This window comes from Caretta caretta, chromosome 10, assembly GCF_965140235.1.
Source record: "Caretta caretta isolate rCarCar2 chromosome 10, rCarCar1.hap1, whole genome shotgun sequence".
In the NCBI taxonomy this organism is placed as follows: Eukaryota; Metazoa; Chordata; order Testudines; family Cheloniidae; genus Caretta; species Caretta caretta.
Window position 1 is genome coordinate 15893770 of NC_134215.1, and position 288358 is coordinate 16182127.

Here is a 288358-nt window from a genome sequence, read left to right on the forward strand (position 1 = left end):
CTACACAATGATGAAAGTAACTAACTGAGAACTTGAGGGGAAACAGACACAGAAAATATGATCTTCTTCCAAATTTAATCCTGCACAACTTGCTTGCAAACTTACAGTCCAGTACTCTGTAAAAATGGCATTGTGGGGTACCATGCTTATTTTTGTTTACTCCAGATCTGTCTACAAGCAACAAAGTGTTTAGTTTTTTTTTAAAATGCCTGACTCCTGAACACAGCTTGATTAACTGAAGCTGGGATTTTGCCATCTCAGGCATCATCACACGTAATAAAGAAACCGGAAAAATTCTGCTCTTAATTACACAATTAAGACCAGAAAGAACCATATGATTATCTATTCTAACCTCCTGCAACTGCAGAGTCTATCAAAGAAATTTCTGCATCAAGCCTAATAATCTGTAGTTGAATGAGAGCATCTCTTAGAATAGCATCCAGTCTTAATTTAAAGACTTTAAATAATGGAGAATCCACCACATCTCTCTAAATTGTTTGAGTAGTTAATTATCTTCACTGTCAAAATAGTCCCTTTATTTGCAGTTTAAGTTTGTCTAGCTTCAACTTCCAGCCACTAGATCTAGTTCTGCTAGATTAAAAAAAAAACACCTAGCTTCAGATATCTTCTTATACTAACACACAGTGGTCAAATCATCTCTTAATCTTCTCTATAAAATATAGAGATTGAAATCCTTAGTCTGACATTGTAAGGCATGTTTTCTAGACCTCAGTCATTCCTGTGGTTCTTGGCTGAGCACGCTCCAATTTCCAACATTCTTTAAAAAGTATGACTATCAGAACAGGACACAGTATTCCACTTCTGATGTCATCAATATTGTATACAGAGGTAGTATCACTTCCCTTCTCCTACCTGGTATTCCCCCCAGAGATAGGCCAGTGTGGAAACAAGAGGGTTCCAGAAGTGTACTTGAGGACAGGAGTTGGCTCAGCACTTTGGGAACTTACTAATCACATTCATGTGTGAGGACAATATTGTAAGCTCCTGACTGGAAGCTGTTTGGGACAGGGACAGTGTCTACCTGTACATCTAGAGTGGAGCTCAGTGGTTTTAATAGGGGCCTTTGGCCACTCCCACAATACAAATAATAAATAATTAAAAGAGGAGGAGAAGGAATAAAACCACAAAGACCTTTTTCAAATGTTCAAGTTCATGAAATCCTGGTCCTGCTAAATAACGGCAAAACTCCCATTGACTTCACTGGGACCAAGACTTCACCCTCTATCTTTATCAAAGCTTGACCAGGGTTGACTCTAGAGCCACCCGACCGTGCGGCTCTGGATGTTTTTAAGCTTCCTTAGTCCACACAAAGCACATGTCAAAATCCCTGCTATCCCTGAAAGCGCCACGAAGAAATGCTCACCCAGAGATCCTCACCATCCCACGACAGCACGAAACGCCACTCTCCAGCTGCGCTGCTCAGGCCAGTCCCCCACCTGAACAACCCTTACCAAAGCCACACACACAGAGAGAGAGAGAGGGAATCGCTCTTCCCGGCAATGCCACTTTTCAAGACCAGCATCACTGCATGAGGCAAACGAGACCGCCCGGGGAGCATCCCCCGCCAGCTCGGTACTTAGCCAGCCCCCCGCCCCGTCGTGCCCGAGCCCCCCGCCGGTGCTTCACAACAGCGATATGCCTCTTCCCGGGCGGCCGAGAAGGGAGGTAGCTCAGCTCGGGCTTTCTCCGTTTCCTTCGTCAGGGCCTCACAGCCCAGGAAAGAGACAACAGGAGCCCCTGGGACCCGCCGGCTTCTGCTGAGCTGCCCTTGGAAACGGAGCCTGCCCGCGCAGCCGCTTTCAGCTCGCTGGGGATCCCGCCCTCGCAGGGGCCCGGGAAGATGCTCGGTTTCCGCGGGGGCTGGGCGGGGTCCCCACTGAGGAGCCCCGGGGCGGGGGCGAGGGGACGCCGGCTGTTGCGGAGGGAGCGGGAACGGGGAGGCCTCCGGCAAGTGCCCTCCGCTCGGCGGCGGTGGGGTCGGCGGAGCTGTGAGGGGGTCGCGCTGGCGGCTCCCGGCCGTGCCGCCCGCGGGCGCCGACAGAGCGGGTCCGGGTCGGCGCCGTTCCCTTCCGGGGCAGGGGGGAAGGCGGAAGTGCCGTGTGGGGCTGGGGTTGGTGCCGGCTGAGGGCCCCCGGCTGCTCCCCGATGGTGTGTGGCGGCTGCCAGCCCCAGACTCTCTCGCTTCGGGCCCAGTATGGCGGCGGCGGGGGGAGCCGGGCAGGAGAAGCAGCTCGCTCCGGCCCTGCTTAGCTTCTTCATCTACAACCCCAAGCTGGGGCCCAGGGAGGGAGAGGTACGTGGGGCAGCCTGGGCTCGGTGTGTGCGTCCGCGCAGGTCTGGCTGGCGTGGGAGGGGTGATGCCTATCGGAAGGGGGGGGGTCTATCGCTGCAAGGGAGCGTGTGGGGGTGTCTTCACTTGAGGTCGTTGTCTGCCTTGGCGGGGGGGGAGGGGAACGTCTGTGTGTCTGGATGGGGTAGGGAGGGGCTGTCTGAGGGGAGAGGAGTGGGCCACATCTGTGTGTCTGTCTGAGGGGCGGCGGGGTTTCCCTCACCCATTGTTCCCTCATCTTTCTAACATTCACGTGGTGATTCCCAGCCCCACTTTCCGCAGTTCTAGGACCCCGGTGAAACACCAGTGATGTTGCCTTGCGACGCTGCTGCACCACCAAAAGACATTCTGACTCTCACACTTGCACTGTCAGACAGGCTAGTGCAATACAGCTATCAGGTTTCCGCTCCAGCCGTTCTGTTTATCCCTTGACACTGGACAACAAATATTTGTAAATATTTGTCCTGTAATATTAATATCCTTACTTATGGAGCACCCATGGAGAAGGGCTGTTCTTAAGTGCCTCACAAGCTGTAAAGGGATGCTTTCAGGTTAAAAGTATGAGCTAAAAGTTTCCAGTATTACAACTGTCCTTGAATCACCTTACCAATATTTGTGGTTTTACAATGACATACTTCTGTTTTTAAAATGATTTTTCCTCTGGTTTGTTGCCCTGTAAAAGTCCCACACAAAAGACAGGGGAAACTGAAACTGACTAAGCAGGTGCAGCCTTGAACCTGACTAGACACAAAGTATCCTTTCAAAGCATAAAGTAAACTGAAAAATAGAGAAAATGCAGCTACTGTTATCTTAAGTATTTACTCTAACAATACATTAAAATATTCAGGGAAAAGTATGATTTTAAGATGAGGGGTCCCTATAGCTAAAACTTTAGCATTTAGAAACAAGGCTGCTTGACCCATTAAATTCCTGCAGCAACAAGGTTAAAAAACTCTCAACATTTCCCAACATAAAATAAATGCAGGCACATAAATGCATATGCAGATAAGTGAGTTGGGATCCATGGCACAGAAGTTGTTCTGAGCACCTGAGCTTGCAGGATCAGGGTTTAGAATTTTAGGGTTTTTAAAAGATCCTTCAGAAGTCTTTCATCTGCTTGGATGTTCCAGGTGCATACAATAATGCTAAATGTTTATACAGCACTTTTATTTACAAAGTGCTTTGTAAACATTAACCCATTAACCAACATCCCTGAGAGTAGGTATGCACATGATGAATCCTTTCTGCTTTCACAAAAGGTATCTGTTAACAACAGTGTTTATGTACTACTTCTGAGTGAGTCAAATTGATATCAAGATGTAAATATACATACTGAGCATTTGAGCAGCTAGATGAAGCTAGTAAGTTAACTGGCAATAGTAATGGAAGACTGATCTACCAAGCTATCACAGATCAATACAGATGACATACTCTCTTTAAACAGCCATCTGATACGTTGTAGTCTATCTACCTATCTTCCTGTAGTTTCATTTGTTAGATTTAGGATACTGATTTAATCTATGTAGGTACTTGTATGGCCCCAATCACTATATCTGATGAACTATTGTGGTGCACTGTTAAACAACTGCCACATATCTCCAGATTTGTCTCCACTTCAACAGTAAATGAAGTAATATCTTAGTATATTTTGTGCGTTGGTTATAAAGTGCTGTGGGGTATAAGTTGCTATATTAGTAGTAGTGGGTTATTTTTGTCAATGCAATGATTTGTTATAATGTACTTTTCCAGATATTTACAACAAAAAAAGTGGAGCATTTAACTTTATTAAATTTAATAGTGTCCACCTCTAAAATAATGTATCTAGAATGTACTTGTTTACTAGAATTTATTTGAAATGTCTAAAATCGAAAATTGTAGATAACAGCAAATTGCATGGCTAACATCACAGTATTAGCTTTCTGTTTATAAATTCTGCTGAATCCTGAGGCTAACAATTTAAAATAAGTGTGCTTAACTTTTGTAGTGCACCTGAATTCTTTGCTAGCTAATGAGAAAAATAAAAAGCTTTCTTCTGAGAAACAAGGCAAACTTTAATGTTTGAAGGGGTCTATTTTCTTCTCATTGTGAGTGTGAATTAAATATACATATTGAGAAGCAAACTTATTTTTGACTTCCTGCCTTAAATATGTGGTGTTCCTGTGTACAACTATACAGTTGCATTTCACTTCAGCTAAATTCCAAGTGATTCTTGTGCGTAACTTGTATAATATACTGCATTTGTAAAGAACGTTGAGATCTTTTTTGATGGCAGGCCTTGTTAATGTGCAGTGTATGACTTTTATTTATTATTATATAAGCCTGTTTGGTAATAAGAGAATTTTTAAACTCTGTTCAGTAAAATTAAGGAAGCTACAGTTTATTTTGAAAAATTACTTTATTTTGGATCTCTGCTATTCTATTTAAAATTTAGTCATCTTTATTCTTATTTCAAATTGTAGGAGGAAAAGAAGATTCTTTTTTATCACCCAAATGAAGTAGAAAAGAATGAAAAAATTAGAAATGTTGGATTATGTGAAGCTATAGTACAGTTCACAAGGTAGTAAAGTATTACTGTTTGCATAGTTTATTACAGTATAACAAATTGTATGTTTCCTAAAATTTTGTTCCAAATATATTATTTTTCCAGAACCTTTAGTCCATCAAAACCTGCAAAATCTTTGCATACTCAGAAGAATAGACAGTTCTTCAATGAACCTGAAGAAAATTTCTGGATGGTCATGGTATTTATATGCATGATATATACCTTCCTAAAATGTTAAAAATTGCTAAATACATTCTGCATTGTCTGATGCCAGTTTGTTCCACTTTCTAGGTAGTACGGAATCCCGTAATAGAAAAATACCACAAAGATGGAAAACCAGTCATAGAGTATCGAGAAGAAGAGTTACTGGTAATGTTTAGTTATTCTTTCTTTCTAATTTCCCTTTACTTTTCTAATTAAATATTTTAGTTGTAAATTTAAAAAAATATATAGCTAGCAGTGTCTTTTAGGTCAGCTTATATCTATAACATTTGGCTGTTGTAAAACTGATTTAAGTATATGACTGCAAACTGGAAATAAAGTAGAACAGAGCATTTTGCAACAAACTCTAAAAGGGAAGAAAGAGACAAAGATATAGGAAAAAATATCCAAAAAGGAATTTAGAACCACACAATAAGAACAGCAGTGAAATTATGTAATGAAATGTCATTAAAAATAACAAATTGAGAGATCTATTGAAATTTCAAGGAACAGGCCAATACAATTAATGATCCAACATTGATTTAATTTGAAGAGTTTATGAAGAAATCTTCCTTACTACATTTAACTATAGCAGCTTCTGTTACGATCCTAAGATTATTTATTGATCATCTTTGTTGGAAAATCAAACATATCATGTCTGCCAGGAGGCTTCATTTCAGCACTGTAATATCATCATTTCACTTTAACTGTAAGCAGGCAGAGTAATTGGCCAGATGGCATAATTTTAAAAAAATGTTTATTCAGGCTTCCTGTGTTCTTTAAAGTTTGTGCATCATGTTTTTATTCCTCATTGTGTTCTTAAAGAAATCATTCCAATAAAACAAACCAGTCTTACTCCTCTTGCCAGAAAACAAATTAAAAACCTAGTCTGGGTCAACATGTCAGCCCAGTGATGAGTAGATGTGGAGTCCTCCCCTACTCTTAACTCCTCACCTGCCCTGAACTCCTATGCAGGGTGAGGGGAAAGCTGATTTTGAGCTAACTACTCTTCACTAATGACCAGCTAGTGCCCAGCACTTATCACAATTATAGGTTGTTACTTTAGTCATATTCCTTTTTCAGTACATATTATGGTTTAATAATAGTAATACTGTTAGGTTTACATTTTACAAGGAAAGAGAAGTAGAAAATAATTCATGTGTATACTGAGAAAATACTTAATAGGAGTACTGTCTTTAGTTACTTTTTTCAGCCATAGCCAGTAACTGCTAGGAGCTTTTGATTTTGATTTGTGTAAGAGATGTTCTAGTCTTTCTTTTAACTACCACGTGTAAGCCAGAATATAGAATGTGCATGGCATTTGTAGGTCAGTCATAATATTTGGAACTGTGCCTATTCTTGTAATGATGACCTATTATTGGCTGTTTCACAGGACAAGGTTTACAGTTCAGTCCTACGGCAGTGCTATAGCATGTACAAGGTAAGGGTAATAGATTTATAACAAGATTATCCTTTGAGAGAGGGAGATAGACCACCCTCTGCACCCTACTATCTGAGCATAAACAAATTACTCACTCCTTATGGGGTGCCAGTCTGATCCATGCTGTCCATTTCTGTCTGAGTTGTAGTAGTGGCAGTGGGGAGGATATGACAGAGTGCTTTTGCGGTCCTCAGTGCTGTTCTTGAGTTCACTGTAATAGGAGTAGTAAAACCATTCCCAATTTCTGTGAAAACTTAAATTAATTCCTTCACATAGTGACAGATCTTGATTGACAGGAGGTTATCCCAAATCTGCTGAGGCTACAGGTCGTCTAGGTTAGTTAGTTTGTATGGAATTGAGGAAACAGTAATTATGTGGGTAGCAGTTTAGTTCTTATTTTTCTGATTTTAATCAAGTTATGAGTAACTGTTATACTGTATTTACACAATTGCCCAACTAAGATTGCTTTTTTTTTTTTTTAACCTATTAGCTTTTTAATGGTACATTCCTTAAAGCCATAGAAGATGGAGGTGTAAGGGTTCTAAAAGAGAGATTAGAGAAATTCTTCCATCGGGTAAGTTCTTACTGTTTATTATTAGAGAACAGACAATGTGTTTGATACCAAAGAGGAAACAAAATGCACAAGTGCCTGCACGGAAGAGCTTCCATTCTGTGTGTATGTATGTGTGTGTGTGTGTGTCTCTGTCTCTCTCTCTCAGCAATGGGAAGACTAGAGTGAATGACTAAGAATGTTTGAAAAATGTTTTGTTTAATATTATTATAGTCTCGCATCATGGAAGACTCTTTAGAAGGGATTTGAATAAACAGAGTGATAGCTTGAAGGGCTAGAATAGGATGATCATCTGTTAGAGATAAAATCATCTTAATATCCATGTTTAGAAAACTGTTAAAACCTTAATTATAATCAAGTATGATTAAACTTTTTCTTTAATAGAGTTGTTTGCATGACATAATTACAAAGCCTTTGGCAAATCACATCCACTTAGTTTTGTCGGACAATGGCAAAGTGTCTCTCAAATCCCCATGTGGAAAAGAACACCATACTACTGTTACCAGTTAGTCCTCTAGCTCCAACCTTGCTGATAATACATGCAGTGATGGAATTTCACTGGTGGGATTTTTGTTTTCAGATTACTTTCAAAAAATGTGGGAGAGAAGAGACAGAATATTCCCTTCAATTTAAGGCACTGGACCAGGACTAAGGAGAGCAGTTTTCAGTTTGGCTCTGCCACAGACTTCTTACCTGATGCTGGGCAGGGCTATCTTAACACATGGATGGAAGAGAGGGGGGGCTATGTACAACTATAACTCTTGCATCCCCTACCTTTGTGTATTTGATTTTTCAACTTTAATGTTTATAGTGTAGTTTTTTGGATTTCATATAATACAGCATTAGATGTGATGTAGAACATCATGTGTATGCTGCAGGGTTTCCCCAAATAATACTTCTGAATATCAATAACTAGAAGAAATGGTAGGGTAGTGAAATAACTTCTAGGATCATAGAATCTTTTGTTCCTTGTGAGTAAATGGAGCACTGGTGTGTAACTTTCAGCTGTGTACCCAATTTTTTGTGCCGACTAGAACAGTCTGTGTGTTTTCTCTTGTGATAAATGTAATGTGCCATATCCCAAGCACTTCTGTAAGTATGACATTTTGTATGCATTTACATATTTGTTTTTATACCACAGAACTTCAAATAAATCAACTTCAATGTATAACATGCTTAAGTGCATTGTGGGATAGTTCATCACAGACACATAATGGTCATCAGATCCATTCACCTGCTAATGTGGAATATGTTGGTGGATTGTTTTGTAGTGCAGTTGGTCGTACTGTTGGATGCTCTCTGGTTCCATGCTACCTTTGTATCACTGTTCTCTGGCTTTTCTGAAGTACCCTGAACAATCTTAATTTGGCTTCTTCATGTGATCTTAGATCAGCACCATTTCTCCCTACTTTGTCTTTTTAATAATATGGATAATAGAAATGCTGAAACAAAGATGCATATAGTGCTTAAAAAGTAACCAACCACTTCTTGTCAAGTCTTGGCATGCCAGTATTTCTGCATGGTTTATATCATAATCCATTATTCTAATGTATGACCTGCACACAACACAACTAGAAGAAAGAAGTGGAGATTCACTCAACACCAAGCTCTTCCAATATTTTTCCACATTTTCAAAACCACATACAGTAAATAAATTTTGTTCTGAGCCTTCTATATGTATTACTCCAGCAGGTTTCTCTTATGTTTATACAGTAGAGGAGTTGCAGTGGACAGCACATTAGGGTTTCCATTCCTTTAGGATTATTTTTAAGCAAAAAGAGGAAAAATGTTGCTTGATGCTTTTCAAGGCCAGGCACTTAGATTTCAGTTTGCACAAGTTGTTCCAAGCAGGTGGTCCGCTGCACCTGCACAGAACCCCATTGCAGTAATTGGGAGCCACACATTGGTACAGGGGAGAACTACATACAACAACTTACAGGATTGGGGCCTTAGATTGTTGGCTTTTTGGGGCAGGGAGCCTGTCTTTTTATTTGTCTGCAAGACATTATGCACATCTTTGCTCCTTGCTAATGATTCTAGTTATCATTGATCACGCTGAATGTGTATAAATGAGATTTAGCTAGGCTCTATTTTGTCCATGCCCCCAAAATGGATTTGTGAACTAACATTGTAAATAATTGTGTCAACTTGCAGTATGATATATAGGCTATCACTTAAGGTTTTGGTATAGAGCAAAAGTGCCCAAAAATTAACACAGAAAAGGTTAAGTTGAAATGTTAATTTTAAAGGCTTTATTATACCTTTTAAATATTCAGAAAACCATTAACTACCCTCCTTTCCTTTATATTTGTTCCTTCAGTACTTGCAAACACTGCATTTACAGTCATGTGACCTGCTGGATGTTTTTTGTGGAATCAGCTTCTTTCCATTGGATAAAATGACTTATTTGAAAATCCAATCATTTATTAATAGGATGGAGGAAAGCCTAAACATAGTCAAATATACTGCCTTTCTCTACAATGATCAGCTCATCTGGTAGGTATCAGACTAATGGGTGGAGGAGGGACATAATATGCATCTTAAAATAAATGACATTGCTGTATTTATTATTAGTAGTATTTTCATAGAGTGCCGAGGACACCTCATCATGGCTCAGGACTCCATTGTGCTAGATTCTGTACAGACACACACCAAAAAGACTGTCTCTGCCTCCAAGGAGCTTCTGTAGGGCAGACCTTTCATGTTGTGGGAAAAGATAGAACTAAGATTGCTAGTGATAAATGAAACTAGATTCTCCACGTACGTGGGAGTGATAAATAATGAAGAGGACAGGTCACTGACTGAGAGCAATCTAGATTGCTTGCTAAACTGGGTGCAAGCAAACAATATGCATTTTAATATAGCTAAAAGTAAATGTATACATCTGGGAACAAAGAATGCACATCATACTTACACGATGAAGAACTCTACCCCAGGAAGCAGTGACTCTGAAAAAGATTTGAGGGTTGTGCAAGGTAATCAGCTGAATACGAGCTTCCAGTGTGATGTTGTGACCTAAAGAGCTAATGGAAGCTGGGATGCATAAACAGGGGAATCTTGAGTAGGTGTAGAGAGGTTATTTTACCTCTATATTTGACACTAGTGTGTCTGCTGCTGGAATACTGTGTCCAGTTCTGAGGTACACAATTCAAGAAGGATACTGATGGAGAGGATTCAGAGAAGAACCATGAGAATGATTAAAGAATTAAAAAACATGCCTTATAGTGATAGACTCAAGGAGCTCAGCCTATTTAGCTTAGCAAAGAGAAGGTAACAGGTGACTTGATTAGTTTATTAGTATCTAAATATGGAGCAAATATTTAATAATGGGCTCTTCATCTAGCCGACAAAGGTATAACACAATCCAGTCTCTGGAAATTGAAGCTAAACAAATTCAGATTGGAAATAAGACATACATTTTTAATGGTGAGAGTAATTAATTGGTGGAACAGTTTACAAAGGTTCATGGTGGATTCTCTATCACTGACAATTTTTAAATCAAGATTGGATGTTTTTCTAAAAGAACAGCTCTAGGAATAATTCTGGGGAAGTTATGTGGCCTGTGCTATTGTGTTAAATGATCACAATGATCCCTTCTGGTCTTAGAATCTATGAATATAGAACAGTTGAGTATAGAACCTTTCCTAGTAGTTGTGGATAGTTTCCATTTTGAGAAACATACACATTGAAATTGGAAGAGCTGGCCACCCATGGAAAGGTCTTTCACTTACAATGTGATCTGGAGAATAAAAACTGTGGCAATTACTCAAACAGTGTGAACATATTTGGAGAGGACAAACAAGTTTTTCTTGTCAAGCAATGTTTTCTACAGAATTATTGAGACAGAGATGCAGTTTTAACACAGTTCAAGCTCACTGTGTAACTTTGTAGGCATACTTTCTTTTTTCTTTTTTTTCTCCAAGAAAGTTACAGAAGTCTTAAAAAAATAATCAGTGATGGTTAAATATTTGCATTTATTCACTTGTCAAGAATGTCAGTGCACAATTTGAGTGTCAACAGGAAAGAGAAGCTGAGTTGCTTTACGGATGCTGGAGATTACAGTTGATAAGTGAAGAGACATGGAATTAATATTTTAAATGGTTTCCCTTTTTTTCTTAAATATTTAAGGCCCACGCAATCTTTCCTGAAAAAGGAGGATCTTTCTCATAGATTGGAATGACCAGTTAAAATTTGCATCCACATACAATGTATAAACAATGTGTCATCCCTTTTAACAGTACCTTATAGTCATTTCATCTAAGCCATAATGATTTCAATCAGTAATGATGGGCTTAAATCCTGGGGCCTGGTCCAGCTGAGTGGCTGAATCAATGGGAAGTGATGGTAGTCAACACCAGAGAATTTTTGGTCTGTTACCTTACAGTCAGCGTCTGCAGTGAGGATGTTGATTGCAGTTGAAACAGATGTTGCATAGTTCACTAATGCAGAAACCTTAAGCACACAACATGTAGGGTTGCCAACTTTCTGATTGCAGAAAACTGAACACCCCTGCCCTGCCCTTTCTCTGGGGCCCCGTCCCTGCTCACTCCATTCCTTTCCCTCAGTTGCTTGCTCTCCTTCACCCTTACTCACTCATTTTCACCAGGCTGGGGCAAGGGGTTGGCGTGCTGGAGGGGCTGGAGGATGCAGGCTCTGGGGTTGGGCTGGGGTGGAGGATGAGGGATGCAGAAGGGGCTCCAGGATGGGAGGTGGGGCCGAGGGGTTCAGAGTGGGGCAGGGGGTTGGGGTGTAGAAGGGAGTACCTTCTCTGGGCTGAGGGTGCGGGCTCTGGGGTGGGGCAGAAATGAAGAGTTCAGGGTGTGGGAGGGGGCTCGGGCTGGAGCAGGGGTTGGAGTGGAGGGGGGTGAGGGCTCCGGCTGGGGTTGCAGGCTCTGGGGTTTGGGGTACCAGAGGGGGCTCCAGGCTGGAGCCGAGGTGTTCAAAGTGTGGGAGGGGGCTCAGGGCAGGGGGTTGGGGTGCAGGAGAGGGTGTGGGGTGCAGGAGAGGGTGTGGGGTGCAGGCTCTGGATGGCACTTCCCTCAAGCGGTTTCCAGAAGCAGCTGGCATATTCCTCTGGCTCCTAGGCGCAGGAGTGGCCAGGACCAGGGGGCTTTGTGCACTGCCCCCATCCGCAGGTGCCGTCCCTGCAGCTCCCATTGCCCACAGTTCCTGGCCAATGGGAGCTGCAGAGCTGGTGCTCAGGGAGGCGCCTGCACTGCAGGCAGGGACAGCACGTGGAGTTTCCTTGGCCATCCCTGCGCCTAGGAGCCAGAGGGACATGCCAGCCGCTTTCGGGAGCTGCGCAGAGCCAGATGGTGCAGCAACTGGACTTTTAGCACACCGGTTTTAAATGAAGGGAAGGAAAGTTTTGAGAAGTAATTCATAAACCTCATAAATGTGATAATCTGACATTAGCATTCGACATAAATACACTCATTATGTCAAACTGCGTGGGGCCATATTCTGAGCTGACTCACAATTTGTAGATCCCTTCTGACTTCTGTGGAGTTGTAAATCAGAGCAAAATTTGGCCACATGCTCTTAATGTGATGTGTGTGTTTGTTACAAAAAACAGAGCTGACTATCAATTTCTAATGGATGGTTTCTTTCTAATAGTGTGAACCAATATACTAAGTTAATAATTGCTGAAGATTTGAAACTGATAAGTTCCATATCAAAAGTGAAACATATAATGGGGAAAAGGACCTAGTCTGAACAAGATACTACCAGAATTACCATAATGTCTGAATTATTTTGTATTGAATCTTATTAATCATTAGGGTTCTTAGTAATTATTCACATCGTTAACACAATTAGCAGCTTTTAAAAATACTTTTTAAAACTAAAGACAATTTACGAATCCATATTTGATTTTACAAGCAAGTTATATACAACCAACAAGTAATATTGAACAGCAGTACATTTTCAGCTAATCAGAACTATTTTTGATCCATCCTGACTTCATTTGCAGAAAATATTACAACAGATTGCATTTTTAACGGAAACAAAGAAGTTTATGGAGTTTGCTACATCAATGTAATTTAAAACGGACAACTCCTCTTCAGCTGTTTTTGATTTTAGGGTGTTTATTGACATGGCATACCTGCTTTTAGCATACTATATCACTTAAGAGTAGCTAGGCAAGGTTTTCCTATTCAAAGGCTCTTAAGAAGTGAGGAGAGAATGTGCACAATGTTTAGGTGAGAAATAATTTATAAACTATTATTTTAAAAAATCATAGTCTTCCTATATTTGTCTAGATACCAGTATTTACTGCACATAATTTGCTTGTGAAATCAAATATGGATTCATAAATTAGGAAAAGCCTTTTTATAGCTCATGATTTTATCTCTTTGTTAACTTGGATATGTTATTAGTATTGTAGGGGAATGAGCATTCTATTAAAAATTAAACATATACTGGGACTGTCTGTACAAAAGAAATTGGTGTATTGTCATGTAAGAGAACTGAGTTAATTTTCCCAGGAAGCTCTAAATTGTGGCCTGTCCAGCTCTTGGTTAGAAAGGTGTTGGCCATGAAGGAAGGCCATTAGAGAAATTGTTTTTCCTGCTTTGCGATCTACATTCTAACTTTTTTTTTTTTCCCCTCTCTCATTCCAGGAGTGGATTAGAACAAGATGACATGAGAATTTTATACAAATATCTCACAACATCCCTCTTTCCAAGGCACATAGAGCCAGAGGTATGGATGTGTGTTTTTTTTTAACAGCACATATACTTTGCACAGATTTCTTGTACCGTATACACTGTAGCAATAAGTACTTGAGCTGGAGCTCCTTTGATATAGAAGAGGGGAAGTTTCTGAAAGTGGGTTCTCCAACTTAGGAATTAATTCTTTATGCATACATTCCAGTCCAAAAAAAGCCCAAATTGATTGGCCTTTAGGGCACACTACAAAGTCTTACTTTTTGAGCAGGTATTTTTTGGGAGTGCTTTTTTTTGTAATTTGAAGATGTAGTGATATATTGATTTGTTTTGTAATGACTCTGCCTAGTGGTTGCATGTAGCCAGTGGAGGTCTGCTGCTGCTCAGGTTCTCTAATGGTTTTGTAATATATATTTAGCAGATGGTAAGTGTACTTCGAGTCCAGGATAGGTAGTTCTTTAGGTATGTCTATTTAAATCTGAATAAATATTGTCATAGAACTGTCAGTACAGTTCAGTTGGTAACACTCTAACTTCCAAGCCAGAACATCGTGGATTCTAATCTTATACCAAAGCTTGGGATCATATCAAATGCTAACCATACAGTGAACTAATATAATGCAGTACTGTATTCATATAAATTTCTTTTATATGAGGCCTTAATTTTGCCATTTTTGGTGACTGGCCAGGTGAATGTTAAAGAGCTCACAAACCTCCCTTTTTTAAAAAAAAAAAAAAAAAAGGAAAAAAAAAAGTTAAAGTGCAGAGCTTGGGCTCAGAAAATCTGAGTTCGCTTCCTGTGTGACATTGAGTAACTCATACCACCTCTGTGTCTTGGTGTTCCTGTCCATCAGATAAAGAAGGTGATATTTACTGTATAGTTGTTGGAAAGCTTAATCCATTAATATTTGCATAGTGTTCTAGCTCTTAAAATGGATGGTGCTATGGAAATTCAAAGTGCTGCGATAAGATTGTGATCCTTGCTCACATTCCCTTTCTCAGTAAAGTTCATGCCAAGAGTGTGAGCTGTGATGGAGAGTGTGTGTATATAAATATATGGTATATTTGCCTATCCCATTGATGCACTCCCAAGTATTTAATTGCTTTCTAGTAAAGTGCTTTAGTATAGATGGAGTGTAAAAGGCACTAAATTAAATCAAGTTCAGTTCTAAATCTAGTCGTGATAATTGGTTAATAGCAAAAATACAGTAAACAAATCAGCTTTTACTTTTTTAGAATAGGTCTGAACAGAGGCATTGTTAACGAGCAAAATAGAGAGCAGCACATGACAGCTGCCAGTGATCCAAGCCTTTGTCACCTCCAGCATGGCTGTGTCTGAAGACCGTTTAGAAACTTCAGCTAACGCAGAGTTTGGCTCCCTGCTTAATAGGTAGTATCCTACAGGGAATTGCTCATGCTCTGTAGTATACAATAGTTTCCAATTGGCTACTATGAAACTCTAACTATTAGTTTGAGACCTGGCTCCCTCTTAAAAGAAAGAAAGAAAGAAGAAAGGCAGAAGAACTGCCTTTCTTCTTATATGATGTCATCTCAGTTACGATTAACAGATGCATTTGTTCTAACAGTCCCCTGCTTTTGATAAGAAGGTACTGGTGTTTTCAGTGAAGTGTCCTTGATCTTGGACTTGCTTCTCCCCTTTGTCCAGGTTTGCTGACGTTCAATATTTCTATGCAACAAAAATTATCTGTGTTATAAAATTGTATATGTGCCTAGGTGTTATATGCATTGAGAAAATATCCAAACAGACAATGCAAGTCTGTAGATTCCTTACAGCAGAACAGTTTCTGAACAGCAGCTCACATTGTCTGCCAAGTGGAAATCAATCTTCTTGATTTTCATTTGTAAATCATTCTGCTGGGTCGTCATGTTTTTACAACTACCACCTGAATTAAAAAACCGTTAAACTAATCAGATTTGAAGTTTCTACATATAGAGAGCAGAAAATACTCCTTTTGTACTGTTACAGTACGAGTTGCTGCTAGTAATTGCTGTGTCTCCAGTTTTGCAAAACCATCTCCATTCTGTAATCCCCTTGTTTCCACACACTTGTAATTTTCCAAAACATTCATCTTTGGGGATAGAGTTTTCCATCTTTGGCATCACCATTAAGATGACTTGTTTTAACATTTTAGTGAAATCCATTCACTTGATTTTGATTAATTAGAGGATGAAAAATTATATTAAAATTTTCAAATACATTTGAAAGGTCAGCCTTAACTCTGCCTCTTTGCGCTTAAAATGTGTTTTCTTTATGGGCCAAGTTATACTCCCACTGCATCCAGTGAAAGGAGGAACAGTCCCAAATCATTTATAAATGATCAGTTAGTACAGTATGTCGTTTATCTTAAACAGATTTTCATGCAGTAACTTTAAATATACTATGTGTAGTCTTCATACTTTGCATGATATTTAAGTTTCAGTGGGATGCACAAAACAAATCTGCAAAGATTTCTTATTTTGCTTGGACTTCAGCTAACTGTGAATGAGTTGTTCATTTCTCTCCCCGAGAAGGGGCAGGGAAAGGTGGCCAGTTTTGTCAAATGAATTCGATGGTCTTGAACATCTGTTCATACACATGGTAAAACCACCACACTTATGTGTGACCTGCTGATGGCCCATGAGCTGTGCAAGGTACTATTGTGCAAGGATTGCACAACACCGACTTGCATGCTCCATAATTATCTCTCTCCTTTTTATGAGGACTAAATTCACTCTAATATAAACAAATAAAGTAAATCCTTATTAACAATGGCTAATGGGACTTAAATAATTTGCTTTTCTACTGATCTTTTTTTGTATACTGCAATTATATGTGAGAACAGCATGTCATTGAGCATAATTTTCATGTGGAGTTATTAGCAAATAACATGCACTTAGAGTTAATGCTGCTACAGATTAATCTGATGCTATTGTTTTCAGCCACCTCTGATATTTTAATAGGTGTAATGGTTATATACAAAAAAGTAATATGTAATTATATGGGTACATCGACAGGGTATAGTGAAGAGACTATAATTTAAATAATACTTTACATTTTGTATAACATGAAAAATATATAGCCACCTAGGCTCAATACACTGCACAAATATTAATTGACTTTAGTAGAACCTTGCCCAAAGCCTGTGGCAGGGCCATGCTAGCACACAGGTCTCCAGACTCCAGTTCTTGTACCTTCCCCACAAGACCATCTTTCCTCCCATAACTGAATTAAAGGAGCTCTTGTAAGGTTTTAGAAATTACAGAAGTGAATGTTTCAGAAAGCTACGGATTCTGCTTTATTTAGGTTCCTTGTGAGTCTGCACTACTGGCATCATATTAAGAAAGCGGGAGCTGGGATACCCCAGTACTTTCCCAAGGGAGTTTCAGAAAGGCTGCTTAACTGGGCCTTGGATGTCACTGTTGGTGTTCACAAGTGGAAAAGGAACAGTATTCCCTTAGCATGTTCTAACATTCCTGAATGTTAGAAAGCAGTAAGGATTCAAATTATGCAGCAGGTTACAACAGGTACCCCAAAAGGGAGCCAACTCCCCTGCAGGCAACAAAAATGTTGCAAATATGTAGACTTGACTATAAACAACAAATAGGAAAATAATGTAGAATATTCAACAACTGAAATTAGAGATGGATAAACATTATGTGGATGTTGAACTACAGCTATATTAAAACCACATCTGTATTAAAATTGCAGTTTTGATATCATTTGAGGGTTCCTTTAAGAGCTTTAGTTAGGATGGTTGGCTAGTGACCAATGTATTACCTAGATAAAATGCAGTTCAACCGTGCACAGCTTTACCAGTGTGAGATGTAGCCTGTGCTGCGGTTAATATAAGAAATGTTAAGATATTAATGAGGAAGCAAGGATGGTCTTGTAGTTATGGCACTAGACTAGGACCTAGGAAGTGTGGGTTCAGTTTCTGGCTGTTCCACAGACTTCTTGTGTGACCATGAACAACTAACTTAATCTTCTTCTGCCTCAGTTTCCCACCTGCACAATGAAAATGCTTATCAACCTGACAATGGTGGTGTGAGGATAAGTTCATTAGAGTTTGCTCAGATACCATGATGACAGGAGCCATAAAATTACATTAAAAGAGCTATATATCAAAGTTAAAACTTAACTCATGGAACTTTTTTCAGATTAATAAATGTAAAACCAAAATGCCCAATTTTCTAAATATTGTTGTCATTTATTCTTGCCCCACCCATTATGCATTAATGGTGTATTTCCTAGCAAGAGAGGTATAGTCTGCAGTCTGTCAATTGTGGACAGTTTCTTTAGCTACTGCAGAACAAAGAGAAATGGAAAGAAATGTCCCAAACTGTTTGTTTCCTGTTTGTTTTCAGTTAGCAGGAAGAGATTCCCCAATACGTGCAGAAATGCCAGGAAACCTACAACACTATGGAAGGTAGTTCTTATCATCTGTCATACGCTATACTGTTTCTTCCCTTCAGAAGGAAAGCTAGGCTCTTGGTGCACAGAATAAAAACTGAATGGTTTGTTTAGGTAGGAGTGTAAATGAATTCCTGGGACTAATTTCTACACCCAGATAATCCCATAGGCTTCAGTGGGGTTGCACAGAGGATAAATCCATGTAGATTTTTGGCCTATGATGTGAAGAACCTGCTTTAGATCTACTGCATACCTATTTCCTTCTTGCTGTTCTTAGCATGTTGTACAGAAAGAATTTTAGTATTTCTCCAATTCCTTTTCCCCAAGCAATAAGATTTGTCATACAGGAGCAAAACAATGGTCTGTCCAGTGACTTGCGTATCACAATGGCCTATATATTAAGTGCATCAGTGAGAGACTTTTTGCATTTGGCCAGTGTGTGACCTTATTCTGAATGAAGGGTTGGGTCCTTCTTGGCCCCCTGTTTCCAGAGCACAAAATGTTGCTTTCTTTAATAAAAACCCCGGTTTAGTGTTTTCCACTTCTTCAGCGTGAGCGTAAAATCAGGGTGGGTTCTAGCTCACTTCAGTCTTGCAAAATTCTGATGTTTTTCATATTTGTATATATTGTTAGGGAGCAGAAGAGTGAGATGTACCAGAGAGTACATTCTGTAGTCATCACTGATAGGGTATTCCTTTTAAAAGCTCCTGGAGAATTTATTGGGTTTCCCTGATCATCTACCTATTTTTTATCTTTATTTCCCTAGCTCCAAATTATTTTGATGCTAACATACTAAGTCTTTTGAGGTTTTTTTTGAGGGCCTGTTGGTAAATACTGTTGCTTCCCTGAACAGTAGTCACCCTTGATCAAGAAAAGGCTGTTGAAAGGCCACTGATCACTTGCAACTCAGTCTTGAATCACAATATTCTGTTTATCTTGATCTAAAAGAACCCTCTTTCTGTGCATTCTCACAAAGTTTACTCTAGACTAAGGCCCTGATCGTTCAAATTCTTACTCACATGCTTAATTTTAAACATGAGTAGTCTCTTTGAAGTTGGGACCTAAGTCTTTCAGTTAATTTGAAATTACTAATTTGACATGGACACATGTTCAGATCCTACGGTGACAGGGAGTTATATAAGTAACTGGGTAGACAGAAATTCTTTGTGTTCAAATGTATGCATGTATTTTAAAAGTTGTTTTAAAAAATTGTTCATGTGCTCATAAATTGTTTTTATTGAATATAAAAATGAATTATATCTGTCCTGTTTAATTCTGGTTTTTAGGTTTCTTACTGGACCTTTAAATCTTAATGATCCAGAAGCAAAATGCAGATTCCCCAAAATATTTGTAAACACAGATGGCACTTATGAAGAACTTCATTTAATTGTTTATAAGGTACCAAACTCTCTCTATTCCAGTGTATTGTGAATCCAGCCAGGAGGAAAACACTGCTGTTTTATTTCTGAATCCATGCAGGAAGGTGCATATGGCACGACCAGCTTAGAACAGTGAGAGAGGGAGCTGTCTGAAGGTTCAAATTTAAAACTTCAAATATTCTTTTTTCTGAATTCTCTGGGTGTCTTTTGGAGGCTTTGGTTTAATCCAAATGATGCAAACTTGGCAAAAGTCTGTCTGTCTGTATTCCTTCCATGTTGCTTTACCAGCAGTGAACTCAGAAAGCAAAATATGCTAGCCAGGTGTAATATTTTCTCAGAGCTCCTTACCCTGGTTTCTGGCTAGTGCCAACCCTAAGCTAAAAAGGTTATATTTGTGTTATAAAAAGGTTTACATGTGGGTTAGGACTGGTTTAACTAAATGGATTTTAAAACTGATTTTACTTTAAAGATTTAGTATGTCTACACTACGGAATAAGGTTGAATTTATAGAAGTCGTTTTTTTAGAAATCGGTTTTATATATTCGAGTGTGTGTGTCCCCACAGAAAATGCTCTAAGTGCATTAAGTGCATTAACTCGGCGGAGTGCTTCCACAGTACCGAGGCTAGAGTCAACTTCCGGAGCGTTGCACTGTGGATAGCTATCCCACAGTTCCCGCAGTCTCCACTGCCCATTGGAATTCTGGGTTGAGATCCCAATACCTGATGGGACTAAAACATTGTCGCGGGTGGTTCTGGGTACATATCATCAGGCCCCCCTTCCCTCCCTCCCTCCGTGAAAGCAAGGGCAGACAATCGTTTCGCGCCTTTTTTCCTGAGTTACCTGTGCAGACGCCATACCACGGCAAGCATGGAGCCCGCTCAGGTAACCATCACCCTATGTCTCTTGGGTGCTGGCAGACGCGGTACGGCATTGCTACACAGTAGCAGCAACCCATTGCCTTCTGGCAGCAGACGGTGCAATATGACTGGTAGCCATCCTCGTCGTGTCCGAGGTGCTCCTGGCCATGTCGGCTGGGAGCGCCTGGGCAGACATGGGCGCAGGGACTAAATTTGGAGTGACTGACCAGGTCATTCTCTTTAGTCCTGCAGTCAGTCCTATTGAACCGTCTTATGGTGAGCAGGCAGGCGATACGGATTGCTAGCAGTCGTACTGTAACATCTTCTGCCGGGCAGGCAAGAGATGAGGATGGCTAGCAGTTGTACTGTACTATCTTCTGCCGAGCAGCCATGAGATGTGGATGGCATGCAGTCCTTCTGCACCGTCTGCTGCCAGCCGAAGTTGTAAAAGATAGATGGAGTGGATCAAAACAAGAAATAGACCAGATTTGTTTTGTACTCATTTGCTTCCCCCCCTCCTCTGTCTAGGGGACTCATTCCTCTAGGTCACACTGCAGTCACTCACAGAGAAGGTGCAGCGAGGTAAATCTAGCCATGTATCAATCAGAGGCCAGGCTAACCTCCTTGTTCCAATAAGAACAATAACTTAGGTTCACCATTTCTTATTGGAACCCTCCGTGAAGTCCTGCCTGAAATACTCCTTGATGTAAAGCCACCCCCTTTGTTGATTTTAGCTCCCTGAAGCCAACCCTGTAAGCTGTGTCGTCAGTCGCCCCTCCCTCCGTCAGAGCAACGGCAGACAATCATTCCGCGCCTTTTTTCTGTGCGGACGCCATACCAAGGCAAGCATGGAGGCCGCTCAGCTCACTTAGGTAATTAGGAGCACATTAAACACCACACGCATTATCCAGCAGTATATGCAGCACCAGAACCTGGCAAAGCGATACCGAGCGAGGAGGCAACGTCAGCGCGGTCACGTGAGTGATCAGGACGTGGACACAGATTTCTCTGAAAGCATGGGCCCTGCCAATGCATGCATCATGGTGCTAATGGGGCAGGTTCATGCTGTGGAACGCCGATTCTGGGCTCGGGAAACAAGCACAGACTGGTGGGACTGCATAGTGCTGCAGGTCTGGGACGATTCCCAGTGGCTGCGAAACTTTCGCATGCGTAAGGGCACTTTCATGGAACTTTGTGACTTGCTTACCCCTGCCCTGAGGCGCATGAATACCAAGATGAGAGCAGCCCTCACAGTTGAGAAGCGAGTGGCAATAGCCCTGTGGAAGCTTGCAACGCCAGACAGCTACCGGTCAGTTGGGAATCAATTTGGAGTGGGCAAATCTACTGTGGGGGCTGCTGTGATGCAAGTAGCCCACACAATCAAAGATCTGCTGATATCAAGGGTAGTGACCCTGGGAAATGTGCAGGTCATAGTGGATGGCTTTGCTGCAATGGGATTCCCTAACTGTGGTGGGGCCATAGACGGAACCCATATCCCTATCTTGGCACCGGAGCACCAAGCCGCCGAGTACATAAACCGCAAGGGGTACTTTTCAATAGTGCTGCAAGCTCTGGTGGATCACAAGGGACGTTTCACCAACATCAATGTGGGATGGCCGGGAAAGGTACATGACACTCACATCTTCAGGAACTCTGGTCTGTTTCAAAAGCTGCAGGAAGGGACTTTATTCCCAGACCAGAAAATAACTGTTGGGGATGTTGAAATGCCTACAGTTATCCTTGGGGACCCAGCCTACCCCTTAATGCCATGGCTCATGAAGCCGAACACAGGCAGCCTGGACAGTAGTCAGGAGCTGTTCAACTACAGGCTGAGCAAGTGCAGAATGGTGGTAGAATGTGCATGTGGACGTTTAAAGGCACGCTGGCGCAGTTTACTGACTTGGTTAGACCTCAGCGAAACCAATATTCCCACTGTTATTACTGCTTGCTGTGTGCTCCACAATATCTGTGAGAGTAAGGGGGAGACGTTTATGGCGGGGTGGGAGGTTGAGACAAATCGCCTGGCTGCTGGTTACGCGCAGCCAGACACCAGGGCGGTTAGAAGAGCACAGGAGGGCGCGGTACGCATCAGAGAAGCTTTGAAAACCAGTTTCATGACTGGCCAGGCTACGGTGTGAAAGTTCTGTTTGTTTCTCCTTGATGAACCCCCCCGCCCCTTGGTTCACTCTACTTCCCTGTAAGCTAACCACCCTCCCCTCCTCCCTTCGATCACCACTTGCAGAGGCAATAAAGTCATTGTTGCTTCACATTCATGCATTCTTTATTCATTCATCACACAAATAGGGGGATGACTACCAAGGTAGTCCAGGAGGGGTGGTGGAGGAGGGAAGGAAAATGCCACACAGCACTTTAAAAGTTTACAACTTTAAAATTTATTGAATGACAGCCTTCTTTTTTTTGGGCAATCCTCTGTGGCGGAGTGGCTGGTTGGCCGGTGGCCCCCCCACCGCGTTCTTGGGTGTCTGGGTGTGGAGGCTATGGAACTTGGGGAGGAGGGCGGTTGGTTACACAGGGGCTGTAGTGGCAGTCTGTGCTCCAGCTGCCTTTGCTGCAGCTCAACCATACACTGGAGCATACTGGTTTGGTCCTTCAGCAGCCTCAGCATTGACTCCTGCCTCCTCTCAACACACTGCCGCCACATTTGAGCTTCAGTCCTGTCTTCAGCCCGCCACTTACTCTCTTCAGCCCGCCACCTCTCCTCCCGGTCATTTTGTGCTTTCCTGCACTCTGACATTATTTGCCTCCACGCATTCATCTGTGCTCTGTCAGTGTGGGAGGACAGCATGAGCTCGGAGAACATTTCATCTCGAGTGCGTTTTTTTTTCTTTCTAAGCTTCACTAGCCTCTGGGAAGGAGAAGATCCTGTGATCATTGAAACACATGCAGCTGGTGGAGAAAAAAAAAAAGGGACAGCAGTATTTAAAAAGACACATTTTATAAAACAGTGGCTACACTCTTTCAGGGTAAACCTTGCTGTTAACATTACATACATAGCACATGTGCTTTCATTACAAGGTCGCATTTTGCCTCCCCCCACCGCGTGGCTACCCCCTCAACCCTCCCCCCTCCCTTTGGCTAACAGCGGGGAACATTTCTGTTTAGCCACAGGCAAACAGCCCAGCAGGAATGGGCTCCTCTGAGTGTCCCCTGAAGAAAAGCACTCTATTTCAACCAGGTGACCATGAATTATATCTCACTCTCCTGAGGATAACACAGAGAGATAAAGAACGGATGTTGTTTGAACGCCAGCAAACATACACTGCAATGCTTTGTTGTACAATGATTCCCGAGTACGTGTTACTGGCCTGGAGTGGTAAAGTGTCCTACCATGAAGGACGCAATAAGGCTGCCCTCCCCAGAAACCTTTTGCAAAGGCTTTGGGAGTACATCGAGGAGAGCCACGAATGCCAGGGCAAAGTAATCCTTTCACATGCTTGCTTTTAAACCATGTATAGTATTTTAAAAGATAAAATACCGGAGGTCCCTTACTCCGCCTGCTGGGTCCAGGAGGCAGCCTTGGGTGGCTTTGGGGGGTACTGGCTCCAGGTCCAGGGTGAGAAACAGTTCCTGGCTGTCGGGAAAACCGGTTTCTCCGCTTGCTTGCTGTAAGCTATCTACAACCTCATCATCATCATCATCTTCTTCGTCCCCAAAACCTGCTTCCGTATTGCCTCCATCTCCATTGAAGGAGTCAAACAACACGGCTGGGGTAGTGGTGGCTGAACCCCCTAAAATGGCATGCAGCTCATCATAGAAACGACATGTTTGGGGCTCTGACCCGGAACGGCTGTTCGTCTCTCTGGTTTTCTGGTAGGCTTGCCTCAGCTCCTTCAGTTTCACGCGGCACTGCTTCGGGTCCCTGTTATGGCCTCTGTCCTTCATGCCCTGGGAGATTTTGACAAAGGTTTTGGCATTTCGAAAACTGGAACGGAGTTCTGATAGCACAGATTCCTCTCCCCATACAGCGATCAGATCCCGTACCTCCCGTTCGGTCCATGCTGGAGCTCTTTTGAGATTCTGGGACTCCATCATGGTCACCTCTGCTGATGGGCTCTGCATGGTCACCTGCAGCTTGCCACGCTGGCCAAACAGGAAATGAGATTCAAAAGTTCGCGGTTCTTTTCCTGTCTACCTGGCCAGTGCATCTGAGTTGAGATGCTGTCCAGAGCGGTCACAATGGAGCACTCTGGGATAGCTCCCGGAGGCCAATACCGTCGAATTGTGTCCACAGTACCCCAAATTCGAGCCGGCAAGGCCGATTTATGCGCTAATCCACTTGTCAGGGGTGGAGTAAGGAAATTGATTTTAAGAGCCCTTTAAGTCGAAATAAAGGGCTTCATCGTGTGGACGGGTGTAGGTTTACATTGATTTAATGCTGCTAAATTCGACCTAAAGTCCTAGTGTAGACCAGGGCTAAGTGCAAATTTTGTGTGTAGGCAATGCCCTAGCCAGGTTACATTTAAATTCCTGCAGAGTAGCACAGTACTTCTCAAAGCCCCCATGAATAGCTGATTTAAAAACCTTGTGTAGGACTGATGTAATATGGAAAATTGGGTATCATATATAGGCTCATGGGAGCAAAGGTTTTACTGTTAACATGCTAGCTTTACTGTGACTTAAGGCATTTTCAAAATTTAACTGGTATACAATAAATGACTTCTACAGTGAATGTATTGGTGAAGTTGAGGGAAGAAAATTTATTTTGTAATTGTTTTTGTTTTGGTTTGTTTCAGGCCATGAGTGCAGCTGTCTGTTTTATGATTGATGGTAGGTATATATTTGTATGATTTGAAATAAACCATGGAGATTAAATTCTTTTCTTTTGACAACTTTTTCTGTACTATCTCCTTACCAAAACATTATCAAACATAAATCTAGCCTGATTTTGCTGTTGCAAAATATTCATTTGTTATAGTCTTGTATGTTAGTTTGCTCTGTGTGGATGCTTTCACCAACTTCTTAGTCAATTAGATTATTTATACTGTGTTTTGCTTGATGGTATAAAAGGGATGCTATTTTGCCCTCAGTTACTCCATGGAAGCCCCCTGGATGTTGATGAGATTTCTTGGGTGTAACTGACAGCAGAATATGATCCAAGATTCTTATAAATGTTTAAAGTTAGCTACAAAAGAACATGTTTGCCTTTTTGGCACAAAATAGTATAGACCTCATGTACTGTTAGGAAAAAACTCATTATCTTTTTAAAACTGCTTCATAGCCTCAATGCAACCTACACTGGATTTTTGCCGTAAACTGGACAGCATTGTTGGGCCTCAACTCACAGTATTAGCATCAGACATATGTGAACAATACAACATCAACAAAAGGATATCAGGGTTTGTACTATCTTTATGTTCCTATTGCAAACCGTCACCAGGTAGCTCAAAGTCTGTTTTAATGACTGCTTCAATAAGGGTAACAATATGAGTATATATTTTAAGAGCGTTCTCTTTGAATTAACATGTATATTTTATAAGAAGTTATATCTGTCCATATGTATCTTAGACATTTATAGAGCATCCATTGTCACATATTTAAGTGCCCTGGGGGAACTGCACTAGTTTTTATAAAAGTTACAATTTTATTTAGGTGCTTGTGTGGTTAAGGTTCATTTTGCTTTTGGCAAGGCCTTTTGCACATGTTTATTCTTACAATCTTACAATTGCTACTCTTTTGCTACCCAACTAATTATCAAAGTTTTAACTGTTTTAAAGGAAACCTGCAAATAATTAAAAGGAAAAGTCCAACAACTGTAGAATATACTGCCTACCCCAAATAGCTAGGGCAGAGGGGCATTCAGACTCAGTGGTCAGGCAATTCCTGTGAGGTTTTGTGGTAATTTTTCATGTGCAAATTAATTACCTGATCCCAATAGTCCATTTTTAGTCTGCAATGAGGGTTTTGTTGGGGTGTGCAACATTAGCAGCATAACAGACATTGATGTATCCTCTCGAGTGGGAGCAGGAGAACGAGGACTTATTTTTCCCCCTTCCCATGTCTTGCAAATTTTAAATTGAGTATGCATCTCCCCATTTCCCTTGGTGGAAGTATCTAGTATTTAATTCTAAGGTCCTATCCACACTGGATCAGAACCAGGAATCTGGTTGTACCTATTGTTGTTCTGAAGCTAATGTGGACAGGACCTAAAGTAATTGGAAATTCTTCAGATCATTTTTAACAAGGAGTCTAAATAAAAGTAGATTCTGTAACTTCCGAGAAAATCCAATTACTCTGAAGGAGTTTCTGTCTCTGATTCTTTGCAATAGGACCCATGGAATGCAGAAAAGTGGGGGGCAGGGGCATTTTAACTTTGATTTCCTCGTAAGTTTGAAAAAAATAAAATTGCTGAGGCTTAGGTGCTACCTAATCTTTTAAGGTCTTAGATGTACAAAATAAGTAGTTTATTGGCACCTTTTACTAGAAAATATACTTGCCCAAAGGCTGCTTCAGCTGTGGGGCCCCATCATTATTTGGGCAGACAAGAGGAGGTTTTGTTTAAAAGGTAAAGGTGATAATGCCTTGACAATCTTATTTCTTCAGGCACCCAACTCATGGGCTTGCTAAGGGAGTATTGCCTCCGACTCCTATCCTTCTATCCAGCCAAGCTGTGTTCAGTGTAGGGCCCAACTGGGAGCAGGGTAGAGGCATTTTAAACCACTTTTGTATTCCTCTGATCCTTTGGGCTGCTGGGTAACATTTGACGCCTGCTGTAAATTACAGTAACCATGGTACCATTACATCAGCCGGAGTGCAGCAACGTTCTGGCCATCACTGTGGCTGAAGGGGATAGAGTGTGTCATAGAGCAGCTGATGCCATCTCTGTGCTTCCAGGGGAATCCCCAGCTGCCCGGCTAAGGAAGCTTTAAGGGCCCATTGTGCTGCCTATACTTATTCAATTCATTTTCCTCTACTCCGCCTGCAAAAAAAAAAAAAAATGGAACTGCTAGAGAAGATGTACTGATGTGGCGGCTTGTTTTCTTGCAAGACTAGAATTCTAAATGGATCATACAAATAGAGATCAATGTAGACAATAATCCTCTGCTCCCTCAATGCGCTGCATAACGCCAGGGTCACTTGTAGAAACTTATAGACAAAGAGTGAGAGGATTTTCTTGCATGGGCCACATGCTGTACATTTATTGTCTTGTTCCTCCACTTTGTGAACATTTTTGGCTGACTTCAATGAAAACTTAGTTTGCCACTCAAACATTGTGTGAGGATGGCTTGTTCTTGAACATCTTCCCAAAGGCTAACCCCAAAACCGGAAAGGAGCCTTTCTGATTACCTACCTTCATCACACTGCCAGTGTGACTGGTCCCTTTAAGTGGGAGCAGGTTCCAATGCACCTGAGGCTAATTAGCTGCTGCCCAGCTGGCCTGAAGGGTAGGCACCTGAGCCTTATAATGGAGGAGAGAGCCGCAGGGGAAAGGCTGCTACCTGTGGACTTCTCTCAGCCCAGGGAGGTAGACAGGAGAACAGCTGCTGCTGTCTCTCTCCCTTTGTAAACCCTTCCCTTCCTTTCGCCCAGCAGGTGCCTTCCTGTAAGCCCAACTGGGCAGCAGGTAGTCAGCCATAGCAGACTATAGACAATGTAGCAAGTTTTGTGGTGACCTTCCTCTTGACTTTCTGAGACTTTGTTTTTCTCAAACTGATGGTGTATAGTGTAAAAAAATACACTGGGATGATATTTTTCATTTAGGTAAATAAGGGCCATGACATTTATATTTTTGAGTAGACAAGGTGAGGACTTTCAGTTTAGATAAAATATATTGGCTATGTAATTTAATTTATTACAAATCCATGGATATGCACATGCAGACAGTGTAGTATGCAGTATCAAGATCAGAACCTGGGTCGTTCCTCTCTACAGAGAGGAGGCACAGCCTTGTGAATAAGGCACCAGGCTGGGACTCAGGAGACCTCAGTTCAATTCCCAGGTCTGCCACAGGCTGTCTTGACACCTTAGACAAATCACTTATTTATTTATTTATTTTTGTGCCTCATTTCTTTATCTATAAAATGAGATAATTATACTTACCTACTTCCTAGAGGAGTTATGAGGAAAGTTCCTTGTATGTATCAGATGCTCAGATATTATGATGTGGACCACACTGATATTAGAAGGACTGCTGCCACTGGAGCTCAAGAAGAATATTATCTCTGAGTAGTATTAGGCATTACCCTACGTAGGTCAGTCTCTCAAGGGTGGCAGCTGCAGATATCTGACATTGTATGGAGTAGAAAAGAGCAACATGCACATTAGCCAGTGCATTACATAACCTTTCCCTGTATATTGTATGTCATGTAGACACAAAAAATCGATGTTAAAATAACATTATTTGAGTGGCAAGTCAAGCACTCAAAAGTTAGGAGATGCCAGAATTAAGGTTGCCTCTGCAACCTTAATTCTGCCCCTTGTACGTATGCATTATGCTACTGTCTTTAATTACGTAATCACATACTGTTTTTTCCACAGGCCCTCTACCCCTTTTCCTAACTGTTTAGTGCTTGACTTTGCAGCCTTTAATGTTCTTTTAGCATTTCCTAGGTCTTTAAAAAGCAAACTGAAAAAAGAAATTCCATCATGTGGCATCCTATTGAAAACTACCTGGATGATCGGCAGGATTGGAACTTTAGATCCACCACACAGGCCATGTGAGCTAACAGAGTAACAGATTGCAGTAGTAGGTTGTCATCTTATATGTGAAGCAACATTAGAGGGAGGTGGTAAGCTTTGCCACTGTGTTTCATGTACTTACTGCCAGCAGAGGAATGGTGAGACTCAGGACTCTTAGGTTCCATTCCAAGCTCTGGATGGAGTGTGTCTAGTGGGTTTGCACTCTCTTCTGCCTGTTCGTCCCTCCCCACTCCTCAGGCTTGAACCCTTCTACTCTATCCCCTCCATCTTGTCCCGGTCCTGTCTTCTCCCTGCCTGTGGCTCCTTATCCCAGTCCCATTTTTCTCATTTAGCCAGTCCCAGTCTCCACTCCTCAGGCTTCTCATCCCAGTCCTAGTCTCCTTGCCCAACCAGTCTTAGTCTTACCCTTCCAGCCTCCCATTCCAGTTTCCTCCCGCTCCCAGTCTGTCTCCTTGCCCAGTCATTCCCAATCCTCCCCCCCACCACCCCTAGCTCCTTGTCCTGAATTTCCTTATGCAACCAATAACAGTTCCCCTGCTCTCGCTCTTCATCCAATCTCTCTCTCTCTCCCATTCACTGACCTCTTGCTGCTGCTGCCACCTCCCACATCCACACTTGGCTGCAAGTCGCAATCTCTCTCCCTAGACTCCTTATCCAATCTGTGTCCCATTCTCCGCCCACAGCCCCTTGTCCCAATTTCTTTGCTCTGCCAATCTCATTTCTTCCCCCACACCCTGGCCCACATTAGATATGTCTCCCTTCCCCCCCCCTCACCTCCTTCCCTTCACCTACTGGCTCACAGTCTCTTTCCCCTCCCTGTTTTTTCCTCCCTGGCTCCAGGTCCTAGTCCCCTTGCCCAGCCAGTTTGTCTCCCCCTCCCAGCTTCCTGTGGTCTTGTCCAGCCAATCCCAATCTTTCCTGTCCAACCCCCCCAGCCATCTTCCCTCCATCCCACGGCAGGCCCAGCTCTTGTCTACCCTGCATTCGAGTCACAGCCTCCTCCTCCGTGCTCCCTGAGCCCAGCAGGGGTGGTCACTGAGACAGTCTCCTTGCTCTCTGTTCATGTGCCCAGACCCAGCATGGCCCAGAGCTGCAATGGTGTGAAAAGTCCAGCTTCACTCCTTCAGCCCTGGACTGGAGCGTGCCCAGTGTGCAACTGACTCTTCAGGGAATTTAGCTGCTAAAAATCTAAGCCTCTTTTGAGCATATGCAAACCACAGTTTTTCAAAGGCTTATAACTTGGTCAAATTTGGACAGATCTTCATGCGGATGGTAAAAAGCACATCACTAACACAAAGACTATTCCCTGCCAAATTTCAATAATTTCTCAAAGAAAAGGTTTCCAGAAGTATTTTAATGTGGGCAAAACATTTTTTCCATACCCTCTTTCTTGGAAACAGCTGAACCAAAATTTTCCAGTGCAATTCAGATTGAGGCAGACACCTGACGTAAAATTTCAGTCCAAATGGTTAAAGTTTGGCAAAGTTATAAGCAACTTAAAACAGAATGTTATAATGGGAAGTGTCAGGCAACCTTAATATGCAGCTCTATAAGCCTCATCTATAACAACATGCACACTTGCTCAAAAAATTTAGATAGCAAAATACAGCTACAAGTCTTATACTTTACCAAGAGTACTGTGCCATCTTGCAAGAAACTAACAGTTCAAGGCTATAGAGGTCTGGGACTATTGAAATCTTTATTCCTTTTGTCTAACTCTTAAAAGCCCAGAATAAATCATTGCTGGATTTTACGTAGTGGGTTTGCTTTTCTCTAGTTCCTTTTGTGTTTTATGTTAAAAGAAAAGTGCTGTTTTATATAATAGCACCACTCTAATCTACTCTAATGGAGTATTTGTTGGTTTCCTACAGTATTGCTGTTCTAAGGATGACTCAATCATACCAAAGATACATACACACTTACTTTGGTGTGTGGTGACTGTACTAAACTGGCAGAATTGCAGTGAGTCAAATAAAATATGCTTGCAATGGTGCCAACCTATTAAATCACTAAATACTTGTTTTTTTGTGTCATTGAGGGATTAAAGCAAAGGAAGATCATCTTATTAACTCTCCCTTAACATTTTAATGCAGCAGTGCCCTGATAACCTTATATGGTTTCTTTTTACACTAATGCAGTTGCGTGACATAATAGGGATCAAGATATCCAGATGTTTGAGCCATTTGCTGGTCTGCTAAGGTGATAGTGAGTAAACTGCCATATGACACCTAGCCTAGATGAGACAGTTCCAAACAATTGAATATGTAACCTGAAGTGCCAACTGCTGCAGCAAACCTTCCCTGATTATAATTGTTGAAGCCATCACCAAAACCAATATCAGTGACTTAAATTTAAGTCTTGACTTACCAAACTGGGAAAGGGAGATCATCTCATGCCCGAATCCACCAAGGAGGGTGAAAAACTCTCATTGGCTTGGCCATTCTGGGAAGGAGGGGAAGCTTTTCCTGATATTAAATATGAGAGTCAATGAAACACTGGTACAGTTCTAGGGAAATCCCTTATGAAACAAATTAGTGACACAGCACCCAACCAAGTCAACAGTTGACTCCTCTTTAGGGAGGCAGCAAGGATCCCCACTCCCTATATGCTGTCTCCCCAGAGTAGCCAACCAATCCAGCAACCAGCTGGGGTTCAAACCCACCAATGGTGTGAGATCATGGGCCCAGTGGGAGAACTCAAAGAGCTAGTGAAAGAGAAAGGGAGATGTTCTGATGTCCCTCACCAGTGGGTGAGTCCTGGTAAGAGCAGAAAATGCCATTAGGCAGACGCAATTTTATTCTCTTTCCTGTACTAGGAATTTATGTAGGTCTCTCTTATGGTGTCAGTGTTTTGGAGGTCTAAATGTTTTTTCATTTCAATGGCTATTCAAAAACAGTCTGTCAACCCTGCCACTGGTCTTGAAAAGTAGTTAGGCATGGCAGGATTCAATTTCAATTGATAGAAGTTGGTAAATCAACTAAAAAAAAATATTGATCACTAAAAGTTGGCAGAATTGTATCCTTGCCCCCTTTTTCCCTGTCACCAGCACTGTGGCAGCTCAGGGGGCCCTCTGCAGCCCTGCTGTCATGTGACAGTAGGGCTGCAGGGAGCTCCCTGAGCTGCCAGAACTGGTGACACCCGATCCCTGGAGGCACAAGGTGTGGGGAAGGGTTCAGTTCTGGTGGGGCAGAGCAGAGACCCCCAGTCAGGACTGTGGTGAGGAAGAAACAACAGACCCTGGCCATGGGGGAGGTCACCCTGCTGCTGAATGGTTCCATCCCTGGTCCGGAACTGTTCAGCAGCACCCTGTGGCCAGGGTTTTGTCATCCTCATCACAGCCCTGGCCTGAGGTCTCTGCTCCCCTGAGCCAGGGCCGCAGCCTCCCCCTCACCTTGCATCCTGGTGTCATGGGCCTCTCAGTTGTGCAGGGAGCCCCCTGCCAAGCTGCCCTAACTCCAACCCTTCGCACATGCCCTCTCAATTTCCAGCAACAGTTAAAAAAAATCTTAAAAATAAATGATATAAATGGTCAAAATTAGAAAAAAAAGAAAATCAAATTCTGCCAAGCCTAATGGTAATGTATGCACAATGTCTCAGTATGGTGATAAGGTACCTGATCATGGATTTCATGTTGTGCATGGATTAGTGAACTGTGACTTACGTACACACATTTCACAAAGACCACATAGTCACCATTTTCTTTAACTTGTTTTCCTAGGTCTGAGAAGGAACCTCAGTTTAAGTTTATCTATTTCAATCATATGAACTTGGCAGAGAAAAGTACAATTCACATGAGGAAAACACCCAGTGTATCCCTCACGTCCATTCACCCTGACCTCATGAAGATTCTAGGTGATATCAACAGTGATTTTACTAGGTAATCTTATTTACATTTTTCCTTCTGTCAAATAGGCCTCAGCTTTTAGCAGTGTTCAACTACTGAATTATCCTGGTTTTTCATTTATGTATATATACATACAATTACTGAATATATAAAATTGGGGAATAAGTGATATAGAGCAGATTTTTCTTTCATCTGTATCACTGTAGCCAGTTTGATACATTGAAATGTCTGTCCTGTCCCACCCTTCGGGTCTGTTTCTTTTGTGAATTTTCATGTCGCTGAGATGTTGGGCTAGATTTCAAAAAGGGATTGGATACTTCTGTGGATATCAAGAACATCCACAGTTATAATTAATAACCAATTTTGGAAGGGATTTAAACCTTATGCTTCAGGGTTTAAGTCAGTCTCTGACTATTAGAGATCAGGATGAAACCTAATTTTGAGGGTATATTATCCCACATTTGCTTACTAATTAACATATGAAACTCTTTAAAATAGTGCTTATAATAAAACACTAAATCCAAGTACTTATTTGAAAAAAAATGTATTAGTTTCTCCTGTGATGGTGGAATCAACGCTTGTCTGTGTTTGGTGTTCTGCTGTTCCATGTGTTGCTTGGAGCTATTGTATTCCATGCTATATTCCCATCAATGCTCTTGAAGAAAGCAGGCCACAGGTAGGAGGGAACAAACAGGAGCAAAATTTACATGAAAGAGGAGTGTGAAGAAGAGACAAAATGGGGAAACACTAGCTAGCAGGTGGGCAGCAGAAAAGAGGAGAGTTTTTTAGAGAATATGTTCTTATGATTTTCAGAGTTGGGATGTTCACATACAGCAGAAAAGATGGCTGGAAGATAAGAATGTCTCCACATGAATAAACTGTGCAATTAGGATGACCAGATACCCCGATATGGGGAGAGGGATAGCTCAGTGGTTTGAGCATTGGCCTTCTAAACCCAGGGTTGTGAGTTCAATCCTTGAGGGGGCCATTTAGGGATCTGGGGCAAAAATTGGGGATTGGTCCTGCTTTGAGCAGGGGGTTGAACTAGATGACCTCCTGAGGTCCCTTCCAACCCTGATATTCTGTGATTCTATATTAGGAGCTTTATCTTATGTAGGCAACTATTACTCCCCACTCCGATTTTTCACACTTGCTATCTGGTCACCTATGTGAGATGGATTTGAAAATAATGAAGAGGAAGAGAGGTGGTGTATTATAACTGGCCTTTCTAAGTCTACAATTACTGTAGAAAACTATGTTGATTAAGACTGTAACCAGCATCCAACCTGCTTTAATCCTGGTTTAGCGATAGAAAATTCTTGAATGCTTATTTGTTTTTTTGTCTCTTCCCTGTTCCCATTATCCATATGAAGCTGATATAATGCTGTGTATTGTATACAGCAAGCACTGTTTTCCTTTTGGCTGTAGAGACACCAACAGACACGCCAAACCCGTGAAACCGCAGAAATTGAGCTTGTTTTTGGCTTAATTGGTTTGTGAGCTTGTAGCTTATTCCTTCGTTTTTTTGATCAGCTCCTGGCAAGCAGGGGCTAGGGAGGAAAGAGTCAGGGATGCACAGCGGGCCCACTATAGTCCCAGACTGCACACCAGGGGGATCTAGTCACATAGTGTTGGGGTTCTTAGGGATTGGCTTGTTTTGGCCTTATTGTGAAAATCAGGGTGCTACCACGTGAAAGCTGGCAACTGTGGACACCAAGCAGCTTCCTTCAAAGAACTGATGTTTGGTTGACTAGTAGACTAAATAAGTGGTTGGCTTGCTTCCTCGTGATTAAATCCTCCCAAATGGAGATTGTGCAGGCTATGCTGGCACTGGCTTGCAGTATTTATATCTCCTGAGTTGAGCACACCTGCTCATTTTTGATTTTCTGTCAATTATGCAATGTCACAGCAACCTGCGAGATCAGCTATTCAGTTCACATATAGTTTATTCGCAAAAAGAAAAGGAGTACTTGTGGCACCTTAGAGACTAACCAATTTATTTGAGCATGAGTTTTCATGAGCTAGCTGTAGCTCACGAAAACTCATGCTCAAATAAATTGGTTAGTCTCTAAGGTGCCACAAGTACTCCTTTTCTTTTTGCGAATACAGACTAACACGGCTGTTACTCTGAAACCTATAGTTTATTCATAACCCTTAGGACAGTTAAACAATTTCTAAAGCTGCTCTATTTGCTGGTTTTCTTGTTCTTTACTTCAGTATTGTTGCTTGTAATGTAAGTTATTTATTTTGCCTATCGAGTCCATTATTTTTGATGTTGCTACAAATTTTCCTAAGGTTTGTTTTATCCAATTTCTTTCAGAGTTGATGAGGATGAGGAAATCATTGTGAAGGCAATGAGTGACTACTGGGTGGTTGGGAAAAAGTCTGATCAACGGGAACTGTATGTTATTTTGAATCAAAAAAATGCAAACCTGATTGAAGTTAATGGTAAGGATTTTTTTATTTTTGCTATTTTTAAATACTGTTGGTGTTACTAAAATGCTTATCAGTGGATTTGTAGTTTTCTATTTTATATAAGATACACTTAATGGGGGATTTTTTCTATGCTAGACCAGATCAGCTTGCCTAAGGCTTTAAGTCTCCCTTCCATGTTTTGCATGGCAACGAAATCATCATAAATATTCAGCAGACTTTAAGTTGATGTTCTTAACGATGATTCAATGCCCATTATCTTATTCCTTGCCATTAATGGGAGTGCTCTGTTGAAATTTAATTTTGGAATATTTAATAAATGAAGTGCTTTATTTTATTTCCAGGAGGCTAAAATGCCTACTTTTCTGAATTTGTCTTTTATAAGTCAAGGTAAAATATGTTCACAAAGGGAATTCGTCATTAAGATTATTAGTATTAAAATTCTGTTTTTCTCTCAAAGTGCTTTTCTGCTTCAGTTTTACACTGTAATTTAAGATATACCAAGTACATGAAGAAACATGCATCAATATTACCTTTAGCCCAATTGATTTGGATAAAAAATGAGAACATTATGGGGCAATATCAACTTGAAAACTAGACAGGTTTTTTTATGAGATAAAAATAGTTTGTTTCTACATCTGCCCCTGCCTGACCTTCCTGCTAATTATTATGCTTTTACAGCCCTACTTCTCTATTTATAATTGTTTTTTCCTCTCTCCTTGCTTCTGTGCAGAAGATGCACAGAAATGAGGGAGACAAACTTGCTATACCTAAAGTGCTGTCAAATGCACAAAGTGTATAAATGATCTGGGAAAAGGGGTAAATAGTGAGGTGGCAAAATTTGCAGATGATATCAAATTACTAAAGATAGTTAGGACCCCGACAGACTGCAAAGAGCTACAAAAGGATCTCTCAAAACTGGGTGACTGGGCAACAAAATGACAGATGAAATTTAATGTTGATAAATGCAAAGTAATGCATATTGGAAAGCATAATCCCAACTATATATATAAAATGATGGGGTCTAAATTAGCTGTTGCCACTCAGAGATCTTGGAGTCATTGTGGATAGTTCTCTGAAAACATCCACTCAACGTGCAACAGCAGTCAAAAAAGCGAAGAGAATACTGGGAATAATTAAGAAAAGGGTTAGTTAATAGGACAGAAAATATCATGTTGCCTCTATATAAATCCATGGTACGTCCACATCTTGAATACTGTGTGCAGATGTGGTCGCCCCAAAAAAGATATATTGGAATTGGAAAAAGTTCAGAAAAGGGCAACAAAAATTATTAGGAGTATGGAATGGCTTCCGTATTAGGAGAGACTAATAAGACTGGGACTTTTCAGCTTGGAAAAGAGACAGCTAAGGGGAGATATGATGGAGGTCTATAAAATCATGACTGGTGTAGAGGAAGTAGATAAGGAAGTGTTGTTTACTACTTCTCATAACACAAAACTAGGGTTCAACAAATGAAATTAATAGGCAGCAGGTTTAAAACAAATAAAGTATTTCTTCACAACACAGTCAACCTGTGGAACTCCTTGCCAGAGGATGTTGTGAAGGACAAGACCTTAACAGGGTTCAAAAAAGAACTAGATATATTCATGGAGGATAGGTCCATCAATGGCTATTAGTCAAGACGGGCAGCAATGGTGTCCCTAGCCTCTGTTTGCCAGGAGCTGGGAATGAGCAACAGGGGATGGATCACTTGGTGTTCACCTGTTCTGTTCATTCCCTCTGCGGCACCTGGCACAGGGCACTGTCGGCAGACAGGATACTGGGCTAGATGGACCTTTGGTCTGACTTTGGGGGCTGCGGGAAGCGGCGCGGGCCGAGGGATGTGCTGGCTGCTGCTTCCCGCAGCCCCCATTGGCCTGGAGCAGCGAACCGCAGCCAGTGGAAGCTGTGATTGATCGAACCTGCGGACGCGGCAGGTAAACAAACCGGCCTGGCCCACTAGAGGACTTACCCTGGCAGGCCTCATGCCAAAAGTTGCTGATCCCTGGTTTATACCGTAATTATAGTGCTGCACCTAAATTACAAAGCAATCGCTAAAAATATTGTACTGGAAATTAATCTTCTCTGTGAGAAGGAAGTAGGGGAGCACAAAACAAAAGACTTAAATCAATTTCCTTACTGAAATAATATTGATTAATCAATATTTCTTCTAATCCAGTGGTTCTCAAACTTCGTTGCACTGCGACCCCTTTCTGATAACAAAAATTACTACATGGTCCCAGAAGGGGGGACCAAAGCCTGAGCCCCGCCCCGGGCCAGGCAGCCTGTAAACTGAGCCTCACCACCCAGGGCGAAAGTCCTTGGGCTTTGGCTTCAGCCGTGGGCCCCAGCACTCTAATGCCAGCCCTGGCAACCCCATTAAAACAGGGTCATGACCCACTGTAGGGTCACGACCCACAGTTTGAGAATCCCTGTTCTAATAATTAAGGAAGACTTGTTTAACAAGAAAAGTTCTTTTTTTCTGTGAAAACAGGATAGAAGCTAACTCCATATTTGGCATGAAAAGACTGATATGTGAATTTTCAGACTGGGCCTGCTGAACAAAATTGACCCACCCTTCTCTTACTGAAAATAGAAATAAGAAGTTGATATGCACCAGGACACTTTTTTTTTTTTTTTTTAAAGAGTGAGAACATGTTTTAAAAGCAGAAAACCCTAACAAACGTAATTTTTTCCCCTGGATACAGTTAGTGTTAAGTCTTCTTTCAAAATCAGGGTGTTTAGATAATATGTTGTGATACTGTGTGCAGTTTCTGAAATCCCCCTCTCCTTTTTTTTTTTTAAACAGAAGAAGTAAAGAAGCTTTGTGCAACACAGTTCAATAATATCTTCTTCCTGGATTGATCTGCAAAGGGCTGATTTAGTGAAAAAAAATCTACAAATGTCAGACACATTTTTGTTTAACATGAAGGGTTATTAGTCATATTATTGACTGGAATAATGACAATAGTAAAGCAATACTTGCTTTGTAAGAATCAAATTTCTACTGAAGCTGTAAACTCTGATCATAAGATTTTTAGATTTTAAAATATTTATGGGCAAACTAATTAAAACCAGTCTGATAATTCAACTGTACCATTCCATTTCTCTAATATTGTTATGTTAATATTTTACTGGACAATAAAATTAATAATTGTTACAATTTTAAGGGCCCTTTTGTTCCCCTTCTATGCTCACTTGCATAATAGAGTAGATTTGAGTGTGGGGATTTAAATTGTTTTTCTACACATTAGCATGTAAAAGAGAGGGGAAGGTACTTGATGTTAACTCTATCATCTGAGTCTGAAGTGGCACCCACAGTAAAGGATATTGAGTTACCTAAAATGGTGGTCTCGGAATCACAAGCATGTAGAAGCTACACTGCACCAGTTCTTCCATACTACACAAGTAAACTAACCTGTTCCTCTCCTGTATAAGTTGACAGAGGCTGCTGCTTTAACAATAAAAGAAGTGAAAAGGATAAGGGCCTGATCTTAGTAGTTGTCCCACTGAAATCACATGATGCAGGATTAAGCCCAAAGGTTTACTTTACACGAGTGAAATATCTGGGTTCCTTACATGCCAGTGTACATAAAATAGGTGTGATAAGCAAAAACCTCATGCAGGTTGTATAGTTTTAAATTCCATTCAGACTATGCAGTCACATGGTTACAAGAGTTAGCCAACAAACAAACCTGAAACGCTAATGATCTTTTAACTTTTAATGGAAAAATGTCTCCTAATATGGCATATAGTACATTTATGGAATGGCTTTGTATGTTCAAAAGGTTTACACAAGTTTTATGTAACAATCAATTATATAATCACACTCCCCAATTTCTAGGGGGCTCAGGATATCAGTAAATGGAGGTGTTGGGGGAAGTTTGGATGTGGGGGAAGACTATGGAGAGTTAAATTTCCCTCCAGTGTAAACAAATACAAATAATTGTATTGGCCTTCATTTCCTGGAACCTATATTTTAATGTTTAGATTTTACAGACCTAGAAAGGAAATCTAATACTTAAAAATGTTAACAAGCACAGACTTTACTATTACAACAGTCAGCCTAAGTTACTTTTTCTTTTTCTTCACACCTGCAGAAACCTTGCTAATGACTGGCTGGGGCAGAATCACTACTTCTTCCTTTGCAGGAAGTGGAATCTGTAGAGCTGAATCCTCTGGCTCTTTAACCACTCCATTATCCGTCTCTGCTTTTTCTGCAGCAGCGGCTTCTTGTTTTTTGGCCTCTTCTGCTTCCCTTATGGAGATAAGCCTAAGATCACACAAACAAACAAAAGTTTATACTTGTTTACCACTGCAGCAAATTCATGCAAACTTATCCTAGGCTAAAATGATTTTGTTTTGCTTAAGTAACTATAGCCATATAGCCACTGCAATTACATGCAGAATGAATTACCTAATGAAAAATGTGATCCTTTTAATCCTTTCCTAAAATGTGTGTTCTGTGTAGTTGCTACTTCACAATCAACTATTGTTAAGCTTCATGTATCATTGCATAATCCAAATTTTTCTACTCAAGCACATTCTTAAAAGGAAAAAATTATTTCCCTGTGATCCTGGTTCTCTGAACATACCATCTCGTTAGCACAAGACTGCAACCCTAGCTCTCCAGTTGCTGTTTGACCCTTGAAGGTAGTGGTAGCTGTGGAACATGTGAGGTAGGCTTCCCTAATAGTCATCCTGTGCCACCCAATGTAGAACATAAATACTACTCTCTGAATGGTCCAGTCAATTCTTTTGATTATGCAGAAGGCAAAGCTCCCATAAAAGAAAACTAATGCCAGACCAGTATAAGGGCTTATCTCCACTCAAAGTTGCATTTGTTTAATTAAATTTTTTGATTAAACTAGTGTAACTGTGTAGACAGTCTTCTGTGGGTTTAACTTGCACCTGTAAATGTACAGTTGCAAGCTGAACCAATATAAGCAGTTTTAAACTAAAGTGTCTACCTGGTTATGCTGGTTTAACTAAATCCCCATAAAAATCACATTAGTTATCTCAGAGGTTAGCCTGGGCATACTTTTTTTTTTTAAGTGCTTCAGTAAAGAAAATGAAAAAGGTACAAGGGAAAAAATGTCAATAAGTAACCACCAAGTTCTGAGAGGAAGTCGGCAGATGAGTGACAATCCTGCAAGATATTTTCAGGGAAGCAGAATTACAGGTAAGTAATTTCCCCTTCTCTAAAGAGACCTTCTGTACAGGAGTCTCACTCCTTGAGAGATGTTCCAAGAGCCAGTAGACCAGGAGGGCTTTTTGGGAGAGGACTATTACTTCTCATCAGGCACAGACTATAAAGCTGTAGAATAAGCCCACAGCACAGAAGCAAATGCCACGCAAAAATATTTGACCAACTGAAAATGAAGGATGTCCTGAAATTAAAAAAATTTCTTATGAAGGTTAGAGAGTTTGGTCTCTCCTACCTTGGAAACAAGTGCTGGAGCACACAGAATCTCAAAAGAGAATCCCTTTTGGAGCCTTAATTCAACCAGTAATGCTTTGCAAACATATGAAGAAAGGAATGTGTAGTTGCTTTGCCTATGTCTGTGATAGGCACACCCATTAGGCAGGTATGGTGGACATAGACTCTAGGTCATGCCAAGGCTCACTCCGTTTCAGAGCAGTTACGTCATAGCAATGCAAAGCACTGAAAAGATTGGGTAAAATTTTCGTAAGTCCCTAAATTCCATTTTCAAAAGAGACTTTGGTATCAAATTGAAAATTAATGGGACTTAGTGACTTAGGAGCTTTAGGCACTTATGAAAATTTTATCCATAGTCATTTCCCACTTAACAGCTGTAAAAAGAAAAAAGTTGTGTGGGCTTTCTTGGTGCTTTATAGAATCATCAAAATGTATGGCTGGAAGGGAGCTTGAGAAGTTACCTAGTCCAGCCCCCTGTGCTGAGACAGGACAAAATAAACCTAGACCATCCCTGACCATTATTTGTCCAACCTGTTCTTAAAAACCTCCAATGATGGGGATTCTATAACCTCCCTTGAAAGCCTATTCCAGAGCTTAATAACTCTTACAGTTAAAAAACTTTCCTAATATCTAACCTAAATCTTCCCTTGCTGGACATTAATTTGTGTCCTACCTTCAGCAGAGACAGAGAACTGATCATAGTCCTCTTTATAAAAGCCCTGAATAGGCTGGAAGATTTATCAGGTCCCCTTAGTCTTCTTTTTCTTCAAGACTAAACATACCCAGTTTTTTTTTAACCTCGCCTCATAGGTCAGGTTTTCTAAACCTTTTATCATTTTTGTTGTTCTCTGCACACTTTCCAATTTGTCCACATCTTTGCTAAAGTGTGGTGCCCAGAACTGGACACAGGACTCCAGCTGAGGCCTCACCAGTGCCAAGGAGAGTGGGACAATTACCTCGTCTTGTATTTGACACGTTGGTGAATACAGTGTTTTTTGCAGCTGTATCACATTGACTGCTATTCAATTTGTGATCCTTTTCAGCAGTACTATTGCCTATCCAATTATTCCTCATTTTGTAGTTGTCCATTTGATTTTTCCTTGCTGAGTAAAGTACAGTACTTTTCACTTGTCTCTATTGAATTTCAGCTTGTTGAATTCAGACTGATTGTCCAAAGTGCTTGCAACCACTCCCAGTTTGGTGTCATCTGCAGATTTTATGAGCATACTCTCCACTCCATTATCCAAGTCATTAATGAAAATATTGACTAGTGCTGGACCCAGGACTGACCCCCTGTGAGACCCTCCTAGATGCACCCTCCCAGTTTGACAGCAAACCATTGATAACTACCCTTTCAATCAGCTGTGTACCAATTTATAGTAATTTAATCTAGCCCACACCACCCTACTTTGCTTATGAGACTGTCATGTAAGACTCAAAAACCTTACTAAAATCAAGAGATACCATAGCTATTACTACCATAGGCCAGTAACCCCATCAAAGAATGACATTTGGTTGGTTTGGCATGATTTATACTTGACAAATCCATGCTGGCTGTTCCTTATAACCCTGTTTTCCTCCAGATGCTACAAAATTGATTGATAACTGGAAAGATACTGGAACAAATTGTTCCCCTCTTTAAAGATAGTACAATGTTTGCCTTTCTCCAGTCTCCTGGAACTTCACTGATCCGCCAAGTGTTCTCAAAGATAATTGCTAATGATTCTGATATTGCTTCAGCTAGTTCCTTAAGTACAAGGATGAATTTCATCAGGCCTTGCTGACTTGAATACATCTAACTTATCTAATTATTCTTTAAACTGGTCTTGCCCTATTTTGGCTTGCATTCCATCCTCCTTGTTGTTAATATTAATTGCGTTGTGTGTCTGGTCAGTATTAACCTTTTCAGTGAAGACTGAAGCAAAACAGGTTTTAAACACCTCAGCTTTCTTGATGTCATCAGTTATTAGCTCTCTTTCCCCACTTAGTAGAGGACCTACACTTTCCTTTGTCACTCTTTTGCTTCTAATATATTTAAAGAACCTCTTATTGCCTTTTACGTCCCTTGCTAGAGGTAACTCATTTTGTGCCTTAGCTTTTCTGATTTTGTTCTTATGTGCTTGTGCTATTCTTTTGTACTCCTTAGCAATCTGTCCATGTTTTCACTTTTTGTAGGATTCCTTTTTGATTTTCAGGTCATTAAAGAGCTCCTGAGGGAGCCATATTGACCTCTTATTATATTTCCTTCCCCTCAGGATAGTGTATGTTTAATATTGTCTCCTTGAGAAACTGCCAGCTCTCCTGAACTACTTTTTGTCTTAAGTTTTCTTCTCATGGGACCTTACCTCCCAAGTTCTCTGAGTTTGGTAAAGTTTGTTTAGACCGGTTATACGCAAAGTTTGAGTGGGCGTAACTATTTTGGCTAGGGGTCTGATCTTTTTACCAATCTAGTGTAGTCCCTAGTGTAGACAGTTATATTTGTGTACAGGTCCTTGATACTAGTAGAGGTAGAATATACAAGTATAGATATGCCCACACATAGGGGTTATATCATCTTAACTGTACCTGTGTAAAGTGATACAACTTTTGTGTGTGTAGACAAGCACCTAGTCTGCTCTAATTAGAACACCAGTGACCTTTCAGCACAGAACAGGGCCTCATCATGATCTATGTGGGACAAACACTGGCAGGACAAAAGGTTCATTAAAGTGAAATGTTCACATGGCCATGGAAGGAAAGTCAGCTGGACCTGCAATGCCCCCTTATCCTTAGAAGATATGATACAATGTGGATCAGTTGCTAGGTCCTGAAGCTCATTCCTTCTGTGAGCTGAAGTCACTGCCATTGGGAAAATAATCATCCATGTAAGAAACCTAAGCCCTGAGGAACTGACTGATGTCAAAAGTAGCTGAGTGTTCTAAAGAGGGGTTTGAAAAATGTTAAACCCCATGTGAACCCCTGCTGACAAGGGGCTGCTGTGATATATTCAGATTGCAATGAGCTCGGATAATTGAGACTAGCTCCTGATAGGCAGAAATAGCTGCCAAATATGCTTCAGAAAAGAAGAAAGTAATCACAGAGTTCTTATGCAGGGCCTTGCCCCTAAGTGCCAGGGGTAGTTATGTGTTGTACGTAAGCATTTTCTTTTTCATCTCAGTTTCTTTCTGAGGAAACCTTGGTAACATTCTATGACAAATGAAAAGAAATTGATTACAGTAATCTACTGGTTGCACTATATAAATCAGTCATCCAATAGAGTATTTTGAAAGTAGCTAGTGGCTTTGATTTATCAAAGAGCAGAGTGACAATTTCCTAAATCTTCAAGAACATGGTATTCGTGTAGGGCCTTACTCTAGATGTCTCTAGGTGTAAAATGAAGCTTTTAAATTAAGACTCACTTTGCTTCCTCTTTGATTTTCAACTGTATGGCTAATTCAGCATTCCGTTTCCTATTTTCTTCTACATTTTCCTTCACCACTTGAGCATGCTTGTAGGCAGCAAAGAACTTGTTTACAAAAAAGATGTACATCTGATTCAGCCACAGGTTGAGTTTTTCCTTCTGTTCATTTTTTGCTTTTTCTAATTTATCTGTAACAGAACCAATTACATTTTAATTGTAGTTTAAACCTACTTAAGAATATATTTGGCTCATTCTAAATTTTAATCAATACATCCCAGCTCCTCCCCATCCAGGATGTTCCAGAATTCTGATATGGCTACCACAATAGAAGTGTGTTCTGTATAGCTGCTAGGCTACTATCTAGGTCTCCAGGCTCATAAGAGGCATATGCTTTGTTCCTCTGCATGGTGTGGAAGGGAGCCATGTTGGAGGAAATGTTCAAAAACACATGGGGTAGACTGTGGCAGCTATATGGTAGCATCATTCCCTTTGCTGCATAGTTGCCATTTGCTGACCTCTGTACTGAAAGGCCATGAATAGAGTCAGACCCTATTGTTTCCACTTGAACTCCAGCATAAATGTGTTAGTTTAGTATTAAATTACTGCTACAGCAATTCCATATCTACAGCTGTTATACGCACGAGAGGTGAGTAGGAAAATGATTGTGTTAAAATGCCAGGTAAGACAAAGTGTGGTAGGTCAGAAGTGCTGCAAAACAATGGACATAACTCTGTCTTCAGCTGATCCTATAGAGCCCAGCCTCTGTTTCTTTAAGAGGCAAATCCCCTTTTCACTTCTGCAGGCATTGGGTCCCAGAAGACACAATGTGGCACAGAAGAGCAACTGCTCTTTTCAGGCAAGTACCATCCCTTTCTGCACATTCTTTTGTGAGAAGGAGATAGTATGGTCCAGGATATGGTGAAAATCCTGGTGGCTTGGTAAGATCAGTTTTTCTCCTGCTGGCACTTGCCCCTCTAACAGCAGTGTCCTTCCCTTAAAAAAAGGTATATAAATAAAAACATACGGAGAATTCAAAAACACCAAAAGCAAAAGTAAAATTAACACGGATGCTGAGTTCTTATGACACAACACAAAATGCACCATGCTAATTTGGGATTCTGGTATCCAATCTCAAGTCCAACTTGACTTGCTCATATGCAATAACATGCTACAGCTGTTATAAAAAGAATACAACAGAGATGGTTGCTGAACCACCTTGTCTGCTTGTACTTTTGGGTTTATGCCCCACCCCCCCGCCCATTCGTATAAGACTTTTATAATTAGGAAGAACAGAGATAGGACTCCCTAAGCAGGCAAGAGGGAGTCAATGTAGGCAAGTGAGAGATGCAAGGATCAAGAGAGGCTCATGAGAAGTGCCATGTGGTGCACTAACTGTAACCCCACATATAAATTATTCTTTTCTGTCTGACAGATTATGTAAATACTGTAATACAGAGACCCCCTGGCAAAAAGTCCTCCATTCTTTGTAAACAGCTCTCACTTCAGATCTGACAAACTCATTGCACCCAACACAGATCTTGCAGAGTTTTCATCTATATACGATATCATGTGAGATATCTACAGAAAGCTCGTAACTTGTCAAGACAATCATTGGGCAATATATGTAATGGTAATATTTAAGGAATAGTATATTTATACTGAAAGTATGCTTTATGGACTTGGGTGTAGAAATGAAATAACAAAGGGGTAATGTGCCTGAGGCCAGGTCTAAACTATAGTATAACTATGTCATTCAGGGATATGAAAAATCCACATCCCTGAGCAACATAGTTATACTGACCTAACCCCCAATGTAGACAGCGCTATGTCAACGGGAGCACTTCTCCTGTCAGTATAGCTACCACCTCTCACTAATGTGGATTAACTACACCAACAGGAGAGGCTCTCCTGTCAGTGTAGGCGTGTCTTCCCTTAAGCACTACAGTGGCACAGCTGAGCTGATGCAGTGCTTTAAGTGTAGACTTGCCCTCAGTGATGGGGCATTCAAGCAAGATGGAGTTGTCACTCTTCCTTAATCAGCTGGCGAGGTAATGAAAGGCTCAATTCACTACCCTTGCTCCCTCCTACAACTATCAATGGAAAATCATTAGCAGCACCACCAAACAATCAAAACCCGTTGGAGGTGGTAAAGGAACATTACAACAGACAGAGCTTGGCCCAGACCTTGAACAGAAACAAAAGGCTGTTTTCAGTACAACACAGAGAGGGAGAAGCACTCTGGATCCAACGCTGAAGAAACCCCTGGGGAGCAAGGCTGCTTTCATAAACGTTTGGGTCCTGGTTCTTGTGAAACCAGCCAGCTCTGCAGAAGACTGAACTTTTGGGGGAAAATCTACTTTATTAGCTAGGAAAAGTAACTATTGATATGTGTAGACCCAGGCTCGCGCTTTATGATTCTTTTGTAAACACTTGTTTTCACCACTCCCTCTTGTTTCTAGTTAAATATTTATGCTCTCTCAAATAAGCCGCCTTCTGTTTTATTATACATGGTCACAAGTGCTATGTAGTTTACAGGAGGAGTGGCTTATGGCAAAACTGGTGAACTGGGGTGAAACACTTCACCTTTGGGTGCAGAGGATCTGTAATTTCGGTGGGTAGCCAGTGTCAGGGGCTGGATAATACAAGAGTAACAATTCAAAGGGACTCAAGGATTAGGGTGCACTTATTGTTAAGCTGTAAGGTGAAGTTAGCCCAGAGGAGAGTGCTTGAAGGGCTGGTGGTGTCAGGGAGCTGACAGCCAGCTACCACAAGAAAGACACCGTTTTGCTAGAGGCAGGGGGTGACTCTCAGTCCTGGGTACCCTGAGAACCACCACAAATGCCCTCAGGTTTCTTATATGGATTTTCTTCCTCTAGCCAATGATGATAGAACAGTCCTTTACGTGTAAATAACAATATGTACCTTCAGTGAGAATGGCAACATTTTAGGTAAGTTTGGAGTACTCTTCTTTAAAATAAAAACTAGGATTTTTTAATTGTGGAAACTTTAAAACATGGAAAGAGAACCTTAAACATCTTATTTCATTTTTTTTTTTTAACAGTGAAACTCTCTCTATTGTGTTAGGTGTTCTTTTACTGCCCTCTTGTGACAACAACCTAAAGGATTAGGAGCTATTCAATTAAATTTTTTTTCCATTGGTACCAGATCTTCAAAACTACTTTACCTGCAAATTCTTTCATGTGGTTGCTGAGCACTTGGCCTTGTTCTGCATCCAAATCTGGCAAAGCCTGAATTAACATTTCATCTTTGTCATCAGCAGACAGCTGATACATTCTGTTTGAGGAGAATGTGACATTTGGAACTGCAAGGGAAGAAAATAAAATTACATACTGTGACCCAAGAACCCCTGCTGCCAACTGGCAGAGGACACTGGGATACACAACGCAAGGTCTGTCAATGCAAGGTCTTTAATGGTAAACTGTGGAACACTGCTCCTTTGGGAACAGAGGATCTGGGATTTCTGTGGGTATCCAGGGATTGTTTAGGGGTTGGATACCGAAGGGGGACACAATGAAGGGACTCAGAGACTGGGATGCATCTGTTGTCAACCTGCTAGGCTGGTGTAGTCCACAGGAAACGACTTGAGTGGCTGACAGGCTGGTTGTCTTAGGGAGCTATCACCCAGCTAGTACAGACAAGATTCCCTCACATTGGAAGCAGGTGGTAACAAGAGGACTCTCAGCCTTGGATGCCTCAAGAAACATCACATATACTAAGTAGTCATTTAAATACTTTAAGAACCTTTTATGTCTCGGTATTAGGTAAATATAAACTGCCACCTATCAGTCCAACTAATGCTACGGTTTGCATAGAATTTTGTACTGGGGAAAAGCTAATTTCTCTCAGAAAACAACTGTGCTGGTTTTACACTTCTGTTTTAATCTCGAAGTGGCTGGGACAGAGAAAGGGAAAAAAAATTTTCACTTGAAAAGTATATTATTTTACAATGTGCTATTTTATCGTTAATCATGAACCTTACAATACAATTTATGAGCACAAGCTTCAGCTGTGTGATGCCCAAGAGCTGAACTGACAACAGAGTGGTACAGAAGGCAGTCTCAAACTCAGGAAACACTTGGAGGACATTTAGCTATAGTATTTGAACAAACTCTTGCAGAGTATCCAGATGTGCTCTTGCAAAAGGCTTTACTACTACTCATTCCAGGAGGTCAGTAGTGATGTAAACTGTAGAGTAAAGCATGTCCTGTTTGTATTAGGGATCTGTGTGTTTTTTGATGGAAACAAAAGTGTTGTAAAGATTTCTACACAGACAAATTAATGCAAAGTTAACGTTGCTCTAGTGAATTTCCTAGCAACACAATCCCTAAAAGTCAAGGAAACCACCAGGTAAGCCAATGTTACCATTCAGACCAGCCCTTTGTTCATAGAGCTTACCACCCCATCATCAAACAGACTCAAACACATGCACTTGGACTAGTCACTTCTGTAATATGTTCCCTTGCCCTTCAGACAACCACCCACGATGCACACATCCAGCCCTCAGTCACACTGAAAATCTTAACTCTGACCCCAACCAGTTTAATATATTTGATCAATACATTAAAAATTCTGAAGTCTTGAGTTAAGGGTGTGCATGCAAATATGATTCAGAGGACGTGTGCCCGTACAGGTGGCTATTTGCTGCAAGCGAGAGGGTGGGGGAGCATATCAGTTCAGCTGGCTGGTTAAGGTACGTCTAGGCTGGTCTAGACGTTAACGGTGCCATTAACTGCCTATTTCCTGGATTTTTAGTGTTTTGGTAGAAAATAAATGGTAAAAGTATGCTGGGTAAGAAAAATGGGGGGGGGGGAATTTAAGAGTGCTGGCGGGGCTAAGGGGGCAGAGCAGCACCTCCAGGCACCAGAGATGATCTCTAATGGGTTGCTGGAGCGTGATGCGGGCAGGGGTGGAAATACCCTGTGCTGTGAACCATAGCAAGCAGTGGAGGGGCATTTTAATCTCCAGAACCTAAGAATTCTCAGGCTCCTCAGACAGCTCAAGCTGCAGCCCACAAGCACTACCTAGTTCATGGACTGGCTTGTGCATAAGGAGCCAGAGCCCTGCTAGTTCTGCAGAAGGAGTGCCCACTGCCACCCACCGTGCCCAGCTCAAAACATCAGGACTCCATGAGGTTCCACTCCAAGTCCCTCAGGTGAAAAAGGCAGGGAAATGTTAGTGTTTCCCTGCGACACGTAGATGTTCCTCAGCCCCACCTCCACTTGCCCCCTCCTCTTCCCTGCATACTCTGTGGATTTGCCCTGGCACCCAGCTGTACCTGGCTCCACGCCCCTTTCCCTTAGGTGGTCTCTCTCCCTAGATCTCCAGACAAACTTCTCTCCAGACAAACCACTGACCAGCAGCAGACCTGAGGAAAACTTCCCCAGTCCTCCACCACCACCTGCCCCCCCTTGCTGCCCATAGCGAGCTTTTCTCTCACCTGTTCCAGCTCCTTCCTTTGGTGCCCAAAAGCCTATGGCGGAAGCATGTTCTACAATGGCTTCTAAGGTGAAAATGAAAACAGTAAGTGTGGTCATTTTGTCTAGACAAAGGCACACTGAGTTGGTGCAGGATTAGCTAGTGTGGGGAACGAGCAGCCTGGAGTTGTTCAGATTCACTCTAGGGATCTGAAAGAAACATTAGACTCACAGGGAAAAGTTCAATAAGCAGGGATAGGATTCTGAAATCACAACTCAATGTAGTGTGAAAAGGACCTTGGAAATTCAAGCTTGTCCTCCTGATTGAAACAGTACAAATGTGTGAAATTAAATGTTAGATTAAAGGATTTAAACCCCACCTTAAATGTAAAACTGAATGCAGCCTTTCACTCCATAATAAAATATACCCCACTGTACGAAGTCTAAGATACATTTTTAATTAACTCGGGGGTGGGGGACTGTTCTTGTGAGCGCCATATTCTCTTTCCCCCACGATCAGCAATAGATGCTAACAGCTATTCTGTAGTACTCACCTCTCTCTTTTTCAGTGGATTTAAAAGTCTGTCTGGAAGTTCTGTATTCTACTGCAGAGTCCTTGGATTTAAGCTTGTGTTGGAATGAAAACAGAAATCACAAATATAATCCATGAATTTCTACATTTTTCTTGCACATGTTTCCAGCCACAAAGCATTTTGGAATAGCGGCAGCTACTACGTTAAGACACAAGATACCCCCAGTACAGCCAATTCTGCAATCCTGCCTGCTGTAGTCAATATTTAATAATACTTGGAACTATACATGTAGTGCTTTACATTTTCAAATTCTTGTACAAATATTAGCTAATCAAACCTAACAATATCCCTGTAATATCTTACAAGGAAATAGGATTATACCTGTTTTACAGAGGGGGAAACAGAGGGATTAAGGCCCCAATCCTGCAACTGGCTCCATGTGGACACACCCCAGTGCCCATAGGAGTCCCGCTTAAATTGCAGGGATGTGTCTGTGCCGAGCCAGTTGCCAAATCAGGGCCTAAGTGACTTGTCCAAGGCCACACAGTAAAACAGTGGTAGAGTTACGAAGAGACCACAGAAGTACCTGATTTCCAGCTCTATCCTCAGTGCACTAGACCATGCTACCCTACCAAAGCAGCCATCTACAGTAGCTTTTTAATAGGCTTTTTAGCTGAATCTTCTTGAACCACAGGCTCACAGAAGATGGCTGCCATGTTTCTTGGAGCCCTATTGAAAGTAGAGGTCCTGTCCTTACACATGTCCTTCTGAGGTAACTGATTGATACCATTAGTCGTCCTGTCTTGTTGAAGTAAAGTAATGAATCTCTGCTACTGATTATATTACTCAGTAGGAGAAACTGCTGTCTCCAGAAACTCTTTACAAGTGCAGCTAAGGAAAGAGAGAGATTAGTGGAGAATGTGAAAAGAAATAAAGTGAGTGAGAAAATATGATCTTCCTCCTTCCAAATTTCATATTATGCAGCTTTTGTCTTGCAGCCTTACATTATTGTCCTCCCCTCTGACAAGCAACTGTAAAATGGCAATGAGGAGTTCCATGCCTATTGTCTCTCAGTGACTCTCTATGAAGTTTAGACTGCTTACTAAATGCCAGAGCTACAAACATATCGTAGGATCCGAGAGTCAAGTGGAAATTTTTCCACCTCATAATATAGGGGGAGGGGTTATTATTATTACTAAAACTCATACTCATACATCTTTACATGAAAAGTAATAAAAATTCTGCAAGCCAAATTCTGCCCAGTTACAGCAGTGCAACCGCATTGGAGACATAGCTTTGTGCAATAACAACAGAGTTGCAGAGGTTTTCTGGGGCCAGAATTTGACCCTGCCATTTTGGAATGTAGTTTTGGAATTCCTTCTTTGAGAGAATGAACATACTCCTGCATGTGCACCTTTATTAACTCTGTAGTGTTAACAGGAGGAAAGAATAGTAAAAGCTTATTTTTTAATCATTAAATAAGCAGCTGAGACCCAAAATATACACAGGAAACAGATGTGGTGACAAGGTCCCATTTTCAGAAATTAAACATTGAAAATGTAATATGTGCTATCAGAAAGACCAACAAATTAAAATTAGGGTGATCTTACTTGATGCCTCCAAGTCTCTTTGATCAGTTCCCAGCTCCCTGCATGCAACTAAATCTAAAGGTTGGCTCCCCAGTGCCACACTAGTCCCAGCTATAACTTCTGTGCCCCACGAAGGTTTATCTATAATTTAACTCTTCAATGCTTCCTTCCTGCTTTAGAGTAACAGTCGTGTTAGTCTGTATTCGCAAAAAGAAAAGGAGTACTTGTGGCACCTTAGAGACTAACCAATTTATTTGAGCATGAGCTTTCGTGAGCTACAGCTCACTTCATCAGATGTATACCGTGGAAACTGCAGCAGACTTTATATACACACAGAGAATATGAAACAATACCTCCTCCCACCCCACTGTCCTGCTGGTAATAGCTTATCTAAAGTGATCATCAGGTGGGCCATTTCCAGCACAAATCCAGGTTTTCTCACCCTCCACCCCCCCACACAAATTCACTCTCCTGCTGGTGCTAGCCCATCCATGCTTTGGATGGGCTAGCACCAGCAGGAGAGTGAATTTGTGTGGGGGGGTGGAGGGTGAGAAAACCTGGATTTGTGCTGGAAATGGCCCACCTGTTGATCACTTTAGATAAGCTATTACCAGCAGGACAGTGGGGTGGGAGGAGGTATTGTTTCATATTCTCTGTGTGTATATAAAGTCTGCTGCAGTTTCCACGGTATACATCTGATGAAGTGAGCTGTAGCTCACGAAAGCTCATGCTCAAATAAATTGGTTAGTCTCTAAGGTGCCACAAGTACTCCTTTTCTTCCTGCTTTAGTTATTAATTATGTCATCAGCTGCCCTAGAGGAGACAGTATTCTAAACACAGGTCTTTGGAGGTAGTAATGGAAGCAAATACTTTGTTTAACAAATATAAATGTATCTATTTTAGATCTACACATGCATGCAGGCACACACGTATATTCTATTAACAACAGATGAAATCCTGACCCCATTAAAGTAAAGGGCAAACTCACTTTGACTTCAGTGGGGCCAGATTTTCTTCAAATATGTTTTAGATCTCAAACTACATACAACTTTTAAAAAAAAAGAGACAAGCCTGTCTGCCTCCTGCCTGAAAAAGCAAAAAATGATGGTCCTTTCACTTTCCTTTTCAGAGCACCTGTTTTACCGACCTCAGGTTTTTTTATTCTATTATTATCAGGTGACTGTGCTAGCTTGCTTGAAGACCTTGTAGAAATGTAGCAGTGATTTGTCTCAGAGGGTTCATAGCTTACCTCAGCACTGGTCATACTTCTGCTATGAATGGACTAATACAAAACAAACACAAAAGAGATGGTGTTTTCAGCATAATCCAGTACAGTTTTAAAAATGGTATTGTAACTTTATCATGTTAGCAATCAAACTCAAGCATGAAATTACATGGGCAAATGGTTTATACCTTCTGAAGCTAGACACAGCTATGACAACAAAGCATCAAATGGCTAATGGAAGCAATAAACATTCTGTGTGTCTAACATAGCTATTGTGTTTGGGTATTACATACAGTAGAACCCAGGGGTGCTGGAACAATTTGTATAGTGGGGATGCTGAGCATAGGCGCCAACTTTTCCCAGTGCCGGTGGGCGCTTGACGCCCCCCAGACCCTTGGCCCTGCCCCGACACCACCCCTGCCCCAAAGTTCCCACCCCAACTCTGCCCCCTCCCTGCGCCTATTGGACCCTTTCCCCAAATCCCCGCCCCGGCCCCACCTCTTCCCCAAGCGTGCCACGTTCCCCCCTCCTCTACCCTCCCTCCCAGCGTTTGCAGCCACGAAACAGCTGTTTCGCGGCGGGAACTGCTGGGAGCTAGGGGGAGAAGTGGGGAAGGCACACTCAGGGGAGGCAGAAGTGTGCTGGGGCGGGGAGTTGCTGGTGGGTGCAGAGCACCCACCAGTTTTTCCCCATGGGTGCTTCAGCCCCGAAGCACCCATGGAGTCGGCGCCTATGGTGCTGAGAGCCACTGAACCAAACTGTAAACCCTGTATATAATGTAATCCACTTCAAGCCACGGGGTGCAGCAGCCCCCCCAGCACTCCTAGTTCCAGCACCTATGGTGGAACCCTATTCTGGTGAAGTCCTTTTTCACAACACTCTCTAAAAATGTTATTGTGGATTCCATATTCATGGTCTCCCACTAATTTCCAGGTAGAAATTGCTCACCTTGCAAGTAAAGAGGGTTTGTTTGTTTTTCTGACAGCATTGCAAATTCAGCCTAGGCTCTGAGAATCAAGCTGAGTTCCTTCTGCATTGTGCATCATTGCTAGTAATAAAAGATTCTACAGACCAAATTATGCCCTCTACCAAATTCTATAAACCAAATTATGCACTGCTACCCCAGGCCATCTCCACTGCTGTCAATGTTTTTGCACAGGTGTCACTGAAAGCATCATTTGATCTGTAGAATCTTTAACTGTTTTTTAAAAAAAACTATCTAGCTGTCTGTGTAACAGTGAGACTAATGCCATTTTTACAGGGTCACTTTTTAGAACAGAGCTGCACTTTACGGAAGATAAGCACTTGTCTCTTGTCATGTAAGCTTCACTCTCCAACAATGTCCACCCATTTGTCAGCTGCCCACACAAATATCTGTGCCTTTTTCCATGCTGCCAATTACACCCTCTCTGAACTGATCTGAAAGACCACTTTCCTCTGCCAAAATATAGGAAATCAGCCAATTAATAGTGGCTTAAGGGGCAGATGGGCTGCACATACTTTACATATGCAGAATTTATCAGGAAAAAAGTGTAAGTGTATATAAAAATTGTATACATTTGCTTGGATCCCTTTCCTCCCAGCCTTTGTGTGTCACTTATTTTCTTGAACTGTAACCTCCTTGGGGCAGGGACTATATGTTTGCATGGAATAGAGGGATCTAATTCATACATGTTTGCATGGAACCCAGAACTATTTGGTCCATTAATGAGACCTCTAGATGGGTACTGTAATATAAATATTAAATTATAACATAGCATACGAAGTTCTACATCATTAGTACCTGAAATGAGGAGTATTCTGGGTGCTGCAGAATATGCCGTGCCCCTTCTGTGTAATCTTCAGTTCTATGATCATTTCCTTCTTGATTTACAAGATCTAATTGCTGCTTAATCATATCATTGGTAACATATAACAGGGCGCAGTCAAGGAGAGCTTCAAAGAATTCAAGAAAAACCAACTAGAGTAAAATAATAATAATAATAATAATTACTTAATTTCTGTAGAATCTCCTCTTTGAGGACTAAGCATCTGATCCAGCAAAGCATTTGAGTAGATGCTTAATTTTAAGCACATTAGCAGTCCCATTGACTTAGAATCATAGAATATCAGGGTTGGAAGGGACCTCAGGAGGTCATCTAGTCCAACCCCCTGCCCAAAGCAGGACTGATCCCCAATTAAATCATCCCAACCAGGGCTTTGTCAAGCCTGACCTTAAAAACTTCTAAGGAAGGAGATTCCACCACCTCCCTAGGTAATGCATTCCAGTGTTTCACCACCCTCCTAGTGAAAAAAGTTTTTCCTAATATCCAACCTAAATCTCCCCCACTGCAACTTGAGACCATTACTCCTTGTTCTGTCATCTGCTACCACTGAGAACAGTCTAGAGCCATCCTCTTTGGAACCCCCTTTCAGGTAGTTGAAAGCAGCTATCAAATCCCCCCTCATTCTTCTCTTCTGTAGACTAAACATCCCCAGTTCCCTCAGCCTCTCCTCATAAGTCATGTGTTCCAGTCCCCTAATCATTTTTGTTGCCCTACGCTGGACTCTTTCCAATTTTTCCACATCCTTCTTGTAGTGTGGGGCCCAAAACTGGACTCAGTACTCCAGATGAGGCCTCACCAGTGTCAAATAGAGGGGAACGATCACATCCTTCGATCTGCTGGCAATGCCCCTACTTATACATCCCAAAATGCCATTGGCCTTTTTGGCAACAAGGGCACACTGTTGACCATATCCAGCTTCTCGTCCACTGTAACCCCTAAGTCCTTTTCTGCAGAACTGCTGCCTAGCCATTCAGTCCCTAGTCTGTAGCGGTGCACTGGATTCTTCCGTCCTAAGTGCAGGACTCTGCACTTGTCCTTGTTGAACCTCATCAGATTTCTTTTGGTCCAATCCTCCAATTTGTCTAGGGCCCTCTGTATCCTATCCCTACCCTCCAGCGTATCTACCTCTCCTCTCAGTTTAGTGTCATCTGCAAACTTGCTGAGGGTGCAATGCACACCATCCTCCAGATCATTTATGAAGATATTGAACAAAACCGGCCCCAGGACCAACCCTTGGGGCACTCCACTTGATACCGGCTGCCAACTAGACATGGAGCCATTGATCACTACCCGTTGAGCCCGACAATCTAGCCAGCTTTCTATCCACCTTATAGCCCATTCATCCAGCCCATACTTCTTTAACTTGCTGGCAAGAATACTGTGGGAGACCGTGTCAAAAGCTTTGCTAAAGTAAAGGAACAACATGTCCACTGCTTTCTCTTCATCCACAGAACCAGTTATCTCATCATAGAAGGCAATTAGATTAGTCAGGCATGACTTGCCCTTGGTGAATCCATGCTGACTGTTCCTGATCACTTTCCTTTCCTCTCAGTGCTTCAGAATTGATTCCTTGAGGACCTGCTCCATGATTTTTCCAGGGACTGAGGTGAGGCTGACTGGCCTGTAGTTCCCAGGATCCTTCTTCTTCCCTTTTTTAAAGATGGGCACTACATTAGCCTTTTTCCAGTCGTCTAGGACTTCCCCGGATCGCCATGAGTTTTCAAAGATAATGGCCAATGGCTCTGCAATCACATTCACCAACTCCTTTAGCACTCTTGGATGCAACGCATCCGGCCCCATGGACTTGTGCACGTCCAGCTTTTCTAAATAGTCCCTAACCACCTCTTTCTCCACAGAGGGCTGGTCACCTTCTCCCCATGCTGTGCTGCCCAGCACAGCAGTCTGGGAGCTGACCTTGTTCGTGAAGACAGAGGCAAAAAAAGCATTGAGTACATTAGCTTTTTCCACATCCTCGGTCACTAGGTTGCCTCCCTCATTCAGTAACGGGCCCACACTTTCCTTGACTTTCTTCTCGTTGCTAACATACCTGAAGAAACCCTTCTTGTTACTCTTACCATCTCTTGCTAGCTGCAACTCCAGGTGTGATTTGGCCTTCCTGATTTCACTCATGCATGCCCGAGCAATATTTTTATACTCATCCCTGGTCATTTGTCCAATCTTCCACTTCTTGTAAGCTTCTTTTTTGTATTTAAGATCCGCAAGGATTTCACCGTTAAACTGGACTTAAATTGGATTGTTCACGTGCACCATGCTTAAAGAGCTTACTGAATCAGGGCCTATCAATCAATAATGATCATGACCCTTCTTCTCTGTGGAAAACTAATCACAACCAAAGTCCTATTACATTACTATATTCCATTATGACATTCGCAAGTAATATACAGTGTTTCACATTGCATACAACTGAATGATAATACAGTATTGCATCATCCTCCTGGCTAAGTTTTTGCTACACGTGGCATTAAGGCTCAGGGATATTTTTCTATCTGGTGGACAGGGGAATGGTTATATTTTTGTCTGGAATGGACAGTGTTTTGTTGTATGCATTGTGCCTAGAGTCTACAGTAATGGGCATGTAATGGATTATTTAATAATAAAACAAACTACGGCCATCCAAACCACCACAAACACGTATTTATAACAAATTCAATAATGTAGATTACAGCAGACTGCCGTTGGGTGAAAACTAATACCTTAGGGGAGAAATTCACCAACCCTGCACAACGCTTGAGTGCAAAGATTTCTACAGGGATTGAGGGGATGGAAGTCTTTACCTGCAGGCTGGCTGACAGCCTCCACAGCCACTACTCCAGCCTTGTAGGCTGGAAGTGCAGGCACTGCTGCTTCACACCCCATGTTCAGGGTTCCTGGGCCAGCAGATCTGCACGACTGAGGATCTCACCACGCAGGTGATGATCCAGTCTAAAGGCTCCTAAGTAGCAAGAAGTCCAGAGACCTCCCAGTGCAGCCATTCCATCTGTGCACTCCTGTGCAATTCCCCCATGAAAAATAAGTGGTGCAAATAGTCCTGCACCAGACTGAACTGAATTTCATTCTATGCACGGTTGTACTCTCAGAAAACATCCCAGACATCCAGTGTGCAGTCATAGGGCGTAGAGAACACACTTGCAGCTAACTGTTCAGTAATTGGAAGGGCATGATAATGAGCAAACCATGGAACAATGAGAAATATGTGAGATAAAATAACCCAGATGATATATGATGAACACAGGAATATCAAGATGGGATGCTTAATGATCAGCTCCATTTCTTGAATATAAACAACACTATTTTTCTTCTATTCTGGAAGGTATGATGGTACAATTCTACTTGCTGACAGCTTCTAAAAATAATTGTAATTGATCCTGTAGCAATTAATTACCTGCTGACGATTTGCATCATGAACTGTTTGTACTTTTTTCCTTACATACCTCATGCTGTAAGTTGCTGTCATCTCCGTCGCGTACAAAAGGATTGTCCTTCACCAGTATTTCCACAATTTTTGTAGCAGTTAATTGTTTGCTTAGCATATTTAAATCCTGTATGTCAAAAAGGTCAAAAATTACTAGTATTTGAGACATTTACAAATATGGACCTGATCTGGCTCCCTTTGAAGTCAATGTCAAAATTCCCCTTGATTTCAATGGAAGCAGGATTGGTCTCTCACAAAGTAATTCATGCTATGCAGGATAAAATTGGGGCCTCACTGAAGTCAGTAGGAGTTTTTCCATTGACTTCAATAGAGCTAGTACTCACTTATACAGTATGTTAAACCCCAAGTTCAGGAAAGTTCATCAATTAACTATCCCTTGGCACCTGCTGACTTTGATACACCCAACAGATACCCATTTCTCTGTCTGCCAGTTTTATATTTTTAATTCCACTCTGCATAAAAGAAGGGGTGAATCAGTAAGTGTTCCCCATAGGAATGCAGAGGAGTCTTGCAAGCATGCAGCTGATTTCCAGAGGTGTAAGCAGGCTTGATTTTTAATCATTAAGGGCCTGATCCAAAACCTACGGCTATCAGTGGGAGACTTCAGTGTGATTTGGATCAGTCCCTAAATTCCAGGGCTCTGGGAAATAATCCTGTGTCCATGATGCTTTACCATACTTCAAATTACATAAATACATCATTTAAAAATATTGTTTATTGAATGTTATTTTATTTCTGAATCGGTCAGCCTTGGACTTCTGCAGACATTAATTTTTAATCAGTAACAATTAGTATCTACATTTAAAAAAGCGTCAGTGAAAATATTTAAATTGATTAAAAACATTAAATACTCAAAATAAGTTTAAGGCATAGAGGAATCAAAGAATTTGGAATTGGATCCTCTATACAGTTAAGCATGTGAGCAACTTTATTCTTGTGAACCATATCTTTGAGGCCAATAGGATAACTTATGTGAATACAGTTACTCAAGTTCTTAAGTGTTTTCAATGGCAGGCCATTAGTGACAAGAGTTTTAAAATGTCATTTTGAACTAGACAAATAAATTAGTACCTAGACACACAAATAAAAGTATATAAGATTGTTACTTTCAACATCCAGAGGAAGTGTCTCATTTTCATTGTGGGTTCATAAGGAGGTATGGTGCTTGGTCTACAATAAGTCCTGTATATCTCCCAGCATTTATCTATGTAATTAATTGCACAGACAGTTTGTTGTTGTTCACAGAATAAAATGCCTGTAGAAGTGAAGTGGGAAAATACAGAAGTTCAAATAAAACTTGTTTAATTACTACTAACAGCAATTGATTCTGCTTAGCACAGAAAGATGTTGCATTACTTACCTTGTATATGACAGGCATTGGGAATAATGTTCATCATCATCATTTTTGAGAAACACTTAAACAGATATGGACCTTTATCTCTACAGTTAAAACAAAGTTTTATATTACAACTTCCTTTTTTGCACAGTAGGTATTGTTTGAACATTGTTTGATTCCCAGGTGCAACACTGGATATTTATCCAGTAAAAGTTATACTGTGGATTTTTCATTGACAAATTCTTCAGTGAACTATGTTCTGTCCTTAGGGACTATTTGCAATGCTGTCACATTGTGAAGCTCCAGAAGATTTATTTATTTTCCTGAAGCCCAAAGCAATGGATGTCTTTTATACAATTTACACGCATATCCGATGGGATTTTCAAAAATGCTTAAGTATCTTAGGAGCACAAGTCCATCTGAAAATCAGTATTTTCTTCTTCCTCCCTTCCTCTGAAGATTATCTACTATATTTTACATAAAGCAATACAAATTAAATTTTATATGATTACCCATTATGAAGTATTACTGACCAGCCAAAGGCACTCATATGCCAATGGTATTCTGGAACTTATACTGTATCTGTATGAAGCCTGTGCTCCACCACCCTTAGGAGTAAGAATTTTAAGGTAAGCTGGGAATTTTTTTTTATTTTATTTTTTGAGGGGAGGGTTGCATGGCAGTGCCACAGACTGAAGCCAAATCACAAGGCCAGACTCCACTATTCAATTGAAACTGATGTATGCATGCCATGTACCATCCCTAAATAATTCAATACTAGTAAAAAAAAAAAAAATAATTCACTACTAGAAAAAAAAAAAAAGTCAGAAGAAGGAGGGGAGAACTTTCTCCTGAGATCTGAATCCAAGCACTCACCCCAAGGAGCTGTGGACAGGGAATTAGCAGAGGAAGGAGAGAGAGAAAGGACAGAAAAAGGAGAGGGGGCAGAGGAAGAATAAGACTGATCATGCTTATTCTGAGACTGGCTACCATCTAGCAATTATATAATAGTCAAACACTGAAACTCGGGCAACTCTCACTAAAACTAAGTAAAAGCACTTACTTGTGGTCTTTGTCATAGATATGGACCGCTAGATGAATAATGTAAGTCAAAAATGTTCTTAGCAGCAAAGTCTCATATGGAGAATGCACCTCCTCAGGTGATGTTTTATCTTCTAAAACAACAAGATAGAAGAAAAGAATCTCTATTGTCAGTACTAACTGAATCAGTTTGATCTACAAATAACAAAAAGCTTATCACCACGTGTGCCAGTATGCCTCTCTCATCTTCCTATGATCTCCCACATTGATCCAACATTCACAGAAGAAACAGACTAGAGGTAGCACTACTTCCAAGTCAGCAAGCCAACAGGGCATCACCTACCAGGGTCATGAGGGAGGGGAGAATTCAAAATGCCCCTGTAGTCTTGGGCAAATCACTCAGGACCTGGTCCAGAAATTGGACTTGGATGGGCAAAGCCACATTGATTTCTGCCTTTTCAGGAACCCTTCTTAGAGCTCTTCCCATAGGCACATGAGCATAGGGCAGGGAAAGCAAAGCTAGAGCTAACCCCTCGTGTAGCAAGGATCAGGTTGTGCCTCTGCAACTTGTCACAAAGACCCACAACAGCAACAGGTGAAGCTGACTGATTAACTGGCTATGCAGGAGAACAGTGACACATACGATACACAAATTGGTGTTGAACACATGAAGCAAACAAACTGAACAAAAAAAGAAAAAATAGGATTTCTTTCCTCTTTAATCTCTTTCAGTTATAGTCACCTTAAGTGTTACTTGTAACAATAATAGGGAATATAATTCAGACACAAGTATGATTTTTAAGATAACGCTTTAAAACAGTTTTGATGAGTGTTATTATTTTGTGCTTATTTTTGCCTGAGGATCCCAAAGCACATGAGTGAATCTTCGTATGCCTATTTCACAGATAACAGGTAAATTGCCCAGGGGCACCGAACAAGTTAGTCACAGTGTTGTGTACAGAGCCCAATTCTCAGACTCCTAGTCCCTAACTCTAACCATTATATGCTTCTGATAGTCAATCTACAGGCATACAAACCATTCAGTATCCTGTCCATATCAGCAAGGGTTATATTGTAATGATGAAACCTGCAATCCTTTAGAAATCTCCAGAACTGGAGTTTAGTCATCAGGAAGGTGTTGTCAAGAGATTGATCACAGCCTAAACTGCTGTAAAAACTGTAGATTCTTCTCAGTTCTGTAATATGTCTCAATACGGCATATTCTACCTACACAAAACAGTAAATGGCATGCGTTAGTTTTAATCTCATGACAAGTAATAACCTCAGCTCAGCTGATGTATTTACTAAATCCAGCCAGGGACAGTACTGCCAGAAGTTGTTAACATAGAATTGCCCTTTGCTGTCCTATGAGAAAGGAGTTTGATCCTCTTAGTCCATTTCCCAGTGGAAAAGTATCCACATCCCAAAACCTACCACTGCTATCTCACTATCTGGCAACCTTTCTGGCAATTGCACCATAAAGACTACAAACTAGGTAGGCATGGAGCCTGAACTATCCTCTCGCCGCCACAGGTCAGGGACAAGAGACTTTGTCAGGGAATTGTGGGGAAACCTGCCCTGCTGTTGCCTGAACTGCATCAGTTTTGTGGATAGCTACAGGACTTTGTGTTATTTGTATGCATTTCAGAAGTCCCAATTATGGACCAGGGTCCCACTGTAAAAACACAGAATAAAAGACAGTCCCTAGCCAAAAATTTAATATTCAAATTTGTCAATCTGACATAACACGGCTGACTGTGTGGAGTTTTATGCTCTTTTGGTACCATTATGGAATGTTACCACAAAGGCCCCAACCTAACCTCTCCCATGTCCTGTAAGGGAAATATTGAATGCCTTTTCAGTAAATTTAATGTGACCTGTTTAATTGCCTTTTATGGGACATTCAACAAGACAGAACACCACCTCTTTGGCATTGCTCTGTCCATTTGCTTCTGTTTTGTTTTTTATTGCCTGCAGACTTTCAGATCATAGCTTAATAAAAAGACTTGTATAGAACACACAAATAAAATAAAGTAAATAATGTGAAACGTATCAGCAATAAAACTGAAAAATATCAGCAGTGTGCAGGCTTTTACCTGTTTCATTTCTTCCTGTCTGTCTTTCTCTGGAAACAAGTTCAGCAATGAAGATATGTCTAGTTCAATGTTTGATCCCAACACAGAGGTATTTCCTGGGCCATCAACTATTCTGATGGTTTCTACCAAGTAACAAAAGTAACAATTTATCTTTGGCTAATAAAATAAAAATAAAATATACACAAAGATAAAATAATATCCTCAATTATCTTGTTCCCAGTTCCATTGACTTAAAGAAAAGAAGAATAGTACCCCCAGTTGGTAAAATTTAACTGTTTAGCATTATCTTAACAGAATACATATTAAAGACCCACATCCACCTTCCATAAGTGCAACAGAACATGTTAACATGTCTTGTTAAATTTCCATGTCTTGTTAAATTTCCATGTTGCAGTGTTTCCAAATGCATCTAGATGCATTAAGGATGTGGCTTGGATGAGAACTCACTCATTTTAAAGAATCTTCCCAACGCCATGTTATGGAGCAAAAAAAGAAGCATGGAAGTAAAGAAGAATACATAATTAAACAACGTCATTTCCTAGGTGTAAGCTGGGTGGAAGAAGTTGACCTTGTTAAAAAAATCTTTGTTAGGAAATCGTATTTTAGAAAACTATTAAAAGGGAACTGCAAAACGTTATGAAAAACAAAACACTGTTTACACTCCCACATCACTGAGAGAATATAGGCATAGACTTAAAAAATACAAATTTATCTGAAGGGGATCCATACGTACACAGCGGCTACCAAATCAGGACAGTGCAAAGATGAGCTTTAAATCACCTTTGCACACACATACTGACCTTTGCCCTATCCAGTTTGGCCACACCTCAGGATTTCCCCCCCTCCCCCAATTTTAAGGATGTGTGTTGCATCATTCTCTATCTAGGCATTGCAAGGTCCAGAACATAGTGGGAGCCTTAGGCCTGGTCTACACTTAAAATTCTGGTGTACATGAAAAATTCACACCTCTAAGTGCTACAGCTATGCTAAGCTCTGGTGTAGACATGGCTAAGTCAATGGAAGAATGCTTTTACAAACCTAGCTACTGACAGTCGAGGAGACGGATTCCCTACAGCAACAGAAAAACCCCTACCAGCCTTGTAGGAAGCATGTATATGACAGAGCTACAGCAGCATAGCTACAGAGCCATAGCTGTGCTGCTGCAGTGACCATATAGTACAGACAAGCCCTTACTTTTCTATTTCTTAACTGAGCAGCCAGCCAAGTAGCACTTTTATAGGAGGAACGATAACATAAGAACTTTGCTTTTTCCTGTCACCACTGTCTGGGCTGGTACAAAGGAACTTAGAGAAACTAAACCAACAGGAAATCAATTGTCATTTATGATGTTAAATTTTAATTCTTTTATGAACACATTACGATTTAAAACTGCAATTTCCTGTGAAACCTTGTGTTAGTAATTAAAATTTCTCATGTATCTATCAATGAGCCTTCACAAGGAAATGTGTATGACTCTTCCGTGAATACAGAACAGTCTCACACAATAAATGTGTAACTTTTATAAAATGTGAACTATCCGACTAGAAATTATCTACTTTCTTCACCATCACTTCAAACTGCTCACCAGTGCCAAAGGGACTTTGTGTACGAATGCCACTCAGATCCTGCGTATTCATTGCATCCACTTGAAAAGCTGGGTACTCTGCTATTTGATCATTTATAAACTCTCCTTCAAAAATACGCCCATTCTTGAAGATGAATCTCCCCTGGGGGGAGGGGAGGAAAAGAGAGAGAGGCTCTTTTGTTTCATTTTGATATAAATCTGCACATTTAGTAAAAGATCATTAGAAAAGAAATATGTTTGCAAGCACTTGGATTTCCTTCTGATCTAAATCAGGTTTAAACTCCAATATATGAGATAGTGCAAAGTGAAGGATGATACTTATCTGCATGTGTAAAGTACTTTGAGATCAACCAATGAAAATCTGCTGCTGTGCTATATAAGTGCTAAATGTTTTACTCTGAAACATCTGAGGAATAAGGATCTTTTCACTATGCTTAAAATTGTTTGCAGCTTTTCAACGTACTTTAACAGTCTGTCCCCAGATTTTTTCCCTTTCCTCCTATTAGCTGGAGTCCACCCCTGTGCACAGGCAGTTTGGAGTCCCCTGTGAGAAGGTGCATCAGACATTAAAAGTGACCTTAGGCAGAAGGCCAACAGAAGGCAATGGTCATTTATCAGCCAAAAGGCTGGTAATGTCAGAGACACCTATTACACTGAAAAGCTTTATGTTAAAATACATTTCACCATATACAAGCCATGCACCTCCACTTGGAACTTATCCAGTGTCCAGTGAGGTCAGTGGAAGGGCTCCTATCAACTTCATTGGGCATGGACATCAATGTGTGCATTCCAATACACTAAGGAAAACATGGTTTTCCTTACAGAAACCTAGACATTTGCTATACAGAGCAGACTGAGACCTAATTTTATTTTTATCTTTTTCTTCCATCACTTGTTGATACTCACAAGGCCATGTTTTTTATTGCAAACCCATTCTCCATCATACATTGCTCCACTGGCATAGAAGAACCTTCCACGTCCATGACGATCCCCATTTACAAAATCTCCTACATATTCATTCCTCAAAGGATACTGAGACCCAGGTATTCTCTTCAGAAACCAGGTGTGAGTACCATAGCCATGCTGAAAAAAGACAAGCCATTACAAGAACTTTCCAAAGAGCTACTATTGGTGCAGATCTAAATTCATACAAAGGAATGGAACTACCTAGACTTTTGTTTTGTTTTAGGGTGACTGTTGCTAATTCAACTAAATGGGCTTGATTTAGCCCCAGGTTACCTTAGCTCCTACCAGGCAACTCAGGGCACAAAGTCCACCAGGAGGCATGGTAGCAGCACTCAGGATGAACTAATTCAACACATCTTGGTCTCCTACAGGAAATGGGCCACAGTTTAGAGACACCATTCCCTAGTCTGTGTGCCCTGCCAAGCAGCCAGGGCAGGGTCCCAGAACCAGTTCTTAGGAGACCTGCGCTGCTCTGGAGGCCAAACTCCCTGCTCATTTTATGTGCGGGTGAAAAGGAAGCAGCTCACCCCCACGCTCACCCCAACAGAATGATGGGGGAAGATTCGGTGAGGGGAATCTAATGGAGTTTTACACCAACCCCAGCCTACTTCCATGGGTTCTTTCACAGGAGGGGACACTGGAGAGTTAGATCTTCAGGTCACTGCTTAGACTAGGTGATATTTTCACTTTTAACAGTCTTATAGCTTAGTATATAAATTCAGTATTTTAAGAATTAATTGAGGTCTACATTAGCATAAATAAAATCAGCTATACAAATGACCTATATATGTAAACAATTTTATTTTCACTGAAGTTTATATGAAATATAAAACCTGTTTCTATATAATTAACCGGGGGGGGGGGGGGGGTGGGGAGAAATATCACTGGGTAGACTGGCCCTGTAAGAGAGTTAGGCTCAGACCCACCTTGCCAGCTGCCTCCCCAACATAATAGGCTTTAAGACTGATAAAAGGGAGTTTCAGTTCAGCTCAGTTCAGGAAGGGAGGGAGACCTGCAGAGAGTATGAAGACTCCTGAAAGGGACCCAGGGTCTGGGGAAAGGACTTTGAAGGGGGCACTCCACACCAGCCAGATGGAGAGGCAGGAGCAGAAGTCTCCCAAGGAAGAGGTTTGAGGAAACATCAGGCAGCAGAAGCTGGGTTTTGAGAAAGAACAGTTGAGTCCAGCCTAAGGAAATGTAGAGTCAGGGAAATGATTTGTTTTGATTTAAGTTGATATTTTATGATGTTGTTTTAATAAACCAGACCCCAGGAAGAGGTGTTATCTGACTTCTGAATGGCTGGGTGCAGTTTTAGGGAAGCCCAAGAAGGGGGAACTGAGGTAGTGGCAGGGTCCAGTGCTGGATTGGGTAAGGCCCTCCTCTTACACCAACCCTAAGCTTTCACTTTAAAGCCTCTTTCTAAATATCCTGCAGCCAAAAAGATTTGATTTTTATTTTGGGAAGGGTTTATATTTTCTTTTGGTTGGTGTGTAAAATTAAGTTACCTTTTCATAAAAACAAGTCAGCAGCTTGGTTTAATATTGGACTTTTGCTAGTTATAACTAATAACATGAAAAGCAATTTATGAGTAAAACACTCCTGTATCTACAATTAGCAGAATCATACTGAGCTTCTTTACTTCTGTATGAATCAATGCAGCTAAATCGTACCAGTGTGAGAGTCAGGTATTGAATTAAAGTGGTGTAGTACCTGTATGCCATTTACCCACTGCCCAGTATACTCCTGGTTCGTCGTCAGCCACCGCATCCTGCCTTCTCCCTGGCGCACATTTTCTTCCCATTGACCTTCATAGATATTTCCAGATTTATAACTACAAGAAACCAAATGAATCAGGAAGTTAACTACTCAGCTATCATATACACAAACAATAATGGACAAGATTTTCAAAGGTACAATGGCAGTGAGGTGCCTAAATCCACCATCTGATAACGAGAGTTACATGTTGTTGCTGGGGAAAAAAGAGTAATACTGGGAAAAAGAACAGGAGGACTTGTGGCACCTTAGAGACTAACAAATTTATTCGAGCATAAGCTTTTGTGAGCTTCAGCTCACTTCATCGGATGCATGCAGATGCATTTTTCTGCTGAATGCATCCGATGAAGTGAGCTGTAGCTCATGAAAGCTTATGCTCGAATAAATTTGTTAGTCTCTAAGGTGCCACAAGTCCTCCTGTTCTTTTTGCGAATACAGACTAACACGGCTGCTACTCTGAAACCAGTAATACTGGGATAGATTTTCAGTGTTGACACTACTACATTCTGATTTTTCCTTTGTTTATGATTGCAACATATACTACCTAAAGGAAAACATTCCCAGTTGACTACATTTAATAATAAATATCAATGATAATACATTAGGACTCCAATAATTTAAAGGTCTCAGGGGACAAGCAAAACTTCAGGGCAGCTGGCTTAGCAGACTTTGAAAACTGGACTCAGTGTGTATCTTTTGAAGTCAGACTCCAACACACACAAAAATAGGGACTAACATCTTGCTTTGCTGGCATGTCTTGAGAAAGCTAACTCGCTGTCTATAACTGGAGAAGGTGTCCAGTAGGTTTAGAAGTCTGTGCTCTGGATCAGCTAACAGAGTACAGATGTAAAAAATGTAAACATTGCTGATTAACTCCCCCAATTATCAATTTATCCACATCAGCATTTGTGTGAAGTCTGACGTCAGTGCATGAAGATTTCACAATCTGTCAAACCTCAGAAGATATTACCAAAAATCTCAAGTCATCCTAAAATTTGTCTGAGGAGAGCATGCCATAAACAATCAACCAAAACACTCTCTCATGCACAATCCCACAAAAGAATTTATTTGTTTGTGATGAGGGGGCGTTGGGAGGAAGGGCAGCGGGTGTTACCAGGCAATCAAAAAGAATTCTTTTAAAAAGATGTTTCAGTTTACTGCTGCCAGTCTTTGATTATTCTTTCTTTAATTGTTTTCTTTGTAGGAACAAAGAAGAAAAAGGTTTACCCAAGTAAAAATTAAAGCCATATACTAGGCCTGGTTCTTCACTGTTCTTGCACTTTATATAATCATTTACTCCTGCGCAAAGAAGGGCAAGAGAAATATAAAATTCTACCATTTTGAGTTGGTAGCATTTTCACCTTTTTGTATATCTCTGAATGACTACACAAACTGCAAGGCAGTAGAGAATCAGCCCAGTACATGGAACAAAGGATTAGACTGTGTGCCAAATAAAAATAAATTAATTCTAAAGATGTGCTGAACAAACATGTTATACCTACCATCTTATCCCCCAGCCAGCTCTGATGTTGTTTACCCAGTCACCTTCATACCAGGAAGTACCTTCCTGATTATAATAAATGGTACCCTGAAACAAAGAGTATGAGCGGTTTAATTAATCAATACCTAAATATTCACATGAATGCTTTCACATAACATTATATACCATGGACGTAGACAAGTGGGAACTCGGGTGGGCTTCAGCTCACCCCAAAATTTAGGGATTGGATTAAGAAAGAAAAAGCAGAGTTTGAAATAAGAAGCTTGTTTTCCCTCTCTTTATTAAAAGTGGACACATTTAGTTATGGTACAAAACTACCCAAAGTGATATTCAAGAGTTATAATTTTATTATTTTTTAATTCTAACCCCTCCCCTGCCATAAAAAGTTGTCTTCACCCCTGTATATGCCAAATATACCAATTACCACTTGTATTCCAACATTCTCTCCATAGTCGCTAAGAAAAAAAGACTCAATTTATGTTAAAAGCAACTGAGAGTCTAAAATATAAAAAAATTAAATCCTGTTATTTTCACCAACATTAGCTACATGCTAAGAGAGACCAAGCATTCAGATGTTCAAAAATGTTAAAAATTACATTTAGCCAAACAATGGCAAGTGTCCTCAAACCCTTTGGAAATGCTTTCACCAATCTATTCTATTCTATATACTGTAGGTTCTTATACTGCCCTTATCACCATAGAGCAGCTTTCAGTAACACATCAAGTGATATGAATGACATTGGTTATGTGTTTGTTCTCGCCTCCTCTCCCCACCTGGAGAAGCATTTGCAGTGAAGCATTTTGTTTTGGTAGGATTTTTTTTTTTTTAAACATGTGTTACTATGATTTATGTTAGAGAAGGCAAGGTCAAAGGTTTTGCTTGGAGCAAAACGATGATCCTTAGTTCCTGGGGGAGTTCATTCCACAGCTACCAAGAAAGTTCTGTCTCCCACACAGACAAGCTCTACTCTTACTCAAAGAGTTCCACTGTGCTCGAAGAGACTATGGTCTGCATCCCAGAGCTTTAGGCATTGTTTAAATATCTTGGGCCCAGGCCATGGAGCGCCTTCAAGATAAGGACCAAGACCTTGAACTTAATTCAAAATTCTGTAGGAAGCCAGCATAGAAAGTGAAGAACAGGTCTGATGTGCTTGCAGTGACCTATGTTGTGGAGGAGACACTCTGTACGGTTCTGCACTAGTTGGAGTTCCTATGTGCTGAAAACTTCATGCCCAGGTTTGTCACACTGCTGTAGTCCAGCCGAGAAGCGAGTAAGGCATGAATAACAGAGCTCAGATCATCATCTGCCAGTCTCCTAGCCAACTGGTAATGCTTTCTGTCATCTCTTGTAGATGCTACTATGTGAGAGTGCAGCATCAGCAAGTAACCCAAGAGTATTCCTAGACTACAGACCAAATTGACTATTTGTGGGTGTGTATCTTCAACCAAAAGAGATTACACCATGGCTACAGGCTCTTCCAAATGCTTTCCTCTACCCACCAGCATCACTTGTCTTGCTTGGGTTCAGCTTCAGCTGGCTGTTCTTCATGAATTGAAGGCCATCTTGGTGGTAGTGGTGTAGTTGTATGTGGTGAAGAATAGGTAGAGCTGTGTGTCATCTAGATATTGCTGGCACCTGAGTTCCTGATATCTGACCACTTCACCTAGTGATTGCATGTAGATGTTGAAAAGGACTGTAGAGAGAGAAATTATCCTTCTGGGACTCCACAAGCAAGAGGACTAGCTCAGTGGTTTGAGCATTGGCCTGCTAAACCCAGGGTTGTGAGTTCAATCCTTGAAGGGTCCATTTAGGGATCTGGGCCAAAAATTGGGGATTGGTCCTGCTTTGAGCATGGGGTTGTTGGACTAGATGACCTCCTGAGGTCCCTTCCAACCCTGATATTCTATGATTAAATCAGTCTTCTCAGTGACTTTCTTCCAGACTAGTGGCTGGAGGTGCAGTTTCCCCATCACTACATGGTTTGAGTCCTCCAGGGAGAACTCAAACCATATCAGCACATTATCCTTGGCCCCTGCAACCTCTCTCACGTGAGACAGCAGTACCTCATTGTCTGTTGACTATTGCAGACAGGCCCAGGAGGATGAGAATGGACATCTGTCCTCTGTCCACTGACAGGAGGAGATCATTCATCAGTGCCACTAAAGCGTTTTGAGTTTTGAATGAAGTTGTATGGCCCGTGTTATGCAGGAGGTCAGACTAAATGATCACTGTGGTCCCTTCTGACCTCAGAATCTATTAACTACAGTAAGCAGACAGAGAGAGCAGCTATACTCTGACTCATCCAGAGTTCCACATTAACTTCTAGAGCCAGCTCTGCAATGGCATCCTTCAGAAGGCAAAGGACACAACTGGGATGCTGCCTTAATTGTTCTGTTTTCTTTCTCTGGACAGTTCTATCAGTGTCATTTCTTCCTCCATTATGGTGTTTCTGGTCTGCTCAGTTATCTGCAATAGGTACTTTTAATAACAGATCTCAAATGTACCCCAGAATCCTTTGTACCAGTTACAGACATGCTTCAAATGAGGCAACATGACAAATGTCATAAAGGATTCTGAGGCACATCTGATACTCAAAGATTCTCATTACTCATGACTGAGCAGAAACAGGGACAACATTCTGGAAGGTTGGATAATAAATAAATAAATAAAATGTAGTCCTTATAGAGCTTTACGTATTTCAAACTCTGTACAAACATCCACTAATACATTGTTGTAACACCCTCAAGAAGTATGATTATGATAGACCAAAAACTCCACAGCCATACAGAAGTGAGCGTCCAGATTGGCCTGTTGGTAAACAGCTAGAGCAGTCTCTGCTATTCAAGTGCCCCTTAGAGATGACGCGCAAGGGCCTAAATTTTCAGAAGTGACTAGTGATTTTGGGTGCCTCAACTTATTGGTGCCCAACTTGAAACATCTTAAAAAGGCCTGATTTTCAGAAAGTGCTGATTTTCACCTCTTACAATAAGGCCAATTTAAGGTATCTGAAGTTGGACACACAAAATCACTAGCTTTTTTGAAAATTTAGGCCTGCATGCTAATCCCACAGTACTTAGACTAAAGACTTAGCTATTGTCATAATTATTATTAGCATACTTAAGCTATTATCTTCAGCACATTTAAGGAGCAGGATTTGGCTAACTGCTCTTTCAGCAAAGTATTTTGTGCCATTATTGCCACTATTTAGGAAACAGCCTCTGGTTCTTCACCTCTTGATCAGCTTGGTGACCATCTAATTAGAGATTCCTAAAAGGGCAGGTAACATATATATTTACTAGTTAATATTAAAGCAGAAAGTTGGGGTGTTGCCACAAATTATCCCTTTTAATACAAAAGAAGGCCTTTCACCACCAGGACCACTAATTTTAATTAACATATGCTCCATCAGAGATATTTCATTAGGATAATTCAAGGCTTATGTACCAATTGAGTTCCACTTAAGTTCCCCACATAAGTGATGCAGAAGCCCTGTGCTAGCCCTCTGTATTGACTTTCATCTTAGATGCCACTGGTCCAGATGATACTTTCATCAGTGCTTTTCTTATTTACCTTTCCATGTCTTTTGCCTTCACACCATTGGCCAATGTATGAAACTGGATGGGTGCCACACTTGTACATGCCAAAGCCATGCCTGACTCCATTCTTCACCTCTCCTTCATACATGCTGCCATCAGGCCATGTGTAACGGCCATTATACATCTGAACATTCTTAACAAAGTTCCCCTAAGAGATTAAATTATAAATTGATTACTCGCTCAAGTGAGACAGCAGTACTCGTTACGTTTGCAGGAGAGAGTATCTAGGGTATCTAGGGTGTGGGCTGAGCTGTCCTAAAGGAGGGGCCCTCGGAACAGCCAGGCCCAAGGAGAAGTTCTGAGTTGCACCGTATGTTATCTTATTGTTGATTTTTTTTTAAAAAAAGCCAAACCACAGGAAGGAGGCAAGTTTGGACTTTACAGTGCATGCCCTGTGTTTGTAGAGCAAGCTGGGAAAGGCACCTGTTCACAGTGCACAAACAAGAAAAACACAAACTAACTCTAGTTACATTTTGGGTGTTCTTTAAATTTAATACACAGCCTCTGTTGCCACCTGCAATCATCTAACCTACATGCTTTCCTATAAATTGCATGTATAGATGTAATTAGCTGCCTGATACTTTAAAATTATTTACTTTGCACTTTACCTCATACTTCACTCCATCAGCCCATGCATAAGTCCCGTGTCCATGCATGAGTCCTTCGGAAAACATGCCCTTCAAAATAATACACATACTATTGTTTTTATTCCTGCATCACAACTTACGTCTATAGCTATTAAGTAGTTTGAGGAGAAGTAACATGTTTTAATTAAAACCCCTCTAACTATCAGCATTAAAAGAACTAAGTTTTGAATGTCTGCAGCCCTTAGAAACTACGGAATCCACTATTCAATACACATAAATTTTAGCTGTGCGGTTCCCAATGAAGTCAAAGGGAGTAGCAGTATGTCCTCTTCCAGGGGAAGAATTTGTCCCATTACATTTTGGATACATTTACACAGCAAGCAGCAGCAAGCCTCCAATCCTGGGTCAACAGACTCAAGCTCACAGGGCTTGTGCTTCCACACTAAAAATAGCTGTGTAGACCTTGTAGCTCAGGCTGGAACTCAGGCACTGCAGCCCATGAAACCCCCCCTCCCGAGGCTTCAGGGCCTGAGCGGCAACGTCTACGCAGCTACTTTTAGTGCTGTAGCACAAACCCCGCAAGCCCAAGTCTGTTGACCCAGGCTTGGAGCCTTGCTACCACAGGCTGCAAAGTCGTACCCTTAGTGCCTTGCCACAGATGTACCCATAAACAGAATGCTGATCTACTCACTCTATATGTATTTCCTCCCTGAAAATGCGCTACACCTTCTCCATCATATAATCCATGGACTTTTTCTCCTTCATAGCTACAAAGAAAACAAACTAACGATGAAATAATCAAATCACTACAAGTAAGCCAGAAACAACAGAAGTTAAAAAATGATGACTATTACCAGTATTTTCCGACAAAAGCCAAATTACATTGTTAGCACCTGTTAGCTCCCATTCTGGAATAGGTGGGGTGAAAGCATATACTGTATCTTGCTACTGGGTGGAACATCAGGCTTGCTCCCCTTTCATGACCAAAGTACTGGCAGGAAGTGGGCACCCCCATGCACATTATGCACCGCACCCTAAATGTTAAGCAGCACCAAATATTATGTAATTACACTAGTGTATTCACTTTATATAGAAAACTGCATGTACACTTACAGTGAAATTCATTTTACCCAAATAAAGCAAGAGGAATCAGGCTTTATGCAAGTGAAGTGTGAATGAGATGGGGAAGCAAGATTCTAGAGCCAGGGCACAGAGCTGCAATACAGCTCTCCATCCATGATGAGCACTGCTATTATGGGGTATTAAGGCCACTTGAACTATAATCATGTGGACCAATCCCCATGGGCACTCCCTTTTCAGTAATTTATGCCAACACCCCTTGCACAGCCAGTCTGCTGGTGTTCTACCACACAGTGGGTCTTAAATGGAGCAGGCGACTTTGTGCATACACATACATCCTAAGTTACCACTACCCTTTGTCTTGCAAGTGCATTTGTGTCTGATGTCTATCTGCCTTTTAGACTGTAAACTCCACAAGGCAGGAGCCGTGTCCATGAGTATGTTTTGTATAATACCAAGCACACCACAGGTACTTAAATCGTAAATCCTCAGCTAGTGGATGTGTTTTTAACTAAACTGACATGTTTTTAAACATACTTTTCTACAATAAGTTGAGTGAGAATAGGCTCCTCATAATACTGAGCTGCTTCTTTGATCAGAGGTTCTTCCACCTCTTTTGATTCTTCTTTGGATTCTAAAGGGCTTGCTTGTGCTTCCTCCGCTTGATTCAATGATGTCTGGACATATGATGGCTGAACTGAAGAAATACCTTCAAATGAAGTCTCAGGTGCGGGAGGAGGGGCAGGTGCCAACTTTTCTGTTTTTTTGCCATCTTTCTTCTTATCTTTAGCCATTGCCACTGAATTGTCTCAAAGCTATGTTTTTCTGAACAAAAGGCTTTAGCTTCTTTTGCCTATTTTTTACGTCAGAGATTTAGTTTTCAAAATCTGAACTCATTTAACTGAAAAGAAAACATAAAAAGCAAACATGATAAAAATCTGATTTCTCCTCCCTCATTGCCCCCCAAATAATATTTTTAAAGTTTTATTGCTGTATGGTAATGGCAACAATTTCCTAAAAGTATTCCAAGTAAAAGTGTTAGATATTTCATGAGCTTCTAGGGCAGTGGTTCTCAACCAGGGGTGCCCTGGGGTACATATAGGTCTTCCATGGGTACATCAACTCACCTAGATATTTGCCTAGCTTTCAAACAGGCTACATAAGAAGCACTAGCGAAGTCAGCACAAACTAAAATTTCATACAATTACTTGTTTATACTGCTCTATATACTATACACTGAAATGTAAGTAAATATTTATATTCCAATTAATTTATTTTATAATTAGATGGTAAAAATAAGTAAGCATTTTTTTAATAAGTGTGCTGTGACACTTTTGTATTTTTATATCTGATTGTGTAACCAGGTAGTTTTAAAGTGAAGTGTAACTTGGGATATACAAGACAAATCAGAGTTTTGAAAGGGATACAGTATGTGGAAAGAGTGAGAGCCACTGTTCTAGGGAAATGAGGGTGGCAGGAACGCACTAGATTCCAATACTCTTTGGGAAAATAATGGGTTACAGATTAACCTGATATCTATAACAGACAACATGACAGTTTATGGAAATAAGGTAATGCCACCACATATTTGTGACCCCAAAGGATTATGTGAAAACCACGGAACAATGTGGTTGTCTAGAATCATGACTCCATTGTTTTGTGGTTAAATCTTCATGGCTTAGTATTCCTGATTCTGTAAGGCGGTAATATTACACACTCTATTAGGTAGGAATGATTCGGTGGGGGGGGGGATTAAAAACCCACTCATTAAACCCCCATGGGTATTTGGTTAAAGCAAGTGTAAAATTATATTAGTTAAAACGATGGTGGTGGACTGAACACAATTACAAACCTCCTGCGGTTCTGTTACAGCTAGCGGGGTGTGGAGATTCCGGAGACTAATTTCTCCAAGCTAGAAAACTTCTCTGGAAGGAGATGGCAATTCAGCCACGACACCTGAGGCGACTGTATCGTCACTGGATTCTCCGTCCTCCCGCACCCACAGCAAACCGGGAAGGAAAATTATGACGGGATGCCTAGGAACAGCTGCGCCCGCGCCTCTCTGGCGGGCGCGCTCAGCATGCAGCAGCCCCCAGCACGGCTGGCCGGGCAGCACGACGCTCCGGCCTCCCCTCCACGCTGCCTCGGCCGCCCACCACCCAGCGGGAAGCCAGGGCCCCCCTGCTCAGTCCCCAGCGTTCCGGCCACCGCCTGGGGCCGCCTCTGGGCAAAGCGGAGGGGGTTTCGGCGCCCGTCCCTCCGGCTCCTGCCACAGCGTCCTACGTCCGGCGCTGTGACCATAGTAACCGCCCGCAGGGCAGAACGCCACTCGCTCGTCATCTTAAAGGGACCGCCGCCCACTTCCCCCTCCTTCAAGTACCGGGACAACCCCCTCCGGCGGGCGGGCCTACGACAGCGGCCCCGGCCTGCTGCTGGCGTGGCCACGCCCCAGCGGAACTACCCCTGCCTAGGTGCCCCGCCGCCTCTGTCTGCCAGCTGGCTGCAATGCCCAGGGCAGCTGCGGAGGCACGTTTTTTTCTACCCCAGAGACTGCAGCACAGCTGGTGCCAGGCAGGCGCCAGGGGAGGTATTTTTCTTCTAGTGGTCCCACATTTCCTTGTGCTTTGCTTACACTACCCTGATGGTTTTAGATTATTTCTGCAATACAGGGCAGGAGGCCTGAAGTTCTACAGTAAAGGAACCTGGCTCTAGCCCCCAACCTGCCTTTTGGAAGAAGTTTGGATGGATTATATTCTCCCCCCTTTAAACTGTTCACTGCTTACCCTGATAAGCTCATAGTACTTATTCCTAGTACCGCATCATGCCCACATCACATGCTGGGAAACTAAGGAACAGAGGTAGATTTAAGTAGATTCTGCTCAGCTTCACACAATCCAATAATATAGCCACAAAGAGAATGCACTTCTTCTACCTTGCATTCCCACGTGCTATCCATTGGCAAGGACAAAAGCAAGGTTGCAAACATCCTCCTCTATAAATATAACAGATATCTGTGTACTAGCACACCGCTGTAAACAAAAACACTATTTTCTTGGTTTCAGAGTAGCAGCCGTTTTAGTCTGTATCTGCAAAAAGAACAGGAGGACTTGTGGCACCTTAGAGACTAACAAATTTATTTGAGCATAAACTTTCATGAGCTACAGCTCACTTCATCGGAGGGTCAGAGTTTTGCCATTGACTTTCAATAAGCCCAGGATTTGGCCTCCTGGCTCCAAAGTAACCAATATAACAACTGCTTTGTTTCTATAGTGAAAGAAGCTCCTAATTTTAGAATGTCCTTACTTATTCCTTTCCATTGGTGGTGGGGGGGTTGCTTGCTTTCATTCTCAGAAAAGGAATATTTTCTTGAAAGAATGTTTATGGAGTAAGGCTCAGTAAGATGCTGCTTAAGAGGCAGAGGCAGATGTCGGAGGTCCACAATTCATACCATCCTCTCCTTAATACCAGTGTTTAATGTTTCTCACTACTAAACATCAGAAAAACCTTAACACTGAATTGCAATTAATAGTGAAAAGAGAAAATATGATTTAATACTTTCACCTATACATCAAATGTGATTTATCTGAAACGGTTACACAAGAGGCACCATAGCCTAAGATATATAATTTTACTTTGTCATACCATAATACAGTCTCTATAAAGAGTGTTCACCTAAAGTTTTGAACTTCCATATAAAAGAGTTTATTTTTTAAATCTCAGCTATCAAAAAAAAAAAAAGTAATATGCAGGGCCAGCCATGACAAAAGGAATGTATTTACAAGTAAATTCTGGTATGTCTTTATATAGGAGTAATAAAGAAAGATTACAGGATGCCTGTGTTGTTCAGGTAACATTTAAATATGCAAAATGATGGCTAAAACTGTCACTTCTTTGACAAAATAAAAAAGTTTTATGATAAAAACTGTAATTCAAAAAGAAGTGGATTAATAACATTGCCAATGAATTAAGAGTAAAAAACACGAATAAAATACACACAAGGGGCTGCTATTATTGAGAAATCATATCTAAATTGGCTATGTGCCTCATAGTTGGCCTTCCATGGGGACAGTTCCAAGGATGCTCAATCTCACCCATGTGGGTGATCAGTTTCTTCATCTCATTTACAGTAAGTGCAGTTCCAATCATCACCTGTGAACAAAAATGCAAACAAAGTTTAACAATGATATTTTCTCTTTCTCCCTTATGGCAAATTGCTCACAAAAGCTGTACTTCTCCAATTACAGCAGCAGATAAGATACTGTGCAAGACGTTAAAATAAAGAGACCTACAAGACAATCAAAATCTCATTTAAGACCATATACAAAGGGCCTAATTCTGCCCTTAGCTGTACTAGAACTGGTCTAATTAGAGACTTCAGTGAAGTTACTCTTGATTTACACTGGAACAAAAGAGCAGGATCAGGACCAAGGGTGTTAGGTGTCAAAATCCACTAGCAACATACAGTCCAATTAAATATACAGTGTATACTAGTAAATATACATCAAATGCAACACTTACAGATTTTCTACAAGCTCGAGACGCAAACATCTGTCTGACCCTAGAGGGCCTACACATGACTCCTGGGCAATCACTTAACATGAAGATCAACTCCTCTATGTCCTGTGGACCAAAAGTCCAATTTTTGCTTGTTGGCAAGGAAATCAACTTAACCCTTTCAGTTACAGGAGCTGAAAGATTTTTTTTTAAAAGCAAGATAGTTTATCAATGCAAGTGAACATTTCATTTTGTTTATTGTTTGACAAATAAGTAAAAAATTAAACATGCTCGTTCCATAAGTCAATCCATAATGATCCCTATGTGAGTACTAAAATTTAATTAGCAAACAGTCTTTTGAGAGATTTTCTAATTTTACAAAAATTCTAACATTTTAAAAACTGGACAGCTTGAAAGAGCTGACTGTCTAAAGTTTTTTTTGAAGTTGTGTAACTAAAAATAATCATCAAACTTTTACAAACAAAATCTAATTACCATGGCTATTTTTGGCAAAAACAAAATAACAACCCTTGAAGATTTCTGAAATTTAAAAATGTATAATGGTGAATGGCATGGCCTGTATGTTCTTGAAAAATGCCACAAGGGATAACAGACATTTTCCTCTACGGCACACAATACTTTACACTACATAGTGCTTTTTGTTCTGAGACTCTGAGATAAACAAGTATTATCCCCATTTTTACAGATAAAAAATTAAGCACTTAGCTATTAAGTGATTTGCCCAAAACCACAAAGCAAATTGGTACTAGGGCCAAAAAGAGAACCCAGTAATCCCAACTGTTTGTTCCCTTCTCTATCAGATCATTTGTTTGCCTATATGTAATCCTGTTACATATAGAACAAGGGTTTTACTGATGCAATGCAAGAAGAATAAACTCAATATCTCTTAGAGTGGCAATGGGGTCTGTTAGGTCACTACCACATGCTAAGAAGAATTACTGGAGGAGTCTATATAATTCTTTATCAATCCAATTTCTTAAACAAATATGCATTCTATAATTTTCCATTAAATATTTTCAAGAATCATAGAAGAAAAACAGTATGCATTGAATATAGCAAGTCAATATTTAAGACCTTATTTTGCAATACTACTGACAAGTTCTATAAACTTAATCTTGTTTACTGAGCGAGAAGAAGAAAACTGTAAACTTTTCTAGTTCCAGTGATTCTGGATCCAAACTTACCATCTTCATCAATGACAAAATCAAACCCATTTTTTCTAAATATCTCCAAGTTTTCAATCAATATGGTTTCATTTACAGCAGTTAAATTAAGATTTTGTGGCCTACGAGAGAGGAAAAAAATAAATATATATTTTAAACCAAATTACAAAGTTGTGTAATATGACAACAGAATTAAAAACAATTAAATCCTGGCTCTGACACTTAGGCACTATGTCCTTAACCATGTCCCCATAGTTTCTCTGGGTTTTACCCAGGTTTATGTTCAGCACTTCTAAGAGTGAGCCTGGCCTATCTTAAAGGGTGTTGTAGGAATTAATATTGATGACACACTTTGAATATGTAAGGTGCTACATAAGTATGATTATTAAAATTCCTGTGAAACATTGCATTAAGCTTATAAAATTCCAAAATTCTAATACAGAGTGACCAAGTCTGAAATGCAGCAGAAATTTGGTTCTGCAACTGTCAAGCCATGACAACTGCTATAAAGCCTACTTCAGGAGAATTTAAAATTTTTGAGAACTGCAGAAACACAGTACCAGCATTTGGCTTGCCTTATCCTCTCTAAAGGCCTGATCAAAGGCAAATGAGTTCAATGGACAGACTCTGACTCTGAGGACTTTGAATCTGGTCCTATAATTCCAATTCAGCAAAGTACTTACACACATGCTTATATTTTAAGTATGTGCTTAAGTGCTTTAATGTACTGAAGCCTAAAACTCTCCTTTCCTCATGCACACTTCTCTTCTGTCAGATTCCAGCGAGACTTTTCTATAAAATATTCATACCAAATGTTTCTTTCTTGACGTATTTACTTAAGATTCTGCACTAATCTTCAGCTAAACTTGTCCCTTAAGCTTCAAGGCTTTTCTCAAGTTATTTACAACATTTTGATACCCACCAGACAACCGGCCGTCACAGCCTTGATGGGCCATTAGGAAGAAACAATAAGACTGTGAAGATACTAATCTCTCTCCTTCCTGAGACACTACCAGGTCAGGTGATAAGAACACCTGATACAAAATACCACCTTGGACACTGCTGGTACTTTTCATCTGTAGGGGGATGGGGATCAAACAAAGGTTTCCCCCCTTAGGAAAATCCCTTTTAAGGCTGGGGAGGAGGTTAATTTGGACTCTCCTCCATTGCCTACCCAAGAAGGACTGCTGAAAGAACCTGAAGGGACAAAGGAACTAACCTGAAGGGAAAGGCAGGGGTGAGTCCAGACTGAGACAGGAGTCCAGTCTGTAAGAAGAAATAACTAGAACTCTAAGCTACTGGAACTCTGCAACTTACCTAAAACAACATTTACGGTGAGAAATTACTTCTTGAAACCGGTCTCTGAGATCTTAAGCTTAGTATGCGTGTTTTGTTTTATTTGCTCAGTAATCTGCTTTGTTCTGTTTGCTGTCCCTTATAATCACTTAAAATCTGCCTTTTATAGTTAATAAATTTGTTTTATTATTAAACCCAGTTTGTGCAATGTCTAACTGGGGGTGGGGGCAAGAAGGTGTCCATATCTCTCTTCATATTGAGGGAGAAGGTGAATTTTTATGAGCTTGCACTCTTTTTATACAGTGCAAGACAGTATTATTTTGGGTTTATTCCCCAAAAGGGGTGAGGACGTGAGTGCTGGGTGAATCCTCTCACACAGAGCTGACTTCAGTCTGTGTCTGCAGCTGGGTGTGACCCTACCTGCATATGTGTGCCGCAAGAGGCCGGAGAGCCTAATTCAGCAAAACAGGGAGAGGGAATCCAGGCTGGTGGAACAGGTGCAGCTCATGAAACCCCAGGACATCAGATGGCATCCCCGAAGGGTGGGGGGGGTCCAACCCATCATACAGAAGTTCAACGTGACTAAAACTGTACTTGAAAGTTCCAGAGCATTACAATCTACTTCACTGGAAGTGGAGTTTCACTACATCCATTTACTATACTAGGTTCCAGCTGTTTCAAACCAATGTTAATAGTAACACACTAAAGACACTTACGCTATCAGCTTCTGACCTTGGAGAATGTTGTGCTGTTGTAACATCTCAAAGTTGTATTTTTCATCAGTAGCATGTTGGTCAATTATGAAGAGATCAGAGTTCAGCTTGGCTACTATAAACCCTAAATTGAACTGACCTATGATTTCCATTTTTGCAAACATCTCTTTACTGTATATAGAAAAACAAACAGATTATAAACTATAACTCACATGTAAAGATTTTAGAGCTACCTGCCTCCTTTTCAGTAGGAAGGGATAGGCCTCTCTACACCACTGACAACCAAAATATTTACTGTCAAGAATATCTGTGTCTCAGACCCTCACTGTCTAGTCCCCATCTGACTCAGTCCATCTCCAAAGCTTCTCCACCCCCAAACTTTACAGTATTTTAGAAGAGGCAACATGAATAATGGGCTCCACTCAGCAGAATACCACCAGAGAAATACCTCAATAATTGTAAGTTTGGTGTTTTTTTGGATACACCACTTAACATACTCCAGATTATTACTAAAGAGGAGTTTATAAAATGTGAGGCACTAGCTGTTTATTATGCACATTACCATATTCTACATGGACCTACATGTTTGCAGAAGCTTGAGTTACCTGATGAAACAAATTGCCAAAAAGGTGCTGACACAGTAATGTAGGTTTGTCATTCATATATAAACCTACATCTCCAAAATTAACAAGCAGATCAAAGCTCTCTTGTAAATACTGTTAACCTATATTTTTCATCAACTTTGTTTATCATTTGGTTAACATACCTTAACAAGAAGGTGCAAAATACCTGATTTCTTTTCTTAATTCATCCTCTGCTGTTTTATTGTCTCCAGGGCTAATCTTTGCTCTAAATCTTCTATAATTCTGTGTTTCTGCCTTTTTCTGTTGCTGCTGTATTAGCCTTTTTACTCTTTCTGCTAAAGAGCTCATAGAGAACTCAAGTGGCACAGTTTTCTTTTTAATTTCAATTGGTACATCAACGTGTGGCACTGATGCATGGTTCTCAGCACTCCTCAGTTCTGGACAGCTGGCTGCCTTTAAATTAGCTTGCTCGCTTTTAAAACGCTTCACATTTGGGGGAAAACTACTGGCTTGCTGAGGTAACTCACTCAGTTCATTCTGTTCACCGACTTGGGTCAATTCATGTTCAACCTCTGAAAATTTGGCATCATATTCCAATGATTCCTCACTAAGTTCGACAGTTTCAAGACATACACTTTGAAGCTCCTCTTTTGAAATAATGAACTCTTCTTCAGGTGAACTGCCTGCACTTTCATTGCTGAGGCAGCTACCAACTTCTGGAGTATTAAAGCCAACATTTGACTCTGCAGATGTGCTACCACATCCAGAATCTGTGTCATTTTCTAACTTCCTCAAATCTCTGCTAGTAACTGAGTATGTATTTGAGTCAGTCTGCCTCCAATGTTCAGATTCCTTGCTGGAGATGGACTTTGCACTCTTTACAGGACTTGAAGTGTTAAGAAATGACGTAAGTTTTCTCTTCCCCGGGGAGTTGTGTTGATTTCCGACATTGTTAGGGCTCTGAAAGCTGCTCTCTGTCATTTGATGGAGAGAGAATGACTCTCTTAATTTGACAATAGTCATTGCTCTTTTCTCTTCTCTCTTTGGATTCTGGGCTGCAGAATCAAGCAGCATTCCTGTCTGAGGCTTTTCTGTTTCTTCCGCTACTATCTTTTTGAAGTTACCTAATAAAATATGAATGGAGTAAATTGTAGATTTTCATTAAATGCAATTTAAAAAAACAAAACAAACATCAAACATTTGGGGGACTGAATGCCTCATTTGGGGGAAGGGATGTGGAAAGGAGAGACTGGTAACAAGCCACTATCGACAAACCCTTAATCTCTGGGTCACCAGATTGAACGTAGCCCTGGTTAGCAGTGCTGAAAGCTGTTACCATTTGATGGCTGTTCAGTATCTTTTTTTTTTTTTTTTAAATAAATCTCATATCCAATGGAGGGCAGTGAGGAATCTGGCACCACAAATGCTTGTGCTACACCTGATCAGTGGATAATTAAGGGACTTCATCTCCCAAGATGCAAATAGGCCAGCACCAAATTTACTTAAAGGCAACCAAAGGAAAATATAAAAAAGAAACTAGGCTTGCACCCAAAGCTGCTTTTTTATTATGTATAAAGGAAGCCTGAAAAGCTTTTGTGTGATGTGTATGTATATGGTGATAGTGGTGGGGTTGTTTGTTTGAAACTAATGGCAGATCAATCTTGACAACATACTCTGCATTGTTGGAGTCTGACTACAAACTGTGGACTAGAAATCTGGTAATAAGCTTGTCAGTTTCATTAGTAGGCATATTTGTTATCAGAAAGTTAATTTTAAAAATACATCTTTTTCATCGTTCTGAGCTCTCCAACATCTGCCACACCCACAGTGACTTCCAGAGTTAACATTAATGTACCTGTAATATCCAGCAGTTTTTGACTGATGTTAAGTTTGTTGACATTGCTACCAAACATTCCCACAAGAGAGGTCTTTAAAATTGCTAACAAAACCTTCTCCTGTTGCAGTAAAATTTGCCTCTTGTCAGGAGTTACATTGATGTCAACACACTCTAAAAATAAAGAAAAGCTATTAATTATATTTCAGACTAAATTATACTATATTTTTGTTCTTTCCATCCTTGGACTGAAGTTCCCTTATTTTTGCCCTCTTTATTTCACAGAGTAAACCAAAAGCCACTGGTAATATGGATAATATGGCTGCAAATACAACACTGCAAAACTACCTGTAGATCCAGCAACGGTGGTGAAAAATACTGCTTCTGCATAGCAAGACATTTTAAGTTCCACAATATTTAATTCTACCTAGCAGACTGCCTTTTTCACCCTGGTCTAGACTGGCATAGAAAGTTACTTCTGGTTAGTGTGCAAACAATAATAGAACATGTTCCGATAGATCAGAAACATCTTCACAACACAATAATAAATACTCATCTAGTTAGTCCAAAAGCTACTTAAAACCCCAATGATTCTAAAGCTATGCAATTGCATATGTTACATATTTATTATTTCTAGCATTTTACAAAGGTTAATGGAGATTGATTAGAAGAACTCACCAGAATCTACACAAATGTTAAGAACGATAAATGGATATTGGTGCTTATTATACATGTGGTAAACTTCATTCACAACTTTGGAAATCTGCACAGAACACAGAGAACAAGTGATACCATTACTTACTTCTATTCTTTACTGATACATGTTATCTAATGCAGTAATAAACAGACTTCAAGCATGATCTCGCAAATTCTTATTCACATTATTAGACCTTTACTCACACAAATAGTCCCACTGTGGACAAAGAAGCTAAAGTGAGTAAGTATTTGTAGGATAAGACCTATATGTACAAGTTTCTAATCTGGTCATTTCCGGGGACTCTTTTGACCAACCACCAGACATTTATATCTTTCCTTTACTAGATCAATACAAAAGAAAGAAGTAGTAACAACAATTACTAGGTCTAAACTGGAAAAGAGAAACAAGGAAATCAAGCAACTGTAAGCAGGGTTGGCAGAAATTGCTTTTTTAAAATAAATTTTGACACAATATTATTGATGTTTATTTTAAAGTATTTTTTAATTTTTATCTATTAAAATTTTCACAGTTATACAAAATTAGGGGTTTTAAGCATTTATTTAGATTTTGAGCTACTTAAATTTTCACATTTGCAGAAAGTTATGGGGGGGAATCAGACAATTACGGGAGAGTGGAGGCTGAGATTTAAAAACTTAAAGCTTTATAACCATTAAAACACAAAACTGTCAAAATATATGAAGTAAATATCTTTAAATGACACTAAGTTCTCAAGCAACATTTTTCTTATTTTGCCTGTCTGTAAATTCTGATTATTTTTTATGGAGTTTTTTGTATTGGTTTGTGTATGATGAAATCAACGTTACCAGCTTCTACTGATAAAAATCTAATCCTTCCAAGCCTAACTATAAGCAATATTATTAAGAACTGTACCTTTGATTGGTCACATGGTCGCTGATTGACAAAGAAAAATTGTCTCTCTGTTGTACTCCTTCCAACACCATGATCACAATGGGAAACGAAGCCTGTAATACTGTTTAACATTAATATTGTAAGGGTAGGGCTCAATAGAAGAAAGGAAGAATAGAAACTTTTAAGAGTCAATGCTAGTTCTATAGAGGAACATTTCTGACCAGACTAAAAGCCAAAACTATTACATATTTTCAGTAAATACCTACATGTGGCTTTGCTCCTCACCCCAGCTTAGCAAAGGCTAATAGTTTACCACTAGCAAGCTCTCCAGCCAACTGAAAGAGTAGCATTCACTGACTTCAGAAAAAGCTGCATTCATGCTTTTTCTGCCTTAAGGATAGTCAACTGTGACACTGATTTTGAGGACACGGTAAACCCAAGCATTTATATGGCTGTTCACAAATCTCTTGTATATTAACCATTATAAATTCTAAAAAACTGCACTTTTTAATTTAAAAGAACTTCTTTACTCAAGTTGGACCATATTCTACCTTGTCTTACACCCAGGCAATTGTACTGACTTCAGTGATGATGTACAGGCATAAATGAAGGCACAATTTGACCCATAATATATAATTATTTAGAACACTACATGTGGTCACTAATTCAGCAGAAAATTAGGGTAAACCAAGAAATATCAGCCCCATCCCTCCCTCTCCACATACACTTAACTGGTTTCATCTTAATCCTGAGTTGTAACATGGAAACAAACTACGTAAAACAAGCTAAATTATTTATTTCCACAGTTGTAATGTGATAGGTATCAACTGTGCTTTTCTAAGTTTTCTAGTCACTGCAAACCACCTGAAACCTTGGATTTCCTTTAAATCAATTACCATCTTAAAATGCATTTCTGACAGCAGTGGCTTCCCACTTACGAATAAAGATTCTGTGGCGTATCAGTGGAGTTGAGGCCATATTCTTCACAAACAGCTTCACTAGGAGGTAGTTGAACAAAGGGAATGAGGCTTTGCAACTGAAAGAAATTTAAATTCATAGCTATTCCTTGGTGCAAGAACATCAAAGATCATTTTAGTGATTTAAAGTCAGTGGGTTTTTCATTCATTTTTGCCTTTGTTAAAGTTTAACTTCAGTCAGAAAGATGATAATTGATTAAACAATTATAACTATGGCCTTCTTTTCAGTTCCTTGTTTTATTGTCAGGATCACAACCAACTTGGCACATGGTAATTATATTTTTTTAAAAGATGACTGGCCAGACTGAACAAAGGAAGTACCCTCAAGCACACAACAGGTTATAGTTACACTGTTAAAGAGCACATGCAAAAGTATAAATCCCTAACAAACTCTTCTTCTTAACCTGTATTTGACACACAACTCCAATGTTAAGTGTTCTGCTCCCCCTTTCATGCCAACACTCACTCACTAAGCCTATTCAAGACGGAAAAAATAGTATTATTTATTCAGCTTCAGACTTCCCAGCCATAAATGAGCCAATCAAGATTCATGCCATATCAGAAGACAACGTCATCAGATAAATTTGTATGTTCTGAATGAATGATAATACAATTGATAAGACATCCCATTTGAAACACAAGGTACCTGAAACACAGATATAATTTTCTTCAATAAAAAAATCTTAATGTAAAAAGAAAAGGAGTACTTGTGGCACCTTAGAGACTAACCAATTTATCTGAGCATAAGCTTTGCATCCGATGAAGTGAGCTGTAGCTCACGAAAGCTTATGCTCAAATAAATTGGTTAGTCTCTAAGGTGCCACAAGTACTCCTTTTCTTTTTGTGAACACAGACTAACATGGCTGTTACTCTGAAACAAATCTTAATGCAGTTTCTCAGTTAGGACACACACACTTTTTTCTGTTTTTGATTCAGCACTTTGGTCTTAAAGGTGCAGTAGTATATAAATAGATACATGTAACTTAACATTTTAGTTGGCTGACCCATGGAGGACATCCAATTACATTTTGGTCTGGACACTCACTCTCAGGAGGAACAGGAGTTAGGAGCATTGCATGGAATAGCACAAATGGGCCCCAGAATGGGAGGAGATACTTAGTACAATATCACTCATTAGCAACCCCACCAGCCAATGGAGTAAAAATGCTTGATAGCTATGACATAGGGCTGGGGGCAAGAGTGCATTTACTGCTTTTGTCTTCCTTTTTCTACTTCTTTCCACGAGATACTTATAACAGATTTATTTATAGCAAACATTTATTAAGCATCAAGCTGCAAATGTCTACATCTGCTGACTGCTATTCCAGTTTGGAAGATAGCCCACAACTTTAAAGAATAAGCTTCTAAATATCATAGCGAAAGGCTGCAAAACTCAGACATCTTTCTACCCTGCAAAGCGAGTCTTCCACAGCACACCATGCTAACATTTTTATAATTATGCTTTTGAGGATTGGAGAGGATACCTGTGGTCCATATATCACAAAAATTAACAGATAACCAGGCTTAATCTCTCTCAAGCACTTATTAGAATACTAATTTTACCAGTCTCAACAGAGGTATTAAGATTTACGCTCATCCCACCATTCTGTATCTCTCTTTCTGCAAAGAAGGTAAAACTGTGACAACAAACAAAAAAAGCAGTCTGTGGAAACTGCACTCTCTTATTCAAACTATAGGGTGTGCTAGAGCACAATGATTATTACACCCTTCCTCCTATACCTTAAGACAGCTTCCTGCATAATGGTTTATACAGCATCTTTACTCATACTGTATTTAATTAGATTTTAACATATTCTTGCAGCTGCTTTTTCTCCCCTTCCTACAGTATTACCTGTTTTTGCCCAAATATTGCTCCAATGTTTTCCTTTAGACTACAACTTCCAGTGGTACACACCACTGAGTGTTTTTTCCCTTGGCCAACCTGATTGGTGCAGTTAATTCGAACTCCCGTTGAAATGATACAGTATGCTTGTAATATTTGGACCATTTTTGCATATTCCTATTAAAGAAACAAAAATTGAATATTTTTATGAAACAGAAAACACATTAATAGGCTATCCTATTTAGACATTTTAAAATGTCTATCTTTGCGTACGTCACATTTTTTTCCTCACTTCCAAACCGGGTTGTATAGCTTTATTCTGAGATTCAGCTACAACTTCCAGAAACCCTGCAAACAGTTTGATTTTTACATGCAAAAAATAAGAGGAAGATTAAACCATATTTACAAGATATATATTAAGTAGGTAATTTAAAACACTACATTTTCAAATTTTAATTATGCAATGCTCATTCCTATCTTGCTTTCTTTCTCAAATTTGAAAGTTTTGTTAATGTAGTTCTACATAAAATCTGTGTAAAATACGTAAGGAAGGCAAAAGGGAGAGTCCGTTTTATTATTTCACAAAGATCTGTATAATATTATAATGTAAATATAGAGTCAATAGATGAAAAAGTATGCAAGATTTAGATGCATCAAACCAACACTTAAAGTAAATGTTAGTACCACTAATGAGAAGTTAGATTGAAAAGAGAAGAATCTTAGACCACATCTTATTACTTATGTTGAAAGAGATAAAGTTCTAGAATAAAATGTCTGAGCTAATCAACTCTCTCTAGCACTAAGGTATACCAAGATATAAAGGAAAGAATGATTTGAATTATATGTATTTAAATTATATGTATTTATTTTTACAAGGTTTAGATTTGCAGGTTATCACATTTTTTAAAAGCAGAATTTCCAGTTCACTACACCTTTTTAATATTTCGTTGAAATTCCTTGTGCCGCACTGGCAGGGTATAAAACAATTGCTGCACGCTAACAGTTGTTCCCTGTTGTCGTGGGTAAGGAGTTTTCTGAGTAATTTTTCCATTGTGATCAAATACCAGACGAGTTCCAACCTTTGCAGATTTGTGACAAGTAAAAATGGTAACATCACTGGAAGAGGGAAAAAGAGGCAATAGGATTATTAATTAAACAGTAGCTTTTCTTTATCCCGTCTACAGTACCGAAAACTTCAGGTATTTCTATTCACATTATGCCAGCACCATTCACACATCTTTAATTAAGGTTAAATCAGAGTTTACATAATTAACTCCCTTTTGTAACAATTTCTAATAGATAAATATTTGTTCTGGATTGAAACTTCGTACCACAAATAAGTTCTCTAAGAAGCAAATTTCACTTCCCCTTCAAGATTTTTAACCAAGAGTATTCATAAAAACACAAACAACACTGTGCAGACCTTCCTAATTTTCCTAGTTACAATGCAAAAATCTAAGTTCTTATCCCTTACATACATCTTGTAGATAGACCATGATGTTGGGCTTTTGATTTTGATTTCATGCTACTTGGATACTACTTTTCTAATGCAATCACAAAACACTGTAATATTTGTGATGCACAAGACTGTATGGGAACACTGCACTTATTTCCAACACGCAGCTAATTCAAGAGAAATAATAAAACAAAGTTTTAAAGAGTTACAAACTACAAAAAAGCAAATGTTTGAAGAATAATACTTTGCCTTTGCACAGCACCTGAGGATCAAAATGCATTGCAAAACATAGCCCTTGCAAAGCCTTATGTATGTGCTTAACTTTAAAATTGTGAGTTTAATAAGACTAATCAGATGCTTCATGTTAAGAACTTACAGCTAAAAAGGATTGTGGATGCTGAATGGATTCAGGCAGTCTTTGCAGTTTGGGATAAATCTATGAAATTTCAAAACATTATTTCATCAATCACTGATATTTGGATCAATTTATTCAGCCATGTAGGTTTATACAGAATGCTTTGCTGAGTCCTACATATTTCAATAGATTCCTGTAAATTGTGAAAGTTGACCGCTTCTAAGTTAATAGGAGGTTATTCACAATTAAAGTGTCTCTGGATGCTGGGAGATCACAATAAATATCTAACTGTTATAACTGCAGGAGTCAAGATACTCAGTCTTCCATAATTGCAGAAGCCTCCACTAATTTGTTATGTTTACATGATAAATCACTGTATTTACAATGAAGGATACTGCACATTAAAAGAGCCAAAGGACATCTTGGGGTTTTTTGCAATTAGAGTATGAATGGTCTTTTTTTTTCTTAATGTAGGCCCGGATTCAGGAATGCACTTCTATACGCCTTCAGCACTTTACTATATAGGGATGCTTTAAAAATTGACAACCTTCCACCTAACCATAGCTACTGCTGTTCTAACATTGTACTACTTATTGGATTTTCCATTTAAAGTTATAGTTATTTGTGGTAAGAAGAAAAATCACCGCTTAAATGGATTGTCCCTGAACATATATTCCATAGAATATCTATACAAAACAAAACAATACATTTTAACAATTGTTAATTTGGTTGCAGCTAAACTGAATAACATGAGACCCAGCAGAGTTTGGTCTCATCCACGTGCATTGTAACCGCGTTACAAAAATATTCTTTAAACTAGGCAGATTACTATATCAAGGTAAACTTGTTTTTAACCAAGTTATAATACAATTTAATCCTGTCCAGATTTGCTGGGTCTGGATCATTAATAAATTAAATATTGTAAGTAATAATTTAACAATTTAATAAATTAATAATTTAATTAATACATTAATTAAACTGTTATTTTTGTATTGCAAAGAGATCTTAATTCCAACAAATTTACCCAGTTAAAAAATAAGATAATAAAGGAGAAAAACAAATAATTGGGTTCTTGTTTAGTTGAGAAATAACCCAATTACAAGTTTCCAAAGTCTTGTTTCATTAATAACTAATGAAGGACAATATTATTACCTTAACGCACACAGTGAACTCAGAGCTTCACCTCGAAATCCAAATGTTCCAACATGCATTAGATCAGAGAAATCTTGTATCTTGGAAGTATAATATTTCAGAGCTAGAAAAATGTATTTAAAATATGTGTAATTGTATCATATCTTTCCAAAATGACATTGATGTATGAAGGTATATTTTGTATCTTCCCAAAGAAACAGAAAACTTTGATGCTTATACTATCTTTTATGTAACTATAGTAGAGTCAAGTAGATAATTAACCAACTATTCACTATTTTTGCCCCCGTTTTCTGTTTGCAAATAATCTGCAAAATTCTCCAATGTAATTCCAAATTATTTATGCCTTCAGTAAATAAATTTTAGTCTGCAGATCCTTTGCAAACGGTTTGTTGAGAATATTTGCCATTTTTGAAGTGTTGGTTAGTTACATAAGTCACATAGTATTGTTTCTGCTTCCTGTTTGGATGACTTAAAATCTACAAATTGAAAATTTTACTGTCAAATATACAATTTCAAGCTCGCTTTCAGCAAATATTCAAGCTTCAAATTCATTTTTCATTAACAGTTATACTTGTAAAATGTGACTGCTTGAACTTTTAAAGAAAGTGAACATGAAAGAGTAATGAACACAGCTGAATCAAAATTTCCTTGAGACTCTGAATAAACATATGCAACAATTCCCCCCCTACACACACACACACTGTTCACCCCACTCTAAGGCATAATTAGGTTCTGGTCTTCACATGTGTACGTACCATAATCATAATGACACCAGGATGGTAATAAAACTAGTTTTACCACAACTCTTGCAGGAACATGTGTCATTCTAGAAAGGTTAAGTAACATCTTAAAGAGATTAAACTTGAATTTTATAAGAAAGAAGGGGTTTTCTCACTGCAGTTATCAGTTTGACAGATAAACCACAGTTTATACATAATATAAATATTCTCAAACATTTAGAACAAACATAAATTGTGAAGAATTTAACTTACTTAAGCCCTCAAAGTTTTCTTCCTCTACTCCACAACCATTATCTGAAACTTCTATAAGATCTGTTCCATAATCTTTAAGCTTTAGGTCTAAAAATTGTAAAAAAGATTGTTTTCATTCAGTGTTCATGAGCAATATTTAGAATGTATAGCATCACAAAGTCAATAATGCATTGTAAACTCTTCAACAGCCATTTGTTTTCTGAATCAAATTAAACAAGATTCACAGCTTTCAAGAGTTAAGTTATTCAATTCCAAATCAACCCTGTACTTTCTGCTAGATTAGCTCAATTTTTTTAAATTTTCATGCACGTATTAGAGTCTTCTGCTCATAAAAGTTGCCAGCCTGGACCCTAAAATCCTCTATTTCTTGGAAGAGGTTAAGAATAAGCAGCAACACAAGCTTCCTCATGCTGCTTTGTTAACATGTCTGAACTCTAACATGGAGGAAGCACTTCACACATGATACACTAATAGTTGAGTCTCCATCTCCATCCAGATCCCTGGCCTCCTTGCAGAGACTTGAAGAAGAGCTCTGTGTAGCTTGTCTTTTTCACCAGCAGAAGTTAGTCCATAAAAGTTATTACCTCACCTTGTATCTCTGATGAGAGTATCAGTTAACGTTAATTACGGCTGTCATTTTTGTGATGCGGAAACTTGTCCATTGGGAACTAGACTTAAACCAAACTAATTTCTGATAGTCCACTGAACAGCCATCAAATGGTGGTAACTAGGCTGGATTCCATGTCAGATTCTGATTACATTTGGTTTTCTAGCAGTGTAGGACATGCTGCAGCAAGCTTCCAAAACAGGTCTAATCCCGCAAACTTTTATGCCTATGCTTAACTTTACACAATAGTAATCCCATTAATTTTATATAACATTGGGCAACTCTACTTTGGACCCAGCCATGGAAATAAAGTACTACAGCCTCCACACATCCAACTGTAGAACTGGGACCCCAAGTGCTCTATGCCTTAGTTTTCCCATCTGTAAAATGGCTATAAACATACCTAGTCAAATGCAAAGCATTTGTCCTGAACTGTTTGCAGGTGCAGAGCACTCAGAAGTTACAAAGCAGTATATGAGTACCAAGTGTTAGTCTCACATGAAATTAAAATAACAAGTTTACCAATATTAGTAGCTCCAGCATCTACACTGTTTTCCACCAATTCCTTCACCGCAGTGGCTAGATTCAGTACAACCTGTCCTGAACAGATCTGGTGAACTGATTTATGATCTATAGGCTTGATGGCTTTAGCAGGCTGTGCACTAAAAGAAAAAATGCGATTAAGAATTAGATGTGAAAAAGGTTGCTATCATTCAGTACTACTTCCCTCACCGCAATTATGGCAACTAAAAACACACAGTTAAGAACCAAGTAAGTAGAGGCTTCCAGCTACAGTGCAGTATCATGAGTGTTAGGGCTTGTCTGCGCAAACATTTAGTTTGCGGCAAGCTAGGCTGTGAACGGACCCTGCACTAGCCTACCACAGACTAAGGGTATGTCTATATTTAAAACATTTACAGCAGCACAGCTTCAGCAACATTACCTACACCAACAGGAAGGCTTCTCCCATCCATAGAGGTAATCTGCCTCCCTGAGAGTTGGTAGCTAGATCAACAGAAGAATTCTTCTGTCAACCTAGCACTGTCTATGCTGGGGGGTTAGGTCAGTATAGCTAGGTCTCTTAGGGGTGTGGATTTTTCACACCCTGAGAGATGTAGCTATACTGATATAAGTTTCTATGGTAGACCAGCGCTAAATAATTAGATTGACTCAGGGCTGTGAAAAATTTCACCACATGATCACCATAGTTAGGTCAACCTAACCCTAAAGTAGAAACACCTGTGTCAATGGAAAAAATCTTATACTGATCTATCTACTGCCACTAATGGAGATGGATTAACTACATTGACAAAAAAAAGTAATTCTGTAGACATACCAAGCATCTACATGAGAACGGCCACACTGGGTCAGAACAAAGGTCTATCTAGCCCAGTATCCCATCTTCCGACAGCGGCCAATGCCAGGTGCTCCAGAGGGAATGAACAGAACAGGTAATCATCAAGGGATCCATCCCCTGTCACTCATGCCCAGCTTCTGGCAAATAGAGACTAGACACCATCCATGCCCATCCTAGCTAATAGCTATTGATGGACCTTTCTTTTTTGAACTCTGCTATAGTCTTGTCCTTCACAACATCCTCTGGCAAGGAGTTCCACAGGTTGACTGTGCCTGAGGTGAAGAAATACTTCCTTTTGTTTGTTTTAAACCTGCTGCCTATTAATTTCATTGGGTACCCTCTAGTTCCTGTGTTCTGAGAAGGAGTAAATAACATTTTCTTATTTACTGTCTCCACACCAGTCATGATTTTATAGCCCTCTCTCATCTCCCCCCTTAGTGTGTTAGTCTGACTGGCTGATGCAGCTTTAGGGTGCCAGAAGGGCATAGTGGGAGCACGGCACGGCCGCGCGCCGCCGGAGGAGGGCCCCGCGCGCGCCACCCCCGAGGGGAAGATGAAGCCACCTCCGGGTGCAGGGAGAGGAGCCCTCAGACGCCTCCTAGTCACGAGCACCTCCCCCCACCGCGGGGAACGGGCCTCACCAGGGTGCCGGGGCCTCCATAGAGTCTCTGCTCCCGGCACGCAGGCGGCCAGGCAGGACTCCTGGGACACAGGCCAGCAGCGCGCCAACGTTAAGCCGCCTGGGACAGAGCCCACAGCAGCACAACTCCTGTAGGCTCCACCCTCGCGCGATCATTGGCCACTAGGAAATCATATTCTCCAATCGGAAGCAAGCTCCATTTTCCCGCCTACTGATTGGCTGACCGTTCTGCCCAATCGGCAGAGGGATCTCTGCTCTTCGCCCTATTGAGATCCACCTGGTTGCATCAGTCACTCATTCTGACCAGTGGGATGAGGGTAAAGGAGCGGGGTGGGGAGGGAGTTCTAGTTGGACCAATAGCTTGTGCTTTGGTGTGAGGGACTTGTCCGTGGTCCAATGGAGGACAGGTTGAGGTGGGCGGGCAGCTTCTGGGCCGGTGCCTGCCGCGGTGGCAGCGTAGTGTGATTGACTCAGTCAGGCGGGCTAGGTGCGGGGCTGTCGCGATGCCCATGTACAAGGTGAGGCCCTTTCACGGGGCGCCCGGGGCGGTGCGGGCCGAGCAGCTCCCCACCTGTATGTACCCGATGCAGAACCTGCACCGCGGCCCGGCGGCCGCTGCGCCACTGCACCAGGTAGGAGCCGAGCGGGAGGAGGGCTCCTGAGGAGCGCGGCCGCCGCACGCGAGCGGAATGGAGGCCTCCTTGCGGGGAGCGGCGGGGGGTGGGCTTCTTCTAGGCTGGGGCGGGTGGCAGCCATGGCGACTGCCTGTCCCTGCGCCGAGAGGGAGCGGTCCCTCGTCCTGCCCCTGTCCCCGGTGAGGCCGGCCCGCTTCCTCCCGGGAAGGGTCTAAGCGGCCCCTGGAGCTGGGCCCTGTGGAGTCTTCCCCGCAGGGAGGGACCCGTCTCCGTTGTGGGGGCGGGGGCGAGAATCCAGGCAGCCCGCGGAACCCTCAAGCCCGGGGGTGGGGGGTCTCCTCAGTTTCTGCACTGGGGGAAGCCAACCGTTGCTTTGTGTGGCCACTTCCGGGAAACCTTCGTCTGGTGGAGCTCTGTCCCGGCCTGCCCGGCTGCGTGCTCTGCAGCGTCTTGATAACGCCGCGCCTCCTTTGTCAGCAGTGAAGTTTGCCTGCCCGTAGTCGCACGGGGTCTGACTGTGTGAACGCTGAATGTTGTGGGATATGTACTCTCAAAGCCCTCTGCGGATCTTACTAGTCTCTGTTTTACTAGTGGGGAAACTGAGACAAGAAGGTAAAACGTCTTTCTTGGGGCCACAGAGAGTCATAGGCAAAGCCTTCGGGGTTCCTTGGCCTGGACTCCATTTCTCTTTGTGGAAGGGTGTTTCAGAGTCTGTTTTATTTTTTGAAATTAAGATGTTGTGTCTTGCCTTTATGGCTGTGAAGGTAACCATAGAATGTGAATCAAGTGTAAGGTGATAGCATTGTTATCCTGAAAAAAGAAAAGGAGTACTTGTGGCACCTTAGAGACTAACCAATTTATTTGAGCATAAATGTCCTGAGTTTGGTACCAGTCTGCAACAATATGTTTGAGAGATGTTAATTCCCTATGCATCTTAATGGATTATCTACTCAAAACCTAAATATGGCAGTATAAATGTCAACATTGTCAACTATTTGCTGATTATTTTAGCAGACATCAATTTTATGTTCTTTACGCACAGTCTCAAACCAGCTTGCCTACCTGGGTGCCAAAAGTTCCAGCTCTTCCTTTCCAGTTGCCTGACCTTTCTGTTTCCCTGACATCTTTAGGATATTTTTAAAACTTCTCCATAGTGTGTTAAAATGAAAGGTTTGATGTGACTAGTGTCAACATAAATTCGTATGAGACTTGTGCACAGTTCGTTCAATGATACACATTAATTGTATTGATGTATTGGATTTGAGTGAAAATTAATTTAATCTAATTCTTTCCCTCTAGGAAGAGGTTGACCCATCACTTCTAGCACTTGAATCCCGCCAAGAAGAGATCTTAAAACGCTTGTATGAACTTAAAACTGCTGTCGATGGGCTCTCAAAAATGATACAGACACCAGATGCCGACTTTGATGTAACGAATATAATCCAAGCTGATGAATGTGCTCCTTTGACTGCAAACACAGCAGACCTAGATTCAATGCTTGGGAAGGCAAGTCCAGATTGGTATATTATCAATATACTTGTGTCCAGTGAATGAATTACCTTTCATGAAGAGGTCTCTGTGATCAGTAGTTAATTTGCTTTGCATCCAGGTTTGAATAAAAGGGTAAAAAACTGCAGGCTAAGTAAAATTTGAGATACTCAAAACTGATATGTACAAAGACCTACTACTGCTCTTTAAAGTAAAATCTGTTCAGTTTGGGTTATTTGAAACCTCCGGATCACAGAACTGTAAGCTGGACTAGTTGATCTTGAAATTATGGCCATGGCACTAAATCTTAGTTCTGCTGAAGTTAATGGACTCTTTACCTTGGACTTCAGCTAGAACCAGGTTTTGACTCATAATGAGCACTGTGTTTTTTATTTTAGAAATATTACTCTTTGGTAAGGAAGTTACTTAAGCAGATATTGTAAATGTTAAAAAACAAATGGAATGCTATAAGGTTTATGATATACAACTACATGGCCTGATAAATTTCTTGTTCCACACCAAAATGTACTTATTGAATGTCTCTGCAGTGCAATGAGGAGTTACACATTAATATCTGCTAAATATTATTTACTTTTGGTGCAGGATTATGATGCTCTGAAAGATATTGTGATCAATGCAAACCCTTCTCAACCTCCATTGTCACTGTTAGTACTGCACAGTCTGCTGTGTGAGCGTTATAAGATTTTATCAGCTGTTCATACACACTCATCAGTGAAATGTGTGCCAGAAAACCTCTTGAAATGCTTTGGTGAGCAGACTAGGAAACAATCACGTCACGAGTACCAGTTGGGCTTCACTCTCATTTGGAAGAATGGTAAGAACAGCATCTAATTTACAGAAGGGGAGTGTTGGCTTGCAAATGGTTAAATAGTTCTAATTTCAAGCACTTGCTTCAGATGAACACAGCATTTAAAAGGTCATTCAATTTGAAAAATCACACTTCCATGTGAATTTTGTACCTACTATTGCTACAAGTAATTCCTAGGGTTACTAAAAGAGAAGTATCAGAGCCTTTTTTCTGTGTTTCCTTTTGACAGCAGTTTGTGTATGCTCAAATGTGTGTTGTTCAGGTGTATCCCTCATCTGCTGCTCTGGAAGGAGCTTCCACGAGCATGCTCTTCCTCAGCTAGGAAAGAAATGTAGGGGTGCCAACCCTCCTGGTTTCGCCAGGAGTCTCCTGGTATCACACTTGATCTCCGGAGGCTACTTCAGCCAAACCGGAAGATTTTGGGCACTAACAGTCTGGCACGGCAGCAGGGATAAGGCAGGCTCCCTACCTGCCGTGGCTGTGCACTGCTCCAGGAAGCAGCTGGCACCATTCCTGTACCCCTGGGTTTGGGGGAGGGCAGGGGGTCTCTGCGTGCTACCCCCGCCCCAAGTGCTGACTCCGCAGCTCCCACTGGCCAGGAACTGTGGCCAATGGGAGCTGTAGGGACGCTGCTTGCGGAGACCCACTGCTAGAAGGATGTGCTGGTCACTTTTGGGAGCCACCTGAGGTAAGCTCTGACCCCCTGACCTCTTCCTGCACCCCAATCCCCTGCCCCAGCCTAGAGCCTGCACCCAAACTTCCTCCCAGAGCCTGACCCCACACCCCCTCCCTCACCCAAACTCCATAGGTGCTGGAACTAGTAGTGTTGAGGGTGCTGCTGCATTATATATAGGGTTTAGTTTGGTTCAATGACTCTCAACACCCCCACTATGCAAACTGTTTCAGCAGACCTACCAAACTCCCTCCCAGAGCCTGACCCCACACCTCCTCCTGCATCCAAACTCCCTCCTAAAACCCAGGCTCCCTCCCACACCTTAGCCCCCTTCCCTAGCCTGGTGAAAGTGAGTGAGAGTGGGGGAGAGCGAGTGATGGAGGGAGGGGAGGATGGAGTGAATGGGGGCAGGGGCTCAGAGAAGGGATGGGACAGGAGCATGGCCTCAAGGCAGGGGTGGGGCAAGGGTATTTGGGTTTTTGCGATTAGACAGCTGGCAACCCTATATACCAGTAACAGCAGCAACAAAGATGAAATAGTGGAGGCAGGTGTGTACACACAGAAAAGTGAGGAAGGAGTAGGCTTGAGTTGAGTGCTGCTCTTGAGCATGCATGAAAGATCCTTTAATAGAGCAGGTGAGCAGAATTTTTTTTGTTTAAAGAGTGATTTTGTAATTTGCCTCTTATAGTTTGTATAGCAACTTCCACCTTCTCTGTATGTGTGTGCATATATCTATATCTATCTTCTTACTATATGTTCCATTCTATGCATCCAACGAAGTGAGCTGTAGCCCACGAAAGCTTATGCTCTAATAAATTTGTTAGTCTCTAAGGTGCCACAGGGTTGTTAAAATAAATTGATTTGGGAAGGCACTCCAATATTATAGTGGTAAGCACCATGGGAAAGCTCAAAAGGAAATGAATCATTCTTTTTTTAAAAGCAGTTCTTGAATAGCATGCAGTAAGGCAGGCATGGGGCCATGCATTGAGCAATAAGAAAGCAATATTGAAGAGCTGCTCAGAGTACTGAATGAAGCAGGGATCCTGTGGGGAAAAGTGTGATCATATAATTAAATTATACATATATAATTAAAGACTACCATAATATATATACACAAGTTGGCTGAATTAAGGTTGCAATATTCAAAAAGCAAGAAAAGTATACACAAATAACCCCTGAAAACAAATTCTGTTGGATAGCATCATCTTGAATCCATGCATTATTCATCAGTAGAGCGGGAACCCTCACAGACCTCTGCCCCTGGAGTTTATGGAGTAACTGATAGAAGTAGTAGGTATCCTCTGTGTACCAGCCTGAGAGTGGGGTACACTTTGTCTGAAAGCTGCACAGATATTTGTTGACACTCAAGCACGCTGGGTTTCATTCCAGGCTCTGTGGAGTCTAGTGGGCAAAAAGACTCCTCTCCTAGCCCTTGGCACTCTTTGTTGGAATCAACCAACTGTCACCTCCACATTGCCTAGGCCCAATGAATCACGGAAAGCATGAGAGAGTTAGGTACCTGCTCTTAAGCAGTTTCCTGGACCTAGCACAGTCCAGAATTCACTACAGGGACAGTTCTGCTCAGCCTCAAATGGCAGCATGCCCACTGAGAACAGAATCTTCAAGGAATTTAGCTGTTAAAATCTAAGTCCCTACTGAGCATGTGGAAACTGATTTTTCAAAGGCTTAGAGCTTGGCCAGATTTGGATGTATTATCACAGCAAAAGCCCTCCTCTTTCCCAAACTTCAGGGCCCTGCTCCATAGTATTGGGCAGTGGAGGAAGGAGGTGGTGCTAGAACTTCTTCCTGAAAAGGTAGGCTGAACTTAACAGAAGCAAAAGGTATTTTTTCCTAGACTCATTCTTGGAAACAGCTCAAATGTGTTTTTAAAAAAAAACAAAAAAACCTTGAGACTGAGACAGACACCTAGAATGGAAAACTTCAACCCAACAGGGCCAGTTATAAATAACTGAAAAAAGGGTCTTCTAGGGAAAACTTTAATAAGCAGCACTAGCAACCCTGCCTCTACTACTAATGAACCTTCTCCCTATATGTAATGTAAACATTTGTGATGCCAAGTGTTCTTATTTTTGTCTTAATTTCAGTTCCCAAGCCCCAGATGAAGTTCAGCATTCAAACCATGTGTCCCATTGAAGGAGAAGGAAATATTGCTAGATTTTTGTTCTCCTTATTTGGCCAGAAGCATAATGTAGTCACTTCAACTCTGATAGACAGTTGGGTGGATACAGCCATCTTCCAGCTGAAGGAAGGTAGCAATAAAGAAAAAGCAGCAGTCTTACGCTCCATGAACACCACCCTTGGCAAGACATCCTGGCTGGGGGGAAATGAACTCACTGTAGCAGACATCGTGGCGTGGTGTGCACTTCAGCAGACAAGTAGCTCTCATGCTGTCCCAGCCAATGTTCAGAAATGGATGAAGTCTTGTGAGAATTTGGTACCTTTCAACAGTGCCCTTAAACTATTAAAATAAGTTTGCACTCTTCAAAGAGGTATTCTGTAGTTTTATTCCACCTCATGCCTGCTGTGAAAGTCTCGTCTAAAATGTATTTTAGTGAGATTGTTTTTTGAAGTCTTTGATCAATTGTAAAATCTTATACCAATAAAGACATCACAGTTGCCTTTTGCTTGTAATCTTATTTGTATGAGATTAAAATAAACACAATAGCCTGTGGTGCCAGAGCTGTATGTTAGACTAGTGGTTGTAAGTGTTGAGGGCATGTTTTGACCCCATGCTATCCTGCACAGAGATCTAGGAGGCTTAGAGCTAAAATGCTAGATGTAAACATTAGGCACTCCCTTGCACTGGCAACTGGGGAGAGGTGTGTGATCAGAGGCCACTAAAAAACAGCTCCAGTCACACAGTGCCTATGGGGGGGGCAGGGGATAAAGGAGGAGGGGGAGGCTGGGGGCTAGAATGGATAGTAACCCACTAGGGGGAAAGGGTACAGTGGGGAGCTACTACTTAAGGGAGAATACCAATAACTAAGGCTACATTTGTGACCTCTCCATGACTTTTACTATATACTCCTAACTAAAACTTGGGCATAGCTCAGCTTTGTGCCAGTGTGGCCAAATCCATGTCAGTGGCAATTGACCTGGCACAGAGGGTCACAGTGCCACTCAAACTTTGGCCCAGTTAGCTCCCCACATCATGATGGAGGCACGGTTAGGCCAAGCCTGAGCAAGGCTGTGACCCCTTACACCAGGTTGCAGTGCCCAGGCAGCCCCACAACCCAGTGATGCATTCTAGCAAGCTAATTTTGGAGTGTTTTGTGTTCAGAATTCCCTCTACCAACTACATAGACAAATGTACTTAACATTTACATCTTATAAAGAAGCATGACATGTAATTTATAAATTTCAGAGTAGCAGCCGTGTTAATCTGTATTCGCAAAAAGAAAAGGAGTACTAGTGGCTCCTTAGAGACTAACCAATTTATTTGAGCATAAGCTTTCGTGAGCTACAGCTCACTTCATCGGATGCATTCAGTGGAAAATACAGTGGGGAGATTTATATACATAGAGAACATGAAACAATGGGTGTTACCATACACACTGTAACAAGAGTGATCACTTAAGGTGAGCTATTACCAGCAGGAGAGCAGGGGGGAACAGACCTTTTGTAGTGATAATCAAGGTGGGCCAGTTCCAGCAGTTGACAAGAACATCTGAGGAACAGTGGGGGAGGGGGGTAATAAACATGGGGAAATAGTTTTACTTTGTGTAATGACCCATCCACTCCCAGTCTTTATTCAAGCCTAAGTTAATTGTATCCAGTTTGCAAATTAAATTCATTCCAATTCAGCAGTCTCTCGTTGGAGTCTGGTTTTGAAGTGTTTTTTTTGTTGAAGAATTGCAACTTTTAGGTCTGTAATGGAGTGACCAAAGAGATTGAAGTGTTCTCCAACTGGTTTTTGAATGTTATAATTCTTGACGTCTGATTTGTGTCCATTTATTCTTTTACGTAGAGACTGTCCAGTTTGACCAATGTACATGGCAGAGGGGCATTGCTGGCACATGATGGCATATATCACATCAGTAGATGTGCAGGTGAACGAGCCTCTGATAGTGTGGCTGATGTTATTAGGCCCTGTGATGGTGTCCCCTGAATAGATATGTGGACACAGTTGGCAACGGGCTTTGTTACAAGGATAGGTTCCTGGGTTAGTGGTTCTGTTGTATGGTTGCTGGTGAGTATTTGCTTCAGGTTGGGGGGCTGTCTGTAAGCAAGGACTGGCCTGCCTCCCAAGATCTGTGAGAGTGATGGGTCGTCCTTCAGGATAGGTTGTAGATCCTTGATGATGCATTGGAGAGGTTTTAGTTGGGGGCTGAAGGTGATGACTAGTGGCGTTCTGTTATTTTCTTTGTTGGGCCTGTCCTGTAATAGGTGACTTCTGAGTACTCTTCTGGCTCTGTCAATCTACAATCTACTACACCTCCAGAAGTGACCTTACAGTAACAGGTGAAATGACAGAGAAACCACATCGGACAGGGCATAACTAAATTATGCCTGAAAGACAAATACCATTAAAGTACAGACACACGACAGCTGTTTTGACATTTATATAAAAAATGTTACATAATTGTATAGGTTTTACTGAGCTACTCATGTATATACAGTCTGTCTGATACTCTACTTAAACTGGAGAACCAAGCCTCTTGTGCCTATCTTCTCTCTCTTTTTCTCTTGAAAGCAATTTTATTTTCTCCTTAAGCTTTTCAATTTCTTCCTCTTGCTGCATCACCTTCTGCTGTAGACTACAAATAACCTGAAAGCAAAAGACAGTTTAAGAAAAGTCATATTGGAAGAATCCCTCTTAAATTTGCTTGCCACTAGCTAATACACCAAGCCAACTAAATGTTTTCCCCCTTGAAAATTTAACTTACTCCACAGACAGAAGAAATACAAGTTTCACTGATGATAGGTATGGCAGTAGCAGACATTTGTTAGCTACAGCACTAGGGGATGGATTTTTCCTTCTGCTACAATACCAAGTGGCTTGTGTCTTGCAGTCGTGTCTGAACTTTTCCTGTCACGTGCCACCTGCTCCCTGTAATGGAATCTGTCCACATTCCCCCTCCCATTACTGCACAGCTGGCATAGGTGCTGGAGCTGGTGCTGCTGCACCCCCAGCTAGAAGTGGTTTCCATTATGTACAAGATTTACAGTTTGGTTTAATAGCTCTCAGCACACTCACTATCCAAATTGTTCCAGCACCCCTGACAGTTGGCAGAGCTGGGGGCTGAACTGGGCATGGGGGAGGAGCTAGAGCAGGTGTGAGTGGCACTCCCTCCCCACTCCTATGGGGGCTAACTTGAACCTTGCCACATGCCCTCCCCAACCTTTGCATGCCCCTGGGGGAGAGTGGGGGAAAACATCCCACAGTTTGGGGACCACTGTTTTAAAGGGAGATGACTGAAACGTCCTGAGGTTAGAGCACAGCCCTTGAACCTGCATAGCAGTGACTCAAAAGATCAAAATTCTAAAGTGGTAAGTTTCAGAGTAGCAGCCCTGTTAGTCTGTATTCGCAAAAAGAAAAGGAGTACTTGTGGCACCTTGGAAACTAACAAATTTATTTGAGCATAAGCTTTGCATCCGATAAAGTGAGCTGTAGCTCACGAAAGCTTATGCTCAAATAAATTGGTTAGTCTCTAAGGTGCCACAAGTACTCCTTTTCCTAAAGTGGTAAGGGATCTCCTGATAGGCTTTGTGGTAGAAGCACAAGAGTGAGAATCCTGAAAAATTATGCCTTCGGCAAAACAGATAAAACTAACAAAACCTTGTATATGTTAACTTACTTTCATTGTTGCATGTTAATTAGTAAAACTTTATATTTCGAAACCAACCAAGATTAGAAACACTGGTGTAACACCCCATTCTCATGCAGTGGTCCTAAGCACAGTAATCAGAAAAGCACTACATTTGTTCCATCATTCAAACCATCCTTAAGTTGTAAAAATAGCAACAAGGGCATGCAAACAGGCAGAGGGAGAACAAAGCTCTGTCAGCACAATGCAATTTTTTATGTTCCTCTTGCATAAATGCATTTTTTCAGCTGTATGTTTTCTTTATCCTGCACTAAAATAACTTACATTTTCTGTATTATGAAACAGTTCACTTTCAAGAAGCTGAGCAGCAGTTGGTCTCTGTGATGACATCTCACTGGTTAGCAACTTAACATACTTGGTTTGTACTGGCCATTTGCTACTAAAAGAACTAGGAACATGGCCATTTCTTAAACTTGTCAGAATTTTGGTTCTTTCCATTTCTGTTCCAAATGGCTGAAAAAGTTCTAGAAGAATTACACCCACACTGTACATGTCTGACTGGAAAAGGGGAAAAAGGTCTACAGTTACATTTATATTCAAAATAAAATTTTCAGTGTACACAGTTTCTAGGAAACAATATCAGGTGTTGAACACAGCATCCTAAAGGTTAACAGACTGGCACTTTGCTAAAGAAAGTCTTAGCATACACATTAACAACCTCATCACAGGAGGTGCACAACAAAAAGGCAGAACTGAAACCTATGTGTCAGCCAGTAGTGAGGAAACTTTACTAGCTACAGTTTTCAGAGTAACAGTGTAACTGCCCAGCAGGAGGCCTAGAGTTTTGTTCCTACTCCCTAACAAGCATTTCTTTTAAAAACAAGTATACATTTGTTTCATTACATTTAAGTCATTAATTTTTAATCTTTTCTTTTTAGAGAAATGTTACTCTTAAAATTAAGCTCTGAAAAGACTCAAAGCCATATGATTTCTTGAAAAACATGTATTTAAGGAGCAAAGACAAAGGTAATCACGCTGTTAACCTAAAGAAAGTACATCAAAATAACAAACGCTTGGCAGATAGTACTTCACACTAAAGTATTTTTAAAACTCTATAGGAAAAAACAATTGTCACTACCTTGAAATCATAGTGAGATCCTTGCAACTGTTCAGGAGAAGCATACAGACAAGTACCGACTCCTGAAGTATGTTTTAGTCCTACAAAAAAGAAACTGAATTTAAATTGCTTCAGTGTCTCCAGTTTCATTTATAAAAATTGATAATGATTTAAACAATCCTTTCAATAATGCATAGCTAATTTTTTAATTGAAAACCTAATGTGTTTTTTTAATTACCATTTATCTTCTCTGTTGTTAACCAGTGGTTTGGGTTTTCCTGTATAATATCTCTGCAAGCCAGTCCGAAATCTCCTATTTTCACATGGTGGTCTGATCCATGTAGAAAAACATTTCTGGGCTACAAAAATAGACTGTATCAATCTCTTACTTTAAAAAAAACATTTTTTTTAGTATTCTGAAGTAACGTTTCTCTATTTAAGTTCCACAAATTGTAATATTCCTTCTAGTCTTCAGGATGATAAAACCGAACAACACCTATAATAGTTAATTACTAATTATTTAACATCTGCATTAACGACCTAGTAAAAGAGAGCAAAAATGAAATTCACAGGTGGTGTTATATCAGATGATGATGCAAACACCAGTGGAGGCAGACATAGAACACCAGAGGCTCTAGAGAGAAAAGAAACATGGGCAAAGAATAACAAAACAAGAATTAACATTGGAAAAAATACAAGCTTACAGACTTGAGGGGAAATAATATTAAACTGATCTTTAACAGGAGGGGGAAACCTGACAAACAGAGATCTAGCATGATAGTGCACAGCAAATTTAGACCATTTAATGTATGATATGGCAGCAAACAAAAAAAAAATGTGGACTCTCTATACTGAAGCATAACATAACAGTTCACATTTATTATCTTGATTATTTTATAGCAACTCTAAAATGTTACACAAGCACTGAGGGAATGTTATATACTTAAAAATACATCACAATAATTATGTCCGACAAACATATGAAGCAGACAAATATCAATTAGTATTCTGCTGGTAGTTGTAACTTTAAAACCAGACTTCAAATCTGTTCTAGAACCAGACATCTTGCAACATCACAAAGAGTGATACAGTTCCCATGGCAGAGTCCAAAATTCTGCCTTTTCTTTGGGCCATGTATTCTCACTACAAACTAAATTTATCTTACCATGGGTAACATAACCAAGGGAGCCAGCACACCCACAACTGACTCTGATCCTTTCACTTACTCCCTTTCTTCCTGTAGGCGGAAGGGATTTAAGCCACTCCAAGCAAAACTATATGAAGCAATAATGAAAGATGACAGCACCAACATTAAAGCTTTACTAGCACACCAACCTGTCAATGAACCACTGATTGTTTGGGATAACTCTAAGTGCAGAAGAACACTGTCAATCCAGGTAACCATTTGACCTAAATTATCATTATTTTTTAAATCCACAGAGTTAAGATGCTATTTAAAATTCACAAAATAAATTCCTCAACTAATTAATTAAAAACATCACAAGGTTAATATTAAAAAATGGGGGCTTCTAACTCTATATTTGACTGGTTAGATCCTACTGGGTGTTCAGCTCTTGATAACCAAGACTATTTATTTTGGGTCTAAAAATATGGATTTATGAGTGCCTGAAATTAGGCTCCTCTTTTTAAAAATTCCTGACCGAAACAAAGCCATCTGACATTCACTTTCCATCCATAAAAAAACCCCATTCATAAATATATGAGGCAGAATAAATCCCACAAGCTCCACAATCTCAGAAAGTAGTTTACTATGACCCAGCGATTTGACTCAATTGTATGGTCAAGTAATTAACAGACTAGCTACAAGACATCTGTGAAATTCAATGCTATACCTTCTAAAAAAATGACTGATCATAAAAACAAAACATCTTAGGTTTGCTGGTAGAGACCCCACTTGCAAATGGGAATTTTATCACTGTAACTGGTTTGTGTCATATTTTTCAGAATCAAGAAATGTATTAAAAATGGTATTTCTAAGATATGCTAAGTTTTGGTGCCTGTCAAACTCAAGGGCTACTTGATAGTGTTCATCTAAACTAACAGCAGTGAAATTCAGAGTTAAAGCTAAAAGAAAAGGAGTACTTGTGGCACCTTAGAGACTAACCAATTTATTTGAGCATGAGCTTTCGTGAGCTACAGCTCACTTCATCAGATGCATACCGTGGAAACTGCAGCAGACTTTATATACACACAGAGAATATGAAACAAGTTAAAGCTGCCACTCACTTCATCATTAATAATTCTGTCATAAGTATTGCAGAAGTCACCGACCAGCAGAAATCTTACACACAGTACCTGTTTGCTCAAGCTCTCAGACATAGGCTGTATTCTGGCCCTCTTTTTTCCTCCCTGCTACTGCAGTATAAGAAGCCAATTGAGTACTAAGACTGTGATAGAAGAAAATCAGCCAATAAATACTCTCCTTTCCTTTCCTTCCCTTTTTCTTTAATTAATTTGTATTCTGCAATCCTACTGATTAAATTATTGTAAAGTATGAGTTTTAATTTAAACCCAGACAATCGACGAGAACATCTACACAAAAAACTCTCAATCTCAGCTACGAGGAGGAAGGGTCAGGAAGCTCCGCCTTTCTCTCAACTTTCTGGCTGCACCCACACTGCCAAGTGGTTTATTTCACTAGCAAACCTCCCAGTTTGCCTGATGCCCATGACCAGCCCAAAGCATAAATTAAGAGAAATCACTCCCAACAGCAAGGAAGCTGTGGTACAAAGTTCCCACATGAAAAGCCAGATGAAGATGGGAGAGACTGGACTAGGTTGTCAGAAGCCACATATGTGATAACCATACATATGTTGAACAGTGAAAAAAACCTCTATTAAGCTTCCAAGAGTAAGATGAATGGGTTAAAAATATGGGTGTAATACAGTATAGAATTAATGATAACCATCAGTAGAGCTCCAGTTTTTCTAGCCTTACTAATCCTGTCCCCTTCCTTTTCATCGTTTACCTAGCCACAGCTCTATCCTGAACAATCATTTAAGCCTGTACATACTATCATGAGATAGTAGTGTGTATCCCTGTGGAGTAAGGCATCAACTCCCCAAAAAGATATGGACATCATGAAAAAGAGATTGCTTAACTGTGTTATCCTCTAATTATGAACTGTTAGTACAAAGGATTCCCAGTTAGCCAGTGTGTTTATAACAGGATGTGCTGACTCAGGAGTTATCTCTGTCATTTATATTAATTGAGCTCTAATTGAAAGACAGGCACTTGGCAGTGGCTAATTAACCGAGTAGGGGTACACCCAAGGGACTAACAAGGTAGAAGTAATCCCAGCAGTTAGGCCTGTAAAAGCACACAGGAAGGAAGTACAGGAGGAAGAGTTGGGAGCCTTAAGGAAGGCAGAAGTAGGCAGGACTAGCTGCTGCTACGGTATCCTTTCCTAGAAGCAAATGGAGCTGGTGACTCACTGTCAATATGAAATACAATAAAATTCAGTGGTGGTGATGGAGACCTGGAGTGGTTAAGTCCTCAGGGGACTCTCAGGGGACCACCCCAAGACAGTGTTTTATGCATTTTTACAATAAATTCCAATTAAACAGAAGGCAGCCATTTTCCATGGAATTGTCTTCATTAGGAAGGGATGTCAGAACATACCAGATATGTACAGGACCACAGCACAAATGCACTACTATAGTCAGCCTGGAACTCATTAACTGTACTACCCATAAGAAATGTATGAACTTTCCCATTCATATTAAAAATAGGGTATTATTTATGTAGCAATTTACCATCATGCCAAATAAGTAAAAAATTCTGCCCACAGAAAACTCAGTATCTGAGGATATAAGTGAATACAGTAGATAGAATTAATACAAAACATGATGGGGGCATTTCAAATGGTATGTATCAATCTAAGTGGCTTTCTAAGTGTTGCCAAGGATGTTTTGGCCAGTATTGATTGGAAGATTGTCCCAAGCATATTGGGGAGCTTGAAACAAAGCAAGAAGTCAGAAGCAAACACAGGGAACACTGTTGGATGATGGTTTCTCTGCCTTCCTAAGAACACACAAATGCTGTTATTTCAGTCTGCATCTGTAAGATATAGTGTACACTACCAAGAAAACTACAAGACTGTCAGAAAGAATTGGGGTGAAGACAACTACTATTAAGAACAAGAAAGGTGAATAATTAAAATCCTTATTTGGGAAGAAATGGACAGACAGGGGATATTTCTTCCTAGTCTTCTTTAATTACAATATTGTTACCGTTATTGCTTTATAATAAAAAAAGCAGAACCGTAAGATGTAAGTCAACATACTCCTAAATCTGTAGGTAGCACAAACACACATACAGCTCACGGAACAACCTTGACTGAAATCCCAGGAAGGCAGTCTGTCTTTGACAGTTTCAGGATGGTACGTTTACCCCATCTGCTCACTAGACTCAGACAGATGCACATGCACAGCTTTATATCTAACACACACACACTAGGTGACCCAAATTTCTTGATTTTATCTTTTTCAAACAATGAATGATTAGAAATCTTAAAAGCCCAACTCTAGAAAAATAATCAAATTTCTAATATTCAATCCTTAACTACTATAATTATGGACACACTTGACTACGCTCTTTCAAGTAAATTAATATTAAAATTCAAATGTTCAATAGGCAGATAAATCAGAGTTCTTTTTTTTTAAAAAAAATACAAGGTTCTTAAGTATTATTTGCAACTAAATTCTGCAGAACATATTCTGCTATTGGTTTGATGCTTTAGTGGACCAAATTCTGCAATTTGAGATGTAGACAGCAAGTATGCCAACATTATTCAGGCAAATGCCTCCCTCTGCTCTCATTTATCAAGGGACTAAGGAAGACTGGTTACACCTAACCTTATCCAGCGAACACATGCTTGTCACAAACTGTACTAGATAAACTAATTCACCTTCAAGCAAAGTCAGACTGTAGATTACAAAACTCAGAAATATATTAACAAATACATATTTTTGGTTCCAAACAGGATCAGTCTATTCTTCCAATTCACTTAGCTGCCAAACACAGAAGAGAAAAGAGCTTGCGTTGTTTGCTGGAATCTGGTGCTGACCCAAAAATAAGGTAGGGCATTTGTAGTCACTCTCACATTGCACTCCGTCAAGAATATGCACAATTGCATATTAAAGTGGAATATAATTTTACGGCTCCCTTAGTGATTAAGATCTTATATTTTTTACAGGTGTTGATGTGCAGGATTTTCCACACTATGTGGCAAGATCTCTGGAGGTCATAATTTTGAATGTGGAGTTTTTTTATTTTTAGATCATTTAACATATGCAGAAATACATAACTGAAGGGACACAGGATAACATGGACACAGTACACAAATTAGGGTAGAAAATGTGAATATGCTCACTTTACTACCAGCTACTGTGGCTACAAATAAATGAAGGAAGAACAGATATATCTCAAACTGAAAACAAAGCGGGAAAGACAAAGGACTGGACAAAAATGGGTTAGTCCCAAATAATAAATAATGTAAAACAGTGGTTCCCAACCTTTTTTGATGTGCCACTCACAAAACAGCCAAAGAATCATCCCATCCCACAATCTTTTGACCACAAAGGATTGTGGAATTTAGGTCGTGAGTATAGTAGGAGTTTCTGCCTGTCTCCCAACATACTCCTCTTTATGCCCGCGCTTTGCTCAACTCTGGGGTAGCAAAGATCCTAGGTGCTGTGAAGTCTTCTCCCTTCCCAAGCTCCAGAGTTGAGCATAATTAAGGCAGGGAAGAGAGAAGCGGAGGAGCAACTCTGTGACTGGCTGCCGGGGTAAGTAGGGAGCTGTTCTGCCTGTCACCAACCCCAGCTACTGGGTTTTAGTGACCCAGAGATTTTGCTGTTCTCTCAACGGATGGCATGGAACCCACTGCCAGGTCATGTCCTACCAGTTTAGCAATGCTAGTCTAAACTGTTTTCGCTGTTTAAAATGTTTTACTTTGATACCTTTACGTAAGCCACTTGATGTTTACTGAACTTAAGAGAATTAACTTATTACATTTTTATATTTTAGAGATAACAGAGGTTACACAGCACTTCACCTGCTACTACTACACTGGCCAAATATTTATATAACTGGGACAGACATCTTGACCAGACTTCAGAGAAACCTGGCAATTACACAGAGTAATGCAGAAGAATGTCTTCGTATCTTGTGTGAGAAGGGAGTTCAAACAGACCCTGAAATGGATAGTAACTACAAACACAGCTCCTTGCATTTAGCCTTACACTCTGGAGCCTCTCGAGCTATATCTATTCTAATTGAGAATGGTGCCAACATAGATGACAGAGATGAGTTTGGCAAGACAGTGCTTCACACTGCTGCAGAGCATTTGAACAAGGAGGTAACAGAAACTTTAATCACCTGTGGAGCAAACATTAATTGTACTCTTCCAATTTATGGAAAAACTGCTCTTCAGCTTGCAGTATGCACTGCATCATCTAAAGCAGGCACAGTTTTAGCTGCTGATATAGATTGCATCCGTTTACTGTTAATTAATGGAGCGAAAGTAAATACTCAAGATTGTGAAGGACGAGCAGCTATTCATGAGGCTTGCTTGGGAGGAAGAAAAGAAATAGTTGATCTCCTCGTAGATTACCATGCAGATGTTAACATTTTAACAAGACAAGGGCAATCTCCCCTTTTTCTGTTTCTTCAACACAGGTCAAATCTAAGATGTATATCACTGTTAAATAAGTTGTTAAACCTCTCATACCCATTGAAGCTAACCAATTATCAAGGAGATCTACCCACTGGACTTCTGCTCCGAGAATTTCAAATACAAAGAGACTTTCTCATAAGATTATCACAAAACATGTTGTCTCTGCAGGACATCTGCAAAATCACTGTCAGAAGAATATATGGGGAAAAAAACAAACAATGCTTGAAAAAACAACTTCCCGTAACTGTGTGGAATACTGTATACAACTACCAGGACTACTCACAACTTTGGTAAATAAATCTCATGACTTAAACAGTCACAAAGATAAATGATTCTGGAAGATTTGATTAATGTGTGTGACATATGCAGTGACACACACCTACATGAGAAAGTGAATTGAGAAACTGCTGATCCTGAAACTGTGTAATGAAAAATTAAACATGAATCAGGGATGCATATTAATACTGTATGTGTGTTTTGAATCAGCTCTTAACTTCTCTCAAATGTAATTTTAATAATCAAGGGTTTTTTTTAAACACCTAATACTTTTCATGTGTAATCACGATTTTAAGTACAATATCTAGAAAGACAGCCAATGAACTTCCAAGAGAATGGGATGGGGAAATTACACATTCAGTCTATTTCTTATGTTTTCAGTTTAAGTAGGAAAAAACCAAGCAAGATATTCTACAAATTCTCATAATTAAAGCCAATTAGTCAACAATAATCTTATAACTATATCTATTGTCATCAATCAAGGTTACTCAGGAGGATGTAAGGACAAAAGTTCTAATTTGTTAGATTTTTTAAAAATTTGGCTCTCATTGTTCTTAATGGGAACAAAGTCAAGCTGCCCTCGGGGAAAATGGTGAACCCTTACGCGGTCTGGAGGTGTACTGTGAGAAGACGGTGAATAGAACCAGGGGCCATCTTGGTTAAAGGCAGCATGTGGCTTCAGTGCCATTGAGAACAATAGCAGATAACCATTTGGAAAGAGAGCAATTTTTGGTGAGTTTCTCTGAAGACAATAATTTTCTTCCTTAACAGAGTCTGAAGGAAAATAAACAGAAAAAAAATGACCATTAATACTAAAATGTAGTTTCAAAAGATACCCATTGGATCAGGTCTATTCAAGATTCATCCGTCTGCTGGATAAATAAAGCTGTGAGTTTGTCACGGAGGTCACAGACTCTGTGACTTTCCAGGACTTCTGCAGAAGCCAGTGCAGCTGGCCCAGGGGCTGCCTGAACTGCTCAGGTGGCCCCGTGGCCAGCCACACCGGCCATTGCTGGGGCAGTCTCGGGCCACCGCCCCCAGCAGCAGCAGGAGTTTGGGTGTAGGAGGGGGCTCAGGGCTGGGTGCTGGAGCACGGGAGGGGGTGAGGGCTGGGGGCAGCGCTTACTTCAGGGGGCTCCGCAGAAGCAATGACATTCCTCAGCTCCTAGGCAGAGGCACAGCCTTGGCACTCTGCGCGCTGCCTCCATCTGCAGGCACCGACCCCAAAGCTCCCATTGGCCATGGCTCCTGACCAATGGGTGCTGAAGAGCTGGTGCTGGGGACAGAGGCGGCACACAGAGTTGCATGGCTGCACTTCTGCCTAGAAGCTGAGGGAGGGGGATGTCGCTGCTTCCGGGGAGGTGTGGAGACAGGTAGGGAGCCTGCGAGCCCCGCCAACACCTCCCACACACCATGCCCCAGATTTAGGGGTATATAGTACAAGTCATGGACAGGTCACAGACCGTGAATGTTTGTTTACTGCCCATGACCTGTCCATGACTTTTACTAAAAAATACCCATGACTAAAACGTAGCCTTATAGATAGAAAATGCCTAACCTGAGATCATTTGGGACATATAATATTCTGACAAACAGTGCTAAATTTCTTAAAGGAACCTATTTTAATTAATTTTAACTCTAATTAATTATAGGTTTACTTGTAAATTTTCAGCAACTTCATTCTGACATAAAGTGCTGTAATTTTGGGGATGGTGCAGTATATTCTTCATACATGAAGTGATTGAATCTTCTTTTTAAGTGCAAAACTCAGCTCAGCCTTAGCTATGGAGCCACTATCAGCACCTACATAACACAAATGGTCTTTCCTGTCTTTAATAATAATACCTAGTTATAAGGTATTTTTCAAAGGAAGTCAGTATCATTATTCCATTTTACACATGGGGAAACTGAGGCAAAGAGAGCTGAAATAAGTTGCCCAAGGTCACCCAACATGCTAGTGGCAAAGCTGATAACAGAACCCAGGTCTTTTGAATACAAGTCCAGTGCTCCACCCACTAGGCCACACTGCATCCTCGAATGATAATTTTCCAACTTACTTTAATGTCTCGATGCATGACTCCCTTGCTGTGTATATAGTATACTCCTTCAAGTAACTCTTGAAAAAATTTTAATGTCCAGCTGACATCCACAAGGTGGTAAGGACCTTAAAACAATTTAAAATTTTTAATTATTTCAGCTGATTTTGCTAAAACTAAAATGCCTTATAAATCTATGGTAAAATGGTGTGTCAGTTTATCTGCAAACATGAAGACAGTCTAAATAAAATTAGCATAGGTTAAAAGTGATTTCCCATGGTGTAAATAGGATATTTCTTCTTTAAGATAGTGGCTGGTGTATGAGCTCTAAAGAAAGACCGCTTATATCCTCTCTCTCTCTCTCATCTAATTGTGAATGTGCTCATTATTCGCATGTCTAATTCTCTTCTGAATCTTACTAAGCATCAATGATAATTAGCTTATGGAAACTGTCAAAAATTATGACTTCTGTAAAAAAAAGTATTTACTTTTATCGGTGTTAAATTGGTTGCTTTTAGATTTGATTGAAATGTCCTGTGGAGTTAAAATCATAAAAGTTCCTGGTCCTCTGGTTCCTAAACAGGATCCAAAAATGTTGTATGAAAGAATAAAAGTGAAAAACTTTCAGGTAAGAGGTTATTCTCTCTCCTAGAATCATGAGTTGAGAGTTTCAAAGTAATGCAAGAGATTTAACCTCACATCCGCTATTATTCATGGAGGAGGTATGGCTAAATCCCTGTTACTGCTTTGAAATTCTCAACACTGATGTGCCTGTCTCACTGATCTCTGCTCCAACAAGATGGTGCTGAAAATGGCTGACATCTTTCTACCATTCATCATTCTGTATACCCCTATCATGTTCCTTCGTACTTGTCTCGTCTCTGAACTACATAATCTGTTTTTTCAGTCGCTCTTCATTCAGAAGTCTTTCTGTGCCTTCAGTCATTTTCACTGTCCTTCACTGAGCCCTTTTTATTTCTGCTATATCTCTTTGAGATCAAGTGACCAGAACTGAACACAATATTCCAGCTAAGGGCTTGCCAATTTAATATAATGGCATATTTTCTGTATTATTTTATACTCTATTCTTTATAGAGCCTAACCCACCTATTATCATACTGCCTATTCTTGTATCATTTTTAGGTTTTCAGATTTCTCTAGCCTTGACTAACCTAAACAGTCACCTACAAATTTTGCCACCTCATTTTGTTCAACTCTTTTTCTAGATTATAAATATATTAAACACTGCTCCTAGTACAGAACTCTGAGGCCCAATATTAACCTTTTGCTACACTCAAAAGTGATCATTTATTCCTACTCTTGTTTCTTAGTTTCTAACCAATGGTTGTAGTTTACCTTTCACCCTATAACTACTTGGTTTCATTAACATCCTCTTGTGTGAGTCTTTGTCAATGTTTTTTCAAACTAAGAATAAATTATACTGGAGTTCTTCTATCCAATTCTCAAACAGGCCCAATCTTGCTTAATTTAAGAGACCAAAAAGACTAGTTGTAGGGAGGGAAGGGTGGAGGGGGAAACAAATAAAAACCAAGCAGGTAGGAAATCTCACTCCATGCAAAGAATATAACAAAAAATTTGTTCTCAAAAGTGATCTGATAAGACATCAAGTTAAAAACACATTTTTCATTTCAAGATTTACAGTTCTATAGAACAATCTGTGTTAAGTAGATTTCTTTTCACACTAACTATGAAAGGGGTAGAGCATATCTTTAATGCTCTGTCCTTAAAAGACCTGTCCCTCTAGATATCAACAGTCAATGAAGCCTGCTGACATCACCATCTAAGAACTCCTCTGATTGGGACCAGATGTTAAATCCACTATGGTCAATTAAAATAATGCTGTAGGATGTTTTTCATTTTTCCAAGAACAAATTTTAAAGCTTTCAATTGCGTTGTAACCCCACTGCATTAGAGAAATCAACTATTAAGCTATCTCCTTGTCATTGAAAACTAATGTTTAACAGACAAAGCAACCACAATTAAGAATTATTACACCTGTTTTTGGAACATAGCTCATTCTGATCAACTTTGACATTGTTCTGGAAAAGGAACAAAATCTACATAATCTAAACTGCTCATTGAAAAGGGACAGGCCTGCTCAACAGCAGCTCTACTTCTCCAGATTAGTCCTATTTCTCATGCATAGTTTCACCCTTCACTTCTGGGTGAACTTTAAGTCTCTTCTACAAACACCTCACCTGTACAGACTACACACGTTTTACTAAATTACTGTTATTCTGATTGAATGAAAGGGGGAAAAGGACCTAATAACCAAAGTCCATGTTATTCAGTAAAGTATGAAATCTAACATATTGACTTCCAAATAGAAAATCAAAATACATTTTTTTTTTTTGCCCTGTAAGTATTTATATTGTAAAAACAAACTATAAATCTTACTGGAAGATTCCTCTGTTCGCACACCACATCTTTTGTTTCTGTCAACAATCCAGTCCCACAAGGAGATATCACACAGTTGCATCTGTATATGAAGCATCAGACAATACTCCATCTAACAGGAAAATATTGGTACATATTTTTTCACTGTAATATAAGGGATGATCACTTATACAATTTTGTTTCAAGACAAATGATCTGCAGTTTTAAACTAAGATTGAGTACGGAGTGGATGGCAGATAAAGTGCTATTAAATGTATTGTGTTTTAGGTGAGAGAAGAGAATGTACCATTATTTTGCTTTCCTTATTCCTCAAATGGTACTAAGTAATAACCGTTTAAAAAGCATAATACAAGCCATATACAGTGTAGTTGTAGCCATGTTGGTCCCAGAATGATGATGATAAAATAATAAAAGCTAACACAACATGACAGATATTCCTAAGATATTCAGGCGTATCTGGGTAAGTCTATGGAAAGATTTTAGGGTTTTTTTTTCCTTTTTCAGATGGACTATGTAGGGAAGCATTCTGACCAAAGAAAATAATTTATAAGAATATCAATATTGGAAGATATATTTGTTTTGATAAATGTAATACCAGAATCAAGATAACACTGGATCTCACTGCCTTTAGAGCAAAATGCATTCAGACCGGACTAATCAATTTATTTTTTTCCCTTAAAGTCAGTTTCATCTTCTGATGATGCACTAGTACAACCCTGCAGTGGTTGGGTGCGATCACTGTTGAGTTGAAATGCTATTTTCAATTACTGTTTTCAATTTATAAACATATTTATCAATTTCATATCCTCACAGGAAAACCCTAAAATTGGACCTCAACTACCCAACAATGTCCCTTTAAGATATTAATGTCATATTTGATAGATACCCAGCTGTAGTCCATATCCCAACTGATAAAGAAAGACACTGTAGTTGGTTCCATACAGCTTTGTATCGTATTATTACATAGTTTCTCCGTCTTTTAGCAGTTTGATCCTACACCACTGAAATCAATGGGGGCTCTGCCAATGATTTCAATAGGAGCAGAAACAGTAGAAGAGCTTGTATTATTTATTAGCACATTGACTATGTAATTACATATTCAGTTTCTCAAAGTGTGTTAGTTCATTTGATAATTAGATGATTGTAGCAAACATCTTTAAAAACCTTCACAACAGATATTTTGAGAAGCAAGACATATCACTGGTTTAAAGGTAAAATGATCAGCTTTAAATAGGATTTTGATTTTTTTTTTAAATGAAGTTTTGTTATTAACAACACTTTGGAAACTCAAAACAGAAATCTACTTTCAAATACTCTCTCCACTTTCACAACATTTTTTAATAGTGGTGGGTTTTTTTGAGAAAATGGGGATAGAATTTATATTTCCTGATGTTTGTGGATTCACTTGCAGCCCACATGACATATGTTCATCTAGCAGGATCTGCCTGGGAAGCCTATGTGCACTTTTGAAGGGTGGAACGAAAAAGAGCAGCATTTTGTACAACTGAACACATGCTAAGTCCTCAGAAGTATGAATATGAAATATTCAAAAAAGAAAAGGAGTACTTGTGGCACCTTAGAGACTAAGCTGTAGCTCACGAAAGCTTATGCTCAAATAAATTGGTTAGTCTCTAAGGTGCCACAAGTACTCCTTTTCTTTTTGCGAATACAGACTAACACAGCTGTTACCCTGAAACCTATTAAATATACAATTAACGTGTTAATTAATAGTATCTTCTATTTGGTTTATTTTACATATATAAAACCTTTGCTTCCTGTCCTGCAACTGCTTCCCTGATAATCCTCCAAAAACATGGCCCATGTTGGATTCCTTCTCTCCAACTTCCTACTCTCCACCCCACTTCCTGAAAGTCCAAATTTCACCCATGTATCTCCCAGCACCTTTAATCAAGTCATTTAATACACATCAACTTCATGCCTCACCCAACTCTCTCGCTTTCGATGCTTCCTGTCCCCTGAAGATTACTTCCCACTAACACAAGCCCTAATCTCTCCTTGCCCTCTCCTCAATTCCGCTATTTATGCTCCCTCTTCACCATTTGCAGCACAATCTAAACCCAGCCCCACTAAATCTTAACCAGCTAATTTCTACACACATAACACCCTCTTTCCTAGAACTCTTGGCTCCTGACCCAGCCTATCATCACTAGCCAGTAAATTCTGACACACCCACAAGTACTGCCCCTTATCTTCTCTTTCCTTGCATCTCCCTTCCAGGAATTCCAGAGGACACTACCATAAAAGCTGCAGATCTTTGGAAACAACACTCCCATACCAAAATGAGGATTTCATTATGTGGGAACTCTGACAGCAGCAGGGCCTTGAGACCTTCCTGACATGGCTACGCAGCTCCACCCCCACCCCAGACGCTCAGTTGTCTCTTTCTCCTCAGTATTTACACTTTACCAAGAGGTTCCCACTTTTCCATGTGCTTCTGCTTCCCTCTTTTTCTCCATAAGTGACATTGCCTGACTGGAAGATAACTGAAAACTTGCACACACTCCACATTTAGGTGCATTCATCATCAATGTTTGGATTGGTCACTAGTGCAGAATGTCGGAGGTTTTTTGGCTTATTTGGGTTTTGGTGGGTTTTCTGTTTTGTTTTTTGCAAGAATAGCGTTTCTGATTTTTAAAATTATATGTATGATTTTAACTGAAGAGAGCCAAAGTGACAAATATTATAGACTTTTCTTTAATGCTAAATTTTGGCAACTCTTGTGGTGAGCATCCCTGTAATTATGTTATCCACTCAAAAAAGCAACAATTGAGATAAAATTACTCAACTTTGGCTCCAATCCCAGTCATACCATTTATAGAATTCACTGTTATAATTCAAGGGCACACTTACTTAAGACTACTCTGCACACATCATTACGTCAGAGATCAGTTAACTGTAGGTAAAGAGGGGTTTATTTACCTCACACTGCCTGTGCACCGACATATGTTTCTGGGAGCATTCGTCTTCAGTGCAAGAATCACTTGAAATGATATCTTTATTCAGATTAGAATGAAGTCCATGTGATAGATGATTTTTAAAATGAACTGGTCCACTGGCAGTACTATTTGTGCAACTTTCTTGTGAGTCAGTGAGTGGTTCACATTTATTCGTTTTTATTCTTTCTTCACCATCTCCACTGGTAAAATCTTTCGTTATATCCATATGCTGCACTGATTTATTATCTTGATTCTCAAGAAAGTTATATCCAGAGGATTTAATTTCTTCTGAGGTATAGTCAGCAAAGATAATGGAACTGCTGCTTTCCATATTTTGAATATGACACTGGTCTCTGAAGAGAAGGAATCAATAAGTATATATTGTATGTTACCTACTAAACACCACAAGAGGCGGACATCAGAATTGCACTTCAGCTTTTATTTTGGAAATGTTATAGAAAGAGATATGGCTATTTCAAACCTTGGTAAAACTGGGATAATATCCAATATTTGTTTTACCCTTAGAAGCAGGAGTTCTACCCCTTCCCTACAAAAACCTTACCACTGCCCAATTGCCATTGTAGGGTCACCCTTTATAAGACTCTTCTGAGTGTTTATTTCTGATAGCTGACCTTTTCAGTTTGGCAGAGACAAGCAGCTACAGCCCCACGTGATCATTTGACAGATGTCTGTTGCATCTGTGTCCCTTCCAGCTGGTAAGTGTTGTTTTTACATTTCCCCCCTTCCCACCCACCTCATCTTTGAGGAGATGGCAAATCCGCACATTTTTCTGTTGAATAGAAACCCTCTACCTCCCTAATGATGCTAAATCTGAACTGAATCTTGTTGGTGAATAGTACACAATTTGTGAAGTCTGTATGTCTAGTAATAATGTTAGATACTATTGTGATAGACCCTGTTAACTCCCAAGGAGGAATGTTAGACCTTTTCTCACCCTCAGACATCTGATGAAAGGGGGAACAAATACAAGAATAACTGATGCCTAATAGTTCACTACTTGATACAAGGAAGTAATATTGCTGTAATACAAGTTTAACTCTACAACATTTAGTGTTACATGGAGAAAGACCCTATGTTAAACCCAGATTAATATTATCATTTAACACTGCAATACTTACTCGCCACTTTCTTGGTCAGAAGACTTTTTGAGTGACTGCAACTTCAAGACTGTCTTATCTATTAGATGAACAGAAAAAGTCACATTTTACAAAACAAGACAAACACACATTTCATTGCATATTAACATTACAGGTATAGCTACTGATTAAACTACTAAAACTTACGATGAAGAGCAGGGGTTTTACTTATACATAACCTCATTCAGCCTTGCTATATTTTTACCCCTGGAAACATAATGATAGAGGGCATTTCTCAACCAACCAACAGGCCTCAAAAGTGCAATATTTTACACTTCTCTTTTTAAAAAAAAAAAAAATAAGAAAAACCAAGTGTTATAGGGAAAAGGAACTCTCACTGTAAGGGATGTATTGAATTCTCGTTTATATGTTAAATTTAGTTTTCATATTTAGGAAAGCATTATTAGTATGTCAGCTAATGCTGAAATAGGGGGATTTTAATTAGTGAAAGAGATGGGAAGCAACTGAAATTTGTACACAAGCTAACCCTTTATTTTATTTTGGAAGTAACTTTAATCAAACACCATGTTTATGAAAAACAGTAACTCGGTGGCTTACCATACATAGAGGTTTCTGAGACAAATGTGGAACATCTATTTTTCTAAGCTGATGGAGACCATATAATCTATTAATCAATCTAGATACTTATATGGTCCGCATCACTGTTGTAAGGTGTACCTCACAAGTATTTTAAATAGAAATAACAATTGGTATTCTCCATCTCAATGAGTAAGTTGCCTGTGTGCATTCCTGTGGCACCACCTTCCAGAGTATTCTTTTCTACTGGCATTCTTCTCTCCATGCCTGTAACACACACACATACACAGGAGTGCTGGTATGCCAGGGGTGGGCAAACTTTTTGGCCTGAGGGCCACATCGGGGTTCCAAAACTGTATGGAGGGCTGGGTAGGGAAGGCTGTGCCTCCCCAAACAGCCTGGCCCTCGCCCCCTATCTGCCCCCTCCCACTTCTCACCCCTTAACTGCCCCCTCAGAACCCCTGACCATCCAAACCCCCTGCTCTTTGTCCCCTGATTGCCCCCCTCCCCGGGACTCCCCACTCCTAACCGGCCCCTGAGACCCCACCCCCTATCCAAGCCCCCGTTCCCTGACTGCCCCAACCCCTATCCACACCCCCGCCCCCTGACAGGCCCCCCAGGACTCCCACACCTATCCAATCCCCCCGTTCCCCGTCCCCTGACCGCCGCCCCCCAAACCTCCACCCCATGCAACCACCCCCTGCTCCCTGACTGCCCCCCGGGATCTCCTAACCCTTATCCAACCCCCGCCCCTCCCCACCCCCTACGATGCCGCTCAGAGCACCATGTCTGAGAGCTGCGCCACCCGGCTGGAGCCAGCCATGCCGCGGCACTGCCCGGCAGGAGCTCACAGCCCCACCGCCCAGAGCACTGGCAGCACGGTGAGCTGAGGCTGCGGTGGAGGGGGGCAGCAGGGGAGGGACCAGGGGCTAGCCTCCCTGGCCGGGAGCTCAAGGGCCAGGCACGGCAGTCCCACGGGACGGATGTGGCCCATGGGCCATAGTTTGCCCACCTCTGTGCTATGCGAAGGAAACAGGATCATCAAGACCTCCTTGCCAGAATGATGAGAGGGTTGTGGGGCTATGACATAGGCATTCTAGAAGTAATGTGGTGAGAAGTGAAAAGATAGGGAAAACCAAAGAAAAAGGAAAACAAGAGAAGATGCATAGTAGAGAAAAAGTGTGGGGAAAGAAACCGAGAAACCGTGCCTTCCTGTCAATGACAGATGTTGATGTCTCAAAATCAGATTCTGCCAACAGAAAGCTCAGAAGCTACAGAGAAGCCTCAATTTATCTTACCAAATATTTTTAAAACCCTAATATGGAAAACAAAGTAAAAGGCAGTTTACATTTGCCATTAAAATACTTCTAGACTGCATCCATTTTTCTCAAGTTTTCTGAGGCAGTTACGAAGAGAATGTTGGAAAGGGATGGCCAGATTCCACCACAGATCTGTGATTTCAGAATCTGTTAGCAAATGAACTTCTTTCTCAACCTCCTTAATACACAGTGCTTTTCCTCCAAAGGTCTCAAGTGAGTCCTTCCCCCAGAGTCCCTTCTACAATTAGCCACACTGCTATGCTTTGCCTGAGCTTTTTTTTTTTTGGAAACTGGATTCAACTGGAGCCTATGCAGCGCCCAAAATCCTACTCAAATATTTTAATAGGTAGATTTAGATGTCCTGCATTTCTAAATTAACCATTATACCCCCGATAATCTCTTGATCAGGACAATGCAGTAGGTAAGGGCACCTGATGGCCATTGTCATGCTTCCTAGAAAAACTGTTTGGAAAAATCTCTGGTTCCTTCATCAATTCTGAGAGTTGAGTGTTCTGCAAATTAATAGAACAGACATGCTTATGGGAAGTATGAAGTTACAATGATAACAAACAATACTCCCCTTTTGGACATGCTGGTTGAACATGTTCTATCCAAGCAGTGTGATAGCCTACAATATTAGGATGTTGCAGGCCAGCCAACACTTTAACTTCTCGTAATACCTGAAAAAAAGAGAAAAAAGCAACTTTATGATCATCCTTTAATTTGACTGTAAGATGAACTCAAAGGGGAAAAAAACCAAAGGTTTCTAGATACAGTTATTTTACCTCTTACTGGAATTTAAGAATTTGAGGACAGATTATTATTTTGCAGCATTAAGGATAATAAAATTCAGATCTTACAGACTAATGTTTTATATTAGATTCAGATTGGGGCTAAATAAACATATACTAAAATAATATAAAACCTGTTTAGAAAGATATGATGAGATACAAAATTCATAAAGTAGGAGATAAGCCCACTTAGTACTTTGCCATAACCATCATTAATGCCACTGCTAATTATATTAGGAACCAGTTACAGTAAGCAGTGACTTAAACAGAGAATCTGAACATGGAAAAATAAATTCATACCTTCATGCAATCTCTTTTGGTTGCTTTCTTAATAAGATTTCTTTTAATTGCATAGAACTGACCATCTAATTTGTTTCTGACCTGAAAACAATTTTTAAAAGGGAAAAGTCAGAAAAAGCAAATTTCACAAATTTAGATCAATATATCAAAAACTCATTTGAACAACAGTTTGTTTCCTAAGAATCAAAATCTTACACTCTTTATTCAGATAACCTCTCAATGACATTAGAGGAGGTCTTCTGGATTTGGCCCTAAATGTCTCATGCAGAGGTGTTGTCATAAATATAAAGGGAAGGGTAAACCCCTTTGAAATCCCTCCTGACCAGGGGAAAGCTCCTCTCACCTGTAAAGGGTTAAGAAGCTAAAGGTAACCTCGCTGGCACCTGACCAAAATGACCAATGAGGAGACAAGATACTTTCAAAAGCTGGGAGGAGGGAGAGAAACAAAGGGTCTGTGTCTGTCTGTATGCTGGGTTTCTGCCGGGGATAGACCAGGAATGGAGTCTTAGAACTTTTAGTAAGTAATCTAGCTAGGTATGTGTTAGATTATGATTTCTTTAAATGGCTGAGAAAAGAATTGTGCTGAATAGAATAACTATTTCTGTCTGTGTATCTTTTTTGTAACTTAAGGGGTTGCCTAGAGGGGTTCTCTATGTTTTTGAATCTAATTACCCTGTAAGATATCTACCATCCTGATTTTACAGGGGGAATTTCTTTATTTCTATTTACCTCTATTTTTTTATTAAAAGTCTTCTTGTAAAAACTGAATGCTTTTTCATTGTTCTCAGATCCAAGGGTTCGGGTCTGTGGTCACCTATGCAAATTGGTGAGGCTTTTTATCCAACATTTCCCAGGAAAGGTGGGGGTGCAAGTGTTGGGAGGATTGTTCATTGTTCTTAAGATCCAAGGGTCTGGGTCTGTAGTCACCTAGGCAAATTGGTGAGGCTTTTTACCAAACCTTGTCCAGGAAGTGGGGTGCAAGGGTTTGGGAAGTATTTTGGGGGGAAGGACACGTCCAAACAGCTCTTCCCCAGTAACCAGTATTAGTTTGGTGGTGGTAGCGGCCAGTCCAAGGACAACGGGTGGAATATTTTGTACCTTGGGGAAGTTTTGACCTAAGCTGGTAAAGATAAGCTTAGGAGGTTTTTCATGCAGGTCCCCACATCTGTACCCTAGAGTTCAGAGTGGGGGAGGAACCTTGACAGGTGTCCAAGTTTTGCCTAATATACAGCAGCACAAAAGTCAAAACTTACATAAAATGAAATAGACACCACTGCAGCCATCCTTCCCATCAATATGGGGTGCTGCTCACTGAGACTAAAGATCCCAGCCCACAACGTTCTTTCTTGATCTGCATGGCCTCACCAATGATATATTGACAAATGTTTTGTATTTTTAACTACTGACTTTGGGCTGTAACATTAGAGAGGTAACATTAGATAGGAAATGAGTTATAATAATAATGAATTATAATTATAATAATTATATTTGTAATTATAATAATTATAATTATAATAATTGCTTATTTTTACAATGCAACTAAATATTTTTAAAACAACTTTGGCAAGTAGTACATGACTCAGAAAGACAAGGAGGGTGAAGTAATATCATTTATTGGCCCAACTTCTGTTGGTGAGAGAGACAAGCTTTAGAGCTACAAAGAGCTCATCCTCAAGTCTGGGAAAGGTATTCAGTGTCACAGCTACATACAAGGTTGAACAGATAGTTTAGACAGTTACATGACTTATGAGTCTGAAACTAAATACCTTCACTTTCTAAAATATATTTTATTTTAGATGTATAAAATATCCACCCAACATAATAATATGGCTGACAGAGGAAACGAGGTTAGTTACTTGACACCTAATTTTCAGAAGAACTCAGCATCCGCTGCTCCAAGAGAAGCCAGCATGAACTATGGGTGCTCAGCATTACTGCAAATCAAGCCCTAAGACTGTAAGCTCTCTGGGAGGGAAGAACTGTCTTTCTAGGCATTTATATAACACTCACTACAATGGCACCTCTGGGCACTACTACAATATAAATAGTTAGTAAAAATAACAGTTACTATGCACCAGTGATTGGTACAACCCACGTTCAAAATTTAAATAATTTTCTTTTTTAATCAACCACAGTTAAAACAAAATAAGCTTCCCTTATTTTATATAGATAAATTCAAGTACTTCATATGAGAAGTAAGGGTTCTCTCATATTCAAGATATAAGAATAAGACTGTACATGAAAGTGAAACATACAATATATTCTGTTTTAGACAAAAATGCATTGGAGTCTTCAGAAAGCACCCTTCTGAAAGGAAGAACTAAAACCTCTTACAGTTTCAGTTCACATTTGTTTTATTGCCTATTATTAAGAACAAAAACAACCAGGTGAACTATTTCCATCTCTAACAGTTATTAACAAAGCTGTTAAAATAGAGGATAAAAATACCTTGTACACTGTACCATATCCCCCTTTTCCTAGTCTTGCAATCTCATCAAATTCATTTAAGTAGCGTGAAGTTTGTGCTTCAAAGAAAACTTCTTTTTCACTAATTAAAAAAAAAAGTGTATTTTATGACTGGTGAAACTAAATCACAAGCTAAAATTAAATAAGTCACAGATAGAGATGACACAGAAACTTCATTTACATTGTGAAAAATAGCTAAGTACTATGACACTATCCCTATAGTTTTCAGAGTACCAGCCGTGTTAGTCTGTATTCGCAAAAAGAAAAGGAGTACTTGTGGCACCTTAGAGACTAACCAATTTATTTGAGCATGAGCTTTCGTGAACTACAGCTCACTTCATCGGATGCATCACTTCATCCAATGAAGTGAGCTGTAGCTCACGAAAGCTCATGCTCAAATAAATTGGTTAGCCTCTAAGGTGCCACAAGTACTCCTTTTCTTTTATCCCTCTAGTGCAAACTGAAAGCTAACAGTGTGTGTGAACAAGAAGGTTAATGTTCCAAACAGCAATACTTTGTGAAGTTCAAGGGGGAGATTTCAGCTATGTCTACACTAGAGACCTTACAGTGGCACAGCTGTATCAATGCAGCTGCGCCACTGTAAGATGTCCCAGGTAGCCGCTCTATGCTGACGGAAGAGAGCTCTCCCACTGGCATGATTAAACCACCCACAATGAGCAGCGGTAGCTATGTCGGTGGGAAGAGCGTCTCCTGCCAACACAGTGCTATCCACACTGTTCTGTAGATATAACTTATGTCAGTCAGGGGTGGAGGTGTTTTTTCACACCCAGGAGCGACATAAATTTTACAGACAAAAAGTGCAAGTACAGACACAGTCTTATTGAAATAGTGGTGCAAGATGACCTGCTGAAGAGATTACATTAGACTGAGTTAACACGTAAGTGCTGTAAGCAATACAGAAAAAAATATGTTTCATTAGCATTAATGACTAGGAAACCCATTTGCAGATTAGTTACTTGCTATTCTGAAAAATTTGGTAGAAAATTTCAAAGGATTCTGCACCACAAGGTGAACTTTGGTCCTATTTTGACAACTTTAGTTTAAAATATTTATCATCATTGTATAGTAAACTAGAAAATATTTTACTGTGTATTTTAGGCAAAGCTTTTACTGAATAATGGTGGTTTAAATTCAAGGTGAGCAGTGGGCACGTTACATGAGAATTATTTTTTACAGATCAGCAGAGTGAGAATTAGAAATGGTTTATACTGTTTATATCAAAAGGCCATTATCAGCAATAACTGTTTTCCTAGAATGATTTCACAGAATCTCTCTCAGCCACAACTTGCAAACTCTGCAACAGCTGGAGGAGCAAAGCTTGCTATTTTCTCTTTAATAATTCAGTCCCCTTTTTTCAGCTGCCAAGTAGGACGTTTTGACTTTAAAAAGAAAAGCTTCAACAACTTTTGTGAAATTTATCTTATCCCGCTTCAAAGAATGATAGTAAGGAGAGAACCCTCATCTGATCCAAAAACCGTTTCAAAATAAATACAGAATGTCTTTGTCTCCACTGAAAACAATACTCTAGCCACTACTGTCATAATACATTCCAGATTCCTGAAAAAGCATTCCCTAAGATGCAAGATAATAATAATCACGCCCATGTCAGAATTTCAGCCTGCACCCAAAATCCACTGAAATTCTAAAGTTAGCAGGAAACATTTATAACAACTCTTATTTTATTTAATGGAAAAAATGAATGGGACTATTTCTCCGATATGCCAGGAGAAGAGTCAGAAGATCCAGCATGGAGTGTATAACCTCCAGCTGGTGCCTCTATTTCCTTTACAGTCCCAGAAATTTATCTGTGAATCCCATACAGAGAACCAAGCATCATCAAAGGCCAAACACAAAAGGGGCGCTTTTGCTCCTGGCAATGGGCTATCATGTCACAGCTATTTAAAAAAAATTAACTTTAATACAGCAGCCCAAGTAAACCCCAATGCCCTACATGAAGAAAATGCAATATGAAATCTCTCTCCATCTTTACCCTTTTAAAGAGTAAGCTTATGTTTTTGAATACACTTTATCAAATTTATAACACCCAAGATCGCAAATGCAATATTTTCATGCAAAGCTGAATTCTATTATTTTTATAGTGCAAAACTTCAGACAGAAAGTTAATCTTAATACTTGTCACAGCACTTTGGACACATACCTGACTGTGTGAGAATCTCCACTGTCAAGCTCCTATAAAACAACAAAATATAAAAAAATTTTAAAAAGCTATTTACAGACAGAAACCTGATGTGCAGTTAATGTTTAAATATGAACTTCATTACGAGAAGGTAAATCAGCAGCACAGCAATTCCAATTATTCTCCTAAATGTTCTAAATAAGAAAACATGTAACAAATTTAAATCAATATGTCTAAATTTCGATCTGAACAAAAATAAAGCTTTGACCTGATAAAGCAAGAATACTGTAGACTTTGTTACTATTTGTATCTATAGATCTAGATATTTCCCCTCACACCCACCCAAACTACCAAAGTGTAACCAAAGCACCATTTTATATGGCTTCTGAAAATACACAATCCAAATATAAAAACAGTTCCATAAAGAAAGTTGCTTCAGAAATCCTAACATGTAGGTTAAGTAATGTAAAGGTTATTAAAGAAACTTAAAGTATACCTCAAGTATTTGTTGATTGGCTGCTTTCATTAATTGAGTAATTGCTCTATTATGTTGCAATCTTAAAGTACTAAATTCATCACAGAAGGCAAAAGAGGAGAGCAAGCCCATTCTAGTGAATGTCCGACAGATTACTGTAAAAAGAAACAGGATAGAGGCTATTTAACAGGAAACCCAACTAAACAATTGCAACTTTAAATAAAAAGAAAAGGAGTACTTGTAGCACCTTAGAGACTAACAAATTTATCTGAGCATAAGTTTTCATGAGTATACCCAGCCTATACATTAATCCTCATTACTTCTTAGCCTGGTCCAATTTATAGTAATCAACTGAATCAATGAACAAGAACAGTAACAAGGTACCCAATTGCATTTTAAGTCTCTATCCCACCCAATATAAATAAATATGAGCGAAGTTCCGAGCAACAATTACTTGTATTTTAGCACAGGGGAGGGAACAAATGCCAACACTAACACCACATGTGGATATTTACATAACCATCTTGACCTGTACTTTTTATTCAGAAGTAAATGCTTTATTATTGAAACTGAAGATAATTTATAATTCAGTCAACATGGAGCTTGGAGTGCACGTGGTATAACGGTCGCATAAGGAATTCGTTTTAAACAATAATCGAAAGAGATTCTGAATCTGAAAAAAAAATGCATTCCATTACATGTACCCTAACACCTTTTTCCTCACTCCTGGTGAGGAACCAAACCAAAACTAATTACACCCCAACTACAGCTACCCTGTAGAAATCCCTTCCCACCCACCAAATTAATCCACATTCCTTTACCTCCTACCTTCAGGGTGAAAGTCTCTTGTGTCCATCTCCTTCCTTTCCTAACTGAATAAACTACCTGACCACCACCCCACCCACTTGGCTGCCACAAATAAAGCACCCTTGTTGTATTTTCAGAGTTCAATTCTAATAGCATTCCAGTCTGTTCACAATTATGAGGACTCATATTACCATGGGCTATCAGCGCTATGCTATTAGTGAAGAGTGGCAGTATCAACGTTTTTGCTAATTCCCCCACTATGTACGCACATGTATATGCATGTACATGTAAATACACAAAGAATGCATTGGTCATAGCTCCAGAGTTAAGCTAAGGTCAATTTCTCTCTCAAAGTTGTTCATTATGCAGTCCATTATGAGGAATAAAAAACTGGGCCTGATAAAATTACTACATACTGGAAGAGTAGAGATGGAATTTTGGTGACAGTTACAAACAAAAATATAAATATATATATGCGCACACACACACACTTAGAATTGTTTAGGAATTCCAAGGAGTTATAACTGTTTAGGAATCCTAATGAGCTAAAAGGGACTTATTTTGGAAATACATTGAGCCTCTTTCTTTGCATCACTGTAGCTCAAAAACAGCCTGTTACCAAACCCAGCAAACTATCCATATAGATATATTTCTTTGAAAATATGTACATAAGCTATATTTACAGAAATTACATTGTAATTAATGGAAGTTGAACAATTGTTGAATTTAATATTATAGTGATAGGCAGGACTCTGGGTCACTAAATGGTGCACTCTGATGAGGTAACAACCAATCATTTCCCTTCCTCTCCAGTTCATTTGTAAACTTCACCTCTATTGGATGAAATTAATGGGAACTTTCCACCTGTCAAGAGTTCTTAGGGGTCAAGTGCTGGATTATCAATACACAAAGAACACTTGATTGGGTCACAGTAGACATAGTGACAGAGTACTGGTTGCGTGTATTTGTTTTGACAAAGAGAAGGAGAGGTAGAGAACTTGTGGTTATTTACCCTGGGATAGACAGTAGAGACATTGGTATAGTACTGATAAACAGATCCTGAAATAGATATTAGAAGTAGTGGTAGAACACTTGCTTTTATTTGTCTTGATATACAGAATAAAGATAGTGGTGTAGGTTTAGGTACATTAGTCTTGAAATAGATAGTAGAGGAAGTGTACTGTGTAGATTTGAAGATTTTAATCTAAGAGGAAAAAAACCAATAGTCTACAAATTATCAACAATCACAGTGTACTGCTTTGTCCAAACACACACATGTAAATACAAAAATATATATATACTCTTATTTCAACAGTTTATTTCTATAGTCTTGTATATGAAAAACATTTTAAAAAATGACATTTCTTAATTGCGCTAGTATTATGTTTAATCAAAGAAAATATTCAAAACAAAAGCTACATGCACAAAAAAAGGAAGTTTTCAATCAAAATGTCTTGCACCAAAATAAGGGGAGCACTTTTAAAAACAGTTCTGTTCTTTGTGTTTTAGCCTTTTAACACAAGGGTATAATTAGATGTAGTCAGAAATTTTAAAAAGGAAAATATTCGTCTTTTTGTTATTTTCTTACTATTTTAAGAATATGCTTAGGAAATGCATAGAAACATAAAATTCTATACCAAAAATATCAATGATACATCAAGCCATATCAAGTAATAAAATACTTGAATTGCTACATACTAGTGCTGTGATCCTGCAAACACTTATGTATGTGCTTACCTTTACTACCATGAAAATTCCAATAGGAAAACACCAAAAGAAATGGAATTTCAGCTCCAAATTTGAGTTTAACCATAACCTGTTTCCTATGTTTCTAATGCTTCGTGTGTTGTTTGTAGTTAAATAAATGTTACTGAAAAGCTTTTTTATGCTTAGGTTACTGTAATGTATTCTCAAAACTAAGGTTTTGTCTAGGGATAGAGTTTTCACACTTTTTAATCAGGAATATTTTTGTATCACTCCCCTTGTAAAGCCAGGCATCTTAATTATCAAGTCAATTCTACAATGAACTACTAAAATTGCTTTCCTATATCTATAAAAGTGTCAGTCATTTTAGGTCTGATGTTTTGGATCCTGGACTAGGAGTAAGTGCTGAGACCCCACTTTTCCAACAGCACTTTAAGCTACGCACAGTCATCAGATATCAAGCTTTAAATCTGGCACTAGTGCAGATCTGAATATTGGCCATCCTGGGATTGAGGCACATTTTGCTCAGAAATGTCCACATTTGAGAGGAAGGAGAAATACTTCTTTGTCAGTTGTTTTTGTTTTTAAATGACAGTTGTTTGAAAGCTGCTCGGAGATATGGAATATTAGAAGTTGACCCAAATGAACTGGATTAATGGGAAGAGGGCAGGTGAGATGGTAAAAGGTTCATGATTGCATACCACATGGATCCACAATGTGCATCACTTGGCTTTACAATTTAATCACCATCACATATAGGGGGGTGCATATAGACACACACAAAAACACTGTTCATGGAAAATCTAATTCATTTTTTTAGTTCAGCACCTTCCAACAATAAGTAGAGCTGACAAAGTAGAAAAGTTATCTGAATATTCACTTTGGAGTAGTGTGAACTTAAACTAGATGATAGAAATTGGAGAATAGAAATTAAGGGTATATTCTTACTGACTTTTTTTTTTTTTTTAAGATTCCTTTGATTTGAATCCTGTTTTGATTAGCATAATACAGGTACATTTGTTGCTTTTGCATAGAGAATTATACAATTTGTGTACATTTATGAATGTTTCTATTACATTATATTCCTTTCCTATAGTTGTGTTTTCCCTGTTTTTTATAGTTCAAATACCAGATTTTAATAAAGCCTGTGGAATGAGTTCAGAGTCATCTTAGGGATATCACCTGTTACCTCTCTTGCACTGTAATACGAGGCTGGTGAAACAAAATTGTTAGTAGAGTAGTAATAATTCTCTGCAACTTGATCCTACATATTTCTGGAAGGTAGAGAATACCCTCAACTCCTAGTCAAATTGAGGGTGCTCCCAACCGTCCAAGTGGCACTCAGCTACGCCCAGTATCAGATCCATAATTTTCCAATAGTCCAATGTAAACTGACAAACGGATCTCATAACTCAGAAAACAAACGTAGCATTTTATGTTCAGGCACACATGACAATAAATCAATTTAAGGTAAAGTAAAAATTGTAGATACTCTCACTAACTTTGGAACAAAGATCTTGATTGAACAGGATTTTGTGCATACACATGGCAAAGATGTTCTAGCAGAGAAACAAGCAGTAGCTGGTTTGCAATTGTAGAAGTGAAATAACATTTTTCTGAACGATTCACAACTCGAAGTTCTTCTGGTACATCAGATTCTGAAAATAAAACAAAACAATTTAAGGGTCATCATATACTGACTTTGTGAAACACGATAAAAAATGGTTACCAGCAGCAAACTTTTTTGTTGTGTAGACTGACCCCTAATTGTTACTGTGTAACCAGTTTGGCCAGTTCTTCATTACAGCTTTCTGTATAGGACAATGTCTCAGAATGCACTGTGCAGAGTACACTGCAGAGCCCGGCCTGACCCGGTGCACTGAGCTGTGCAGTGGCGTGGCTGGCTCCAGCTGGGTGGCACGGCTGTAGCACCGCCAGCCAACAGTGCTCCAGGCAGCGCGGGAAGGGGGCAGGGAGCAGAGGGGGTTGGATAGAGGGCAAGGGAGTTCAGGGGGTAGTCAGGGGGCAGGGGTGTGGATAAGGGTCGGAGCAGTCAGAGGGCGGTGAATGGGGGGGTTGAATGGGGGCAGTGATGCTGGGGGGGCAGTCAGGAAGGAGGGGGGGTTGGATGGAGCAGCGGGGGGCAGTCAGGGGCAAGGGTGGCGGGGGGGGTTGGATGGGGCAGGAGTCCCAGGGGGGTACCGTCAGGGAGCGTGAAGCGGGGCGGATAGGGGGCGGGGGCCGGGCCACACCACACCTGGCTATTGGAGAGGCACAGCCTCCCCTAAACAGCTCTCCATATAATTTCTGAAACCAGGTGAGGCCCTCAGGCCAAAAAGTTTGCCTGCCCCGGCATCGACCATTCCTTATCATTGGAGCAGTAGTTCTGTGAACTGCTGGCAGCTACTAAAAGACAAAGGAAAAAATATATATCTATCTAGGCATTTTAAATGTGCCTTTCACCATAATATTTAGGAAACAAATGTTCTCTGAGGAAAAAAAATATTTTTTAAAAACCTTCAGAGATTACTCATTACTCTTAAATGAACAGGAACACTCGGTCCCTTTAAAATGGAATTTATAACAGCACAGTAAAGTCAGTTTAGGACCCACCCACACTGCAAGTCTAAACACACAGAGTTGTCTGCCCCATGGTTACAAATGTATTTTTTAAATAAATATAACCTATATCTACTTTACTGTAGCATATGTGACAACACAATCATCATAAGGCTTTCCCAATCTGAGTGGAGATACTAATTTAATTACAAAGCTTCCTTTCCTAATATTTGTTTAGTATACAATATAAAATTGAGTTTTCAAGAACAGCCTTTTAGGCCAAGAGCCCCGTTTTCAAGTGAGACATGATGCAACAATTTCATTACAAATATTAACAACAAAATCCTCCTTCTTAAGATAAAAATTTACTACTTTTGGAAATGAAAAAAGGTAAATAGTGTCCCCTAGGGATCTGTACAGAGACCAGTGCTGTTCAACATATTAATAAATGATCTGGAAAAAGGAAAGGAGTACTTGTGGCACCTTACAAACTAACAAATTTATCTGAGCATAAGCTTTCGTGAGCTACAGCTCCCTTCATCAGATGCATAGCTCACGAAAGCTTATGCTCGAATAAATTTGTTAGTTTGTAAGGTGCCACAAGTACTCCTTTTCTTTTTGCAGATACAGACTAACACAGCTGCTACTCTAAAACCTGGAAAAAGGAGTAAGCAGTGGGTGGCAAAGTTTGCAGATGATATAAAATTACTCAAGATAGTTAGGTCCAAAGCAGATTGCAAAGAGTTACAAAGGGATCTTAACTAAACTGGGTGACTGGACAACAAAATGGCAGATGAAATTCAATATTGATAAATGCAAAGTAATGCACATTGGAAAACATCCCAACTCTACATACAAATTGATGGGGTTTAAATCAGCTGTTACCACTCAAGAATGAGATCACAGAGTCATGTGGGTAGTTCTCTGAAAACATCTTCTCGATGTGCAGGAGCAGTCAAAAAAAGCTAGCAAGCAGAATGTTAGGAACCAGGGTGGATAAAAATCAATTTTATTTTTTTTTTAAACTAATTTTTTTTTATTTAAGTCGGATTTTTTTGGATAAAATGTTTTTTGAGGAAAAAAACCTAGCTAAAGATAGTTTTAATTAAGATACATTATAGCTCAAAGATCTCTCATCATGGAATACGGATTATAAATTCTAATTCTATAGTATGAGACAATATATATTCATATAATGTTTAAGAAAAGTTTTGTAAATGAGTTCCAATAGTTCATGGATTAGTAACCCAATCTTATGGGGTTCCAGGGGCTTCTGTATACATTATTTAGATTAATCTTCCTATTTACCCAATGGGACTCAGTGCTAAGTCTAGAAGATACCATCAGAGCTGCTTAGTTTTGCAGTTCCAAACTGTGGATTTGTGTCTCCAGAGATAACATGCTTGTTAACAGCAAAAATGGTAATAAATAAATATATAGAGGTGAGAAATAACAGACCTCAACCCTATTGTCCCTCTGCAAATTTGTGTACACAGAGTCAATCCCTTACCTCTCTCTGAAAGTGCAAAGTTTCAAAAAGTTAAATGAATAGAAGATTGTTGTGGGCAGAAAAGATCTGGACAAGAAGAAGCCTGGAGATAAATGAGAGAAGGGAGGGACAGGCAGTAGAAACAAAAGTGAAACTGTTTGAGCAGCATATTCCAGAAGTCTTGAGGTCTTTCTGAGTGTAGCCTTCATTGATTTGAGATCTACCATACCATTCTCTCACTAGAAGGGAAAACCTATAATGGCAGCAGGCCATAAAAGAGACCCAGTTTGGGAATATTTTAATGAAGTTCCTCTACCTGTGGATAAGACAGGCATGCGTGCAAAATACAAACAGTGCAACAAAGAAATGCAAGGCCTGAATTAAACAACATCATGAGAAGTGTTCCTTCTCAGGAGGAAGCTGCGCTGAAGATGATGAAAGGAACATGTCTGAACATGCAGGATCTTCAGGTTGGTAAACTTTTTTATTTCATACTTCTTTCTTAAGGACCAGCTGTCTTCCTTCTGGACTATTCTTGAATTCTCATGTTTGAGCAAAAAATATAGTAGTTACTCTATGGTATTATCATTTTAGATGCAGTTGTGATAAAAAATAAATAGTTGAAATAGGCAGATCTTCCTTTTACAAGTTCACCTTTAAAGTAGTACTGTGTGTCAATGAATGCAATGAGTAATACTAAATGAAGTATGGTGATAATAATTAAATAACTGTATTGACTTATTTTGTTTAGGAGAATCCATCCGCAACATACAGGATTCTGAAGACTATCCATCTTCAAGATCACCATCATTTTCTATAGTTTCAGAGTTATCTGCCAAAGATAGCATTTCAATCACATCATGTATGTCACATAGCCACAGTATATCACCTGTAGCAAAAAGAAAAAAAACATCTCCATCATCCAGAAATCACCATAGATAAGTTTGTGATAAGAACCAGCAGATTACAGAAAGAGGTAATTGATGAAAGAATTGCTTGGTTTGTTTATGCAACAAACTCTCCTTTCCGTATGATTGAAAACCCACACTTCATTACCACGGTTTAGTCATTAAGACCAGGATAAAGTCCACCCAACAGAGCAGATGTCGCAGGCAAATTGCTGAATAAAGTGTATGAAAGAGAAATCGAGCAGTGTGCAAAACATCTAGAGGGTGAAATTGTTAACCTGAGTCTTGATGGGTGGAACAATGTCCACAATGATCCTATTGTATGTGCTTGTGTGACAAAAGAAGAAAGGAATGTCTTCCTTACAGAAACAACTGATATATGAGGAAATGCACAGCAGAATACTTACAGGAAGTAGCAGTAAAAGCTATAACAAACTGAAAAAAAATTCAAATATCTAGTACGTAGCTTGGTCACAGACAATGCTGCAAACGTATTCAAAATTAGAAGAAATTATTTAGAAGAGATCCCAAGCTAACGACATATGGTTGCAGTGTTCATTTGATGCACCTCCTAGCCAAAGACTTCAGTGTTCCAGAAATAAAAGCTAATGTTGTTGAAATTGCAAAATACTTCCGTAACAACTGCTATGCAGCAGCTGCTTTGAAAAAAGTGGAAGGAACCAAACTAACGCTCCCCCAGGATGCACAATGGAACTCAGTAGTGGACTGTTTTGAGCACTATATCAAGAACTTGCCTAATCTGATGACAGTTTGTGAACAAAATTGTGAAAAAATAGATGTCAATGTCACAGATAAAGTTCTCAATATTGGGCTTAAGAGAAATGTTGAACACATGCTGAGTATCCTGAAGCCTATTTCTGTAGCCTTGAACAAAATGCAGGAAAACAGCTGTTTTATTGCTGACGTTGTTGAAATTTGGAAGGAACTGAGTGAGATCTTAAAAAGAGAAATATGCAATGACAGAGTTAAATTACAAGCATTAAAAAAACGACTGGGACAAGCACTATCTCCAGCTAATTTTCTTGCAAATATTCTCAATGCTCGGTACCAGGGTCAAACCTTAACTGCTGAAGAAGAGGAGTTGGCTATGAAATGGACATCCAGCAATGATCCCTCCATAATGCCAACTATAATAAACTTCAGAGCTAAGTGTGAACCATTCAAGAAATATATGTTTGCTGATGATGTTTTAAAGAAAGTCACACCAGTGAACTGGTGGAAGTCACTTAAGCACTTGGATTCAGAGACTGTTGAAGTGATAATCTCACTTTTAACAGCAGTAGCTTCTGATGGTGTAGAAAGAATATTTTCTTCCTTTGGACTAATTCATTCCAAACTGAGAAATCGTTTGGGACCTGAAAAAGCAGGAAAGCTTGTTTTTCTTTTCCAGATTATGAAAAAAACAGGAAAATGAAGGCGAAGATGACTGAGTAAGCTGCAGAAGCAAATATTTTAAGTTTCTCATGTTGACCTGGCTGACATAGCCGATTTAATTTTTGTTCTTTTTTTAAAAAAAAATATTTTAACTATTTTAGTTAAAAACAATTTTAACAAAAACAAACCAGATTTTAAAAAACTTGAATGTTTAACTAAATTCAAAAATTCATATGTTTGTTTTGTTAAAATATTATATGTTTGCTGTTGAAGAAAAAAATCCAGAATACATAACATTGTCATTTTAGTTAAATAAAACAATTTAAATGTCTGTCTGGTGATGTTCTCCTCCTAATACAGCATGGTAAGAAAATTCTCCAAATATTAATGATTAACCTGCTGAATTAGAGATAGTTCACCTCCCAATGACTTCATAAAGATCTGCTTCAATTTCCTTTGGTAAATGAAATAACCAAACAGTCATTCATTTTCTGATATAGCTGTAAAACTAATCTGAAAAGTTTTCAAAATAAATCACTTTAAATATGTATAGTGTGTACCTTCTAAAAATGAAGCCTTCATCTATCTGTGAGTTGTGAAAAATATGTATTAAGGTTATAACAACCAACAAGAATGCACTTTTATGTAAAAATCCATGATTAAATCAAGTCTTCCTGACTAGTGGTTTAAATCAATTTAATTTAAATCAAATCCACCGTTAGGAATTGTGGCGGTAGGGATAACTCAGTGGTTTGAGCATTGGCCTGCTAAACCCAAGGTTGTGAGTTCAATCCTTGAGGAGACCATTTAGGATCTGGGGCAAAAATTGGGGATTCGCCCTGCTTTGAGCAGGGGGTTGGACTAGATGACCTCCTGAGGTCCCTTCCAACCCTGAGATTTTATGATTAGGAAAAGGATAGATAATAAGACAGTAAATATCATAATGCCACTATATAAATCCATGGTATGCCCACACCTTGAATACTGCGCACAGTTCTGGTCACTCCATTTCAAAAAAGATATATTGGACACCGAGAAGGTACAGAGAAGGGCAACAAACATGACTAGGGATATGGAACAGCTTCCATAGAAGAAGAGATTAAAAAGACTGGGACTATTCATCTTGGAAAAGAGACAACTAAGTGGGGAATATGATAAAAGTCTGAAAAATCATTAATGGTGTGGAGAAAGTGAATACGGAAATATTATTTATTTCTTCACATAAGATAAAAGCCAGGCGTCACCCAATGAAATTAATAGGCATCAGGTTTAAAACAAACAAAAGGAAATATTTCTTCACAGAATGCAGTCGCCTGTGGAATTCATTGCCAGGGGCGGTTTTGAAGGCCAAAAGTATAATTGGGTCCAAAAAAAGAATTAGATAAGTTAATGGAGGATAGGTTCCTCAATGGCTATTCACTAACCTCAGGTCAGGGATGCAACCCCATGCTCTGGGTGTCCCTAAGGCTCATACTGGATAATAGAGACTGGATCACGTGATAATTGCCCTGTTCTGTTCATTCCCTCCGAAGTATCTGGCACTGGCCACTGCTGGAAGACATGATACTTGGCAAGATCTAGATGGACCATTAATGTGACCCAGTATGGCCACTCTTATGTACAAATATTACAAAGCTTTCCCCCCGCCCATTAAATACTGTTTTTGGGGGGGGGGGGGAATCTGCTTAATTAATAAATGAAACATTCACAATGTAGCTCAGTAACACAGTCTCCATTGCTTTGTAGAATTCACAATAATCTCATCCTTCAAAAAGATCAGGATAATGATTTTGATAGAAGATTTAAATACTACTCAGGAGAATCAAACAAACAAAAAGCACCCTACACAAGCCAAGAGGAGAGTGGGAAGGAAAGGAAAATGGAGGAAAAACCAGAGACCCAAATAACCCTAAGAGGGAATGAGAAATAAGGATCTTCCACATTAAAAGTTTACATCAAACATCCAGATTCCCAGAGTCATCCCTACTCAGAGGGGAGACACAGCGAGGGGCCCCGGAGACCCTACAGAAAACACACAGTCTCCAGGAACCCCTCAGAAATACTTCAGGAGGACAAAGTGGGCAGACACTTAGTAAAAGTGGGAAGTAGGAATTAATGATTGACAGCTGTGCTGCTCTTGCATCACCCTCCCTACCACCAGGCACCTGACGCCTTGCAAGGGGCCAATTTCATCATCATCCCCCGCCCCCACCAGACAATGACAGGGGACACGGGGGGGGGGGGGGTTGTATCATCCCCCAGTGGGGCCCACGGGGGGCAGAGGGGGCGGGTACCCCACTCGGCTCAGGGGAAGGGGCGCCTCCACTGTGCGGAGGGGGTGGGGAGTTGCACTGCTCTCCCAGTGTGCCCCAGGAGCTTGGGGGGGGGCATTAAGCCCCCGTTCCCTGCCCCCGCAGGGAATATCCCTCTGGGGCGAGGGGGCCGTTGCGGTGCCCTTCCCCCCTCGGCAGCTGGGGGCACTTCCCTGCCCCCCCCCCCGGGTTCCTGCCGGAGTCGGGGACGGCGGCTCCCCTCACTCACCGTCGTACTGCGGCTCCGGCCCTTCCTCGGGAAACTCGATAGCGGGCGGCGGCAGGTTGGGCCCCATGGCCCTAGGCCAGAGCCTGGGCCGCCGTTCCCCCGCAGCGCCCCCGCCACCTCTCCACATGGCCGGGACCTCTGGGACTCAATTTCCCGCCGCAGCGTGGCAGAGCGACCCGGGGCGCAGGGGGCTGGAATGTACCGGCTCCTTCCAGGCCGAGCTCGCCCAGCTGCGCCCTCTACCGGGTCCCGCCGTGACGCGCCAGGAGTCTGCCTCGGTCGACCTCGTGTGGAGCGGGGTTGCCGGACGGCCACCTCCCCGCACCCGTAGGGATCGGGGGCGCTGACCAGTTCCCGCTCTGCTCCGAGGTGCTGGAAGTAGGAGTGCTCAGCACCCCCGCTATACAAATTGTTCCAGCCATTTCCCCCACACAAACACACACCCCTAGGGGCCAGGGCCCGAACACATCCCCACAGACCTCTGGTGCATAGAGGCTCTGGCTAATTTGATTCCTACACATCTGGGAGGCAGGGAGCTGGCTAATTCCCCCCCCCCCTCGCCCCCCGGCACTCCTTGGGGTGGAGAGATTGACATGCAGATTATACTCACCCTATATTACATCCTGTAATGCTGGGGGTTGGGATATCCCATCCCATACTGCGACCTTCAAGGGGCTTGGGCATCAGAATAATTCCAGGTTTCAGAGGAACAGCCGTGTTAGTCTGTATTCGCAAAAAGAAAAGGAGTACTTGTGGCACCTTAGAGACTAACCAATTTATTTGAGCATGAGCTTTCGTGAGCTACAGCTCACTTCATCAGATGTTTACCGTGGAAACTGCAGTTTCCACGGTAAACATCTGATGAAGTGAGCTGTAGCTCACGAAAGCTCATGCTCAAATAAATTGGTTAGAATAATTCCAGTGCAGGCTGCATTCATTGGATCTGGGGTACTGAGATACAGATTAGTTCCACTCACACCTGAGAATATAGATATTGACAGGTCAGTTTTTAAATTATGAGATCTTTGGTGCATGAGGTGTTCCTTTTTATTTGGAAAGCACCTAGCACATAATGGGCAGTAGCAGAAATTAATAATACATATAACTATTATAATATTTGCATCAAAAAATTGTGAGGATTATTAGTATCTTTGTCACTCCACAAAAAGTGGCACGGAATCCTTTTTACCAAACACATGGTGATGTCCTGAATCAAGTCTAACCATATTCCCAGACTGAACTTTTCCCAGTTTTGAGCACACAATTATTTTAAATTGCTAACAGCTTAATCCCTTACAAATTCTAACCAAAATGATCATATATAATCTTATTGTAAACAAATGCAGTATAATCTGTTACAGTGTGTATGGTAACACCCATTGTTTCATGTTCTCTGTGTATATAAAATCTCCCCACTGTATTTTCCACTACATGCATCTGATGAAGTGAGCTGTAGCTCACAAAAGCTTATGCTCAAATAAATTTGTTAGTCTCTAAGGTCCCACAAGTCCTCCTTTTCTTTTTGCGGGTACAGACTAACACGGAAACCTGTCAATTATAAAAATTTCTCTCTGATCCCAAAAAAGGGTCAGTGCCTCCAGTAACTATTAATTACAGTGAATGTTTCCTTAATTATCCAAAACCATGCTTCAATTAATTTAATTCAGCATCCCCAGCAATATTAACATATGCCAAGGTATTAAACATTATGGCCTGATAATAATGAGAGGTAGCGAGCACCAACAGTTCCTAATGAATTTACCACACCTGTACAAAAAAAAGAAGTATTAAAAGGAAGACACAAAACCTTGATTTATGTGCTGACTAAACAAGATTGTGATTCAAGTAAACAGCATTACAGTATGAAGCACAGATAATTTTCAACTATGCATAAAATTACAAGCATATGTAATGTACTAGCTCCTGTGTCTCTCTCTGTGTTAGTACTGCTCTCTGTTGCCCATAATAAATCAAACCTACTCAGGCCAGGTCTACACTACAGAATTAGGTCAATGTAAGGCAGCTTACGTTGACCTAACTCTGCAAGAATCTACACTACAGCATTGCTCCCGCTGATGTAAGTCCCCCACTACACCGACCGAATAACTCCACCTCCACGAGAGGTGTAGCACTTAGGCTGATATAGTTAGGACAATGTAGTGTCTGTGTAGACACTGCATTACTTATATTGCCTGTCAGCACTACATGGAGCTCTGAGCTGAGAGCCTGACTGCCCAGGGCTGAGAGCCCGCTCTGTCAGCTCTGTGCCAAGCCCGGGCTCTCAGCTCCCCATACTGCTCCACTTGTTACTCTTGGGAGAATTCTTTACCAAAAAATTAAAAACTCTATGCCAAAACAAAAATAAAAATTCTGTGTACAATATTTTAAAATTCTGCAACATTCTGTATATTTTATTTGTCAAAATAACACAATATAATCAAACCAGTTTCAATTATTTTGGTAATTTATTTCATAATACCTGTCAACAAGTATGTCTGTAACAATACAGATAGAGACTATCTGTATATTTTTTGACAAATAGATTCCTTACTAGCCATATTAATACAGAACTTTGAGTAATAATTCATTTAAACTACAATACAGGTTTTTTTTCCATTCCCCTCAGAAGCAGTGCAAAGGCTTCGGGAAGTCAGGGTAACAGAGGAGCTGAGGGAGAGGGAAATAATTGCTGGGAAAGAGCCTACGAGTGAACCTGGAGGGTTGTTGGGTATGGGTGCGAGAACTATGGAACAGGTTTTTTTCAGGGGGTAGGAATTGTTAGGGAGTTGGGGAGCTTCCCCAATGCAGACCCTTAGCCTCTCCCAATCAGTCAAGCACATCTGCCCCTGTCCCGATCTGTCCCAACACCCTCTCCCCATTCCCATGTGTCCCTGCACCCCCACTCAGCAACCCTTCCTCCCCTGTCCCCATGTGTCCCTGCACCCTCCTCCCCATCCCCATGCATTCCCTTATTTCCATGTATCCCTGCACCCCCACTCAGTCATCACATACCCCCCCACACCCCTCCCCAGCCTCATGTGTCCCCACACCCCCATTCAGCCACCCGTGATCCCATGCACCCCACTCCCCCATTGTCCTTGCACCCACACTCAGCCACCCCTGCTCCCATGTGGCCCTGCACCAAAACTCCAATTCAGCCCCCACCCCAATCTGTCCCCCCAATTTGCCCTTCTGAATCCCAGTCCGTATGACCCGCAGCAGCCTCCTGTGCCCCATGCTGTCCATCTGCCTATATTCTGTGCCTTCTCACCTTGCCCTTCTTGTCCTCCGTTATCAGCTGCTGATGGCTATGGCCGATGATGAGCTGGCTGCCCTTGGTTCTGGCACCACAGCAGCTGCCCCCTACACAGATGAGCTTTATCCTCATGGTAGAAAGTTCCATTGTGCCAGGGGAGCAGAGGTGTGGACCACAGTCTTCATCACAAAAGTTTAGGTGATCTTTTAGATATGCTGGGTCCGGGCTATTGAGAGCCTGGAAGATAAGGACCAGGACCTTGAACTTGACTTTATATTGTATTGGGGCTTTTGTAAAGCATTTTGACACATATTATCTAAGTGCTAAGTAGTATTCAGAAGGAAAACATTTACCAATAAAATAAAGACAAAACCACAGCATTGATTCTGACGTAGAGCACATATTTACATCTTGTAAAATCAGGTGCTATATGCAGAAGAAGGTGGTTCTAAAGGTGACCTTCAAAAAAAAAAAGGGGTGGGCTGGGGTGGGACTTTCACTTTTTTAAAAATTTGTAATCTACAAAGAAGGCACAAAAGATTTTTCTATTGTTTGTTAGGAAGGTGGTTTTCTGTTTGTTTTTCATATTAAAAATGTAAATTATGTCTACCCTATTTTTCCTGGAAACCTTGTACATGACTGAAAAACTATTAGATTTACAACATTATGGACACCATCCAAGTGAAACTTGATTAACTGATAAGGAAAGTTATTTGTATCCATACTGTTTAAAATTCTTTTGGTTTTTGTTTGTTAACACCTGTTTTATTCAAACATCTAATAGACAATTGGGAGAAGAGTTCTTGTGGTAAAGTTTTAAAACATCTGCCCCTTCAATTCAAGGCTGAGAGTGTTAATCTTCCTCTCTGAGACATGCACTGCATTTTTTAGCAAAACCAGAATTTACATTCCTGAAATTTCAAAAGTAAAAATCTAAGCAAAAAAAAAAAATTTTTTTTGAGGGTGAACAACAAAAAAATCCCTTTCAGATCTTTGTTCAGTATAAAAAAACAAAGTAGGCATAAGCATTTTTTCCATTATAGGTCACCTTCAAGAGAAGACAAAGGTCATTAGAGCTATAGTAAAGAAAGACAAAACAGAACATCAGAATCAGTCAGCACTGATTCTTGACAAACGCACAATTTAGTGGAGAGGTTGGCAAGAGTTGGGAAAAGGTTAAAAGACATAGTTTTCACCCCTTATTTATATATATTTAATTTATATAAACATATTTAAGTTGTGCCCATCGAGAGGGCAAAAACAAGGATGGTGTCATGGTAAGGGGTATACTACAGACCACCTAACCAGGAAGAAGAGCTTGATGAGGCTTTTTTTAAACAACTAACAAAATCATCCAAAGCACAGGACTTGGTGGTGATGGGGGACTTCAACTACTCAGACATCTGTTGGGAAAATAACATAGCAGGACTCAGATTATCCAACAAGTTCTTGGAATGTATTGGAGACAATTTTTTGTTTCAGGAGGGGGAAAAAGCTACTTGGGGAGAGACTGTTCTAGATTCGATTTTGACAATTAGGGAGGAACTGGCTGAGAATTTGAAAGTGCAAGGCAGCTTGGGTGAAAGTGATCATGAAATGATAGAGTTCATGATTCTAAGGAATGGTAAGAGGGAGAACAGCAAAATAAAGGCAATGGATCTCAAGAAGGCAGACTTTAGTAAACTCAGAGAGTTGGTAGGTAAGATCCCATGGGAAGCAAGTCTAAGGGAAAAAACAATTGAAGACAGTTGGCAGTTTTTCAAAGAGACATTATTAAGGGCACAAAAGCAAACTATCCCACTGTTTGGAAAGATAGGAAGTATGGGAAGAGACCACCCTGGCTTAACCAGGAGATCTTCAAGAGTCCTACAAAAAGTGGAAACTAGGTCAAATTACAAAGGATGTATATAAATAACTACCACAAGTATGTAGGGACAAAATTAGAAAGGTGAAGGCACAAAACGAGCCCAAACTAGCTAGAGACATAAAGGGTAACAAGAAAACATTCTACAAATACATTAGAAGCAAGAGGAAGACCAAGGACAGGGTAGGCCCGTTACCTTCAATGAGTGGGGGGGGAATTACAGAAAATGTGGAAATGGCAGAGGTGTTTAATGGCTTCTTTGTTTCAGTTTTCACCAAGCAGGTTGGTGGTGATTGGATGTCTAACATAGTGAATACCAGTCAAAATGGGGTAGGATCAGAAGAGGCTAAAATAGGGAAAGAACAAATTAAAAAAATTACTTAGACGAATTTGATGTCTTTAAGTCACCACGGCCTGATTAAATGCATCCTAGAATACTTAAGGAGTTTACTGAGCCATTAGCGATTATTTTTGAAAAGTCATGGAAGACTGGAGAGATTCCAGAAGACTGGAAAAGGGCAAATAGAACACCAGTGTATAAAAAGGGAAATACGGACAACCTGGGGAATTACAGACCAGTCAGCTTAACTTCTGTACCTGGAAAGATAATGGAGCAAATAATTAAACAATCAATTTGTAAAGATATAGAAGATAATAAGGTGATAAGTGACAGTCAGCATGGATTTGTCAAAAACAAATCATGTCAAACCAACCTGATAGCTTTCTTTGACACGGTAACAAGACTTGTGGATGGGAAAGCAGTAGATGTAGTATATCTTGACTTTAGTAAAGTTTTTGATACTGTCTTGCATGACCTTCTCATAAACAAACCAGGGAAATGCAACCTAGATGGAGCTACTATAAGGTGGGTGGAAAACTGGTTTGGAAAACCGTTCCCAGAGAGTAGTTATCAGTGGTTCACAGTCATGCTGGAAGGGCATAACAAGTTGGGTCCCGCAGGGATCTGGTTCTGTTCAATATCTTCATCAATGACTTAGATAATGGCATAGAGAGTACACTTATAAAGTTTGCGGATAATATCAATCTGGGAAGGGTTGCAAGTGCTTTGGGAGGATAGGATTAAAATTCAAAATGATCTGGACAAACTGGAGAAATTGTCTAAAGAAAATAGGATGAAATTTAATACGGACAAATGCAAAGTACTCCACTTAGGAAGGAACAATCAATTACAAACATACAAAACGCTGTTGCAAAAAAAGTGAACATCATTCTGTAGGTGCAGGTGTGTTGTAAGCAAGACACAAGAAGAAAAGGAGTACTTGTAGCACCTTAGAGACTTACCAATTTATTTGAGCATGAGCTTTCGTGAGCTACAGCTCACTTCATCAGATGTATACCGTGGAAACTGCAGCAGACTTTATATACACACAGAGATCATGAAACAATACCTCCTCCCACCCCACTGTCCTGCTGGTAATAGCTTATCTAAAGTAGAAAACCTGGATTTGTGCTGGAAATGGCCCACCTGATGATCACTTTAGATAAGCTATTACCAGCAGGACAGTGGGGTGGGAGGAGGTATTGTTTCATGATCTCTGTGTGTATATAAAGTCTGCTGCAGTTTCCACGGTATACATCTGATGAAGTGAGCTGTAGCTCACGAAAGCTCATGCTCAAATAAATTGGTTAGTCTCTAAGGTGCTACAAGTACTCCTTTTCTTTTTGCGAATACAGACTAACACGGCCGTTACTATAAGACACAAGAAGTAATTCTTCCGCTCTACTCTGCACTGATTAGGCCTCAACTGGAGTATTGTATCCAGTTCTGGGCACCACATTTCAGGAAGGATGTGGGCAAATTGGAGAGAATCCAGAGATGAGCGACAAAAATGATTAAAGGTCTAAAAAACATGACCTATGAGGGAAGATTGAAAAAATTGGGTTTGTTTAGTACATAATAACAGTTTGCAAGTACGTAAAAGGTTGTAAAAGGAGGAGAGAGAAAAATTATTTTTCTTAACCTTTGAGAATAGGACAAGAAGCAATGGGCTTAATTTGCAGCAAGGGAGGTTTAGGTTGTACATTAGGAAAAAATTCCTAACTGTCAGGGTGGTTAAGCACTGGAATAAATTGCCTAGGGAGGTTGTGGAATCTCCATCACTGGAGATTTTTAAGAGCAGGTTAGACAAATACCTGTCAGGGATGGTCTAGATAATACTTAGTCCTGCCATGAGTGCAGGGGACTGGACTAGATGACCTCTTGAGGTCTCTTCCAGTCCTATGATTCTATGTATAATACACCTCCATACTACCCGACTTATTCCCCACCCCCTTCACACACACACAAAATTAATTCTAGAAAATAAATCTTGGTCTTCACATTTTTGCTGTAGTTGTCTTTTAAAAGAATGGAAACAAAATCATATATTCCTATAGCAAAACTACCTGTGTTAATAACAACACTTGGAATGACTAAAACAGAAAGTATGTTTTTAAATCTAATTTATTTTTCCCTAATTTATATAGTTTATTTTTTAAATTTCTCTTAGTTTGAACAGTATTTGTAGTTAGTTTCTTTCTTTCTGACATGGTAGCACAATACTCTAATGTTTGGGTTGGAAATACTGATGGGGCATGTTTAACACAATAACTGGTTTATGTCTATTAAAATCAGCAAGCAAATAATAAATATTAATAAATAATACTTTCCCCAAAACTTTTATAAAACTTAAATTTAACCTAAACTGCCTGATAGTGTAACTATTTATTTCTTAGGATGTTTTCTTTAATTAAAAAAAAGCGGCTAGTGATTTGTGTTTTTAGAAATCAGAGAGGAGCAGGAACCTTATGTAGTCCTCATCAGCCATCTGTATCAAGCTACACAAGCAGCTAATGGGACCACCACTTTCTCTGGGGACTATTCAACTTGAAAAGTCAGCAGATAGCAAATTGAGAAAGTGACTAATTAGAACACTTTTGCAGGACCCTGTAATTGAACATTACAACTAATGGCTTGTGTCTTTTCATGGAACATTATACAGGTTCAAAATGGGTACTCTGGTTCACTTTAATGTTCACACTCAACAGATTTTTTTTTCTGACAGGGAGCTTACTGTGCCCTGTCAGAAACCTTCATCCTTCAATGTGCCTGCTCTGTGATATTGTAAGTCTTTGCAAATGCTGCAGTTTAAAAATCTGAATTCTTCTGTCATCCAAGAGCTGCCATTCCGCAGATCAAAACAGCCATTAGCTGTTTGAACTCTAAGGTTTCCATGTAGAGGTCATAGGTTTTGGGACCCTCTGCAGAGTGGCATCAGCAGGATCACATTTATCCATACTAGCCATCAGATGTGTATGTCTCAATGAACTGGTGCATTACCTCAGATTTTGGAAGCTGCCTGCTGAAATATTGTATAAAGTCCCCTTCAAAACTCTAAAATAACATTTACAGCTAAAAAGAAAATCCTCACTAAGAACATATTCTTTTCTGCACCATCCCTCCACTCACTTCACTGAATTCGGGAATTCTCTTCAAATGAAAAGCCTTTCAGCTTCTTCCTTCATGTCGTCTATTGTTATATTGCTGTAAAAAGATAGCAACAGACAGATGTCATTGCTGGAAGTTAGTTTTGTTAAATAAATGCTTGTACATTAAAAGCCTGTTGTTTTGTATACAACTGGAGACTGTGTACCTGGACAATAGAGAGATACTTAAAGTGGCTCTACGTCCACAATGTGAACAAATATCTTTGAAGAATGCTCCTCCATTTAAATTATCTTCAGAGAATACTGCTATTTTTTAGTAATAATTATTGTTGATATGTTGCAATATTCCACAGAGTTTTAATCAAGGATAATATTACTGTCAGACTTCTAAAATGAATGCTTTGCTGTAACAGATTGAAATGACCAAATCAACCACTAGCAGGCCTTTAAAATGGATCATGTTACTTTGTAAAGCTGTACCATTGTGAAATTACCATAGCTGTACGAACATACAACAAACTGCTGTTCACAGATTCCTGTTGCAGCTTGCCAAGTAAAAACCTTTTCTAACTGCCATTCAGTGAGTCCGGATTGAATTCCAGTTTCCACAAAATTGAGAGGATGAAAGTACTGTGAAGGCCATGTACTTGGCTCTCAAAAGAACAAAGATGTATGCTATGTCACTCAGCAGTGACTGCCAACCAACCAAATCCACCTCTCCAAGAGGCAGTAACTAGGTCAACGGAAAAATTCTTCCATAGACTAGCACCATCAACATTGGGACTTAGGTCAGCTTAACTGCATTTCTCAGGGGTGTGAATTTTTCACACTCTTGAGCAACATACTTGGGTCAACCTAACCTGCTAGTGTAGACCAGCCTGAATATAAAGGAAACAGTGCTGTGCCTCATCAGTATATTATTGCCAAAACAGCCTGTGGCATCTCATGATATCCCCTAGGATGTACAAAAATGTTGATCACTGACAAGATTGAACCCTCTGCAATTCCACATGTCAAAGCTCTTGGGGGAAAGGGACAAATGTCCATCATAACTCTTTGGAGAGGAAAGAAAGAAGCCAGTTGAGCACAATAATATTGATTCCTGCATTAGCACACCGAAGAGTCAACAGAAGTTCATGATCAACAGTATCAAAGGCTGCTGACAGATCTGGAAGTATCTGCATTGTTATTTCCCCTTTGTTAATTGCCACAAGGTCATCCAGCGCTGTTCTGTGCCATAGCCTCACAGGAAGCCAGGCTGGGCAATATAGGATGCCAGCAGAAGCCAGTGTTGCTGGAGTTTGTTCACTATCATCTTCTCAATGACATCGCTCAGGAAGGAGAGGTTAAACAGAAGATGGTAAATTTGCTACATTGTTGGCAATCAAGTGTTGTTTTTTAAAGAGCAGTCTGGTTTACTGAATGTTTTAGTAGTGAGTATAAGGAAGAAGGCATTCACTGTTTCTATCAGTAGTGAGCCAAGGTATTCCCTGTCAGTTTTGACTACCCAGAAGGGGAGCAGATCCAGGTTACAAGTGATAGCAACACACCTGTGGACAAAGACTATTCAGACAAAATGCAAACATAAGATAAGGGGGTAAAATCCTGGTCTTGAAGTAAATGAGAATTTTGTTATTGACTTCAGTGGAGCCTGGATTTCACCTACGGTTTTTAGCAGCCTGGAACCCAAAATCTGCTGTCTTGTAATTCCACAAAATTTCCACTCAGGATGATAGAATTACTCTGAGTTTTCACTTGGTATAAGTGAGGTCAGAATCTTTATGAAAGTCAGGGATCAGATTGGGAAAAAAAAATGGTGATGGAATTTTTCCAAGCTCTGCCAACAGAATAAGCTCTGCCCACATGAAGACACCACTCATGGTAGATTGTGCACATGTTCAAAATATGATCATGCATGCTCTTTGGGCTTCTTGGGCTCAACTCCCGCTCAGTGGAGTCTGACTACATCTATAGGCTACGCTGGGTGCAGCCAGACCAGAGGATCTTGTCTATAATCTCTATCAACACATGGACAGTGGCAAATGGTAAAGTGTTTGGTTTTTTTTTTAACATGAAAAGTATGGTCAAAGTTAAAATTTTGCATTTGGGTGATTTGGTATGAATCAGGGTTTTGAAGCTGAATACAGTAGTTAGTTGTGGTGGGGAGTGAGGCTGTTGCAGGTAGTCATTTTGAGGAGTGGGGTATGGTGAGGCATGGGAAAAAGCAGGACTATGTGGTATGATAATATTTTTTTACTTACTTTGCATAGGTGTAACTGGCTACACAAGATGTAGGGCAGTGGAGAATCAGTCCGTGTAAATGAACTCTGCTCCCCAGATTCTCCTCAGTGATTGTGTATGTGTGTGAACTCTAATCCCCAACACCCAATTCTCCTAGTGTGTATTTGAATTCTATTCAGGGCCTGAATTTGGGGGAGGAGTAGTGGTGCTCTGCACACAAACCAAGCTCCACTAACTTGAGATGCTACTTACAATGGACAGTGCACATGTTCAAAATATGATCATGTGTGCTGGGCTCCTTGGATCAACTCTCTCTCATGGGGATTTGGATACACCCTGGGGCAGGGCTGAATTGAGACATAAAGATAACAGGCATATGGTGTACGGCCATGGCTCCTGAATCATGCAATGACATCAGAGTCCGAATTTTAATTTAAAAAACGTATTTATACCTGTAAGTTTCTAGCCCTTATGATAGTGAACATTTTTTTTTTAAATGTGACCCGTGATGCAGTGATGTCTGCCTGAGACTGCAAATAACTTCCAACAGAGAGAATAACAGCAGTCACTAGAACCAAGGAGAAAGCCACCTGGACTCACACCCACTACCAGATCAGATTAGGCCCCTGCTGCACCAGTGGGAGGACTGGGTTTGTTGTGAAGTTGTTAGGAATTAGGATGCCAGGTTGGACTCTTTAGGACTGGTTTGCCCTTGATGGGCCTCAGCTCCCTCCTGGGCTCTGACTAAGGTTACCAACTTTCTAAATGCAGAAAACTGAATGTCCTTGCCTCGCTCCCTACCCCGCCCCTTCTCTGAGGCCCCAGCTCCCACTCACTCCATCCCCCCTCCCTCTGTCGCTCTCTCTCTCTCCCACCCTCACTCACTCGCTCATTTTCACTGGGCTAGTGCAGGGGGTTGGAGTGTGGGAGGAGGTGAGGGCTCCAGCTGGAGGTGCAGGCTCTGGGGTGCAGCTGGGGATGAGGGATTTGGGATGCAGGAGTGGGCTCTGGGCTGAGTCTGAGGGGTTCAAAGTGTGGGAGGAGGCCCCAGGCTGGGGCAGGGGTGCGGGAGGGATGAGGGCTCAGGCTGGGGGTGTGGGCTCTGGGGTGGGGCCAGGGATGACGGGTTTGAGATATAGGAGAGGGCTCCAGGCTGGGGCCGAGGAGTTCAGAGTGTGGGAGGGGTCTTTGGGCTGCTGTGGGGGTGTTTTAGTCGAAAACTGGACACCTGGCAACCCTGGCTCTGATCTTCTCTTCTGGCCTTTTGGCTTTACAAGTCAGACTCACAAAAGGCTGTTCAGATCTTCATAATGATCTCTCTCTTTTCTTACATGTTCTGGTTAACAAACAGTTAACACTGATATTTAATTATTGTAATTCATCTGAATTAATACCCTATAGGCATGTCTACACTGTAGCTGGGAGGTGTAATTTCAGGTCAGGTAGACGTACACATGCTAGCTCTGTTTCTTGAGCTAGTGAGCTAAAAATAGCAGTACCCCAAGCCACTGCAGCCACACTGCTATTTTTAGCATTCTAGTTCAAGTAGAGCTAGCATGTGTATGTCTAACCAAGCTGCGAATTACAGATCCCATCCACAGAGTAGATGGACCCATAAAGAGGAACAGGACAGTTCTCCTCACTGCCTCTGAGCTATTCTTTCAGGCTCTCTCTGCAAATTCATATATATGTCATTGCATTGGTTACACAAAGACCAGAGACTGAAAAATGAAAGCTGAGAATACTATATTCTCAAACAAACAAAAAAATTGTAGCTTTGCACCCAGCAGGATCCACCCCAGTTTGAGCCCCATTCTCCACTCTTTGTGAACCCCTCGGAACCCCATTATCTGCTTCATGTGTCTGTGTGTATATGTGTGAGAGAGAGAATGAGAACTATGCCCCATTTTGTTCGGTGCATCTGTAAGTATGCTAAACTCAGAGCCCCATTTTCTTCAGTAGCTGACATCTCTCATTGTTTTCAGTGGGACAGAAGCCAGGATGCCACCAATAAAGATGGCTTGTCCCATGGTGCTCTAAGGTTAGGAAACTTTACAGGAAACTGTGAAGGGGCAAGGGAATGTGAGGAGGAGGAGACTCAAGGGGCATAGGAGAATGTGGGGAGTAGGAGAGAGTCTGCGTGAAGAGGGTAGAAAGGAGTCTGTAGGGGTGCCAAGGGAACAAGTGGACTAGCAAGAATACAGAAGAGGGATGCTGGGGAATGTGCAGGCAAGAGAGAAACTGAGGGGATGCAGGAGAATAGGGTGGGTCAGAAAGGAAGAATGTAAATTGTAGGAAACTGATGAAAAGGATGGAAAAATATAGAGGCAACTGAACACAAAGGGCAGGTGAGGAATAGGAGATTGTGTGGGAGCATGAAACAGTCAAATCTGGAAAAAAAAAAGCTATTGGTGCTCTCTGCCCGCATTCACAGTAGATTATAAATATATATTCAAACTATCAAGATGCATGGTCTCTGTGTTCCTTGGGCTCAACCTAAAGAACTAAGGCTTTATCCTTAGTTATATCGGCATAGGTACATTTGTCAGGGGTGTGAAAAAATACATACCCCTAGCTGACATAGCTAACCCAACAAAACCCCCAGCATAGACACAGCTATGCTGATAGAAGGGCCTTCTGCTGATTTACCTAATGCCATTTATGGAGGCAATGTTTCTACAAAAAAACGCCTTCAGTTGGTGTTCACTGCATCTACATTAGTGGGCTATGCTGACATGGTTATGCCAACATAGTCTCTATAGTGTAGACACAGTCTGAGTAGCAACCAAATACACCAATAAGCTCTGCTTAGGCTGGCTTCTGAAGCTTCTGGGCTCCACTGGGCTTTCTGAGCTTGACCTGCTCTTATGGAGCATCAGTAAGGCTACGATTTAGTTATGGGTATTTTTAATAAAAGTCATGGACAGGTCACGGGCAATAACCAAAAAGTCACGGGCTGGTAACCTGTCCATGACTTTTATTAAAAATACCCCTAAGTAAATCTTAGGTGCTGGGAGGGGATGGGGGGGTGCTTCAGGGGACGCTGCTGATCCTGTGGTCGGGGCTCTCTGGGCCCTGCTGCTGCTGTGGTGGGGAGGCCGTCCAAGGCCCCATGCCACTGTGGGGAGGACGGCCTGAGGTCCCCCTGCCACCGCTGCTGCTCTGTGTGGGGGTAGCCTGGGCAGGTGGTGGTGTCTCAGGGCCCCGCTACCGCTGCTTCTCTGAGCGGGTGGCCCAGGGCTCCACCACTGCTGCTGGGGACGGGGGTGCAGCCCGGGGCGCCGCTGCTGCTCCTGGACTGCTACTCCAGGGCAGTGCCCGGGACCAGCTGCCTGGGGCCGCCTGAGCAGCAGCTGGTGCAACTGGCCACGGGGCCGCCCCAGCTGCTCTGGCGGCCCTGGGGTCAGCCGCAGCAGCCGCTGCAGAAGTCATGGAGGTCCCAGAATGTCATGGAATCCGTGACTTCCGTGAAAGACTCACAGCCTTAAGCATCAGATACCTTGCTGGGCTCTGCTAAGGCTTGGCCTACACTACAGAGTTAAATAAACTTAGCCCTGGTCTACACTAGGACTTTAGGTCGAATTTAGCAGCGTTAAATCGATTTAAACCTGCACCCGTCCACACAATGAAGCCCTTTATTTCGACTTAAAGGGCTCTTAAAATCAATTTCCTTACTCCACCCCTGACAAGTGGATTAGCGCTTAAATCGACGTTGCCGGCTCGAATTTGGGGTACTGTGGACACAATTCGATGGTATTGGCCTCCGGGAGCTATCCCAGAGTGCTCCATTCTGACCGCTCTGGACAGCGCTCTCAACTCAGATGCACTGGCCAGGTAGACAGGAAAAGAACCGCGAACTTTTGAATCTCATTTCCTGTTTGGCCAGCGTGGCAAGCTGCAGGTGACCATGCAGAGCTCATCAGCACAGGTGACCATGATGGAGTCCCAGAATCGCAAAAGAGCTCCAGCATGGACTGAACGGGAGGTACGGGATCTGATCGCTGTTTGGGGAGAGGAATCCGTGCTATCAGAACTCCGTTCCAGTTTTCGAAATGCCAAAACCTTTCTGAAAATCTCCCAGGGCATGAAGGACAGAGGCCATAACAGGGACCCGAAGCAGTGCCGCGTGAAACTGAAGGAGCTGAGGCAAGCCTACCAGAAAACCAGAGAGGCGAACAGCCGCTCTGGGTCAGAGCCCCAAACATGCCGCTTCTATGATGAGCTGCATGCCATTTTAGGGGGTTCAGCCACCACTACCCCAGCCGTGTTGTTTGACTCCTTCAATGGAGATGGAGGCAATACAGAAGTAGGTTTTGGGGACGAAGAAGATGATGATGAGGAGGTTGTAGATAGCTCACAGCAAGCAAGCGGAGAAACCGGTTTTCCCGACAGCCAGGAACTGTTTCTCACCCTAGACCTGGAGCCAGTACCCCCCGAACCCACCCAAGGCTGCCTCCTGGACTCAGCAGGCGGAGAAGGGACCTCTGGTGAGTGTACCTTTTAAAATGCTATACATGGTTTAAAAGCAAGCATGTGAAAGGATTACTTTGCCCTGGCATTTGCGGTTCTGCCTTTGCAAAAGGTTTCTGGGGAGGGCAGCCTTATTTCGTCCTTCATGGTAGGACACTTTACCACTCCAGGCCAGCAACACGTACTGGGGAATCACTGTAGAACAAAGCATTGCAGTGTATGTTTGCTGGCATTCAACCAAAATCCGTTCACGCGGTGGGAGGAGGCAAAATGCGACCTTGTAACGAAAGCACATGTGCTATGTATGTAATGTTAACAGCAAGGTTTACCCTGAAAGAGTGTAGCGACTGTTTTATAAAATGTGTCTTTTTAAATACCGCTGTCCCTTTTTTTTTCTCCACCAGCTGCATGTGTTTCAATGATCACAGGATCTTCTCCTTCCCAGAGGCTAGTGAAGCTTAGAAAGAAAAAAAAACGCACTCGCGATGAAATGTTCTCCGAGCTCATGCTGTCCTCCCACACTGACAGAGCACAGACGAATGCGTGGAGGCAAATATGTCAGAGTGCAGGAAAGCACAAAATGACCAGGAGGAGAGGTGGAGGGCTGAAGAGAGTAAGTGGCGGGCTGAAGAGAGTAAGTGGCGGGCTGAAGACAGGGCTGAAGCTCAAAGGTGGCGGCAGCGTGATGAGAGGAGGCAGGATTCAATGCTGAGGCTGCTGCAGGACCAAACCAGTATGCTCCAGTGTATGGTTGAGCTGCAGCAAAGGCAGCTGGAGCACAGACTGCCACTGCAGCCCCTCTGTAACCAACCGCCCTCCTCCCCAAGTTCCATAGCCTCCACACCCAGACGCCCAAGAACGCGGTGGGGGGGCCTCCGGCCAACCAGCCACTCCCCCACAGAGGATTGCCCAAAAAAAAGAAGGCTGTCATTCAATAAATTTTAAAGTTGTAAACTTTTAAAGTGCTGTGCTTAAAGTGCTGTGTGGCATTTTCCTTCCCTCCTCCACCACCCCTCCTGGGATACCTTGGTAGTCATCCCCCTATTTGTGTGATGAATGAATAACGAATGCATGACTGTGAAGCAGCAATGACTTTATTGGCTCTGCAAGCAATGATTAAAGGGAGGAGGGGAGGGTGGTTAGCTTACAGGGAAATAGAGTGAACCAAGGGGTGGGGGGGTTCATCAAGGAGAAACAAACAGAACTTTCACACCGTAGCCTGGCCAGTCATGAAACTGTTTTTCAAAGCTTCTCTGATGCGTACCGCGCCCTCCTGTGCTCTTCTAACCGCCCTGGTGTCTGGCTGCGCGAAACCAGCAGCCAGGCGATTTGCCTCAACCTCCCACCCCGCCATAAACGTCTCCCCCTTACTCTCACAGATATTGTGGAGCACACAGCAAGCAGTAATAACAGTGGGAATATTGGTTTCGCTGAGGTCTAAGCGAGTCAATAAACTGCGCCAGCGCGCCTTTAAACGTCCAAATGCACATTCTACCACCATTCTGCACTTGCTCAGCTTGTAGTTGAACAGCTCCTGACCACTGTCCAGGCTGCCTGTGTACGGCTTCATGAGCCATGGCATTAAGGGGTAGGCTGGGTCCCCAAGGATACATATAGGCATTTCAACATCCCCAACAGTTATTTTCTGGTCTGGGAATAAAGTCCCTTCCTGCAGCTTTTGAAACAGACCAGAGTTCCTGAAGATGCGAGCATCATGCACCTTTCCCGGCCATCCCACGTTGATGTTGGTGAAACGTCCCTTGTGATCCACCAGAGCTTGCAGCACTATCGAAAAGTACCCCTTGCGGTTTATGTACTCGGCGACTTGGTGCTCCGGTGCCAAGATAGGGATATGGGTTCCATCTATAGCCCCACCACAGTTAGGGAATCCCATTGCAGCAAAGCCATCCACTATGACCTGCACATTTCCCAGTGTCACTACCCTTGATATCAGCAGATCTTTGATTGCGTGGGCTACTTGCATCACAGCAGCCCCCACAGTAGATTTGCCCACTCCAAATTGATTCCCAACTGACCGGTAGCTGTCTGGCGTTGCAAGCTTCCACAGGGCTATCGCCACTCGCTTCTCAACTGTGAGGGCTGCTCTCATCTTGGTATTCATGCGCTTCAGGACAGGGGAAAGCAAGTCACAAAGTTCCATGAAAGTGCCCTTACGCATGCGAAAGTTTCGTAGCCACTGGGAATCGTCCCAGACCTGCAACACTATGCGGTCCCACCAGTCTGTGCTTGTTTCCCGAGCCCAGAATCGGCGTTCCACAGCATGAACCTGCCCCATTAGCACCATGATGCATGCATTGTCAGGGCCCATGCTTTCAGAGAAATCTGTGTCCATGTCCTGATCACTCACGGGACCGCGCTGACGTCGCCTCCTCGCCCGGTATCGCGTTGCCATGTTCTGGTGCTGCATATACTGCTGAATAATGCGTGTGGTGGTTAATGTGCTCCTAATTGCCAAAGTGAGCTGAGCGGGCTCCATGCTTGCCGTGGTATGGCGTCCGCACAGAAAAAAGGCGCGGAACGATTGTCTGCCGTTGCTCTGACGGAGGGAGGGGCGACTGACGACACGGCTTACAGGGTTGGCTTCAGGGAGCTAAAATCAACAAAGGGGGTGCCTGTACATCAAGGAGTATTTCAGGCAGGACTGCACGGAGGGTTCCAATAAGAAATGGTGCACCTAAGTTATCGTTGTTATTGGAACAAGGAGGTTAGCCTGGCCTCTGATTGATACATGGCTAGATTTACCTCGCTGCACCTTCTCTGTGAGTGACTGCAGTGTGACCTAGAGGAATGAGTCCCCTAGACAGGGGAGGAGGCAAATGAGTACAAAACAAATCTGGTCTATTTCTTGTTTTGACCCACTCCATCTATCTTTTACATCTTTGGCTGGCAGCAGACGGTGCAGAAGGACTGCATGCCATCCACATCTCATGGCTGCTCGGCAGAAGATGGTACAGTACGACTGCTAGCCATCCCCATCTCTTGCCTGCCTGGCAGAAGATGGTGCAATACGACTGCTAGCAATCCTCATCTCTTGCCTGCCTGGCAGAAGATGGTACAGTACGACTGCTAGCAGTCCGTATCGCCTGCCTGCTCACCATAAGACGGTTCAATAGGACTGACTGCAGGACTAAAGAGAATGACCTGGTCAAGTCACTCCAAATTTAGTCCCTGCGCCCATGTCTGCCCAGGCGCTCCCAGCCGACGCGGCCAGGAGCACCTCGGACACGATGAGGATGACTACCAATCGTATTGCACCGTCTGCTGCCAGAAGGCAAGGGGTTGCTGCTACTGTGCAGCAAAGCCGTACCGCGTCTGCCAGCACCCAGGAGACATAGGGTGACGGTTACCTGAGCGGGCTCCATGCTTGCTGTGGTATGGCGTCTGCACAGGTAACTCAGGAAAAAAGGCGCGAAATGATTGTCTGCCCTTGCTTTCACGGAGGGAGGGAGGGAACGGGGGCCTGACGACACGTACCCAGAACCACCCGCGACAATGTTTTAGCCCCATCAGAGCGCTCCATTGTGACTGCTCTGGACAGCACTCTCAGATGCCCGATTGTTTGCCATTGCTCTGACGCTGGGAGGGGCGCTTACAGGGTTGGCTTCAGGGAGCTAAAATCAACAAAGGGGGTGGCTTTACATCAAGGAGTATTTCAGGCAGGACTTCACAGAGGGTTCCAATAAGAAATGGTGCACCTAAGTTATTGTCCTTATTGGAGCAAGAAGGTTAGCCTGGCCTCTGATTGATACATGGCTAGATTTACCTCGCTGCACCTTCTCTGTAAGTGACTGCAGTGTGATCTAGAAGAATGAGTCCCCTAGACAGGGGAGGGGGGGAAGCAAATGAGTACAAAACAAATCTGGTCTATTTCTTGTTTTGACCCACTCCATCTATCTTTTACATCTTTGGCTGGCAGCAGACGGTGCAGAAGGACTGCATGCCATCCACATCTCATGACTGCTCGGCAGAAGATGGTACAGTACGACTGCTAGCAGTCCGTATCGCCTGCCCGCTCACCATAAGACGGTTCAATAGGACTGACTGCAGGACTAAAGAGAATGACCTGGTCAAGTCACTCCAAATTTAGTCCCTGCGCCCATGTCTGCCCAGGCGCTCCTGATCGACCTCACAGAGGCGACCAGGAGCACCTCAGACATGACGATGACGGCTACCAGTCGTACTGTACCGTCTGCTGCCACAAGGCAAGGGGTTGCTGCTACTGTGTAGCAATGCCGTACCGCGTCTGCCAGCACCCAGGAGACATAGGGTGACGGTTACCTGAGCGGGCTCCATGCTTGCCATGGTATGGCGTCTGCACAGGTAACTCAGGAAAAAAGGCGCGAAATGATTGTCTGCCCTTGCTTTCACGGGGGGAGGGAGGGAACGGGAGGCTGACGATATGTACCCAGAACCACCCGCGACAATGTTTTAGCCCCATCAGGCATTGGGATCTCAACCCAGAATTCCAATGGGCAGCGGAGACTGCGGGAACTGTGGGATAGCTACCCACAGTGCAACGCTCCGGAAGTCGACGCTTGCCTCGGTACTGTGGAAGCGCTCCGCCGAGTTAATGCACTTAATGCACTTAGAGCATTTTCTGTGGGGACACACACACTCGAATTTATAAAACCGATTTCTAAAAAACCGACTTCTATAAATTCGACCTTATTCCGTAGTGTAGACATACCCTAACTAGTTTATTGGGGTTGGCTACTTTTTGGGGAAAGGAAGATGGTACTTTCCAGAGCTCACTCATTTGTGTGTTAAAAAAGTAATTAATTATGGATTGTAGATATTCCTAATATCATCCTCCCTCTCTTTTCTTACATGCTTTTATGAGCAGTGAAATAGTTGACATTTAAACGTATTTTGACAGTGTTGACATGCAAACAATTTTACTTGAGCATCTGTGTTAGAACCCTTTGAAATGAATGGTGCAGTTCACACATCTCAGAGCTATTGTTTCAGGTTCAGTTAGCTTCAGAAATGTGAACTGAGTGTATGGCAGCAACTTGAGTAATGGTAAGCACTTGAGACTTCCTTTTCAAAGAAAATAAAAGCTTAGATTTTGGAGTACAAGATAGCAGCATGAAAGAGATGCTGGTACACCTAGTCTGAGCCCTGAATGGAGGCAAAATGTGAGGTTAACGGGGAGGAAAGTAGGACAGAGATACAGGAGAAGGATAGAATGGTAGCTTCCCAGCTCAGAGTTTAGGAAAAGCTAAGTGGAATCCTCATCCAAGTAGCCAGCAGTGAGCCCTGCATTTATGTATGTGTATTTAAGGCTGAATTATAAACCTGAAATGATACAGTGCAAATTGGGGATAGATGGCTCCCCTCAAACTTCAAAGGCTTAAAAAACTGAACACATATTTTAAAAGTTGTGATTTCTTCTAAAATCTCATAATTTTAAAGCTCATCATTATTTTCAAGGGGTATTGGATTCACTTTTGTCTGGTTGGGGTTGGCAATCGCCTCTTTCCTTAGCACGTGTTTGGGTTCCCTGCAGTTCATACAGTTCCCGTAGTTTAATCATGGCCTGTTAACAGGCATTTACGGCTGCATGCTGACCACACAGCTTGGCGACGGTCCCATGTTGCCTTTATACTTTGGTAACGCTCCCTTAACTGGCGTTTGCGGGTCCCTGAAGCTCCAGCCCTTTGCGCTCCCCGCAGCTTTGAGGACAGCACCTGGGCCAGATCGCTGCAGCGCCCCCTGGCGGTTCTCGCGGGAGGCGCAGGGGCGGTGCTGGTCCCTCTGTGACCCGGAGGAGTTCGCCCCCCCACACCCCCCCGGCCGGCGCCGGGCCCCGGATGCAGGAGGCCGGCGGAGGGACGTCATTGTTCCCCGACGGGCTGGAGCAGGAGGCGGAGCGGAGCGGCCGGGTTGAGGCGGGCGCTGCGGAGAAGGGGACCCGGCAGCACCGAGCCGAGCGGGGCCGAGCTAGGTAACGGGGCCGGGGAGGGAGACGGGCCGCGCCGCGGCCTTGCGGAGCCCGGCAGTGCCGCATGCTGCCCCCTCCCTGCAAATCAATGGGCCGGGGGAGGGGCCGCGGCGGGCGGGCGGGCTGGCTGGCAGGCGGGGGCCCGGCCCATCCCACCCCCGGAGCAGCGGGACCCGGCCCCTTCCCCCTCCTTGCGGGCACTAAAGGGGGGAGGGACCCCTGGGCAGGGCAGGGCGCCGCCCCTAGGAGCGCGGCGGGACCCAGCTCCTTCGCCGCCGCCAGGCCCGGGGAGACCTGCCCCGGCGGGTGGCTACTCCCCTTTCCCCGTCGGGAGCCGGGTGTCCCGCTGCTCGCCGCGCTCCCGCGCCCAATTGCCCGTCCCCGCTCCCCTCGTAATGGGGGATGCGCCCGAGGGCGGGGGTCGTCGTCCCTGCCACAGGGGGCTGGGAGATTCGGGTTACCGCCCCCTCCTCCGCCAAGTCCAGCGTGGGGCTCCCGCCTCCCGTCCGGCCTTGTTACCTGCTGCTCCCCTTCGCGGATGTGTGTGGGGGGGTCTCATGGTACCATCTCCCCCCGCTTCTGGCGTTACCCCCGGTCCCCCATCTTAGCGATGGGCGGGTTCTCTCGTGACCCCCTCCCCATCCCATTCTTCCCCTCGGTGTGTGAAGGGGGGGGGGCGCTTCCCTTGTACTGTTACCGCCCCGCTTGGTTGCCATGGACACTGTCTCTCAAATGGGTGATTCCTTTACAGACGCTTCTCCTCCTTCCCTCGCTCACTGTCTGGGCTTCAGGCCCTAACGTGTGGGGGAGAGGAACAAACTGAGGCCGGCGCTCGGTAATTGGTCCATCTGCTGTTACTAGGCCCAGAGCTTGTGCCACCCTTTTGCCCCTCTCCTCTCCCCCCCCCCCCCCCTCCCGAAAGTAGGCCAGGTGGCTGCTACTGAATTTGGAGAATGGGGGGGAAATTTGTCCCCCCATTTGACTCTCAGACACAGATGACATCGGGACTGCAGTGTTCAGGGTTTGGTGTGGGTGATTTCATGGCACCAGCACAATAGAATCATGATGGGCAATAGAGTTGGAAAAGGCCCACTAAACCACCCAGTCCATCTCCCCAGCTGCTGCAGAGTATAGGCCTTCCCAGGGAAGCTGTATCTGTTGTTTTTGATATTAGGAATATATTACTGATACTGGGATTATATATTTTGGGGGGAAAGGAGAGAGAATTGTAGCTATGTTTTCTTTCCGAAATATTTCAATGCAATGTCTAGTGTGCCAGCTGGTTGGCACCCTCTACCTCTAGAGGTGGCTTCATTTCACTAGTGCTTTATGTACTGTGTGTAATTGGGAAAGTACTTTGGGCTGCATCTATCATGCACATTCTATCCTCCCCAAATTCTTTTTACATAGTAGGACCATGGATGTAAAATGACCCAAAACTCTGATGTTAAAAGTCTATGGTGTGAATAAATGAAAATATTCAGGCCAGTAATGAAAGCGTAAGGTCATTCGTGGAGGGAATGAAATTGTAAGGGAAAAAATGTGTTCAGCTGAGAACTGAAGTCAGAATGGAGATACCGAGATAGTCATTTTGGATCTGTTTGGAAGCAAGTTGTAGCTTTGGAATGGAGGTGGAGAAAGACTTCAATTTGTACCTTTTTTCAGACTTTCCCATTGTGTAACTTGCACAGCCTTCATATAGGTGATGCTGTGAGACCATAATGCTTTCAAGTAAAGTATCTGCATGCTTTACAAGACAGAAAAATGTTTCTTTGAAGTAACTCTAAGGTTGTGACCCATAATTGGCTTCCAGTTAGGGATGGAATAATAGCCTTAATTTTGTATTTCTTAGCTTTGATGGTTTGTTGCTTCTTCCTTACATTTATTTATTTACTGTTTTAAAAAAAACCTGACTTTTAAAATCAGGCTGAGACTAGAATGCAACTTTCTTTCCCCAGTTGTTAGATGGCTATAATGTAAAGCTCTTTTTTGTATGTCAGTAATATGTGGTTCCACAATGTTAATATATGTATATTAAAAATCGTGAAAAGGTGTGATACATACCAATTTTCCGTCATTACCATTTTATGTTTTAATTTTTTAAGAGTGCACTCTAAATTAGAAAAAGGTTCTTGCGTAGTAAGATATATAGATATAATTTAAATATCTGAAGTTAAAACACTTTTTATGTTGCATTATTTTAAACAGGGCCAAATCGAGTTTTGTAAATATTGGTTTTATATATTTTATATATGTATATAAGCGTTCCTGGGTGCTGTGATTTGTGTCAAGTATGCAGCCAGACCAGTGTTTACAGTCAGGTTAAACTGATAGGTTTCAGAGTAACAGCCGTGTTAGTCTGTATCTCACGAAAGCTCATGCTCAAATAAATTGGTTAGTCTCTAAGGTGCCACAAGTACTCCTTTTCTTTTTGTTAAACTGATAGTGGTTTCTAATGGAACTGCTGACATGATCTTAACAACAGTGATGCAAAACTCCATGCTGCTTCTAGTGGAAAGTAATTATATCTGTTGTTACTTTCTTAATACTGTGCTGGGGCAGATATTATAAGACATTTCTTGTATAAGGAAATACATTTACAATAGCAAGTGGTTTCAGAGATAGAAAAATTTGTAGATGTGTGTGTGTAAGAATGTGTGCAGGAGATAATATAAATATCAGTAGTTCTGTGCTGTTCAGTTTATTGACTTAAGAAGTTATCCTGAGATAACCGTTTTAATTTGGACAGTAGATGTTAGACATTCGGAACAAGTGATGGATTTAATTTATTAGTAGTAGTAATAGTGCCTAGCAAATCTGTAGTACTTTTCACCTGGAAACTTCAAAGCATTTGTCAATCACTAATTCTCAAAAAAGCTTAAAAATAAGAAGTCTTGACTATAGTGTTCTTATTTTGTTTAAAATACTCAGTTTGTATTGGTGGTATTCTTTTCTTTTTCATTTCCTTTCACTCTTGTCCTCTTCCCCCCCCCCCCCCCCCAGTGTATTGATGAATATTATTGAAGCATCTTTTGTTTTGGTTGAGAACATGAAAAACTGGCTTTTAAGGGTATGGCACTTGCACATTGTGTATCAGGGCTTGCATCTGCAACTTGGTGATCGAGAGAATCTTATCTGAGACACAGGGAGCCAGGGACCTCAATCTAAGTCATCTTTTAGTATCAGGATGGCTCCACTTCTCAATAAAATGAGTCCATAAAGTCTACTTAGAATTCTTTAATTTCAATTTTATGCATTTTCTTCTTAGTAATGGTGGATGGAAATGTCTAAATGTTGGGTGAATCCACTAGCATTCAGAGCCCAACCCCCTCATATAATTAAAAATTGACCCTATTTAAAATAGTTTCTCACTCTAATTCTGGTATATTACCAAGCATACTTGCAAAAAGAAAAGGAGTACTTGTGGCACCTTAGAGACTAACCAGTTTATTTGAGCATGAGCTCACGAAAGCTCATGCTCAAATAAATTGGTTAGTCTCTAAGGTGCCACAAGTACTCCTTTTCTTTTTGCGAATACAGACTAACACGGCTGTTACTCTGAAACCAAGCATACTTGGTAATCTTCATGTAGAATGAGCCCTGTAATTTAATTAGGAGTTTTACTCAGAATTTGTGGTTTTGTGTGAGAACCTGGACACTCTCTGTTAACATAGTTTGCGTTATTTAACCTCCTTAATTTTTTATGAAAAAACACTTCCATCATATATCTTAAAGCTGTTTAAGACATGCCATCTCATTTACGTTACAAGAACAAATACAAATGCTGCCATCCTTACTTATGTTAAGCTAATATGGCTGCTTGTGTGAGTAAAAGCTGCAGGATCAGATCGTTTGTGTTGAAAAAGATAATGTACAGTCTTGCTACAAAACTTGTTTTGATAGAAAGTGGTAACATATTTACTGCACATGCTCAATAGCACATATTTAAAGGGACAACATTGCAAAATTTTTAAAATATTACTTTTTTAGTTACTACCCCTGCATGCAAGTTTCCCTGACAAATTTGTGGTTTTAATCACATTTCCTTAATTTTTAAATAGGTTTCTTCTGTTCTACAGAAAAATTAGCACAAACTAGTGTCAAATGCGCAAAGTAAACAAACTGGAAAAAGAACTACTCTTTGGTCTAATCTTTCAGTTTACAATAATAGGTGTAACTGTGGTATACTAAATTGTATGTTAAAATGGTATTTGTTTCCAAAAGTATGTCCAAACAAATATTTCTATGAAGGTCAAAAAAAATCCTGGAAGAAATAGGTATATAAATCTCTTTCTTCCCCCACCCCACCCCCAGAGGGTGTTCCTCTGGGTATGTCCCATTCTCAAAGTCCCTGTGATATGTGGTTCTCATAAATGTTAGGTGGGTAAGACATAGCTTCTTCTGCAGCCCGTCAGCAGTTCTGCAGCAGACAGGCAAATAAAGGCGTTTCTTTTCTCAGTATCTGGGCTTGAGCATATTACTTCTGTAGTGCTTCCAGATTTTGCCATCTTGAATAAAAGCTCAAGATAAAAATACTTGGACGCTTCACCACTAAATAAAACTTAGTGTAGTTTTTAAGTACCGTTTGTTTGTATGCAAGTTCGTTATGCTAAATATAAAATGGCACAAGATACCACTAGATATATAGATTTCCTCTTCAATTGGTTTACAAACTTTTAATGTCATCAAATGCAAAAATGGCTGACCAATTTACACTTTTGTGCAGAAAATACTGTTGCAATCAAAGCTGAATGCAAAGTTTTCCTAAGAGGTATTTTCACAAGGGTTTGCTATTAAACAATGCTGGTTACTGGAAAAACATCTCATGAAAGTCAAAAGTGGTAGTGGTGTAATTCAGCTGGAAAACTTTGTTTAGTGTGTCTTAGTGCATTTTTGAAACATTCACGTGAAAGACTTAGTCCTCTAAATTATTTGTAGAAAGAACGAGGAGTACTTGTGGCACCTGAGAGACTAAGCAGTTTATCTGAGCATAAGCTTTCGTGGGCTAAAGCCCACTTCATCAGATGCATGCAGTGGAAAATACAGTAGGAAGATGTATACAGAGAACATGAAAAATTGGGGGTTGCCATACCAACTCTTAACGAGACCAATCGATTAAGGTGGGCTATTATCAGCAGGAGAAAAAATCTTTTGTAGTGATAATCAGGATGGCCCATTTCAAACAGTTGGCAAGAAGGTGTGAGTAACAGTAGGGGGGAAATTAGCATGGGGAAATAATTTTTAGTTAGTCTAATGACTCATCCACTCCCAGTCTTTATTCAAACCTAAATTAATGGTGTCCAGTTTGCAGATTAATTCCAGTTCTGCTGTTTCTCGTTGGAGTCTGGTTTTGAAGGTTTTTTTTGTTGAATAACTGTGACTTTTAGGTCTGTAATTGAGTGTCCAGGGAGGTTGAAGTGTTCTCCGACTGGTTTTTGAATGTTCTAATTCTTGATGTCTGATTTGTGTCCATATATTCTTTTGTGTAGAAACTGTCCAGTTTGGCCAATGTACATGGCAGAGGGGCATTGCTGGCACATGATGGCATATATCACATTGGTAGAGGTGCAGGTGAACGAGCCTCTGATGACGTGACTAATATGATTAGGTCCTATGATGGTGTCCCTTGAATAGATATGTGGAAAGAGTTGGCAACGGGCTTTGTTGCAAGGATAGGTTCCTGGGATAGCGTTTTTGTTGTGTGGTTGCTGGAGAATATTTGCTTCAGGTTGGGGGGCTGTCTGTAATCGAGGACTGGTCTGTCTCCCAAGATCTGTGAGAGTGAAGGATCATTTTTCAGGATAGGTTGTAAATCTTTGATGCGCTGGAGAGGTTTTAGTTGGGGGCTGAAGGTGACAGCGAGTGGCGTTCTGTTATTTTCTTTGTTGGGCCTGTTCTGTAGTAGGTGACTTCTGGGTACTCTTCTGGCTCTGTCAGTCTGTTTCTTTACTTCAGCAGGTGGGTATTGTAGTTGTAAGAACGCTTGATAGAGATCTTGTAGGTGTTTGTAGATCTTGTAGGTGTTCAACCCCTCAGACAGAGACAACCCCCATTTTTTCATGTTCTGTGTGTATGTGTGTGTAATATAATCTTCCTACTATATTTTCCACTGCATGCATCTGATGAAGTGGGCTTTAGCCCACAAAAGCTTATTCTCAAATAAATTTCTCAGTCTCTAAGGTGCCACAAGTACTCCTCATTCTTTCTGCTGATACAGACTAACACAGCTACCACTCTAAATTATTTGTGTGTCATTGGCAAAGATAATTGGTTTAATTAAGGGGAAAGTGTAACTGTTACCATTCTTTTCCTTGTTGAGTGGTTTTTCATATAATATTAGTTCCCATATCAAACAGAACTTTCAACTCTGTGTTTCAGAGATGAACAATGACCATAGTTGACAAAGTATCTGAGTCTTCAAACCCTGCAGCTTGTCAGAAACAGCCTTGTAGCTCCGTGGTACCCTCTACTGGAGACATGGACTCAGCCTCTGCAAGTTGGGGTGCTGTATCATCTTTGGAAGTTCCAAAGCACAAGATCACTTTGGGACCAGTACCTGGTGCTGCGGTTTATTCTAGTTCATCTGTACCTGATAAATCCAAGCCTTCAGCTCAGAAAGATCAATGTAAGTATGTCCTGTACCCCTCCCCATGCAAATTATGAAAAAATAAAACCAGTTGCCATTTAGTAGTGTCTGCCATCCTCATCTTGCAGTTCTTACTCATTGGGGTAATCCTATTGATATAAAATGGGACTATTATGATTAAGGACTGCAGCAGCAGACTCTAATCTTGTGAACCATGTGAGACAGCTCAAGTGGCCAATGTTGTGAACTTAATTTGAATATGTTTACGAGCAATATAACAAACTTTTTGGGGCGGAGGTGGTGGTTCTCCATTACTTATAGTATACTTATTTACTCAAGTGTTTATTTCTGTAGAGAAGGATGTGTTTTATCAGTGTTGCTTTTTGTGGCCTGTATTATTTAGAGTTCTCTGAAACATAACATTCCTCCTAAAATACTTGGTGTCAATATCCACATCACAGGAGGAGAGTGAAAAATTATTCTTGTTAACCTCTGAGGATAGGACAAGAAACAATGGGCTTAAATTGCAACAAAGGAGGTATAGATTGGACATTAGGAAAAACTTCCTGTCAGGGTAGTTAAGCACCGGAACAAATTGCCTAGAGTGGTTGTGGAATCTCTGTCATTGGAGGGGGCCTGTAATCTGAGCCCTGCCACCCAGTGTTGATGCCCTCAGGCTTGGCTTCTGCCCCGGGCTGTCGGGCTTGGGCTTCAGCTTCGGCCGTGGGCCCCAGCAAGTCTTAAGCCAGCTTTGGTGACCCCATTAAAACATGGTCGTGACCCAGTTTGGGGTCCCAACCCACAGTTTGACAACCCCTGGTCTAGTTATTACATAGTCCTGCCTTGAGTGCAGGGAACTGGACTAGATCAGTGGTTTTCAAACCTTTTTTCTGACGACCCAGTTGAAGACAATTGTTAATGCCCGTGACCCAAGAGAGCTGGGGATGAGGGGTTTGGGAGGGGGCTCTGAGCTGGGGCAGGGGGTTGGAGTGCAGGAGAGGGTCAGGGGTCTGGGCTGGGGGTGCAGGCTCTGGGGTAGGGCCGGGCATGAAGGGTTTGGGGTGCAGGAAGGGGCTTTGGGTTTAGGGGGGGCTCAGGGCAGGGGATAGGGGTGCGGGGTTGGGGCTCAGGGTTACCTCCTGTGCCTCCCAGTCAGCGGCGCAGCTGGGGTGCAGAGGGAGACTTTCCGTCTGTCCTGGCACCGCGGACACGCTGTGCCCCGGAAGAGGCATGCAAGCAGCTCTGCGGAGTTCTCGCCTGCAGGCACTGCCCCCCAGCTCTCATTGGCCAGAAACTAGCCAGTGGGAGTGCAGAGCTGGTGCTCAGGGTAGGGGCAGCACGTGGAGCGCTGTGTCCCCCTTGTCTAGAAGCTGGACCAGCTGCTGGCCACTTCCAAGGCGCAGCACGGTGTTGGAACAGGTAGGTACTAGCCTGCTTTAGCTGGGCAGCACCGCTGACGGGACTTTTAACGTCCCGGTTGGCAGTGCTAACCAGACCCGCTAGGGTCCCTGGGTGCTGAGCAAGACAACCCAGTGCCTTACATGCCGCGAGGCAACCTGAACTTTGAGAAACACTGGACTTAATGACCTTTCAAGGTCCCTTCCAGTCCCACACTTCTATGATTCTATCATTAAGGGCTACTTATTGTGCTTGTTACTTGCTTACTTTGGTATCCTGTCATACTTACACTTTTTATGGTTTAATAATTATAAGTTTTCCTTGTAATTTACAATAAGGAAAAAAGATTAATTTGAATTATGAGTCAGATTGAGGAAGCTAGATAAAAAAGGACTTGCTTAGTTAGGTTACTGAAATCAGGACAATAATTAGTCTTTGTTGTATTGTCCCACATTAGTGCATTCTACTGTCTTAATTTTTTCCAATTGGCATACAAAACCATATCTTTTTACTGAGCTTGAGTTGACTTGAGAACTTGCTTTGTGGTACTGAGGCAGTCTTTAATACGTTACTCACCAAGTAACTACTAGAATGTAGATTATTATAATTAGTTTGGTTAAAGTTCTTCTAGATGCTCATGCATAAGGTAATGTTACTTTAGCATAATTTTAAAATTAAACAATTTTAATATGTTTAAAATGTGTTGGTATTTTTTGGCAGCTATTGGTGATGGCATTGCTCCGCCACAGAAGGTTCTTTTTCCAGCAGAGAAGATTTGTCTGAAATGGCAGCAAACGCATAGAGTTGGAGCTGGACTCCAAAATCTTGGCAATACATGTTTCCTCAACTCTGCTCTTCAGTGTTTGACTTATACACCCCCTCTTGCCAACTACATGCTTTCTCATGAACACTCTAAAACATGTGAGTACTTTTAAAAAGTATATTTTTTTAAAAAAAGTTTTGTCTTAGCTCTAAAAGTGAAAGGACAGCAGTAATTCTGGAAAGGAAACTCCTGATTTTTTTTTATTCCAATACCTGCATTATTTGTAATTGTATGTTGGTCTAGGAGCCTCCTGTTATATTCTGTCTTCCTATATGCTAAGAAATGCTATCATGTAGCTCTAGCTTGGGTTTCTTAGTTACATTTATATGAATTAATACTAAATTTGCTCCTTAAATAATTTTTTGGGGCCAAAATAACTTTGAAGAAACCCCGGCAGACCCCGATGGAGTTCACATGAGCCCTGTACCGTGCGGTTCTCCAGACTTCAAAGTGGGCTGGATGTAGCTCCCTCTGGTGTCCATCACGGTACTTCCTCGGTCTGTCAAATGCTTCTTTACGCCAGAGTTCAGTAGTGTGTAATGTTCCCAGTTCCTGTGAGCCTGGGAAAAAAGGACCAAGCTCAAGACACAAACTAGGGTTCCTCATCACTAAGTAAATCTTAATATAGATTTAAGCATATTCCCATTTATTTGTAGACTGCTTTATGTAATAAAATGGCATAGGCTGCTATGGTCATGGGTCTGCTAGTAAGTATGTAGATAGAAAATGAGCATAAGAAAGGAGGGCTTAGAATGGCAGCTGAATGTTCTAGGTACCTGCATAGTCAAGACAACTAAGGTAGGTCAGGGCTTAGATACACACATGTAACAAAATTTCATAAAAATACAGTATACTTTAGAAACTACAATTTCTCCAGATATTTGCACTTTTTATGTAGTCGAAGTCAGTTGGCTTCACCTTCATCAGTCACAGTGCAGCTAAAGTGTCCAGGCACCTGCTATAACTCCTCATCTTTTGCATAATTAAATAATATTTTTCTCTATTTGTATTAGATCTTATTTTTCAAGAATTACAGTTTCTGCTATCACTAGACTCTGATATTTGAATCTGGTCCAGAATCTATATTCAGTAATAAACAAAGACCACATTGGTTAACATAACTTCTGTATACCACTGAGCAACTTGTTTCATTTTAGTCGTACATATTTGTTGTGGTTTGTATAGCACCCAAAAACGTAACACACTTGATATACATATAAGATGACGGGTCCCTGCTATGAAGATCTTATACTCTAAATAAGCTATATGCAGACAAAAGCGGGAGAGGGCAAGAGATGCAACATAAGATTGATTTTTTTTTGGTTTTGCATTTCAGTTTTTTACTCTATCCTAAATTATTTCCTTTTGTGCTTAACTCATTCCTAACTTTACCTATTTCTGTGAACTGAACTCTTTTTAATTTCCATTTTTTAACCTATCATTATAGGTTTTTCCACCTGTTCTTAATTGTCAGCTGTTTTGAAAAAGAATAATTTTTGTGGAGATTGTTCCTATACCCTCCAGATTTTTTGAGATCTTCTGTAGATAAATATTTTATTAATTTGAGATGCAATGTTGCTTCGCTCCTTAGGCCATGAACAAGGATTCTGCATGATGTGTACAATGCAAGCTCACATTACCCAGGCACTCTCTAACTCTGGCAATGTCATCAAACCTATGGCTGTCATCAATGATCTTAGACGTAAGTCATGTCAAATAATCTATTTGTAAAATGCCATCTTTGTGTTTAGATATTTTATTGGCTTGTTTATTTGTCTGATTTTAATTGTAGTTTATAGAACTTAGAGTTTTATATAACTTTATGAAGGAAAGTTTAAAAAAACCTTTATTTTCATCCATTTTCACATGTGAGACATATGGTGTAACATTTATATTTATTTGTTAGGGATAGCAAAACATTTCCGGTTTGGAAATCAGGAAGATGCACATGAATTTCTACGCTACACTGTTGATGCTATGCAGAAAGCATGTTTGAATGGAAGCAACAAGTAAGTGCCAACAAAATAATATTTGAGTATGCTGTCATTCCTATTCCTGTTTCCCTATAAATAGAATGGTACATGTTCTGGGCTTTCAAAAGAGGAAAAATCCATAGAAAAAAATAAATTGACTTTAATCTTCTGATATTGCATAATTTATTTTCAGATTGGACAGACATACCCAGGCTACCACACTCATCTATCAAATATTTGGAGGGTACTTAAGATCAAGAGGTACTTTTTTTTAAAAAAAAAAAATTTCTTTAGGAATGGTTTTGGCCTTATGACTGTATTATACGACTGAAACCAGGGTTAGTCAGTTATTTTTTGTTTTGTTAATTTCTTGGTCAAGGTATAGTCAAGGTCCAGACTCCACAGAAAATAATAATAAAAAAAAAATTATGATAATAAGTAAATACAAAGATTTCAGGGTCTGTTCAAAATCGTCTAGCGGTCCGGATTTGGCCCAAGGTCTGCCTGTTGACTACCCTGACTTAAATGCTAATTTAAGGTAATGTGTGCTAATACTTTAGGTAATAGACTAACTATGCTTACTGTGTTAAGTATTTGTATTTTGATTTCAGTAAAGTGTATGAACTGCAAAGGAGTCTCAGATACCTTCGATCCGTACCTTGATATTACATTGGAGATAAAGGTACATTATTTTGTTACTCTGGCTGAATAGATTTTAAAAAGAAAACCCCTTAATTAACTGTATAGCTTTTGAAAATTTAAAATGTAGAATTTAAGTTGATTCTACTCATATAGTTCCATGATGGATGTGACTTATACTATACCTTGTCCTTCTATGGTACCTCTTATCAATATAAATGGTCTGTGTAAGGTTTACTTAATCTGGACAAGTATTAAAATAGAACATCATTCTGAAGTCTTGAATCAACAGGCATGGCAATGCTATCTCATACTTCCCAGTTCAACAAAGATTTAATTGCAGAATGTTATACTGAGGGTCCATATTATTAAAACATTATTACTTTTACAATATATGTACTACAGATCAATTAGTAGTGTACTACTTTTACAGTATGTACCACAGACCTATTACTACTGTACTATGAAATATTATAAATAATTAAACCTCATCTATATTTGTCAAAGTGAACAGAGTACATTTTGTGATGTAATATATTCTGCAGTCCATGTCTCCTCCCTCACCCTCTTGTTCACAAATTCAGTAGTCTGCAGTGGATCTCCCTTAAAATCATGTTAGTTCATGCTACTGTAAGCTAAAGTGAGCAAGTGGTGTGTTCTTATGATGTTTCCTATAACTCATGGAGAATAAGTCCATCAGTGGCTATTTAGCCAAGACAATCATGGATGTAACCCCATGCTCTGGTGTCTCTAGCCTCTGACTGCCAGAAGCTGGAAGTAGACAGCAGGGAATGGCTCACTTGATAGTTGCCTGTTCTGTTCATTCTCTCTGAAGCACCGGTATTGGCCACTGTCGGAAAACAGGATACTGGGCTAGATGGACCGTTGGTCTGACCTAGTATGGCAGTTCATATGTTATGTTCTTGTGTTCTAATGCATTGCACTGTTACCTTACCGTTTTAGACCGCTCAGAGTGTAAACAAAGCTCTGGAACAGTTTGTGAAGCCTGAACAACTGGATGGTGAAAATGCCTATAAATGTAGCAAGTAAGATGAATATTAATGACTTCTTAATACTAGATGCTTGGTTCTATCTATTGATTTATTATTGCATGTCATTTAAAAACAGTTATTGATGTTTTGCTTAATTTAGAAACACAGTGTAAGGTAAAATATCATTTGTTGTACCCAAGCGAGTATAATACAAAACATCTAAAACTTGGAAAATCTTTTTTTGGGTTTTTTTTTGTTTTTGGGAAGGCCAATTCCCTAATTGTTCTTCTGGGAGGGTTTGGTGTGGGGAGATATTTGCAAAGAGATGCACTCATTTTGGCTCTCAGAAGTGTTTATATACTATTATTGTCTATGCACAGTACTTTGTTCATGTTACTGAATCACACCATTTTAAAAGTGAAAAAAGTAGACTATAAATTACTGCTATGTTAAATAAACTATCGTAAACCTAATCTGCTATCGCTGAACACACAGCAGGTCCTAGATAACATAGAAAGATAAATAAATTGATCAAGCTTCCTTTTTGCATCTTTAAAATAGATTGCGTGTTTAAAACATTTGGATAAGAACAATATACAGTAGAAAGGTACAAAGACAATATACAGTAGAAGTTGTTTTATCCAGCATGTTGGGGGAAATGAGGGGTGCTGGTAACTGAAAAATGCCAGTTAACTAAGAGGGAGGAAGTTTTGTGTGGGAGAGGGTGCGGCACTGGGGATTGGGGCACGGGAGGGGATGTGGAGCATAGGCTTTGGGGGGAGTTTGGATGCAGGAGGGGGCTTGGCAGCGGATTGGGGTGCAGGAGGGGGAGAGGGGTGTTGGAGCCGGGGGGGCACTCACCTCGGGCGGCTCCCTGCAAGCAGCGACCTGTCCCGACCGCTCCTAGGTGGAGGCGGGGCAGGCGCCTCCACCTGCAAGTGCCGCCTTCGCAGCTCCCATTGGCCGTGGTTCCCAGCCAATGGGAGCTGCGTAGCTGGCACTGGGGGGCGGGGGAGCAGTAAGCAGAGCTGCCTGCCGCGCCTCTGCCTAGGAGCAGCCAGATCCCGGGCAGGTCACCGCTCCCCAAGCCCACTCCCGCACTCCAACTCCCTCCCAGAGCCCGTGCTCCACACCCCCTGTCAGCCCCGCGCCAACCGGATTATAAACCGGCATTTCAATAAAGATCAGAAATGCCGGTTTATAGAGTTTCTGACTGATGAAATGCTGGATAAAACAGCTTTTACTGTTCATAAATTTTAACTCAGTGTAGCTAAGCAAAGAGATTTACTAAACCTTGTCTTCTAATGTTCTTGTCTTGTCTCTAAATTAATAATGTAATGAAACCCATGTTCTGCCACTAGAGGTAGAATATTAATGGCTAATTAGTAAGGTTAAGATTTTGTCGCAGGTGTTTTTAGTAAAAGACACAGACAGGTCACAGATAATAAACTAAAATTCATGGAAGCCCACAACCTATCTCTGACTTTTACTAAAAATACCTGGGGTAGGGGGAAGGGGGAGGATGACTAAGAGTTGGGGCTCTGGTCCTCTTCCTCCTCCTCCCCACCCCCGCCTCCCTGGCAGCTGGCCCGGCTTTGCTGCTCTGGTGGGGCTGAAGTCGGAGATCCGTTAAAGTTACAGAATCCTTGACCTCTGTGACAAAATTGTATCCTTACTAATTAAGTGCATTTGGAAGAAAATGTTGGGTATCTCTTTTGTTATGCTAAAATAAGGTATAGAGTAGATGAAATAAAAAGGTTCAAATCTAAGTTTTCCCTTGTTTGCTAGGATCTCCAGTCTACAAACACAAAATGTATTCTGAATTCTGATGGTGTAAAGATCATAGATGGGAAGCATATCTAACAACCATGGGCTTAATGAGTATCCCATTTCTCCGTCGTGTGGTCCTCCATATGTATAATCTGCAGGGGTCTGTAGTCTGGTCAAACTTGAGACCACAAGCTTCCCTCTTCTCAATGGGGTTTAAAAAAAAAAAAAAAAAGCACCCTGCTGACCTACAGGGCTTTTTCCATTTCTGGGAACTTTTTTTTTTCTACTTAACTCCTCTGAGGAAACTCAGATATCTTCTTAGTTTATGCTGGCTAGGTTTATACTAATTTTAAAGCCCACCAACTAGAGTGAGTTTGTTTTATCTAACCTAAGTTTCACAGAATTATATACAAAACTTTCTTGACATTCTGGTCAGTAAATGCTCTTCCTGGGTAGGAATTCCCCTCTCCAGTCCAGTATTTTAGGGCATAAATCTAGAAAGATAGCCTTTTCTCTAATTACCCACTCGTTGTGGCCAAGTCATATTATTATTATTCTCCCTTCCTTTGTGGTAGCAGCTGGATCCCACTGGTTAATCCTGCAGATCCGGTCATTGATTAGTAATGATCCATCATATTTACATTCAGGCTGTTTGGGAGTCATTTTTCAAAGGACATCAGATGCTTCACTCTCCTTCCTCTCCAGGTAGCCTCAGTACAGGAAGGTAGTGGTCACAATCCTGATTGTCAAAAGTCCTCATAGTGTAGGATAATTGTTTGCCTGTTTTTATTGAAGACAGATTAGATCCATTTTGGAAGTTCATATGTGCTCTTCCCAGCCCCAGATTGAAGCTGATGTTCCCTTCTTTCAGTTACACTTCTAGTATTCTGCACTGTGGCAGAAAGCTGAAAGGAGGTAGCCTGAAGTCTGATTTCACTTTTTGTAATATTAAAAGTGCTGCACCTTCTTACATTTTCCTAAACTATTTCCAAAGACCGTGAATGCTGCAGTGAGAAGGCTGCTGCTTGCTGCATTGTGAGAGTTACTGGCAAGCTTTATTTTTTTGTTGGCATCACAGAGATCTACAGATGTGTTCAAGTATTAGTTTGAAAGTCAAAAGATAAGTTTCTAGATCCTGTATTCTATTTGTCCTAGAGAACTGCCCTAATGTATTCTGCTGTCTCTTGTACTAGCTATGCTGAAATGTTGTGTATGAACTTCTGAAAAGCAAAAACATTGCATGTAAAGAAATACTTACTCAAATAATGTAGACAAGTGTCTGAGCCATGGAAAACATGGTAGAAATGCTTAAAAATCCACATAAAGTTAACCAATTGTCTTTGTTTGCTTTTAAGGTGTAAGAAGATGGTTCCTGCTTCAAAGAGGTTTACAATACATCGGTCTTCTAATGTTCTTACACTGTCTCTGAAACGGTTTGCAAATTTTAGTGGTGGAAAAATTACCAAGGTACATAAAATGGTGTTACAACTGCATCTTTTTAACATTTACATTTTCCAATACCAAGTGACCATACAAAGCCAATTAATGCATACACATGGCACTCTAGATTGTAGATGCCAGCTGTTAAGTAGAAAAATAAACCCAATAACTTAATCTTCTCCTCCTCTCTTCTGGTAATAGCAGAGTTCCATTTTAACAATAAACATGAAATCAAAGTAAACATCCTCCTCTGTCCTTTGAGAGCTGCCCCTTTAGCAGACCATTCTGCAATTCAGTATGCTACGCAGTGCTGGACGTTTTTCAACCTGTCATTTTCCAAATGAAACTGAATCCTCACTTTTGTTTTGTTTGTGTGTGTATATTTTTGAAATGTTTCTATCTCAGCATCTGAAATCTTTCTCAAAATTTCTATAATAGTTCATAAGATATTTCAGCAAAATTTGAACCTTCTCTTCTATCTCTATTTAGGAAGTGAAATATCCTGAGTATCTGGATATTCGACCATATATGTCTCAACCAAATGGAGAACCAATCATTTATGTTCTATATGCAGTCCTGGTGCATACTGGTTTCAGCTGTCATGCAGGACACTACTACTGCTATATAAAGGTAAAGATAAACATCTTTTTCTTTAAATAAACAGATTTCAAAAAAACTCACAGCCTTTCAAGAATAAGCATTGGGGTCATTAATTTTTCATTCCTCTCTTCACCAGTACAGCCTTTACTCTGAGGAAGGGAGATGTTCTTGAAGGCAGGCTGTTTGGATGATCTGTCTTGGTAGGTTCCCATCCATATAAGGATGCAGAATCTTGCATATGTTTTTTGTCACCCTCCTAAAGTCCTTTATTCCTTTTTGGATGGGAATTCTCTCAGGGGACTCTTCGCCCAATCTAGATATTGCCTTTAACCAAAACCCGTAAGTCTTCCCCACTGTGTGTTCTTTTCAAAGCTATTTTGGATCATCCTATTGCTACTGGAATGTCCTACTGACCCCTTTGTGGTTTTCTGTGTAGTCTTTAGTGCTACCAGGACACTTCTCCCTATCAGTTGGATCATCCCAGGAAGTTCTGTCTGTCTAGAAACATTCTTTGTTGCAGAAGGCCTGTTCTGTTAGAAACCGTCCTCCTCAATCCTGGCTGGAGATGAAATTCCTCCTTCATTTAATTAAAAAGGCTTCTTCTGTATTGTGCAAGTGTGGATTATCAGTTATAGTAGCATGTTTACAACAAAGTTCCCACTCCTGGGATTTTCCTATTGGAAGTTTTTCAGATGCCCACAAATGCTTGTCAGCAAAATTCTGTGGACACTCTCTTGATGGATTTTCCTGTTTGTTTAAAGAGGATTTTCTAAGTTAGCAAGATCCTCTGCCTGTGCTTGTGTCTATCCTTTGATAAGATAGTAAACTCATTGGGACAGGGATGGTAACTTCCTTTGTGTCTTACAGAGCATAGTCTGTGTGCTTCACAAATAGTAAATAATTACTGGTGATCCTTTCACCATGGGGCTTCAGAAGTATCCAGCAGGGACCATCTTAGTACCCTTCATTAAAACCAGACAAAGCTAAGTAGAAATTGTAACAGGATGAAAGAGAGAGAAAGCAGGGTAAACTGAACACTGCTCCATCTACCTCTATCAAACCACTGGGTGGGGATAGACCGTGGATGAGAGACGGCTTATTTTTCCTTTTCTATACATGACTTGATCCTTATTAAGGTACAGAACAATTGGGAGAACGTTGATTGGCAATAAGGGCTTTGCCTTTTCAGGAAAAGTTTTATCCCAGTACATCCTAGCATACAGCTATGTTTGATGCTCTAAAGGTGGACTCTTCTTTAGTAGTTCTCGTTTATAATAGCCTTCCATCTGAGCAATTTTCCTTGCAAAAATAACTAGGCAGCACCACAGAAGCTGAGGCTTTTCAACTCTGAATGGATGGAGTTATGGACTTAGAGGATACCAGGCTAATGCCCTGACTCAGGTAGATATCAAAGCTGAAGCCAGCAGCTTAGCTCATTAATTGGCTTTATTGCTGAGGCTGGCCAATCTAGGCAGTGTGTGGACGCATGGTCCTTGAGGTCTCTGTATGAAACTTATGGCTTCCCCAGGGAGGTAAGCCTGAATTCTCAGGTACCTGTCTGTGTGCATATAGTGTTGATGGCCTTATAAATTAAGCATGGAACAGAAGAGTGGGCTTCACCCAAATAAGTTGGGCAACAGATGTGCTTGATTTGGGGAAATATAGAGGTGTATGTAGTGCACCTCTTAAACTCTCTGCAGGGCTCTGAGATGGGCATCACCTTGGCACCAGACTGAGCCATTGGGGCTGAAAATATGACTGCTCTCTGAGGAAAAATTTCCTAAAATTATCAAACTAAGAAACTTTACAAAAACTGTACTGGGTACAGCCTAAGATTTGTTAAGGCAGATGACACAGCATACATCCCTTGTGCTGTGAGGCAGCAGAGAAAGCACTGAGGTAGTTGGGGGCTATGCTTCGTTGAATAGTCTTTTGTGCTGAATGGGTGCCGTTACAAGGAAGCAGTCCTGCAGCCCCATAAGACACTGCTTTAAAGAGGATTCTGCGTGCTTAAGGCATAAGGACACTGTCCCTCAAATGGAGGCCCTCAAAGAATAAATTGTTTAACAAGTTCCATCAGGCAGCTGGCGCAACTAACTTTCTCAGTGTATTTTCATTTCTGCTGTCTTTGCTTTGTGGTTTGACTGTGATGTTTTGTTTTTTTTTTGACTGAAAAAAATTTGTGAGGGTGTCTGTCCTTAATATCACTATATAAGGCACTTATAGATATGTAACGGGATAATTGATGTTGTCTCTAAATCTTATTCTCACTAACCTGCACTTTCATGTTGATAAATTATTTAACTCCATTCTTGGTAAGACTATTAAGGAGGTTTCTGAATTGTGGAAGATGATTCTCCTCTGTAAATTCAACTCGTCTAGGTCCTATTGAGTTTCCTCCCTAAAATAGAAAATGGCCTTTTTGTCCCTTTCTTTGGATAGTTTCCTGCTATTGCTTCAAGAACCAGCCCGAGAATCCAACATTTCTGCCAAACCAAATATTTCATGATAATGTAGGCTTGACTACTTCAAATGTGACCTCTTTTGCACCTGAGAACAGATCTCTGGACTATGAGACTTGAATCTTTATTTCTCACTATATCAATAGTGAGTAGTTGTCTATGTTGACTTTGGGCAGTATCTTGAGGTTCTTTGACCACGTGATCATGGTCGCATTAGCTGCCAACAGGGAAGGTCTGTAGACCCCTTCTGGATGCTTTAGCCACAGACATAGGGCAAGAAATTATTTCTGTCGTATTAAGTTAGAGTTCAAGGCTGTGTTTTATCCTATAGCACATTCCATCATATGAGTGTAAATGAGACCTGCTTGAACGCACACTACCAACATCTGTCAGAGGAATCTGGATGCTAGCTCTGAACCAGGAAACCAGGAAATTGATGAGTTGTACAGATTGTTGTACTTTTTTAAAAAAAAATTCTTCTGGCCGCTATGAATCTGCCAATTTTAATTAATTTCCCCTTGTTTCTTGTATATGAGAGTTGTATGGATGGAAGTTGAATGAATTTTTTTTTCTCTTGCTTTATGGATCCACCTCAAAGCCATGCTGTAGCATGGTGGTTCTCAAATGGGGGGTCACAAGGTTATTATGTGGGGAGGGGGGTTGTAAGCTGGCAGCCTCCACCCCAAACCCCACTTCACCTCCAGTATTTATAACAGTGCTAAATATAAAAAAAGTGTTTTTAATTTACAAGGGGGGTCACACTCAAAGGCTTGCTGTGTGAACGGGGTCACCAATATAAAAGTTTGAGAACCACTGCTATAGCACAAGTTATTTTCTGATAAACTTTCTTTTATTCTCTGGGATCCCCAGTGTCCTTATGCAAGCCTGCTCATCCCAGACCTCTGAAAAAACTAAAACAACTCAGAGCTTACATTATCCTTCTTGTACTGGTCTGGTCTCAATTCAGAGAATGAAAATTAAAATGGCTAGAGGTCTGGGCTTTAGTATAGCAAATTCTGGACTAGTATTATAAAAAAAGGCAAGATGATACTTGGAGCAATCTGATTTTAAAGCATGTGTCACTTAACATTTTAAAACTTTTTCATTGTTTTTGCAAACTTGTATGTGTTCATGTCACCACTGTGACTTCCTCTCCTGATGAGGTCCTAAACTGCTGCTGCACTAAGCAGTTATATATTCAAAAGGAGCTGTAAAGTTTAAGAAGTGGTCAGACTCTGCATGCATCTGATGAAGTGGGATGTAACCATGAAAGCTTATGCCCAAATAAACTTGTTAGTCTCTGAGGTGCCACAAGGACTCCTCATTGTTTTTAATAAGTTAAGAATCATTCATGTTATAACATCCAGTATCTCAGATTGTGGCACAGAGAAATGCTTTAGTAGATGAGTAGACTTTCTGGACTAAAAAACTCCTCTACACACTAGTCCTGGACCAGTTATCCTGGTCCAACAGTGTCTTTCACTCTGTTTCCTTTTGAACCTTTGGCTCAGGATCCTGGCTCTAAATGAGAGTTTCTTGTCCTTCCTTCCGCTGGTTCCATTACTTTATCGTACCACTGCTGTGTCTGTAGTTTTGCATAAGATTAACAAAAGCAGTTTAAAGTAGAAGAGAACTCTCTTGCCTTCCTATAACACTGTAAAATGCTGATGTAAATTAGCCCCTTCTGTTTGCTTCATACATGGTTATACTCCTGGTTAGACTCTCTCTGAAAATCTTCCTATTACAGTAATTTTTTAAATAAATGTTCTTGCAGAGTTTGAGTATTTGCTAAGCAAAAAATATATCTAGTTTCACAGAATATTTATCCTTTTAGTTTTGTTTTATCATGTGTTCCTTTTCCCTCAAAGACATGACTGACTTTTATAGTTCTGTTTTCCTTTTTCATGAGGAACAATTGAACTTGAATCTAAAATATAATTTCTTGCTTCAGCTCTCCATGGCTGGCTGTAAAAAGACTCTTCTATAGTCACACACTCAACAAAGATCCCACTTGTATAGTGCAATCTTAATTCTGCCCCTTGTCAGAACTAATAAGGTTGCAGTGTTCTTTTGGCTAATTACCCATAAAATGGTGTGATAGTTCATGTGATAGGATTTGTGAACATATAGTGGACAGCTTTGAAACAACTTGCCCATAATGCCAGTCTCTTCCTAACCCGTCAGTGAGGTTGGCTTATGCTATGAAGCAGAAGGGTTTTATCCCTTATAAAAATGTTTATTCCATCTGTTGTATCTGTAGGTATTCACGTACATAGAAATCTTGATTTCTTTTTCAAATTGTCCTAAGCTCTTGGCCTCCATATCTTGTGAACATGAATTCCACAGATTGTTATACTTTTATTAGTTTATAAATTTGTTGCCAGTTTTATTTAATGCCCCTTTATTCTTGCAGTATATGTGATTTGTTGTGTGGATCCTTGATGGGACAGTGTTTTAGCATAACAGATCCTCTCTAAACAGTAAAACTGTTTCTGAGAACAGTTCCCTTCCTAGAGTAAAGTCTGCATTGGTGAAGGGGAGCATTCACGAACGAATGTTAGTGGTAACAAATCTCTGTAGATAAGGGATTTAATTTAAAAAAAAATCAGTTGTACATTAATGAAAACGGCTATATTTTGGAGTGCTCTTTATTCTTCTGCAGTTGATTAGTTTTCTGTGTTGTTTTTCTAGCAGATGATGTAACTGATTTAAAATATGTCATTGACTTATTTGCAGGCCAGTAATGGGCAGTGGTACCAGATGAATGATTCTATTGTGTCCAACAGTGACATCAGATCTGTGCTTAATCAGCAAGCTTATGTGCTCTTTTATATCAGGTAATATCAAGTACCAAAATGCATTCAAGATTCAGTTACTTTCTTGTCCTTCATAATTTTTTTTTCCCATTTGTGTTTTTCCTCTCCTGGGGAAAAAATCCAATTTGGTTAATTCATCTCTGTCTACCCTAAAACTCCACTTATAGTTTAAAGCTGTAGAAGTTGTCCTTCCCTGCCTGTCTTTTTGCTCGTGTAAGTTAAATGTCTGTCTGCCGACACCCACCACTGAAAGAGTTACCTACAGAGTGAAGTGCTGCCTGTGTAGGTGGAGCATTTTGCGTCTTCTGGATCCAATACTGTGTAATTGGTTGACTTCAAGGGTGGGAGATTGAGGTGATGGGTGTTGTGAAGTTGAGTTGCTGCTTGGGGTTGGGAAAATATAATAGGAGGTCTGTTATCTAACTTACGATTTGTAGCCTTGGTTAAAGTTTGTTTAAAAAAGAACCCAAAAAACCCAACTTCCAGTTCTGTGAAGTATTTAACTGTGGGATGTGTCTAAAGCCAGGGCTAAGCAAAAGAACAAATATGAATGAATGAAATACTTATTATCTGTTGTTTCTTCAGGTCCCATGATATGAAAAATGGAGGAGAACACCCACATTCCATTCATACACCAGGACAGTCTTCTCCCCGTCCAGTTATCAGTCAGCGGGTGGTTAATAGCAGGCAGGGGGCATCAGGTTTTATTGGCCCACAGCTTCCTCCTCACATGATTAAGGTAATCTTCATATGTAGATAATGGCATCAACTTGATAGCAGGAGTTTCGTAACCGGCCTTTGTTTATTTTTTATAAATGTTCAGGATCTCAGATTTCCTTTCCCCACAATACTGCTCTGTGTGCAGTGCTCCTTCTGCAGCCTAAGCAACTAGCAACACTTTATTAAAGACAAACGCTGAACTATGCAAATATTACTTCCCCATTGCTTTGAACTTCAAACTAGGTGCCAAAAGTACTCAAAAAAGCACACTGTCAAAATATTTACTTTAAATAATATTTGAATTTATTAAAACTGAAATAATTTTAAAAGTCCAATTTTATTTTATTTTATTTATGCTGTTTCATCTTTTGCACTTCAGTTGAGCTGGTGAAACCAGACTGGCTTGTTCTCAGTTATTAGTATTGTGCAAATGTTCTAAGGTTTGCAAATAATAGGGTTTTTTGTTTGGGATTTTTGTTTTTGTTTTGTATCTTGCAATCAGCAAAGGATTGCAGTTGGTGTTAGCTTTTTAAAAAACGAAACAAAATGTGAACACTGAAAATCTGAACAAAATGTGAACACTAAACTACCGGCAAGATTTTTATATATAACTCGCATAGGGGTGTTTTCTGCTTAGTCACTGGGGCAGTTTGTAGAAATATCAAGTAAGCCCATTATGTCTTGGGATATTAAATGCTGTCTATCCACATGCACACATTTTCATAGTGATTTCTTTGTAATTACAGAATTCCAGTCATTTAAATGGAACTGGATCACTAAAAGAAACTCCAAGCAGTTCTGTGGCAAGTGCTAGCAATGTTACCCTAAACAGACCAGCTTCAGCTCCACCTTCAACTTCCATTCAAAATTGGACAATTAACAGACCCATTATTCCTGACCCTTCGAAAAAACAGAAAATCACTATCAGTATTCACAATAACAAATTGCCTACTCGCCAAACTCTGTCTCAGCCCAACCTTCATAATTCTTTGGAGAATCTCAGCAAACCTGTTCCTTCGTCCACGATTACGAATTCCTCTGCAGTAAAGTCTACCTCAAATGCACCTACAATGTCAGTTGCTACTAAAGTATCTAAACAAACAGCTCCTAGTGACTCTTGTTCTAAGCCATTAATGAATGGCAAGTCTAAACTAAACTCTAGTACGTTGGTCCCTTACGGTGCAGAATCTTCAGAAGAATCTGATGAGGAGTCGAAGGGATTAGTTAAGGAGAATGGCCACTCAAAATCTTTTAATGGAATTTTGATTGGAAATGTAGTTAGTACATTACAGAACTCTTGTTCTTCCTGTCAAGATGCTGAAGAGGCTGTATCCCAGCATGAACTGCCAAAAAATGTTACAGTTAATGGTGCTATTAGTATAGATAGTGATCCTGAAGAAAATGGATTGAAATTTGAAGAAGCTACTTGCCAAGTCAAGCCTGTTAAATCTACAGAAATTCCATTTTCTAAAGTGAACGGATTGCATGGAAAAGTGAGTTTTATATTTGTTTGTTCTAGAATGTCTCTTCATGGCAAATTATAAATATGACTAATGTGTTCAATATTAAAATGTTCCTCATTCAGGCAAAGTTCAGAGGAAAATATACAACACAGGCTGCTGTCATAGCACTTTGTGCTGCAGTCCCTTAGATCTTGCATGCTAAGCAGGGTTGAGCTGGATCAATACTTCCTAATCTCATTTCTATATCTGTAAAATGGAGAGAGGATGGATCTCTCAGTGGTGTCTTAAAAATATTTAGCCTTTATGTAATGTTTTGCAAACACGAACTATTCTTCTGAGGTGGGTACAGTAAGCATTAGGTTGTGCTCAGGTACCAGAGAGGTAGGTGTGATAAATACCTGGCTATAATTCCATCTGGTAAAATGGGGAAACTGAAACATGGAGAGGTTAAGTGATTTACCTGAGTCTGTATAGTAAGTCAGGCTTAGGATCTGGGTCTACAAAACCACACTGCTTTTTTATGAAGGTTGATGTCGATGTAAAACTTTGAGGTAGTAAGGTGCACAGTGGTGTTGTCCCAGTGCATGTTGGGGGGCATTGTGGTGATAGGTGTGCAGTCTGTCAGATGAGACAAAACCTGTGGTGCTGACCATCAATGAGCCTATGTCACTCTTTATAAGAGGAGTGCTGTTTCTGGTATGTTGTCCAGATTTCATCTGACAGTTGTATTCTGCCTGTCTTAATTCCCCTACAGTTTAAAGTGTGTAGTATTGTACTTACTTTTTCTTTTTCTAAATTGGTGATGTAGTATTGTTGTGTGCTGTTAATGCTTGCAATATTGAATGTTAGGGTGCAATGCCTACAGTGATCCATGTGTATAGTTCGTATGTCCGATTATGATTGGAAAGTGCTCTAGGACTTTTTAGGCTGAGATGCTATGTAAGTTTGTATGATTGCTATCATTCTGTCTGTTTTAACTCATACCTTTTAATTGTAGATAATACCTACAGCTTTGCCACCAGTTCCTGAAGATAGAATTTTAGAGTCTTTCCGATATAACCAGTTGAAAAGCTTGTCAGAGGAAATAAGGTAAAATACACTTTGTCCAAATAAAGATTCCATACAAATTTTATTATGGGTATACTAACTATTTATAATACTTAAATGGAAAGATTTAGATCACTGAAGGAATACCATACCATACCAAAACTAATGGTAGTGAGAACAGAACTTACGTTTGGCATTGTGCCTATTCTTCTAATATTAAAAACCTGTTGATGCCTCATGGAAAACTTTGGAAAAACATTCTATGTAGAAACCATTCTGTTGTATTGTCTATATTTTCTATATTCCTCTTCCCCTTTTTTTCACTCCTAGGGATGCATGCATGAACACGATATCTATTTATTAGTGTGGGTATAAGTATTTTTCGGTCTACCACACTTCTAAAATATGGGCAGCTCATTAGGAGTAATCCCAGCTGCTCTGCTAGGACACTGACCAGGTGAGTGTAAATTCCTGCCACCTGCCTTCCCTTGCCTCGGGAGGGAGGGAGAGGGAAACTCACTATTACAACGTTTTTATTGTGGGGAAGGGCAACCATAGCGAGTATGGTCATGAGTCATTGCAGCAGATAGATGGAGGGGGAAGTAGGAGAACTGACAGGGTAGGTGCTCCTGAAGTGTTGCACATAGAAAAGCAAGCAAAAGAGATTCCCCATGAGGAGGGAATATATTATAAGTAGATGTGTTTCTAAACAGAATGTCTTTCAGAGTTTTCCAGGAGTCAGATATTTACTGATGAAAAGGATTTTTACTCTTAACAATCGTCATGTAGATTATTTCTTATTTCTGATGAAAGTCACAAATACATTTCTATTTTGTGCAGTGCAACTGGACTTGAAAAAACTTCTGAAAATGATGGTCCTGTAGAAACTTTAGTCAGTGGCAACAATACTGTTTCCTATGAGAAGTCTAGTAAAGTTCCCGCTAACCTTAGCTGCAATGTCCAGAATCCCTTTACTACATCAGATCCTGAGACCATTTCTACCAAAGAAGAAATTGCCGCAAGTATTGTATCAAAAACTGATCATGCACATTCTGATATCAGTGGTCAGTGTAACACTATGAAAATATCCCTGGGAATTGATGATGAATTCTCTGAACAGTGTGATCCTAAGGATTATGCAGATAAGATAAGAGGAACACAAGAGGTAAAAATGACGTTGAAGGAGAGCCCTCTGCACATCAGAGGGTCTGCTGAGACTGCAGAGAAATTGGGGCAAAGCCCCTTCATAAAGTCTGACAATGAATGTAGTTCTAAAAAACTTGCAGCTCTAAACATTATAGATAAATGCCAAGAAACAAAGGAGAGTGCTAATAATTACACAGATGTACCACCTACTAATGACTCTTCTGCTACAAGGTTGGATAAAGTTTTAGAGAGTCATTCTAAAGAAAACGATGGACTGGATTGTAATGAAATATGTGAAGAAAATAAGGATAGGCAAAAACTTAAGTCTCATTCTCCAATTAAGGAAAAAAATTGCACCCCCAAAAAAATTGACAAAGGGCATTACCGTACTAAAAGAGAGCGCTCTGAAAGTGAAGAGCAGGAGAAGCAAACCAAAAGCAAACCAGATGATGATTACTCCAAAAAAAGGCAATCCTACAGCAAGGAGAGTACGAAGCAAGATCGCTATAAGCAGGAGCACTGCAATGGAAATAAGTACAAACTTATGCATAGTGAAAGAAACAGTCCTGATAATGGCAGAAGTTTAGGAAAATATACCCATTATAGATCCCGAAGTAGAGGGAAAACTGATCAGGAGAGGAGTAGATATTACCATTCTAAAAGGGAAAGATCTTGGAGTAGGGAAAGATATTACCAAGATATGCCAAGGAGATGGGACAAGTGCAGATATTACAACGATTATCCTTCTTATGCAGCAAGAGATGGTAGAGACAGAAAATTCTTTCATGGGGACAGAGACTATGACAAATCAAGTCAGGTTTACAACAGTAGGTCATATAGGGATTATTATTACACAAGCAGATGGAATCATGAACCAGTAGCTAAAGAGAGAGAGAAACATCATTTTGGCAGCTCCAAAATAGACTTGTATAATTGCTCAGCTCTCTCTCAGCACTCTGAAAAATATTCCCATGAAAAATGTGCATCCATCTCTGAAGAAAACAGTTCAAGTTTTGAGACGTCTTGCCACAAATATGAATATCTAAAAGACAGAAAGAGAAAATGTGCTAGTCTAGAAGGTAGTGACAGTGATATGGAAAAGAAACAGAGAAGGAGTTTGCAGAGTGAGCCAACGGAAGAGCAAAAAGTGAAAAAACACAAGAAGTCAAAGAAAAAAAAGAAGTCCAAAGATAAACACCGAGAGAAAGATGACAGGTAAGCAAGAGAAACTTTTATTTACAATGTTCTAAACAAACTCCTCTTTCTAATTTATCTCTGGCTGTTTCCCTGTTCTTCCCCTTTTTTCCATTGCTTCTGAGCCCATTGCACTGTAAAATCTGTCAGGGGAAATCATGTTAGTTTGATGTGTGTTGCATAGATGGGATCAAACCATGTTGTTGAGTTGTGTGAGAGCTTTGGAACAAGATGAAACAAATCATGTTATAATCATCTGCAAACAGACCCTGACTAAGTTCATTGCATACTTTTCAAAACAGGCTATGGTCAAACTTGGGTAGGCAGGCCATGACATAACTTTTCCCCCCAAAGCAGAGATGGGCTAAATTTGTTTGCACCAAATAGAGAGGTGGAGTCATGTAACTCTTCTTTTAACTGAATGGAAGCTGTATGTGTCCTGTCACAAGTCTAGATGGGTGTGCAGTGCAAAGGACCAGTTTATGTGTATAGGAAAAGGAGATTTGGAGAGACACTAGTGTTTCTCTGCCTTCCCTATCCAACAAAACCACCTGTATTTTTGTTAGAGGGGAGTGCAGGTGCAGTGAAGTACAGCATGACAGTAAGGTAGAGAAGGCAGGGAAATACTAATGCTTTCCCTCTTCCTTCTTCTGAACCCTTGTGTTGATCCAGAGGTCCTCCACCTGGACTCCACTAGTCTTAGCAAACCCTGTCCAAGAAGAATCTCTTCCCCCTCCATGAGAGAGCTCATGGTTGCACTGGGATTCTTCCTTGCACAGGGCAGCAATCCCAGTCAGCGCAGGAAGCCACCTTTATCCTACGGCGCCCCAACTACACTCATCTGCGGGCCTGAAACCCGTTCTGTCTCCCACTGAAACCAGTAATATCCTCTGTTGGTTTTTATTGCAGAAAAGCAAACTTATAGCAAGTCATAACTTTACTTAGGCTTTGTGAAATAAGAAGCCTGAGAGTTTGTTCAGAGGCCCCCCAAAAAGTCAGAATCACAAGTGAAACTTCAAAAAGGTGGGATTTAAAATTGCTTAGAATTCCTACAATACAGAAGTATGTGTTATGAAAACAAGGTAGAAAATTAGTTTTTCTTCCTAAGTGATCTGTGTGAAGCTTATTGCTAATTTAAGGGAGTACAGGACTGGTTTTCTTGTGTTTGCAACTTAACTAAACTGTGGAGCCACTAGGGCACCCCGCTGCTCAGAACTATATGATAATGCTTCCTGTCAAAGCAGATGAATTACATCATGTTCTGACCCTTCTACTGACAGCCTCGTGTTTTAGGTCCACTTCCATATTTATTCTTAATTGCTAATTATTTATCATTTGATTTTAAATATTATAAAACTCAAAGATGGACCAGTTGAATCACCTGATGGGCTGAACTCCATGATTATGGCTGGGAGTGAAGAAAATGTTCTACTACTTTGATGAGTTGCACTCTGTTATATAGTTCCTTATTTCATATTGTGTGAAAGTGTCCTATGGATACCTTGGTTGCCAGCAACTAGTGTATTTTGAGTGTTAGAGCACACAGGGCCATGGTTTTTATATATCTCGCACAAGGGGACCAAATTCTATGGCAACAGTCACTGCATTCCACAGCAATGTTAATTTATTCTGTTGTCTTGACATTCTTTTCATTCCCATCTCCCACCCACCCCACACATTACTATGGTTCATTGTTGGAATCTATTTGTTGACTTAAAATTGGTGGATGATAACGTTCAACAGTGATTAGATTTGAGGGTAGTTTTTGCTTTGATCACCAGGTGGTTCCTCTCCAAACCCTGGGGCTTGGCTCCTGCATTTTTCTCCAGCCAGCCCAGTTAATCAATCTACACTTCTGATTCCTCCCATTCCCTTGCTGCAAATTGGGCTCTAGCTCTAACACTGCTACCCCTGCTGCCTGACTCTGTGGAACAATACAGGGAGCAGGCACTGCAATCCAGTTATCCCCTCCGCAGCTGATCTGTTATGCAAAGTGCATTACCTGATGTATTGAGTATTCCACTGTTTTCAGCAGAGCAGGACAGATGCTGGAGTAGAGGAACAGTAGCACAGCTGTTAAAAAAATAAGATGTGCTCTTTATTTTGAGCTTTGGCCAGCCAGATTGCATATGTATAAATAAAGTGTAATATGTTTGTAACAATAGTATAGGCATCACATTTGTTTTCATATTCACTTCTACGTTTTTTTCAGACATCACCAGGATTCAGACTTCTCTGAGGCCTGCTCTGATTCTGACATCCACAAACATAAGAAAAAGAAGAAGAAAAAGAAGAAACATACAAAGAAATCTGAGGGGTTTATTGAATATTTAGATCCTAATATCCAGAAGGCTGCTGGCTCTGAGGCTAATAAGACATGGGAGAAAAAAGAATTTCATTGTACAGATGACCCTCCATCTGAAGAATATAGTAAACATGGGAGTAAACGGCCTCATGAGGGAGGGGATGCTGATTCCTGTCATAAAACAAAATACATAGGAGGAGGCCAGGAAAATAGCTATCACATATCTAAAGAGTATAGCAAAGGTAAGAGACCATTAGAAATTAATGGGATTTCTATTTTTTCAAATAGAGAAAAATATTTAAAGCCATTTTAAGTGCTTTGTAATACATATACAGTATGTCACATCTTCCAGACACCAAGCAACACCGTTATGTTGGATAATTTCTTCAGTTTTGTATATCTGTGAAATAAAGTAGATAAAATTAGTGATTTTTACTTACCCTGGGTTATTGACTACGTAGTTGCTGTCATCAGCATGTTTGTTACAAGAAATCCTTGGGTAGATCATACTGATGAGTTGTAGTATGAGCTTACAGCAGGTAGGGAGGGGAAAAATAGCATTGTTGCTATTGTCCATTCTGCCTGTGTCAAGTATGCTTAATTTAAATATTTGTGCCTTTTGGTTTTTTTCCTAAGCACAGTAAATATTTTTATACTAATTTGTGTCATATATAAATTGTTTTTGGTGAGGGGAGGAGGGGAAGTCCAAAAAATTTTGGAATCCAGTAATCCTTGACCAACAAAGTTTCTGCACAAAATCATTCCTTATATATAGGGCCCTACCAAATTAGTGGTCTATTTTGGTCAATTTCACAGTCACGGGATTTTAAAAATCATAAATTTCATGATTTCATCTATTTAAATCCTGAAATTTCACAGTGTTGTAATTGTAGGCGTCATGACCCAAAAAAGAGTTGGGGAGGGTGGGGGTTTGCAAGGTTATTGGAGGGGGGGTTGTGGTACTGCTACCCTTACTTCTGCGCTGCTGCTGCTGCTGGTGCCGCCTTCAGAGCGGGGGAGCTGGAGAGCGGCGGCTGCTGGCCGGGAGCCCAGCTCTGAAGGCAGAGCAGCTGCCAGAAGTAGCCGCACTCCTGCCGCCCAGCTCTGAAGTCAGTGCAGAAGTATGACCTTGACCCCAAAATGACCTTGTAACCCCCCTTCAACTGCCTTTAGGGTCAGGACCCCCAATTTGAGAAATGCTGGTCTCCCCGTAAAATCTGTATACTAGAGAGTAAAAGCACACAAAAGACCAGATTTAACGGGGGGAGACCAGTTTTCAAGGTCCGTGATGCTTTTTTCATGGCTGTGAATTTGGTAGGGCACTAATCATATAAAAACTACCAATGGATGTGTTTACCTACATTATTATGTGGGAAATTGGATTGTAATTCAACCCTTCTTTTCTGAGCAGGGAAGTGGGAGGAAAGCCTTACATTGCTCTGTAATAACTCCCCTGGCCATGTTGGAAACATTGGTGACTGGCTAAGGGGATAACCCCTTGCATAAGAGAGTGGATAGCACTATGTTGTTGTAATTAGTGAATCTTGTGACTAAAGGAGATGAAATAAGGGTGGATGATTTAAATCAAAATAACAAATCACCAACTCTAATCTTTATTTAAATCAGCAAGCAGGAAATCTTCACATAAATTACAGATTTTAATTTTGTTTTACATTTGGGACTGGACTTGGATTTATGGGACCTGGGTTCTATTCCCAGCTCAGTCACTGGTCTGCTAGGTGACCTTGGGTACCTCATATCTGTAAAATGGGGAGAATGATGGTTACATCCTTTGTCAAGTGCTTTGAGATCTACTGATAAATGCTGTATAAGACCTAGGTATTTGCACTTCTAAGTTACTTTCCTAGAGAAAGGTTCAGTCTCATTGATTAGTATAACCATTTAAACATGCTAATTTGCAATCAAATATCACTTTTTACACTAAATTTTATACTTTTGCTAAACAGGAGGATAAACTGCATCTATACATCTTTAAGAAATTATATAGCTTAACCTATATATCTATCAGTTTCTTAATTGTATTTTTGTTAGAAAATGAAAAGCTAATTTCTATATTCTTTGTATCAAAGTGCATTTGGATGGAATTTTAACGTAAAAAACATTAAAATGTTTTTAGTTAAATAAAACTACTGTAAATGTTCTGGATGTATAAAGTTTACCAAACTGTGTAAAAATGTAAAATCATTTAGAACTGATTTTATTAAACACAGGAAGTTTAAGTTATCACTGTGGGCCAGATTTTCAAAGGTATTTAGGCACCTAAAGATGCAGATAGAGGCCCAGTGGGATTTTCAGAAGTGCCTAAGGACTAGGTAGGAACATAATGCCCATTGAAATTAACAGCCAATGAAATCAATGGGAGTTGTATGCCCAATCTGTTTAGATACTTTTGAAATCCCATTAAGCCCCTATCTGTATCTTTAGGCCTAAATACCTTTGAAAATCTGGCCTCTTGTCCAGGTTTTTACAATGAGTAGATCTCCCCCTTTCCCAGCTGGTTTTTATTTATAGAGCGGAAGAGAAAAACAAGCTTTTCTGCTTGTCAGTTCCCATTCAGTTTCTCAACTTTGAATGAACTAGTCCAGAAGAAAATATTCTCTGCATTTGCTAGCTAAACTGAAAGTAATTAAGGTAAAAGCTTTTCTGCACAACAGAAACTGAAAGTACTGATATTTGGGAAAATGTAAATCACTCCATTGTAAAGACTGAAAATAATAGCTACTTAATGCAGTACATATTGTTACAAAGCTTGAGTTGGCCCCAACAGTTAAATATTTTCCTCCTGATTCTGTATATAATTAAAAAAGCAGCACCCTTTAGATCAGGGGTTCTCAAACAGGAGGTCGCAAGGTCATTACATGGAGGGGTCGCAAGCTCCCCAAACCTCGCTTTCCTCCAGCATTTATAATGGTGTTAAATATATTTAACAGTGTGTTTTAATTTATTAGGGGGGTTGTACACCGAGGCTTGTGATGTGAAAGGGGTCACCAGTAAAAAAGTTTGAGACCCACTGAATAGATGCACCATATATTTTGTGTTGTTTTAATAGATTATAGCAATTTGAGGCCTTAACTTAGATTGTCTTACAGAATAAAGTGACTCGTGGCCATTGCAGGCCCATTGCACTTAGTTCTCGGGCTGTATGGTGTTTGCCTATGAACTTACTAATTTCCTATATTTTTAAAAATATTTTACTGTTATGGATACGCCGGTTCGCAAACGCAAGTCGTTTTCTGTCCAAGAGAAATTGTGTACCCTGGATCAACTAAAGAAGGGCAAACAACAAACTTAGCTTGCTAGAGATCTAGGAATTAGCGAGTCCACTCTGCGAGGGTGGAAAAAAGAAAAGCTCTGTAGCCTACCCTGCATTCTTGAAGAGGAAACTGGTTTACAGCATAAAAAGGTCAAGTTTGCTAATGATGAAAGCCTAGATTCAGCCTTGTACCAATGGTTTGTCCATGCTCGCTCAGAAAGAGTTCCCATTTCTGGCCCTATTCTGAAAGGTCAAGCAGAGAAATCTGATCGCTTTATCAATGGAAATGAATCCAAATGTAAGGCGAGTAACGGCTGGCTGGACAGATTCAAAAAAAGGCACACTATAAGCCAAGTTCTTGTGTTTGGGGAAATCCGCTCAGCTGATAAAGAGGCTGCTGATTCCTACCCAATTGAGCTTAAAAAGTTGCTGGAGGAAGGTTGCTATACAGCCGATCAAGTTTACAACTGCGATGAGACTGGTTTATTCTTTAAAATGTTACCCGTTCGCACCCTCGCAACCATGACTGATAGTCACAAATGAGAAGGCTTGCAGAGGAAGGACCAAGTCACTCTCTTGTTTTGCGTCAACAAGTTTGGCAGCCACAAAGTCAGATCTCCGATGATCGGAAAAGCGAAGTCTCCCAGATGTTTTCATCATGTTAATATGAAGGCCCTTCCCTTTGAATACACCAACAACAAGAATGCATGGATGAATAGCTCCATATTTGAAGACTGGTTCCATAAAACTTTCATGCCAGCCATTGGGGCTCATTTGTGAAAACTCAAGCAGGAGCAAAAGCTCTCCTCCTGCTAGATAATTTCCCTGCCCACCTCCAGCAGAAAATCTTGTCAGTCGTGATGGCAAGATTAAAGTCTCTCATCTCCCGAAGAACACTACATCAGAAATCCAGCCACTGGACCAAGGCATCATATCGGTATTTAAGCAAAACTATTGTCACAAAATGATCAAGCAGATGGTAGCGGATAACAACTCCTCCGACACATCACTGGCGTCACTCAACTTGAAAGAAGTCTGTCACCTCGGCAGGAAAGCCTGGGATGCTATCTCTACACATTGCGTTGAACAATGCTGGATAAAGGATCTTGGTCCGGCTTTTCCGTCATCTACACACAATGATGGTAACGATGACGAGCCTGAATTTACAAGATTCACTGAAGACAACATACATTTAGCTGTAGAAGTACTCAGAGAATATGAGCACAGTCATTATGATATCCTCAATTGGTTTTCAGCAGATGACATCTGCCACATATATGAACACATCTCAGATGACGAAATTGTCGCAGATGTCAGCGGGAAGAATGAAGCTGCACCATCAGAGCCGGAAACCAGTGGCACTGATGACGGCACCTCAACTTCCCCACCAAAAATGTCCGAGGAAGTAAAGCACCTAGAAGCCAGTTTGAGGTGGCTGGAAACTCAAGTCGTGGACAGCGTCAAAATCCTCCAACTCAGAAGCATTCTTGACTTTGCTAGAAGCCAACAGTCTGCGGCAAATAAACAGACCACACTAGATAGCTTTTTTTTAAGAAGTGATGAAATTTAAAATTATGGAGTCATGCAACCAGATTGACTTTGCACTCTGCGCAATTATTAGTATAGTTGATTTCATGTTTCTTTCATGTATATGTAATTAATTGACTACTTTTGTGTTTAAAACACGCTGAGATAACCGTTGTGTTTTTTGGTTTTTTTTTTACAAGACTTAAACTGACCGGCTTGAAATGGTAAATTTTTGTAACCTCGCTATAAAGCGACCCCGGATTTATCACGATCGAGTTTTTATCTCAGTTATCGCGTTATAGCAGGGTTTCACTGTATTAGTAGTTTTATTAATTACTGTATAAACTCAATTAAGGTCCTTGAAGTAGTAGTTTTTTAATAATGCTTTGATCTTATAATTCTTTTTATCTGAAGATTTGAAATTACTTCATCAATCTGGATCAGTATCATGACCATACTGCAGATAGGGAAACTGAAGCATAGAGGTTAAATGATTTGCCCAAGGTCCTTGCAGAGCTGGGACTTGAATCCAAATCAGACTTCCAGTCCAACTTTCTATCCACTGGACTATACTTTCTTGGGATTACATGAAGACAGAATGGTAGTTTGACAAATTAGGATTGGGGGAAGTATTTCATGCAGAGGGGTGGCATGGTCAAATGCACATAGATGGAGGAGATTAACAAGGTACTGAAACTGGTATAGTTAGTTGGTGGAGGGTTTGAGTTAGGGAATGAGGTCTGAAATGTAGGTAAGGACTTTGTGAAGGGCTTTGAAAGGTACAAATGAGTAGTTTAAACTTGATGTGGTGGTTAATTGGAGAACCAGTGAAGGAATTCAGAGAGGGCAGTAAATTCACTCTGATCAATCAGGAAGATAATCTGGAAGCTGCATCTTGGACAGATTGGGAAGGAGTGAAGTAAGGGAAGAAAATTTCAGTAATCAAGATGGGAGATGATGCTATGTGACTTCCAGATACAGATTAGTAGCATTCCAATAAAACATCTTATTAACAAAGGCTGCCAAAACAAGTCACTTAATTAGAAAGGCTGCCCCAGTAACAATTTGTTTATACTAAGAGTGCTGACTTGTTAATCAAAGTAATGCTAGTTTGTGATAAGTGGATTTTGTTAATATTGAAATACTTTCTATTTCAGCTATAGAGCTACCTTGTCATAAGGACCATGGACACACAGTCATTAAATCTTTGGATGGCAACTTTGCATACACAGATGAAACCAGATGGAAAGTATGTTAAATTCCTGTGATTCTATTTCATTTTAGGTATAGTAATACAGACAAATTGGCTGCCGCAGGCTTTTTACCGTAGTGCATAGTCCAACCTTTTCCCTATTTTTATTAACATAAGCGATCAATTTGATATCTCCCGTATAGAACAAAAAATACAATCCTAATTTGGATTCTAAATGTAATTCATTTTGGACTTTCTCCTACTGCTCTCACCTAAAATCAATATACCATATGTTTTTGAATTAGTCTTTTTTAACCCTTCGGCATCAGCTGTAGACTAGATGAACCCCATACAGCTATCAGTGGCTGAAAATTAAGTTCTTGACACAATTTTTTTTGTTTTAAAATAACTTTTTCTTATGAAAATGTTCATAAACTAACTATTTAGTACCATTGTTAGATAGATATAGTTCCAGGTATCCAAATACCAAATGTGTAGAGAGAGATTAATTTCCAAGTCTAATATTTATTTTTACTTGTATTGCTGTAGATTGGTATAGATTAAGAGTGATTTCCAAAAACTAAGCACCAATTGCTAGACACTAAAAATCAGGGACTGAATAGAGACGATGGATTTATGGTTTATTATAGGGATGACCCAATCGTGGCTCATGAGCCATATGCGACTCTTTTACAGTTAGTGTTGCTCGTGAACCCCCCTAAGCCCCCCCATCTCTGTCTACCACACTTCGGGGGAGCTAGGGGCTTCTGTCCCATAGGAGGCGCCTGCTGGGGCTCAGGGCTTCTGCCCTGCGCAAGGCCCCAAACCTCACCACAGGGCAGTCGCCCTTAGCTCCTAGCCTCAGCAGGCACGCCTGGCTCTTGTACTTCTGAAAATGAATTGTATGCAGCTGGGAGGGTTAGGCCACCCCTGGCTTATTACAACAATCTGTAACCCACCGACACCCTAGTTTTGTCCTATGACTGCAGAGGTGTTAGAGTGATCTGTTATCTTGAATGGTCCCTTGGAATAAGCCCTAACTACGCATGATAAACCACCTGTTCCACCCTGCATTTAGCTGTGACCCGGAGGGCTTGTCTACACTGGCACTTCACAGCGCTGCAACCTTCTCGCTCGGGGCGTGAAAAACACCCCCTGAGCGCTGCAAGCTTCACTGCTGTGAAGTGCCAGCATAGACCGTGCACCAGCGCTGGCAGCTGTTCCCCTGGTGGAAGTGGGGGGTTTAATAGCACCGGGCGAGCGCTCTCCCGGTGCTGTGCCGCGGCTACACAAGCCCCCGGCAGCGCTTTGACGTTGCTGGGGAAGACCTGCTCTGAGTATCTTTCCCAGACCTGAAGAAAAGACTCTGAATGGTTCGAAAGCTAGTCTCCCTCCGACAGAAGTCGATCCCATAAAATATTACCTCACCTACCTTGTCTCCCTAATATCCGGGAACCAACAAGCTACAACTACACTGTCTACACCCATTGAGTGTAGGACTTACCCAGGAGTTGGTTTTTTCTCATCACTAGCACAGCAGTGCTCTGCAAAGTAGCAACTGAATTACACTGGTTTTAGAACAACTGAGATCTTGCCAACCTGTTTTCCTCTCTTGTAGGTGAGTGAAAAGTAATCCTTGCAGAAAAAACTCACTAGCCACAGGCAAGTTGTATTTGTCAAACTTCAGTATTTTTTATGTCCTTGGCAATTGGGTGAGGGGAGCTCTGTTGCTAACAAATAGTGGCCTGAAGATGCATATAATTTTGAGGTGAAAAATCAGCATCTTACTGCCCACTCTTATGGTCAATGGTCTAATGGTAGTGTCATTCCAGCATAGATAACAAGGGAACTTCAGCATCTCAAAAGTTGTGAGCTGCATTGTGTGTGACTGCTGGATTATTAACACAGGGAGAAATTCCTTTAAGATTGACTTAAATTGTGGTGATCTGCTAGTCTTGCTATTGGAATGACTTTTCATTTATTTAAAAAAAAAGCAGCTGTTTCTCTGGCTAATGTAAACTGCAATTGCACTAAGGCTTTGTCTACACTAGCACCTTGGTCGGCAAAATGTTTGTCGGTCAGGGGTACAAAAGGAAACACACTTCTAACCAATGTAAGTTTCAACAAAAACGCTGGTGTGGACAGTTCTGTGTTAGTGGGAGACGCTCTCCCGCTGACATAGCTACCGCTATTTATTGGAGAGGGTTTAATTATGCCGGCGGGAGAGCTCTCCCCCCAGCATAGAGGGGCTACATAGGAGACCTTACAGCGGCACCCCTCTAAGGTCTGTAGTGTAGACGTAGCTTAAGAGGAGCTTTCTGCACTGAAAAGTCTCTTCAGGACAAGAGATGGAGGGTAACTGTAGAGGGAGAAACTACTAACGATGGAAAGGGCTATAACTGGGTTCATAACTTCTAGAAATATTTTGAGTGAGGATATTAAAACAAGGTATTTGTAGATCTCGGTATCTCGGGGCTGCCTTTAGATTCCTAAAATTTAGAAATCTGATCAACTGCAGATTTCTGTTGCTACTATCTACATTCCAGCAAGCCATTTCTGTCCCTCTGCCCAGGAAGCGAAGCAGTATCAATACAACTCTTTATATTGATTTGATTGAAAAATCCAAGTCTCTATATACACTGGTAGTTACCACAGATAGGTAACATTTTAACGATATCATTTCCGTATCCCAAATAGCACAGTTTGAGAAATGTGGACTTTTTAATGGGAAAAGTGTAGGTGCAGTCCTCACTGTTCAAAAGCCCATATATTCCTGTTTTAGATAAGGAAAACAGAAGGCAGAGCACAGAAGAAAAATAATCAGAATGTAAAGGATTTTGTCTGTAATGACAGGTTTCAGAGTAACAGCCGTGTTAGTCTGTATTCGCAAAAAGAAAAGGAGTACTTGTGGCACCTTAGAGACTAACCAATTTATTTGAGCATGAGCTTTCGTGAGCTACAGCTCACTTCATCGGATGCATACCGTGGAAACTGCAGCAGACTTTATATACACACAGAGAATATGAAACAATACCTCCTCCCACCCCTCTGTCCTGCTGGTAATAGCTTATCTAAAGTGATCATCAAGTTGGGCCATTTCCAGGACAAATCCAGGTTTTCTCACCCTCCACCCCCCCCCCCCCCACACACACACAAATTCACTCTCCTGCTGGTAATAGCCCATGCAAAGTGACAACTCTCTACACAATGTGCATGATAATCAAGTTGGGCCATTTCCTGCATAAATCCAGGTTCTCTCACCCCCCTCCAAAAAACACACACACAAACTCACTATCCTGCTGGTAATAGCTCATCCAAAGTGACCACTCTCCTACAATGTGCATGGTAATCAAGGTGGGCCATGTCCAGCACAAATCCACGCTTTCTCACCCCCCCTCCTTTTTTTTTTTTTTTTCCTAGGGACGGACACACACACACAAACTCACTCTCCTGCTGGCAATAGCTCATCCAAACTGACCAGTCTCCCAGTTTAAATCCAAGTTAAACCAGAATGTCTGGGGGGGGCACATCCACCAATGTGATATATGCCATCATGTGCCAGCAATGCCCCTCTGCCATTTACATTGGTCAAACTGGACAGTCTTTATGTAAAAGAATAAATGGACACAAATCAGATGTCAAGAATTATAACATTCATAAACCAGTCGGAGAACACTTCAATCTCTCTGGTCACGCAATCACAGACATGAAGGTCGCTATCTTAAAACAAAAAAACTTCAAATCCAGACTCCAGCGAGAAACTGCTGAATTGGAATTCATTTGCAAATTGGAGACTATTAATTTAGGCTTAAATAGAGACTGGGAGTGGCTAAGTCATTATGCAAGGTAGCCTATTTCTCCTTGTTTTTTCCTCCCCCCCCCCCCCCCCCCCCCAGACGTTCTGGTTTAACTTGGATTTAAACTTGGAGAGTGGTCAGTTTGGATGAGCTATTGCCAGCAGGAGAGTGAGTTTGTGTGTGTGTGTGTGTCCCAGGAGAAAAAAAAAGGGGGGGGTCAGAGAGCCTGGATTTGTGCTGGACATGGCCCACCTTGATTACCATGCACATTGTAGGGAGAGTGGTCACTTTGGATGAGCTATTACCAGCAGGAGAGTGAGTTTGTGTGTGTGTTTTTTGGAGGGGGGTGAGGGGGTGAGAGAACCTGGATTTGTGCAGGAAATGGCCCAACTTGATTATCATGCACATTGTGTAGAGAGTTGTCACTTTGCATGGGCTATTACCAGCAGGAGAGTGAATTTGTGTGTGGGGGGGTGGAGGGTGAGAACCTGGATTTGTGCTGGAAATGGCCCAACTTGATGATCACTTTAGATAAGCTATTACCAGCAGGACAGTGGGGTGGGAGGAGGTATTGTTTCATATTCTCTGTGTGTATATAAAGTCTGCTATAGTTTCCACGGTATGCATCCGATGAAGTGAGCTGTAGCTCACGAAAGCTTATGCTCAAATAAATTGGTTAGTCTCTAAGGTGCCACAAGTACTCCTTTTCTTTTTGTCTGTAATGAATGTGAGTTGGCCAGCAGGTGGCAAAATTGGTTCAGTACAGACAAGTAAAATCTATGGTAAGGAAGAAAGAAAGTGTGTGTTAAATAAATCACCAAACACATTGTTTTTGTGTGTGTTGCGATTTATTGTGGTTTATTGTAGGGTAGAAATGTGTTAACAAAATTTTAAAAAATTACATAACAGGCAGGATGATACTGTTGTGGTGACAGTGCTAGGCAGAGTAACCTCCTAAGTCTGAGGAGTCTTAACCTTTTCATATACTTAAGGAAGTCAGTTGGCTTTATTTAGACTGTAGAAAAGATGAGAATACAAAGCATTAAGCAGTTTCTGAATGAGTTATCCCAAAAGAATGGAACAATGCTTGGAGAGGGTATGAAAATCAAACCAAGTTATAGGGCTAACTAGCTGATGGGACAAATATATGAGTACAAGACAGCTGTGACAGACGAATTAATGGGATATTATCTTGGGTTGGGATCTTGTCAGATTTAATTAACTAAATGGCTGAAGCTGGCTAGTGATTGGACTGGAGGCTTAAAAAAATTCCAGGTGCTGCATAAAACAGAACTTTTGTCTTTGAGTGGCATTTTCCCCTGTCATTCTTAAATCAGGGCCCTAGCAAGTTGCTGGAGGTGTCATTTTTTGGGGACCGCTTGACCATGAGATCATTAATGAAACCAGGGCATTTAATGTTAAGAATGTCCTGGCCAAATTCTAACCAAGTTTACTTACCTAGGATTAAACTCAGCAACTTTGTAAGTTGAGGACAGAATTGGTTGCATTTCAGTTTTGAAATCCTTCTGCTGTCAGGGGGCAGGGCAGTCAGGTGTCAGGGAGCGGAGCGGGGGTTGGAGAGGGGGTTGGGGGTTCTGAGGGGGGCAGTCAGGGGGCGGATATGGGGCAGGGCCAGGTTGTTTGCGGAGGCACAGCCTTCCCTACCTCACCCTCCATACCATTTTGCAACTCTGATGTGGCCCTTGGACCAAAAAGTTTGCCCACTCCTGTTCTAGGAATTATTTCAGGGAAGTTCTGTGGCCTGTGTTATATAGGAGGTCAGATTAAATGGCCTTGGAATCTGCTTTTGTGTTGAAATTTCATATCAGGAAATGACACTTTCTCCTCTTATCTTTCAGATTCAAAGTGTGTTGATGGAAGCCATCCCTACAGTTTAAACTCTATTTATAACAGAACAATTAACTCTTCAATCCATAAGTGGTGCTTCAGAATACTGTACAGGATTTTACCATGGAAGAACTTTTTTTAGTTTTTACCTTGAGACTTTTTTTAAAAATGTACCCATAATCCAAAAGGATGGAAACTTTCTACAACTGCTGAACATTGTAAATATCACACTGAAAATAATGCCCTGGAATAGAACATCTCAAATGCTGCTTAATTACAGACTCAGGTTGATTATGTGTTATTCATGTAATATTACTCCACGTTAAACTTCTGGTGCAAGCGACTAGAAAACCACAACTGACAGTCTGTATATTTAATTTAAATACTTATTTAAAATTTCACAAGCTTTCAGATAACTAGAATATCTCTGATATCTGACACTAGAAACTAATTTACTTCACACTTTAGCTGTATTCAAGCTTTGAAGGAAAAACGTACAGAAAAGTTCTGGTTTGGAACTTTGTGAAACATACCACTCATCATACACAGTTCTGAATGTATCTCTGACTATTTGTATACCCTCCCATATGTTTTTGTTACTTTTTTATATAGTGTCACTTGTGTTGTCTGTTTTGTCCCTTTAAAGTTACAGACAAATTCATACTGTGATTTTATTTTTATTATGAAATGCTATCAAACTGTGATACTTCTTATTCACTGGTCCTGCATCAGGAGATGGAGTGGGGAAGCTGTATTAAATACAGTTCATCTGTATAATCTGTCTGGTTTATACAAGCTGTGTTGTTCAGAGATGTCTAAAGTTTGATCTTGTTTTTTTTTAAAGATAAAGCACTTGCCCCACTGTAAATATATAGCATGTAAAATTTATATAGTATATAAATACAGGAAAGTCAAAAGAGCTTTTTACACTGTTTACTTCTTGTTATTTATTCAACTTCTACCCCTTAGAAGAGTGCACTGAAGGGCTGAAAAGCTTAACTGTAGCTCTTCCTTAATGTCAGATGACAAAGGGGGTGTGGTCAATGCTCAATTATATTGTCTTTTAAATTATTGCATTGATTAATGTTAGCAGAGGGGAATGACAATTCTTCCACCTGTTCTTAGTACCATTCTATTTTCCACCAAGTTATGACTGCCTAATGTGCTCCTGCTGTCCCCTGTGGAAGGCCTTAAGACAGAGCTTGTCATAAATACACTTCTGACTCTCCACACTTCCCTGTGGCAACAAAAGTAACATGAAAAGTAACAGGTCAGTTGTGAGAAAGTAAACCTGTAGCTGCTTACTATTGTTCCCCAAGCCCCATATTTTGTACCTACGTTCTTCTGCAGTAAAGAACTTTGTCTTAGTACAGACTCTCCCCTTATTAGGAATGACTGCTACTGCTCATCTCTCCAGTTTGTCTGTTTTACCTTACTGTTTGCTCTGAATTCAGTTTCTTGTTTAGTCAGAAAACAGCTAAAACTCCAGGCTTTTCTATCTTTCAACATCACTAAAACTGGTCCTTAAGAGCTGCAGCTAAATACCATTAGCCTAGGATAAAGTTTTTGCATTTTTGGAAGAAAAATTAAATACAGAGTAAGTTTGTGGTCAGGTTTCATAGGAAACTATGCATTTGCCTTTGACCAGCTTTGTAAAATAGCCTGCCAAAGGTAGCTTGCAAAGGAAAACTCAATTTGAGCAGTTTTATTCCTTTCATGTAGAAAATAGACCTATTTTTCCTGAAAGATTCTGGATGAGTAGAGAATTAGTAGGTTTAAACAGGCACCTGATGATGAAAGTGCATTTTATTCAGAGTAGTTACTTTGCTTGGCAGGAATTTGAGTTTAATATAAACACATAGGCAAAAGAGATGTCTATTACATCTTTAACATGTACTCAACCTTTTCAGTTTAGGGCTGACACCTCTCAGTCTGCATATAAGATCAAGGAGGCTGCAATCCAGGTCATGCCTTGCCATGCCTAAAATTTCAGCTGCTTTGAAATATCAATTCTCTGGCTTTGGATACATCTGCATTTTCCTTTTCAATGTCTCTTATCTGATTAAAGAAAAAGAGGTCATTCATCTTTGCAGCCTGTCTATCAAGAGAACTGAGCAAACATCAGTTATTACTTTGCCCTATTTAAAGCCCCAAATGAGGGAAGTGTCTTCAGGTTAGCACTTACATGCTTAAGTGGTTTACGGAATAATGCCCAGGTCAGATATTAAAGAAAATGTCTGGTTTGTAAGGCAGAATGAGCAAAAGATAAGTAATTTAAAGAGTGATTATGACCAGAGCTGGGACGGGGAATTCTGGATTTGATAGCCACTTGCATAGTAACTGCTTTTGGAGTAAGATAAATCTTAATCTGTATCAAAATCTTGAGCAGGTGGATCCCTTATTCTGTATTTTTATCCTTAGTAAATGAAAGGAGCTAGATGGCTGCATAGTTTCATACTTTATTTTATTTTTCAAAATGAAATCTCACCACAGTTTAATCATCTTACTGGTAAACGAGCCCATTAATATTTGCAATGGATTTACACAGCCATAATATTACCTCAGACTTACTTGATACATAATTTTCATGCAAATTGTGTACAATGCGTAACAAATCAATACATAGCTGTACAGTATTTACAATAACTTTATAGTGAATAGAAATGCTTTCCAAGAAAATATAGAAATAAACTGGTAAACCACAATTTATAGCTTCTCATCTACAAGAGACCTAACTTTTCCAGCAAGCATATCTAGATAGACATGTATTAAAATTTTAAAATATGCATTGCTATGAAGCATTATAAATGCTGAGTTTAAAAAGGTGGTTTTGTACCATATGCTTCAAAATGTTAAGTGACTGACTAAAAAGAGCTTTTTGTCAGGTTATGTAGCCTTTAAATCAGTCCAGCTGATCTTCAGTATTATACACTTTCTTCCCTAGATGACACTAACTGAAGTTGAAATTAGTAGTGACCTAGGGCCATGAAAGTTATGGATGCTGGCAGGGGCCAGAAAAGTAGCAGAAGCAGCAGTCTGTTGCCAGGATCTCTGCCTCCTGTCCCCATGTTGCTTAATGGGTAGTATAAAAAAAACAACCCTGCTATATGAGAACCTTTTAAGAACTGAAAAATAGGGAGATTTTTCAATACAGAACAGGAATAGGGAAGTCAACTGCAATTAGATTGCTTTTTCTGAGGCCAGGCCAGCAAAAACAAGTGGTGCTTTAGGCCATGATGGTGGCTTGCCTTAAACTCATCCTAACCTTAAATCCTCACAAGAGAGGGCTTTTCATCCCCTCCTGGACAGTAATTAATCTAGCCAAAATTTTTATAAACTATTTTTCCTTGCAAATTAATTCTTTACTAGCCTTAAGGCCAGTGGAAATGTTGGCTCAATTTCAATCCCTGTGAATAATGCTACAGAGAACAATTGAAATAAAATATTCTTACACAAAAATGCTACTGGCACGTTTGGTGGTAAATTAATTATATTGAGCACCATATTTAATCTTTCATTCAGAATAAAAAAATTGACATAAGTTGCTGCTTCTTAAAATGACTCTTTAAATGCTAAAGAATAGTATATATATTTCTTGCTATAACATACCATAGTTACACACCATTCCAAGTGTTAGAATTACAGGGTATGAAAAGTTTCAGACTAAATACAGCAGATCACATCTCTTAAGGCATTTCCTTCATGCTTATAGACAAATATCCTTGACAATAAGAAGACTGTTTTCAAAGGATTGTGTTTTTCAGGGATGTAAGGACTGGTACAGAAAGTCTTCATAGCCCATCGATGCTTTTGTAACCTTCTAGACTATTGTAATGATTAAAATGATTTGTTTACAGTTTTACACCTTAACAACCATGTTTTGGATTTGTAATAGGAATGGTGACAAATCCAAAATGTTTCCAGCCAAGCCCTCCCTAACACCCAGTCCTTAACAAAACATACTTTTTAGGGCTGTCAATTAATTGCAGTTGACTCACTCACGATTAAATTTTTTTGAGTTAATTGCGATTAATCACACTGTTAAACAATAGAATACCAATTGAAATGTATTAAATACTTCGGATGTCTTTCTACATTTTTATATAGATTGTATTCTGTGTTGTAACTGAAATCAAAGTATATTATTCTTGATTACAAATATTTGCACTGTGAAAGAAAGTAGTATTTTTCAATTCACCTCATACAAGCACAGTAGTGCACACTGTGTCGTGAAAGTGCAACTAACAAATGAAGACTGTTACATAACTGCATGCTAAAACAATGTAAAACTTCAGAGCCTACAAGTCCACTCAATCGTCGTCCTTGTTCAGCCAGTCGCTAAGACAAATAAGTTTGTTCACATTTACGAGAGATAATGCTGCCCTCTTCTTATTTACAATGTCAACAGAAAGTGGGAACAGGCATTTGCAAGACCCGCTACAAATGTGTCAGATACGCTAAACATTCGTATGTCCCTTCATGCTTTGGCTCCGTTCCAGAGGACATGCTTCCATGCTGATGACGCTTCTTAAAAGAATAATGCGTTAATTAAATGTGTAAAAAGAAAAGGAGTACTTGTGGCACCTTAGAGACTAACCAATTTATTTGAGCATGAGCCTTCGTGAGCTACAGCCCACTTCATCAGATGCATAGCGTGGAAACTGCAGCAGACTTTATATATACACAGAGAATATGAAACAATACCTCCTCCCACCCCACTGTCCTGCTGGTAATAGCTTATCTAAAGTGATCAACAGGTGGGCCATTTCCAGCACAAATCCAGGTTCTCTCACCCTCCACCCCCCCCCCCCCACAAATTCACTCTCCTGCTGGTGCTAGCCCATCCAAAGTGACAGCTCTTTACATAATCAAGTCGGGCTATTTCCTGCATAAATCCAGGTTCTCTCACATCCCCCCCACCCCCATACACACACGAACTTACTCTCCTGCTGGTAATAGCTCATCTAAACTGACCACTCTCCAAGTTTAAATCCAAGTTAAACCAGAACATCTGGGGGGGATCTTGTAGGTGTTTGTCTCTGTCTGAGGGGTTGGAGCAAATGCGGTTGTATCGCAGAGCTTGGCTGTAGACGATGGATCGTGTGGTGTGGTCAGGGTGAAAGCTGGAGGCATGCAGGTAGGAATAGCGGTCAGTAGGTTTCCAGTATAGAGTGGTGTTTATGTGGCCATTGTTTATTAGCACTGTAGTGTCCAGGAAGTGGATCTCTTGTGTGGACTGGACCAGGCTGAGGTTGGTGGTGGGATGGAAATTGTTGAAATCATGGTGGAATACCTGCATGCCTCCAGCTTTCACCCTGACCACACCACACGATCCATCGTCTACAGCCAAGCTCTGCGATACAACCGCATTTGCTCCAACCCCTCAGACAGAGACAAACACCTACAAGATCTCTGTCAAGCTTTCTTACAACTACAATACCCACCTGCAGAAGTAAAGAAACAGATTGATAGAGCCAGAAGAGTTCCCAGAAGTTACCTACTACAGGACAGGCCTAACAAAGAAAATAACAGAACGCCACTAGCGGTCACCTTCAGCCCCCAACTAAAACCCCTCCAACGCATTATTAAGGATCTACAAGCTATCCTAAAGGATGACCCAACACTCTCACAAGTCTTGGGAGACAGGCCAGTCCTTGCCTACAGACAGCCCCGCAACCTGAAGCAAATACTCACCAACAACCACATACCACACAACAGAACCACTAACCCAGGAACTTATCCTTGCAACAAAGCCCGTTGCCAATTGTGCCCACATATCTATTCAGGGGACACCATCACAGGGCCTAATATCAGCCACACTATCAGAGGCTCGTTCACCTGCACATCCACCAATGTGATATATGCCATCATGTGCCAGCAATGCCCCTCTGCCATGTACATTGGTCAAACTGGACAGTCTCTACGTAAAAGAATAAATGGACACAAATCAGATGTCAAGAATTATAACATTCATAAACCAGTCGGAGAACACTTCAATCTCTCTGGTCACGCAATCACAGACATGAAGGTCGCTATCTTAAAACACAAAAACTTCAAATCCAGACTCCAGCGAGAAACTGCTGAATTGGAATTCATTTGCAAATTGGATACTATTAATTTAGGCTTAAATAGAGACTGGGAGTGGCTAAGTTATTATGCAAGGTAGCCTGTTTCCTCTTGTTTTTTCCTACTTCCCCCCCCCCCCCCCCCAGATGTTCTGGTTTAACTTGGATTTAAACTTGGAGAGTGGTCAGTTTAGATGAGCTATTACCAGCAGGAGAGTAAGTTCATGTGTGTATGGGGGTGGGGGGGATGTGAGAGAACCTGGATTTATGCAGGAAATAGCCCGACTTGATTATGTAAAGAGTTGTCACTTTGGATGGGCTAGCACCAGCAGGAGAGTGAATTTGTGGGGGGGGGGGGGGTGGAGGGTGAGAAAACCTGGATTTGTCCTGGAAATGGCCCACCTGTTGATCACTTTAGATAAGCTATTACCAGCAGGACAGTGGGGTGGGAGGAGGTATTGTTTCATATTCTCTGTGTATATATAAAGTCTGCTGCAGTTTCCACGGTATGCATCTGATGAAGTGGGCTGTAGCTCACGAAGGCTCATGCTCAAATAAATTGGTTAGTCTCTAAGGTGCCACAAGTACTCCTTTTCTTTTTGCGAATACAGACTAACACGGCTGTTCCTCTGAAACCTGTAATTAAATGTGTGTGACTGAACTACTTGGGAGAGAATGTTATGTCCCCTGCTTTGTTTTACCTGCATTCTGCCATATATTTCATGTTATAGCAGTTTCGGATGATGACCCAGCACATGTTGTTCATTTTAAGAACACTTTCACTGCAAATCTGACAAAAGGGAAAGAAGATATCAATGTGAGATTTCAAAAGATAGCTACAGCACTCGACCCAAGATTTAAGAATCTGAAGTGCCGTCCAAAATCTGAGAGGGATGAGGTGTGGCACATGCTTTCAAAAGTCTTAAAAGAGAAACACTCCGATGAGGAAACTACAGAACCTGAACCACCAAAACATAAAATCAACCTTCTGCTGGTGACATCTGACTCAGAAGATGAACGTAAACATGCGACTGTCCACACTGCTTTGGACTGTTATCGATCAGAACCCGTCATCAGCATGGACATATGTTCACTGGAATGATGGTTAAAGCATGAAGGGACATTTGACTCTTTAGTGCATCTGGCACATAAATATCTTGCAACACTGGCTACAACGGCCATGAGAACACCTGTTCTCGCTTTTAGGTGACATTGTAAACAAGAAGTGGGCAGCATTATCTCCTGCAAATGTAAACAAACTTGTTGTCTGAGTGATTGGCTGAACAAGAAGTAAGACTGAGTGGACTTGCAGGCTCTAAAGTTTTACATTGTTCTATTTTTGAACGGAGTTATTTTCTGCACATAATTCTACATTTGTAAGTTCAACTTTCATGCTAAAGAGATGGCACTTTGGTACTTGTATTAGGTGAATTGAAAAAAATTTTTTTTTTACTGTGCAAATACTTGTAATCAAAATACAAGTGAGCACTATACACTTTGTAGGGTGTTGTAACTGAAATCAATATATTTGAAAATGTAGAAAACATCCAAAACTATTTAAATAAATGGTATTCTATTACTGTTTAACAGTGCGCTTAATTTTTTTAATCGCTTGACAGCCCTATCTTAAGTTAGACTTTTTTAAAATTAAGGGGAGCGAAAGGAGAAACAGGCTGTGATATGAGAGTTGTGCAGTTGAATACTCTAATTTTTAAAGTTCCAATTATGCACAGAGTCCACAACTGACCTTGAAGTCTTGGCTCCATAGATGAGAGATGCCATCCCTCCTGCATGGTTTCAAGGCTGTCATAACTGAGCATTAATCTTAATACTCCTTTAAAGAGATAGCAGAACTTCCTTTTTTGATTTTTTTTTTGTGTGGGGGCTTCTCCTCCATTCTTTTCTATCAGCCCATCTGAAGGCAGACAGTGCCCACAGTATTCATATGCTGCTCTTAGGTTCCACACAGCACAAGGCAAGTTAGTAAGATGGAAGCCTTGGCTTTAATTGAAGTTAGAGATGAAAGACTTGTAGGTAATCTTGTCCATGTTTCTCCCAGTGCAGAATAATTCCCTACACTGTAGTCAAAGTTGCTTTTGTAGGTTTAAGTCAACAGTTGTGTTTTGTTTGTCCAAATATGGAAGCTCTAAAGCACTAAAGGCACAGATGCCATGGCGCAGGTTGAAATAATATATGGAAAGCTACAAGAGCATGAACACAGGAGCAGGGTCAAAAAAATATTTTCTGTCATATAATTAAGGATTTTACCCCAATCAAATATTTTTGTATAATTTAAAAAATAAAATGTTTCAATAAAACAGGCTAGACGATAAGTTTGTGTGGCTTAGAAAATGGATGTTATGAAGCAATATCTAATAGAATCCTACAAGAGACATTCCACCAGTTATCTCCGATAACCATTTACTTTCAAATATCTTGGTAAGTATTTTAGTAGAGTTGATGGCATGAGATCAAACATTTCGATAATTAGGGTTTTCTAGTCTCTCTTCTCCCCAGTTTTAAGCCACTGAAGCACAAATGTGAGAAGCCATGTTTAAAATAAAACAGACATTCAGTTTGCTTTATTCCAGGTTTTTGTTAACCAAGTAAAGGACCAAATTCTGCTCTCTTTACTCACACAAGTAATCCTATTGACTTTCACGGGGCTACATCCACAAATAAGAACTTAACACTGCCTCTTCTTTAAAGAAAACACAGTTTAACTGTGGAGCATTTTACCCATACACAAATCAGAGATTCTCAGTAATAATGCAAATCCTTTAGCAACAAGTTTAGCCTGCTTAAGAAAAACTATCTGTCCTCAAAGTCACATCTTCAGCCCATGAACCCTTGCCTTTGTAGCTGCAATATTTTCAGTGCACATCCTACTGCTTGGGCCAAGGAGTTAACTGTATAGATAACAGTCTAATATTAAAAGGTATATTTTAAAGCTACTATTATTCACCATTTAGGGAGAAATTCTAAAAGCTCATCACATTAGTCATTCATTTTCTACAAAGGAAGGTTAGAATGCCGCTGCATTGCTAAGGATATGTTTTCAAAACTAGTATCAAGGTTTTTTTGTATAAAGAAAAAAAAGTGCTGAGTAGCCCTGTACACCAGTTCTGAGTGCTGTATTACAGTGAGGTGTTAGTTTGTCAAAGTCCTTACAACAACATCTCCTGTCATGAGCAATATGCTCAAGGAACAGGCAGAAGAATATCATATTATCCTGAAATATTTTCTCCCCAGAAGGGTGAAATTGCAACAAATAAAAATGCACATAAGGCTTCTATGTTTTCAGTTAGTGTAAATGAAATTCCATTACAATCATTCCTTGCAATTGTCCCTTGAGAATTTTGCTCCAGTACTGTATGCAAAATAATAATAATCTTGGATAATCTTACAAAGGGATATAATGTAAGAAAATGTATATATTTCTAATAATGGTTTTCATTCAGCTTGCTTCATTTTTACTTTACCTTATCACTTGACTGATCCATTTATATATTAACTAGTGCAGGTCCATAAGTGGCCCATGTTAAGTGCTATTTTTTATTAGCAATTCTTCTCTTTCTTGTTGCCAGCATATCATAAAAGGGATCCCTGCTGATACTTGCTCTAGTGGAAGGAAGAGGAGATATCAATTTAGTTTATAAAACATGCATTACCCAAACACATTTGTTTACCTTTCCTTGTCTAGAGACCCAGAGCTGTAATATGTTGGTAGGCAAACGCATCCTTACAAAAATCAGCAACAAGATTTTCAGGTAGTTACCAGAGGAACATACTGCTACATTCTTTTCTCTTTAGCCAACTTAAGTTCTCTCATATTTGCTTGATTTTCAGTTCACAGTACCTGGAACAATAATGTCTCAAAGTGCTTCCTTTGGCTTGACGCATCTTGCCCCAGCAACCCCTTCCAGCTAGTCATGAATCCTCAGGAAAGGCCCTTGCCTATGGCTACTGCTTAAATAGTTCTTTAAGGCATGTTCCTTAGCACAGCACACATTCCCGGATTCTTTAATTGGAAAGGAATTTATATACAATTTACACTTCAGCACTTTTGAAAGACATTTAAGAATTTGAACTCACTTAATAGATTTGATCCACTCTTCCTTCTCTTCGGGGGTGGGGGCAGATATCCTGTACACAACATGGTTGCCTTCTACCACTCTACCATCAGCTTCAGTTTTACAGGCTTTAATTACTTGACCTTTATGGCTGGGGTTATAGAGCTCAAAGCAGTTCTAAAGATAAAGAAATAACCAAAGCTTGATACAAGGAAGAACTGAAGATCTGCATGTACAATAAACCTGGGTACCCTGGCTGTTACTTAAAATAACCCATTTACTAGGCTCATTAAAAGGAAAAATTCTTACTGGTTTTCTTGGATCTTCAACTTCTCTTATACTAAGATTTTCTAAAGGAATAATTCCTCTAGGTTCTTTGTCCTAAAAGACAGGAAGAGTACACATTACTATTTAGTTATACTTTTTACTCCTCAGGGAATTCTGCGCCAAAAAAATTAAAAATTCTGCATATTTTATTTGTCAAAATAACAATATAATCACACCTGTTTCAATTATTTTTGGTCATTTGTTTCAAAATACCCATCAGCAAGTATGTCTAACAATACAGACAACAAAAAAGATTCAGGAAATGTTTTTTGACAAACAGATTCCTTACTAGGCATATTAATACAGAACTCTGAGTAATAATTCATTTAAACTACAATACAGAACTGTATTTCCTGCACCCCTCAGAAGCAGTGCAAAGGCCTGGGGCAGTTCGGGAATGGAGGAATGAGGGAGAGGCAAATAAATTGCTGGGAAGGAGTCTGGGTGTGAACTTGAAGGGTTGTTGAGTATAGGTGGGAAAGGCATGAAACAGGTTTATCTGGGGGGCAGGGAGGGATTGTTAGGGAGCCTTCCCCCATGTAGACCCTGGCTGACCCCTAGCCTCTCCCATTCAGTCAGGCACATCTGCCCATCCCCATGTGTTCCTGCACCCCCACATGTCCCTCCACCCCCACTCAGACACCCACTGCCCCATCCCCATGTGGCCCTGCACCTTCCCCCTGTTCCCATTTGACTCTGTCCCCCCACCCCATCTCCGCATGTGTCTGTGCCCCCACCCAGCCATTCCCCTTTCCGTACGTAGCTCTGCACCCCTCCCCCATTACCATGTGGCCCTGCACCTCCCTCCCCACTGTAGCCCTGTGCCTCTAACTCCTATTCATCCCCTAGTCTGACCCCAATCCCCCGCAGCACCCCAAGCTGTCTGTATCCCCATAGTCCATGTCGCCTGGCCTGACAGGCACTGCAAAGAAGGCGCTACAGGCTTTGGTCTATTACCACAGCGCCCTCCGGTGGGCAAAAGGCAGAACTGCAGCAACATTACGGCAGCAGCTTTTTTTGCACAAAAAATTAAAAGTATGCGTGGCTCGTTAATTATGTGCATGAGCAGTAGCGCAGAATTCCCCCAGGAGTAACTTTTGGATTCCAGACACAGGTTCACAGCAATATATACTTACTGTTGTGTATTCAAAATAATACAGGCAATTATCGGTCAGAATAAACCATCTCCGCTTCCATGTTTTTACTCTTCCCCCTATAAATAGAAGACACCACTAACTTAAAACTGTTTTATCATCAAGATTCTAGGCTACGGATAAGACAGTAATTTAGTCGTTACTTAATGTTTAATGGTTTTTAAAATATGGCTTAAATGCTTAGTTGCAAATGGATAAGACACAGATGAGTTAAGGTTAAAAGGAATATAAGTTTCCTGGTAAATATAGCAATACTAAAGGACAAAATCCTGAAGAAACATTAACTATGGTGATGCTGACACACCACCTTACCAGCTTCTGAACTTAGTGTTATTCTATTCTTAAATGAGTCCACGTGAAAACAGTACTTACTGAACAGATCTGCTCCCTGTCTGTGTTCAGTCATATCTGCTTACTATAGCAACAAGTATAGTATTAATAATATTTATCCATTACCAGTACAGCATCAACAACACTTGGGGAGAGGGAGCTGGATCATCTATTGAATTGTTTTCTAGGTTCCAACTGCAGGACCAGATTCTCAGATCCGTGCAACAATGGGGTTCCAGAGGTGAAACTAAGGGCAGAATTTGACCTGCCATAGCTTTTACTCATGATGATGCACAAGTCATTTAAGAACCCAGACTGACTTTCAGATCCCAGGTTGAGTTTCCTGTGGCTGACAGTTAAAAATGTTTGCTCAGCCCACAAGTAAAAATTTCTGTAATTCTTTACAATTCCACTATTTTTTAAAATCAGTTTCCAGAAAAGAACTGCAGATCAGGCATTGGCAAGTTATTAATATCCAGGTTGAGTTACAGCATACTTAAGTGATTTCAAAGTTATATCACCACATGTGCATCATCCGTTCATCAGTGATTTAATCTTATTACCCCACCCTCTCAATATCGTTGACCTTGTTATTCAATACCCTGAGCACAAAAATCTTTTACCGCCAAAGACACCCTCAACCAAGGATTTATCATTTTAACATCAATCATGTAACTAAATCCAGCACATAAACATAATTTTTATCTGTAGCTCTTCCTTACTCAAGAAGGTTAAATTTTTGTTTAAACCATGAAAAACATCTGAGGCTAGAGAACAATTGTAGAAATGGCCTGAATATCCTGGAACTTTATCTATTCGCCTGCTGGGTTCTTGTCTTGCAGATTGGGTACTATTATACATCATATCCTCCTTTTGGCTGGTTATAGGACCCGCAGTAGGTAATCCACTGCTAACACTATGTAACATTCGCATTTACTCAGCAAATTGTACACTTCCACCACACACATACACCTATTTTAAGGAAACAATTTGAAAGTGGAAGAGGTCAAGAACTAAAAGACAGGCAAATGCAAGATGCAAAAGCCAAGACAGAATCAATGGTGGTAGAGTGAGCTACAAATGCAAAGCATGAGGGAAGAAGAGCAGGTGTCAAGTGGTGAGGGACATCAGAGACAGGAAAGATCTTAATTTCTGCATCTTGATGACAATGTTTTAATGCATCATAGGTCTGTTCCAGCTTCCATCAAAGTCAATTGAAAGGGTTTAAGCTAGAAGTGGAAAAGCCAAAATAAACCTTAGCCTGACTCAGTTCTGGATCCATGAATGAGAAGCAGCTAAAATAACTATTAGGGCAGTTCTACCTTGTTGTCATTGTGACATTACATATTTTTCATATTATATAGTGTAAATTCCAATTATTTTAGCTCATGTTCTGCCTTGTAAGTTGGCCAAGTCCTTGGCTTTGTTTGAGTTTGACTACCATCAAAAACTTTACAGCTTGCCCAGATCTATTATATGAAGAGATTCAGTGGGGCAGGAAGTTGTAGAGCAAAATGGATAGGAAAATACTAAGTCTCAGAAAAACAAATAAGCAGGGAAACTGGTAACCACTGCAAAGACATCTTAGACTGAAGATAACAAAAGGAGAATTATGAACTCTTATACAAGGTCAGATTAGAATAAAAGGCAGATAGGAAACTATACACATTGTAAGAAGGCCTGCACAGAGACTCCAAAACCAGACAGGGCAGACTTCAACAACACTAGTAGTGTCCAGAATTAAAGTAACAGTAGTTTGGGGGCAGATTATATGCCATTTGACAGCTGATAAAGGACAGCGGGCATTCTGCACTCACCAGTTTATCAGGTGAGTCAAGAGTACCCACCGTAATATCACAGGACTAGAAAATAAGATGCTCAATATGACTTATTGCTCATAATGTCACATTTAAGATTATTGGGTAACTATCACATAGCAGATCTTTTTCTTCTTGGTTTCAGATGCCTTAGGCTGCCAAAATGATGATATAGCACTTTGAATTAACTTTCTTTTATATCCCACTCCTGCTGTCAGTTTAAAAAGATACATTTTAAAGGATATTAAATTGTCAAAAGAGAGACTGGAAACAAAGTATGAAACCATAAGTATTTAAAGAACAGATCAAGATATAATCTACACAAAGATTAGATTTGTGTCACAAAGACCAAGCTAATAAAGTAAAATGAAAGGAACAGCACCAATAATAAGCAGCACAGAGCAGAAAGGCTTAAAGGATCCAGTAGATGGATAATCCAAGGGAATCATCCAGAAATTCTACATCAAGTGAATATAGAGAAGAGAAAAAAATGCAACAGACCCGCTCTTTTCACGTATATAATCAGATTATAGGAAATTCTCTCATCTCAAAGGGAACTAGAAACCAGAAAACAAAAAGAAAATTTTTAGGGGAAAAGAAGATGGAGAAGTAAGTAATAATTTACCCATCACAGTTCATTAAAAATATTAAAGGGTCTTAAAATTGCCTAAGCATCAGAATAAGACAATTATGTATTTCAGGTGTAAAAAAAACATTTTTTTTTTAAAACCCCAGTAATGTCAGCACATCCAGCTCAGTCAAGGTGATTTAGAGAACTAGAGAGTGGCTAAAATTGTCATAAAAAAAGACTTAAGAATGATTTTGGATTAATTAATGTCAGTGCAGTTAAATGCAAAGGTTCAGAAGCTAATTTAGTGCCTGGAAGAGTACACAATGAATATGTGTTTCCACACACACAAGAAATTTGTCCAGTAATACCGTACAAGACTAAAATCACATCAGCTATAAAGGGAATGATTCAACTGAAAGGAGCCCCACAAGCCAGTTTCCTAGCCACCAGTCCCTCTTTCAAGAGAGGGGAAGAGAAGTAGCACCCTCTTTAGAATGCTGTGCTGGGGGCAAGTACCATGTACGGAGTGGGCTAGGAAGTCTGGGCTCTTTGAGAATCCTTTCATATGCACAGCGAGTTGCCTGATATTCTAGTATAGGAGCAGCTGCTTCTGCTGCTCATGGTCACATGTCCAGCTTAAGTCACTTCCCTCTTCTGTCAGCAGGATATATATTTGTTTCCAAGTATCTATTTTTCTCCCTCTAACCAGAAAAAGGAAATGATTCAAGCCACATTAATTGTAGCTTTTTTTAGTACGAGACATTTTGGGTCAGCTATTTGCCAACAGAAGCTGTTCTTAGAAAACACACACACATGCTGGCACAAAAGAATTATGTCCCAGGCATTCCCTCCATCAATGCTCATGTCCAGCTTTAAATTCTTAATTGGAGAGGGAAGGGGTTCTCCTTGCACCAACAATTCCTTTATTTGGCCCATAATTAATCTTTATGCAAATCTTGAGAACAGTCCCCAAAATACTAATGTCTCAAGCTGTTACAAAGGATATTTGATTAGCATTCACCAGTCTTCAGCCACTTTACTTGCCACCTAGATGTTCACTGTACCACGTTAGACGGCATACAATCTTGTGAATTAAGAGAGCAAGTTGAGTACTTCCATACAAATGCACTGGTTGAATCCACACCGATGTTCTAAATCAAAACATTACTTCTTGAAATCCAGTTCTGGCACTTAGATTTGGCAGGATTTTATTTACACAAAGTCACCTCTGAACAGCTTTCCACAGGCAAGCCCTCAGAAAAACAAAGTGTTTTGCAGGCCAGGGACTTTAATGACATTATTAGGATGGTTTCAGAGCCAGACTAGCCTCTGGAGACCTTGGAGTTTTTGGGCAGATGAACTTTACAAAAAATACTAACGTAAGAAAAGTCATGCTCTTGGAGAGAGCAGTGAAGTGAGCAGTAGTTCCAAGTGAAAGAAAACAAGGAAGCATAACAAGGCAAAACAGAAAGCACTAGCTTGATATACCAGTGGCTTCTTCCTGTTCTGATCTCTTATTTTTTCAGAAAACATATTTTCTATCTTCAAGAGTAAAGCAGATAACAGCACAATTGATAGTCTTCATTTTTTCCTACTCATTATACAAATCAAGACTCCTTAGTATTTTGATAATGAATGTTTGAGTATTCAAATACTTCTTTAGGCAGAGCTTCACTAATTTAGGAATAATACAATGTGCTAAGAGAGAATGTGACTTAACACTGGGAGTTGGAATAGCCCCCGACATCATACTAATATATTGGTCAAGCTTCCCGGCAACAAGAAAATTGAAGGGATAAAAGAAAAAAAAAATCACCAGGTTTATTTCTGTTCACTGCATTCATGGCTCTACAGCTTACTAACTTAGCAAAAATATTTGTCTGCACCAGTCTGTGTCTATTGATGAAACACAAGTCCCTCAAGAAACAGTTGGCTTTACATATTTACAGTCTAATTCACAGGAAAATTACTGACATGTTTCACCTCCCTATCCAATTAACCCTTGTGCTGTGGGCATTTCAACAGCAGCACCTTTCAGTTTAATGCATGCTCTTATCACTGGGACTTCGGTAGAATTGTTTGTTTAGTGGGCACATAAAGATGAAAGCTTGGTTTTACTTGGTTCATGTGTCACTGGAGCCACAGGTAGAGCACCCAGAAATAAATGGCGATTTTATTGATTTATTGCATTTTTCTTAAGTTCGTTTGCATCTCTAATTTCTTAAAGCTCTCATTCTTTTTTCATTGACTATTTCTTTTGCAGCTGATGCTTTACCACTATCCTTCAATTTGTCCTTTCCCACTGATTGACAGTGGATAAGAAATATTCATGGCATTACTGACATGCTCACATCCAATTGCTTTTCTTGCAAGGTGATATTTTTAAAAGTAAAATAAATATAGTTGCTGATTCCAGATTTTTATTTTAATTTCAAGAAAAACACCTGTATTTATTTTGACATTTAAGTTTCACCTTTAAGAGATTTATTTCCGTTATGAGCTATTTCTCAAAGGTTGGCATGTATAACACTTTTTCATGTAGAGGAGTCTGATTAACTAAATATCTTCTATATTATACAATTCAGTTATAATAGTTTTACTCCTTGGAGTAATTTAAAAAGGGAATTACTATAAATTAAAGTCACTACTGGTGAAGGTAAAGTTATTGCATAGTAGTATTTGCAAGTAGATTTTTGTATATATTTAAAAAACATCATCAAAAGTTTTAGATTTTAAAAAACTGTAGATAATATTAATATTGAAAATAATTTGAGTAGTAAGAGACTTATCTGGATGGTTTTTGTACTAAAATATTTCTCGTTCTTGAAGTCTTGTCTTAAGAAATCCTTTCAGTTGAGGTGAGCACTGCCACATACTGTTGAATGGATAAATTTATCAGCTCTTCAAGTCATCTTTCAATTTGTCTCAACTATGAATACTGTGCCTCTTAAGCCATTTATGTCTTCAAACATCAACAGGAAGACGCTCTGCTTTTTTACTTAGGAACACAAAGAGGGTATTTGAGGATTTTGCAGTGTTCGTAACATCTGCAGATGAAGTAATGGAGACAACCAAACAGCAAGTCTTCTGGCCATAGGCCACATAGCAGGGGGTGGTGGGCCGGGGGGAGCACATAGGCCATGGCCCAACCACTTTTTGGCCAGGCCAAACCTGACAGGTGCTGTAACCCCACACACCAGCTTGCAACTCCACTTACTCAAAATTGGAGGGAGTGCGTATAAGGGCTCATGGGAAGGAGGGCCAGGCTGCTGGTGGGGGAGGCACTTGAGAGGGAAAGAGAGGGGTCAGGCACGGAGGGCAAATTTATGGGGGCCTCCACTGTAAGTGGCCCTCTGCAGCCCTTGCTCCCGGCATTGTGTTCTCAGGGCTCCATTGCAAGAGGTGCCAAGCACCCGCAACTGATGCCAATGGACATTGAAGGTGTTTAACACCTGAAACTATGGGGTCCTGAAGTAGCAAACTGGCAATGTCTCCAATAGCTCTCCCCCCAAGGCTACAATATTTTTGAGGTGGCCCCTACTGCTGAGCTTATTAGAATGTATTCTTAATAAACTGATACTGCCAAAGCACTTGTGCCCATACACTCTTCCGTTCACTTGGTTGTTACTAGCACAGAAGCAGAAGTAAAGAGTTGAACAACTGAGTGAATTTATGGACTATGGATATTGCTACATTATAGTTCCTATCAATATTAATACATCTATCTACAATCCACAGCCATTTTCACATCAGTTCCTAAGATTTAAAAATTAATATAAACCAGCGTGATATGAGACCATACCAGCGTTGGAGGCATTCTGCCTACAGGGGACAGAGAGGCTAGGGAAGCACATGCAGTAGCTATCATTGTTACATCTTTTTCAAGGATGCCACAACCAGCTGTCACAGATTCACAAGTCCAGTGCTCTTGAAGAGCCCCTGCGAGTGTCTCAACCCTCGTATTTCCTGCCAGCCCCAGCCTCAGCCCCAACATCTAGCTGGCATGGACACAGGTGAGCCCTTGCTCTGCCTTCAGTGTGCCTCCCCTCTGTCAAGTCCTGCTGGCTGCTCTTTAATTCCTGCTGACCTTGCACTCAGGGATCATCAGGATTCCTGGCTGCCTCTGAGCTGGAGCAAGGTTCCTCTTATACAAGAGCAGCCAGAATCTGGCTCTGAAATTGAGTAGATTTTGGTCTTTAAATCAGTATTTTAAAACAAAAGGAACAACATTTAAAAAAAAAACCTAAAACCAAGTTTTAGAGTCTGTTCTAATCAGAAAAATGACTACCCTTTGCAGCTGGCTGCCTTATTACACTCCAATGGATAAGCAAGCCACATCAACTTCAGAAGTGTCTGCAAACAAATCAGAGCAGCTTAGAGTTGCAGAGCTAGCATGCTACCAACTGCCAGAGGCTTCAGAATCCTGAACTCTGAGGTGTTTTTATATGTAATTAAAATAAACTGAACATAAAAAAAAACCCACACAAGAAAGTTACTTTGGAATAACCAGTCTTTTTAGCACATGCACATTTCTGCTAGAGGCTATTTTGTTTAAAATAAGCCTTTCAACATTCTGACAGAAAATTTTCATACAAGTAACAAAACACATTTTAGAACGTGTGTTACAAGAATAAGATAACTGCACTTCTCTGCTGCGAAAAGTACTCCTCTCATTTGTATACCTCAATGAGCCTGAAGGAAGTTGTGAAGCAATCTGAAACACTAACTATCATTGTGTTGCTTTACAAGTATATATTCTTATTTTGTAGAAGAATCTCATGGGGGGAGATAGTAAATTACTAACACCATAATGTACAAGCATACGTTATGTACAAGTAGAGTCCCACTGGGGCTAAAGTTAGTGACATTACATGAGAAGCGCAGTGCTACAATAAATTTGATTTAAGAAACAAACAAAGAAGAAGAAAAATAAAAAAAGAATGAGCAACTGAACAAGGGGGGGGAGGGAGCTGGAAAGCCATCAGGTACGTACCTCCTAATGCAGAATAAGCAGAGACAGCCAGTCACAGAACAGAAAGGTGATAGGTCATAGGCCATAAGGAAAACAAGAAGGCACATTTAAACCACTCATTAAAAATCACAGCCAAAACCAAACCAACAGAAACTCACAAATAATATGGAAAAATGGAGACATACAAAAACAACTATTTGAAAATAAATGCATTGCTTTTTGTGCAGAAAACTGATCTGAAGTGATTGTACAGTTTTCTGGAATGGTTTCACATAGATTTGTTATTTTTCAGTCACTGGGATTTGTAAATAGTAAATGGAGCTTCCTTTCTGCTGCTGAGGTTTCAGTTCTCAAGTACCAGAAATCAAACTCCACTTCAAAATTCAAGTGACAAGATTATGTCTCCTTTTTATACCGGTCAGAATTAGCAATTACACAAAACAGTGTAAAGGAGTTACTGATTTTTAGATCATATATTTTTAAGCAGGAATTATTGCTAATTTAATCCTATTAGATTTACAACAAAGCAGTTAGCAAGGAAAGCGGCATACACATCACTCACACACAAAGCAAAGTATCAGAGAAATTCCTCTTCTACTAACCTAATTTCAGTAGCCAACCTTCTCTGTCTGGATTAAAAAATGTATGTGTTAGATCATTCCCGTCATCTTCTGGAATTTTAAATGGCTCATTTTTAATACTTTCATACAAATTCTGGAAGAAAACAAACAAAAAAAAAATTCAGCAACACATACATAACCGATAACCAAGAGATTCCGTTCTCTCTTCTCAGACTACTTATATAAAAATGAACTAGGAACATCTCCCACAGAAACTGGAACCATTCCTCCTCTAAGCAGCATTCACCACAGTCTATAAATAAAGTTAAAAGGAGATATAGTGTCTTTGTAAATAAGCGTCCCCTTTTGAAGATTTCCTGTGTATTTCTCAGTAAAGAAATAGCTTTTCTTAAGAAGTTTGGCACTCATTTTTTCCAGAGCTTTCATATTTTCAACAGTTTTGCTCAATACAAGCTTCACTAAAAAAAATTGTTTTTGAAAAATATTAGACATCACTGACTTGAAAATCACAATCAAATGTCTGACATCTTTGTATCATTACTTTTCTTCCACAGTAGGTCATGATGGCTGTCTTTGGAGCCTCAGTGATCTCTACTATTTTCCCCCCTTTATTCTCCCCACACTCAACCTGATGTTGAACAGAGCAGATTCCAGTCAAGACAGACTGGCTGTAGCGATATATCCAATCAACATTGCTCTAAAAGCCAAAGAGGTTGCTTGTTGAGTGAAGCAAGGTGTTTCTTCCTCTCAATCCCTCAAGGGGCTGAGGTATATTGCAAGCTCATGGTACTTGGTTGTCAAAGATGCATCACACAAAATGATCTTGAGACACTAATTGACAGATTAGTCTAAGAATCCTTGCACTTGCTTCTAAGCCCCACTTCAAAAACCATGAGGTGCCACCTGGTCATCTTAATGCAACTTACCCGTAGCAGTTCTTCTGGAAGGTCCCCACCTTCATTAATGCCACGATTCATAGATATAAACCGCTCCACTGTTGGTTTATCTCTTACATTATGGTTGTGTAGACTAGTATTTAACATAATGATTGCAAATGATAGCACATAGCATGTATCTGAAATAACATTGAAAAGGAGTTATTGCTCTGTGTACTGTAGTATACAGTAGCCTGTAAAAGAAACCCCAGGCAGTTCTGAATAGCAAAGAAAGGGAATTATGCACGTCTCCTCCTCCCCACCAAAAAACAACAAAACCCTACATACAAATACAAGAGTAAGTCTTGAGTTCTTTGGTGTTAACCATGGACATATATGGGCGGTCTAAAAATAGAAAATGACCTAAGGATCCAGATCAGAGGAAAAACTTTTGAATGCTCCCTCAAAACACAGGACCTGTTAACTTTCAAATATGCCATCTATCAGCTAACAGTTTGTATTTGCTTTTTGTGACACAAACCACGTAGGTTATTTGTGCACATTTTATCTTCAACGTTTTTGCTCCAAGTTACCCCCCTTGTTCCTTCAACACTGCGCTGTGTTTGTAAATCTGTTTTAAAGAGTCCAGGTTTAAATGTTAGGTTATTTTCCCCTCTTTTTTGCCAAGTGGTTCTCCTAACGTTAGTCCCTTGAGTTTTATTTTTAACGTGTTTTGCTTTTGCATTTTTGCTTCACACACAGATGATGAGGCATAACATTCTGGCATTTGCAGAAATTGGTCCCCACCCCAAAAAATCAAGAAATCTCAGAAATATTGCTTATTTTGATACAGCAGCGTTCTGCTGTAGCATCTTCTACCTTCTAGTTTGTCCCATTTTACTACAGACCTTTGGAGGCATTTGTATGATATGTTGCACTTTATTAATAGTTTATTTAAACCATTGTTTTAACACAGCTAGGAAGAAAGATGTTTTTGATCCAATCTTGCACCTTTTCCTTAAAAATAAGAAGTAGTGCAGGATTAGGCCCTTTGTTTTGCCCACACCTCAGAACATTCTTGTTTTTCATTTCACATACTGTCTTAGCCTGGACTTCCAAGTTTGCCGCTGTGATAAATGAAGTGTGTGTGGAGGAGTAGCTCCCTTTGATGGACACCCAGCCAGTCCTCTTGGTAGCTGTTCTCTACTTGCTTTACTTGTAAAGGGTTAAAAAGTCCCCCAGGTAAAGAAAGTACAGAACAGCTACCAAGAGGGATTTTACAGCTAACTGGTTGGCTGGGTGTCCATCAAAGGGAGCTACCGCTCTCTCCCCCCTACACCCACTTCATTTATCACAGCCGCCTTCTCTTTGAATTCAAGACAGTTTAACACGTGATCTGACAAATGATATAATAACGGTGATTCTGATAGAAAATGTATCATGACTAACCTGTAGACTGAAAGACTCCAGGGTTACAAAGGCAATAGCGCGAAGCAAAAGCTTCCATCATACGATCAATTTTCTGAGCCTCTCCTGGAAGTCTGAAACTCCATAGGAATTGCCTAGAAAAGGGAAGCATAAACCCTTCAGTAAAATAAGATCCATTCCAATATTTATACATTAGACATATACTGGCAATAATCAGCTTTTAAGCAGAAATTAGTCATTTGTAAATAAAATGAGAAGTTATTTTAAAACAAATCTCAAAATTCAACTAATAAGGAATTAGAAAATATTTAACTCAGCACTCAGCGAACAGCACTGCACGTTCACAGGCAAGACAACGTATTCAGGCAAGACCACATAGTCTGGTACAAATTTTGCAATTCTCTCCTTTTCCATGTTGGCAGAAGCGGGAAATATGTAGGAGTCCATGCTCTCTAACAAGCTGTACCACAGTGTTTCTTCACTGCTAAAAAGAGTATATTCTTCTCAGGACTTTGTTGAAAGGAAAAAAAGAGGGCTGTATTATACATAATAGCCCAGAACAAAAAAGGTGGACTAAAACCCAATATCTCCATTTGAATCAACCAGACATGATGAGTCAATGCAAGATGGATAAAGGGACAGATTATGCTATCATGGCCAGATCTTAAAAAAGGAAACGTGACCCCTCAATATCACTGCGATGGGATTTAAATTCAGATACAGGAAATAAGTGTTCCTATTACAAGTATGAAATAAAAAAGAGTAGGTTTTGCCTTCTTCTTGGATTGCTCTTTAAAAAAATAAATCGAGTTGACAGGGATATAAAAGCTGCAATAAAACGTTAAGCAAAATGACTGCAAGAACTGATCTAAAATTAAAAGTACTATAGATTACAAATGGTGATTAAAATAAGATCCAAAATAATAAAATTATGAACAGAACAGCAATATTGGCGTTAAAACAGAGTTAAAACAGGAAAATGATGTTCTCAAGTGCTGTACACATAAAAAAATTTTCACACTTCCTGTTGGCATAGCAGTTTAGGAATTGTTAGTCTTGTTCTTAAGTCCAGCCATCAAAGCTACAACTGTAAGGCAAAGTTAGGGCAGACAGCACAGCCTCTTGTTTGTGGCTCTACTTCTTTGAAACTGGCCAGTTGAAATGATTTTGTGTTCATAAAATAGGAAGTAAATATCCACATCCCTAAGATAATAACGTCAAAAAAAAGAAACTGACGATTAGGTACAAAAAAGTGCAGTCTAAAAAAAACTTCCAGTGGCTGATATTTTTACAACACTTCTGTAGAAAGAGTGAATCTGCTTTCAGTAGGGGTGCCTTGTTGACATTTTAACATTAAGCTTCCCAATTCATGAAAGTGAAGACCAAGAGTATTTGCAAGCAAAACAGAGTATCTTAGGACATTTGTAATGGGTCACAGAACCTTTAATATCCAAGCTGCCAGTTCTAAACCACGCCAGATTAGCAGTGACGGAAAGAAGTTGCATCAGATTACTGTTTGGTAGCATAAATGAAGTTAATTTTAATGGTCTAAAGCTCATTCCTGGTGGACATGTGTGTCTCAGCACAAATGGGCCCCTTGCTGGCAGCCTCAGAGAGAATGCACAGTTGACTGGGCATGGAGAGTGAACTGACACTACCTATGCTACACCTCTTCAGTGCACGAAATGAAAAATTTCGCCTCACAACCAGCAATCCAACACTTGCCATATGTTCTAAATAGAACTGGTCTGAGAAATTTGGATGGAGCCATATTTTGTTGAAATATGCAGTTTTGTCAAAATGCTTCAAGAAATCAAACCAATTTTGCACAAATTTTGTTTAAAAAAACGAAAACAGGAAAAAGTCCTGACAATGTCAAAGAGTCAAAATCAAAAACAAACATTTCCATTTGTCTAAATGAAACATTTTGAACAGTCTGAAAAAATTCTTTAAAAGGAATTTTCCTTTGGAGAATTCTGAAATTTTTGGTTTTCATTGCAATTTGGAATGAGGCTAAATTTCAAAATCTTTAAATCCTTCACATAGCTCTAGTACTAAATTCACTTACAGCATATTTTAGGTGCCAAAACCAAGCAAAAGCTTGCCAGACAGGTTAATATAAAATAAGAGAGAACATTTTAGGTAAAGGATACATGAAATCAAGCAGTTTCCTAATTGTTGTACTATAATTGTTTTGTTATTGTTGGTTTGTTTGTGTTCGGTTTGACAACTTTATGGATTTGGTACAACGTAACTGAAATTTTGCTGCAATAAATCAATGTTGGTCAATTTTAGTATCTTCCACAGTCTTTCAGTTTCACTTATAAAATTCAAGATTTGTGAAAACTCAAGCAAAAATACTACTGTATATATAGATAAGTCACTATACTCCCCACTGTCCTATATCATAAAACAAATATTTTGCATGCCCTATATGGCACGTAAACTGAATTTTCATTCTCATTGGGCAACTTCTGCTCTCAAATACTCGGGATTTACATTGCTGTCTCTCCACTGGAAATTAGATCAAGCAAAGGTGGGTCCCCTGAAAAACTGTTTGACCGGTCCTAAGTACAAAGTCTGTCTCCTTCCCACAAGCCCCAAACTGCTCTGCCCGAACAGCTGGATATGGTAGTGGAAAGCAGTATGAAATAACTGCAAATGGTGCACTTCTGGAGACAGTTAAAATCTCTTATTCATTTGCATCTTTTAAAAAAGCCATGCCCACATTCACATTGCTAGGCCATTTATTAACCAGGTGTTCCTCTCTACAGTACCTTCCCCTCTGCCACGTTTTATCGTGTGCGCTGCACCCAGCTGTTTCCATCTTGTCTTTAGATTATAAATTCAGTAGGTGTGTTGTTTTTTTTAAACTATGTTTGTGCGGCTCCCAACACAATGGGGTCCAATCCTGATTGAGGATTTTGGGAGATACTAGAATAAAATAATTAATAGCAGCAGCCTGCAGAAGAGTGGATTGAGGTTTGCTATTAAGAGGCAGAAGGAGATGGAAGTATCGTGTATTCCAGACAGAACCATGGAGCCAGAGGAAACATCCTGATTCCTCAGGCAGCTCAAGTTATCACCACTACAAGCCTTAGTCAGCATAAAGCTGCTCTTATGACACACCACATGAGAATGTAGCATGTGTAGGAAAGACCACATCAACATTTTAACCTGTCTGTTTTGGGGTGGGAGCCCCTTCTGGCTACAAAATTGACAGCACTCTCTAAACCCCAGCAATTCATTGGAATTAATTTGGATTTACATCAGGTTAACAACCAGATTCAAGCACTACATATTTTAACCTATCTGCTGCCAACCTGTGAAAAATTAGAAGTCTACTATTTATTTAACAAGAATAAACACGTTAAGAATTTAATTCTGAGATGATGGGAAGGAATCGATGGGGAATAGCAGAAGAAATACTTTGCTTTGATAATATCTTCTTTACAATGGAATCTAACCGCCAATTCACAGTCAGGGACTTTTTTGCTTATCACAGAAAATTTGCACTTTTGAGCTATTTGGCAGGCACATCAAGCATCATTTCATGGAGGATAGGTCCATCAATGGCTGTTAGCCAGCATGGGCAGGGATGGTGTCCCTAACCTTTGTTTGCCAGAAGCTGGGAATGGCAAACACAGGATGGATCACTTGATGATTACCTGTTCTGTTCATTCCCTCTGGAGCACATGGCATTGGCCATTGTCAGAAGACAGGATACTGGGCTAGATGGACCTTTGGTCTGACCCAGCATGGCCATTCTTATGTTCATCTGAGACTAGTCTTGGGCCCTTTGCATTTGTGTGAAATCATTAATTTCACGTATTATGAGTTCAAAGGCAATGTATATGCAAACAAAAGAGTGAAACATTAAGATTTGTTTACTAACAAGATACAGAGTAAATCATACATTCAAGTAAAAGATCAGCTGCTTGAGTGAATCATCATCATCTATATACTTAGATTTAATTAAATATGAAGTTTGATAAAGGCAATTATAATGCACTCACCTTAAGGCTTGTACAAGATTGAGATCAGCAAACTCATGGAGTTCAACAAAAGCCTGAAGAACTTTAATATTAAATTCATCTCTAAGAAAAAAAAACAAAATGACAATAGAGAATTACTACATTGAACCATAAACTTAAAGAACTGCTTCCTATTAATGCAAAAGATAGAAAGGAAGTAAGAAACTGATCAGGCAAATAGATACTATCAATCAAATGAAGCCATCATTAATCTTTCTAACACATATTTAGGTTTGGGATATTTTAAGTGCAAGATTCTTCCCCAATTTTGCTAAGATGAAATTTAACCTAGTAGGACTAGAAAGTGCTACTGCTGCCATTGAAAACAGGAGCTGGCAAGAGCCTGTCACTCTACATTGATTTTAACTCTATCTAAATGATCTTCAAAATGACTCATTCTCTTTGCTCAACAGTTATTGTTGCACCCGTCTTGAAATGGGAACCTCAAGCAGTCTGGATAAATGAATGGAAAGACTAGAGAGTTTCACGGTAGCTTTTACACGTTCAGCTATAATCCTTTGCCGAAATGCTATTTTGTAACTTCTTACAGCAATATTCCCAGAGAAAAAACGGTTACTAACACAAGCAACACAGGCTTCCTCCTTTCCCTGGGGGTGCTCAACCCCTGCTCAGCCCCATGCCCCATCCCTGTTCCGCCCCAGGCCAGGCCTCCACTCCACTCCACCCCTTCCCCCAAGCCCCACCCCACCTCTTCCCACCCAGTTCTGCCCCCTCCCCCAAGCACGCCCAGTCCCTACTCCTTCTCCCTCCTGCCCCCACAGTGCCTCCTGCATACTGTAGAACAGGTGATTGCGGCGAGCGGGAGGCGCTGGGAGGGAGGGGGGGAGCTGGCTGCCAGTGGGTGCTAAGCACCGAGCACCCACGGATTCGGCTCCTATGGTTACTCACCTTCCATCACTCTCGTTCTTAGAGATGCGTTGCTCATGTCCATTCCATGCTAGGTGTGGACATGCCGCATGCACCATTGCCAGAGATTTTCCCCTTTGTGGTATCCATTGGGCCGGCTCCAAGACCCTCTGGAGCCACATCCTTATGCGCCAGTATAAGGTGCTCCACTGGCCCCGCACCATCTCAGTTCCTACTTGTCATTAACTCTGACAGAGGGGTAGGAGGGTGGGTCATGGAATGAACACGAGCAACACATCTCAGTTACAGAAGGTTAGTAACAGTTTTTTCTTCTTCGAGTGCTTACTCATGTCCATTCCATGCTAGGTGACTCACAATCAGTACCCCAGGAGGTGGGCTTGGAGTTTATGGACATGCTGATTTTTACACTGCTCTTCTGAAACTGGCGTTGTCTTGGGCCTGCTGGATGATGGCGTAGTAGAACGCAAAGGTATGCACTGAAGACCAGGTCGTGGCTCTGCAGATGTCCTGGATTGAGACCTGTGCGAGGAATGCTGCTGACGAAACTTGGGCTCTTGTGGAATGAATGGTTACGATGGCTGGAGGCAGAACATTCACCTGCTTGCAGCAAGCCTGAATACAGGCTGTTATCTAGGATGAGATCCTTTGGATTGACACAGATAGCCCTCTTATCCTTTCTGCAGTTGCTACAAAGAGTTGCATGAAGTTGCAGAAGAGTTTAGTTCAGTCAATAAAAAAGGCAAGGGCCTGCCTAATGTCCAACAAATGAAGCAGTGATTCCTCAGAGTTCTTGTGAGGTTTCGAGAAGAAGACAGGAATATGATCTGGTTGTTATGGAATTGTGAGGCCATCTTTGGCAGGAAGGCTGGATGGGGCACAGTTGGAGCTTGCCCTTGAAGAACACCGTGTAAGACGGCTCTGAAATAAAGGCTTTGATCTCAGAGAGGTGATCAGCACCAGGAAGGGAACCTTCCAGGAGAGAAGTAATAGGGCTACTAATGGCTAGATGGGGGAGGCCCCATAGAATATCAGGGTTGGAAGGGACCTCAGGAGATCATCTAGTCCAACCCCCTGCTCAAAGCAGGACCAGTCCCCAATTTTTGCCCCAGATCCCTAAACGGCCCCCTCAAGGATTGAACTCACAACCCTAGGTTTAGCAGGCTCAAACCACTGAGCTATCCCTCTCTCTAATGAGCTTTGACAGGACCAGGTTTAAGTGCCATGGGGAGGGTTGGTTTGCAAACTTGAGGATACAGCCTTTCCAACCCCTTTAGAAACCAAACCGTTAATTCATATACCTTAACAGACGAGAGGGCCGGGCCCTGCTCTTTTAAGTGGAGCAAATAGTCCAAGACAGACTGAAGGGAAGATCGAGATGGAGAGAGATCACATTCGGAAGCCCAAAAAGCAAAACATTTCCAGTTGGCCAAGTAGGTAACCTTGGCAGAAGGCTTTCTACAACCTAGCAAGACCTGCCAATCCTGTTCCAAGCAGGGCTGTTCTTCAGGGTTCAGCCATCCAGCAGTTAGGTGCAGGGAGGCGAGATTCAGATGAAGTAACCAGCTGTGGTCTTGTGAAATCAGATGCGGAAGGAGTGGGAGACAGAGTGGAGCTGCCACAAGAGGTCCAAGTGCATGCCGAACCAATGCTGGCACAGCCATGCTTGTGCTTTCTGGGTAACTCTTGCCTTGTCCAGTTTGATTTTTAGAAGAACCTTATGAACCAAGGAAATCAGGGAAAAGGCGTACAGTAGGTGACCTGCTCACAAGAGCAGGGAGGTGTCGGAGAGGGAGCCTAAGCTGTGCCCGTGCAGCAAGCAAGACTGCTGACATTTTCGGTTCTGCCTGGTGGAGAGGAGGTCCACCTGGGGAGGCCCCCTACTTTTGGGAGATGAATCTGGGTGAAGGGACCACTCGTGGTGAGAGGAGAAGGATCAGCTAAAGTGATCCACCAATACATTCTGGCCTCCCAGGAGATGTGATGCCTCGAGATGGAGTGTCTTGTACTGAAGTCCCATAGGTGGACAGCCTCCTGACATAGGGCTGAGGATGGAGCCCCTCCTTGCTTACTGCTATAGAACATGGCCACTGTATTGTCTGCCAGGACTTGTACCACTGTGCCTGAGATCTGGGGAAGGAACAGTTGGCATGCTAAACAAACCACCCTGAGCTCCCTGATGTTTATATGCAGGGAGAGTTCTTCCTGGGACCAAAACCCCGGAGGTTGTTGAGGTGGGCTCCCCACCCTAGGTCTGCATCTGAGACTAAGGATACTGAAGGTTGTGGGGTAACAAAGGGCACCCCTATCATTGTTGACCTTGAGTCTTTCCACCAGTGCAGGGAGGGACTCTTGGGGCAGGGAATCTTTGCATTTATTCAGGGAGTCCCATAGATAAAATCCTATCTCCCCAGCAACGCTTGCTCGTTGGAGATATGCAACTGGAGGCTACCAGTGGAATAAACCTTTCTTCTGAAAAAGTCCAGTCTCCTGGCATCTTTCTGTTTTGAGGTAGTACTTGACTGGCCCTGCCTGTCCCTTTCACTCACTGCAGACATCACCAGGGACCCTGGTATTCGAAGGTATTCGAACCCACTTGCTGGCACTTAGTACTTCTTCTGTGCCCTTTTTGAAGTGGGGAGACAGAAAAGAAGGAGTTTACCACCGGGCCTTGACTAGTCCCATCTCTGCCTCATTGGTGGGCAGGGCCATCTTGGATGGAGTTGCTGCAGCCAGGATATCAATAAGGCTGTGCAATGTCTCTTTGAGCTCCTCAATTTCCAGGCCAACGTTCATAGCAACCTGATTTAGAATGTCCTGGTGGGCCCTGAAATCATCCTGTGGAAGCAGGCTACTGGGACCCATGCCAGCCTGGTCTGGGCAAGAGGAGGAGGGGGCTTGCACTGGTGGAAGGGCTCCTTCCTCTTCGTCTGCCTGGACTATGTCCACCGGAGGCAACAGGGTCAGTATGGGAGTCCTTGTGGCACCTTAGAGACTAACCAATTTATTTGAGCATGAGCTTTCGTGAACTACAGCTCACTGCATCCGATGAAGTGAGCTGTAGCTCACGAAAGCTCATGCTCAAATAAATTGGTTAGTCTCTAAGGTGCCACAAGTACTCCTTTTCTTTTTGCGAATACAGACTAACACGGCTGTTACTCTGAAACCTGTCAGTATGGGAGTCGAGCAGGAAGGAGCGGTAGCCCATCCTTCAGAGACCACTGAGTTGGAGCAGTGGTAGGAAAGATCCGGTACCGGGGGGGGGGGGGGAGAGGGGGGTTAGGAGAAGGGGAAGAACCCCCAGGGGTCCATTAAGGCCACTGCTTCGGCCAGTAACTCACTGACCAGATGCCTGCCGGAGGACTGGTACTGAAGCTTCATGGAGCACAGGCAGGATATTGATGGGCTTTTGGCAGTACATAAGGTTGCCCTTCGGACTCCAAAGAGGATTCTTCTCTCGGTGACCACAGTGGAGCAGTACCCACTTCCGCCTCCATACGGTGACAGGGTTCCAGGGTCTGGTGGTGTCCTGGAGATTGGGACCCTAGGATCAGGTGGAGCTTTCCCCTCAATGGTGCCCAGGGAGTTGACGACACCAACATGGATCCAGGGGCAGAAGAGTGGCCAGGCCTGGGTCTCACTCAACTGCCTTCTCCTTGCTTCTCTCTCTTGTGCACCAGTGAGTACCCTCTCTCGGTTCACTGCTTCTTATGCTTCTTCCTTGGCACTGGAGATGAAGAACAGCACCTGGAAGAGCTCATTGCCAGGGGAGTACTTCGCACCGACGTCGAGGGACTCAGCACCGAATCGGAACAGCTGAGCTCTGAGATAGGTCTGAGAGCGGCTTCCATGTGGATAGCCTTCAGTCTGATGTGCCTGTCTTTTTTGGTGCGGGGTCTGAAGTCCCAACAAACCTGGCTCTTGTCCTTCCAATGAGTTTTTCTCAGGCACTTTAAGCACCTGGAGTATAGGCTTGCCACAGGAGGCGCAAGGCTTGAAGCCTGGGGACTGGGGCATGCCTGGCCACTGGGGTAAAGAAGTCCCTCATGATAGGGACTAACTAACTATATATACGCACATACTAAAACTACTTAAAATAGAGACACTACACTATGATAATTATGAACATAGAAAAAATTCAAAAACCACTAAGAAGAAGCCTTGCCAAAGCAAGAAGGGTCGTTCTAGCAACCGTCATGGGCAGTAAGAAGGAACTGAGTGAGTGCGGGGCCAGTAGCGCCCCTTATGCCTGCGCATAAGCACAGGGCTCCTGAGGGCACCAGCGCCGGTCCAACGGATATCACTGAGGGAAAAATCTCTGGCAACACTGCAAGCGGTGCACCCACACCTACCGTGGAATGGACAGGAGCAAGCACTCGAAGAACAACAACAACAAATGACTCTGCTTTCTTTAGCAATAGCACGCTAGAGGGGGAAAGAGTCGTGTTCCCCCCGATCCCCTTCTCCTCCAGGACAGAACCATCACTATCAAACTGTTAAATCAACAGCTATCAATAAGGCCTGCTCCCTAAATATAGACCTAAAAAGGAATAATAAAATACCACTTAACGCGTATAGTATCCTTAGTCTATTCTGAGAAATCACTACACTGAATGCTTATGTTCCAAGGTCATTCTAAAAACGTAATAGGTATTGATTTTCATTTCCCTTTGTATGTCCCTTAAACTTCTAAACAAAACCAAAGTTTAAGTAGGCAATATGGTATGCAATTTTTGAAATGCAAACAGAAATTTAATATAACAAGAACAACCTGGGTCCACATGCAATTTAATTTCAACGCCAAACCTGACAGTAGTGCAGTCTATAATCTAGGACTTTGGGGGTGGAGGGAGAAGGAAAAATCAAGCTGTGGTGTTGTTTACCTCCTACCTCACCAGTAATAATAACTGACAACAGTTTTAGCATAGTTCAAGGGACAGAATAGAATAGAATTCACTTCACTTTCGCACAGCTGAACTGACAACATAGCTAAGAGAAGTAAAAACTTGATTACATTAGTAAAGTTAGATGTACACTGCAAGCAGAAATGTTGCATAAAAATTAGCTTTTTTTTTTAATATCCACATTTCTGACTTCACCCTGGATATTTTCCATGGTTTTCTGGCCAAATATTAGCTACATATCATTGCAGTCATATTTTCAGTTCTTCTAATGTTTTAATTGCCACTCTATAGATTGACACAAATTTCTGAGTTGTAATTTGACATTTAATGTTGGTAACAATATTAGTCTGCAGTTAACTGTTCAGAATTCAAGAAGATGGAAACTGAGTTGTGTAGACACAGTATACTCAAAAAACTGAAACCAATGAAATTTTAGGCATTAGCTAGGGAGCGACAAACACCGCAGCTTGATTTTTTCAGATCCTAGATGAAGACTGCAATGTTGGCAGGTTTGGGATGGGAAGAGGTGGGAAAAAATCTTTTGAATTGTAAATTGAGCTTGTTTGCTATGATCCTGCAAATAATTCATGCAAATAATCACAGTGACTTCAGTGGCACTATTGATGTGAACAAGGACTAGTTGCATGACTAAGGGTTTGAGGATCAGGCCCTGAGAGGAAAAAAGATTATTTCAAGATCAGATGCCAGAGTGTCATATATTTCTCTTAAAAGAGAAAAAACATGGACTACTTTACACAAACTCTATTATAATAATGGAGATTAAGTTAATAATGCACAGTGGAGGTATAGCTATCTCTAAAATCTTCATTTTCATTACTTGTAGTTGAAATATTCAAAATGATGTTTGGAATGTTTCTCAGAGGTCAAGTTCTCAGGTTTATGCAAAAAAGTTGAAATTCCTACATACTGTGCACCATGTTATAGTATAAACTTTCATTATACCTACTTAAACTCTAAGGGCCTATAGCTAACTGCAAGCTAAGACCTCAATCCTGTAAATAGATTCCATGTCGGTTTAAGGGAGTTATGGTAGAGAAGATCAGTTTACAAGAGTACGGCCCAAGTGACTAGGCTATTAAATCTCTAAATAACTGGCACCTGATTTTGATAAAAAAAATATAGGCAAGAGTTATGTCTGTAGTCTTTTCAATAACGAAAGAGATTAGTTTACAGGTTTTACCAGTGATACAATTTTGCAGCTGAATATTTTTTTTAAACAAATAATTTCTGCACTGCATTACAACTGGAGTAATCTGCATATTTATTGTGCTGTACATGATAAAAGCTAAGATGCATTCTCCCCTTTAGGTGCCTACTTAATACCCATTAATGTTAACAGGATGTGTATGTGCAAGGAAGAAGACAACACTAAATAAAAACAGCTGACTATCATTAGGCTAGGCACCAACCTTTTGAATGATGAGCAATTTTCTCATTGTCTAGTTAATAACTTCATGAAGCATTCTTTGCTGGGCAGACCATTAAGAACTACTACAAGATGGCTGAAATATGATTCTGAAACCTTTCAGAAGTTTATGACATTAAATCTTGCACAATAACTAAATCTAGAAAAACTGTAGTTTATTTTTCAGAGTAATGAATTGTGATCAGTTAAGCAATGTGTGATATTTTCATAATTCATCCATTTTTAAAAAAGCTTCTTATAGCACAGTGCTTTTACTTTCCAATATAACATTTATATTCCTCAGGGTAGAATGTAGCTCATGCAGCCAGTGAACATGAGACACACACTGATAAAAAGTGTAACTCCTCTCCACTAGAGCAGTCAAGTGATTAAAAAAATAATCATGATTAATGGCATGATTAATTGCCCTGTTAAACAATAATAGAATACCATTTAAATATTTTTGGATGTTTTCTTCATTTTAAAATATATTGATTGCAATTACAACACAGAATACAAAATACAGGGCTCACTTTATATTTATTTTTTATTACAAATATTTGAATCGCAGAGAACAAAAGAATAGTATTTTTCAACTCACCTAATACAAGTACTGTAGTGCAATCTCTTTAGCATGAAAGTTAAACTTACAAACGTAGAATTATGTTAAAAAAAAACGCATTCAAACATAAAATAATGTAAAACTTTAAAGCCTACAAGTCCATGCAGTCCTACTTCTTGTTCAGCCACTCACTAAGACTAACAAGTTTGCTTACATTTACAGGAAATACTGCTGCCTGCTTCTTATTTACAATGTCACCTGAAAGCGAGAACAGGCATTTGCATGACACTTTTGTAGCCTGTGTTGCAAGGTATTTACGTGCCAACTAGGCTAAACATTTGTATGCCGCTTCATGCTTTGGCCACTATTCTAGAGGACAATCTTCCATGCTGATGATGCTCGTTAAAAAAATAATTCATTAATTACATTTGTGACTGATCTCCTTGGGGGAGAATAGCATGTCTCCTGCTCGGTTTTACCTGCAATCTGCCATATATATTTCATGTTATAGCAATCTCGGATGATGACCCAGCACATTTGTTTTAAGAACACTTTCACAAAAGGTTTGACAACATGCAAAGAAGGTACCAATGTGAGATTTCTAAAAAAAGCTACAGCACTCGACCCAAGGTTTAAGAATCTGAAGGGCCATCCAAAATCTGAGCGGGATGAGGGGTGGAGCATGTTTTCAGAAGTCTTAAAAGAGCAACTCTCTGATGTGAAAACTACAGAACCCAAATCACCAAAAAAGAATATTAACCTTCTGACTCAGATGATTAAAATGAATATGCATCGGTCCACTGTGCTTTGGATAGTTATCGAGCAGAACCGGTTATCAGCATAGATTTATGTCCTTTGGAATGGTGGTCAAAGCATGAAGGGACATACGAATGTTTAACATAGTTGGCATGTAAATACCTTGCAATGCAGGCTACAACAGTGCTATGTGAACGCCTGTTCTCACTTTCAGATTATGTTGTAAATAAGAAGCAGGCAGCAATATCTCCCGTAAATGTAAACAAACTTGTTTATCTTAGCAATTAGCTGAACAAGAAGCAGGACTGAGTGGACCGGTAGGCTTTAAAGTTTTACCTTTTTAATGTAACTGCATTCAAAAACAAAACAAAAATCTACATTTGTTAAGTTACACTTTCACGATAAAGAGATTCCACTACAGTACTTGTATGAGGTGAATTGAAAAACATTATTTCTTTCATCATTTTTACAGTGAAAATATTTATAATAAAAAATAATATAAAGTGAGCACTGTACACTTTGTATTCAGTGTTGCAACAGAAATGAATATATCTGAAAATGTAGAAAAACATCCCAAAATATTTAATAAATTTCAATTGGTATTCTATTGTTTAACAGTGCGATTAATCGTGATTAATTTTTTAAGTTCGTGTGCGTTAATTCCGAATAATCAACAACCCTACTCTCCACACATTTAAACATACGAAAGAAGAGATCAATTTGTTTCAGTTTACCTCTCACCAAGGTAATCTCCAATTACAGTTTTATTTAGTCCTTCCCCTTTATAGAGGAACTGTGCAATGTCTTCTGGAGTGTTCTGCAGCAGGTCATTTTCTATAAGAAACTGGATCCCCTAGGAAAAGAAATTTAAGAGTAAGAAGAATTCTTTCCTTTCACAAACATTTATTTGAATACTGTCCAGGATATTTTGGGATGAATACACAGAGATATATACATAACCATACCATTTTCCACAATAAAAAAAAAATCTATAGACTAAATTAGAGAAATCATTTATCTTTCAGGTAACGAAACTAGACGTCTGTTCAGTCAGGTAGGCAATTTCTAGAATTAATTTACAGATCAGAAAAAGGAATTCCTAAGGTTGGAAACAGCAGGGGGCAATTTAAATTCCTCAAATATAGAAAAATATTTAATTGAGTAACTATTCCATATTGGCCTTGGGAAGCAAACTGAAAGGGGAGTTAGCATTTAACAAAATTCAAGTCAGTCCGTGTTACTGCATTAATATCAGGCAGAGAGCATAATCTGTGAGATCACATAAAGAGACACAGGGACAACACAATTTACTTACCATCATACTACAAGATAAACCATCTGTTATAATTTGCAATACCATGACTGAATGCATCAAGTCATTACTTGCAGTAGAAATTATGATTTGAGATAATTAATCCCATTTTGAGAATTTTTGAAAAATCTTGGCATTAGGATGGTAATTAATTTCTGTCACTGCTTGAACTAAACTATTCAAAGAGAGGATCCCATCATGGTGCTTGATCCAAAGCCCAATGAAGTCAATGAGAGTCTTTCCATTTTATTCAATGAGCTTTCAATCAAACTCATTCAGAGATGATCTGAGGAAACAAGAGAGAGTAACCCTACAGAGAGCCAAGAGACAGGAAGGTTTTGGCTTGTCCATCCTCAGAGGCCTTTTTAGCCTTTGTACTTCCTAAATAGTCTCATGAGATACAGACGCCTTAATATACAGTTTCTAGGGAAATCCAGAAGGCTTTCTGCAAAGAAAAGAGGAAAGGACATTTTCAAAAACTGTATTAACATTATAGAAGTCTTAAGGAATAAAAGAGGTGCTGTGTTAGCTCTTAAAAGAATACTCAAGTCCCAGACAGATATTTCTAAAAGACAATATTTCTCTAACAAAGGTCTTAATTTTTTCATTGCTTTCACAAAATTGATAACAAACGTCGGGTGAAAGTAGCAATGGCAGCTCCATGCAACTTTGAGGTCCTGAATTCTATCCGTATGTGGAAGAGTTCACTAAATTATTAAAATCTTTGCCACTGAAACACGTCCTGAGATTCCATTTATTTTTAGAAATAAAAGCAAAAAACTTTTCCATTTCTGTAAATGGATATTATTTATTGTTGATCTCATCCAGACTTGGAGGACATACATCATCCTTAAAAAGGTGGGGAGGGGGAGGTAGGAAAAACAAAACAAAACACTGTACTACAATCTACTTTAGGAAGGTAAACCTTTTGCCATTCAGTCTTGAAGCTTTTTTTTAAATCCAGGAAGACTGTTCTCTCTCTTGAAGTTTCGCCATTGGAAAAACTACTTTCAGTGTCAGGATAAAAATTGATATTAATGACTCTCTTTTCAAATCACAGAGAAAGACACATGATTTCATTGCAAAGAAAATATTTCAGTTTTATCTTCTTGTAGCAGTGGCTGTGCCTTCCTCAGACATAATGATCCCCCTGAACTTTGCTTGATAGTTGGATGTGTTGACTACTTAGCTAGACAAAAAGATGCTCCAAAGAGGAGTAAGGGTAGGCAAATAAAATAAACTTTTTGCTTCCAAGAATAAATTAGTACATGTCTGAACTATGACAATTAAGAGATTATTCCAAATTAAGGAACTAATAAGGTTAATCAGGATACATACATTTTCAGCTTTAAAAAATACAAACCACCACTGAAAGATATAAATCTGTCAAGCACAGAAAATCCTGCAGGAGTTCTAAAGAATGCACTCCAGAGGTGTCATAACTGTGGAGCTGTTAAAACTGTGTTGATTTTTTTCCACTTAAATCATGATTAAAATCACTACCATACATTTGAAAGACAAAACTACACTATTTAAGTAACACCATAACTCTTCAGAGGATGATTGAATTTTCTATTCTTCTTTGGTTAAGACTTAGTTTGGCAAAGGAAAGATTTTAAAATGAGCCCTTTTTGGGGAAAAAAAAAGTTTTTTAATCTCTTATAGCTAAAGAAACAAAGTCCCCACAAACCCCACTGTTTCTCTCTCACACACACACACACCCCTCCAGCATAGGATCATTTTCCAAGTTTGAACAGAAACACATGAAATAGAGTTTTTCCCCATATTTGTCACTAATTCAGTACTACAAAAGGAAGAGAAAGAACTGCCCAGATTCCCTATTTCTGTTCTCAAACATTATTTTCCTATTTCTCTAGTCCTTGTGCCCGGTTCTCACCTACGTACTTTACTCTATGTACCTCTGGTCCCCCATCTTTCCATGCGTCACACTCTAATTTGTTAAACCTAGTAGGATTATGCTGATTTCAAAGAATGAGCTTCCTTCGATATGACGGCATAGGACATCCTTTCACACAAGCGTCAGAAACAACAGCTATGTCAGTAATGAAGCTGCAAATTCCCTTTCTTCGGCATCTTTAGCGTCTCATTCTCTTTTATGCATCTATGACTGCGTTCAATTCTGGTCGCCTTATGTATACAGAATATAGCAGAAAGACAATTCTATGAAAAACTATGGAAATTATTAGAGGCCATGAGAAAGCTTTTGTGTGAAGAGAAGTTGAAAAAGATTGTGAAATGTTTTCTTTAAAAAGGACATGATAAAGGTATAAAATTAAAGAACAGAACAGAGAAGGTAGATCAAGAAGTTCAGTTGAATTGGAAGGATACAAATGTAACTAGCTTGTTAAACTTATTGCCACACAATATCACAGAGAACAGCAAAATTCAACAGAAGACTGGACATCTCTATGGTCAGTAAGGACATCCAGAATTCCATTAGTAAGGTTTTTCAAAAACAAGTTTAGCTAAACCCTGGTTTATAAGACAACCTCTACCTGCAGGAGTTAGGAAGTAGCTTTCTCTATGAGTAGCTTAATCCTTTACTGTCTACTACAGGGCTTCTTATACCTCTCTCTAAAGCATCTAGTACTAGCCATTGTTGGAAATACAATAGTGGACTAGATGAACCACCAGTTTAATCTGCTCCGGCACTTGCTATGTTCCCATTATAGACTACAGAATATGTATTCCCATGGGAGACATATATTACCATAGGAGGTTGGAATTAAGGTTTTGCATTCAGGTGGGATTGTGAGGAATTCGATGTCTGCATTTCAGAGTAGCAGCCGTCTTAGTCTGTATCTGCAAAATGAACAGGAGTACTTGTGGCACCTTAGAGACTGAAACCAAATTTATTTGAGCATAAGCTTTTGTGGGCTACAGCCCACTTCATCAGATGCATAGAATGGAACATATAGTAAGAAGATATATATACACATACAGAGAACATGAAAAGGTGGAAGTTGCTATACCATCTCTAAGAGGCTAATTAATTAAGATAAGCTATAATCAGCAGGAGAAAAAACACTTTTGTAGAGATAATCAAGATGGCCCATTTCAGACAGTTGACAAGAAGGTGTGAGGATACTTAACATGGGGAAATAGATTCCATTTGTGTAATGACCCAGCCACTCCCAGTCTTTATTCAAGCCCAAGTTAATGGTATCTAGTTTGCGAATTAATTCTAGTTCAGCAGTTTCTCGTTGGAGTCTGTTCTTGAAGCTTTTCTGTTGCAAAACTGCCACCCTTAAATCTTTTACTGAGTGACCAGAGAGGATGAAGTGTTCTCATACCAGTTTTTGAATGTTATGATTCCTGATGTCAGATTTGTGTCCATTTATTCTTTTGCGTAGAGACTGTCCAGTTTGGCCAATGTACATGACAGAGGGGCATTGCTGACACATGATGGCATATATCACTTTGGTAGATGTGCAGGTGAACGAGCCTCTGATGGCGTGGCTAATGTGATTAGGTCCTATGATGGTGTCACTTGAATAAATATGTGGACAGAGTTGGCATCGGGCTTTGTTGCAAGGATAGGTTCCTGGGTTAGTGTTTTTGTTGTGTGGTTGCTGGTGAGTATTTTCTTCAGGTTGGGGGGCTGTCTGTAAGCGAGGAGTGGTCTGTCTCCCAAGATCTGTCAGAGTGAGGGATCGTCTTTCAGGATAGGTTGTAGATCTTTGATGATGCGCTGGAGAGGTTTTGGTTGGGGGCTGAAGGGGACTGCTAGTGGCGTTCTGTTATTTTCTTTGTTGGGCCTGTCCTCTAGTAGGTGACTTCTGGGTACTCTTCTGGCTCTGTCAATCTGTTTTTTCACTTCAGCAGGTGGGTATTTTAGTTTTATGAATGCGTGATAGAGATCTTGTAGGTGTTTGTCTCTGTCTGAGGGATTTGAGCAAATGCGGTTGTATCTTAGAGGTTGGCTGTAGACAATGGATTGGGTGGTGTGTCCTGGATGAAAGCTGGAGGCATGTAGGTAAATCTAGCGGTCAGTAGGTTTCCGGTATAGGGTGGCGTTTATGTGACCATCAACTTATTAACACAGAAGTGTCCAGGAAATGGACCGCTTGTGTGGATTGGTCCAGCCTGAGGTTGATGGTGCGATGGAAATTGTTGAAATCATGGTGGAATTCCTCAAGGGCTTCTTTTCCATGGGTCCAGATGATGAAGATGTCATCAATGTAGCGCAAGTAGAGTAGGGGCATTAGGGGACGAGAGCTGAGGAAGCGTTGTTCTAAGTCAGCCATAAAAATGTTGGCATACTGTGGGGCCATGCGGGTACCCACAGCAGTGCCGCTGACTTGAAGGTATACATTGTCCCCAAATGTGAAATAGTTGTGGGTGAGGACAAAGTCATAAAGTTCAGCCACCGGTTTGCCATGACGTTATCGGGGATACTGTTCCTGATAGCTTGTAGGCCATCTTTGTGTGAAATGTTGGTGTAGAAGGCTTCTACATCCATAGTGGCCAGGATGGTGTTTTCTGGAAGATCACCGATGGACTGCAGTTTCCCCAGGAAGCCAGTGGTATCTCAAAGATAGCTGGGAGTGCTGGAAGCGTAGGGCCTGAGGAGAGAGTCCACATAGCCAGACAATCCGGCTGTTAGGGTGCCAATACCTGAGATGATGGGGGCATCCAGGATTTCCAGATTTATGGATCTTGGGTAGCAAATAGAATACCCCTGGTCGGAGTTCTAGCCATGTGTCTGTACAGATCTGTTCCTGTGCTTTTTCAGGGAGTTTCTTGAGCAGATGGTGTAGTTTCTTTTGGTAATTGTCATAAATATAAAGGGAAGGGTAAACCCCTTTAAAATCCCTCCTGGCCAGAGGAAAAATCCTCTCACCTGTAAAGGGTTAAGAAGCTAAAGGTAACCTCGCTGGCACCTGACCAAAATGACCAATGAGGAGACAAGATACTTTCAAAAGCTGGGAGGAGGGAGAGAAACAAAGGGTCTGTGTCTGTCTATATGCTGCTTTTGCCGGGGATAGAACAGGAATGGAGTCTTAGAACTGTTAGTAAGTAATCTAGCTAGGTATGTGTTAGATTATGATTTCTTTAAATGGCTGAGAAAAGAACTGTGCTGAATAGAATGACTATTTCTGTCTGTGTGTCTTTTTTGTAACTTAAGGTTTTGCCTAGAGGGATTCTCTATGTTTTTAATCTAATTACCCTGTAAGGTATCTACCATCCTGATTTTACAGAGATGATTCCTTTACTTCTATTTACTTCTATTTCTATTAAAAGTCTTCTTGTAAGAAAACTGAATGCTTTTTCATTGTTCTAAGATCCAAGGGTTTGGGTCTGTGGTCACCTATGCAAATTGGTGAGGATTTTTACCAAACCTTTCCCAGGAAGTGGGGTGCAAGGGTTGGGAGGATTTTGGGGGGAAAGACGTGTCCAAACTACGTTTCCCAATAAACCCAGTTAGAGTTTGGTGGTGGCAGTGGATATTCCAAGGACAAAGGATAAAATTAATGTGTACCTTGGGGAAGTTTTAACCTAAGCTGGTAAAAGTAAGCTTAGGAGGTTTTCATGCAGGTCCCCACATCTGTACCCTAGAGTTCAGAGTGGGGGAGGAACCTTGACAGTAATCCTCAGTGGGATCAGAGGATAATGGCCTGTAGAATGTGGAGTTAGGTGGAGAATGTGGAGTCTGCATTGTGGATGGAATGGAATGGCATTTTCTTGTGCAGCACAGGAGAACGTAAGGATGGCCGGGTATTGGAAAGGTGGTATAGTATAAGCGCTGAGATTACTGTGAATATCAGTTTAACATATTATTTTCTTGGTTTTTAATGATTGCATTATTTAAAAATGCACTGGCAAAACTACCTGCAAAGTTAAGGACACTTATGTATGCTAGATTAAAAAGTTCACTTTCTTACAGAAGCTAGAATAGGTGAAAATTTCCTTTTAGCAGAAAAATTATGCAGAAAGGCCATCAATTCAGCATGTAGGCCTTCTAGATCTGATAAAGTAGTCTGTTATAAATAACATTATTTCAATGTATGTATAGTACCTTACAGAAGGCTGAATGCAGTTGTGTGCTGTCTTGTTTTTTCGTTACAAGTAAGTAACAAGTACAGCTGATTCATCATCAGACAATTTTGAACACATACTGACAATGGCTGGGGAGGAGGTTAGTTATAATCTTCAAAACAGGTCTTAATGTATCTATTTTAACTGACATAGAAGGACATCTCATCAACCCTACCCTTGTCTTCATGAAGTTTATCAGGTTTCTTAGATCTAATAATACCTCTTTTCTGCAAATCCAAATCCTCCAAAGAAAAGAAATTACCATCCACAGAAACAGTCATCTTAAATACCCTGAAAACCAGGACTCAATTTCATTGTCCTTTGTAGCAGAAAAGAGGTGATAAAGAATTAAGAGGCAAACAGACAGGAAGAGGAAATTTGTCTGGATCAACAACAGTGTCTGGAAGAAGTCAGTCAAAGAGACCACTTAAATACCTCTGACTCCCACTCTAGACTTTGTCTGTCTCTCTACTGCTTTAGCCTCTGTTGACTAATTTAAGACAGGAGACAGCTGTATTAGTTTACCTTCTCCACATAAAACACGATTACAAAAATGTATTTATAGATTCACTACAAATATTAAAACACATATTTTTCTTAGTCAACTATTAATGACTTCAATTAAATCAGCTTTGAATTTCAGTTTATATTTTAGAGTTAATCAAAGTTTTATACCTCCCAAAAACTGTCTTTCCAGATCCACCAAAGACAATGTGTATCAAGCCCCAGCTATGATTTCATACTTCATATTCACATACTATGGTGTTTTTCACACATAAAACCCAAGTGTTTTACAAACTTTACAGATATAGAGCCCTGTTCACATGAGATCAAAGCTAAACTGGTTTTGAAAACATATATACAATAACACCATATAACTGCATCAAATGAAACAGTTTTCAAATCCAGTTCAGTGTATCCATGGAACAAATCAGCAAACAGTGTCAAATATAATAAACTCTTACCCACAAAAGGTTCAGTTAGGATGGGTAACACAGATTAGCCAGATTTGAAAATTGCATAGCAGTAATTTAAACTAGGAGTTCGCAGACACTTTGAATAGAGTGGACCCCATCCAATAAAAAGATCATTTGGAGAAGTCACTTCCCCTTCCATTTGTGCTAACACAACTATCCCACTCATTTCACATTCCTGATCATGCAGTCCGCCATCACTCCTATTTGTGAAAAAAACAATATTCCCGTTGCAACTATAGCAAATTACTTCTATGAAGAGCAACATTAGGAAAGTATTTAATGTATTTTTAGCTCCCTTGAATTCAACATAGCACTTGCAAAGATAAGCCAGCACCATATGACCACCCAGCTCTTGCAGACCACCACTGTTCCACGGACCACAGCTTCTGAGTGCTGATGTAAACCCATTTCCCACAGGTAAATAATGTTATAGTAGAAATGTGGCCAGGACTTCTACACATAGGAATAATTTCACCCACCTGTGAAATATAGCCATCACTACAAGAAAAGTACCTCAACTCATTTTTCAATTTGTCCACAAACCTTCTTGGCAGTAAAACAACAGGACACTTGAAAGCATGGCACCCCAAAACAAAAACAGAAGGGAAAAAAAACCCCAAACACTCACCAAAAGATACAGGTTAAAAAGAGGAAACTATGGCCTATTAATCTAAATAAGATTATTTAGGAAAAAAAAAAGAATTTATAGGATGATAATAGCCTAAGTAACATACAGAGGTGTTAATTGAAAACACTGCTGTAAATGAACTATTAAGTCATCCAAATATATTCAGGTTCAACATTCTTGAGAAGGAATCGTAGCAAACACTAGCACAGTGACCCTAAGCTTTAGTAAGGAAGATTTTGGGGAAAAAAAAAATGATGTTAATATAGATATCATTCAGCTACTCAAAATCCAATCCTAATGAACCCAGAAAGCAGTAAACAATACATCAGGGGAAATACACAATGCAAATTAGGAAGGGTAAAAAGGGGATTTGAAGAGCAATTAGCCAGATATCTTAAACCAACAAGAAATTCTCAGTATATCAAGAGGAGGACACCTGCAAGAGAATTGGCAGGTCCTGGACTACGAGGGGGAAAAGGGAACAATTAAGGAAAATAAGGACATTGCAGAGAAGCTAAATCATGTCTTCACATCAGTCTTAAACCTAGACATACATTTCTTCAAATAATAAGCTAAGAAATACTTTTTTAAAAGTGATGACTAAGTTTCTACCTGCAATTATTTGTGTAAGTGCTATTTATGAATGCACAGAATTGCACATTAGCATTTGTGTATATAAATGTAGTGGTTTATATGAGCAGATAATTGTGAGCACAAATTAAAAAGCTAGGTAGGACACTATATAACCAAGGGCTCCAAACTTCTGACCAAACTGTAAAATATTTTTGGGACTGAATTTGGCACATCAACACAGAATATCTCCATCATGTGTTATCAGGTCTCGATGCAAGCATGCCACAATGAGTACACTGACAGATTTACCTCCTGTATTTAAAATTCTGACTACAAGAAAGATGTTTGTTCAAATGGATATATAATTTACTATTATTCTTTTTATTATCATTGTAGTAAATGGTGGACACGATTAGATTGTGGGCCCATTTTCATGATGATTTTGCAAGGCCATAACAGTGTCCTGATGAATGTTTGGGGAGTTTTAAAATGCACCATTTAGTTTAACTTTAATTGATTACCACCAGTTTGGTCTGCATTTGCCAAAAAGAATATCATTAACAATAACTTAAATCCTGACAAATACAAATTGCTCTACCTTCTTAGGGTCCATGTTGAATTTCTTCCTTCCCATAGCTATTTGCTTATTTCTCTGTGTAGTTTTGCTATTCATTTGGAAGACAAAAAAAAAAAAAAAATCAGCTACTCTGGCCGAACACAATAATTTTAAATTCTGTCACTTTATTTATATTTTCAACTTTATTTTTGATATTTTATTTTATGGTAAAAAAAAATCATAGTATCATAAGGCATTTACTTCCAAAAAGTGACAACCAAAAATAGTCTATTATTTAAAATCATGTTACAAAGAGGACCCACTAGTTATCACAGCTTCACAGAATCACCGGTATTAGCTATGGAAAATTCTATCAGATCACTAAGTCCTTTCTGCAAGAGCAAAATAGAAGCTGTATGATCTCTAAATGGATTCTGCAGATCTCAAAACAAGCCCAAGCAAAGATTTATAAATATCCAGTTTTTGGTAACAAAAGCAATTTTTGTTTCCTGTTCCTGAAACACCTTTGCCAGTATCTTATTACTGAGTGGAATGCTTGTCAGAGTTACTTACCTTTCTTCTACACTAGTCAAATTATCAATTTCTGTCATAACCTCTGCTATTTCAAATTTTAACCTCTGTCAAAAGAAGGAAAGGAAAGTAAGTTAACCAACCAGTATTAAAGCATTTTTTTAAAGATATTCACTCTGCCATAAACAAAATTAATGTGATCAATGTAGATTTCATTTTATTTACGAGTCAGTAGAGCTGAGTGAGAATTGCACAACCAGGGCTTGTTAGAATCTGGCATGAATTAGTACTAAAAGAGGGCAGAGCCCTCTATTCTAGCTTGAAAACTCAATGTGGAAAAGAGAGGCTCTACTGAAAAATCTTACTTGGGACATGCTAATAGTAATCTGACTAGATTAGCAAGGAAAGGAAGGAAGAGAAGGCCACAGATCATGTGCGAAGACGGTGAGCTAAAGATATCAGACTTTTCTAGATGTGGTCCCTACTCTTCCCTTTTATTACCGACCTTTGCAAAAATGAATCATAATGCAGAATGGCAGTGAGAGTTTTCTGCAATAAACAGCAGTGGCATTTTTTGCGCTATCGAAACAGGAATCTATAAAAGCTGTTGCCCATTTGGGATATATGGTTTGAAGTTTACACCAGCATTAATTCACAGATAGACATTTGTATCTTGTCACTAGAAACTGGGCTCTACTCAGACCATTAGATCCAAAAACCTCCTCCCAAAAGCAACTTATGCTGAGATTCTTTTCTGACTCTGAATCCAAAATTCACTGCTTAGAGCCATCTCTCCTGGCCACTGATGCCAAGTTCTTAATCTTTCATAGTGTATTTCTCTTATCCTTTTTCATAGTCTCATTGCCAATACAAGCATTATAAGTTTATTCACTATTTCCCACAATCATCTCCAGTATTTCTGTATATGAAGTATTAACTACACAAATGAAGTGTATGTAAATACACACAATGTATTATACAGATTCAGGGTAAAATTTTCAAAAGCACGTGAATGACTTAGGAGTTTAAGGGCTTGCCTACATAATTAGTTTACAGGAAGCTGGGGTCTGAATCTAGCCCGCACTAGCCTGCCACGGACTAACTGTCTGCTTGTACCCTCCGACACACTTTAATAATTCCTTAATGTGTTTTAATCTATTCCTCTTTGAAATAGGACTAGTTATATCAAAAAGCAGCAACAAACTGTTAATGCGCATCAGCACAGTTAGTCTGCAGCAGGGTAGTGCAGAGTAGATTCACACCCCAATTTGCTGGGGAATCATTCATGTAGACAAGCCCTAAGTCTCACTAAAAGTCAGCGAGATTTAGGTTCTTAAATCACTATGTAAAATTTTCAAAAGCGCTTAAATAATTTAAGAATCTAAACTTAATTAACTTTCAAGTCACTTAAGTGCTTTTGAAAATTTTACCAAACAATGTATAGTTATAAATACACCATAACATATTGCTATAATATTAAATGTACTGAGGCAGCCTTCTTTGCATCTTTACCTGACAGAAAAATAAATTACCTCAATATCATCAATTAGTTCTTTTTTCCTGCGACGAATGTTTAAAAGTTCTTCTCTCTCTTCTATGGAGAGATCATCCGGTACTGAAAATAAAACAAATGTATATACTATTATCAATTGCAGACAAATTAAAGATCAGCAGTGTCTATTAATTTGGCTAAGAAAAGCAATTTTTACAAGAAACTGCTTTAGCTAAAAATATGAGGAAAAAATTGGCATATACCCATGGTTACTGAACTTCCACTTTATAAATCATAACTAAGGCAATTAACTGAATTAACATCACCCCCAAAAGATTCTAGCATTCAAAGAAAGCAATACAGCTGTTGGGGACTCCTTATCATAAAATCGGTCTTATGACTTGGGTCTACACTTAAGTGGCCAAAATCATAAAAGAAATAATTGGAATTATACCAGTAATGGGCCAAAGTTGTTCATATTTTTAAAAAGGACATGCTTGAAATTACCCTATGTAGGTTTACAAAATGTACTATGACTTGTAAAGTACATACATTCATCACATCTTTCAGGAAATAATTACAATATTTATATATAAGCTCCTTATGGAGATGTGGTCTGAAATCAGCCCCAGGGTACAGGACACTATTCAGGATTACATTTTATTTGGTTGCTTTGTATGGCAGGTGCAGGTACTGTACATACAGTACTGATGGCAACTTTACTATCAATTACTTTTATCAGCAGATAACATTTTTATTCATTACAGATAAGGACACAGATGGAAAACATTAACACAGCATCTCATATATTCAGTGTTTTACAATAACATTTAAAAAATAAATAGTTTGCCATATTTAAAATAACTTCTCTCAACTGTTTACTTAGCTATACTGAAATAAGAGTGCTACCCTGCTGATAAAAGTAATTGCTACTGAAGATGCAAACACAGTGCTGTACATATCTGCAGCTGAACCTCAGCCCACCACTAGTCTCCCCTGTTGCCCTTGTCTGGCAGGCAAGACACCTGAGGTATTGCTCCAATAATACCTCGGCTGTTTTCCGGGCAATTAGATATTTCCTTGCCCATTAGTAAGCATCCTAGGGCAAGGGCTGAATCTCATTTGTTTGTACTACACTGAAGACATTGTCAGTGCACAGTAAGCAACAGTATTCACATTTCTTTTTGATTATCATGTACTGTGGTTAACAGTTTGAAAGCTAGCTGTTCTCATGGAAATGTTTTTGTTTTTATTAAGATGACAGAGCAGCTTGCCTCACAAGCTCAGTAAAATGCAACTATTACAATAATTAGCAAGGGTTCTGCACCAAGTGAGATGTGTGACAAATGTAGTAATTTTAAATGGCAAAAGCCTTCTCCTTTTCTAATGCACATGCATTTAGCAGGCCATAGAGACAGACCAGAAACAAAGATTTGGGTTTATTTTTAAATATATTTGAAATTTGAAGTGTATCTTCTTCTGATAGTTAATGGTCAAGCACCAGTTGTAAAAGTTGACCATCTTTTTTAATATATATTCTCAATAGACTACAAAATTAAAATGGCAACATAGCCTATGACAGTACTAACAAGTGATCTCATTTAACTATTCCAAGTACAATATATTACTTTCAATTTAGGAAATGGTCAAGTATTCTGTTAAAAGAAAAACAGACCACAATTTATTGCCTGTTTTTTTCCTCTATATATTTCTCACTGGAAACCCATCCCCTCTTAAAATTTCTTCTCAGAACAGATATTGACGCATCTGAAACACACGATCATTCATTTTACATCAAGCTTTACAAAGAGATGTATTGTCTTTTACATACAAGCCTTCAGATTTAGAACAGCCAAAAATCTTGAGTTTGTTTAATAAGCAGTCTAACACACACACACTCTTCAGATTTAGTTATTTAACTGATTTAGATGAATAAAAATGAAATGAATGTTATATAATCTCAACTATCAGAAAGGACAAATAGTTTTTTTAGCTGGGAAGTTCACTCAAGTCTCCTTAAAAGTGTTTTTGCTGTGTTACATGGTTCCTCATTTTTACATAGTTTGCCAAAACGTATAGTTAGGAAGTCACAGTTCCAGTAACAATTCAAAGCATTAATTAGATTTTAAATTAATGAAATCTAATGTCTATAATTTTAATTCAAAGGGCATGAAATATTTAGATATCCTACATAGCTGCTGCTTTTTATTTCACAGTAAATTACAAAATCATTGCATTAGCTGCTTTTATGAGTTCTTTACACAGCAGAATGGTGCATTAGTCTTGTTACAGTTTCTCTTTGTAGCTTCATGTTGTTTAATATCCGATTGAGAAAGTTAAAGAGTCAAATCTCCACTGAAAACTAATTAAACTTCTATTCTGAATTGACAGGAGTTATACCTGAATTAAGTACTGTAGGTTCAGGCTGTCCAGTGCAGGGGAAAAAATTACTCCTTTATTTTTGTAGAACCTTCAAATATAGTGTTTTGTTCTATTTCATTTCTTCTTATAGCTCTATAGCAGCAATACAGAGACCCACTGTTCCCAGACACAGATTCATCCATGCTTGTATGATTAATGATATTGTCGCACAAGAAGAAAAGTAAACCAAATGGATTCATATTGTTTTCTGCTGCACTGGGAAATCACAAATTATCCATTTGCCGGATGGAAAAGGAGAAAAATCAGCAGGGAAAGAAGATTCTAAACAGGGTAACTTAAGGCAGTGGTTCTCAACTTATTTAGCATTGTGGCCCACTGCCACAATTGGGCCAGCAGCTCCGACCCTGGACCCCAGACTCCCTGCCGCATGGGGCTGGTCGGCTTCCCACCCTGGATACCTGGTGATTGCCCCAGAGCTTGCAGGGCCGGGCGGCTGCCCCGGAGCTTGGATCCTGCAGGGCCGTCCAGCAGCCTCGATCCCAGACCCTCGCCATGTGGGGCAGGCCAGAAGCCCAGACCCCACCGTGCCCGGCAGCTGGGAACTTGGACCCTGCCGTGCGGGCCGGCCTATAGCACACAGTTGAGCTGGGCCACAGCAGTGTGCCACTGGTTGAGAACCGCTGCTTTAAGGCATGTCTACACTGCCCTGCATTTCAGATTAAGGGGGGTACGAATAGCAGTGCACAGAAAAGTGCTACACTGTAACTCCACTGTGTGGGCACTGCAGGCACAAATGTAAAGGTTTCAAGTTTGCTCTAAAATGGTTCTTACTCCACCACAGACTTCCTGTAGGACTTTGGGCAAGTCAGTTAGAACTTGTCTAGACGGAGCGTGTGTGGCAAGCCGGGGTATAAATCTACGGCACATTAGTATGACACACACTAACAGTCTGTGTGGATCCTGCTACAGCACACTAGGAGTATCCCATCAGAGTAGATCAATGAGCACTACAGAACTTTTAGTGCATGGTAGCAGGCTTCACACAGACAGTGCATGGCAGGCTAGCACATGCTAGATTTACACCCCAGCTTGCCACTCATTACTACTCATTTTCTAGATATCATCTATGAGTCATTTCCAAATGTCATTCTCCATCTAGACAAGCCCAGAGTCCCTCTGGGTCTCAGTTCCTCATCTGTAAAATGGGAATAATAGTATTTCTATACCTCAGAGAAGGGTTGTGATAAACTCACTAGAGACTGTGAGGCACTCAGATACTACTGAAATGGGAGGCCAATATAAATACGTAAAATTAGATTAAATTCATTAAAAGACTTATCATAGATAAATCATGTCATTTTTCAATGTGAGAAACACCAAAATATTTCCCTCTGATATCATTCAATTCAAAATAATTAATGTCACACACACAAAAAATATCTGCAACAGTGCTAGCTAGATCAAAAGTCACCATAGTGATGTTAGAGTCTTCTCAGAACTAAATAGCAGGCAATCTAGTTTAATTTTTTTGAAGATGCCTGCCACCATTATATCAGCACCACAGGCTGTGCAAGGCAGAAAGTCATTTATTCTGGAAAGGTAGCAGGGGCCACTGTGGTATCAACTGCAAGTGGAATCAGCACCTTTAGTAAATTCCCATTTAAAAATAAATAAAATTGCTGTTGTGCTTAAAAGGTTTGAAAATGTCATTGATATTTTTGGCATGCAGACTTCTTGTGCCTTCACAGCAAGCTGACTAAAATGAGCCTATAAGTAGGCTCCAAATCAATGTTACAGTCAATAGACCTCAATGACTCCCAATAAACATTCTACTGTCAAATCATTTCAGCATGTCTAAATAATCCACAGATTTTCTTGACCTGTAAATGAAGAGACACAAGGTGGGTGAAGTAATATCATTTATTGAACCAACTTCTATAAATGAAACTGACAAACTTTCAAGCTTACACAGAGCTCTTCTTCATCCATCTTGTCTCTCTATTATCCTGGGACCAACACAGCTACAACAACACTGCAAACAGTGTAAAATGAAGATGCGCTCAGACAAGACTGACTCAAACAAGCAGCATTTTAGGAACATTCTGTAGTCGAAATTCTGTTTAACTAACAAGTGTTTTTTCTTTTTAACCTTAGATACAGATATGGAACTATACATAGGCGTATCTCAGAATACAAAATTACATCTTTCTTCTGTATTACTCATTACTGCTCATTTTCTAGATATCATCTATGAGTCATTTCCAAAATGTCTGAGGTTCAACACTTCTGAACACAACGTATACAGGGTGGGAGGAGTGAGGGTGTCCATTTAAATAATAAAGAGGAACAAAAACCTTTCTGGACTTGTTGATGAAAAAAATTCAGTATAATGAGTTGACTGCAACTGTATCACATTTTGATGTTATCTTCAAATCTTTACACACGGGCAATTTTCCATTGTTAATGTGACCTAGTCATGTGAAAGATATTGTTAGCTCAGATGGAATAATTTGTTATCATGAAGACTCAATCTTGCAGACTAGTAAATGTGAAGTCAATATATTAACTAAATTTTTATTGAAGATTAAAAGGGATGTTCACAGTCCAAGTTATATGTTTAGCCAGTTACTAAAGAGAAGGAGGCAGATATACAGGAAAATATAGAGGAGCTGAGACCCTATAGGTTACAGTTAAATATATATTGCTCTTTTAAAAAATAGCATAGTGAAAATTTTTTAAATCAGATCATGCCCCTTGGCCCATCTTCCCTCAAATCAGTTTAACTGATTTTAAACACCTGAAGTGAATTTTCCATAAGTAAACCTTCAACATCATAGGCAGAAAAAAAAACACCAAACAGGACACTTTATAAGTTACTTCAAATGACAGTACAGTTTTAATACAGATTTTTTTTTTAAAAAGAACAATCATGGAATCAATCCACACCTCTGTAGTTCACTACAGTAACTCCACTGGAGACAGTGGTGTTTTACACTGCAACTTGTATTACAAATACCAAATTAAAAGTTTAAGAGTGATACCATCATTACCACATATGAGAGAAAACATAACCAGAAGTTGCTAGTGTTTAGAGACTCACATCAAATATACATTTCTCTCCACAAGCCCTCCTAAAAGGTGTGAAAACCAAACCAACAATATTTTTTGAACGGTGACTACTTCAAATGTAATAGCATCAAAATAAATGGAATCCGTAAGTCATGTGCAAGCCGTAACATTTTATATTTCGTTTGCCAATGATTGCCTTCAACCATCCTTTGTACTTGGTCTATCTAAAGCGTAACTTCTTGGAAAGGTGGTGGGATCTTGTCTTCATACTTATTTGGTAAGCACCTGAAAAACTGCTGAAGTTACTTAAATAGTAGCTGTTCAACTGATCCATTTTGAAGAAAAAAAGCTTCAAAAAAATCCTACATACCCCTATTTGCACGTAAAGGAAAGAACTGCAAGAAAACCACTTCAGAAATAATTTGAGAACAACAATCTGTATTTCAGTACCCTTGAAAATGCAATATATTCAATACAGCTGTGACTACAGAAGAATGTGACACACACTACTAATAGGAGCAAGAAAGCCCCAGGGGCGAGAGATAACTAGGAACACATCCCAGTATAGAAAAAGAAATTTAATCTTTCTTTTCCATGCCCAGATCTTTGATCTCACCATACTCTTCAGCAGCAAAGATTAAATCACTTCTGGTACATTGATGATGACATGCAAATAGTCTGCGGTGGATTCTTTAGTTTAGCAAATCTTACTTGTTGGCCTGTCTTTCAGTCTTCACTCACTGGCTGAGATGTGAGAATGCAACCTCAAGGCAGGAAGGCTTTATCTGGACTGGTAGGAAAAAAAAAGGGGGGTATAGAGCCTTCTTTAAGGATCCCCCCCTCCTTTGGGAACTGGGAGGGGAAGCATTACCTCAGCTGGTGAGCTGGCCGGTGGGAGTCAGGTAAGTCACTATCCCATGTGCACCATGGGGAGGGTATATTATCCCCGCTCCTTTGGCCTGAGCCCCCTCTTATGCCCAATTAGTAGCTTCCACCCACCTACCCCTAGGATTAGCATAGGACTGGGTTTTGTGGGCAATTGTACTAGTTGCTTTTTTGGAGACTGGAAAGGAATTTTCCCCTTATTGACAGAATGGCCATAGAATCATACAATCATAGAATATCAGGGTTGGAAGGGACCTCAGGAGGTCATCTAGTCCAACCCCCTGCTCAAAGCAGGACCAATCCCCAATTAAATCATCCCAGCCAGAGCTTTGTCAAGCCTGACCTTAAAAACTTCTAAGGAACGAGATTCTACCACCTCCCTAGGTAACGCATTCCAGTGTTTCACCACCCTCCTAGTGAAAAAGTTTTTCCTAATATCCAACCTAAACCTCCCCCACTGCAACTTGAGACCATTACTCCTTGTTCTGTCCTCTTCTACCACTGAGAATAGTCTAGAACCATCCTCTTTGGAACCACCTCTCAGGTAGCTGAAAGCAGCTATCAAATCCCCCCTCATTCTTCTCTTCTGCAGACTAAACAATCCCAGTTCCCTCAGCCTCTCCTCACAAGTCATGTGTTCCAGACTCCTAATCATTTTTGTTGCCCTTCGCCGGACTCTCTCCAATTTATCCACATGCTTCTTGTAGTGTGGGGCCCAAAACTGGACACAGTACTCCAGATGAGGCCTCACCAATGTCGAATAGAGGGGAACGATCACGTCCCTCGATCTGCTGGCTATGCCCCTACTTATACATCCCAAAATGCCATTGGCCTTCTTGGCAACAAGGGCACACTGTTGACTCATATCCAGCTTCTCGTCCACTGTAACCCCTAGGTCCTTTTCCGCAGAACTGCTGCCTAGCCATTCGGTCCCTAGTCTGTAGCGGTGCATTGGATTCTTCCGTCCTAAGTGCAGGACTCTGCACTTATCCTTGTTGAACCTCATCAGATTTCTTTTGACCCAATCCTCCAATTTGTCTAGGTCCCTTTGTATCCTGTCCCTACCTGCCACCGTATCTACCACTCCTCCTAGTTTCGTATCATCCGCAAATTTGCTGAGAGTGCAATCCACACCATCCTCCAGATCATTTATGAAGATATTGAACAAAACTGGCCCCAGGACCGACCCTTGGGGCACTCCACTTGATACCGGCTGCCAACTAGACATGGAGCCATTGATCACTACCCGTTGAGCCCGACAATCTAGCCAACTTTCTACCCACCTTATAGTGCATTCATCCAGCCCATACTTCTTTAACTTGCCGACAAGAATACTGTGGGAGACCATGTCGAAAACTTTGCTAAAGTCAAGAAACAATACATCCACTGCTTTCCCTTCATCCACAGAACCAGTAATCTCATCATAGAAGGTGATTAGATTAGTCAGGCATGACCTTCCCTTGGTGAATCCATGCTGACTGTTCCTGATCACTTTCCTCTCGTGTAAGAGCTTCAGGATAGATTCCTTGAGGACCTGCTCCATGATTTTTCCGGGGACTGAGGTGAGGCTGACTGGCCTAAGGTTCCCAGGATCCTCCTTCTTCCCTTTTTTAAAGATTGGCACTACATTAGCCTTTTTCCAGGCCAGGGCAGGATGGTTTTTTTTTTGTTTGTTAGTTTTGTTTTGTTGGGGGGGGGGGGTTGCCTTCACCATAACAGCTCAGGGACCCTGTGGGATAGGTCAGGAGGTAAAGTTAAAGATGTCACAACTTAGCAGGTGGCCAGTGCTGGTACTTGTTCCACTTAGGGTCCAGTTTTCTGATAAACCAGAATTAGAAGTGGAGTTTGTGGGAAGGCAGCTCCTAAAGAAGCTAGGGTTCCTAACGTATGGTATAATGAGGCGACAACCCCCTTTCCCTTGCCCCTTAACCTTTGTCACAGGGGAGATAAAGTGGGGTCTCAGCAGTGGGCTGGGACCAGCTGTGCAGAAGGGTGGGGATGATAGCAGCCCTCCACCATGTGGAATCAATGGAGGAAGAAATCATGACCTGTACAGCATTAACTTTTGCTGGTTAGTTCCCAGATGAGTTAAGTAATGAAGCTGCAGATTAATTAAACTATGTCCCTTACATTTGGTCTTTCTTTCTCCCTATCTAGGACAATTGAGCCCCACTCCCCATTTAACTGATTCCAGAGTTAAGTCTGTGAAAGGGAGAGTAAAGCAGCTCCCAGCCAGCAAAACAGAGATCCTACAACAACATATGAACCAGTCACAGATAGAACATGAAATTATTGTCCAATCCAATTTATGAGGCAAAATAAATTATAGGAATCATGTAGTTAACTGGCATCATTGTTTCTGAAGGGTAAAGGTTTTCCTTAATACTCTTCCTAAAATCCATCTCCCTCATAAGAGAAAAGTAAACCCAAACTGCTGCAGTACTATATTAGAAGTTGTATTCGCATCCCTACTAAAAAAAGGGATCGAACAGATTCTGAGCTAGCTATAGCAGCTGATATTTTAGTATAGGTATAATTGATATTTACAATATGTAAGATCAATAAGCCCTTCCTTGTCCAAAAACTAGATCTGTACAGTATCTATTGGCCTGTTAACTGTATGCCCTGTGGAAAATTAACATGTATACAGCTCTTGGAACAAAAACCTGACCCTTCCAGTCCATTCCACTGAACAGATATTCTCAGGGTGGTCTCTCCCACTCCCACCTCTCTCAATCCCCCTTCTTTTCTATTAAATCAAGAGAGTATTTTGAAGCTTTTAGACAATATGTATAAGCAAAAGCTGTGACCATACTTGTGGTCATTAAAGACTCAACAGAAATTTTTGTAGGAGGATACCATCCTGGACAGATTCTATTATACAGACAGAACATGATTTCCCAAAATTCCTCCTGTAAATTTAGCTTGATTTCATAGTAGTCTTCAGTTTTTGTCCTTGACTGTTGTGTTGCAATACTGTGTGCTGTTTAACAGCTGCTGTCTTCCACCCTTATCCTAACAGTGGCCACATTGCAATTGTGGATGAAGATATTCCTATATACACAGGAAACAATGCTGTATGCCTTTCACATGCCAAATTAACATTCAGTCAATGGGAAAAAGGAATTCAGGAACGTGTCTATTATACTTTGCGAAAGTACAAAGAGCACTGCAGAACATAGAACAGAACCTCAAACTCACAACCACCCATACATATTCTGTAACTACTAGACAATGCTCCATTACAAGAAGTTGTTGATCACCTATTTCATTCTGGGGGAAGGAGATATTTTAATTCTTGTTATAAGCGTCACAATCAACCATTATTTGGCCTATCTGGATTTCTTCCAGTAATATGAAAAAAACTTCACAAGTTGATATTGCTTCTATTGGCACATTCAAGTCTATATTCAGGAAGTCAGAGGAAACATTGTTCCCCTCTACCATGACCTAGTAAACTTTTTAGATGTATTCATTTGGGAAAGTGATTTACTCTGTAAGGAGGACTCATCAGATTTAGTATATTAAAAACAGGGTAAAATAATCTAGGTTACTCTTGTATGTCCTTTATCATAAAAGGAATGTGTAAGGAAACTGCACTTTAGGAAGGAAATAAACTCTTGTAAACCAATTAACTGGTTATTTCTTTACCTTTTTTAGGTCATTTTATTAGGGTTGGTTAAGTTTTTCATTTGGTCAGATAGTGATCAAATTAACATTACTAGTCAAGCAGCAGGGAGAGAGTTGGTAGCTCAGAAGAGGTTGGAAGGTCAGGGTCTAGTAAGGTTCCTTTGGAGAAGAAAAAAAACCAACAACCCAAAAAACCTCACTGCAGCTTTCTCCACTCAGAAAAGAACCCACAACCCACACAAGTTCACAAAATGAAACTGAGACGCTAATGTAGAGCAGCATCCCACAATGCCCACACAGTTCAAACCAATTTTTAAGACGGTTTTAGCTTATTACAATAATAATGGCTTCTCTCTCTTTTTTTGTTGTTGTTTTTGTTTTGGTAATACTATGGGTTTTGAGGAGGTTTTTTTAAGCCAAGAATCAACACAGTAAGAGATGTACTATAGGTTTAGTAAAAAGAAAAGGAGTACTTGTGGCACCTTAGAGACTAACTTGAAGGCAGGATGTATTTTAAAAGAAAAACAGCAGCTGTGATCTTTCTTGAGAATTTACTAGGCATGAGACAATGTTACTACCAAAGAAAGAGGATTGGTATTTTGCACTGCACAGAAATGGCAGATGAGGTAGTAAGAACCTAGCAGTTACAATATCAGTGGGCATTTTAAAATCAGAGACTTTAGATAAATGGTGGGGCAGCCCCAAAATGAAGCTTTTGAGCCCAGGGACACAAAAACACTTAAACAAAAAGTAGTAAACTACCCACAGGGCTTGTTTACACTACCGCGCGGGGTGGATCTAAGATACGCAACTTCAGCTACCTGAATAGCGTAACTGAAGTCAACATACTTAGATCTATTTACTGTGGTGTCTTCACTGCAGTAAGTCGAGAGCTAACGCTCTCCCATTGATTCCGCTTGCGCTTCTCGTTCTGGTGGCGTACCGGAATTGACGGGAGAGCGCTCAGTGGTCGATTTATCGCGTCTATACTGGATGCAATAAATCAACCCCCACCGGATCGATTGCTGCCCGCCAATCCAGTGGGTAGTGTAGACAAGCCCATAAACACACCTCTTCCTGCTTATCTGGCACAGGAGAAAAAATAAATCAGTCACAAAACTAATGAGAAGTTCCTTACTCCTTGCAGCCCACATTTTAACACCATCTTTTTGGCATTCAATGGATGTACACCTTGTCTGCACAGAGATGGTTTGGGCGAGGCCCAAAGTATTTTATCCTTGATAAGTTCTTATTAAGACATGAGATAGCTGTGGATTTTTAATGTTAACTGGTTCAGTTCTTGAATTTCTTAGAGACAGCCAAGGAAACATCTATCCTTTCTTTTTGCCACTTCTAATTACACTATTAATTCAAAAAATATTAAATACTGAAAAAAACATTTATTTTCTATTCCTGACCATGCCTCTAGCAATTACCACAAGCAGACAGTATTGATGACTATGATTAAGTTGCATTTTTCCTTGTTTTGTGTTTTATATTTCAGCAATTTATCTTTTTGTTTAATCACATTTCCATGAGAAAAAACAAAAAATTTGCGAAAATGAAGCAAAGGGTCCATCTTCAGGCAAGAAAAGGAAGACAATTCATTGCTGAGGCTATCATGTTATTTTGAAAAATACTAATCACCTTTGTAGTCTTTAGTTCAACTTGATTACCACAGATATGCTGATTTCCTTTCTGGAACTTTTTTTTTCTTTTTCTTTTTAAGTCTTGCTACTCTTATATTTCAAAAACACAAAACACTGCAAGACTGACTTTGCTTTTCAAAATGGCTAATATCAATGAATATAATAAAGAAGCTGTTTAATCATACCCAATTTTCTAGCAATAAATTAATACCAGAATTAATGCCATTGTGAATTCAAAAAAAAGGGTCATCCATGCGCACGTTCACCGAGAGCAGCAGACTTTTTACACTGAAAAGAGAAGCAGGTGAGGGATGGCCAGAAAAAAACAATGGTCAAATTTAGATTTTAAAACATCTGAGCAGATCCAAAAAGTACTGCAGAAATTAAAGCGTGATTTCATCTACTGGCAGGGTGGATAAAAATCAATTTTAAAAAAATGGATTTTTTTTTTAATTTAAATTGGATTTTTTTGATAAAATGCTTTTTGGGGGAAAAAACGAGCTAAAGACAGAATCATAGAATATCAGGGTTGAAAGGGACCTCAGGAGGTCATCTAGTCTAACCCCTTGCTCAAAGCAGGACCAATTCCCAATTTTTGCCCCAGATCTCTAAATGGCCCCCTCAAGGACTGAATTCACAATCCTGGATTTAGCAGGCCAATGCTCAAACCACTGAGCTATCCCTCCCCTGTGATGCATCTTAATTAAAACTCAGATATCTCATAATGGAAAAGGGATTATAAATTCTAATTCTATAGTATGAGACAATATATTCGTGTAATGTTTAAGAAAAGTTTTGTAAATGAGTTCCAATAGTTCATGGATTAGGGACCCAATTTTATGCACTTCCACGGGCTTCTGTATAGATTATTTAGGTTAATCTTTCTATCTACCTAATGGGACTCAGTGCTAAGTCTAGAAGATACCATCAGAGCTGCTTAGTTTTGCAGTTCTCAGACTGTGGATTTGTGTCCCCAGAGATAACATGCTTGTTAACAGTAAAAATGTTTTTAAATAAAAAGGGAAAACCTATAATGGAAGCAGGCCATAAAAGAGACCCAGTTTGGGTCTCATCTATCTCATCCATCTCTAAGTTGTGAAGAATATGTTATAACAAACAACAAGAATGCACTTTTATGTAGAAATCCATGATTAAATTGAGTCTTCCTGACGAGTGATTTAAATCATGATTTAAATCAATTTGATTTAAATAAAATCCACCATGTCTATCTGGATTATATGAGGATAAGTCTATAAAACTTCAGCCCATTTCTGAATCACCACTCCACTGCGCCTACTGCATAGACATACAGTGGTGCCTACAGCACAGACATACTTCTATGATTACCGCAACATACTGTTGTTGGAGAGGAGAAAATAGTAACTTCAGGTTAATATAAATAAGCATAACACCCTGCCATGCAAGTATTATATGCAAGAAAATACATACTTCTGCTATATTAAATACAATGGGTGCATTCACGTTACCTCAGGTTTTTTTTCCCCTTTGACTTTCATTCATTTAAATATGGAAACTGGTTACTGCGCCATTTATTTTGGTTTTCCACTTTAAAGAGAAATGGAAAAACCTACTACTGGCATTACGACTGGCTCAGGGAGATTACAGTATCAATGCAAGTGTCAGAGAAATTCTCATTCCAAAAATAAATCAGTCCTTAAGCCTTCCATTTAGATGGCATCAGACCAGCAAAACATTGTCAAACTGAATCCAATACTGCCCCCCCCCCCTTTTTTTTTTTTTTCTCCACACAACGTAAGCTACATGGCAGAAGCTTGCACAAATCACAGAATTTCAGGAGAACTCAATTCAGGGGAGGGGGATGCATATGTGGAAGGGAAGGGGAGAATAATAAGGTTACCGAATTTTGCATTGAAAGTCAGACATTTTAAAGCCTTTTTTGTTCATAGTACATTATATAACAATGAATGATGTTACCACAACATTTATTTGTTCAAGAGTACAACGATAGGACAATTCTGAATTTTCTTTAATGAACTCCACATCAAGGTCAAGGACATGGATTTACCTTATCACTTCAATCACATTTTAGCAGCCCAAAGTGAAAGAATGTTCTAGTAGTAATGCCAAGAGACCATGGATGATAGCAGACAAAAACAAAGTAGATATGCAACAGTGAGATCTTGTAACCTGTGGGACAGTCTTCAAAGAGAAATGGTGAACATCCTACACTTCGGTCATTTAAGACTTTGGCTGCTAAAGCTTTAGAAAGTGTATTACTGTACAAAAAACCCCACATTGGCAGGGTTTGGATTAGACAACCTTACTAGGCCTTTTTCCATCTCTAATTTCTATGACTCTGCAATTCACTTTTACCTGAGGCCAAGCACATAGACAATGCTGGCAGTAGCTAAAAACAAATAAAAACTGCTTAGTTTTAAAAGCTTGCAGGAAGACAGAATTTCAGTTAGACAAGTTTTGAATATATTTTTGCAAGTCTGTCAAACATTTATTCTTTTATCATGGTAAAAATTTTCTAGTTTAAATCCAGATTCGTAAACTAGGAAAGTGTACCTTGTTTTGAGAACATTTACAGTTTTCCACTTAATGTGAATTCTGTTACCTGAATACCTAATTGTACAACTTTCAACTGGAGATGGGTTCTAGACATAACATTCAAAACTAGATTTTAATCCTTCACACCCATCTCCACAAATAACTGCACTCTCTCGCATATAATACTGCAAAACATATCAGTATTTTAATCAGACAAAGATTATCATCTTCTGTCCCTCATTGCCTGAGAATGTTGAATGTCTTATCCTGTTTAAATTTATAAAAAAGATCATTCAAAAGATGATCACTCAGACTACGAGTGCATTTTAGGCACGATACAGCTCTCCTCAAACTGTACATTTAAACAGAAATGACTGGAGCAATTTCTCTGGATAGAATACATTCAAGATAAATGACATGAATGTCATCAGTTGTGACAAATATTTCTGCACAGTTCACTGGAAGCTGTATCCTTTGCTAACACCAAAATATCAAACTGCCCAACTCTAAGGAATATTAGTACAAAGTAATACAATTGCTGACATATCTCTTTGACTGGAAGCAAATTACAAAGCACCTTGCAGCCCCCAAAACCCAATACCAAGTGTGTTCCTATGATATCTGTCATGCAAAGATCCCAGTAGGAATCATCACAAAATGGAAATAATCAGAAGAAAAATAAAAATGAAAATAACTGTACAGATCCTGTTCAACATGGAACCTGTTTCTACTTTCAGAAGAGGATGTTGAAGGATAGGCAACGTATCTTCGGTCTCTCCCCCCTCTTCCCTCCAACTCCAACATATCGCACATTTGGGATTGTACAAGAGGTGCTTCAAAGGAGGTATTCAAAAACTGAGATACAAGCAAATGTGTATGGGGGGGAATTGTTTTAGATAAGACATTTCAAATATGAAAAAGGAAAAGAGTGTATGCTCATAAAGCCAATGATAGATATTACTACCACAAAATAAGAAGCCTGCCATCCCATAATAGATTAAAAATTCTAGTAAAGATCTATTAAAACAGAACAAAAAACAAAGTCCTGACTGCTACACAGTCCTGACCTCAGCTACACATATTTGCATTTTGTAAGACAGAGAGAAGTTTACAGAACTTCTCACAAAGCAGAAGTGTAGAATCGTGTAGCTACTGCAGAATAATTGAACAACTGCGGACTGCTATTGACATAATTTGACCCCACAGGACTCCATCTTTTGCGGGTGTCCTTCTGACACTATTTCTTTTTCTGTGTACTTCCAGAATTATTTTGCTGTTCAAACTTACATGATAAATTAAATGGAAACATGAACATCTCATTTTTGCAAAGGAGGAAACACGATCACTCCCATCACTGTTGTCAATGGATATTCCTCTTCTGCAGTTTTCCTCTACTGTACATTTACAGTAACACTGCCCGTATCTTGTTTTTTTCACTCTCCTACAGACAAGGTAAGTAAGGCTGGTGGACTCTCTAGCTTCTGTTTGCTCAAAACTGCATGAACCCAAAGCCAAAGCATTTAGGGAGAAACAGAATACCAAAAAAAATTTCTGACCAAAGGTTCAACCTTTAGCAGCATAAAAGTGAAGACAAGCCATGAATGGAAATAGAAAAAACAAAAAAACAGCTTGTACCCAAATGAATTAAAAAAAAAAAAGGCATTAAAGGTATAACAAGTTTAAGCGAAGACAAAACAAAAGTGGCTTTGGTTTGCAAGTGAACTATTGCTCAGTTTCACATATTTGTTTTTAAAACATTATGCCACAGCGTTAAAGGATTTTTTTATTTTGTCGCAAGCTCCCTCCTACGCTGCTGCTGCAAGACAAAGCTTCAACTACAAAGGTTTCCTTCAAGTTCTCCTCCCATATTTTTCACCCCAAAATCTGTCACTAACTCCCTGCCTCTCTCATTAATTTCCCTTCCCACACACATCTCCACCCATTTCTGTTGTGTACCTTGCCCTTAGGAAAGCCTGGACCTATCCCATGGAACTTTATAATCTACCATCTGATGTGGCTTTAGAGGACACAGATTTCCCCATAAGCCACTTGGTTTTTCTGCCACCCTGTAAGGGTCAGCACAGATTCATCATTTTAAAACATCTGTTTGTATTTCTTCATATTGTCTTCTGACTGTCAAAACCAGTGGGCAAGTTCTAGTCCTGAACACATGCATCATTAATTGGATTTCAGCTTTGCTACTGATTGGTTTTTCAAAGCCAAGTCTTAGATCCAAAGTCCATAGCAAAATGCCCTATTAACTTCAATAGGACCAGGATTTGGCCTTCATTGCTTAATAGGTTTCTTCTTGTTCTGTATACCATGACTGCATATGTAGGCTCTGATCCTGCACCATAGAGCCCTATCTAGCTGAAAAGTAGCCTACACAGAAGCTACATGAGTTTTTCTGGCAACACAGCTATGGAGGTTACTTTCAAGGGTCCCCCCTCACTGGTGGCCATGTAACGAAATATTATGCAGTTACTTATAGTTGCCCCTTTCCTAAGAGCAGGATTTGGATCTCATCAAAACATGGGGGTAAGTTTTGCTCCCATTGACATCTGTCCGTGGGGCAGAATTTCAGAGGTACTAGTACAAGCATATGCTTTCTGGCTATCTGCTTAGTTCCAGAACTCAGCCGCAAAGAAACAACAGACTCTAAATACTGAAGTTTACTTCCACCACCACCACCCAACCAAGCACCAAAAGATGGCAATTGGGTTGTAGGGGAATAAAGGGGGCACATAGAAGGCCAGCCATGGTGGGATCACTCATCCAGCAGATCACCAATTGAGGGGAATAGGATTTATTTTCCTCCTCCAGGTTAGTTTTAGCTTGAGGAGAGACTGGACACGGAACTGGCCTATTTCCTCATGTGACAGGTGGGTGTACAGAGTGGGTTCCTTCTGTCATAAAACTAAAGTAATGCCTAAAGGCTGGATTTCCCCACAAGGTGGTGAAGGGAAGGGCCAAGCACTGGTAGTTGAAAGGGGCCAGAAGTTAATTTACATACCTCTCAGAGGAGTCATGAGGCTTAATTAATTGTTTGTAAAGCGTTTTGAGATCCCTAAGTAAAAGATTCCATACTGTGTGTAAAATGTGTCATCATCTTTCCATCCCCCAGCCAATCTGGCAATTCCCTAATCCCAACTTGGAAGACTTTCATTGTCGTGGGATGATGGAAGTGGATAGTTCCCCTGGATAGATCATATTATATTCCAAGGACAGCATCCCTGGCCTTCCATGGTTCATTTGTGACCAAAGGTGATAATTTCTGCTGGATCAGGTTCATATGTTTAAAGAAAGACACACTTATCAAACAAGAAAACAACTAATTTAGGGTTTTATTCTGAAGTATCTTTATGATAAATAAAGAAGGATTTTTCACAAGAAAAGTGTTGACTTCTTTGGTGTCCTGATTATTTTCTAATTTGAATAACCAGATTCTGTCCAAAGTAAGATTTCCTTCACTACTTCTACTATCTGTCGTGGCAATCTCTTCACTTCCTTTTCTAAGGTGCTCTACATTGTTGTAGTGCTCCTTTAAAATAGCACTTTATTCCAGGCCAGAGACTGATTAAATTATTTCTGAATGAAAATAAAGTTTGAAAAGTTTAAGTATTTTCAAAAAGAAAAGCAGTACTTGTGGCACCTTAGAGACTAACCAATTTATTTGAGCATGAGCTTTCGTGAGCTACAGCTCACTTCATCGGATGCATACCGTGGAAACTGCAGCAAACTTTATATACACACAGAGAATATGAAACAATACCTCCTCCCACCCCACTGTCCTGCTGGTAATAGCTTATCTAAAGTGATCATCAGGTTGGGCCATTTCCAGCACAAATCCAGGTTTTCTCACCCTCCACCCCCCCACACAAATTCACTCTCCTGCTGGTGATAGCCCATCCAAAGTGACAACTCTTTACACAATGTGCATGATAATCAAGTTGGGCCATTTCCTGCGCAAATCCAGGTTCTCTCACCCCCTCACAAAAACCACACACACAAACTCACTATCCTGCTGGTAATAGCTCATCCAAAGTGACCATTCTCCCTACAATGTGCATGATAATCAAGGTGGGCCATTTCCAGCACAAATCCAGGTTTTCTCACACACCCCACCCCCATACACACACAAACTCACTTTCCTGCTGGTAATAGCTCATCCAAACTGACCACTCTCCAAGTTTAAATCCAAGTTAAACCAGAACATCGGGGGGGGGGGGTAGGAAAAAACAAGAGGAAACAGGCTACCTTGCATAATGACTTAGCCACTCCCAGTCTCTATTTAAGCCTAAATTAATAGTATCCAATTTGCAAATGAATTCCAATTCAGCAGTTTCTCGCTGGAGTCTGGATTTGAAGTTTTTTTGTTTTAAGATAGCGACCTTCATGTCTGTGATTGCGTGACCAGAGAGATTGAAGTGTTCTCCGACTGGTTTATGAATGTTATAATTCTTGACATCTGATGTGCAGGTGAACGAGCCTCTGATAGTGTGGCTGATGTTATTAGGCCCTGTGATGGTGTCCCCTGAATATCCACCAATGTGATATATGCCATCATGTGCCAGCAATGCCCCTCTGCCATTTACATTGGTCAAACTGGACAGTCTCTACGTAAAAGAATAAATGGACACAAATCAGATGTCAAGAATTATAACATTCATAAACCAGTCGGAGAACACTTCAATCTCTCTGGTCACGCAATCACAGACATGAAGGTCGCTATCTTAAAACAAAAAAACTTCAAATCCAGACTCCAGCGAGAAACTGCTGAATTGGAATTCATTTGCAAATTGGAGACTATTAATTTAGGCTTAAATAGAGACTGGGAGTGGCTAAGTCATTATGCAAGGTAGCCTGTTTCCTCTTGTTTTTTCCTACCCCCCCCCCACCAGATGTTCTGGTTTAACTTGGATTTAAACTTGGAGAGTGGTCAGTTTAGATGAGCTATTACCAGCAGGAGAGTGAGTTTGTGTGTGTATGGGGGTGGGGGGGATGTGAGAAAACCTGGATTTATGCAGGAAATAGCCCGACTTGATTATGTAAAGAGTTGTCACTTTGGATGGGCTAGCACCAGCAGGAGAGTGAATTTGTGTGGGGGGGTGGAGGGTGAGAAAACCTGGATTTGTGCTGGAAATGGCCCACCTGATGATCACTTTAGATAAGCTATTACCAGCAGGACAGTGGGGTGGGAGGAGGTATTGTTTCATATTCTCTGTGTATATATAAAGTCTGCTGCAGTTTCCACGGTATGCATCTGATGAAGTGAGCTGTAGCTCACGAAAGCTCATGCTCAAATAAATTGGTTAGTCTCTAAGGTGCCACAAGTACTCCTTTTCTTTTTGTGAATACAGACTAACACGGCTGTTACTCTGAAACCTGTTAAAATGCCAGGGTTAGTCTACAATAGCACTCCCCCACTATTGTTATCACCACTGTAACTAGACCAGTGGGAAATGCAATGAAAAACGCTAACAAACAAAAAAACAAAAAAAAAACCCACAAAGTGCTGGCTAAGGCCTGTTTCAAAATCCTATAGAAAATAGTTCTATGAGATTTTTCACCTACAGAGTCCAACCTGTCAGTCCTCCATTCTTGGAACTCTCACTGATTTAAAGGACTAGGTCCTTAATTTTGTCAAAGGATTTGAACACTTACCAATGAGCCAAATGTCCAGTTTAAGCTGTTGGTGTTTAGAACAATACTCCTGCAACCCAAATTTGCACAAATTAGTTTTCCGTGAAATTATGTTTATTTCTGGAGACACACTAAAACAAAAACAAAAAAAGAAAAACAAACAAAAAAGGATATTCTAGATAAATTTGTACCAGTATACTAGATTTAGTTGTTCTAGGCCAATTGCTATGTTTACTAGTAAAGAAAGATGCAATTTACCAAGACACTGTCAGGTTTTATTTGGCAGCATCTTTAGATTTATAAATGCTTATTTTACAAAACTCAAGAAATTTTCCTATTTTCATCTTTTTTTAAAGTTCTAGTGCAAGGAGAAACCATCCGTAGGGTTTGTATTTCCACTACTGTCCCATTGTGCTAGCACAAGAGAATCTCACTGATTGCAAACGGACCATAAATTTAAAAAAAACAAAAACCCTAGTCTATTTGTAGTGTCCTAACTAAAAGAAATGTAAACAGTAAATATCTTAGTAAAAAGAAAGTTACTCTAATTTTAAGTTTTCAATTTTAAATTCCAAATACTTTTTTAATAATGGGGAGACATTTTCCAATTATGTAATTTTGATGTAAACATTCTTACTAGATGCTGTGACAAAGCACGTAATTTTGCATGCCACATTGAGCTAGCTCACATAAAAACAGAGGACATTGTTTCCACAGGAATTAATGACAATTGAAAGTGACAACTTACATACACCACAGAACACTATCGCTTCATTGCTCATTAATGCAGGTCACCGTTGTGTTTACTCTATTCCAGAAAGTCTCAAGAGGCAGCTAGATATAGCAGCAGAAGCTGACGAACTGCCAGTTGTGAGGAAAGAACGGGGTTGGCTAACAGAATACATTCATCCTACATGTATATTCTGTGGTGTTATAACTGCGTATTTGCTAAAACATAAATCAATTAATTTTTGCTGAATCATTTGACTCATAACTCATACATGAAAATGTTATGTTAATATAAGTATTTGTTTAAAATTAACCCTTTCCCTCAAATATTTTAAAGGGGGTGAGGAAACAAACATTCTGCTAGAATTATCCCACAATTACCCTTCTAAAGTTACATTCTGGCCTTAATGGAAATCAAAGGGACTTTTCCAGCCAGGATGACTTCAACAGGGCCAGGATTTTATCCCAACAAATAGGTGCATTCACTTCCTAGATAAAATCTGTGGGTTTTAACCAAGTACTAAATGCTTCTCATTTAGAGCACCAGAAAATTCATTTGTGGAAAATTATTTATTAGAGCAGAAGTTTTTAATCTCATATGTGTTCTAATTAAAAACATGTATTGGGTATGTTAGCAATCTGTTTTTGTATGCAACTATTCTAATTTTATCTATATTGGTGAAAAATCTGATGTACCATATCAAGTTCAGAGTATTTTCCCAGAGCTTATAATGCTTTAACTGCATTTTGATAGCCGTGCATCTCTCACCTCAGTGAAACTACTACACATTCTCAAGAAGTTTCCTCCATATTAAGTAAGTTTACACTTATTCAATTTGTAGACTTTTCCTGGAGAGCAATTTTAGATTTTTATTAAACATTTTAACTACATGGATTAAATATTTATACACAGTAGATTTTAAAACTAAATTTCTTATTGTCGTTGCTACATCTTAATGATCTTCAACATGGATAAATGTACAATTAATACTTTAATTATGACAATAGGTACTTGCATACTGCATCAGGACTGTTGACTGTTTCAAGGAAACAGTTAACTTGAAAATTGTTTTTAGGCTTCTGAGCAGCTCAAGAGAAGCATATGGTCCTTAAATATTGGAAGAAGAGACTTGAGCGTTTCTTGAATATCATCCCTTCCTTGTTTTAGAAGAGGAATGATGCAACATTGCTTACTTTACTGCCACAATGTCAAAAAGAGAAAGTAAACCAGTTTGCCTCATAACATTTTATACAACACAATTTATATCAGTTAAAAAAATGGAGAGACAAGGAACAAATGTCTCCTAGATAAATGTTTAAAGCTGGAACCATATAATGGAATATGCACTATTCAATGCAAGTATAGTGAAACAAGTGTCATCATTTGTGCCATAAAATTTAAGTCTAAAAACAAAAGAAGTGTCAGTTCTAAGGGAAAATGACTATTAAAAGAGCCAGATTTGGAGGCACATTTACAAACCTCATACTGACAGCAACTCCGTAAAATTAATTTAAGTCTCCAGGAAGATATAGTCACCCTGCACAAAAGTTCAGCCTAAAGAAAAATGCTATAGGGGTCTTACTAGAAAAACAGAACTCCCTTGTTCCTATAGTTCTAAATGGTGATTGAATTCAAGAGTTCTCAGCTAGCCTAAGCAGCAACTCAGGATAATAGGACAGATCCAACAAGTTATCATTCTTAAGTATTTTGATATCCCTTTATTTCAACCCGTTACTTTCAATACTGTTGTACTAACAAAACTGATATTACTATAATTTCACTGGTCAACTGTTAAAGGTATTTTGCAAACTGTGCTGCTTTCTTCACCCTTCAACTCCCTCCTTGAAGTCACAGATCACTGTCCCTGTAGCACTCTACTAATGTAGGAAGGGGAAATAATTCTATAGTCCCCCCCCAAATTCTGGTTCTATAGGACAGGATGGCAGACTGTCTTCTGGCTTTAGCCAACAGACTGTCCACAGATTCTTTTAGATTGTTTCCCCCCAAAATAAGAGCCAAGGCACATGTGAACATAATACTTTTCAACACCATCCTTTGAAAAGTCAACAGTATTGTTTAAAAACCTCCCTTTAGTTTAGCTTAGAAACACAAAACACTTCTGATTACATACTAATAGCTAGTTCTTCTGGTAAATTTGGCCTCAGATAGTATGGGCTAGTCTACGCTGGCAACAACAGCAGCACTTCAGCGTGGCTTGTGTAGTCATGGCAGAGCTCTGGGAGAGAGGTCTCCCAGCGCTCTAAAAAACCCACCTCCAAGAGGGGCATGGCTACCAGCGCTGGTGCACTGTTTACACTGGCGCTTTGCAGCACTGAAACTTTCTGTGCTCAGGGGAGTGTTTTTTCACACCCCTGAGCAAGAAAGTTGCAGTGCTGTAAATTGCCAGTGTAGACAAGCCCTATGTTACTACAGGTCTCATATAGTTTGACTGGCGCTGTCATAAACTGCTTAATTAATGCATTAACAACTGAAATCACAAAGGAAGAGAGCATCCTGAAATTTAGCATGGTCATTTCAAGGAATCTGTCTGCAAAAGTATGTCTGAGAAAGAAATAAAAGAGGCGGATTCCTAAACAACTGTGTATTTCTAACATGCACAGTACTGGTCTCAAGTACCCAAAGAAACAGGATGTCTGTCTTCAATTATAAGGAAACCTTGAAGAATCTGACCTTTTAAAAACAGTTTTGAAAGACAAAAATGCATGATATCATGTTTTAACGATGATCATTAAAATAATTCTATTCATTTTCAATATAGCTACAGTATGGAACTGCATCTTGCTCTATCAATATATCTGGCCTCTACAGAGTTGAGAAGATAATGCTTACTGCATGCTAATTTGAATCCTTTATAAAAAAAAAAAATTATCCAGTTTCTCCCTTACCCACTTACTCTGTACAAAACAGAAACACTGTTGAAACAAATACAATACAACAAAAATAAAACTTTGTCTCCTGACTGTTCCCTAGATAAATCCCACCTTGAATAGTCATTTTGTAGGACCTCTCAGCAGTAGTACTTTAGAAAGTGTAGAATTTCACATGTACTAAAACACTGCTCCTATAAATTATTGTATTATACCTCCCATCTGTCTTCTAATAGCTATGTACTTTTCTATTTGTGTTAACTGGCTATGTTTTTGTTTAAACAATAAAATGAAATGCCACATTTAAACTATTTAAAGTCTCAAACAAAATTTGAAGGGATTTAAATATTTCAGGATGGGGTTTATGGCACAGTCCTGAAATGGAGACTCCTAGTTCCTGGGGCTATTAGTTGAATATTTTTGTAGAGTCACTTTTTTCCCACCCTACCCTTTTCCTTTACTGAATTTCCACACAATGACTTAGATTTGACCATCACCGGACATATGAGCAGCAGCAGCAACAAAAGTTACAGCTGGAGCCTATATTAGTCCCAGCTACAAGGGATCTTGAGCTGCATTTACAAAATAAAAGAGAGCCAAACAGGCACAGTGGAGGAATTCTTTTCTGTAAATTTGTATCATATCATAACCCAACAAACATTTCTTTAGTTCCTTCTAAACTCAATTTTCCTTTTCAATTCAAACATTTAAAAAAAGCTTTTGCCAAATAAAAAATAAATAAATAAAGAGAGAAAAGTATTAAAAAAAAAAAAAACTTTTACTACAGAAAGCCAGAAAAATAATCAGCTCCATATGGACTTTTAAAACTAACATACCAGTATGAATGTTTGTGCCAAGTCCATCCACCCACAGGCTCCACAGACTTTTGAGAATTATATATATTTCATTTTGATTACCAATTTCACCCAGGCTTCCCATTTAATAATAAACGTGAGTTTAAATTTGTCAGCTCTCCAACAAAAGTAGATGATGCAAAGAGAAAATAAGTTTTAAAACTCTAAAAACTATATAAATGTAGTTACATAAAGGTACACTTAGGATACCAGTGAAATCGAAAGTAAGGACTGCAGGACTGGGCCTTTGGACTATTCTTCCTATGTGTGCATTTTAAAAAAAATGCTCAGCTAATTTTTTAGAACATTCATTTGCGCTTATGTCATATACTGGTATAAAACCAACACTAAAGCTTATAGCGCCTCCAGTTTACACTGCACAAAGTGACACTAGAGTTAGAAGTATTTTGATTTTAAAATTGCTTGAAAAAAAAGTTTCATCTCAAGTATTCAAAAAATATTATGGTTAAGGCACAAAAATCCACTTCATACAGCCAGAAAAATAATCAGTTCCTTATGTTCCTTTTATCTGTCCTTACTAATGTATCTACAAGCTGAAATGTCACAAAAGTGCCTAGAAAGGCTGACCTTGTTGAGTAAACAGGAGGCAGGTTTGAGAACCAACTTGGGGGACTCTTCAGGCCAGCAGAGTAACTGGTTCACAGAACTGATGAGTGTTGTGAATGTGAGTGTTGTGAATGAGCAAACTAATAGCATGCCCTAACAGCACTTCTTATTTACCACCATTCGCTAGAAATAAGAAGCGAAAAAAGAGGAGAAAGACTGCTGTATTTACGAGAAAGAAAGTGATCTATAATTATAGATGAAAATCCTCTCCTTTATTTCACTTAAGAGTCAGTTTCTATACAAGTTCTGATCCAGGGCTTCCAGTTGTGGAGGACAGAAGAATGGGAGGAAATTACAGCAAAATGTCCTCCTTACCCCTAGACAGGGGGTGAATTATACTTTTTTTAATGCTACAACCACACAACATGGCATTTTTAAGTGTCTAACAATAACTGAAGAGAGCAGTATAATAGATTACAACCAATTTTAAAGTCAATTTAATAAGAGTCGATTAGTTAAATTATAAGACTTTTCATATAAAAAAAAGTGATTCCAGGGCTTTACTTCCATATTGCAGATCTACCTATTTCAGCTTCTGGGCTTTCCAATCATAAATGTGACAGACAGGCCCACTCTGGACTAATTGGGTTACAGATTTTTCCCTCTGGTATGTACACTTGTGTTTAAAATATGCAGACAGCCTAAATTTAGGTTTAGGTTGGCTTAATAGCTTCTGAAGGAGGTACACTCTCCAAAGGCAAACTCTCTAATTTGGCTGGGTCCCAAAAAGAGTGGGACCCCAATTGAACAAAAATAAAATTTTCATTTTTTTTCCAAGTAATCAAGTTCTCAGATCCCTTACAATGGGTTATCATCCTGCATAGTTTGCAAGCAGCTTTTCAGGACAGGCACATCTAAGTTGCACAGCACTTAACATATGCAAGAAATGGGCCAAACTGCTCTGAATCCTCTCTACCAGAACTCTTAAAACACGCAAAACGAAGGCCCTTTCCTGAACACATTAGGAGGTTCACAGCTGGAGGCACCCATCCTGTAGGACTCCTCTGCTGGAATAGCATCTCTGCTCCACAGGGCCTCTTCCAAAAGCCTCTTGCTTTATCTTCAATTTTCTCAGCTGCCTTCTCACCCAAGTCTCTGACTGGTCATTTATGAATCATTAAAAGGGGAATGTGCTGCAACTTTACAAATGGAAGAATTACATGTGCAAATAGCCGCATAATCGTATACTTCTTGGAAACAGCACACATTCCGGTGGGAACATTTCTCTTTGGTCTATTATAATGATTAGGCAGGAAGTTCATTTATCCAGACTGGTGTCTCAGATGAGCAAGAAAGAATAGTATTCAAACCTTCATTACGAACAAGAGACAATACAATTCCTTATTTTGCAATTTCCAGATATGTGGTGCAACTGTAAATTAAATCTTAAAAGTACCACTTAGGGATGCTATTATTCCATGTGTAGAATTACCATTTACAGGAGTTATGTGGGTCACAGTTGGGCACATTATGCTGGACTTCTTGCTAATGATGTGAAGTCCTTTATAAAGGTGTAATATTAAGTGTTTACAAAAACAAAAGGGGCTATTCCAGTTTTTCTGCCAGGGAGGGGAGGAAAGAAGTGGAAATGAAGATCATCATAAGAAAGAAAGGTACACTGGCAAGGTACACTGTAACCTGAACAAGTAGGAAATATGCACTTTTCATGCTGTAAATTATGTTGGCTGTTAATTATGTGGTCACATAATGAATCAAGTCAGAGCTGCTCCCATACAAAACATTCAGGAAATATTAGCCTCCTTATTTACACATGCCCAATGTTTCTGATGGAAACTTGAAGGTTTTACTCTAAAAATATCAACAAGGACTAATTTGTCTTTTTCTATTCAAGGCCCATGAGTACTAATAACATTATAAACAATCCAACTTTGGGGAAAAGGTTAGATTTTGAACCAGATTCAAACTTCACAGCTGAATCTTATATCCAATTTTTACTTTAAATATTTCATCATCAAGCAAGGGCCATAAAAGTTAATAAGATGGGCATCTATAAATATTTTAGGAGCAAGAGAGAGAGGAAGGAAGTGTAGGCCTACTACTTGACAGGGAAGGAGAACTAATAACAGAAATGGTCAAGAGGGCTATTTTGTTTCAGTCTTCCCTTTTTAAAAAAAAAAAAATTGTGACCAGATGCTTAACAACAAGAGGGAAAAGAATACAAACCACAATAGGGAAAGAACAGGTTGAAGATTATTGGATAAGTTAGATGTATGTACTCAAGACAGCAGAGCCTGATGAAATTCAGCCTACAGTACTTAAGGGATTAGCTCAATAAGTCTCAGGACCACCAGCAATTATCTCTGAGAACTCATGGAGGCTGGGTGAGGGCCCAGAAGACTGGACAAAGGCAATCATAGTACCTATCTTTTAAAAAGGGAATGAAAGGACCCAGGGAATTCCAGACCTGTCAGCCTAACGTTGATACCAAAAAAGATATTGGAACAAGTTATTAAACAATCAATTTGTAAGCACCTAGAGGATAATAAGTAATGGGCAACATGGATTTGTCAAGAACAAATCATGCTCAATGAACCTAACTTCCTTCTTTGATAGGGTCACTGGGCTAGTAGATGAGGAGGAAGCCCTATACTTGATTTTACTAAAGCTTTTGACAGTCCCATATGACATTCTCACAAGCACACTACAGAAATTACTATAAGGTGAGTGCATAACTGGTTGAACGGCCATACTCAAAGACTAGTTATCAATGGTTCACTGTGAAACCAAGAGGCATATGTAGTGGGGTCTGTTGTTTTAACGTAGATGAAATAAATGGGTTAAGGTGTTAACATAATTCAATCACTGTCCAACACTAAACGGTGTTAAACTATGTCTGCGACTTGGTATACAGAGACCTCACTCAGCCTGCTTAAAAATCTTTTTAACTTTTTATCAAAGATACAGAAAATGAAAAACAGCTAACGCATTTGAAATGTTAAGTATTAAGGCCTTCATTTCAACAATATCCCTCGTTTCTTTTCTATCTAGCTCTAGATAGTTTTGTTTGACAGATTCTCAGAGGATATTGAAGATGGTGATAACGGTCATCCCAGGTGGTGTTTGGGATTTAGCTGGACTTGGTAGGGGTAGTAAAACCACCTGGGTCCCCCCCAACAGTCTCTGGCCAGGACATCTCTCAGGATCAGGATGATGAAGGCCCAGGGTCCCAGGAAACAGCTGGGGTGATAGTTATGGTAGTGAAGCTTGCTCCAGAAGCTTCTGTTTTTTCTTACTTCCCCCACTTTTTTTTTTTTGTTTCTTTTAAGGACCCAAAAAGGGAGTGATAGTTGAAATAGCCCATTTCCCTTCTTATTTTGTCTAGTAATTAAGCTTAATATCTGACATACTAATTTTGGCTTATTGACTTCTGGCTCTCTCTCTCTTCTTTTTAACCAGCATAATTTTAACAGGTTTTGAATCAGACTAACTTGGCTTTTTTATTTAGACTAATTCAGTTATATTCCCCCCTCCCCATCAACACTTGTTATTACGGAATATTGTAACATTTTATTAACCTCTACATACATTTTACAGCTGAGCTCACAATTTGGGTAAATTTGTAGGCTCCATTTTCTAACAGTCCCACGGGGGTCAGTCTTGAGTCCAGTACTATTCAATATTTTCATTAATGATTTAGAGCAGCAGTTCTCAAAGAGTGGCTCAGGACCCCAAAGTAGGTCACGACTAGGGTGACCATATTTCCCTATGCTGAATATGGGACACCTGGTAAAATTACTCATACTCAGACGACTTCAACAGCAATCAATCAGAACTATGCAGTACAAATGTTCATATTAAAATCAAGCTGACTGAGCCCGTTAAAAAGGAATACTGCATAGTTGGATTCTTTTTATTTATCTTCCTATCTTTAAGGTTCACATGGGGAGAGGTCAATCACACACACACACACACACTTCCATACCTCTCTCACATGGGCGGGGGTGACTGACTGACCCGACCCTCCCTGCCTGGTGCTCTCTGCCCTCCATGCCTGGCTGAGCCCCTGGGATGGACCCGCCTCTCCTGGTACCTGGCGCTGCGTCTTCCCGAGGCAACACATGGGGCGGGGGCATGCAGGGTCACATGCCTCCCTCCCCAGATTTCTGACCCAGTTCATACCAGAATGTGGCCAGCAGCAGCCTTTCAGCACTGTGCAGCAGGGAAGGGATGGGAGCTGCTTCCAGGCGCAGGGTGCTGGGGGAGGAAGGGATGACCTGGCCCGTGTCTTTGAAGACCTCATCTCTTCCCACCACCCCCAACTCCCTGTGACTGGAACCAGCCTGTCCCTTTCTGCCTGCACAGTGTAAAGAGGCACGTGACACCTCCAGGCTGCTGCTGGCCACCGACATAACCCAGCCATCACCTGTCCCCCGACTATAGCATGGGCAGGAACGGGTTAAGCGCTAAGGATGCACTGTGCACCAGGGCCCAGGGAATCTGACTGCAGGGGTGGGTGAAGAGGATGCTAAGTCCCTGCCCAGGGAGCTCCTATGGAGCCTGCAGGGTCCGGGCATGAACAAGCTGGAAATCGCTTCCCCCCAGCCTCCCCCGCCGCCGCCTGCCACTCCAGAGCTTAGCTGAGGGGCAGAGAGGCTTCCCTGTGCCGGCACTGTGCAGGGCTTTGGCACATGCAGAACTTGACTCCTCCTGGCTGGCACCCGGAGCCGGAGGGTCTTGGGCTTTTCTGTGTTGCTGGCCCAGTCAGGCAGTGGTGGAAGGAAGAAGTCTGCTGACCAGACTGTTGGTGAGCTGAGCACTCCAACGAGGAACTGGTTCTCTGCACAGTGGTGGGACCAGAACGCACCCTGCCAAGGGGAGAGGGGAATATGAAAGCGCAGAGGGAGTGGGGGAGATGAAGGGGCAAAGCGGGGAGAGGACAGCGAGGGGGGAAGCACGTAAACGGCTGAAGGGTGGACAGCAGAGGTGACACGTAACCAGCCGCCGCCTGGCACCTGCCCACACTCTCCAGCCACCACAGCTTGCAGCGCACAGCCAGGGTCAGCTGGAAACGGGACGGGCCCTGCTGGCCAAGAGCCAGCACCCAGTGGGGGCTGCGCTGATGGACCAGCAGGGAGAGTGGCTGGCCCTTTGCGCTGCAGCTTTGCCCCGCCACCAGCCTTGCACACCCACCCACATCGTCGGCCTGGACCCCGCCACTGATCACGGGCAGCTGGAGAGCAGGAATCCGGTCAGCAGCAGGACCCGCCAGTACTGATTGGGGTGGGCAGGGGGAAGACACAGAAAATACAGGACAAATTGCCCGTTTTTAAGAAAAAGTTGGGACACCTACTGGAGGGCTTAAATACGGGACTGTCCCTTTAAAAACTAGACATCTGGTTACCTTAGTCACGGCCCTGTTTTAATGGGGGTCACCAGGGCTGGTTTAGACTTGCTGGGGCCCAGGGCTGAAGCCGAAGCTCGAGCCCTACTGCCCATGCTGAAGCCAAAGTCTGAGGGCTTCAGCTTCTACCATGGGTGGAGGCACTCAGGTTACAGGCTCCCAACCAAAGGGAGGCGAGGCTGGGGCTTTGGCCCCTCCACCTGGGGTGGTGAGACTGGGGCAGGCCCTCCTGGGGTTATGTAGTAATTTTTATTGTCAGAAGGGGGTGCAATGAAGTTTGAGAACCCCTGATTTAGATAATGGAGTGGAGAGTATACTTATAAAATCTGCACATGACACCAAGCTGGGAGGGGTTGCCAACACTTTGGAGGACCGAATTAGAACTCAAAAGAATCTTAATAATTAAAGAATTGGTCTGAAATCAACAAGACGAAATTCAATAAAGACAAGTACAAAATATATATGAAAATCAAATGTGCAACTACAAAATAGGGAATAACGGGTTAGGTGATAGCATTGCAGAAAAGGATTGAGGGTTATAGCGGATCAAAACTGAAGATGAACCAACAGCATGATGCAGCTGCAAAAAAAGGCTCATATCATTCTGGGGTGTATTAACATGAGTGTTGTGTCTAAGCCCTGGGCTACACTGGGGGAGGTGTGGGGGTTCAAACTAAGATACGCAATTTCAGCTACGTCTTAGTTCGACTTATCTGGCCGTCCTTATGGCAGCGAGTCGACCACAGCGGCACCCCTGTCGATTCTGCTTACTCCTCCTGCCGAGGTGGAGTACAGGCATCAATTTGGGGATTGATTTATCGATCCCCGATAGAGTGATCACTACCCGCCGATTGGGTAGTGAAGACGTACCCTTAGACATAGGAAGTAATTGTTCCACTCTACTCAGCGCTGGCAAGGCCACAGCAGGAGTATTTTGTCCAGATTTGGGTCCCACACTTTAGGAAAGATGTGGACAAACTGGAGTCCAGAGGAGAGCAACAAAAACAATAAAAGGTTTAAAAGATATGACCTACGAGGAAAGGTTAAAGAAACCAGGCATGTTTAGTCTTGAGAAAAGAACAGTGATGGGGGACCTTATAGCAGTCTTCAAATATGTTAAGGACTACTAAAAGAGGGCAACGATCAGCAGTTCTCCATGTCCACTGTAGGAAGGACGAGAAGTAATCGGCTTAATCTGCAGCAAGGGAGATTTAGGTTAGACATCAGTAAAAACTTTCTAACTATAAGGGTAGTTAAGTACTGGAATAAGTTCCCAAGGCAGTTGGGGAATCCTTGTCATTGAAGACTTTTAACAGCTTAGACAAATACCTATCAGGGATAGTGCTGCCAACTTTCTAATCGCACAAAACCAAACACCCCTGCCCCATCCCCTACCTGAAGCCCCATCCCCGCTCATTCCATCCCCCCTTCCTCCATTGCTTGTTCTTACCCACCCTAACTCACTTTCACCAGACTAGGACAGGGGTTAGGGTGCAGGAGAGGGGTGAGGGCTCTGTCTCGGGGTGTGGGCTCTAGGGTGGGGCTGGGGATGAGGGGTTTGGGGTGCAGGAGAAGGCTTCGGGCTGGGGCAGGGCTGGGAGCAGAGTCTTGGGAGGGGAAGACTCCCCCCCACTTTTGGGAAGGCTCCGACGCTCTTGTCTGGTCAAGAAAGACTAAGCTGGGAGTCTTCTCCAGGACTCCCTTTCCATCCTAGAGGAGATTACAGACCCAGTCCTGCAATTTTTCCACATACCAAATTCTCATTCAGTGAGTTCCTATTGAGCTTTTTATATAAAGGGAAACTGAATGACCAAACAAGAAACTGATCAACATAATCTGGCATCACAGAGTAGGGAATCTAACAGATGCTTTTTTCTGAAAAATGATGAAATATTACTGTGTCTATGTACTAAAGGATCATCTTTTTAAATGCCAATTTTAATGAGAAAAGTTGTCTGCTTAAAATTGTTTAAAAAAAAAACAACCTACCTACAAGTAGATACCAGTTCTTAATGCAACTGGGAAAATAACTATGTAGCACTTAATTTTCTTTTAATTAAACCTTATATCATCATCAAATTATGGGTTTAAAAGATCTCCAAAATGTAATGCAATAAACATTACACAGATGTTCACCAAAAACAAGAATGTTTTTACTTCATAGCAACCAAATAGGTCAAACCACTTCCTTTTTCAGACAAATCTCAAAGGACCACAAAACAAATGGTTTTCTAGTGGATTTTGTGTGTCTATCCCTGCTAAGAGGAAACAGTGCTGTCCAAAAAATTTGCTGTACTAAGTTTTCCCATGAAATTGTTGGATTCTTTTTAAAATTAAAATAACTTTGCCAGATATTTTCTTGAAAACTATACATACATGTTAAAAACAAAGTTACTTTGATATTGTGTGATTTTTAATGAAGATGCACACAAGTCAAATAACTATTCCGTATGAACAGACTACAAAGTGAAGCACTCAAACCCAGGAATGCCCAAGTTACCAGCGTGATATATGCCATCATGTGCCAGCAATGCCCCTCTGCCATGTACATTGGCCAAACCAGACAGTCTCTATGCAAAAGAATAAATGGACATAAATCTGACATCAAGAATCATAACATTCAAAAACCATTAGGCAAACACTTCAATCTCCCTGGTCGCTCAATAACAGACCTAAAAGTGGCAATTCAACAAAAAAACTTCAAAAACAGACGACAAGGTGAAACTGCAGAACTGGAATTAATTTGCAAACTGGACACCATCAGATTAGGCCTGAAAAAAGACTGGGAATGGTCGGGTCATTATAAAACCTAAACGTAATTTCCCCAATACTATTTTCCCCCTACTGTTACTCAGACCTTCTTGTCAACTGTCTGAAATGGGCCACTCTCATTACCACTTCAGAAGTTATTTTTCCTCCATCGGTATCCTGCTGTCAATTGAATTGTCTCGTTAGACTAACCTCACACTTGGTAAGGCAATTCACATCTTTTCATTTATTTATACCTGCTCTTGTATTTTCCACTCTATGCATCTGATGAAGTGCATCTAGCCCATGAAAACTTATGCCCAAATAAATGTGTTAGTCTCTGAGGTGCCACAAGGACTCCTCGTTGTTTTTGCTGATACAGACTAACACGGCTACCACTCTGAAACAAGTTAAGGCTGTCCACACACCTTTTCTCTGCTCCCAGGCACCTTTAATTACATGATCACATACAATATATTCCTGCCTCATTCAGGGCACAGTACAGATGTGCTCAGGAAATGAGTCAGTTCTTAAATATTTATTTTTATCCTGAAGGTTCAGCATGTGCCCATGTAGCTTATTAACTACACATGCACTCACACCCTTTACTAAGGCCAATGTTTCACCAAGATGTATACTTAAATATCTTGCTGAATCTAGAACTAAAGGAGAAAGGGATCATACAGGGGATGTTTCATTTGCTGTACACCATCTAATTTTTGAAATTAATTAACTTGAGGAAACCCTGCCTCATTCAATCACCACAGTCCACTGTCTCATTCATTATCTATCCTGATGCACATGTTGTACCAGAAGAAATACTATGTGAACACATAATCAATGACTATACCTTGAAAGAATGCATTCAAGGAGGTGCTGCACAAAAAGGTAGAATATAAACTCTTCAGAGCAAGTATAAAACAGAAGATAAAGAGATTAGGGTTACCAGTTTTGGTCAGACGTATTTGTGGAGGTTTCCTCACATGACATAATCTTTAATTAAAGATTAATCTTTAATTCCTGGAGACTCCAGGACAATCCTGGAGGGTTGGCAATCCTAAAAGAGACAGACAGGCGAGTACAACGAAACTAGACAACAGGAGTCAGCATGACAGGCAGCAGACGCTAACAGCCTAGCTGTTTTTTGGTAGGCACCAGAGAAAAGGAGAGATTTAAGGAGAATTTTAAAAGAGAATAAAAAGTGTTACTGCTGAGGATGTTCATGGGGAGCTCCTCCCAAGTGTGCATGAAAATTTAACCAAGTGGACAATGGAAGGTGGCACAAAGAGCAAATCAGAAGCAGGAGCTGAAATCTCAACAAAGGATGAGAGATGATAGGTAGGCCATGAAGGGCCCTGGAAGTGAAGACAAGGGGCTTATGTTTGATGCGATAGAAAAGAGGGAGCTGGAGGGATTCAAAGAGACGGATGACATGGTCAACGCAACAGGTTAGGAGAATGATTTCTGAATGGATTTTGATTGAGGCAAGTTTGCATTTGTCAAGGCCAGAGAGAAGAAGTTGCAGTTACTGAGACAAGAAGATGAGAGCCTTAACATGAGTTTTAGCTGTGCAGATAGACAGAAAAGTATCCTAGAGATGATATGCAGAAAGCACCAGCAAGATTTACACATAGGTCTTCGCATCCAGGCTACAGAGAGATCTGAGTCAAAGATGACACCCAAGATACAGGCCTCAGCAACAGGCAGGATGGTGGCATTGTCCACAATTAATGAGAAAGGAGCTAGTGAGGAAGGACTGCAGGAAGGTGGGGGAGGGTTGGCAATGAAAGGGAGATGGGGCAGCAGTTGAAGAGGTAAGTTGAAGGTCAAGGATGGGATTTTTTAAGATGGGACAGGCTAAAGAATGCTTATGTTGTATGGGGAAAGAGCAAGAGAAGAGTGACAGGTTAAGAGAAAGGGAAGGGATGAGACTGGACATGAGAAAGATCAGGAGATGGGATGGGGTTATTGAAGCAAATGGAAGGTTCACAGCAGTGGTTTTCAAACTTTTTTCTGGGGACCCAGTTGAAGAAAATTATTGATGCCCGCAACCCAGTGGAGCTCGGGATGGGGGTTTGGGGTGTGGGAGAGGCTCAGAGCTGAGGCAGAGGGTTCGGGTGCGGGGGTGAGGGCTGTGGGGTATGGCCAGGAATGAGGGTTTCAGGGTGTGGGAGGTGGCTCTGGGCTGGTGCAGAGGGCTGGGCTGCGGGAGGGGGTCAGGGCTCTGGGCTGGGTATGAGGGGTTTGGGGTGCAGGAAGGGGTTCCAGGTTTGGGGGGGTTCAGGGCTGGGGCAGAAAACTGGGGTGCAGGGTTGGGGCACAGAATTACCTCCAGCAGCTCCCAGTCAGTGGCGCAGCCGATGTGCAGAGGCAGGCTTCCCACCTGTCCTGGCACCGTGGACCGCGCTGCACCTGAAGCAGCCAGCAGCAGGTCCAGCTCCTAGGCGGAGGTTCACAAGCGGCTCTGTGTAGCTCTTGCCTGCTGGCACCGCCCTCCCCAGCTCCCATTGGCCGAGTGTGGAGCCGGTGCTCGGGGCCGGGGCAGTGCGCAGAGTCCCATGAGCCCCCTGCCTAGAAGCCGGACCCGCTGCTGGCCACTTCCGGGGCGCAGTGCGGTGTCAGAGCAGGTAGGCTTTTAACGACCCGGTCGGCGGTGCTGACCAGAGCGAACCAGTGCCTTATATGCCGCAACGCAGTACTGGGTCGTGACCCAAACTTTGAAAAACACTGGTTTAGAGGATAGCAAACTTCTGCATGTGAGAGGGAAGAAAGAAAGAGTTGTAGGGGCAGGAAGGGAAGGCAAGCTAAGGGAAGGGGAAAGTCACATTTTGTCAATATTGTCCAGGGTAAAAAACGGCAAGATTCCATGCAGAGATTGAAGCGGAGGCACAAGAAAGGAGAGTTTACTAATTCATCTTGTGGTTCAACTGGAGCATATATTCTACAAAGAAATTCAATCTTGCTTTAAAAAGGGTAGATCCTCAGTTAGTGTAGTCATAGCTCCACTGACTAGGGGTAAGTCTTCACTACCCGCCAGATCGGCGGGGAGCAATTGCTCTAGCGGGGATCGATTTATCGCATCTAGTCTAGACGTGATAAATCGACCCCCGAGCACTCTCCCGTCGACTTCTGTACTCCAACACCGCGAGAGGGGCAGGCAGAGTCGACGAGGGAGTGGCAGCAGTCGACTCCCCACGGTGAAGACACCACAGTAAGTCGATTTAAGTACGTCAACTTCAGCTACATTATTCACATAGCTGAAGTTGCTTAACTTAGATCAGTCCCCAGCCCCCCAGTGTAGACCATGACTAAGTGATGGAGAATCTACCACACTCCTTGGTAAGTTGTTCCAGTGGTTAATTGCCCTAACCTCTTAAAAATTTCCCCTTCTAGTTTGAATTCTTCTAGCCACTGGATCTTGTTATATATTTGTCTGAGAAATCAAAGACCTTTTTAGTATTATCTTCTCCCTGTATTGGTACCTAGAAACCATGTTCAAATTGTCTCTTAACTTTCTCTTTGACAAAGTAAATAATCGTACTCCTTAAGTCTCTCATTGTAAGATCTGCTTGCCAGATATCAAATCATTCTTACTGGTCTTTTCTGAACCCTTTACAAAAATGTCAACATCCTTTTAAAAAGTGTTGACACCTGGCCTGGACACAGTATTCAAGTAGTGATCTTACCAATGCCACATGCAGAGGCAATATCTTCCTATTCCAATATGATGTTCTTCAGTTTGTACATCCAAGGATCACATTAGCCACATTAGCAATAGTATTGCAATGGGAGCCCACATTCAGTTGGTTATCTACCATTACCCCTGTCACTGCTTTGCAGTATACAATCCCCTGTTCTCTATGTATAACCTTGCACTTGTCTATATTAATAAATATTGTTCATTGCATCATGACAGCTAGAGAATTCTGTGTAAGGGACTATTCATTATTTACCACCTCATGAAGTTTTGCAGTCTATGCAAACTTTATCAGCAATTATTTCATGTTTTCTTCTAGTGATTGAAAGGAAACATTCAATAGTACTGGGCCAAGAACAAATCCTTAAGATTTCCCCATTAATTATTATATTTTTTAATCTGTCAGTTAGCTAGTTTTTAATCCATTTAATGTGTCAAGATGATTTCCCACAGAACTATTTTTTAATCCAAATCTCATGTAATATATTACAATTCTATAAGGTATCTGACATTACCAGTTATCTTTTGCAACCAAACTTGTAATTACATCAAAGAACAAGGCCTATTTACCATGAAACCATGCTGACTGATATTAATTATATTTCTGTCCATTAGTACTTTACTGATTCAGTTTCATATCAGCTGCTCCATTACTTTGCCTGCGATCGACGTCCAGCTAACCAGACTAAACCAAGGTCATCCCATTTACCCTTTTTAATTATTGGCAGAACCCAGGCTCTCTCTATTTGGAATTTCCCCAGGTTTTTGTTTTTTTGTGTTGTTTTTTAATTATCATCAATCCTTAGATGGATTCTTGACCAACGACAGGTGCAAGTTATCCAGACCTGGTGCTCTGAAATTAGACATATGTAATAGATACTGGTTAACACACTTTTTGGTTACTGCTGGAATTTAAGCATATCATATTATATGAATACAGGATATAGTTATGGTTCCAAACACAGAAAAGAAATATTTGTGTATAATATATGATGTAGTGAATTTCCAGGGGATTTTTCAGTGCATATTCTCCCTTCTACAGGCTTTTACAGAGAAATGGAAAATATGGGACACAGAAAGGTTGACTTGAGCCTAAGAATATTTATTTTTAACTCCTACCATAATTTAAATTACTTTTTTTGAAAACCAGTTTTAATTCTTTTACCTGTCTTTTTCAGGGCACTTTTGCCTTTACTATTAAATTTATCATCCTTAAACCTACAAATGGATAACTCTGCTTTTCCACTTAGACAGAGTGAAAGCAGACTTACTACATTTGCTTCGTCAGTAAGCCGTTCTTCTGTGGCCTGTGTGAAATGTGCTGGTGGTTTCAGTCTAGTTCCTCCTGTGCAGGTGCCTACACCACAGAAACCAACACCACCACGCTTGGCGTTCTCATTAGCAGTTCCAACAGAGAGGTCAAGGATTGAAAGAACCTAAAGACTGAATTACTCTTTCACCCAAAGAAATGCCTCAGAGTTCATGACTGAAGTAAACAGTTTAGGGAACAGTATGGAGAAATTTACATTGCACTACTTGTGCTGTAGCTGTTTGGGGAGGGTGGAGGGATTTGTACCTCCGTGAATTCAGCACCTTTATATAAAGTTAACTTTTATTTTGTTTAAAAACCAATGACCAAAGAAAGCTACTAATTTAAAAATGAGTAAGCGACTGATCTTGCAGTAATTCTTTCGTAAGCAGAACTCCTGATGACCTGAATGGGAGAGAATATGCAACAACTGCTTAAGTGGCACTGGACTCAAATTCAAGAAAACGAACATAATACAAAATACCTGGAGCCATATTCTGCCATAAATTTTTTAGGCAGAATGATCTGATTTGACTAAGAATTTCAAGATCTGGAAATTATCTCAAAACAAACTTTCACTATTTATCACTACACAACCATAACACCTGCTACCAAATGCAAGGACCTCAGATACCCAAATGCAATACTAGTACCATGCTAACTGCAGCAATTAATATAAGAGGCACTTCAGTCTACTAAAGTCATAAGAGACATCATTTCAAGCTGGGGAAGGAAGTGGAATCAACATCATCTCCTAAATTAAGTACAAAGATCCTTGTGATTAGGACACAACAGACGGCTGAAATAAACACTAA

General features: G+C 40.5%; 8 protein-coding genes across 28 annotated transcripts in view; 4 read left to right on the top strand and 4 right to left on the bottom strand.

Moving 5' to 3' along the window:
• Positions 1–1574: 1574 nt before the first annotated feature.
• CCZ1 (CCZ1 vacuolar protein trafficking and biogenesis associated) lies at positions 1575–38521 on the top strand. Of its 2 annotated transcripts, none has more exons than XM_075132702.1 (15): positions 1575–1593; positions 4810–4907; positions 4998–5091; positions 5184–5261; positions 6487–6534; positions 7025–7108; positions 9426–9601; positions 13726–13807; positions 18135–18196; positions 19467–19578; positions 25172–25205; positions 25657–25774; positions 32794–32952; positions 35240–35367; positions 38162–38521. In XM_075132702.1, the coding sequence occupies exons 3-15, from the start codon at positions 5083–5085 to the stop codon at positions 38215–38217; spliced, it is 1146 nt and encodes a 381-aa protein (XP_074988803.1). In that variant the 5' UTR covers positions 1575–1593; positions 4810–4907; positions 4998–5082; the 3' UTR covers positions 38218–38521. The 2 variants fall into 2 exon arrangements, with proteins under 2 accessions (XP_074988803.1, XP_048722166.1); XM_048866209.2 differs by lacking the exon at positions 1575–1593 and adding an exon at positions 2080–2314.
• Positions 38522–39059: 538 nt separating this feature from the next.
• LOC125643506 (radial spoke head 10 homolog B) lies at positions 39060–76105 on the bottom strand. 10 transcript variants are annotated; one of them, XM_048866203.2, is made up of 22 exons: positions 75669–76105; positions 74354–74717; positions 73428–73503; positions 72758–72826; positions 72124–72297; positions 68554–68639; positions 66989–67109; positions 65219–65395; positions 64313–64454; positions 62728–62849; positions 61669–61858; positions 60654–60765; positions 59615–59694; positions 59361–59509; positions 58253–58360; positions 54758–54934; positions 52999–53031; positions 50182–50254; positions 49651–49713; positions 47377–47514; positions 44191–44380; positions 39060–39625 (listed from the first exon to the last, which is right to left on the bottom strand). In XM_048866203.2, exons 2-22 carry the CDS (start codon positions 74608–74610, stop codon positions 39424–39426), a joined length of 2739 nt encoding a protein of 912 aa, XP_048722160.2. In that variant the 5' UTR covers positions 74611–74717; positions 75669–76105; the 3' UTR covers positions 39060–39423. The 10 variants fall into 10 exon arrangements, with proteins under 10 accessions (XP_048722160.2, XP_048722158.2, XP_048722163.2 ...); XM_048866201.2 differs by having other exon boundaries at positions 52897–53031; XM_048866206.2 differs by lacking the exon at positions 74354–74717 and having other exon boundaries at positions 52897–53031.
• Positions 76106–76933: 828 nt separating this feature from the next.
• PMS2 (PMS1 homolog 2, mismatch repair system component) lies at positions 76934–95038 on the bottom strand. 2 transcript variants are annotated; one of them, XM_048867277.2, is made up of 15 exons: positions 94869–95038; positions 93393–93532; positions 92264–92350; positions 91272–91374; positions 89241–89424; positions 88318–88485; positions 86427–86524; positions 85510–85609; positions 84600–84684; positions 83943–84095; positions 82293–83211; positions 81507–81674; positions 79516–79616; positions 78335–78504; positions 76934–77965 (listed from the first exon to the last, which is right to left on the bottom strand). In XM_048867277.2, the coding sequence occupies exons 1-15, from the start codon at positions 95021–95023 to the stop codon at positions 77825–77827; spliced, it is 2772 nt and encodes a 923-aa protein (XP_048723234.2). In that variant the 5' UTR covers positions 95024–95038; the 3' UTR covers positions 76934–77824. The 2 variants fall into 2 exon arrangements, with proteins under 2 accessions (XP_048723234.2, XP_048723235.2); XM_048867278.2 differs by lacking the exon at positions 81507–81674.
• A 241-nt stretch (positions 95039–95279) lies between these two features.
• AIMP2 (aminoacyl tRNA synthetase complex interacting multifunctional protein 2) lies at positions 95280–101136 on the top strand. 3 transcript variants are annotated; one of them, XM_048868111.2, is made up of 4 exons: positions 95280–95385; positions 96802–97008; positions 97594–97825; positions 100598–101136. In XM_048868111.2, exons 1-4 carry the CDS (start codon positions 95371–95373, stop codon positions 100981–100983), a joined length of 840 nt encoding a protein of 279 aa, XP_048724068.1. In that variant the 5' UTR covers positions 95280–95370; the 3' UTR covers positions 100984–101136. The 3 variants fall into 3 exon arrangements, with proteins under 3 accessions (XP_048724068.1, XP_048724067.1, XP_048724069.1); XM_048868110.2 differs by having other exon boundaries at positions 95293–95499; XM_048868112.2 differs by lacking the exon at positions 95280–95385 and adding an exon at positions 95944–96114.
• Positions 101137–103059: 1923 nt separating this feature from the next.
• EIF2AK1 (eukaryotic translation initiation factor 2 alpha kinase 1) lies at positions 103060–141089 on the bottom strand. 5 transcript variants are annotated; one of them, XM_075132706.1, is made up of 16 exons: positions 140392–140494; positions 139275–139401; positions 133002–133157; positions 129010–129143; positions 128535–128566; positions 126338–126437; positions 123890–123970; positions 123379–123478; positions 120925–120982; positions 119769–120138; positions 116829–116940; positions 114432–114538; positions 105637–105757; positions 105420–105499; positions 104606–104839; positions 103060–103281 (listed from the first exon to the last, which is right to left on the bottom strand). In XM_075132706.1, exons 4-16 carry the CDS (start codon positions 129118–129120, stop codon positions 103150–103152), a joined length of 1638 nt encoding a protein of 545 aa, XP_074988807.1. In that variant the 5' UTR covers positions 129121–129143; positions 133002–133157; positions 139275–139401; positions 140392–140494; the 3' UTR covers positions 103060–103149. The 5 variants fall into 5 exon arrangements, with proteins under 5 accessions (XP_074988807.1, XP_074988808.1, XP_074988806.1 ...); XM_075132707.1 differs by having other exon boundaries at positions 139275–139398; positions 140392–140466; XM_075132705.1 differs by lacking the exons at positions 139275–139401; positions 140392–140494 and adding an exon at positions 141002–141089.
• Positions 105779–112427, top strand: ANKRD61 (ankyrin repeat domain 61). The gene is made up of 3 exons (XM_048868106.2): positions 105779–106795; positions 110404–110498; positions 111450–112427. Exons 1-3 carry the CDS (start codon positions 106565–106567, stop codon positions 112390–112392), a joined length of 1269 nt encoding a protein of 422 aa, XP_048724063.2. The 5' UTR covers positions 105779–106564; the 3' UTR covers positions 112393–112427.
• Positions 141090–161524: 20435 nt separating the features above from the next.
• USP42 (ubiquitin specific peptidase 42) lies at positions 161525–206105 on the top strand. Of its 2 annotated transcripts, XM_048868104.2 has the most exons (19): positions 161525–161637; positions 168013–168259; positions 170339–170539; positions 172033–172143; positions 172348–172450; positions 172608–172675; positions 173026–173096; positions 174017–174099; positions 177171–177282; positions 177745–177885; positions 183054–183154; positions 183719–183872; positions 184600–185346; positions 186314–186405; positions 187204–188724; positions 190916–191250; positions 196967–197058; positions 198620–198663; positions 202658–206105. In XM_048868104.2, the coding sequence occupies exons 2-18, from the start codon at positions 168022–168024 to the stop codon at positions 198632–198634; spliced, it is 4185 nt and encodes a 1394-aa protein (XP_048724061.1). In that variant the 5' UTR covers positions 161525–161637; positions 168013–168021; the 3' UTR covers positions 198635–198663; positions 202658–206105. The 2 variants fall into 2 exon arrangements, with proteins under 2 accessions (XP_048724061.1, XP_048724060.1); XM_048868103.2 differs by lacking the exon at positions 198620–198663.
• Positions 191009–288358, bottom strand: part of CYTH3 (cytohesin 3) — a 100921-nt gene continuing 3571 nt past the window's right edge. Inside the window, exons 2-14 of one of the 3 annotated variants that reach the window (XR_012670138.1) lie at positions 249576–249658; positions 248086–248150; positions 247555–247621; positions 238141–238259; positions 228856–228936; positions 224861–224973; positions 223463–223611; positions 222557–222669; positions 214248–214326; positions 213094–213165; positions 212807–212961; positions 212194–212332; positions 191009–191408 (exon numbers count right to left, since the gene is read on the bottom strand). Coding sequence is in view for 2 of the 3 variants with exons in the window: in XM_075132709.1 (XP_074988810.1) it covers positions 212260–212332; positions 212807–212961; positions 213094–213165; positions 214248–214326; positions 222557–222669; positions 223463–223611; positions 224861–224973; positions 228856–228936; positions 238141–238259; positions 247555–247621; positions 248086–248150; positions 249576–249658 (1169 nt within the window). In the remaining variant the exon portion in view is untranslated. Of the gene's footprint in view, positions 191409–211264; positions 212333–212806; positions 212962–213093; positions 213166–214247; positions 214327–222556; positions 222670–223462; positions 223612–224860; positions 224974–228855; positions 228937–238140; positions 238260–247554; positions 247622–248085; positions 248151–249575; positions 249659–288358 lie in introns of those variants that run through there. The other 2 variants (XM_075132709.1, XM_048868109.2) reach the window with 2 other exon arrangements.

Excerpts from the sequence above, each read along its gene's own strand:
- CCZ1 (XM_048866209.2), top strand. The coding sequence starts at position 2,216 with ATGGCGGCGGCGGGGGGAGCCGGGCAGGAGAAGCAGCTCGCTCCGGCC. Across the intron at positions 7,109-9,425 it reads TAGAGAAATTCTTCCATCGG|TACTTGCAAACACTGCATTT; the intron begins GTAAGTTCTTAC and ends TTGTTCCTTCAG. Across the intron at positions 18,197-19,466 it reads AACCTACAACACTATGGAAG|GTTTCTTACTGGACCTTTAA; the intron begins GTAGTTCTTATC and ends TCTGGTTTTTAG.
- LOC125643506 (XM_048866201.2), bottom strand. The coding sequence starts at position 74,610 with ATGGCTAAAGATAAGAAGAAAGATGGCAAAAAAACAGAAAAGTTGGCA. Across the intron at positions 67,110-68,553 it reads GCTGGCTGGGGGATAAGATG|TTATAAATCTGGAAATATCT; the intron begins GTAGGTATAACA and ends GGTTTCTTGTAG. Across the intron at positions 59,510-59,614 it reads CAATGCCTGTCATATACAAG|GCATTTTATTCTGTGAACAA; the intron begins GTAAGTAATGCA and ends TCACTTCTACAG.
- PMS2 (XM_048867277.2), bottom strand. The coding sequence starts at position 95,023 with ATGATCGCGCGAGGGTGGAGCCTACAGGAGTTGTGCTGCTGTGGGCTC. Across the intron at positions 85,610-86,426 it reads ACGCCACAGAATCTTTATTC|TATTACAGGCTTCGTTTCCC; the intron begins GTAAGTGGGAAG and ends AATGTTAAACAG. Across the intron at positions 77,966-78,334 it reads CTCGAGCTTGTAGAAAATCT|GTGATGATTGGAACTGCACT; the intron begins GTAAGTGTTGCA and ends TTTTGTTCACAG.
- AIMP2 (XM_048868110.2), top strand. The coding sequence starts at position 95,371 with ATGCCCATGTACAAGGTGAGGCCCTTTCACGGGGCGCCCGGGGCGGTG. Across the intron at positions 95,500-96,801 it reads CCGCTGCGCCACTGCACCAG|GAAGAGGTTGACCCATCACT; the intron begins GTAGGAGCCGAG and ends CTTTCCCTCTAG. Across the intron at positions 97,009-97,593 it reads TAGATTCAATGCTTGGGAAG|GATTATGATGCTCTGAAAGA; the intron begins GCAAGTCCAGAT and ends CTTTTGGTGCAG.
- ANKRD61 (XM_048868106.2), top strand. The coding sequence starts at position 106,565 with ATGGGTAACATAACCAAGGGAGCCAGCACACCCACAACTGACTCTGAT. Across the intron at positions 106,796-110,403 it reads GAAGAACACTGTCAATCCAG|GATCAGTCTATTCTTCCAAT; the intron begins GTAACCATTTGA and ends GGTTCCAAACAG. Across the intron at positions 110,499-111,449 it reads GGTGCTGACCCAAAAATAAG|AGATAACAGAGGTTACACAG; the intron begins GTAGGGCATTTG and ends TTTATATTTTAG.
- EIF2AK1 (XM_075132703.1), bottom strand. The coding sequence starts at position 140,518 with ATGTGGAGAGGTGGCGGGGGCGCTGCGGGGGAACGGCGGCCCAGGCTC. Across the intron at positions 114,539-116,828 it reads GCGAACAGAGGAATCTTCCA|GTCCTTACCACCTTGTGGAT; the intron begins GTAAGATTTATA and ends AATTGTTTTAAG. Across the intron at positions 104,840-105,419 it reads GATCTCACTATGATTTCAAG|TCAGACATGTACAGTGTGGG; the intron begins GTAGTGACAATT and ends CCCCTTTTCCAG.
- USP42 (XM_048868103.2), top strand. The coding sequence starts at position 168,022 with ATGACCATAGTTGACAAAGTATCTGAGTCTTCAAACCCTGCAGCTTGT. Across the intron at positions 177,283-177,744 it reads GTGGTGGAAAAATTACCAAG|GAAGTGAAATATCCTGAGTA; the intron begins GTACATAAAATG and ends ATCTCTATTTAG. Across the intron at positions 183,155-183,718 it reads TATGTGCTCTTTTATATCAG|GTCCCATGATATGAAAAATG; the intron begins GTAATATCAAGT and ends TTGTTTCTTCAG.